Below are 277,734 nucleotides of genomic sequence, written 5' to 3'. Positions count from 1 at the left end.
TATATACATATAGACACATATGCACCTTTAAGTCACTCCTATGGCAGGCCTTGACAATCCTGGAGGCAGAGTGCTTGGTTTTATGTGAGAGGGTTTCCTAGCATGAGCTGAGCCCCTCTGCACCTTTCAGAACCATCTCCTTATAGCTGTTCTATGATATAGCCATACCATATACTCTTAAGTGCATTATAATCCTAGCGGTTAATGGTAACTTTGGTTTGGCTTTATCGAAACATGTTGTGTAAGGTGTCAAACACTTTGGAATACTACCCCCCCTCCCCTCGCCAGTTCTGGCGGTGGGGGTAGCATTCCACCCTTCTAGAGGGAGAAGACATGTAGTTACTGGTTTACCCGGTCAAAGTTAAACAGAGCCACAGCATCACAAAATGGATGATGCTGCCACAGACACTGTCTGCCCTCCTGCTGCTGGACGAAACTCCAGCAGGGGAGGCCTGGACAATAGGTTTCCTGTCCAGGGAGGTGCTAGCACCTCCACAGACAGGCTTTAGTGTATTGGGGCAGGGAGGGCTGCATTCAGTGAATGCTTTCTAGTCACTGCCTGGGGCACACTAGGAGCTCCATGCATTTCCCAGTTCAAACCGGTTGCTGGGGCGCTCAGCCCCAGCTCTGGCGCGAAACTGGACAAAGGGGAAGGGGTGTAACCACCCCCGCCCCAGGTCCACCCATAGGAGGGAACCTTAAAGTTAGTCCAACCCATAAACTTAGTATAAGTATAGGAACCCAGCCCCTAGGACTTTAGATTACCCTTGGCGAAACTCTGAAACATATATCTTGGAACTCCAACATTCCATTTTGACTGGAAGGTGGAATATATCTCCCTTGTGGTCAAGGAGTGACCACCCTGTTCAAACAACCACCATCAATAAGGGTCGATTAGACTGGTGCAAGGTGCCCACTAGAACTAGTGGACATCATATACCAGGCTAACTTCTCACATATGGTAAAAACAAGTCCAGCAGCTTTCCTCACAAGGACTAACCTGAACCACCAAACTGGGCCTTACTTCATAACAAACAGAGGCCTCAGGCCTCAGTGTGTCAACACTGGTGGTATTTACAATTTACTAAGAGTATAGACACACCTGCTAAATTACAGATTCACCATTGCTTCCAAATGGTTCTATTGTCACATGTGACACCGCCAACCAGGCCTGAATTTTAAGCCAATAGCTCCTTGCATTCTGGGAGTTGTGCTGTTTAAGGGGTTAAACAGTCCAGCATGCAAAGTGTTGTTGGATAAAAGCTACGAATGGACACAACATGGTGCCAATGCCACTTGGCAGCTATGTTTTATAGAAGCACAGGGCGATGTTTCATTTCCTCAACCAAAGCTGCAGAAGTCTAACATCAAATAGGAAACACGTTGTGGGGAGAACCCAGAAACGTGCTGTGTTTAGCCCCCGTGTATGGACCTGAGGTGTCATTCTCTAAGAGACCCAGTGGTAAAAGCCCACCGTTGTCTCTAATGCATGTTAGTGCCAGGCAGTAGTCGAAGTGGGGGGAAAAAAGTAGGGGAATTGTGGGAGGAGAATCAGAGGGCGGGAATAACCAATGGATTGGGTCAGTGTGCGGAGTGAGAGATGTGGCAGAAAGAGCAAAATATCCCAATTTTTAGTATTTGTTTCCCATTTCACTATCCAGTTACAGCTTATTACATTGTTTGATTTAACCAATAGATACACATGTTTATTTAAGGTTAAATGTGTGTTATTGACATTAAAATACATTCACCAAGTGGGATAAGTTTCCATTCACAGAATGTTCCAAACATCCTTAAAAGTGGAACTGCAAGCCATTTGTATTCCAGCCATGGAGTATCTGTCATCAGCACTTCTTCTCCCTTTTTCCACAAGAGCAGTTCAAACATGAATGGCAAAATATCCTAGTTTGCAAATGTTTTTCACATAACTATGGCTTTGCCACATTTGCCACATAATACATCATCTGCTGCATTATCTGACGATTTTAACTAATACATTGTTTATAGCTCAAACACATCAAAAGTTACTAAAAATGTGTGACTTATGCTGCTGTGAAGTGGAGGGCCCTTTGCAAAGGTTGACTGGTCACCTTTCTCATTGCTGCAGTTGTATGTTCCACTAGTACTAATAAGGAAAAATCTTTGCAGAGACTATTAGCATGTGTAAAAATTTCAAAATAATAAAGTATCAGAACTTATACAGCACCACTAATACCAGTGTAGGGTGTCAGAGCACTTTACATCACACATATTACACAGAGACAATCATTCATATGTGTGTATACCACGGTGAAGGAAATGTTACATAAAACAAATGACTACAAGGTGAAGGAGTCACATGACAACCATACTAGTAGGCAGCATAGTTTAATAGTGATTGGTCTGCAAAAACACAAACTCAGAATTAAAAACATAATACCATGGTCGGGGTTCTCTTTAATAATCATAATAGATTTCTACCCAAATGAACCCTTTTTTGCAACATTAGGATAATCAAAGACTGGGGAAAAAACATAACGCTCTAATTTATACCTTGGAATTTGCATGCCACTCTTACATGACAGTTAACAGCTCACTGTTCTATGTTAGGATTATAACTTATTAACTACAAGTCACAATAGGGTCTCTCTGACAAAAGCAGTAACCCACTGACCTATTCACATTATGTGCACTTTGTGTTCTGCATGGCATATGTACTTGGCAGCATGCACATTACACCTCTGCCATTCCTTTTCATGAGTTAAACCTTCCAAAAGACAAAACACCATCTCTCTCTACTAAGAACATTAATCACTGGAGTTATCAAGACATTATTATTGTTGCCCAAAAATGTTGGAGGCCAGGAAGGAGGCAGCAAGTGCTTTTAAAACCATATTATACTTACAAACACGACGCCCCCACCTGAAGTTAGCACCCGGTGCAGTCGCACTGCCCTAGAGCCACCCTGCTCAAGGGTCCTGTGACCTCAGTGACAGTCACTGTCACTCTAGGGTGTGCTGCTTCATAGGCCTGCCCGCAAGACTGGAGGTGAACTTCATGGATAGGGGTGGACAGGCCTTCAAGGTTAATCCACACTTGCCACCGCTAAGGTCCACCTGCTGGTGCTAAGACACCAGGGTTTTAAGAGTTTCCGGCGCCTTCTAAGGTGTAGCACAGGAACGTGCTCCCTCAGGAGAGTGGTCTGGGAGCCTGGTCATTAAGGCTGAACCTGGTTCACCAGTTCCACTTCAGCAGCTCTGACCATAGTGCCACATCCTCTCCCCCACTGAACACCATGCGGCCCCACTTAGAGAAACTTGCACTGCACTGATCTGCTATAAACACCTGGATGTGACTCAATTCTAATTATGCACTAGACAAGAGCAATATATGTAAAAAAATTAACAACATCCTAGAAAAAGCAAACACTCATAGGGAATACAAGATTAAGTAAAACATGTGAAATGTAAGCAGGAACAACATGGTTACCTTTTCACTTTTACACTCATTAATCTGAAATTAGTGAGTGCTTTTGCATGAAAAGGTAAGGCCTTGACTACAGGGCCCGGAAAGGACCCCTATTAGTGCCCATTGCTTACATCCTTTCAAAACATAGGTAGTATGGTTTAAAAAGACCACATTCTTCAACACATAGTCGCTGTACACATATTGTTTTCCAATTTACCCATCAAGCAGGTATTTCGGAACCTCCAGGCAAGGTGCACTTTCCCACACAGGGAAAACAAAGTTACTCAAAGAGTGAGGAAAAAACAAAAGTATCACTTCACTGGCAAACACTGTAAAGTGGTGCTGATGTGTTTAGGTGTAAATAAATCAAACTGGCCACCTTGCAACCACTCTGTCTTGCTTTAATTAGTTATTTATTTTTCACATTTGGAATGTTTTATTTCTCTCCACCCCGAGGCTGCACTTGTGCCAGAAAAAGACAACGTTTCCAGAAAAAATGTTTTTCTTTTTTGGATCCATTTCACAGGTGAGAAAATAAAAGAACGGAGGAAAGAGAGGGTAATACCAGTTTCTTGAAGTCTCGGTTTTTATTGAGGAGCGTGAGAGGGAAGACTCAGAGGCTTAGAGGCCGTCACGGTGGCGTGCGCGCGCAGTTTAATTTATGGGGACTTGGGGAGGCCGTGCGTGAAGGAGCACCATTTTATTTGCGAAGACAGAGGAGGCTTGCTTGCAGGCGCAGCCGTCTCCCTCTGCTGAGAGTGAGGGGGCCACCCCGCACTGCAGGGGCTGTGGGGGCCTGTGTTACGCCCCTGGGTGGCACAGGCGTGGCTTTGCATGGTCTCATAGATATGGAGTAAGGCATGGCAGCGCAAATCGCTGTGTTGCCTTACCCTACATCAAGAAACGCAACACCCATCGGTTTTGACACAGTCCCAGATTTACAAGGATCTGTACACCTGGGAATGTGTCAAAACTGTATGCCCCCCAGAGGAGGATCCACGAGGAAAAATAGCTTTATTTCTCCTCATTTTTCCTCTTTTTATGTGTTATGCATTGTGCAGCACACATAGAAAGAGGAAACCAATTGTGCCAACAAAGCAGACACCTGTGCACCATGGTGGAAGGGTGCCTGCTTTGGTGCTAGGCACACATTTGTGCACTGGCACCGGCAGAAAGGACAAGAATGCAGAATATTTCATTAATACGGCATATCCCGGCCCTTTCTTTTTTTACGCAGGGCATTGCAGCTAAGTGACTTGCTGTTCTGCCCTACATCAAAAACTCGTAAGGTAGGTCCTCAGTATTTTCTCTCAAGCGCTTACTGCTCACAATTCAGTCTGTCTGCACTGTCTATTGGATCTTTGTTATAATTCTTTAGATGGATGGCTATTACTTTATTAACCAATGTCTAGTTCATTTGATAGCACTGATCATTTAAAAGTAACCTTTAAATTCATAGATTTATACAAAACAAAATGTTGTGCTGTCACACTTAATCACACTCCACCACTACGGTGTGTCCGGATTTATTTAGTGCAGTCCAAAGTGGGATGGGGGGAACCATGCATTAATGGGGGTTGTTAGACTATTCCAAATCGTGAATATCAAGGAGGATTTAAGCATTTGCATAAAACAATTACGTTGTGTATCACATGTTGAAATTTTTAGACATAGAGAGTTTGATTTTTCCAAAAAGGTACAATGATTAGCTATGTTCTGAATCTAATATATTCTCACTACATCTTTCTGCCCCAACCTTGATGTCCATTGCCTTAACAAAATTTCTCATCATATATCATGAATATGTAAAACAATTAAATTGTGACACCATTACCCTAACTCAACATTAACCCTAACGCTTATCCCAACCCAAAAAGCTAATGCTAGGACTAACCCTTTACATTACTCTCATCCTCTCTCATTTACCCTAAATGTAGCCTTAATCCTTCCTCTAACTCTAATCCTAACACTAACAAAACCCTAATCTAATCACCCTTACATTTCAACTAGCCTTAACCATTACATTAAACTTAACAATGACACAAAACTCATAGATAAGGAAATGGCACGCAGTGGTTTTGCAAGTAAGGTAATAGTAGTTTTGAGATGAAGATGACAAAATCTATGCTAAGACACTGTGAAGAAAAGAAGTTAAGGGAAGACACCCATCAAACCAGGTTAGAAACCAACCATGGTAGCTTGGGTATTAAGTAAAAACAAAGTACATATTAGGCCCCAGGTTCATTACAAAAAGAGCACAGAAAGCAGCACAGCAAACAAAGTTGCTGCATTGCAGTGTGTTAACGGTAGAAGCAGAGCAGCGCCATATCTACTAGGATGTAGGGCCGGTCTGCTCTCTGCGCTTTTGTCAATGCAGACACCCTAACATTATAGCGCAAGGGTTTCTACATTGCGGCAAGCATCCCTTTTTTTTTACAGTAAGGGGCCCTTCCCAGTACAATAACTATGCTTTAAGGCATTTTCCACTTTGTATAGGTGCTGTAGAATGAAGCACACATGCAAAACAGTGAAAAACTAGGAGAAATGAAAATATTTCCCCTCATTACGCCTGTCTCAAGGAAGCACAGGATTTTGTCATAAATCGCTGTCTGCAATTCTTTCAAGACAGGAATTTGCGCCAAAACATATTTGTGGTTTCATGGGAACGCCCGTGTACCACCTGTGGACCGCCCCCTTAATGCAAAGCAATGCAAGGCAGCTCATTGTGCAGCTTTTTGTTACTTTTGGTTACAATCAACACAAAACGTGATTTGTGTAGGCTTGCAAATACCACTGCTACACTTTCCATCAGGTTGCCATTAAAAAAGTAACGCAAACCCGACACAAAGTATTTCTAAATCTGATCCGAGATGTTTCGTATTCGTTTACATGTCACTTCTCAGCCTCTTCATCAAATAATAGACATAAAAAGATCAATATCTAAAAGTATGTGTTACAAGCATCAAACTGTGCCACCAAACTTTGGGTTATAAGCCTAAGGGCTTCATTTAGGTATGGCGGATGAGTACTCTCGGCCTCATTTAGATCTTGGTGGATCGGGTCCCATCGTCGCCTTTTCAATGGTTTTCCCACCCATAGACTTGATGGTCCGCCCGTCGTATTTAGATGTTTGCTGCTCTATAGACAAAAGATAGCTGGAGTCCTGCGACTCCGCCAGGGATTCTCAACCACGTTGACGGTGGCAGTGGCAGAAGCGGCTGTCAGCAGGACTCCAGCCAACAATCCTGCCATCCTGATTATGACTTGCCTTTCTGCCATGGCAACTGTGGCAGGAATCCCTGCTACTTTGAGTCGGTAGAAACAAAGGAAATGAGGTAAAAGCGTACCTTTTTCCTGATTCCCACTTCCGTTTCTTTCTTGTACCCCATCGTACAGGTCCCTCCTGTTGTGCACCTACTCCACCAGGCCTCCAAATGGCTCCATTGTCACCGATTTATAGACAGTAAGGTACTTGTACATTTGTCCTATGTATCATGTATTGTAATTATTGCATTGGCTGTAGCCTTGTGTACTTCTGCATTGCTCTTACATGAAATTCTTTATTGGGTGTCAAGCAGTGGTGTGAATTGTCCTACTCATCAAGGTAAAAGAAACACGGTGCTTGTGGGTGTTGTGCTTGTGGAGCCTGTGGTAATGCATTCAATAGTTTATGAATGTTGGTTGTGTGGCATGCAATATGTACCAAAAAGGGGCATAACACATTACCAACATACACATTGTGACACATTCACAACATATATGTGTAGTAAGAGAATTATTAGTAGTGCTTTCGTGTCTCCACATCACCATGGCCTCACTCCATCAGGATTCCACCACCAGGACACTGCCAGCACAACGGGAACATCTAATTTGTCTCGGTACAATCCAGTCGGATTGACGGTGGCGGAGTACTGTCAGCTGGCAGAGAAGTCCACCGCGTCAGAAGTCTTCTGTCTCTAGCCGCAATATCTAAATTCAGCGGGATGACAGCCATCACCTTGAGAGAGTACTTAGGTCTGTGGTCGCAATAGGATGACAGTAGTCCCGCCAAGATCTAAATCGGGCCCTCTGTCACAAACATGATGGATATCCAGTCTCTCTTATTACAAGTGTATTACGCCCTAATGCACTTGTAAAAAAGTGGACAGGATATCTATCAAGTTTATTACAGAGTATTTGTCCACCAAACTCTAAATCAGGTCCGATGAAGCTGAATTATGTAATCAAGATGAGTGCCCTGAAGCATTGGTGGATGGTAATGATCCCAGTGGTCCTTTTAATTCTGGAGGTGCAGTATAGCCGAGAACGTCCTGTTGTCATGTAGGTGTGAGACAAGTTACCATGAATAACATGATGTAGGACATGATGTGGGAAATGGAGTAACGACCCTAAAGAGAATATGGGTTGTATTATAGCAATGCTTTGAATAAAGGTTGTATTATAAACAGAATTATAAAAAGTGCACCTCAATTATTTAGCAGATAGTTCAACAACCCATGGGATGGGGAGGGCAGGATAATGTTAGCCTCCATGTATTTAATGAAATCTAGATTCTCTTGTCATGTTATCAGAGAATCACAATTTCATTACAAGACCGGAGGCTAACATTATGCATGTTGGTAGTTTTGTACCACTACATCTGACATATGTTAAATAGGTTTACAATAGTGTTTATCAGAAGTGTTAGAGTTGCTTTAAGAATGTCATCTATTTTTACTACCTTTCCAAGATGATTCAATAGCGCCCCTTATTGAGTGTGCCTGGAACCTTTTTAGGTCAATATCAGCTGATTGCATTGCATATTTACCATATCTTGCTATGGAAGCTGACGTAAATGTTTAAAGAGGTTTCTGAGGGTTCTTTATCAGCTTTGGGTTGATCTTGGTATGGACTACTCTCCATCGCTCTGCATGTATCCCTGCATTCGTGCTCCCTAATAGGATCAGGGTTCTCTGGCTCCATCCTCTTAGTAGTTCTATGTCTAATGGTGTTCCGTTAATGTGGCTCTCTTCTGCCATATCAATTATCCTGGTCAGCGTGCCTAAAATATTAAGCATGCGATCCTAGCAGGCCTTGAGTGACCTTTCCCTGCCTTTCCTCGGATCTCTACCCAATTTCAATAGGAATTTGATTAATTCTGGGTCGAGGTTGGGTGTCAGGCATACCTATTCTTGGACAACTGGGCTGGGGCATTCTGCCCTTAGGATCATGTTTCTCTTTCTAGGGGATTTTTAATCAATCTCTTTATGAATTTGGCTAAGTGATCTTGGGGCCTCCCTTCTGCACGCCTCCGATGTCTGATGTTATATGGAGAGAACATCTCCTCACCCAGGGGATTCATTATAATTTATTTGGAGGATGAAGGGAGTTCTTCCTCTGATAGGGGGGTTTCGCAGTCTTGATCGTTCTGTTCTAGGTCAAGGATGTATTCATCCATCAGGTTCGTATTTTGATCCCCTAGTGGTTCTATTTTAAAATCTTGTGTATCGTAACAAGCACTTAGATGCTGTTGGCCACTTTGGACACCTTGACAGGTTATGCCACTTAGGACACCTGATACTTTTGAGGTGCATAGACCTCCCTTATAGTTGGAGGTGCTTAGACCTCCATTATATGATGAGGTGTGTAGACCTCCCAAGTTATTTGAGGTGCTTGGGCCTCCGAATGTGCTCATGGGGCTTGTTCTTTCAGTGTTGTTACTGTTCGATAATCTTTTGCCCCCTTTTTTATTGTATTCCCCATTTTGGGCTTTCGGGGTTTCAGTTATGCCATCTTCTTCCTAAGTTAAAGGTCTTTTGTTCAACATGACCTGAATGAGTGTTTCGTGCATGCAGGAGCACATAACTTGTTGACCAATCTTTTAATTTCTTTGTTATTGATGTTAGGGGCAGGTACATCTAGATCATCTGATTCTACATCAGACATGTTAGGTTTTAAGGTCCTTTGTTGGTTGAAGTACTTTTAGTAATATATAGATGGTCAAGAAGGCAGGTAACCCAGCAAAGTTCAGAGGAGCTTATGTAAATTAAGGCTTTTTTGGTATTATAAGTAGGTTTTAGGGTACCTGCGGTTGTCGCATTAGCAGCCAGCAGCTGCTCATCAGAGTGTTAAACTGCCAGACACTTCCCGACATCCCGCTTGCTCACGAGCGATCAGCTGCTGGTTTACCGCTTTACCCAGGCAGCTCCTTAACTACAGGGAGGTTGCCTGGGAAACACCTTGATTAGCGCCTGTGGCAGTCTCATAGTTATGGAGGCATTGCCTGGGTCCCTTTGAAGCCGTAGTCTCCTCCAGCCGCTTCAGGAGTTAACTTAGGGCATTGCTGAGGGTCTTTTCTCAGCGCCCAGAGGCGTTGCCTGCGTCGGCTTCTGACCGCAGCTTCCTTCGAGCGTGTCAGGCCATTGCTGAGGGTCTTTCTCAGGTTTCCTCCCTCTGCGTCGCTGGGGAAGCTTCTGGAGGAGCCCAACTTCACCAGCGTTTGGTGAACCAGGGGGAGTGCTCGCTCCGGAGGTCCATATCAGCAAGCAGTAGGGGGTTGAGACATGTGACAGGGGTGAGGTTTTTGTGTGTGTTTCCAATCAGTATTGAAGTAAGGTCCTGACTGGTGTGTGTTTTGAGGATAGTCTATGGTCAGATAGGAATGTAGGGTGAGATCCGGGGTGAGGGCGGGAGGGTGGGGGGGGGCAGATTTCTGTAAATTGGAAATCGGATAGGTGCAAAGTGGAAATCTAAGTTGGACTCGTGATCATGATAGTACAAGTCTACATCAGAAAGTCATACACATCAAGTTGCCTATTTTACAAAATACAGGCCACACATGAAAAGTGAAAAGAAAATGTACTTATCTGCCTGGAGCCACATTTAAAAGAGGCAGACGACTCTATGTGCATGACTGTTACACATGACTATTATTCATCTGGAACATTTAATTCTAGAAGTGTGTGTTTTATGATATATTGCTTCTAAGTGGCTGCTTGGAGTTACCATTAAAAGAAAAATACATAATGGTAGCCTCCGGTCGTGTAATGAAATTATTGTTGAACCCTGAGAATCTCATGAGGAGCTGAATACAGCCGACACATTTTGACAGGTCCTCATCATTCCAATAAGGATGGTAACTTTACCAGTTCCATCTGACATTCTGGGGCAATCCTTCTAGGCTGAGTGATGGGGTAACTGTGCATCACTGCACAGAGTTCCTGCGGCTTGATACCATGGTATTAACAACTGCAGAATTGAAGGAGCAGTTATCTTTCCCATTTTTTGTTCCAATGTCCATTCTTATAGGTACCTTTGTCTGTACCCTTTGCAAGTGGGTTTTCATTATTCTCATGTATCACCTATTGAATGATGAAGTCATGCAAACGATGCTTTGATTACTTAAAATGTTCTTTTCTTTCCTTTGGTATTCTACATTAAGTTATAAAAGTCTCTGTGAGATTTGTCCGGCCAGTTAACCTGTTGTCCGGCTGTATCCTGTTATTACTCTTCTAGTGCCCAGTAAGTCTCAGTAATATCCAGCTGTCAGCTTATAACTATCCAGTATACACCGACAGTCGAAAGTAGTACTATAGTAATAATTTGAAGAACAGATGAAGTATGAAGCACGAATAGTCCCCAAGAAGTTGATAAAAATCTCTGCACCTCTGAACGTACGATTGAGTAAAAAGGCAGTCATTCGTTTTGGAACCGGTTAGTGTTGGTTAGTGTCTCCTTGCTCCAACCAATGAAGAAACAGAATCAAAGTCAGAGCTGTGACCTGATCAATGTTAATAATATGGGATAAGGGGATTTGAACTCTCTTCCTGCTTCCTAGTATTTAGAAATCCTGAATCCTTGGTGTGCTGAGTATCCTCTGCACCTTGTCCTCTATTGGGCCACCGCCTTCACTGCTGCGGAAATCACCAGAATCTGCAGACTCAGCAAACTAAGGGTTCCAAGAAAGAGAGAGGCCTGCATCTTTTGGAAGGCCTTCCCGATGCATTGAACCATGCTGAACCACTGCACACCAGGAACCACTCAGCTCCTGGCGGTCGGAGGAGTCTGGGGCAGCAGACACAGCAAGACAGGAAGGATGGACAGCTTCCTGGCTTACCGCCTCAGTTAGCCACTTCAGAAATGCAGGGCTGCACCATAGTTACAAGAATATGGTGCAGCACTGCGTTTCCCCCTGTGCTGGCGCAACACTTAGCAACCTAGCGCCAATACAGGCACCCTTGCACCATAGTGCATGGGTGTCCGCGTGCAGGGGTAGATTGTTTATGTACAGGAACGTCCCCCTTCCTGTACATAAACAATCTTGAAATGCTGTTTTGCAACTGATATGTGTGCTGCATTAAGTTGCAAAACGGCATTTTAAAAAAAAATTATTGTTTTCAGGAAGGGGGAACTTCCTGTATATAAACAATCATTGGCCTTTTGCTGTTTTCACGTGTGCTGCACAACGCAACACACATGAAAATAGCAAAAACTAGGACAAATGAAACAATTCTCCTCGTTGCGCCAGGGTAAGACCAGGTTTTCCCTGGTCTTAATTCTGGTGCTGCCTCCTATTTATGCCTCCCTTGTAAATAGGGGGCAGCGTCAGAATCAATGGGTGTTGTGGTGGAACGCCCACTGCAACACCCATTGCCCTCCCCTTTTACGCTAAGAGTGGTGTGAAAGGGGGCCTTATTTTCAAGGCAGCACTAAGCAAAGTTAAGTGGTTTAACGCTGCCTTGTAAATAAGGCAAAGGCCCTATTGCCACAAGAACATCATAAAAAGTGACGATCCCGTGGCGATAGGGCTTGTAAATATGCCCCGCTGTGCGAGGGTGAAGGTCTGCAAGAGTTGCTGCCATTGGATCTTGCATTGCTGGAGTTGCTGGCTCTCCCGCGAGCGTTGGGACGGAATGAGCACGGCCGCTGGCGGTCCAATCATGAGCTGAGCAGGAGTGAATTGACAAGCTAGTTCAGTTGTGACTGAGTAAATGTTCGCCTGGATTCAGTATATGTAAATCTAACTTATGTGTCTATTAAAAAATAGGATGAGGATTTGGGGAGGGGTCTGTCACGTGTCAAGATTATGCCTCTAAACGACAAGCCAGGTTAGGGACAAAGTTAGTCATATGTAGGGTCCTGTCTGAGACGTGTCCGCATAGGCGAGAAAGAGTCAGTTACAAGTGAGGCCAGAATTTCTGAAAGTAGAACGAAGACTACATATTTAAGGCACTCATTACTAGTGGCCTTATAAATGCTGGTGTGTTGATGCACGTAACACAACTATAAGTGTTGCATCTAACACCACACCATCACCGCTTTCCCTAAGTACCTATCAGCAGGTCAAACCTGCCAAAATTTATCTAGGCAAAAGTGCCCGGTAATTACTGGAACTTATGAATTTTGTTGTGGTATGTAATGCTGTCATGGTAACAATTATAATTATTTACTTTGTACAGCTTAATAGAATTATATAAACGAGCAACAATTGAATGTTTTACCACTGAAACGTTTTGAAAGAAATTTCACCATTCTGTGATCATCAAAATTTGGCAAAGTTTTCAAAATGAGCGAATGGAAAAAATATGATCTGGGGTAAGTTCTATTTTTAGTGAGTAAACTGTGCCACCAAACAGCGGGAAAGTTATCGTGACAAAAGTTTCCTTTAATGCAAGAAACTATACCTGCACATGGAGTTTTTTAAAGCCACACATTTATCTAAGTTGTAAAGTCGTCAACTTTGCCTATCTCTGCTGGTGGGTTTTCAATCCATACAGCTCTAAGGAAGCCCCTGTACACTGCCAGGGACTGGCCCCTGCTGTGACACGTGTATTTTGCTATTTAAACTTGCTCGATTTCGCATCTAAAATATAGTAAACGCTTACATACTGGGTTAAAGAATAATGACTTCAAAGGATTCAACATCTCAAAAAAGGATCTATCTCTCAATAGAAAAACATGAACGCCTGAGGGAGAAAACTACAATGCACTTAATTCAGAGTTGTCAACATGGAACTATTCGACATCCAGTGATGAACATGGCTTACTTCATGGGAGTAGGGTGGATGCCTGTCTATTTGCGTGTCTTTGCTTGTGGGATTCTGTGGGGGTGACTGTGTGTGTTTGTAACTGTACGTGATTTTGGGTTTGACAGCGTGTAACTGTCAGTGTGTATATATTTATCTGTGTCTCTTAGGCTTCGTGTTAGTGGATGTGTGTGAGTATGTATTTATGTTTGACACTTTGCTAATGTGACTTTATGTGTGTGGTGGTTTAATGTATGTCGGACTGTGCATGTGTGTTTGACTGACTGTATTGGTGTGACCGTAGGTGTGTGTGTAACTCTTAGTATGTGGGGCGATATGATTTTGTGTGTGAGGGAGACTTTGTGCATGTCTATGTGTCTGTATGACAGTGGATCTGTTTGTGCTCATTTATGTGTGACAATATGCTAGTCTCTGATGTTGTGCTTTTGTACGTGTGACTTTGTTTTTTCCATGTGTTCTGGGAAGGTCAATGAGTGCCTGTGTGCTTGTATGTGAGTGTGGCTGTGTGTTGGTTTATGGGTGTGTTCCAGTATATGTATGTGTATGAATGTAGTGTGTGTTATGTCTGATGTTTGAGTGAGTGATGTGCATTCAATATCAGGTATGAAAGTGTTTTTTAAAAAAAAAAATATTCATCAAATGACTCAGATATAGCAGAGCTCTGTAACCCAGAGACGTCCGCACAATGAATATACAGCATCATGACTTTGACTTTTCACTAATAAAATCAAGGAGAAATAGAGAGCAATACAGAAGAAATATATCAAATAAAAACCCACACCCAACAACCCCTCTCCCCCTGTCGCACTAACAGCCTCCCAGAAACAGCCTAGCTGTAAATTATGCACCACAGCCACTCGCTCCAGTCAACTTAAATGCAAGAGACTACAGCTTGCACTAGCAAGGTAGTATTAAGCTGGGTGGAGGTGCCCCGGTGCAGCAACCGGCTCCAGCTGCAAACCCTGATAGTCTGCCCAACACTTCCACACTTTGAAATGCTTCTGCGGGCACCCTCTCACAATAAAAATGGGAAGTTCCAAGCCCATACAGAAGTCCAGTCCCTTCTTTCATGTCGACACTAAGGGCGGCGCTGGTGCCTTCCATGCTCTAGCAATATTCCTCTTCGCCAAGGTAAACCCTAGCAACATAAGATGACGATTATAAATATTACCCCCAATTCCATCCATGACATGTAAAAGCACCAATTTCGGCGAGTGGGGCAAGTCCCAGCCCAACACTTCAGAGAGGCAGGTCACAACCCCTCTCCAACACCATGACAATGAGAGACAGTGCCAAATCGTGTGCATTAGGGTCCACTTCTCCCGCTCACATCTAAGACATATAGGGGAGGCCACCAGTCCCGCCCTCCACAGCCATACCCGTGTGAAGTAGACCCGGTGAAGATATTTAAACTGGACCAGGCGCAGCTGCACCCCTAAGGCCGCCCCCCGGGGGGAGTCCAGGGCTCCGTCCAGTCCTCTTCATCAAGTGGACTCACATCTCCTTCCCAGACCCCTCTAAGTTTCAGCTGTGTGGGGGAGCAGTGAGACACCAGGGTCTGGTAGATCCTAGATATTTTATGATCCTGAAGGTCCCCCATAAATTCCTTTGCTTCTATCGGGCTGAACTGTGCCAGTCACTCCAGGCCCTTCAAGCTAAGGGGGAGGGCGTGTCGAAACTGGAGGTATTTGTAAAATTGGGTTTTCGGCATCTGAAAATCTTTTTGTAAGTCTTAGAAGGACTTCAGAGTCGGCCCCCTCATGACGTCCCCCAGGGTAGAGATACCAATGTTATCCTAACCACAAAACCCTGACAGAGTAGCTAGTTGTGGTAGGTGGACATTGTTCCATAAGGGAGTTTCCTGTGTTAATGTGTTCCACCACCCCATCCTAAGCAAGGCCTGTCGCCAAAGTTGAAAGACTACCTGAGTTGCCGGCGGCAGGGATCTACATACTGGAGCTGAGTACAGAATCGTGTGGTGGGAGAGATCCCCCATAAGGCGCCGCTCTAGAGCATAGGCTGGGTCATCTCTACCCCCATACCACCTCTCATTCAAGACAAGTAAGTGTGAGGCCATGTAGTACGATAATATGTCAGAGGTCGCCAGTCCTCCACAGTACGTGGAGAGGAAACATGTCCGTAGGGCAACTCTAACTGCTCCTCCCGCCCATAGAAATTGACCCAATGCTGCATTAACCTGCATAAACCATCGAGGGGAAATCGGATAGGGGTGAGTCTGCAATTGATAAAGTAAGCGGGGGAGCAAGACCATCCTAAAAATTGCCGATTGACCATATATTGACAATGGCATATGAGACCACGTCTTGAGATCTTTCAGCACCCGTTCCCATTCTGGAACCAAATTCTTCTCCCATGCCACAGTGGGCGAGTCTGATAAAAATACCCTGAGATGCTTCATCCTGCCGGTAACAACTCGAACAGGCGAGGCCCAGGTGTCCTGGCCTGATGTATCCCCAAGAAGTCATAGGGTAGACGGTCTAGGATTCAAGTAGAGGCCTGATGACTCCCCAAAGATCTGCATAATGCGAAGCAGCCGCGGACCCGTCCTGTTCACATCTGTAAGAAAAAAATAAAACGTCATCGGCGTATAAGGCAATACGATCAGACAATTTGTGCGCCCATTTGAAACCGGTCACCTGCACATCCAAGTCTATCCAAGCGGCCAGAGGTTCAACCGCCAGTGCAAACAAGTAGGGAGACAGCAGGCAGCCCTTTCGGGTACCCCACCCGAGCGAGAAGGTGGAGGAGGTGGAGCCCGTGACCCGAACTGACGCGGTAAGATCAGTGTAGAGTAGGGATTGGTAGGACAGGAAGCGCGGACCAAGATTTATTCTATGCAACAGCGCGAATAACTATACCCAGCTAAGGGAGTCGAACGCCATGTCCATATCTGCCAATAAGAGCCCCGCCTGTTTACCGAGCCCCTGGATGGCCACCACAGCAACCTGTGCGCAGCGAAAATTATGTTGGGTTACCCTCTGGGGAATAAACCTGGCCTGATCTGGGTGTACTAAGGTAGTAATGTGGGACCACAAGCGATTGGCTAGTGCCTTGGCCAATATCTTGGCCTCTACGATTAGGAGTGAAATAGGATGATAGGAAGCATGCTGGTCTGGGTGTCTGCCGGGTTTATGGAACAACACTACCTCCGCATGTCTCCAATCCCAAGAAAGACAACCCCGCTCATGGGACTCCTCTACCACTCTAAGATAATGGGGACCAAGCTGCAGGAAATATTTCTTGAAGAATTCACAGGGAAACCCGTTTGTCCCCAGAGCCTTACCCGAATCAAGATCTCCCAAGGCTGCACCTAATTCCTCTACTGTGAGCGGGAGATGCAGCTTCGCACTCACCTCATCGGACAGAGCCCGAGGCAGGAGGTCGTCTAAAAACCGGCCAATTACGTCATCGTGAAGACACTCTCTGGGGGCATACAACTTCGCAAAATATGTAGAGAAACTCTCAGCAATGTCAAAGGAGTCTGTGAGGGACCCTCCATTCGGGTTCACTATACCGGGGAGGGGCTGGGAATGGAACATCCCCTGACACAACCGATGGAACATCTTGCTAGATTTATCTTCCCATTGGTAAACCCTACCATGCGTCGCCAGCCAAATAAGGCGGGCCTCCACCATATGAATAGCTGCATAGTTCTATTGCACCAGCAGCAACTGTTGCCATACCTGGTTACCCCCGGCGCCTCTACTGCGATGATCGAGATCCGCAATATTAGCCTCTGCTTGTAGCAGAGCCTCCCTCCGAGCCCTGCGGGCTGCCACGCAAAAGGGGATATCAACACCCGGTATAGTGGGCTTCAGTGCCTCCCACAGAGGCTCAGCTCCAGAGACCGACCCCACATTAAGTGCCAGGTATTGATCGAGTGCACCCTCCAGGCATTCAATGTAGTGTGTTTTCTGGAAATTCCATGTTGAGAGGTGTCAGCGGCAGGGCTGTGTTGTCCAGCCCATCCGAACCGTAAGAGTAATCGGTGAATGATCTGAGAGACCCCTCAGAAGGATATTCACTTTCACCACCCTGCCAGCTGCCGCCAGAGGGACAAACAAATAATCGAGGCGTAGTAGGAATTTTGGAATGTGGAGAGATACGTGTTTATCTGAACATTTCGCCTCCTGCACCAGGGGTCCACCCAATCAAGCCCAGACACCAATGAGGAAAGTTTTGTGACTTGACTAGCAGTCGCACCCTTCCCGGCCTCCATCAATCCCGGGTCATATCCAACACGTCGTTCCAGTTGCCCCCACCTACGGACAGGACATCCGGCATATCCGCCCATAATGCCATACGCCGCTCCACGAGGCCCCATGAAAGCAGAGGAGGGGCATTTACACAGCCTAGTACCACTGGTCCCTCCCAGACCATGTCCTTCAGGAACAGGTAGCACCCTTGGGTGACCGCCCATGTCTAAACATGTGTAAATAGAACCCTGCAGTGAATCAAAATTGCCCCCGACCCCTCACAAACCCCAAATGGAACGCCTGAGCATAGCAATACCGTTGGAGGCAGAGCGCCTTCGAGCCCATAAGATGTGTTTCCTGTAGCATTAGTATGTCTAGAGAAATCAGTATGTCTGCATGGGCCCTCTTAGCCTGCTGGAGAATAGCTCCTCGCTTAATTTTATACAGTACCCCCCTGACCTTCCAGCTCCCTATTTTGAGAGTCCCGGGGGATACCCAGGTGCCATCATGTGAGTCAGCCATGTAAGACCCAGATGAAAGACGCTGGTGCAAGAGAAAGTAAGTGGTGTGTGCATGAAAGTCTAACAATACTGTAGCAAATTGCGACTTGCTGATAAAAACATAAACAACCCAACAATCCCCCCACCCAATACGTCAAGAACGATGAAACATCTGTTGCAGCGGGTGCTGCCCGCAGACCCCAACGGGGAGTCCCGGCACACCTCGACCAATGGATCCCCAAGTTACAGCCCAACATCAGCAGTCCCCCACGCCATCAGAAAGTCCAACAGAGAAGCCGGCCCTCACTTGAACTTCTCTGAACCAAGCAGCAATGTCAAAGTAACTTAGGACTGCGATCTCCCCCACCAATTAGGAGGCCGATGTAGTCTGCCGGGAGGCCGAGCCAGCCTGGGAGGATGCACAGCAGGAGCGGGAGTGACGGCTGGACCTAGAGCATCTACAATCTGTAAGCTTTGTGTGAGGCTGCTTACGAGCGGCGGCCCCCAGGCCTGTGTATTTGTCTGGTGTCCTTTATGTGGCCAAGCCTCCACTCATCTTGTCCCTCATCATTGCGTCCACTGAGCACAACTATTCTCAGTCCACCTGGCCCCGGCTCCTCAGGCCACCTCGTCTGGGGACCGCAGGTGCATCCGCTTAGGAGATAGAGTGTCTCGCTGGATGCAGAATCTAATTCCCTCCGAGGCGGTGTATGGGGACGCAGCCGTAATGTCTCATCAACCCACTGAAACACCTCCTCCGTGGGGAGTTAAAAAAATGTGTGCAGGATCGATATACCACCCGCAACCGGGCAGGGTACAGCAGCGCGTTTGGAAGCTTAAGATCACGAAATCGAGCCCTGGCCGGCAAAAAGGACTGTCTCCGCTGCTGAACCAGCTTTGTATAGTCAGGGAAGATCAATATGCGGGCATTATCAAAGAGCAGAGGTTCCTTGGCCCTGGCTTGTTTTAGTATAGCATCTCGGTCATGATAGTTCAGCAGCTTTGCGATGACCGGCCTCGGACTGACTCCAGGTGGAGGCTTCTGCATAAGAGCCCTATGGCCACGCTCAATCACAAAACAACGGGACAGGGACTCCGGGGGAAGCCAGCTCCCCAACCAAAGAGTGAGGAACTGTTCCATGTCACCACCCTCACACCCCTCCGGGTAGCCCACAAAGTGGAGGTTGTTACACCTGGCCCGTCCCTCTGCGATCTCTATGCGGGTTGCCATGCCCTGCTGGGTTGCCTCGAGGGCGGCCACCCGCTTCCACAAGCAGGAAACTTTGTCCTCCACTCCAGAGATGCGCATTCCGGTCTCCGTGATCCGGGCCACAACGTTCCGCAGGTCCTGCCAGATGAGCGTGACATCTAAACCAACTGCCCTAATTTTAGCATCTAGGACATCTCTGGACTGCGTGATAGCGGCCATGAGCGCAGCATTGTCTGGTATGTCTGGCAGAGCCCCTTATGTCCCTCCAGGCACCGCAGCAGCAGCCCCAGGGCCTGTGTATTTGTCTGGTGTGCTTTGTTTGGCTAAGCCCCCACTCATCTTGTCCCTCGTCATTGCGTCCGCTGAGCCCAACTATTCCCAGTCCACCTGGCCCCGGCTCCTCAGGCCGCCTCGTCCGGGGACAGCAGGTGTGTCTGCGCAGGAGATAGAGTGTCTCACTCCCTTGTCCGCCACTGGCCAGCACAGCCCCCCAGGCACGTGGAAATGCAAGGCGAAGCAAGTCCCTGGGGCTGTAGGTCCAGGTCCCGCGTGACCCGACCAGGCCGCCGAGAGTGGGAACCCCAGCAGGCCCGATGCAGGTGTGACCAGAGAGAGGGTCCAAGGGGGGCGGCCCAGATCAAGCAGGCTGGTGTCAAGGGCTACCGCTTACTGCAGGAGGGCATCCCCGCTGCCTCCAGGCCCCCCACTGTCTCACAGGTAGTAATGGCCACAGCCCCCAGGATGCAACGTCCAAGATCCCGGGGGGTCACCAATGCTCCTCCCAAGGGCGCCTTAAATGCACACCTCCTACCTCTAGGAGACTCGGCGACGACCGAAAATCACCGCGCACTCCAGCGGACCCACGAAGCGCCCTTGCCGCCGCCCACCTGCGTGACCCTATATGGCCGCCAGAGCAAGGGAGCAGCACCGTTGATGTAGCTCAAGGCACAGGGCGCGCTTCAAACGTTTGACGGCCCAGGGAGGCGCAGACCCAGGCCAGGGCAGCATGGCGGCCACCAGACACAAATCACGGCGCTCCCTCGATTCAGCACCCCTAGCAGTCCGATGCGACCACCGACGTCTCAGGCCACTACCTCCCCGCGGCCCGATGAGACTGCCAACAGCTCCGCCTCAGATCCAGCAGGAGAGCAGGGGGGAGGGGGACGATCACACGCACAGCTACCGTGGCGGATCTCAAGAAGCCGCCGCCGCCCGACTCCTGCACCTCACCAGCCACCGCTGCAAGGACACGGCCACCGGCTCAGCAGCTCCTCCGGGTCCCAGGTACACTGCACGCTGGCCGCCAGCCACCACTTCAGGCCGCGGCGCTGCTCTGCCTCACTTGGCTGCACCCCAGGCCACCGCCACCGCAACTCGCCACGCCAAGATGCGGGATAAATTAGGGCACAAATTGCAGCCCCCACTCGGGCCCCACTAGGGACACAGTCGGAATGTAGAGAACAGGATCGGAGGACAGGATGTTTGAGGATAAATGATTAGGCTGGACGGAGCCCGCCTAGCACACATCCGCCATCTTGGTTTGTCAGGCCACGCCCCCACGTATGAAAGTGTTTCGATGCATTGTATGCATGTGATATGCATATTTGTTTTTGGTTCTATGGTGTGAGATATGCGTGCCTGGATGTGTGTGTGTGTATATGTGTACTCATGTGTAGGATGTTTGGGGTGGATGTGGGTTTGTAATAGGTGTTTTTGCGTGAGAGTGACCATTTCTATATAGAGGGGTAGTAATTAGTTAACTTCCAAGATATACACTTTTTGGACAAATACCCATAGTAATTTTTTTATGTTTCCTTGTTTCACAATACAAAAGCCAGCTGTGGATGGAATGTGGCCAGAATATGCACGACTGAGAAGCAAAGCTTGTTGGCTGCTGTTCAATGAATGCGGCCATGTATTCCTTTTGAAGAGGGGGAGGGGAGCACACAGCCCTGGTGCTCAGCAGCAGCTCAGAGGAGAGCCACAGAGGAAGAAGCGGCAGCCGTGGAGAAGAGAGTCCTACAGAGAGGAGGGGAGGAGGAGAAGGACTGCTTGAAAGGAGAGGAGAGAGGGCCATTATCTGCCTTTTTCAGGAAGCACGGAGTGACCGCCCTGCAGAGGGGACCCGCTGCCTGGAACCCACGGACAGGCGGGGATTCCCAGGGTACCTGCCCCAGGGCAGTGGGCAGGGTGCCAGTCGCGAAGCACTCTATTATCTGAAGGAAGGGGGACGCAATCCATACCTGGACTCACCATAGGATCGAGGCACAAGAGGAGTGGGCAGCGTGAAGAGCCGTGACCGACCATAACAGCTACCGCCGCCACCAGCCGCGCCGCCGCTCCGGGACTTCACAGCCCGGCAGCCTTTGCGGCGGCACGTTCCCTGACGCGGTAGACGCGCCAGGAGGGGCTACAAAAGCATCGAGCCCTCAGCGTCGCGGGACGCGAGCGGGACGCCCGGGGCTAAGCCCGGGCAAAGGGCGGGCCCTCTACGGCCCTCAGAGGCCAGAGGAGGCTAGGCTAGGCCACCCCTTTAACATCCATTAAGGAGTTCTAAGTAAATATCACCTGCGGCACAAGATAGCATGTGCTGTTGACCTCTAGATCTGCCACCGACCCGCTTAGGAAGCCTGGAAAGCGGAGGGAATTAGCCTGGAAAAGTCTAAACAGCCCTAATACTACCTGTAAACAGGAAGAGGAAAAAAACGCAACTACATCTGGTATTGAAGTAAGATCATCTTGTATTCATTTTCCTTTTCCTTCTATTTCCTTGTGGGCACAAGATAAACTCTACCTGTAACACAATCATGTCTAAAATAAATATTCCTGTGGCACCTGATACACCAAAGAACACTATGGACAATTATCTTGTTCAGGTGGTCAATAAGATAAATAGTGAACGAAGACAATCGCTGGGTCTATACCAGTCACCCATCCTCCCCTCTATGAGTCCCCCTGCAAATCCACAAATAACCGATGCTACACAACAAGACCCTAGCATCGTTGCCCCTGAAACCGACTCAACGGGCAATGCAAGTATGGATATAAGTGGACCTAATGGGGCTGACATGGAGATACACACGGACACTGACCTGGGCACACATATTGACACTGTTATGGAAGAAGCACCGTCTGTAAAGCGGGCGACTAGGGCAGTTAGAGCGTGTCGTAAAACGCAAAAAAATCGTGGGGGGGGGGAGGTCAGGGAAGAATAAAGCTACTCCATCACCAAAATCTAAAAGCAAATGTCGGGAGTATGAGGAGGGAAATACTAGGGAGTTACTGGACGAAGCTTTATTGTCTAAAATCTCAGAGCTGCTAGAGTTGAAAATTCAGACATTTATCAAGCCACTGATTAGTAAAATTGACAAACTTTCTGCGGTAATAAAAAAATTGGGAGGTACTCAAAAAACACTAGTTGATGCGATAGGCATTGTTTCAAAGAGTGTTACAAAGCAGTATGATCGTCAAGAGACACATAATATGGGTGGGATAGTATCAGATGCACTTCCACTAGAGGCTATCCCCCCGGAGAACCCACAAATTGGTCCTATCATCAATGAAACAGTGAAAGAGGTCCCAATAGACCCACCGCTTGTACCAGCTCCCTATAACCTTGAGAAAGACTCATCACAATTTGTATTAGAAGCTGCACCATTGATATTAGTACTTGCAAATGTACCTACCCTATCACCTGACCAAACAGAATCAACATCATCACTAACAAGTAAGGCATTATATTGGCTGTCAAATAATATGAGGATGGCGCAGTGGGGAGAACAGCAGTTAGCTGATGAAGTAAAAATGGCAAGGAGGGTTCCATAGATTTGGAATAATCTTAAAAAATGGAAGGGCGATTGTGTCGTGTTAAATTTCTATAACTCAGCCACACTTCCGAATATTTTGCCCAATATTCTTCCCCCACAACGAAGAAGTGGCACCATAATCCCCCTTACATTGGAATTTTTCTACAATGAGCTGAAAAAAGAACCCAAACAAAATGCCCTGAAGTCAGTTTGGATGGTAAGAAACCACAGATGGGCTGGGGGACCTATGGTAACTGATTCTAATATTGCCCCAGGCAATAGGGTTGGTGCATGGCTAGGTGACCACCAAAAAACGCCCTGTTTGACTACCCAAGGGCCAAATTGGAACTTAGTGAGTAGACGGGGCCCGTATAATCATGCCAATATGTATGCGCCGACACGTAATGACAATTACGTTGGAGGATGGCTAGGTGACCAGCAGAACTTGCCATACCCTAATACCCCAGTGCCTAGATGGAATACAGCGATAAATGGATGGGGTTTTGGGGCTCCGTCCTACAATTGTGGAATTAGTACCTCCAACAGGTTTGGGGCTTTGGCTGGTCTTAACGACTGTGATTGACTCAAGGGGGGGGGGGTTTCCAACGAAGTAAGGGATGCCATTCCCAGGTATAACCCCGAAGCTGAGCCCAATCAAAATGCATTGGATTGTATGGGAGAATTGCCGCTCTACCATCCCACTAGACAAAATGCTGTGGCTCAAACATTGAATACTGATGTCCTTGAGAATACTAGACAACCCCAGGCACAGGCAAATCAAGAAATCCTAGAAATAGACAAAATATTTTGCTGGAACATTGCAGGGTTGAGAAAGAATCTATCGGATCCAGCTTGGCACCAATATCTTGCCAGCGGGGACCTTATCCTGTTCCAAGAAACTTGGGGGTTAGAGAATTACTTTAAGGTTGATTATAGATCTTTTTTTATTCCTGCAATAAACACAAATGGGGGCAGACCTTCTGGCGGTTTAACAATATGGGTCAAAATTACAGGGGGGATAAGCTTTAAGCAAATAGACACAAATAATTCTGACCTTCTGATGATTGAACTAAAAAAAACCCAAGGGACAGACTATTTATGTGATTAATGTATATAATAGACCACATCAAGCTTGCAAAGAATCGCCAGTTATAACCCACTTAGGTAACGTCATGGCAGGGCTAGATCAGAATGCAACGGTAATTATAGGTGGCGACTTTAATAGAAGTTTCGAGCCCATATTGGGTCTTGAAGACATCTATAAAGACGAGGATAGTGCCAACAATATACCCCTGGTTGACATGACTTACAAAGTAGCCTGCACTGTGAGTGCCCTACAATTACTGAGCTTAACGTTTGAGCGTGGGCTGCGTGCATGTAATGGGCGCTTGCCTTCAGATTGCCCCAGTAAGCCAACATTCATTAGAGGTGTTTGTTCTAGTCATTTAGATTAATTTTATAGTTTCCTTACACTTATGGCCTATGGTAGTAGATTTAAAAGTGGATGACCGCATGGAGAGCGATCATTATCCTTTGATTTTATCTATTCAAAATTTGATTTCTAATCCTACCAATAAGAGAGCCAGACATAATTATCAATCACAAGACCCACTAGAAGCAAATAATCGTAGGTCCCTAAAGTGGCCAGTAGTTCTAGGAAATGCAAATACTATTAGCCAGATCTACCACGTCTTCGTTAGACACATGTCCCCCTTGGTGGAGAATAGTACTGCAAACTATAGCCTTTGTCTGACAGAATCCCATGACCTTTTAATTGGCCAGCTTAGTGAGACCTTGAATAGAGTGGTAAAAAGACCAAATGCCGCTCACAAATGTAAAAAAATGGGTAATTCCTGGTATAACCAGGAATGCCGGAGAGCCAAATCAGATTTAATTATTTCAGTTAGGGAAAATTCATCAGACAATGTTAAAATGAAAAGAGCCCAGTACAAAAGAAGTTTACTTTTGGCCAAAAAAGAATGGGACGAGAGGGTATGGTCTGACTTGCTAGATGCTTGCAAGCGCAAAGACCAGACCTCCTTCTGGAGCCTTATTGCTAGTGGCACCAAAGGGGCCACAGAAACCAAAGACAGATTTCTTGAGGAAAGTACTTGGGTTAGGCATTTCTCTCTACTATATGCTTGTACCGACTCAGGTGATAATGAAGACCAGGCCAATATGTACCTAGAGATGGCATTGCATGAACCCCCTCTTGTATTTACCTTGAATGAAACACTTTTAGTAATTAAAACAGTTAAGCCAGGAAAGGCCCCCGGGCCGGACAGAATACCAGGGGACCTCTGGAAGCACGAGAACTATATTTGGGCTCCCTACATTAATTTATTATCTAATGAAATTGCTAGTGGAGCTTCTGTCCCCGAAACTTGGAAGGGGGCAGAGATTGTAACATTATTCAAAAAAGGTGATAGGTCGAATCCCTCGCATTATCGTCCAATCAGCTTGATTGACGTGTTACAAAAAATATTTGGCCGCCAACTTCTTAGCCGACTTGCCTTATGGATCGATGATCATTCTATTTTTACGAAGTACCAGGCTGGTTTTAGATCAACAATAAGCACAGTGGACCAGGTTTTTAGATTTTTATGTTTAGTCTGGAAATACACTATCATAAGGAGCTCCCATATATATGTGGCTTTCGTCGACTTGAAAGCAGCCTTTGATATGGTTCCCAGGGCAGACCTATGGAAGACACTAAATAATATGGGCGTGCCCGGAAACATTCTACAGTTACTAATTAGACTGCATGAGAATAATTATGCACGAGTCAGATGGGGACCAAATGGGGAGCTAAGCGAGAAAATAAATATATCTAAAGGGGTTAGGCAAGGGTGCGTATTGGCACCTACCCTATTCTCCCTTTATGTCAACGATATTCCCGACACCCTTTTGGGCTGCGAGCATGACTCTCCCAAATTGTGTGGTGAAGCCGTTCCGGCATTGTTATTTGCAGATGACACGATTTTAATCTCTCAGACACCTAGAGGACTTCAGAATCTTTTAAATAAATTTAGCTTGTACTGTCATGACAGGAAATTGGAAATTAATTCCTCAAAAACAAAGGTCATGACAATCAATCCTCATAAAGGTTTTAACAAGGCTTTTAAAATAAATGATGAAATTATTGAAGAAGTCCCTAATTTTAAATACCTTGGTATCATTTTAGATAGCAAAATAACATGGAAAACACAACTAGAAAACGCAAAACTGAGGTTGACTCAAAACCAGTTCCCAATTTTAAAAAAGCACAAGAACAGTCATTTTAAATCAGTTTCACCGGCCATTGAATTATTCAAATGCAAAGCACAATCATCTTCCCTTTATGGAGCGGACCTTTGGGGTTATGCACTGAAGGATACCTTTCTAGTTCGTGAGAATTCCTTCATTAGACAGCTCCTAGGTGTACCTGGTTCCACACCATTGACCCCCGTATTGTGGGACCTTAATTTCCGACGCACAGATGATTATGCTTCTCTTCGCCCGCTGCTTTATTGGGTCCGTCTGTGGTCAACAGAGGAGCTGGTAGACTACAGAGAAGCACTGCGAGAGATACTGGCTATAAAAAATATCACCTATCTGCCATGGTTAGTGTATGTCGAAAAATGGTTTGGAAAATTGGGTCTGAGCAATTTTTGGTCAGACCCAGACTCGCTAACTAATAGCTCAAAAAAACTTCTAAAACAAAGGCATTGGGAGTTCATAAGTGATTCAGTGTTAGCCAACCCCAATATAGGAACTCTGACCTCAAAATTCTTTGAAGCAAAAATGAACATGCAATTGGAGCTTTTTATGGATGAAATCTACCCCCCGTTTGCTAAAAGTCTATATCTGAAATTCAGGTATGGCATTTTGCAAACGAGGGACAGGACAACCAAATGGCACTGTAACAAGGGTGCAAATAGGAATACTGATTCAGTTCTATGTGAGCTCTGTGAAATGGGGTTGAAAGAGGATGAATCTCATGTATTATTTATATGTCCTGCATATTTTAACGCAAGGAAAAAATGGTTAAAGCCTATATGTAAATTGTTAGGCCTTCGCCATATTAGGGTTGGGCTCAGAATATTTAAGGGAGATACCTCTCAACCGATAGTGTTTAGTCTGAGCCGTTTCCTCTTATGTGTAGCCTTGATCAGAAAGAGAAAAGGTCTTAAAATCTAACTTTATTTACCCTTATACTGGATTATCGTTGGCCAGAACTGAATCTATAAGCTAAGTGCAGAGGCAAAAAGAACTGGTATTGTTTACTAAGTGTTGCTTGTTTTTAGTGATCCTGGTGCATCTTTTATATGGAAAATATTTTATTGTTCTTTTTTTATATTTATTAAGTGATCCCGCTAGATGAGGCAAGCCGACTGTGATGAATTGTCCTCCAATTTAAAAATCTTCTGGGACATGTAAAATACATATTTCATATTATTGCTATAAGAAATTACGTGCTGTTAACTGTACCCTAATTTAACTGTGACTTTGTATCTGCTTGTATTTTTTAATTATATGTACTGTATCTTATAAGGTTTTTAACCGAATAAAGATTGAATTGAATTGTATTCCTTTTGCCGCATCCCACCTCACATTGACGCCCTCTGGCGGTGCCCGCTATTACACTAAGGGCTCGCTTACCCCTCCCGCGAGCAGCACACCTTTCACTTATCTCAAGGGTCAGGAGAGCAGGCCGCCTTTTACTGCTCACTCACTGCTAGAGTTATATCATTGCACATCCCCCAACCCCAAAATCTTTTGGTACTCTAAGACAGGGGTGATGCAGCAGGATACACAGACAGTGTGTGGAGGAAATATGTGGTGTGTTCAGGGAAGGTTTTGTCTTGTCAGAGGCGAAGTGCTCTAGGGAGAAGAGAGGTGGTCTATTTTGAGTAATATGCTGTAGAGAAGGAATTGGAGTCTAGTGAGGAGATACATGACAGAGAAAGCACAACTGGTCTACCGACAGGACAGGAGATGTGCTCAAATCAGAGGACCTGGGTTCTATTGAGAGGTGATGCGGTCTAGCAGGAGGAGATGTGGTATAGAGTTATGAGGCCAGATGTGCCTGTCACTCTGATGACAGGGAGTGGACTAGTGTCAGATGACATGCTCTGGTTAGATGAGGCAGGCTCTAGTCAGATATGTGTTCTGTAGAGAGCAGAGATGGCTTAGTGAGGGGAGATGTTGTCCAGTGTGAGGAGATGTGATATATAGAGAAGAGATGTGGTCTAGCATAAGCTGATGTGCTTTAATGGGAACTGTGGTTTAGTGAGAGGATGCACAGTCTTTTGAAAGGAGGTGTGGTCAACAGAATGGAAATGTAGTCTAGAGTGAGATGATGTGCTCTAGTGGGATAGATGTACAGCTGACCTTCTTTCAGACTTGGATAGGGATTCTTGGGGGCAAGAGTGTTGAAGCACATTCCGGGCCCAGTGCTTAATTTGTGCAGTTGTTTTTCAGGATAGGAATTGCTTTATTTGTACCATTGTTTGCATCATGGAGTCAATGTGTTCTTATTTTGTTAGCTGAAGTCATCAGTGGCGTGTCTGACATTTTAACATTCTTTTTTTTTTTTAAATGATTAAATTAGCATATAGATAATGCTGGCACTGGCATTCGGCAGCAACGGCAGGAACAGTGGGTGATGCCAGCTACAGTAGCTTGCTGTGAGATACCTTGGTCCCGGGCACTTACATTTTTGCCAAATAAACACTGGGGCAGAGACTTATTTGTAGTCTTCAAACTTCGAACCAGAGCAAGAAAGAAAAATAATGCGAGTGCCAGCTATTGGCTTTGCTGATGTTTGTCTGTAAAGTACTGTTTTAAAAAAGCTAAATCAAATGACATTTTGAAATTATGGAGTAAAAGCAAATACATCTCACAATATATCAAAATGGTACAATGAACTCAGGGGCATATTACCAAGGGGGGCGATAGACAATTATTGCCAATTTACCGGCCGTTTTCGGCCGCTAAGCGGCGATAATTCTATCGCCCTATCAGCAAGCTGTCGCTAACTGATGTTAGCGACAGCTTTTAGGCGATAGCGAGCGGTTTGGGGCCCACATTGGTATAGCCAACAGGTCTCGCCTTTGGGACCTTATAAGTGTTTAGTTATCCAGCACAATATCCTTGGTGCAACAACATCAACTGTTGCATGGCTAAACACGTATAAGGTCCCATAGACGAGAATTATTGGTTATGCCAATGCTTGTTATGAACGCTAATGAGCAGCTGCCCTTGAATCTCATGTACAGAGCTATATTCAAATAAAGCAGGTAACTCAGGGGGGTCAGTATGGCGAAGAGCACTTTTAGGATAATAGGGCCAGCAGCACATTTTGAAGTATTCGATCTGAGACCAGATAGTCAGTGCCGGCTGTACTTAACATTAACAATTACTTGCCTGCCGCTGCGTGGGGTTTGTCTCTCAATCTGTCGGGTTCAGATTTGGAAAGAGATCAATGTAAAGCATTAACCTATATATGTGAGGCACGAGAAGACATATGGGGGACCCTGCCGATGGGCCAGAACGCCTTCTCATTTCTCATAATTGATAGTGCGTGTGAACTTTGAGCTCATGGGCGCCAGGCCCGGACTGGCCGTAGCGGGCACCGGGCAATCCCCCGGTGCGCCGCACGGGTACGGGCCGGTTTTGGGCCCCTGGGGGCCGATTTTGTTACAGAGCCGTTCTTGCAGCATAGCTGCAAAATCGGCCCTGTAACAAAATCGGCCGAAAACCGGCCCTGGAAAAGCGCTCGACGGCACTCTCAACCCCCGGCCCTGATGGGCGCGCTCTTTAAGGGCTCCCACAAGCCAGGGGAATAGCGGCGGCCATCAGGGACGAGCAAGAACGAGTAATGACCATGCTGGCACATTTGGCATTCCGCAACAAAACCATGTATTTACTTGAATAAAATGTCACTATAGGCGCCTGTGTGTATAAATATATATATTTTTTTGGTACTACAGAACTCAAGGCTGTAAAATGAGCCACCCCCGTGCAGAATCCTGGCAACTTAGGCAAGAAGATTCAGATGCTGTTTGGAACAAGCTTGCGCATTTTAAGAAAGAACACAAAAAGCTATTGATCGAGAAGTGAGTTTCTTTTATTTTCACTGCGACGTGCCCTCACAGACTCAATCCAGTGCCTTTTCAGATCGGTTTATTTTCTCCTGTTTGTGACTCCAAATAAGTCGCAGAGGAATTCTTTGCAGCGTTGTGGGATCAGGACATCTTTTGGCCTCCACTAAGAGATAAAAACTGGAGCCTTTCTTGTTTTGTTTTTTTAAATAAATGACAGTTACAAGTTTGCTAGCGGCAACTGCAAGTGCACAAAATGATCCAGGGATTGTGTTAATTATTGTGGCTCTCATCTGCCGGAGGTGTCGCTCTTCATTTGCACGTATTTTACACACTGCCGTGCTTCATTTGTGGAATGAGGTGGTGAGGGGATAACCCAGTCAGCCATCCCTGTTTGATCTCCCCGGTACATACGCAATGCAGAATGCCTCGGTTCTCATTGTTCCCGGCCCAGTCCTGCTAATCCCAGCTGAGCTCATTATGATGTAAAGCAAAACCAAAGGGGATGATGCACAGAGTGTTGAACATTGCAAGCACTCACCCCCAGTCAACTGATCTGGGTTTAATACATCATCATGCTTTAGCTCACTCCGCCAACCCTGTTCAGACATGGCCATATGCAAATCAGTCTGACCCTGTGCCTCATGGGAACAGTCCAGCCCGAACTGCCAAGCCATGTCTTCGCTGGACCGGAAACAAGCATCCTGGGAACGGTTTCAGGTTCATTACCCTCATCAGTCAGGCTATCTTGAATCCAGTGGCAAAGTGAGCAAGGGACCCACATCTGGGCATACCCTGCCAATTTAGGGCGTACAAAGCAAAACCAGAGGGGATGATGGACGGAGTGCTGGACATTGCAAGCACTCGCCTGGCTGATGAGGGTTATGAACCCGAAACCGGTCCCAGGATGCTCGTTTCCGGTCCACGGAAGACATGGCTTGGCAGTTCAGGCTGGACTGTTCCCATGAGTCACAGGGTCATATGGCCATGTCTGAACTGGGATGGTGGAGTGAGCTAAAGAATGATGATGGATTAAACCCAGATCAGTTGACTGGGGGTGAGTGTTTGATTTGCTCAAGCGCTCCATCCATCATCCCCTTTGGTATCGCTTTGTTCACCCTACGTTGGCAAGTTATGCCCAGACTTGGGTCCCTTGTTCACTTTGCCACTGGATTCAAGATAGCCTGGCTGATGACGGTTATGAACCCGAAACCGGTCGCAGGATGCTTGTTTCCGGTCCAGGGAAGCAGTTCGGACTGGACTGTTCCCATGAGGCACAGGGTCAGACTGATTTGCATATGGCCATGTCTGAACTGGGGTGGTGGAGTAAGCTAAAGAATGATGATGAATTAAACCCAGATCAGTTGACTGGGGGTGAGTGTTTGATTTGCTCAAGCGCTCCTGCTGCTCTCGCTCCAGATCTGTCCAAGGCAGCTAATTACTGCTAGCAGCACAGCTGCCTGTTAAGGGTCTGCCGCGGATCTGCTAACATGGTCCTTGGTAGTGACCTGCAAGACGCACAAGGGAGTTGCGCGCTTTCTTGCTTTGCACTGCCTTTCCTTGGGCTTTAGCGCTGATCCCTTCACACTGCTCTTTTAGCTGGAGTCAGTGTAAAACTTGGAGGAGGAAATTCAGACTTTAGAAAAGCACACAGTTTTCTGCTTTGATCTCATATAATTTGCTTGCCTTTATTCGCAGCTCGGCAAATTACCGAAAACTACTTTCTTTACAGAGTACTGTAAATTAATATCACACAATAGGCTAGTTGTCGTTTTGCATGTTATCATGCATTTGTCTTCTACGAGGGAAAAGGGACTGTCTAAAATCAAAGCCTGTACAATTAGCCGGTATCCGCAATCTCACAGCAGTGAAAACAAGTCGGAGTGAATTACACAGAAAACAAGCGAGCGCTACCAATGGGGAAACCCAATTAAGGGGAGACTGCTCTCGGAGAATAAAAAAAAAGTTGTGGCTGGGGAGAGTCGCCTTTCCTCCCTCCCCGGGGACCTGAAAAACAAAGCGCTTTCATCCCCACGGTCCACATCATCCCGGATTCAATGCAGTAGAGCCAGCAGAGGATATGTTTCCAGATGTGAAAGTTCAATATATATATTTTTTAATGTGTGGAACAACTACGCAGCAGTTCTATGGAAATGCGTGTCAGGGGTCTTTGCAACCACTCACCACACGCTAGTAACAAACTATGTTTGTCTCCCTATAGTCTCTCTGTAGCTCCCGCCACAGAGGAAGAATACGCAGTTTAGCATTCAGTGTGCTCTGAAGGAGAATATAAGAGGAGGGGGAAGAGTACACCCCCACTTTCCCTCAATGCCCCCTCTCTAGGCACTCCCTAACAAGGTCTCGCTTTGTCTCCCTGCCAACTGCACTGTCCTGTGTAGATGCCGAGACACCAGAAACAGACTTACATATTTACATAAGCTTTTAAACACGAAGAGTGAAGAAAGTAAAAGTGCAGCGGCGGTGGGTCCGGAGCAGCTCACAAGCTTAGGAGAGTCAGTGCACAGCCAGATTTGCAGCGATGCTGGGCAGCCATCACCGCCCGCTGTATGGTTTATGAGTGACAGCTGGCAGCCCCAAGCACAGGTGCAGCATAGGCCTGGCGTCCAATGGGGCGGTGAGGGCGGGAGGTCCGCGTCACCACGCTCGTGGTTTCTGTGCTTGCTTTCGTTGCTGTCAGTGGTTGCTTTGGTGCTCGAGCTTGAGGTTGTTGTACATTTGCCATGGCACCGAACTCCGAAAAGGACTGAGGAGTCCAGGGAGGGCGGGTTTAAAAGTACAGGACCCCCTATGTAATTTACTTTCTGAGCATTCACCCGCTGCCTTGTGACATATTCTCTGTGCTTTGAAAGGACTCTCACTGCCGGCAGCATCCGTAAACATGCCAGAATGTCCGAAGGCTCGACTGGGAGCTCATGCTATTTTGCAAGGCTAGCAGATAGAAGGCGAGAAGTTTGGAAAAACAAGCGTGCGTGCCACACGCTGAAAGGAAAAACAAGGAAGCATCAGTAGAGTAAGGGGCATTCGTGGAAGGCAGTGTTAATAACAACATGATGTCTCACTGAATTATGTAACTCCTTGACAAATAAACAACTTGCAAAGTCACTGAGAAGATTTCTGATGAACTGAGCGCCCGCCGCGGCGAAAGTGAGAGTGCCATGGCGAAAGTGAGAGCACCGCGTTTCAATGACCCGTGACGACGGAGGATAGACAGATGGCCAAGCATGTGCATGCCCTCATAACTGCACGCTGGTGGCCATCTACATTACATTACAGCCATTACAGCAAGCCATATGGCAGCTGTGCACATCGCGAGCGCATGTGCGCGTAATAGCTAGTTGGTGGAGGGCCTGGGTAGCACTTTTAAACCAGCTACTAAATTTCTCGCCAGTGAAGCGCAAACGCTGGCTCTAGCGCGACCTAAACAAGTAGCTTTCTAGATTTGAGCAGTGGAAGGTTACAAGAGAGCCAGTCAGGAGGATCATAGAGAGGCTGTGCTATTGGGGAGGAACAACCACAAAAATAGCTAGGCAAGCCATTGAAGAAGAAACAGGCAATGAGTGTGTCAATAAACCCACCAAATGGAAAACAAACTGTAAGTTCACAATAGGTCTTATACAAGCAGGCAGCTAGTGCTGTCTGGAATGCGAAACCTAAAAAGAAAAACCCAAAAAGGGCAGCTGTAAGAATTGGGAAGCCTATGTATTTATCCAACTGTCTCAAATTCATTTTTTTTTTTACCCTTTTTAAAAAAAAAATTTTTTTAATGTTATTAGTTTTCAGTGTAACAACATACACGTTAACATTCAGTACGATAATAGTATTGCAAAATTGTAGATATACAGTTGCATCTATTCAAGATTTCAAAATATAGTCCCCCATATGACACGTTTCTTTGCACCCCACCTTTTCAAATTCAGTTTTTGTATTTCTTGTTAGCATGGCACCCATAGTTCTGCTTTTCCCAACTATATGCAGATTTTCATGCACTAGAAAGCAAACAAAAGGAATGAGGGGTATATGTACATCTGACACAGGCAAATTTGAGGCCTCAGCATTCTTCGTTTACAAGTTGGCCCATGTTTCATATGAATACTTGCGGCAGTCCTGGCTTTTTTAACAACAGTAATTTGCATTTGGGGACTTTTTAAGTAGTAGTTACAATGTAAACAGCAAAAAAAGTGAATCTTGTAGTGTAATCTTCTGGCTAAAAATCAAAGTCTGGTTGACGTCTCACACATGACATGGGCCAATGTGCATTTTGTGTATTAATTTTGGCAATGCGGGGATGGCTTCAGCTGCAAGCAAAAATGAACTGAGAGAAATCGTGCATAGCACTAAGTGCCCGTCCATAAGCGCTAAGGTGGTTTACAAACCAACAGTTTAACAACTTTCTCCTAAGGACAGGTGAGACCTGTGACTCAAAAGTGGCCTTAGAAACATGCATGTATAAAACATACAAACACATTCTAATAGATTATGCTACCACACTATGCGAGGAGGCCCAGCTTCTTGGATTACATGAAGTGGGAGACATACGCCCCAACAGAATTGCGATGTGTGTCATGGGAAAATATCGGAAACGTGCGCAACACTAGGGGCCATATTATCAAGAACAGGCGATAAAATGATCGCCGCTTTATCAGCAGGAAACTGCCGCTAAAGCGGCGATAATGGACTTGATAATATGTCCTTGTGAATTCCCATAGCAGCCCAGGTTCTGGTGTTATCAAGCCCATTATCGCCGCTTTAGCGGCAGTTTCCTGCCGATAAAGCGGCGATAATGTTATCACCTTTTCTTGTTAATATGCCTCTAGGTGCCTTATTCACAGTTCCACAAGCTAAGAATTCGTTCATGTAGTTTTGAGGGGAGGAAGGTACCAGCCTGCCACAGGGGCTACAATTTACCTCTCTCCGCGATGCACAGAAAAAAAGGAAGTAGGTCGGACCTACAGACCTTATTACCTCAAATCTTGTCCACAAGCCCATGTGCAGGTGGAAGTGGCTTCAGAATATACAAGCTGACGTGAACATAACAAGCATTGGCAAAGCCAATAGGTTTCACCTATACGTGATCTCTTGATTTTTTAAAAATGTTTTAGACATGTTGCACAGCAGCCCGAGCAACGAAAAAATAATGGACAGCAGAAGGAATAGTTGGGGGTAGCACATAGCAGATAATGAGGGGTGGGATGAAAACAGACAGCAGGAGGAAGTTGGGGGTTCGGGGCAAGGAACACAACAGACTCCAGGAGGAGGGCAGTGGGAGTTGAACACAACAGACAGTGGGATTAGGGCGGGAGGATGGGAGCACAAAAGACAGTGGGAAGAGGATGGGGGTGGGAACTGGAACAACTGGCTGAGGAACGCAGGAGAGCAACAGGAGTATGCTGCAGGAGAAGCAAGAGGGAGAAAGCTGGGGGTGGGGGGAGACTGTACAGTGCATGCACTCTTTAAAAGAACATGTCGAAAAGTAAAACAAAAAAAGTACATGGACCAGCTTGGAGCCAGTGGAAGGACACTGGCTGCAAACCTAAATCTATGATAGGCCCATGCTCCCAGGCAGTGACAGAAACCCTGGGAAGAATGCCGGATGAGGTGAGCAGGTGGTGTGACCAGTAAGAAGCAAGGAAACAAATGTGACGTGGAAGCCAACCAATGGTAAGTATTTGTAAGTAATGGGCAGGCACTAAGCCTGTTTTTAGGCTTTTATTTATTCACAATAGCTTTCACTGACAGTTAATGCGCACTGTAGGCAAAACCTAAAAAGGGGATAGTCATTATAATAATAAATGGATTTGTAAAGAGCATGGTTACACCTAAACAGTGTGCACCCTTGCTCAAACCTAGACCAATGTGGAAGAGATAGCACAAGATTCAAGCGGAATAGAAGAATTTAGCAAGGGTTGTGGAACAGCCAGGTTTTCAATTTACTTCTGAACTCTGTCTCTGAAGGAGACGCTCTCAGAACATAAGGAAGGGAGTTCCACATTTTTGTAGCCAGAAAGGAAAAAGATTGAGCTCCCAATCTGGCTTTCATTATCTTCGGCATTCTAGCTAGTTTAGAATCAGATGATCTAAGATCATGAACTGGGGTGTAAGCTTGTATCATCGAATGTAGGTGTCTAGGGCCGTGCTTGTGAGAATGCGGGGGCAGAAGCACATGGGGCAATAATAAAAAAAAGTGCTATGATGCAGCCGCCACTGGCCATGTCATAGCACTTTTTTGTTATGAAGGGTAGGTAGAATGCAACACAGAAAATGGGAGGGTGTAGGAGGGAGAGGTAAAGCAACGCAGACAAGGGTGGGGGTGGGAGAGGAAGAAACAAAGGGGCAAGAATAAATAAAATAGTATCTGAAGCCCAGAGAGCAGTAGATGGACAGGAGGACACTAATACAAGTAAATCTATTATTACTTGGTCGCTACTCCAAACTATTGAACAGGAAGTGACATCAGGAAGCGCTATCCAGTCAGGAGCCACAAAATAAGAGTGAAACAAATATATTGAGTGGTAAGAAATTGGTGGGCTCCAATCACCTTACGGTAAACAATATGCCTTGCAGAGACAATGCATGTGCTGTCGGTAGGCGAGACCTAAATAGGCAAAAAGAGAGAGATTACACAGAATAAAAAGAAAGGAAAACAGAAAGAACGCGGGGAGAAAAAGAAACTGCTGGAGTCAAATAAGAGACAGGAAAGAATATAAGGATAAAATGGTGGTGAAAGAAAGAGGTGTGAGGCGGAGTCAAAGGCAGCCTAGGTATTTGACAATTCCAGCACTGTATAGTGCCAGCAGAGGACTTCTTAGAAAAATGTTGAGACCCTGCAGTTACGTTTCCTTATAATTGATTGACTGCCTTGGCCAGTTGGCCTTCTCATTTCTTGAGATCCAAGAGCCAGTCTGGTAGCAGATTCAGACGTATCCAGATGCGACACCCAGCCTGGCTACTTAGGGAACGGATTGAGGCCTGGATGATCAGGGTCAGGGGTTTGTTTGGCTACAAAATTCCAATAGCTATGCCAGAACATTCACTGTGTAGTTAGTGCAACAGAAAGGCTACACTTTAGCAGGACGTGTGCTTCCTTATCATATGCCTTATATATTACTTCTGTATGCTAATTTATTCTTCATATTTCAAGGTCTGCTAGTTAATAAACTAGTTTAAAGTTCTGATATTCTACACCACTTCTTTTGCACGCCTGTGTTTGCACATGTTAGCACATTAAATACAGCCCTGGTGGGTTTGCCAATGCTTGTAATATTTTTATATTTACTAGCTATAAGGGCAGGCTGCCAGCCAACTGCTTGGCTGTTTTCCTGTAAGTGAATTTTGCTTCTGCTAAAGGTAAAGTATTGTTTGAAAAAAGTAAAATCACATTTTAAAATTCTGGAGTAAAAGCAAATACATCTTACAATATCACAAACGGTATAATGAACTCAATATGTTCAATATTGATAAATGGCATGGTTTATTTTTCAAATACTTTTCACTCATTAAACTGAGATAGAGCAAGAATACATGTACTCTCATGAAATGCTGAGTTATCATTCGCTTTCTTCTTTGCAACCAATCTTTTTTGATCACAGGCATCACTTACTGAGCCTATATGCAGTTCAGATGCTTTCACAGCCCATCACTGCACCCAGTCTACATAGACCGTCTCTCACCGTGCTCCAAGCTGAGCGAACAGTAGAAAGCAGTGAAAATGTAGGCATTTTGATCCAGTTTACAAAATTTGAACCACAACCACAGAATTACTAGTTCGCAAGAAGTGTGGAATAATAATAAAAGTAATACTTTTTTTAGTTAGTGCTTTGTGCCAAACACTTGAAAAGAATATTTCAGATAAGATATTTTTTGCAGAAGACAGGTAGGCTTCTCGTCGAGCACCACATCAAAATATTACAAATACGTAACCTTGTAGAGAAACATTACCATACATATTAGTAAGTGGAATTGGGAAGCAAATATACAAGTAAGCTGAACAACTCTCTATAGGTTGTGCTGGACTTTTCGTGGTCAGTATTCCAATTAAAAAGATAAAAGGGTAAGTACAAAGAAAATGCTGCAGCAAAGTTGAGGGCAAAGCTGGAAACAGGGCCGGACTGGCTGTAGCAGGCACCAGGCTTTATCCCGGTGGGCCGGAAGGGTGGGGGTCGGTTTTGCAGCGGTGCTGGCCATTCGTTTGTTACTGAGGGCCGGTTTTGTAGCAGCGCGGCAATATCGGCCGACTGTAACAAAAGCAGCAGCAGAAGTGTTTCCCACCAGCTCCCCCCCTCACCCTGGGGCAGGTCTGACTTAATTGCCAGGGCTGGTATGCGTTCTGAGTCCGGAGCGGCTGGAAAACACACAAACCTGATGAAGGGCAAAAATGAGAAACTTTGCACATCCCCAATCTTACTTCTTAGATCATTTGGAGAAATAAAGGCCAGCTTGAAGAAGGGTTTTCAAAACTTGTTTTTACTAGCCCTCAATAAGGCAAAAATTGTGTTGGGAATGTGTAATTGAATGTGCAAAATACAGAAACATGAGAATTATGCTTAGGGGCTATGGGGTCAGGGTTTAGGTATTAGGTTAGGGCGAGATTTGACTTATTACTATGGTCAGAGTTATGTTTAGGTTTGAGGTTGGGTAGGATTAGGATTAGTGGTTAGGGTTTGGGCTAACAGTTAGGTTTAGGAATTAGGGCTAGAGGCAAAAGTAAGGGGTTTAGTGGTTAAGGGTAAATTGTTTATATTATGATTTTGTGTTAGGGTTTGGAATCGAAGTTAGGGTTGGGATTTGGGTTAAGGGTTATACGAAAGAGCAACAGTTTAGGGTCAAGTGCTAGAGGTTAGAGAGTAGGGGTGAAGGCTAAAGGTTACGTTTAAAGCTTTGATAGAGGTTTAGGTTAATGGTTACAGTTGGGTAAGGTTCAGTGGTAGGGTAGGGTTTAGGATTAGTGGTTAGTGTTTTTATTAGGATTAGAACTTCCGTTTGGGCTTGGACTAGGTTTATGGGCTATGTTAACAGATAAGGGTTATTATTAGGGTGAAGATTAGAAGGCATGGCTAAGTCTGGGATTAATGTAGCTTTAAGAGCTTGTTTTATGGCTGCTTTAAGGTTTTCAGTTATGGCTATGGGTTGAGTTGACATTCAGTTTAGGACAAGGGCTAATGTACAATTAGAGCAAAGGTTAATTTGATTTAAAGTTGTGTCTTCTTGCAGATTTGGAAGGTCTCATGACAGTTGTCATATTGCTGTCAGTTCAAGGTTAATTTGAATCTGTTTCAAAATGTTCTAAAAATGCATGTTATTATTATTATAATTATTATTCATGTTATTATGTTTTAAAATGGTATGCTTCATCTAAATCTGACAAATGTTCTGTATGAATCTAAAACAGCACTGTACAGAATTAATTAAGATATTTGCCTTTGACCAGAAAAATATCAAGGATTACAAACTGAATGGCTCAGCTGTGTTTTATACAACACTATTAAATCAATGATATCACAATTAACCCCTTAATTGCTGCCGTCGGCCAACGGTCGTCACGGCCACTACCTCCCCAGTGCTGCGCACGACCGTTGGACGTCCATTCAGCACTAGTTCCAATGGACAGCGCAGCACTGGGGAGGTTTATTTACAAGCTCTAAAGGGGTTAAGACAGGTATAATATTTCAGCATGCCTTGTTGTTATTGACACACTTTGTCATACATATTCTAAACGCATCTTTAAAATACATTTCCAAACAAAAAAAAAATCTCATCAAGTCATACAATTGCTATGCCACCTTCAATAAGTACATCAATCTGTGGTTTGGCCAAATATACTTCTTACTTTTTTAAAGACTAAGGGCCTGATTTAGATCTTTGCGGGACTCCCGTCATCCCTCCATGGCCATTTAAAACAAGCATTTACAATGCAACGGTTTTGCCTTTTCAAAAGTTAGAGCTATTGGCATTGTAAATGACAACATTTTTATTTATGTGTTGGTTTTGAAAACAGATAAATAAATGGCATTGTCATTTACATTGCCAATAGCTTAATCTCTCGCAAATGTAAGACCTATTTTACCCTACTGGACAAGCTCAGCAGACAGCAATTACTACCACACACACACACCCAGAGCCACAGACACCCAGAGCCACACACACACAGCCAGCCACACACACCCAGAGCCACACACACACACACACCCAGAGCCACACACACACCCAGAGCCAAACACCCACACACACCCAGAGCCACACACACGCACACCCAAAGCCACACACACACACACCCAGAGCCACACACACACACACCCAGAGCCACACACACACAGAGCCACACACACACACAGACCCAGAGCCACACACACACACACCCAGAGCCACACACACACCCAGAGCCACACACACACACCCAGAGCCACACACACACCCAGAGCCACACACACCCAGAGCCACACACACCCAGAGCCACACACACACACCCACCCAGAGCCACACACACACACACCCAGAGCCACACACACACATACACCCAGAGCCACACACACCCACCCAGAGCCACACACACCCACCCAGAGCCACATACACCCACCCAGAGCCACACACACACCCAGGAGAGCAAGCACAGCGAGGGGTCAGGGAAGCAAGCACAGCGAGGGGGCAGGGAAGCAAGCGCAGCGAGGGGGCAGGGAAGCAAGCACAGCGAGGGGGCAGGGAAGCAAGCACAGCGAGGGGGCAGGGAAGCAAGCACAGCGTGGGGGCAGGGAAGCAAGCACAGCGTGGGGGCAGGGAAGCAAGCACAGCGAGGGGGCAGGGAAGCAAGTACAGCGAGGGGGCAGGGAAGCAAGCACAGCGAGGGAAGCAAGCACAGCCAGGGGACAGGGAAGCAAGCACAGCCAGGGGGCAGGGAAGCAAGCACAGGCAGGTTGCAGGGGAGCAAGCACAACCAGGGGCAGGGGAACCAGGGGGCGGGGGAGCAAGCACAGCCAGGGGGCGGGGAAGCAAGCACAGCCAGGGGGCAGGGAAGCAAGCACGGGCAGGGAAGCAAGCACAGCCAGGGGGCAGGGAAGCAAGCACACTAGTCACTAGTAGGTTTTAAAAGAGATCCTGGGCTGCACAATTTTGAGATCAAGTATTTGTGCAACAGCTGGCCGGAGATCCCTACTGGAATACTGGGAGAGGTCATGAACCCTCTGCCTACTTAGAAACGCAGATAAGGAGCAAGATTAAACTTTCAAGCAGGATGAAACAGAAAGCATGATGATCAACGCATAACCAGTGCTGCTGCCACAGCCAGAGTTAAAAAACCGTAAAGAATGTCGCTACGACGCTTGGACAGAACTGACACCTACTGCAAGTCTGCAACTTTGGATCAACTGGCCTGCAGTGCCAGGGTCTCTCGTGAGCAAAAAGCATACCGGGCTCCTGTTATTTAATAATTAAATCGCGCACCGGGCGGAGAAGAGCTGCGGCAGAGGGAAGGGGGGAGGGGGAGGGAGGCGTAGCGAGAGCGGGACGGAGAAGAGCTGCGGGGAGGAGAGCTGCGGGCAGAGGGAAGGGGGGGCACGCACGACAACAAACCGAGACCACAGGACACCCAGATGACAAAAAAAAGCCACGGACGACGATACACAGAGACGACGGTACACCCAGAGGACGGTACACGGAGACGACAGGAAACGAGATAGACATACAAAGTCAATACATTAAAAAAAGTAGTACAAAATGCCGCTTACCTGCTAGCAAATCAAGGAAAGTGAAATCGCGCAGCCCACCCCTGCAAAGCACACGTTGGAAATGACAAAAACATGCCGAGACAAAAAAAAAAAACAACCGCCCACCGCCGCATGACGTACGAAAAGAGGCCGGGCGCGAAAAAATCACCGGACAGCCCACGAATCTGCTCCCACAATGACTGACTGTGGGGTGTGGGCTTCGGCGGGCCGGAATAACAAGCGGGGAGGCCTGATATAGTGCGCTATGTTTAAGTGGTTTTATTGTTGACACAGTCCAGAGGTAATAGAGTCACAAAAGGGGGGCCGCGGGGATCCTTGATGGGGTCCGGAGAAGAGCAGAAGTCGGGTCGGGAAGGGTGGTGGACGGCTTCTGACTGCTGGGCTGACGTCGTCCGGGCGGTGTGCGTCTCCCCTCTCGGCTGTTCCGTCGGGTCTGGGATGTCGTTGGTGGGCCTCGGAGGTTTGGGGCGAGAGAAAACAGAGAGGGACGTTAGTCTGTCGCTCTCGGCAGTACTGCAACTGCCACCGACACCGGGACGTGAGGCTACGGAAAAGGCGATAGTGAGGGAGGGTCGGATGGGGAGGTGGAAGAGACCGAAGGATAGGGGGGGAAAAAAGGGGTGAAAGGGGCCTATATATATATATATACAGTGGTATGGTGCTCAGGGTCGTGCAGCTTTACAATTATTTACAACTATCTACAAGAGGCACACTGAAACGGATGGTGGTTACTCACGTGGCCCGCCGCAACTCCCTGGTGAGTTGCGGCCGCTCTCCAGCCACCTCCTGGGGACTCCACCAGTCCTCAGTCCACACGTCGCCGTCGGCGTCCTCCTCCTCTTCTTCGGTTCGACTTTCGCTCTCCTCGTTTCTCTCTCTCTCTGCTCCGGTTCCATCCTTGCTGTCTCCTGCCACGAGTCCGCGGGTTGGAACCCCGTTGCTTGAGTCTCGATGGCTTTTCTACCTTCCGGGGCGTAACCGGGGCCGGGACTTCCGGGGTCATGGAGAACTGCTTCCGGGTTCCCGTCGTCCGTATCCGATGCCTGGCATACCTGTAGAGGACGAGAGATGGGAGATCTCCTAGGGAGAGGAAACAAGGCACATTCTGGGTTAGACGAGCCCGCCCCCGCGCGAGGAGGATTCCCCGTGAAGGTAGGAACCGTGACCTTTCCACACTGACGCATCTCTCTTCCAATGGCTAGCCTCCATTTATGGAGCTAGCCAATGGAAGAGACAGGCGGGACAAAGCCCCGTACTGCTTAACAAAAGATTTCGCCTGCGCGAACACTGCTGCGCAGTCGACACCAGGTGAAACCTAAAAATGGGGTTAACCCAAAAATGGTCCTGGACCTGGGTATAGTTCGATACGAAATACAGTGGTCCTTGACCTTATTTAGATATAGATACAAATCATAAATCAATCCTGTCTGGTTTAGACAATTCTATAGGTGAACGTCAAGAGCAATTGAATTTCTAGTGGTTCACAATACTCAAAATCTAATTTACACATTCAATGAGAAAGAGGTGCAACAAACCAAAAAAACGAGTTCACTATTCAATTTATTTCTTAACAGGTGAAACATATTATTTAATTATAATACTTCAAAATTACTGTAGATGAGAAAGGTTGTCCCGTAGGGGGAGACGTGCATGAATAGATAGTGCTCAGTGTGATTTGGTGAATAGAGAAATAAAGAAATAAAGGAATGGTAGTGAAAACATTACTTCACATATTTAGATACAGAGCGACGGGTTGTAAATCACTTGCCTAGCTAGCCTAGCCACGATCATGTATGGTGGTGTACAACCTAGTCAGTTCAAGTACATATCAAAGGAGTTGGCACGATATGAAAATACAAAGAGAGAGAGGGTCTAGGCTTTTCAAAGGGGGGGCGTCGAAGTATCGACCCGACTTAGGGCTCAGGGGTAGTTGTGGGCCTCGGCCATAAGGGTCTTCATCAGGAACAGGGTGGGGGGTGGGCGAACAACTTTGAGCAAGAGGGGCTTGGTCACCTATGGGATAAAAGTTGCGGTCAGGTTTGTGCAAGGTAAAGGAAAAATAAAAATAAGGCTCCAAGCAAGGGCCTTAGCTTACCCTTGTGTAGTCAATAATGAGTCTGTGTGGAGCGTAGGATTTCTGCACACCAGGAGGTGTGTTCCGAAAAGCAATCTCAGCCGATGATTGCAGAGAATCTGGAAAATTACAGAGGGTCAAATGAGTAAAGGTAAGGGTTAATGGAAGTAGGAACAGCCTAATTGTTCACAGTGTTTAAGGGAATCATACCTCTGATTCAATCAGTTCGAGCTCCGATGGTGAGACATAGTTCCCAGCTTGAGATACGAATAAATCTGTATCTGGGAAAGTAAAAAGTAAAAAGAGAGGAGCATTAGTCACTCTCCAACGTATTAACAGGCATGAGGGCGCGGGGCCAGGGTCTCAGTTCCATTTACCTTCAGAGAAACAGAGCTGCGTGCGCTTCCGTCATTTGCGATAGCATTCTGACGAGCGCCGCTTGGAGAGACTCGGTAAATAGGGCCAGCTTCCGCGTGTACGTGCGGACGTGCTCGCCGGCTTGGAAAGACGCGGGTAAAGGAAAGACGAAAGAGGGGGCCATGACGGGCAGAATCCGGTGATGATTTAAGAGGAAAGGTTCAAGGAAGAAAAACAGATGGTGGTCACGAGATGACCTGTGTAATAGTCATACGACAGAGCATTAAGAAGACAATTAATTTGACAATGCAAATACATAATTCAGAGAGGTTATAACAGTTAAAAACATTGGTACATTATTTACAGAAACAGTGAATTGGACTATTTACAGTGTACAATACGGGCAATCTATACAATACTGGGAATTGGATTATTCACATTGTACAATGCATGTACTATGAGATTAAATATATACAGTGCAGGCAAATTGTGACATTATATACACAGTGATGATGCAAAAAATTGCGGGAATAATTAAAAGGTCAAAAAGAGGGAAACACTTGGAATTGTACACAACAAACTGAGGTTGATCAGCGTAGTGTCAAGCCATATAGCGTATGATGAAACCACATATGTAGGAAGACATGGGCGCATACTGAGGAGGCAACCCAGCGGCCTAGTTGGTGTGAGAAGGTACTATGAGACACTGGGGCCCTAGTGCGTTAAGGTACTCAGTAGTAGTGTTCAACCATTACTCAATGCAGTGACCTGTCTGCTGATTTCTTCAGACTCATTGAGGCCACGTGAGATAGTGTCAAGTGAGTGTATCCATCTGCACTCCTGCTTACTCAGGATGTTAGAATAATTGCCACCAGTGGGTTTGGGTTGGACCTTTTCTATTACCCACCATTTGAGACTATCTTGACTGTGTTCAAATGAGGAGAAATGTTCAATGAGGGGTGCGCCCTGCACTTTACAACGTATCCGGCTACAATGCTGGAGGATGCGGCATTTAATTCGCTGCGTAGTCTGCCCTATGTACATGATCCCACAGGGGCAAACGATAGCATAGATCACTCCTGTGGAATAGCAATTACTTTGGTCCTTGAGTTTGTATGTCCAGCCGTTGTGTGTGAATTCATTCATATCAGTAGTCATATGTCAAGCTTTACATAAACCACACTTGTGGTGGACCGTGACAGGGGGTAGGCCCCAGAGTGTGGTCTGACCAGTGGTGCATGGTGAGGGTAGCAGTGATTTCACCACATAGTCTCTGACATTTTTGCCCTTCCTGAAATCATGTAGCGGGTGGGGCATGTTACCCAGTTCATCCATGACCAAGTGCCAGTGTTTATTGATCGTCTTTTTTATTGCATTGCTCTTGGTGTTAAACGTAGTAACGCAAACCAAACGATCTTCACTGTTGTTCTTAGTCTTAGGGGCCAACAGATGCTCTCTATGGTTGTGCCAGGCTCAATTTCGTGCTTTTTTTAGGAGTCTGATGGGGGTAACCCCATTCCAGGAGTCTAGTGAGGAGGCCTGCAGATTCGAAGAAATAATCCTCCTTCTTGGAACAATTCCTCAGTAACCTCAAAAATTGGCCAAAGGGTAGGTTATCCCTGAGGTTACAGGGGTGATGGCTGGTGTACCTTAGTAGTGTGTTGCGCTCACTACTCTTTCTATATAGACTAGTAGCAGTCTGCCAGACTCTACCTTGATGGTGATGTCTAGAAAATTGGTTGCTGTTCTGTCGTATTCTAATGTAAACTGGATGTCAGTGGAACAGGAATTGAGCCATGTGTGGAACAGTGTTAGTTGATCCGAGTACCCCTCCCAGATGATTAAAACATCGTCGATGTATCGACGCCACAGTTTGATACAATCAAAATATGGATTAATGGGGCTCAAGATGAATTCTTGCTCATATTCATGCATGTATATGATGGCCAGGTTGGGAGCAAAGCTAGCCCCCATCGCTACGCCCTTGGTTTGTTCATAGTGGTGGCCTTGAAAAAAGAAAAAAAAAATTGGTCATGGCTATGTTCAATAGTTCGATTATGAAGTCAATAGGGACAGTATGGGGTGCAGGCCTACGGTTTAAAACAACTTCCATGCATTTAAGGGTTGATGCTTGTGGGATATTAGTGTAAAGGGCGGAAATGTCCATGGTAGCTAGTAAGTTGCTGTTCATGTCATGTGGCCACTCGTCAACAAGTTGGATGGTTTGCATAGTGTCCTTAAGGTAAGTCAATGTACTCTCTGCTATTGGTTTAAGGAAGATGCCTATATATTTACATAACGGTTCCAGAATGGAACCACAACCCGAGATTATGGGTCTTCCCGGGGGGTCCTGCATGCTTTTGTGTATCTTGGGCAGGATGTAAATCGTATGCATCCTTGGGTATTTATTATTGAGGTAGTCAAATTCTTGTTTGTCGAGATAACCTATGTCCAGTGCCCGCTGGGTCACACACGCTATGGTTTTCGCAATAGCCTTAGTAGGGTCTTTGTTAAGTTTCACATAGTTACCCCTGACAGCTAACTGTGACATTATTTCTTTCTTGTAGTCCTCAGTGTTCTGTACCACTATGGCCCCACCCTTGTCCTCAGGTTTCATAACAATCTCACTATTAGTTTTCAATGATGATAGAGCTTCATGTTCGTCTTTACTGATATTATGCTTGACATAGCGTCGTTCAGCAAGGATGTTGTTCACATCCTTCATCACTATTTGTTTGTAAGCCAAAAGCTTGGGTGGCATCAAGTGAGTCAGGGGTTGAACGTGGAGGGGGGGCTCAGTCCACTGCTTGAGAAAATGGGTTTGTGAGGTATTTTAAGGAAGTAATGTTTAAGTCTGAGCTTACGGAAGAAATGATGTAGTTCTACCTTAAGATTGAAATTGTTGGGCATGGTGGTTGGGACAAAGGATAGCCCTTTTGCCAATATGTTCTGTTCGTTGGGCTTGTGTATGTACTCATATAGATTGACTATGGGGTTGGTAGGTGTGTATGTTACCATCTGTAATGCTGCCGGTGGGTCTGTATCTCCCCGTGTGTCTCCTGTTGGAAATGGATCTGTCTCCTCCCCCTGCCTCTGCCTTGATTCCAACCCGTAGTTCTCGTTCCCATGGGACGGCCCCAGGGGCATCCTCCTCCTCTCTGTTCCTACCAAGGATCCTCTCCTAAAAAAGGTTGTTGACCAATGTGGCTTAGGTTAGAGGTAGATGGTTCGGTGCTTGGCCCTGGGCGATCTGTCTCAGTGTCTGAAATACTGCCTGATGACGATCCAGAGAAAGTCTGGTATCTCCGGTAGCCCCCTATACCCCTGCTGGAGTAAGAGCCTTGTTGTTCCCTCACATAATAGCCTTCACTAAGGTATGGGTAGGTTTGTTTTTTATCATAAAATTTGATATCTTTTGCCGCTTTGTCAAACTTATTAGCCTGTGTGTAAAGATAAAATTCGCGGATGGTGCTTTAAAGTCTCTCAAGGGCTTCTTTAGCATTCGTAAGAGCTCTATCCTCGATAATCTCTTTTCTTAGATCAGCGATCTCTTTTATCAGTCATTGTACCTCTTCAACTGCTGTCTCTATTCCAAGCACCATCCAGTGCCTGGAGCAGTTGTTAGAGACAAAACTAAAATTCTCTTTGAACTTAGGATTGTCTAAAAAAATGGCCGGTTCGTTCCTCACTTGGAGGCCTACTGGGATGACGTTGGAGCCCAAGTATTTGGCTAGAGTATGGCCTTGAAGTCTAGTTCTAATGAGCTTCTTTTCCAATCTCTCTAATGTCACGGGCCACCACAAGTGTGGTTTATGTAAAGCTTGCCATATGACTACTGATATGAATGAATTCACACACAACGGCCGGACATACAAACTCCAGGACCAAAGTAATTGCAATTCCACAGGAGTGATCTATGCTATCGTTTGCCCCTGTGGGTTCATGTACATAGGGCAGACTATGCAGCGAATTAAATGCAGCATCCTCCAGCATTGCAACCGGATACGTTGTAAAGTGCAGGGCGCACCCCTCGTTGAACATTTCTCCTCATTTGAACACAGTCCTGATAGTCTCAAATGGTGGGTAATAGAAAAGGTCCAACCCAACCCCAGGGGTGGCAATTATTCTAACATCCTGAGTAAGCGGGAGTGCAGATGAATACACTCACTTGACACAATCTCACGTGGCCTCAATGACTCTGAAGAAATCAGCAGACAAGTCACTGCATTGAGTAATGGTTGAACACTACTACTGAGTACCTTGACGAAGCGTCAGGCCCTAGTGTCTCATAGTACCTTCTCACACCAACTAGGCCCCTTGGTTGCCTCCTCAGTATGCACCTATGTCTTCCTACATACGTGGTTTCATCATACGCCATATGGCTTGACACTATGCTGATCAACCACAGTTTGTTGTGTACAATTCCAAGTGTTTCCCTCTTTTTGACCTTTTAATTATTCCCGCAATATTTTGTATCATTACTGTGATTATAATGTCACAATTTACCTGCACTGTATACTGTATATATTTCATCTCATAGTACATGCATTGTACACTGTGAATAATCCAATTCCCAGTATTGTATAGATTGCGCTTATTGTACACTGTAAATAGTCCAATTCACTGTTTCTGTAAATAATGTCCCAATGTTTTTTAACTGTTATAACCTCTCTGAATGATGTATTTGCATCGTCAAATTAATTGTCTTCTTAATGCTCTGTCGTATGACTATTACACAGGTTATCTCGTGACCACCATCTGTTTTTCTTCCTTGAACCCTTCCTCTTAAATCATCACCGAATTCTGCCCGTCATGGCCCCCCCTTAGTCTTTCCTTTACCCGCGTCTTTCCAAACCGGCGAGTACGTCCGCGCGTACACGCGCGGCGCTCGTCAGAATGCTATGGCAAGTGACGGAAGCGCACGCAGCTCTGTTTCTCTGAAGGTAAATGGAACTGAGACCCTGGCCCCCCGCCCTCATGCCTGTTAATACGTTGGAGAGTGACTAATGCTCCTCTCTTTTTACTTTCCCAGATACAGATTTAATCGTTTCTCAAGCTGGCAACTATGTCTCACCATCGGATCTCGAACTGATTGAATCAGAGGTATGATTCCCTTAAACACTGTGAACAATTTGGCTGTTCCTACTTCCATTAACCCGTACCTCATTATTGACTACACAAGGGTAAGCTAAGGCCCTTGCTTGGAGCCTTATTTTTATTTTTCCTTTTCCTTGCACAAACCTGCCCTCAACTTTTATCCCCTAGGTGACCAAGCCCCTCTTACTCAAGGTTGTTTGCCCACCCCCCACCCTGGTCCTGATGAAGACCCGCATGGCTGAGGCCCACAACTACCCCTGAGCCCTAAGTCGGGTTGAAACGTCGACACCCCCCCTTTGAAAAGCCTAGACCCTCTCTCTCTTTGTATTTTCATATTGTGCCAACTCCTTTGATATGTACTTGAACTGACTAGGTTGTACACCACCATACATGATCGTGGCTAGGCTAGCTAGGCAGGTGATTTACAACCTGTTGTGCTGTATCTAAATATGTGAAATATTTTTTTTCCCTACCATTCCTTTATTTCTTTATTTCTCTATTCACCAAATCACACTGAGCACTATCTATTCACGCACTTCTCTCCCTACGGGACAACCTTTCTCATCTACAGTAATTTTGAAGTATTATAATTAAATAATATGTTTCACCTGTTAAGAAATAAATTGACAGAGTCATTTCTGTCGCGTAAGCGGCTCACCTCCGGTGACGCAGTGAACTCCTCTGTTGGCTAACCTTACTCGTAATTGTCAGGGTGGCAGGATTGTGCCGGACCTATTTATATTTCTTAGTTGTGCTGGCATTTTCCCAGTGGCAGATTCCTGATGGAGAGATCCTGTTGAGTGACGCATTCAACATTATACTATTGGAAATTTGAAAAAAAATTATTTAATACAGGTGTGTTTCTTAAAATTTCATAAACGATAACATTACACACATATGCAAAGTCAAAAAGTACTTTATTCGGTTAAAAGAGGTATAACCATAAAAGCAGAAGAAATTCACATATCATTTACAGTTCTCAGTGATACAACAATTGAGGGAAGATATTAATACAATACATAGTATTTACACTATTACAGTTCGTTTAAACAAATTGACTTCCTAAGTTTAAAAACCTGTTTAAAATACTCAGTTAGCGATGCCACAGTAAAAACATTGTCCATTTTTTGCAGTTCTAAATACGCAGGGCGGCACCTGTACAGATTCATTTCCTTTAAAATGGGGACAATCAGTTTTCTACGAGGCAATATATAGAATTTACAAAAGAATAGAACATGCATATTGGATTGTATAGATATTTCATCACAGGGGCATAGAGGCAATTCCTTAGACCATGAGTTCATTTCAGGGAAGGTAAATAATCTAAAAACAATGTTTACTCTGAAACGTGTTAAAAATAATCTGTCAAAATTGGACATATGTAGACTTAAGTATGGCTGTAATCTGTCACTTATTAAAGTTAGATGGTGAGAGGTGACAGTATTTTTATTCGATTCTTCAAGCTGTCTTTTATCTCTGAGGAATTCAATGCAAAGTTTTTTCAGTTCTTTTCTGGGGATATATGCCATGGAAGGCGGATCATCATAATATTGCGAACGGTCTATTTCGTTAAGAAACGTTTTAATGTAATTTAGCCATTCGACACCATTTACTCTCCCCAGTTTTAGGACGTCCTGTATTATGGCACGGTTTAATACACATTCATTCACAGTCCATACTCTGTGCCATAGTAAGATGGGTTGTACTCTAATTATGTCCGTAATATAAGGCAGCCCCAACTCATCATGACATATGGAAGTCGCTGTACTCTCCGGAAGTGATAGAATGTTCCTTAAAAATTTATTTTCAACTATTTGTAGTGCCTTTATATTGGATTAACCCCAGAGACCAGCTCCATACAATGCCACAGATACACACGTTGCATTATACACAGTTAAAATTTCCCTGATTGGTTTCATTCCCAGTTTACGAATAAAACTCTTTAGTGCCATAATTGTCTTAGAGAACAAGAGCGTTCGTACCTTCACCGCACTTGACCAGGTACCAGTTTCATGGAACAAAATTCCAAGATAGGGGAAGGTGGATGTTCTGTCTAAGGGGGCATTATTTATATACATTGTTTTCATTTGTTTTTTGGTGCGCGTGCCACAGTTCATGGAAAAAGTCTTACTACAATTTATTTTTAGATCAAGGTTAAGCATAAACTGATTAAAAGATGTTAACATTTTTTGTAAAGCCATGGGGGTACGGGCCATTAAAACAGCATCATCTGCATACAACAGTGCTGGGATAAATCTCTTTCCGATCTTAGGCATATCCCTACACTCTTGCAGCAGACAATTCTCCAGGCCATTTATATAGATAAGGAATAAGAAGGGCGCCAGGACGCACCCCTGGCGTACTCCACGCCCTATTCCAAAAGATCTACTGCATTCCCCCCTTTACCAAAACGCACAACTGCAGTTGCTCCTGCATATAGTTCCCTTAAAAATTGAATTATCGGCTTTTCCACGCCCAATTGTGACATCAAGTCCCATAATTTATTGTGGGACACGCAATCAAAAGCTGATGTAAGATCAACAAACGTAAAATACAAACGCTCCCTTTTTATCACAGTATATTTCTGCTGGATCAGGAACAAATTTAGACCCTGCTCTATTGTTCCTATGCCCTTTTGAAATCCGAATTGTAAATCACTAATTGCCCCTGCCTCCTCCGCCCAGTTTTGCAATTTAACTAAAATCACTCTGCCAAGAATCTTTATTGATGAATCCAACAAGGAAATTGGCCTGTAGCAAGCACAGTCTTGCCTATTTCCCTTCTTATAGATAGGTACAATAATTGATGTAAACCAAGAAGGGCTCAATCCCCTTACAAGAGCTGCATTAAAAAGTTGTACAAGTATCGGGCCCCATAATTCAGTATTTGACTTGTACAAATCTGCCGGGATACCATCTGGGCCGGCCGCCTTGCCGCCCTTGGTGGCTCCCAGGCTTTCAAGAATCTCTGGTAATGTTACCTTAAGTTCATTTACCTCCTCAACTATTTCGCCTTCTATATTTAGCTCCATTTTTTCTGCCTCAACTACTGGCATATACAAGGTGGAAAAATGCGTGACCCAGTCATCCTCATTAATAGCAATTTCCATCCGAGCTTTGGTATTTTCATATGGTAGGGGGGCGTTTACCACCCTCCAGAAGGCAGATATATCTCTTGTTTGTGAGGCTGTGCAAAGTTCTTCCCATACACCTTTTTTATGGCTTTTTTTCTGTTTTTTAGGGCCTGGTTGTAACCTTTCCTTAAGATTCTTATCTGTATAACATCACGTGGATCCTTGTGTAATGCAAGTTTGAGTTCTGTTAGAGCCTTGGTACAAGTTCTATCAAACCATCTTGTACCCTTCGTTACACCATTTTTTAATACTGTTTTCAGGTTATCTTTAATATTGGTTGCAATGATATTGAAGTTAGCTATTATACTTTCACTATCAGATTCTTCATCTAGGCAGATCTTAAAATTTTCGGGGCAACTAATTAACAATTTTTTAAGGAAGTCTTCAGGTACCACCTTACTCCACTTGAGGGTATACCCGTTCTGTCTACCTAATATAACATCTGGGGCAACCTGTACTTGATCATTATAGGAGGCCAAGAAAAGGTTCTCAATCTCAATTTTTTGTGGTAGGTGGTCGCTGAGTGGTGCATCCATTATTTTGTAACTAACTAGCTTATGACCATAACCATTTGAACAAAGGCTAAAGTCTATGGTAGTGGATGCTCCCCTCCCAATAAAGGTTGCTTGAAAAGGTACTGGTTGCTGGGTTATTTCATTAACAAATCCCAAATCATAATCAAACAATAATTCGTTCAGTAGGTCCCCGATCTCTGTATGTTTAAAATGTGGTAAATTAACGTCCTGTTCCAACATTAAACCACAAATTTCTTTAGAACCTTTTGTGCATAATGGACAGTTAAAATCACCCCCCCATAAAATCATTACCTCCTTTCCATTGCTGTCTGACTCACACTGCAAATCACTCGCTAGCATTTTCAAAATGTCTCGTGAGATATTAACTGGGATGTTATTGTAGAAGTTTATAATTACAAAACGCAATCCAGTTTTAGTATCTATTGCTAATTTATGGTAAAACTCACACTTAGAGTAAAAGCGTACCCTCTCATAGGTTAAACTATTCGAGAGGTACGTGATCAAACCACCCTTTGGTCTCCCATAAGTGGCGCCTATTGCTGGAGTACAAAACGTTTTATAACCATTTAAATGTATCTGGTCTGTAGCCCATGTTTCCTGGAGAGCCATAATTTCCATGTCTTTTGTAACAGCCTCCCAGGCAGGATTGGTAATTTTTGTTTTCAGTCCTGCCACATTCCAGAACATTAAAGTACATATATCGTTTTTCCGGTTAGTACTACCAACACTTCTAATATCCACTCCATTGGGTTCTTCAATCTCATTTTCCAGGATATTTGTCACATTTAATGCATTATTTACGGTTAATGAGTTTTTTCCAACTTCCTGCCTTGGACTCATAGCAGGGGGGGAAAGAATCCTGGCGCTATCCAATGGGTTACTTACGGTGGGAGAGAACGTGGAAGATTCTACTGCCTGGATATCTAACTGTCAATCTACGGCCTCCAAGTTGCTAAATCAATTAAAGCAGGGAATAGAGAACGGGGCATACTGTAGGTCCCTCCATTCAGTTTGTCGGTATTGGTCTGGATAGTTTATTCCCCCTCTCCTTCGGTTGATTGTAGACCATCCATCATTTACCTCTTCCCCCCATACATTACGTGCTGAATCATGACGTGTTTCGTTACCCCACCCTCCCCGTGGATAGTTAGAACCCCTCATCCAACTCCATCTATTGTCTGTGTGCTGCACTGGCATATAGAAAAAGGAGAGCGGTCTTGCCACAATGGTTTCTCCATTATTTCTCTTAGACCTTTGACAAATATATTCCACTGATGTGGGGTCATCGAATGTTACCACCACACAGTCTCCTTGTAGTCTTTTTGTAGTTTTCCCCACCCAAGGAACCCGTTGCACCATTATTAAGTTACTTGTTACATTCGATGGGAGGGGATGATTGGAGTTCAACCAGTGAAACACTTTATTTTTAAGTGCCCAGAATGATTCTGTTGCCTGGGCGGCTAACTCTGGGACTCCCGTTAGAATTACTACATATGGACAGGCGTCTGGTGGTAAGTTGATCCCTCTACATCTTTCAGGTCTATCTTGGGAGGGTTTTTCAACAATATTAACAGGAATGTCTAGTTTGTTTTTATTTACCTCCGCCGGTGGGATAGATTTAGTTGGATTTTTACTTATCACAGGGGTGCAGAGTTTTAGCACAGGTGTTTTAAGGGCGGGTTTAGTAGCTTCCGCTGTAGCTGTATTTGTTATTTGTAAGTTATTTGGGGGAAGGGTTGACTGTATTGAATTTTTAGTTACGGTCGGACGGAGGGCTATTATGTCCGTGTGCATAGCTTTTAATTGTATTTCAATGGCCCGGAGCTTATTTTCCAGGGGACACAGCAAGGATTTAATGAGGGTTTTTAATGTTGCTATAAAGGGATCTTCCCTGTCAGTATTAGGATCTTCCCTATCTATATTAGCGACCGTACTGTTAGGTGTGGAGCTATTATTAAAAATATCCGCCAGGGTGTCATCTAGAGTAGAGTCCATAATAGTCAAAGGCATGGTTAGTGGACCGGCTACTTCTTTCCTGGAGACCTCTCCAGGAGCTCCACTTAATGGCTCTGTACTATTTATAGGTCCTGGTTTATGTACAGGTTTCACAGTTATCTTTTTATGATTGGGGATATGTTTAGTATGCCTATTTTTAGGAATTGCTCCCTCCCTTTTCGCTTGTAGTTCAATATTCGTCTTTTCCGCCTGTGTATCTGTTTGCGAGAGAATCAGAATATTTCCAGATGGTGCCAGTTGCTGTGAGTCTGTTGAAAAGGAGTCCCGGAGCTCTGGTTGGGTAGTCATATTGTTATGAACCTCAACGAGTGTCTGCTCTGAGGTGATCTGACCCATGGCATTGACGGGACTGCGGGACTCCGCAATGTGGCCCATGGAGGACCTCTTCGCAAATGCTAAATCCTGGGACACCCTCCTCTCTATTAGGACTATTCCCTGATCTATCAGTGTATTTGTGCGGACGATAAAGTCATCAAGGGTCCCAATCAACTTTGCCCCTCCCGCAGCAGCCTTACTTCTAGTTTCACTAGGCATGGATGTAATATCAGGAACGATACTCCAATATTCAGATACGAAAATGACAGAGAGGAATATAATTATTTAGAGAATTGTAGGAGCCTACCAATCCAAGATGTGGCCAGCAAAAAGAGCAGAGTTTCGTGCCCAGCCCAGCCTCGGACGGCCTAAGACGGCCCGCCCTCTGCCCGGGCTCAGCCCGGCGCAATCCCGCGCGCGATCCCGCGACGCGGGGAGAGCGCGCAATTTCAAGCGCCTCCGGTGGCGGGAAGTGACGCAGTCTGCTCCAACCGCAATGCCCCCCGGGAGTTGTGGTTCCCCTCGCTACAGCCGCTAGGATGGTGCACGGCGGCGAGGGAACCAGCGGTGAACCAGCGGGAGTGACGGTGGACTCTCCTGAGTCTGCTTCAGCGTTCGGCGGTACCACGGGCTCCTGAGATCAACTCCCACAACAGGTCAGTAGGTTAGAGGGCTTCCACCCGCTCCACCGGGAGAGCGCGCAATTTAAAGCGCCTCCGGTGGCGGGAAGTGACGCAGTCTGCTCCAACCGCAATGCCCCCCGGGAGTTGTGGTTCCCCTCGCTACAGCCGCTAGGATGGTGCGCGGCGGCGAGGGAACCAGCGGGGAACCAGCGGCAGTGACGGTGGACTCTCCTGAGTCTGCTTCAGCGTTCGGCGGTACCACGGGCTCCTGAGATCAACTCCCACAACAGGTCAGTAGGTTAGAGGGCTTCCACCCGCTCCACCGGGAGAGCGCGCAATTTAAAGCGCCTCCGGTGGCGGGAAGTGACGCAGTCTGCTCCAACCGCAATGCCCCCCGGGAGTTGTGGTTCCCCTCGCTACAGCCGCTAGGATGGTGCGCGGCGGCGAGGGAACCAGCGGGGAACCAGCGGGAGTGACGGTGGACTCTCCTGAGTCTGCTTCAGCGTTCGGCGGTACCACGGGCTCCTGAGATCAACTCCCACAACAGGTCAGGTCACAACATATGCATTAAACATTAGAAAAAAATTACTTGGACGACAAATTTAAAAATGCAAGAGTCCAGAGCAAATGAAAACAGACAATTCCACAGAAAGCAAGTAAAAAAATACTTTTACCTTTGATTGCGGCGTCAACGAGGTGATTTGCTTCCTAATTCAGTAGGAGCAGCAAAGGAAGGACTTGAACGATCAGGCTCATGATGGAAAGGGAAGAGGAAAAGGAAAAAAAACTGTAATTTTTTTCTACCTCATATTCCTTCGAAACTGCCAACTCCGGTGTGGAACTTTACCCACCACAGTTACGTTGATGGGAAGGCATATCGTAATTGACCCAGTGGAATTATTGGCTGATCTCCCTCTGACAGCCGCTTTTGCCTATGACACTATCAACGCCAGAGGAAAATTCTGATGTTTATGAAGGGATTCGGACAGACTATCATCCATAGACCCGACAGCATCTAAATTGAGCAGGCCGACAGCCTAGTAGGCGGGAGGATTAACCAACGGAAAAATTATGGCGGGACCAGATCTGCTAACATCTAAACCAGGCCCTCAATGTCAAGTGGATGAAATACTGAACAAATTAGTTCATGCACTCTTTTCAATGAAGTTATCATAACTCACTGTTCTCCTTCATTCATCTGCCCCGGGTAGAAAATTCAGTCTTCTCACTGCAAAAAAGTACTCCTGTAAAATTACTTTTTTCACTATATTCTATGTTTTGTACTGAAGTGCCCTTAATGAAATACACATCTGGCAAAATATTACAAAGAAGACAATAATTCCAACTTCCAAAGGTATTGTCTCAACAAGGCTGTTGTACCATCTTACACATTGGTGAACCAAAGAAAAAGTTAGTAAAAATCCAAAGGATCCAGAATTCAGTGTCCAATCTCTGCTTGTCCCTGAAGGCATTGAATCATATAATTTTATCTGAAAAGGTACTTATTCCGTTCAATATGATGCAAACAAATCACATTTTGAGCAGTGTGCATTGTTATTTATTTATTTTATTTATTTATTTATTTATTTATATTTTGGTTTATCAGCAATCAGGGTGAGATTTAACAGAGATATCTTAAATAAGTTCAATGATGTTTAGATATATAAGAATGCTTATAAATATTGTAATGGTGATTCGGTTTTTAAGCAAGTTATTTTGTGATAGCACCACACCACCGGAGAGAAATCAACCATACAAGTATAAATAGTAGAACATATTATCGAACATACAACGAGTTGACATTTATGATATTATGTAGCACGAAATTCGTAGATTTCCTATGAACAGCCTATTAAAAAAATCTTCTGGTATTCCCAAAATCAGAAATCAGACTTGAATCTAAAAATATTCTTTTTTAATCAACCTAACACATTAGAAGGAATGAGCTTGAGCTCTGATTGGTTGGATCATATAAACAGTGTAGCCTTTGCATTATCTGAATTTGTCAGAAGTATTGTTTGAATCACATAAACAGTTTTGTTTTAGCCTTAATTAAATTTTGTCAGCAGTATTGATTGGATCACATAAATGGTTTTGTGTGAGTGAAATTTGAAACTATTGTCTATAAAAGCTGTCAGAGGTATTTGAATATGTTGTGCAAACTTATATATATTGAAATACTATTACGAACAACAAAGACACAATATGATTCTATAACTAAGCACTGCACAATTTGCGATTGACATGCAAATGCTGTGTACTGCTTCTCCCACCAACAAATTCAAATACTAATGACACACATCTGCTTACGTTATCCAATACAATGCTTTTCGAAAGCATTTTGTGTACTAAATAATATCAATTGTACCAAACATCAGATTCCATAGCTATACTGTACAACCCATTTTTTGGCAAAACCTTGCAATTGATTTTATATCTGGTCATCGATTCAGCTATTCTTTGTATAATAAAAAAGGTGTCATCATAGTGAGTGACAAAATAGGTGACTTACCAATCACGTTTCATACCAACATAACAATTAAGACACATGAAGCCTAATTCCCAACGTTTTTCTATGAGTACTATTAATTTTGTCCTACTCATTTTCATTATATATTTTTTTAGCAAGAGCAACAGAGAATTTTGATCCGAAATGTTGTACATAGTAATGTGGAGACCAGTTCATTAGCAGCTGGGGCTCCGTTGTAAGAGAGAGATCATCCAGTAGAAGCAGAGAAAGAGAAGTAATTCGGTTAATGGAATGATTGTTTCTCGGCTAACTCAGGCAGCATGAAGGGTGAAACAAGGTGCCTCTCCACTGCCTAGTTGTATATGTCCCGTTTGCTCAGTTGAATTACCGATTGGAATTTCCCTGCACTGTTTTTTTCCTCTCTTTTCCTCATGCTTTCCTTCCTTAAGATTCGTAATTCAATAGATATATTCCCACCTTGATCTGCTTTCCCACACAATTAGAAGCACCTACACCTCTTCGGGATTTCCGGGTGCTCCAGAGCCCCGGGAAAGTCTACAGGTAATTTCTGAGCTTGTTATCCGTCTTGTCTACTAAGCATCAGGAAAGGATGAATTCAGATTGGGATTGTATTCTGTTAAATAGTACACTATTTCATGAGTTCTCTCATTTATTCAGTCAGACGAGAAGAAATAGCGGTGTGTTGGTTCCCTTTTATGCTCCCTTAGGAAAGAATCTTAAGACAGAGATGTACTATTGACCTGCTAAGAGACATACAATCTGCTGCAGGGTATTTCTCTTTTCTCTCTTCTCTCCCCTCACCTCATCACGTGCCATAGGGGCGAGCTTGATAGATTAGCATCCTAGGCGCCTGTTCCTCCACAAAGCTCTCTGCAAAGTCATGAGAGTTTGTGAGGCTCAAAATCCGGACTCCGATGCTATTCCCCCTCCACATAATGTCACAGGCTGTAATCCAGATTCAGAAGGATTCAAAGGTTGCTTGTTAAATGTGTAATTTCTTGTTCAATAAGTTCAGGAAGTATTAAGTAAGGCACGTCATAGCACTTCTGCTATATCTGAAGACTAGATTGGGTACAAAATGAATGCTGATTTCATTAAAACTGGGGCTTGCTTTACCAATGTAACTACTTAATTATCTCCGCCAGAAAAATACTCTGGAGATTCTCAGCATTTTATCAGATTCATGTCCCAACGTAGGTTGTACTTATAAAATCGACCATAGGCATTCCCAACAGATATGACTTAAGGTGGCATTTTTACTATCCTAACTGACAAAAAACACTTACATTTAATCAATAGGAAGAGTCCCACAACCCCAAAATCAAACAGCAAGAGGATTACATTACTATGAACTCTGAGTATTGTAATAAGAAATGTTGTCTCAGACCTCCTAGACAGTTGTAGGATCCTTTAACCTGTTTTGCAGTGCAAAAGGTTGGAGATGAAATGCCAATCCCATCGGCTTATCAGGATTTTGAGGATGTGTTTTGCAAAAAAACAGCCAATACTGTACACCACATTATAGAGAAAATGATTGAACTATAGATCTCCTCGCAGGAACCAAGACACCACATGGAAGAATATATCCATTAATCACTAAAGAAGATTTGGAGTTGAAATCGTAACTGGAAGAAAAACTTGCCTAGGTGTGGATCAGACACTCAGTGTCGCCAGTAGGGTATCCAATATTTTTAATCCCAAAACTAAATGGCGTGTTCAAACAATGCATTGGTTAGAGAGAACTGAATACAATATCTGTTTGTAATAGGTATCCTCTTATCTCAGTACTCTTAGATCAAATGAAGACAGCCAATGTTTTCTCCAAAGCAGATCCATGAGGAGCCTCTAATTTGACCCGTATAAAGGTGAGAGATGAGTGGAAGACAGCATTTAACACCAAATAGGGCCATTAGGAGTACCTAGCTAAAAGCCTAAAATCTCTCTACTCCTGGGCTAATATCAAAATAAAAAGAAATGGGGAGCACCAGGATGAGTCAATAGAAATGCTTTTATCACTAGTTTGTTTGCGTAACTATACATTTGCATAGCTTCGCTAAAATAACATAACGCCACACATCTTTGTTTGACCACTTTCATGTATTTTTTAGTCATCGTTATACACTAAAAGGTAAATTAAGTCTACTGTGTCATTTTGGATATTTTTCTAGTCCTTTATCTATATGATTTTCTCTTAGAACCTTAAATAACACATACAATATGTACATAAATCCCTATACAGACTGAGAAAACACTCTTTGTATGCCAAAGCAGAGAATTACACTTTTGAGACTAACAAGTTGTCCTTCTCTCTATTCATTATTTCTGATTGAGGGATTAAATGGTTCCAAGAATAGTGAAAGCGGTTGTTGAGTATCCCCACCCCCCACTAAGATTGTGAAACAGATACAAAACATGTCTGGGTTTTGCTCATTTCTATATTTATTTTATAGAGACATTTTCCTAACTTTTGAAACCTAACACAGATCTTACAAAGGCAAATCAGTCTTTTAAAAGGAAAAAAGAAAAATACGATGTTTTTCAGTTTTCAAAGACTACCTTTCATCTGTGTTCATTTTAAGGTAGCTGTATTTTACTCAACCATTCTATGTGGAAACTGATGCTTCAACCTTTGCTGCAGTTGCCATCTTGTCTCAAAAACATCCATCAACTCAACGCCTTCATCTCCTAACTTAGTTCTCACTGACGAATCAGCTCTAGAAAGGAATTATATGATCCATGATTGTGAGCTTTTCGCTGTAAAGGAATCTTTCACACACTAGACAATCTATTTTGAAGGCTCACTTCATGCTATAACGGTTTGATCGGATCATAAGAACTTAAGTTTCCTGAAAAGCATGAAATGTACAAGCACCATACATGCAAGGTGGTCCCTCTTTTTCTCACGTTTTTGTATGAGATCAATTATTGACCTGGTTCCAGACAAGTGAAGGCTGATGCACTTCCCAGACAAGAAACTGAGGAAGAAGTCCAAAGGGAAGATCCCTCTACAATTCCCACTTTACAATAAGAACTATTATTAATGGAAGAAAAGACCCTGGATCCTGGAAAGAGGTCAACGGTTTATTATTTAATGAAAATAAAATATTTGTGCCAGGAGAAGAATTACAAAATCAGATTTTACATTTGTGTCATAGTTCTCATTGGGGTAGACACATGGGGATAAGGAAGATGCGGGGAATGGCACTGTATTTTGGTGTCCAAATGTAAAAAATACTTTCGATTTCCATCAAGGATTGTGTAGTTTGTGCTCAGAATAAGATGCCCAGCCACATTTTGTTGGCCTCAGTCCTGGTGATACCGGCTGCAGAAGCGGTTTCAAAAGGTCAAAGTGCCTTCAGCACTTCAAGACAGTGTTGTATCCCCTCATGCCCATGCTCTAAGCTATCACGGTCATGACTGCTACAGGCATTTACACCTTGTACCAACTGTGCAGTGTGGGGTTTGGTTTTGCCCAGATTAACAGGATTTATAAGTATGAATAAACTGAGCAGGACATCACATTTTCTCCTTGTTTATGCTCTGCTGACCTCATCACCCTGAGCTCATTAAAGGGTATTTATAATACCTCTCAAAAGCATCTGAATAGCTCTTCCCTCTCCGTGAGGTGGTTGTAGCCCACACTGTGACTAGGTATCACGGTGTGATACGATTCTCAATCATAAAGCATGTCACCTATGGTGAGTGAGGGAAATCGTCCTTTAAAGTGAATACTTCATCTGAGATAGGCCATGCTTTTTCTTGTTCTATTTATCTCTGTCTCTGTTATCAGCCCAGGAGTTCTACTGTGTGTCAAAGTGGGATATTGGGGAGTTAACCCCTGCTGGTCTTTAAATCTCCCAGGCCCATCTTTTTGTGAAGTGCTGGTCCTTTAATACATCAGCATGAGAGAACCTTAAAACTGAGACATCCTATTGACCCGCTGAGGGGCATACCAACTGCTCCTGTTTCCCTCTGCTTTACTCATTTTGCAAGCCAGTAAGGGTGAGATTCCCTATTCTCCCCCATAGTCCTTCCTGGGTGGAGTTAGGTAGCTTAGCGTCTGAGGCCTGTTCCACCACATGGCTCTTTGCAGAGTGGTTTTTGACAGTAAGTCAAGAAAGTTTGTATTTTTTACACACATATTGAACTTAACATATTAGTCATGATGAATGTCACTTTTGTCTGAATGTGATTGGTAAGGACAACATGTGGGGCTAGATACAGATGTATAGTAGAGTAGGTAGTTATTCAGCTTGCATCTCTTGTTGTAATCAGTGTTCTATCAATGCAGTTAGAACTCCATGAGCACGTCTCAGGCCTAAGTGATAGATTAAAACGTGTTCCAATGGAAAGTGCATAGCTGGTAAAGGCACGAAAGTAGGATGTGGAACATGGTAGCTTAGTTGTAGTAAGAAGGTGGTGATTAACAGATTGAAGGGTACGTGGTGGTAAACAGAGTGAAAGGGTCTTTGCAAAGTAGGCCAGTTTGTAATTGATTTGTGTATTAGTATTATTAATTTGCTCTATTTTAATAATACTCAGTTTTTGTTGCTTTTAACCGCCCTAGGTGGGTGGTGAGTGTAGAGGAGGTATGCTTGGGGAGATTGAGTAATGTGTTAGTTACAAAGTTGAAAACCTTATTTAAGTCTATGTAGGAATAGTTAGAGAAGAGGGTGTGGCAATACGACTGTCATAGTAATCCAGTCTTCTGAAAATCTGTGATCTGACAAGTGATATGGCAGTGGTGAACGGGAGTATATTTCTGCAAATGTTAAGTAGCTGGAATCATCCTGTTGCGGCTTTATTTTTGACGAAGGCTGTCACCTTCACTGATGGAATGAAGAGAATGGTGAAGGTCCTGCCTAATGATTCAAACTTCAGAGTCAAGAGAAATGAGATGTGGTCAGCCAGGGAGAAGAGGCAAAAGAGGAGCGGTAAAATATCATTTCAATTTTGGCAGAATTTAGCATTAGCAACCAAGTGTAGAGTTTCTGGTGTAGATTTATTATTATTTTAAAAGAATTAGGACATGTAAACAGTTATAGGGGAAAATGTATAACAAAAATATGACCATGTCTATAATTCCTTACCAAGGCACTATGTAACGCACTCAGAGAAGGGTATTTGTGAAACTGTAGGAGATGCATGCTTGCCTTCAAGGTCAGGTGTGAACTTTGGAAAGGAGAAGGAAGCCCGGATATTATCAGCATAAAGAAGATAAAAGAAGCCATGGATAAAATTAGCTGCGACATTCTCCCGTTTTAGGTTTGAATAACCTGATTATTCAGGTTTCATTCACAAAGCATTTCTATGAATGGTTTCCTGGAACAAGACATGCTTACTTACAGAAACTGTGACTATACAAGTCTTACTTCTGGTAATTTAAGAGTAAGTAAAACCTGAACCTGGAGTAAGGCACAGCTGCACAGTGAAAATGCTTTATCAATCGAGCCTAGATATTCCGGTGCAACTCAGACCTAAGCCTTGAGTAAGGCTCACTTACTGGAGTATAAATCTTTGTGAATCAGAACCAGGATTTTTGCATTATGGTGACATGCACACTCAGGCTACATCTTCAACAACTACATGTATAAATGCATGCTCCGGATTCCTGACATCCTTCTAATCAATAATTGAGTAATAAAAGTTGTGTAAGAGCCACAACTTTGTTTATTAGTGCAGTTCCCCACCTCACAAGGTTGCCTATTATCTTGAATTAAGTTTCAGAAAATATTCAGTTAATGTCTCCCATTGACTTGATAGGATAATAGGCTGATTTATGACCCACCGCTGTGATGGAGCAATATCTGAAACTGTTAACACAGTATGCCTCATTTACAGAGTAAGGTAAGCATGTGTAAATTACGCCATATTTACAGTTCAGAGACTGTCTGTGAATTAAGTATGTGTAATTTAGACGCGCATGGACCTCATTTATTAGGTTTTGGCATAGGGCAGTGCCGCAAGGAATCTTATATCTATTTGACATGGTGCATTTCTGTCCTTTTCCCCAGCACCAGCGCACAATGTGCTGCCATATGCCAAGGCAGTCATACTTGCACCATGTTGCAAGGGTGCCTGCATTGTTAGGCTGATAGATTTTGTGCAGGAAGTGTTACCTTCCTGCACACAATCAATCAATTCAGGAGATTTTCTCTTTCTATGTGTGCTGCAAAATGCAGCACACATATAAAAAGGAAAACGAGGAGAAATTAAAACATTTCTAATCGTTGCCACTCCCTAATGCCCCCCCCCCCCCTCCACTGGAGTGTAGTTAGATTCTGATGCATTTCCAGGTTTACGATTTCTCTTAAATCTTGAAATGCTTCAGATTTCCTGGGTATTGCGTGGGAACACCCACAGCAACACCTATGCAATGCCACCTAAAGTCGCTTTACGTGGCCTTGTAAATATGCCAGGGCACATTGCACCACCGTAACATCAAAAAAGTGACGCTCCGGTGCCACAGGGGGCCTCATAAATGAGGCCCTCTTATCTTTTCTCTTGTCACCTGTGGATCTCCATAGGAGTGTATCATTGGAGTGGTTAGGGAAATGTCTTGCAAAAGATTTGCACATTCTTCCGGTGTAACTTTTGTGTGATTTGCAAAAATGTACATACATATTGCACATTTAAGTGACAAGCTCAAGGTCCAGGCGTAACTGCTACTTTTGAAAGTGTGTGAAGGAGAACCATTGCCCCAGTTTTCAGAGGGGGTGGAGAAAGAAAGGACACATCATGAAAACTATTTTAAAGGAATATAAAATAAGTATTTCCTAAGGTAATTTAAATAGGTGTTAAGTCTACGTACTTACTACATGAGGGTTTTTTACTCAATGCATACATTAGCCCAATTTACGGGTAGGAATACAGTTGTAAGAGTCTTTTTATTTAATTTGAGCCATAAGCTATGCCTTTTGGGGAGGGGAAGATTTTAAAATACTCTCAAAAGGCTCAATTTAAAAACAATGGCAGGGACAAATTACGGAAGTCATTAATACATCCATTTTCATAAATCAGACTTGAGGCCATGATAGGGATGGGGCGCACTTTCCCTGTTTGTGCCACAGCACACCCTAAAACAGGTGCGCCAGGCTCACACAGGGAAAGTGCACCCTATTACATTGAAGCCGCTGCCCCCAGGGCAGCCGCAAACAGAGCGGCTTTGAAGCAGCCGATCCATGTTTCACTGTGCAGGCAGCAACCCGCCTGCACTTTCAAGGTGGTTTAGAGATCCCATTGCAGGGGGCTGCACTGAGTTACTGACTGCACCTGCATGTAAGGGTATGTCGGGGGGTCCATTATACCCAGTTTCCCCCCTGAAGTGGGCTGCCATCAAGGCGCCTCCTTACAGCTTCTTTGCCTGAGCGCCTGCATCTATAATACGCAAAAAACACAGTTGATGGACAGAATGTAGAATAATGTCATACATTCACCCCAGTTCAAGGATATGGGCCTAAATCCATCGTTTTTTTGCACTCCACACCACCCTGGGTTAGACACTGGCTATATGCAAATCAGCTCTGACCCTGTGCCTCATGGGAACAGTCCAGTCCGAACTACCAAGCCATGTCTTTCCCAGACCGGAATCAAGCATCCAAGGACCGGTTTCTGGCTATCAGCCTTCATTCAGCCTGGATAGCTTGACTCCAGTGGTGTGGAGAGCCTGGGACTCACGTCTGAGCATCCCCAGCCCACTCGGGGTGAAAATTGCAAAAAACACAGTTGATGGACAACAAACGATGGATTTAGGCCCAGATCCTTGTACTGGGGTGAATGTATGACATTGTTCTACATTCTGTCCATCAACTGTGTTTTTTGCAGCATGCATCTATAATACAGCATGGGCACAGATAAAGAGGGATGCCCTTCTTTGAATGGGGCCACGCCCTCATGCAAATGAGGGAGCACCCTCTTGTGATAGCACTGGCGCTATATGTGTGCCAGTGCTGTCTGTATTACAAATGGGGCCACACAAGCATCTGTGGCTCCTTCTGTAATATCAAAGTGCCCTGGTGGTGCACAAAGCGGGCGCTAACACCTGTTGCGCTTCCAGGACACTGTTGATTAAGTTCTATTAAATTGCATATAACAAAAAGGTTACTTAAGCATGTATTATCATTTGCTTTGCTGAACCTATAATATATTCTTCCCTTGTTGCACATCTTGGTGGCTTTCCATTATTATGCGTTGGTTTTTGGCAGTAAAGCAACATTGGTGAGGTTTGAAGACCTGGTTGATGTAGAGAGGACTTACACACCACTGCAGAAGGAATCAAGCTATTGGATACCCAAAAGAATAACACAAAAAATAGTAAAGGAATGGTTTTTCATCATGAATTCTGGAGATATAGAGACAGACTAGTGCCAGTGAGAAACCACTTTGGTGAGGGAAGTGTCAATCACAAAACTGTTATATTTGCAATCTCAGGAGTACACCAAGTTCCCAAAGGGTGGGGTTGCTCCCATGTAGGTCCTGGTATGCGGAATGGCACAGCATACTTCAGTGGATGTGAGCCAGTCGTGCGTCACGCGCCACAGTTATGGATTGGGTAGAGGATATATTGAATTCAGGGCTGTTGCAATATCTGTAAAAGAAAACATATTCTGTTAGGAGGATAACAATTGGAACCAGGGAAGCCAATCAATGAAGCACATGCATCAGATTGCCTCTCTTCAGACAGTTTGACTCTAGAGGTCAAGATCAGTTCTAGTGAACATTCAATCCTTTGGTCCTTTTCCTATTATAATACTGATAGGTAAATCAGCAGTAGAACTAAGATTAGCAGAATACTGGAAATGTACCCACAGTTTCTTGTTTCTGGAAGAAAACAGCCACACACAAAAAAACTGGCCACCCCAATCATTTCAACTCGAGGACAGGAAGATTTCAAGATAGAAGCACAATCTTAGATTTACAAATAAGGAAGGATCCTTTGCAATATTTAATAGTCTGGACATTTTGTGATGCCTGGGAAAGAACATGGGAGACTGCATATTTTGTAAGTGCCCCCAAGTTAGCCAAGGAATTCCACAAGAAATGTCCCATTAAAACGGGCAGAACATTAGGTGGAGACATTTTAGAGAGTGGAGTACTGTCATGACTTATGAAAATATTCCCTGAGGAACTGGCAAGAACGTTCAGAGATGTGAAAACTGTGGAAACAGGTTCATAAGCGGCTGGGGTTGAGATGCAGGATGCAGGTCTCTCTGGTCAAATAGAGGAAGACAACCAATCATATCAACAGAAGGACTGCTTCTCAGGTAATTTAGCAGCAAGAACGCCTAAACAGGTTTGCTTCGCAATGGCTTAGTTGTACGTTTCTGTTTACTAAATTCGTTCACACCCTTGGCTTATTCCTGCACTGTTATTTTGATCCTCCCTTTTCCTCATGTTTCCCTGCCTTGAGAGTCATATATATATATATATATATATATATATATATATATATATATATATATATATATAGAAGCTCCGTGGTCTCCCTCAGTGAAAAAAGGAAACTCCAAGCACTCCAGGTACAGCAAAACGAGGATTTTATTACGGCTTACAGCAAGCAAGAGATGACAGACGCGTTTCAAACACAAAGTCCTTCCTCAGTGTCAGTGTAAAGCTGCGCGCGGCTTGTATTCATACACGCCTTCACAAAAAGTGAAGGCGGACTCATGGTATCGGTATGGGTGTTCATTCATGACTATTACCAGGAATAACGTGGCGGCCATTGCACAATGGGAAAAACGTCATAATACATTTTGTAAATCAACCATTACTTAGCAATAGCGTTCATAACCCCACTTGGCCAAGATTATTGTAAATACAAAATTAGAGGCATAAAAATAAGCGCCTAATCAGGCCGTGAATCGGCTTGTACCTGGTTTCAACTCCAAATTACATTCTACATCCCACTAGATACCAGAGAATAACAAAAAATTGACCGTAAATTATAAACCAACAATGGCATGTCTTTTACCAGAGATAAAAATTGAATCTCGCCGTGTATCGGCACTTCTCCGGTATTCATAATAAATATTAGTCTACCGGAGACAAATTGGTAGTATCAGGCTGTTACATGCCTTACTGTAATTTTAGAAAGAATAGGTGCATGAGAGAAATCTATATACATATGTGTGTGTGGATACTTAATTTGCAAAGATTGCATCAAAATTCAAAATTCAAGAGTTCAATAAACCACCTAGCTTATGTCCAATATATACTTCAAAAATTATTTACAGTAGACATATTTGCAAGTTGTTAGAACTCATAAGAGAGACCCATCATAGGTCAAAAGACAAGAACAAAGCAAGGAAACAAGGACTGAATCAAAATCAAAATCTAAATCACAATATACAAATTGCACTAAATGTGTAAAATGTATAGAATATATACAATATATACAAGGTATGTAGACAGATCATGATCGATCATAGATTTGACCAGAATGTGGAACTCGATGTTCAATTTCAGTGATAAGTTCCTAGATATAATATACATTACAAACAACGTTGCTATCAGTAGGTAGTAGCTGCTTGGGATGGAGGTACTTGAATAACTCATATAGTTAGTGATGACCTGAGTTGAGACTTCTCATTACTTCTTTTGTTTAGATGTTATATTACTCTCTCTCCATCCCTATTTTTATTAGCGGCCTAGATGTACTGTAAATTCCTCCCCGATGTTAAGCCCAAGTGGACTCTTGGTCTGCAGATCTATGATAAATCTGGACTCTAATCTGCGAAGACTCAAGAGTCTATCTCCTCCTCGAGGATGCAAGGGTACATGATCAATACCAAAATACCTAAGCAATTCTCTATTGCTCGCATGGACTTTGGCAAAGTGCCGCGCAACAGGATAGGCAGCATCCTTGTTGGTTATTGCCCTCTGATGTTCAAGTATTCGCAATTTTACGTTGTTTATTGTACTGCCAATATACTGAAGTCCGCATGGGCAGACCAGACAGTAAACAACGTAAGGGGTGGTACAGGTGATGAATTTATTGATTGGCCTCGGTTGACTCAAACCCGGGACATTGTATTTAAGTGTCCTTCTGCTATTCTCGCAGGCACGACATTTACCGCAAGGGTAGAAGCCCTTCATATCTCTTAACTTCCCACTCGATTTTTGTTCAATCGGTTTCAGATGGCTTTGTACCAGATTGTCCCTAAGGGATTTGGTTTTCCTAAAAGTGAGGAGCGGTTTGTCTGGGACATCTTTCCCTATGACTGGATCTGTACGTAATATGTGCCAGCTTTTGGTGAGTATTCTCCTCAGCTGATTGGCCTCAGCAGAGTAGGTGGTGACCATTCGAAATTTACCTGTATATATATATATATATATATATATATATATATATATATATATATATGAAAACCAAGTCTTCAATACCGCAAACTCCTGCAACAGAAGACACGGACCCCAGGCTGCAGTAAGGTAGATTTTATTCACCTCTCAGGCAACGCGTTTCGAGCAACTAGTGCTCTTGATCATATATATATATACGGGCGCTCTTAGGCAGTGCAACCAAGGGGCCGGCAGAGCCCCGCTGCAATTAATTCGTACTTTCTTTTCCCCGCAGAGCGCATGGCATTTTCCTCATGCACTCGCAGATAAAACAGTGATATCAAGTCAGGTTGTGTAGTTCAATTTGACATTTATTAACAGCAAGCCAGCAACACTTCCCTACGCGTTTTAGTCTATACGTAGACCTTGCTCACGGGACTGTTAAGAAACCACATTGAATTTTTTGAGTGAGTTAATAAAGTGAATACAAACAATGACATAATTTCCTGTTCCTGGCACAGGGCGTTATGGGACATGTAGTCCAATGTGATAATAACAAACACTCATTGTTTATCTACAACCCATCCTTCTTATTCCTAACTAAGGAGTTTCTAGAATTTCTTATTCTTATTCATATGACCAGCAGTGTAATCTTAACATATCTAAGCAAGCCCTCTAGTGGGCATAATTATAGTTGCTTAATTAATGACATACATTATGTCTTTCCTTCCCATTTATGACCCTCCAGTGGGAGAAAAGGTCTCATTACTTCGACCTTATTTCTATTCAGCCGGTACTGCAGTCAGTACTCACATCCATTCTGGTTTGCACTTGTGATTGGGAGAATAATCGCCCCTCTAATTGTTCTGTATATTCTCTCCACCCTTTGGATATCACTGTTTTACCTGCGAGTGCACAAGGAAAATGCCCTGCGCTCTGCGGGGAAAAGGAAGTACGAATATATATATAGATCAAGGCCGCTTGGACGGCCGAAACGCGTCCTGACATGTAAAGGAAATAAAAATAATGCTGGCACAAAAAGTTGGTCCAAGCTTGTGATTCCGCGTTTAGGCACTCTGCAAATGCACCTATTGGCACACTGCTGCTTGGGGGATGAAGTCCACTTATGTCCGGAGGTGCTCAGTAGGCAAGGAGACCTAATTCCCCAACCAGCAGAGCGCCAAGAGCAGCATTTGCAGAGTGGTGCAGAAAGGGGGTGTGGCCTCAGACCACCTCTCAGCAATCCCACTGTGTGCGGCTTACTGGAGGTAACAGGAGGTCTTTTGGGCCCCTAAGGACCCTCAGCATTCAAGGGCACTTCATTCGCCAGCAGCAGTGTGCCAGAAGGCACATATGCAGAGTGGTTGAAAAAGGGGGCGGACCTCTGCAATTTGTCTTTTTCTTTCTATTTGATATTTTTTAGGAAGAGGGGCTGCTAGGCCCCCATTTCTTTGACCATTTTTGGCCCCGGGACCCCATACCCCGGGTCAGGCCTATAAATATATATATATATATATATATATATATATATATATATATATATATATATATATATATTACCTACTGGCGGTCGCCAGTAGGTAGTTATAGTTAGGATTGATTTCCATAGGGAAATCGCAACATTCTATTTGGAATAACTTTGGCGCCGGTTGAGGAATCAGCCTGAATTTTTCAGCAACTTTGCCTCGTGGATCTCCGCTCCTTCCCTGAAAGTTTGGGGGGCATTCGTCAAGCGGGGGCCGAGATAAAAGGGGGGTCCCAAACATGTTTTCCCCATGTTAATTTCCATAGGGCGGTCTGTCGCACTTTTAGCTCGAACGGCTGAATGGATTTTCACCAAACTTGGCAAAATTGTAGGGACTGGTAGCCCGATGTGCCTTTGCTATGTCTCAAGATATGTGCTCCAGAGGATTTTGAGTAATTTAGGTTCAAAAAAATGTATATATCTAAAGCCGCGCCCCGGTACGCGTACCGGGGAGCGCTCCATGCGCGCCACGCAACTTGCGCACGGCAAGCTGATTGGTTCTCGGGTGTCTGTAAACATTTGAAACAGTCCGCAGCGGCCGCCATCTTGTGTCTCGGTAGGATTGAGACACAAGAGGTGGCAAAAATCAAAGGGGGAAATGAGCAATAGGGGGCAGTGTACACCCCCCCTGACCCCCTAGGTTTGATGTGGGGGCCATAAAAGGGTCCCGCGGGTTTCGATTTTCGCAGGAGGAGGGCCGGGTACGCGCACCAGGGAGCGTACCATGGAGATAAAAAATGACAGACTTTTTTTTTTTTTAAAAGCATTTTTTTTATAAATTGGAGGTTGTTCTGAAAATAACTTTTTTTTGTTTTTGTTGTTTTATATTTTTTTATACTTTTTAAAACGATTTTATATATTTTTTTATTTTTTTCAAGGGAAAAACAAAAACAGGGATTCCAAAACCGCTCAGCAGGAGCAAAAAAATGTGAAAATTTAGGGACTGGCAGGGCAGCGGTGTTCCTGTTTCTTTATGGCAATGAGTTTAACACTCTGCTCCCCATAGCAGAGCAGTTCGTCACACTGCGTGCACAGAAATTTGATGCCTGCAAACACCGGCTGTATGTTAGGGACCATTCTTCCACGGGGTGGTCCCGAAGGTGTTGCTCCACCAGTGGAGGTGCTGCCGCCATCTGTGGGTAAATTCCGTGCCAGCTCCCTGACACTCTCCCTGGCAAAGTTGTTTGGGTGTCTTCTTTTGACATGCCTGATTAAATTGGCATTTCCGAAGCTATATTTTTTTAGAGGATTGCCTCTGGATAAAGTACTGCCACATATTTTGCAGGTTACTTTTGCAGCATTGACTTTTTTTTGTCCTTCAGGGATGTCATAGAATTTCCAGATGAAGTGGTTCTTTTTCTTCTGGTGAGGAGGGTCCTCATGCAAAAATTCATCGGAATCACTGTGGATGACTCCATTGCAGCCATTGGTGTAGATCAGGAAAGTAGGAGATGAAGACAGTACACAGAACAGCTCTTGCTCTCTCCAAGTACAAAGCAATAGTGAGAGAAATGGGTGGGTTTCTCACAATTTGGAAAAAAAAAGTTCTGAACCAATGAAAAGTGTTATTTTAAAGTCACATGGCTTGACGCGCTTACGCTACGTGCCCTGGGGCGCGTCCCGGGGTGCGTAGCGTAAGCGCGTCAGGGCGCTTATGTTGCGCGATCGTTTGCGCTTCCGGGTGCGCTTACGCGGTGCGTCTTAAGACGCATCTCGCGGCTACGCGATACGTGTCTTATAACGCAAGGCGTGGCGGCTACGCGATGCGTCACGATGTTGTTTTCATTCGCGGCAAGCGCTATCGGGACGCTCACCTGTACGCGCCCCAGGGCGCGCCGTAACATTGCGCTTACCCGTGCGTTCACCGGTACGGGGTGAAAAATTAAAAAATTAAAAAAAATAAAATTGACATAATTATACAATATAAAATTCGCTTTAAAATTTATTATTTTTTATAACTATAAAGATTTGCTATTAAAAAACCATTGAAATTCACTGAAAAAACCATAGGTTTCACACCAGTTATAGTTAGGAATTAGCATTTAAAAAACCTATGAAATTCACTGAAAAAACATAGGTTTCACACCAGTTATAGTTAGGAATTAGCATTAAAAAAAACTATGAAATTCACTGAAAAAACCATAGGTTTCACACCAGTTATAGTTGGCTGGAAATTTTACTCGCATAAAACCATTGAAATTCCCACGTTATAGTTAGTTGGACTCACTATAACTTGCGCGTGCAATGCACTGCTGATGACGTCACATATTACATCACTCATGACATGGTCAGTGACATCACTCATGACATCACTGATGACACCATCCTTGTGACAGAGTGATATACCTCCTTTCACTGTAATGTAACCCTTGAAGCACATATTCAATAATAGAAACTAAAATTTTGAAAAGAATGGACATACCCATACCAGTAACAACAACCAATTCAATAATTCCACCATCTATATACACATCCACTTATTCACCAACAGTTCTATTTAGTCACTCATACATATACTCACTCATATGTAGTGATACACCTATACATCCTGCATTAGGCCAGCAACAGAGACGCCAGCAGAGGGGTTTCAGAACACGGGGGAGGGGACGTCAGGGAAATCAACAGACAGGGGGGACCATGAGGAGACCTACATGCGAACCCGCAGTCAAAAAGATTGGGATTAGACCAAAAAGACCCAAGAAATGATAGAATTGATCCACTGACCCACAAAGCCCCTATTATAAATCTCTCAAACAAAACACTCACTGTGCATGAAATAAAAGTATTAGAGAAAGGCCTTGGTTTTGCACCAAGTACCATAGGCAGCAGATTCAACATAGAGAGGGATGTCAGGGACCTTTTTAGGAAAATTCGTCTAAAAAAATTCTTCGAGGGGAAAGAAAATAGAGTGAATAATAACAAATCGGGCCTCAAACCACTATCCAATTGGACACCTAATACAAACATGGTAGGTCCGGAGGTTGACACTTTTGAAAAAGTGGTAACCACGGGCTTAGAGAAACTACTGGATACAAAAGTGTGGACACAGAATAACCTATCTAAATTAGAAAGGGAAGCATTAAAATCACTGTCATCTTATGATGACATAACAATAAAATCAGGAGATAAGGGAGGGAGCATAGTCATCCTTAACACGGAAGACTATGAAACTAGAATGTATAAACTCCTCAATAACGAAATGCATTATAGACCCAGTAACATCAGTGAATGGGAAAACCTGAAGAAAAAGGTCAAGACAGTGATAGATTTTGCCAAAGAGGACAGTGTAATCTGTGAGGAAGAATATCGCTTCCTCATTAATGAAAACCCAAAAGTCCCAGCGATGTATGGACTTCCCAAAGTCCACAAAAACTTGGAAGACCCACCCATGCGGCCAATAGTATCTGGTATAGAGTCTCTAACTGAGCCCCTCAGTAAATACGTGGACCACTTTATTCAGCCATTAGTGGCAGAATTACCGTCCTATATAAAGGACACAACCCATATGATCTCCAGGGTAGAGGGAGTAAGTTTTAATAAAGAGACCCAATGGCTAGTATGCATGGATATTGAAGCATTGTATACTAATATCCCCCAGGAGGATACAGTGAAAATGATGGAGGAGATATTAAAAAATGACTTGGGCGATTTGAATGCTCAAAACACCTTCATTTTAGACTGTATTGAAATTATCCTTAAGAACAACATTTTTTTGTTTAAACAAGACTACTATTGTCAAATCAAGGGCACCAGCATGGGAGCCACCTGTGCTCCCAGTCTTGCCTGCCTTTATGTAGGGAGATTTGAGTCAAAACATGTATATAATGAGATCTGTCCATATTTTGAAAATGTCAAGGTATGGTCCAGATTTATAGACGACATTTTCTTTATATGGGACGGGACCGAGGAGGACCTTGACCATTTCCTTGAATGGATAAACTGTGGTGACCCAAACCTAAAATTCACTTTTAACAAGAGTCAATCAACTGTGGATTTTCTAGATATTAAAATTTATGAAAAAGACCAAGCATTAAACGTGGAACTATTTGTGAAACCCACAGATAGAAATACCTTGTTGCACCACACTAGCTATCACCCAAAATGCCAAAAAGATGGCATACCTTTTAGTCAATTCTTACGAATTAGACGAAATTGCAGTGATAGAAATAGCTATGAGAAACATGCACAGATTTTAAAAGAAAAACTTACACTGCGAGGCTACCCCAAACGCTTGATAAAACAAGCCTACAAGCGTGCTAAGTATTATAATCGAGAGAGCCTTTTTGAACCAACTGAGAAATCGAAACAACAGAAGAACAATATAATCATGGTATCCGATTACAATAGTTTTAGCAACAAAGTAAAGAACTTGATAAACAAAAATTGGGGAATATTAAATAAAACAGGAGTCACCCCGTTAGCAAAACCCACTTATGCCTTTCGAAGAAATAGAACTATTAGAAACCAACTAGTGCATACATACCAAGAACCTAAAAGAAATGGACAGAGAAATGTCCTCAATGGTGCTCCCATCAGAGGAAACCTGCCGTGTGGGTCTTGTACACACTGTAAAGGTATCATCAAAACTGATAAAGTGGAAGTGAATGGTATTACCCATTGGATGAACGAGCACGTAAATTGCCGGACCTCCAATGTGGTATACCTAATCCTTTGCCCCTGTAACAAATGTTACATAGGAGAAACAGGAAGAGAAATACGTTTGAGGCTGACGGAACATCGATCAGCAATAAGACTCAAAAGGCAAAATGCACCACTAGTTGAACATTGGACCGCAGAGAACCACAAACTAGACGATTTAAGATGGTTCATTCTTGAAAAAATCAAAGTCTCTGTGAGAGGTGGAGATGCCAACAAAAAGCGCAAACTGAGGGAACAGTTCTATATGTCAAAATTTAAATCCTATTATCAAGGGCTCAACAATCGTGAAGAGTGGGATAAAATAATCAGATAATGTCCAGGATTAACTGATATTGCTAGGGATTCTATGACAACGAATAATATTCAGAGCTGATAGACTAAATGTGGTTATAAGCTGCAGTTTTAGTGTAACTACTAACAAATTGTACATGCTTGATGTGGCTTTTCTTTAAATAGCTATGTATAATAGCCATCAATACGGTAGAGATGTCTATAATTACAGCAATAGACATCATTGTTTGACAGTAGTAATGTATAGGATGTATGTCCTTTTTCTCTCTCTCTTTTTTCAAAATGAGTGATGTATAATATTGAATTGTACCTACATCTTTAAATAATATTGAATTGTACCTACATTTGTATTGATGATATTATGAAACGCATGCACGCCCCTGTTTGTTGAACTGAGTTTCACTGTTTTAGAAATAAATACAGAACCGTGGCAGAATGCTCTGCATAAACAATGTGAAGGTGATTATACCTGTCAGAGCATGCGCAGTTTAACCAATGAAGGCTAATGTGTAGAGATAACTACTAAAATACCTTCAGCATGGAGCGCATAGAATCGCCGGTATTAGGTACTGTGCACAATACACCCCGGTAATTCAGGGAGAGTACTATATGCTGGAATAAGTTGGAAATATAATTAATGAAAACCGTGGAGAGCTTCCCACAGAATTTGAGTACAAAAGACAAGCACGCAAAAAAAAAAATTCTGCGTAGGCATATGGGTATATCTTAACGGGCCGCTCTTATCAAATAAAGTTGTGGCTTGCATAGTTATCGATCGCGTCTCCGATAATCTTATCCCTGTAGTCGCGCATTGACGATAAACTACAACCATGGCCGCCGTAAACTTTACAAAGACTTGGCTTCCAATTACATTGGCCTCGTTTCCAGTAATTTTGGCTCTGTAGTTGTTGTGCACGGTCGACAAACTACAAATATGGCCGCCTTGCACCGTGAACACTTAGTGCTTCCGGTGCATTGTCAGTTCCTGCCCGGGTTAGATGAGGCGAGAATGATTAAAAAACTACATTAATGGCCGTAATGGATGACATTAGGTACACTTAACACTTAATTAATGCAGCCGACGGTGCAATAATCCAATTATCCCCGGTATAAATAGTACCCAGCAGCCTCCGTGTGGTTGTCATCTCCAGTGAAGCGGACGCCAGCCACACGAAGGAAACACTAGCCAGATTAGAGGTAAGAACGCTCTCGACAACCCGTTACATGTAGCAGAGACGAGTGAGAGTAATGAAAGCATGCTCGTTAGAGAGAGGAGTGAGCTCGCAGGTTCAGCGGGATGTCAGGGGAAACTCTCATGGTTAATAACTTAAGGAGTGCCCGTGTAATTGAAATGAGGAACAAGGATACTCTGAATCTAAATGGGGATCTAGGAGAATAAGTTGTTACTCACGCATTATCCTGGTTTTAAGGGTTAAAATAAATGCAAACAAAGACTGCAGTAGACTATCAGGAAATAATGGCCTGTGTCTATATTTTTTAAGATTGAATGTGCTGATAAGACAGCGTCCAAACTGTCCACATTAAATTAACATCTATGCCTCACCTCTGTTATGCCCCACGAATAGCTCTTAAGAATCAAAAAAGGAGCGAGGCTGGCAAGCGAGTGCAGCGACAACAATCTCTAGAACCGTCAGGACTACCAACTTAATGAGCCAAAAGCCTTTAAAACTGACAGGATTCATATAATCGGTAGGTTGAAAACCGGTATGTTGGATACCAAGACTCTCTAAATATGTCTAAGCCCCTAAAAGATGTTATATTTCCTCCATTTAAGAGTATTGTTGCGAGACTACATAGAGGAGCATATACCTTAAGAAAAATATGCCACCTGGAGAAGACATCATTTATCCCGCATCATTGATTACATGCTTTTAATAATCAATACAAGTAAGTGCAGCCCAGCATACCGTAATTGACCCGTAAATTGAAAATATAAACAATGTAAAATATAACTAAAAAGGAAATTATGATTATAGATCACTGACGGCCGTGAACTGATAAACACGTGCTACCAGACAAATTAAAGAACAATACGTCCCAGAAAACTACTTGAAGGACGCCCTTTTTCTTAAATTTAAAGTAAGGAAATTTTGTTGCAAATTTGAAGTATTAAGCCCACTACCAGGACTAAAACTCAAACTAGAAATTTCGCACTAATAATATGCATTCTATTCATTTTTTCAGAAAGAAGATGTAAACCTGTTTTTAACTTATTCTGTCCTGATGAAGGTGCACCCAGTATAATAAACGCACCGAAACGCGTCGACTCTTTGGACCATTTTAAACTGTGAAAAAATGTTTTTTATTAATTTGTTGTATTATTGTATTTTAAATATTGAATGCATACTATAAAGTGGTGACTCTGTGTTAGATAACCGTAACACGGAATTGTTAGCTATTAGACATATATTTGTACCAGAGGACCACAGTGTTAAATTACAATGTGTATTTAAAATGAATGCCTAAATATGAATTTCTATAAAATAAACTTTGAGTAAAAAGTACAAATAACCTAGTGTGGAGACTTAAATTTTGACCTCTTGAATTTGTCAATTGCAAATGCCAAATACAGCTAATTGATACGGATAGGCCTCATGGTCACCTTGTGAAATAATTACCCAGAAAGGAATCTTTTCTTTGATAACACCTATACATCCTGTTACACACCGACAGTCATCTAAAACATACTCTGACACATACTCACACATGCAAATAAACTATTAAACATCCATTTATTTGCATATACAGCTATACACACACTACCACTTTACTTCTAAAGAAACTTACACATACTTACTCTCTTAAACAGTCACTTATAGAAACACATACTAATTTAAACAGGAACTCTTACAATCTCTTACTCTCACATATACTCACTTATATACATTAATATTCACATACACTAGATTAATACATATGTAGTTACTGATAAAGACACTAGTGAGACACTCATTCACTCACTAACACACACATATACACACTCATCCACCCATACAGTCCTGCACATATGCTGTCTTTAAAACAGATACAAAGAGAGAGTCAGTCATTCATGCATCTATGTGCTAGGTAATACCCCCACCAGACCATACAAACACTCATACTGATACTAAGAAAAACATGTAATAACCCATATACATACACATGTAGCTACTCACCAACCCATGCAGCCACTTATACACATATAACTGATATATGTATTCACTAAGATACACTTAATAAGCCAGTTAACCAATCAACATGTAAACACTTATTTAAACATTTATTCTTCCATCAACTTTTACATATACATATATAAAACATATTTATTTTTGCAGAAAGACACACATTCACTGGATGGTGTCATCAGTGATGTCATGAGTGATGTCACTGACCATGTCATGAGTGATGTAATATGTGACATCATCAGCAGTGCATTGCACGCGCAAGTTATAGTGAGTCCAACTAACTATAACGTGGGAATTTCAATGGTTTTATGCGAGTAAAATTTCCAGCCAACTATAACTGGTGTGAAACCTATGGTTTTTTCAGTGAATTTCATAGGTTTTTTTAATGCTAATTCCTAACTATAACTGGTGTGAAACCTATGGTTTTTTCAGTGAATATATATATATATAACAGCTCCAACAACACCAGAGTGGGGCACTCTCAGACGGGTGCTTCAAATGCGGGGGTGCACCCACATATTGATTGCCGCTTCGCTCTCTTTAATGTCCAGGACTTTCATCCCATAAAGAAGAAAAAGCACTCGCGGGGGCCGTTCGAGTCTTTTATTGACTGCAAACTCGCACAACAGCAACAACAGACGCGTTTCGGTAGACACCTTCTTCCATGTTTACCGAAGCGCCATTTAGACACGTTATTTAAAGCAAATCGCAACATCTATATCAAACTCATCATAACCAAGCGCCATCTTTGAACGCCAAGAATCGACACCCAAATAAACGTGCAGCAAAAATAAATCAATGCCCACTAAATTTCTATACAAAATACAATAAAGTTAAAGTTCACATCCACAGAGTTTTACCAAATCATTGTCACCTCTCGGGGAGCTCTAAAAAATCTCACATTGGTAAACTTCTATAACAATATTCCAACTTCATTAACTGAAACAGTTGTTAACAACCTTAGGTTAAATCTATCTAAACTAGAGGAGCAGATGGACAGAGACATGGCCCTTTTATGGGCAGGGGATTTTAATTGCCCTCTGTGTCCCTGGGGCAAGGCGGGCATTTGTGGATTAGGAGATAACAAGGAAGATGCTCCAACGCATTTTTGTCACTATAAACTAGGGGACCGTCTGAATAGTCTAACCTCCCATTTTGTTCTGTCATATGTTAATGAATTGTGCTTCCCAGTTAAGCCCTTCCGACCCACCTTTAATGGGAGAGGATGCAATTCAACCATTGATTATATACTTTTATCATCAAGGTACTCAGGGACAATACTTAATTGGGATACACTAGATATCGTCTTAAGTGACCACTATCCCATTTCTGTGATCTTAAGATTTAATGACTCATCAAATAAAATTAATAGCATTTCACATAGTCCCCCACTAAAACTTGCTAGTACCAATGGGTACTACATCAAATGGGACAAAGTGGTGCCTGCGGACTTTCTACAAACTCTAGTTAAAAATACTTATGAGGACATCCAGACATGCCTCTCGACTAAAGACGAGCACCAAATAGTTATTAACTCGTTTACTAAAATCTTATTAGAGATAAAAAAGACTTTTGATAAGGGCACCTAGACATGTTTCACAAAACAGACAAGGCTGGTTTAATGAGAGCTGCACTAAGGCACTTAAAGCACTAAAAGAGGCCTTACATATCATCCCAAGATCACAGATAACAATCCGGATAGCCAGGCATGCTTACCGTGCTGCTTTATCAAGCAGGAAAAAACAACTAAAAAAGGATGCATGGCTGGCACTTCAGGAGGCAACCGACAGGAGGGACAACACAGCCTTTTGGAAGGCAGTAAATGCCCCTTTCCTGCAAAGTAAGCAGGCTGCTAAAATAGACCTAGTAATACCTGGTGACACTTGGGTCACACACTTTAGTAGCTTATACGATAAAGCGGAACCTGTGGAATCTGGGAACATACAGAGAACTGACTATGGTGCATCCACAGGGCATAAAATACCTAGTGCATTTCCGCTAGGCATCATATTTGAATGCAAGGAAGTCCTTATGGCATTGAAGGAAAGCCCTTCGGGGAAGGACCCCGGCCCGGACTGTGTCCCCATAGATGTATATAAATCAATGATTGACCTATGGGCACCCCTGCTCACTAACGTGCTAAACTCTTTAAATACCTCCGGCTTTATCTCAACCTGGCCAGAGGCTATTGTAGTGCCGATCTTCAAGAAAGGTGACAGGAATGACCCTTCCTGTTACCGTCCAATTTCACTACTCGACGCCCTGATGAAGGTAGCCGGGAGGATTATTTTAAACAGAATTCAGGAGTGGACAGAAGAGCACGATGTTATCTCGAATTTTCAATATGGTTTTAGAGCAGGCAAAGGAACCATAGAACAAGGCTTAAATCTAGCCCTAATAATAGCCAAATATACTCAGGCAAAAAAAGGAAACCTCTTCGTGACCTTCGTGGACTTAAGTTCCGTATTTGATTGCGTAGACCATGAGCTGCTCTGGGTGATACTCTCTGAGATCGGCTTAGATAAACATATCCTCTTGTTCATAAAAGAACTCTACAAGGGGGCAGGAGCACAAGTCAGATACGGAAGGGGGGGTGAGTGCTCTGATAAGTTCAAGATCCGCAGAGGAGTAAGACAGGGGTGCATCTTAGCACCTCTGCTCTTTACCCTATACATAAATGCAGTTGGTCAACATCTCAACGGAGCATACCACGACTACCCTACCATCAACAGGATTCCAATACCCATACTTTTATATGCGGATGATGCCGACATAATGTCGCAAACAAGGGTAGGACTACAAAGGGCAGTAGGGAAGTTCACCGAGTTCATGAAAAATAGAGGTCTACACATAAATGTCTCCAAAACTTTTACCATGTCCTGCGGAACTAGGACTAGAAAGAAACAATGCCCAATTTTCCTGGACGGTAGAAAAGTGGAGAAAACAGATAGGTTTTCATACCTTGGCATCAACTTTGATAGAAGGGGCACTTGGCAGGCAGCCGTAATGGCAAGGGGCCCAGCATTTTCTAGGGCTACGGGCGCACTGATTAATTTTGTGAAAAAATTGGGAGGAAGGCCGGTTAGGGCCCTCTTACAGATTTATAAAGCCAAATGCATATCAACTGGCACTTACGGAGCTGGGATCTTGGGGATCGAGCACGCAGATAGTCTGCAACGCTCCGAGAACTTTTTCCTTCGTTACCTACTGGCCGCCCCTCGGGGCACAGCAACATATGTGGTCCACAGTGAATTAGGTCTTACATACATCACGGACACCATAAATTCCTCACCTATCTTACTGTGGCACAATGTTTGGGCAAAGCAGAAGACTAGCTTGAACAGAGAAGTTATAAAAAATTGTCTCAGCTTGGCCGGTGCTCATAATATCAAGTGGCTTAAATACGTGAGAAATACGCTCAATGACATCCGGAATTCTTTTCTAACCCGGCAACCATGAACACCGGGCCCAGAGCTACTCTTAAAAAATTGGTCTTACAGCACCTGGATAGTAACAGATGGTCTGTAGAAAAGGGTAAGCGTATGGTCGCAAAGCACCAATTGACCAATAACACTGAAGGGGTACAACAGTACTTAACCTTAGAACCATCCCCCTTCACTCGTATGCTCTTGACCCACTTTCGCTCCGATACTTTTTTTAGATTAGTCACTTTCCCACAATGTAACAATTGGACTAGAAATACAGAAAACTGTCCGTGTGATAACATCTCACCCCAATCTAACATGCACTGCATATTATTCTGCAGGTTCTATTTGCTCCCGAGGGAAAGTTTCTTGAAACCCCTACTGAAGTTTTGGGGCATACGAACCTGCAGAGTGGCCTATTATAAATTGAAAACCCTAGAAAATGCACATGTCATTAAAGTTGTATCTACTTATCTAAAAGCGATTGTCAGGGTCAGGACCTCGATGCAATCTTAGAACAACTGGTAAATAACTAGATTAGCAAATGTTATTATCTGTGTTTAACATCAATTTATTCTGTTTTTGTGAGTAAGTGTCCCGAGTACTGTATCACTTTTTAGCAATTTTTTTAATGTATATATTTTTATATGCCAATGGCATTTTATCATGCTGTTTTTAAACTGTATGCTTTTATGATTCTGTCTTTACAAATCGAATAAAGCTTTATGAATTTGAATTTGAATTTGATACAATAAAGTTATAATGCCCATCGATGGGCTCAACAAAGTCATAATAGGCACTTGAACACGAAAAATATGCAATCATGCCCTGGATGGGCCAAAAGAAAGGGTACAATCTGATACATGACCAATATATCATATATACATGTCTAATCAAAGCCTTTAACAGTTCATCTTCTGTACATATTTACATATCCCAATATATCCACTGCAATTCATCATATTCAATAAACAGTTTCCAAAATCAATTTTCAAAATGCATTTTCCAAATTTAACTTTCAAACTTCATATCCAAATTCAAGGAAGAAACAATTCAAGGGAGAGGAACAAAATATACAAGAGAAAACCAAGAGAACAATAGGAATTCAATTCAATTCAATTCAATATCGCTTTATTCAATTGTTAAAAGCAATCATAAAAGCATACATAATTTACATAATTAATACATTTCAATACGCTTCAATACCTTTCAATACATTTACAGTGTCATTATAATATTACAGCGTTTTGAAAAAAAAATAAAAAGATAATTTTCGCAGTCATTCATTAATATCAACATTTCATTTAAAAATCCTTTCTCTTAAAAGACAAACATTATTTAATCATTGATTTTCTACAGAAGATAACTTTTTTAAAGAAATACTGTGATTGTAGCAACAGATCGATGATTGTCCAGATATTGAGAACTTAACATGGCCACACGACATTGACGCAAACCCATCTCTCTCAGCAAAGGTAGTAAAATTCTAGATCTAAAAGATGCGTAAAATTTACAGAATAAAAAGACATGCATGGTTGTGAGAAGTTGGCCTGATATGCAGTGCTCACTATTCTAGTGATCACTATGTATCATTCCAAACAACCCTTATTGATGATTGGTTGTAAGTCAACCTGATAGACCAGCTATCCTAGTAGCATGGACACGAGCAGTCTTTAGGCTAGACTCTAGAGGGCGTGTTAAGCCAGCTGTTTTACCATCACATTTACCCCTTGAACACCAAGTGAAAGGACACTACACAAGTTGTTATGAAAATAAACTATATTTATTTATAACAAGACTACCCTGAACTCTTTATGAGTCAGGGAGCTAAGCACATAACAAAACTCTTAAAGAAATACTGAAAGTCGCACAATTTACACAAATGCCCGAGGGGCACGAAAAACCATATACACAAGAAGTGGAATGCGAAATTACTAGCAGGTAAGTACTACTCTCATAGGCTTTGGGATCGCTAGGACTATTCTACTGAACCTTTAGATTACAAGCAGGAGGCCTAGGGACGTCGTGTGCAGAGTGGGAACTCTCACGCGTAATGCGGAACAAAGTCTATGGATCCTAGTAAATGCAAAGTTAGTGTTATCGGACGAATCCGACCAGATAGAGCTGAAACGAAAAAGGATCTGGACACTTAGATCGTTAAGCTATGCTGGAGCACCGAAATGCTCAGGTTACCTAGCCCAGGGGCTGCGGCTGCATAGGTCTGAAAAGACGTCGGGAATCCTCGTTGCAGTCTATGGAGCCTGAAAGAAGAAGTTGCTGGCAGGCGACCAGTGAAGAGATTCAGAGGGATCCAAGCCTGGATCAGGGAAGAAGGAGACCTCTAAGCAGAGGGGACCAAGTTCTGAATCACTAGCCAGTGATTAGGTGGGCACCAGGATGGCACCGGACGAAGTCACCTCGACCAGGTGAGTGGGCGACGCTGGGCTCTGCAGTCTCTCGGACCAGGAGGCGTTGGCGGCAACCAGGATGGAGGTGCGAGCTGTCCCACGGAGGTATCTGCTGTCGACGTCGCTGGACCCAGGATTGGGGCAACAACTCTTGGCAAATGCAAGCCCACGCGGTGGACTTAAAATGGCATCTGGAGTGGACCAGGAGGGTCCGGGGTGCTCCTCTGTTGGAGGGGAGCAAGGGCCAGTCTGGAGCAACCAGACCAGCGGTGTTGTCGTCGTGGTTCGTCGTCAGAAGGGCCACTAGCCAACGGGCAAGTGACCTGGACAACGCGGTGAGCATCAAAGAGCAGAAGGGCCCCACGCAGATCTCGTGGATGCAAGGGGGCTGGACTTCGGTGCTGGAGCTGCTCAGGGTCGGGGCTTCTCGGACCCCAAAGCACTCATGTGAGGATCCCTCAGTAGTCGTGCTGGACAAGCGTCGTGCAGTCTTGAAGATGGCCGATCCCTCGAGGTCTTGTCACACCCACGAATCTCAGCTGGGCTGATGATGCAGGTAGAGGTCAGAGGTGCCAGGGAAGCTGGTTCTCGTCGAGCTGGGCAGTCTTGATCCGGAGGAGAGACTTACAGCAAACCGCGATGCTTGGATGGTGCCTGCTGCTGCAGGGTGACTACTCCTTAGTCACAAGGGAGAAATCTTGAGAAGAGTCTTGAGTTCCTTTCGTGGAAAGTAGTTTCAGGATTCAAAGATGATCTGATTTGGAAGGGGGCCTGCTCCTACCTTTATCCTGCAAAAGGGGGCTGGCACGCGACTAAGTCCTGCCCTATGGGTGGGACTAGGAGGGGGGTGGTTACACCCCTCTCCCCTGCCGGACTTTCCCCAGCTCAGGGGCTGGTGTGCCCCTGGAACTGGTTCAAGCCAGCATATGCACAGTGAGCACCGGGGTGCCACTTGCAGTCACCTTCCTCTAAAGCCCTGCCTACCTGGGATACACAAAATCCTGTCTGGGACGGTGCTGGCACCGCCCCTGGCAGGAAACCCTTTGTCCTTGCCTCCCGCGCTGGGAGGACTCCCAGCAGCAGGAGGGCAGACTTGTGTCTTGGTGGCAGCATCCATCTTGTGGAGCTGAGGTTATGTTCGACTTTAACCGGGGTTACAGGTTACCAACATGTCGTGCCCTTCTAGAAGGGTGGAATGCTAACCCCGTCGCCAGAATTGGCGAGGGGTTAGTATTCCAATTCGTATGACACCTTACTCGACATGTTTTGATAATGTTATACCAAAGTTAGCATTTGACCGCGAGGTACATAATGCACTTAAGAGTATATGGTATAGCGTTATCATGGAACAGCTATTAGGACTTGGTTCCGCAAGCTGCAAACGGGCTCAGCTCATGCCAGAGCACCATCTCACATTATTCCAAGCACTCTGCCTTCAGGATTGATAAGGCCTGCCATAGGAGTGATTGATAGGAATATATGTGTCCATTTTAGGGTTAGACATAGGAATACTATATCTAAAGCAAAGGGTGTGTAGACCACCTTGCCCCAGCTGTCAAGCAGCCAGTTGTGTCTGTTTTAGTTAGTCAGCCCAGGGGTGGCATAATACATGCTGCAGCCCCTGGGAGACTTCTGGGTGCACCTCAGCCCTGGGTACAGGGACTCAGAGAGGGCCCAGTGCCAATCAGATATGTACCTAGGATACATGGAATCCATTTTAACAGAGAGAGCAGTGGGCCTGGGGTCCTGAATAGCAGGGCCCCAGGTCAACTAAGTCAGAAAACCAGCAAAACACCAGGCAAAAAGTTGGGGGCAACCATAGTCAGGGATCTACCTTCCTACATAACCCCCCCCCCCCCAAACGAAAGGTGATAAGGCTATCCTTGACCAGGTAAGCCTATATTGCCTAAGTGGCCATATAAGGAAGTACCAGTGTCATGTAGCTCCTGGATATCTTTATACCGTGTTAAGTTAGCATAGGCTCATTAGAGGTTTAAACGCCATTTTTCCTTTTTTACAACTTCTGCACACGACACTTAATTGTTGATTAGCTTTCAACCTAGTAGTTCATTGTGGTTTACATGAGAATAATATGTTATTGCTCCGCTATCAGCTTTACTTGATAAACTGTGTCTGTACAGAGAGTGCTGAAGCTTCAAGAACAACACGATACAGAATTGTTATGAGGTCTGATCTCCACGACTTCATAGTCATAACATAAGTGCGGCTTCTGCCAACTCTGGGCTTGAGGCGGGTTTTTATATTGCTTTGCTCAAGACACATAACACACACTTGATGCGGTTCGCATGCAGAGAGAGCTGGTGTATGCTGATGTGATTCCTTCATGCTAGGAAACTAAGGTATGGGCCCGCCCTAATCCAACCCAAAGAGACCTTCTTAGCAAATAATATAATGTGTGTTAGGGAGGGTGAGATATAAGTGTTGTTAACTCTTATTCATTTACAGCATGATAACATGCTGTCACCATTCGCTTTTTATGGATTAGTAACTATGCTGGTAATTTTGCTACTGATAATATGTTTGCTTGTATTATCTAAGATACTGCGCCTGAGAAGACTGCATTAGTAAATAAACATTTCAAATGCACATGTGTTCTTCTTTACTCCATGTTCTGGTTTGTAATGATAGTAACGAAAGAGTGTTCATGAGTTCCACGTATCCTGAGGTACTGTAAGTTCATGTTCTGGTTTGTCTAAACATTGGGAGTTTGTTATGACCAATGAGACACTGTAGCTAGCTCGGTAAGGGGTTTGTTGGGTACTAAGGTGAGTTTTGGGTCACCCTAATTCGCCGAGGTTCCAATCCTCTGTGCACAGTTCTGTGTGAGAACAGAAACCCTGCGACATGGCGCCCAACGTTTTCGGTGGTCTTATATCATGACACTCGAGTAGTATATCGTTCAAACCTTAACCCCTTCACTTCCGTTTCCGGAAAACGGGGTGTCGGTGAAACCTACCTATTTATGGACATAGGTCTTTTTCAAGCTTAATTCTTACTAAAACGGTTTCTTTGAATTACTACCCAGTTGTGCTACAAAGTATTCTTTGTTTTTCAGTATTTCCGGTGATATCATGGCGGCAGTGGCCATTGCGCAACATAGTCGAATTGCGGTGCGCAACCACTTGCAGACTTATCTTGTCCCATTGGAGGGCATGGCTGTGATTTTTGTGGTGTGTGCAGACCCGGCGTACCCATTTGAACTGTTTTACTCTTGGGTTACGTTTCCGGAGGTGGATGCGAATTCTCAAGTGTTCCTCCACTACACACCCTCCGCTGTACCGGCTGAATATACTCCGTACAGGGCACTGGAAATACCTATTAATCATTGGCAGCATCGCGTTTGGTTTGATGGCGCCCTCCCCCACTCTTTGTCAGCTGCGCGGTTAGGCCCACTCTCCATTCCAGGTACTGATTGGCCTGCTTTGGGGGGCTTTACCCCGCACCCGAATCACGGCGCTTGTCCCCTAGCGGATGTTCGTAGACTACATGTGGTCGCGATTGCTGTGATTCGAGCGTTAGTGCAATACATAGGTCGTCATCTCCCGGGAGGTCCACCCGGGGGTGCGGCCGTTCAAACGGAACGTGGCTTTTTAAAATTGAAAACAGTTATGGTCAATTCGGTTTTTGGTAAGCGTCCTGATGATAAGGATGACTTTCCTTTTTGGCTTGCCGAGAAGTTTGACCAGCTGGAAGCTGTGTTCCCGAATTCTACTCCTGCTGATAAACATAGGATGTTAACGATTACTTTACCTAAGGATTTAGCTCCCAAACTGATCGACTGTGAAAGCTGGGGAAAAACATTTGCGGCAGTCTTTACGAGGTGCTTTGGCACCCCTTCGATGACGCAGTTGCCTGCGATCGTTAAACGTGTTCAGGATGATCACGGACCGGAGGCGGCTGTCGAATTGGGTATGCGCCTGTGTGGTTCGTTTGAGATTGTATGCGATCTCATTCTCTCCAATGTTAAAGGAGACGCGGTGAACTTTCAGGTGTCTAATGCTTTGGCAGCTATACCCGATGCCGAAAAACCCCGCCAGTTGGCGAAAATTGTAGTGGCCGCTTATAAAACAATTGGTCGCACAAGTAAAGGTTTGAAGTATTTTGCGGTCAAGGAGAAGAAACAAACGCAAGTGCAGTCTGCTGCGGCAGATGTACAGCCCAAGTCCAAGAAACAAAATTGGCCTCAGAAACATAAACAGGGGAAGCAACAACAGCAGACACAGGATTCTTATCCTGCGCCACAAGTTCCTGCGCCGGCTGAAAAAGTTTATGATTTGCGCGACCGCGCGATGATTAAATCACCTGATCGATTTCAGGGTTCTGATCAACGCTCTCCTCGTTCCTTTCAGGACTCATCGGCCCCGAAGACCGGTGGAGGAGGAGGCGGACGGGGACGTGGTGGCCAACAAGGACGTGGCCAGCCCCGCCAGACAGACGGCGCAGCGAAGCAGGAGGATTCTGCGCAAAAGCGACCACAGTTTGCGAAGAAGAAGGTCGCGGCCTTAACAGCGCATAGATATGCCACAGATAGTGAGAACGCGGCTTCGGAATCTGACGTGGGCTCTGACCTTGCTGGACAGCGCCGCGGAGATTACCATAGTGAGAGAGGCGCTGCGTCCACTACTGAGGGTGACAGCGACTGATGTCTACGTTGTAATAGAAACACCCGATACCAGACTTGCTCCCCCTGAAAGACTTTATGAAATTGTCCTGTTAATTGAAGGTGACATACAGCGTACCGTCAGAGGGGTATTTTGGGAGAATCTTTCTTCTACATATGACATTTTGCTTTCGGAGGCTGACTGGCCCCCACCTTTTGTGCTCGCGGCGCCGCGAGGGGAGGAGGTAATCCTCCCCAGTTTCGCGAAAACTGTCTCGACAGAGCATGCGCAGCATTTTGCAGAAGAGTGGGCTCGGGCTCTTGCGCCGGCTCTGTACCGCAACCAATGTGGTTGGGATAAATTGTCTCCTTGCCACGAAATTCCGTTGCGGTCTCAGCCGCAGCCTCAACCTCAATATCCCATTCGGCGTGAAGCAAAAGCTTCCGTCGCAGAAATCCTTGAACAATTGGAATATCAGGGAGTTATTGAAACATGTGTGTCACCGATGAATAATCCCCTTTTTACTGTGACCAAGCCTGTATCCAACGGTTTCTATGCCCATAGATTGGATAGCTTTAGCTCCCAATGGACAAGTTTTACAAGCGCTGGAGTGCAAAAACACTTCCGGCGTCTTCCGATGGGCTACAAGAATAGTCCTGGTGTTTTCACCTCCCGAATAGTCACTCTATTGGAGAGAATCGACCCGGATGCTTGTTCGTATGTGGATGACATTTATCTCACAGACGACGAAATTTGGATGCATCTGTGTCGAGTGAATTCCATTATTTGTAACTTTGCAGATATGGGTTACAAATTTAATTTTGCAAAATCGCACATTGCAGAACACACAGTGTTGTTCCTCGGCTATGAGCTAAACAATGAAGGTAGAGGTTTGGCTCCTCACTTCTTGGAGAAATGCGCACAGTTGCGCGCTCCTACAACACTGAAAAAATTACAGTCTTTGCTGGGCTTTTTAAATTTCGGAAGGACATACATTCCGGATTATGCCCAGCGTATCAAGCCGTTGTATGCATTGATACAACCAACTTTCTCAAAATCATGCTGGCTGCCTGAGCACTCGGCCATCTTGCAGTCCTTGCAGGCTGATCTGCTCGCTTCTAAATACTTACTGACTCGTGATAACCACACCAACCTGGTGATAAGAATACTTCCTGGGACGGTGGGTTTCACGTACCTCACTTTTAATGAAGGAGACACAGTACCTATTGCTTACAAGTCACACTTGTACACTTTGGCTGAATTGCGGTTTCCCACTGTGGAGAAGGTTTTAACTGCTGTACAGATGGCGATTCTTAAGGAACGAGCTCTGTCACAGGGGAAACGCATGTTAGTGGTAACACCCTGTCCTCATTTGGAGGCAGTCACGAAAGCCAGTGTACCAAATTCAAAAGCTTTGCACCCTCGGTGGATTCAATGGGCTGCATCCTTGACGTCTACGGATGTCACGTTTATTTTTGACGCCTCATTACGGTCGCAGGAGTACTTGCAGTATGAGTTCGTTCATCCTGCTCCTCTAGCTTTGCGGCCGTTGGAGGACTTCCATTGCATCATTTACACTGATGGCTCGGCGCAGGTTGCGCATGGCTCTAAACATGCCTACGTTTCTGCATGCGCCATTGTGGTCGGTGCTATGTTGAACGGTGAGTTAATTTCCAGTGAAGTACACACCTTGCCCCTGGGCGATTGCACCGCACAATTGGCAGAGCTTCGTGCTCTTTTGCTAGCATTGGAGTACGCTGATCCGAGTGTTACTACTCTAATTGTAAGTGATTCTTACTACTGTGTCCAGTCTTACAATGAAAACTTGTTCTTTTGGGTTCAGAATGATTTTCGTGATTCCAAGGGTAGCACAATAAAACACAAGATGATCTGGGTTCGAGTGGCGGAATTTAAGGATAAGTTACCACTCGTTTATGTGATTCATACTCTTGGCCATCAGCGCGTGGGAGTTCACGCTGTCGGTAACTCGCTTGCAGATGAAGCGGCCAAATCAGCAGTATATACATACTTAGTTGCAGCAGTTACTAGATCCAAAACCAAGATTGATAGCGACATCTTGGCAGCAGTTGCTGCCTCTGAGAAGGGAAGTAAACATCCTTCGGGATTCCCTTCAAAGTACAAATACCACTTAAGTCCCGAAAAGGTTCCTTTTGTGACAATTCCTGATTTTGGGGATCGGCTGATTCCCAACTCGGATCGCAGGGCAGACTTGATTACAGCGGCACATGAAGGTGTGGCGTCTGCGCATGCGGGCGTTTCGGCCACTGTATCTCAATTACAACAACGTTTCTGGTGGCGGGGACTGTACAAACAGACGCGTGATTATGTTCTTCTTTGTGACATTTGCCAGCAGATTAAACCTTCAACTGCTACGCGTCCGCCACAGACACAGTTGTACATTTCTAATAAACCACTTGGTTGTGTTTATTTGGATCACTGCGGTCCTTTTTCATCTGATACTGCTTATAAGTACATCTTAGTAGCAGTTGACTCATGCACACGCTTTGTGTGGGTATGGCCCCATCGCAGCGCTGATTCACGGACTGTCATTAGAGATTTGCGTGTCTTTATAGGGATTTTTGCCTGTGGTACCTTCCATTCGGATCAGGGTCCAGCTTTCGCCTCTAAGGCGTATAGGGATGCCATGACTTTGTTGGGGGTCCAAGTCAAGTTTTCGTCTCCCTACAGACCTGAGGGTAACAGTGTAGTGGAGCGAATGAACCGTGATTTAAAGCAATCTTTGACAGCTCGAGTTATAGGCACTGGCAGAAACTGGCTGGCCCACCTCAATGGCGTGCAGCGTGCTCTTAATAATCTCCCTAAAAGGTCTCTGGGTGGGCGGACCCCATACGAAATGCTCTTTGGCATCAAGATGTACGTCCCTGACCTTGACGGTCTAGACTGTGTGGTTCGCACCACTTCCTTTGACGCAGATGAACATTGCAATGTTTTACAGAATCTACAAAAGACCAGAGACAGTCTTGCAAAGGAACATTTGCCCTCCACGTCGGATGATGCGTTGCAGATCCCAGTAGTTGGCTGGCTACCCCAAGTTGGAGAACTGGTTCGAGAGAAGATCGATAACAAGAAAGAATTTGGTCCTTCCTATCGAGCTCCGGTTCCAGTCCTTGGAGTGAAGGGCACAAGAACAGTCATTTTACCACCACTTCCTGGTCGTAAGGAAAACAGGTGTATTTCAATTGACAATGTCAAGATACACAGAGTGGCCGATTCTTCTTAGCATGACTCCGGCTGTTTCCTGTCCTTCCATTGTGAGAAATTCAGTTATGCCCACTAATTCTAATATTGAACCTGAAGTGGCCATCGACTTACCTGCAATTTCCAGTCCTTTGTTAAATAATTTACCCGGAACTAACATTGATGAGACAGACTATGCCTACCCCACTGATTTGTCCATGCCTGACCTGCAAGCACGTTTAGCCACGGAATCCAGATTTTCATTTGACTCTGTTTCCCTTGCCTCGAAGAAGCCCTCTCGTATTGCAGTTTATGCCAGCTTGTTTAAAAAACATTTTTTGATTCCCCCTTGGACATACATTTGGCTGGTCCTTTTTTCAGTTTACCTTTTTATGTCAATTGGTTTTGTGTTTTATTTTTTTCGACTCCTTAATGGACATTATGTCGAGGAAAGAACATGCATTACACATCTGAATGGAACTTTGGCCCCACTTTCCTCGTCACATTCTACACACAGAGTGAAAAGAGACTTGACTTTGGTTAACATCACAGCATGGCCTGTCCTTGATGGAATTGTGTGGGATGCGGTTAGGTTTCAAATTCATGGCCCAACGGAAGTCGTTAATGTTCCGAATGTACTTAGAGTGAATATGGGGGATGTGGTAAAACAAAACATTTGTTCTGATGACTGGGATGTTAATGCAGTAGAAAGTTTATTTTCTGATTTGCAATACTATGCTGCCTTTGATGCTGTGGATTTATATTTAGAATCTGCTAATTATGGTGATGTATTTTGTTACCAACATTATGGCAATCACTTCTTACACAAAACATCATCCCGAAGGGATCCTGTTAATTTTACACAGTGGGAACATTGCCCAGCGCCTACACAAGGCAGTTCTGAAACATTTCTGAGAAAGTATACTTATTTCACTGACTTTAACCAGTCCAATCCCGAGTCCTTTTATTTTAAATTTCTAAAAAAGCCAATGTCCAAGGTTAGACTTACCGATACTAAATTGTTGTATTCGAAGGCCTTCCTTGATCAATTAGTTACTGGAGGCTACGAGTTATGGAAAGAAACGATAGACCTTAAATCAGTTTGGGGGTCAAGAGCCTGGCAGGTACAAGGCACTGAGGCGTTGCACCGTGCATGTCTCATCCCGAATCATATGTTGTTTTTGAATGAAACAATTTCCCAGACCACATGCTTTGGATTGGCTACTTCTAAAAAATTAAACACCCCTACTATCCCGGAGTTGGAGGAATATGATGGTTGGAGTAATTTTACTCAATTGTCCATTAGAGAATTACAGGCCCTACTCCTTAATTCTTCCTTTAACATTTCCAGTATGAATCCAAAAGGTTGGCTGCTTTGGCACCGTAGTGCTGATTCCTGTCAAAATTGATTTTTGGGTTTAGCTGACGGTTTTAAAACTGTTAGATCAGATCCCCGTTTTGACTTGGTCCACACTGTCACAACTTATTCTGTAGGCAAATTATGTAAAAATTGGCTGAAACATTCAACTTTACCTGCAGTTAAAAGCCACCTTTCTAAACTGAGTGCGAACGTGGATTTAAATGATTTCATCAAAGGCCCGGCTAGTGGCAGGTCAAAAAGGTGGATATATGCAGTTTACAATGAAATTTGGAAACTATCACAGATTGAGGCTGCTACACGCCTTAGGGCTATTGATCAGGCGAATCTTGAGAAAGTGCTTGCAGTTGTTGATAATAGTATTAACGTGCTTTCCTCTCGAATTTACACATTGGATAATATTGTGTCGTCCGTTGTCGATATTGTGCATGATGAAGTATCAGTATTATACCATGGTCAGAATCAATTACGGTCAATCATGCAATTTGCATGGACCCTTCAGACTCTGAAAAATGGTAAGGTTCCCTGGACGTACATGAACGTTTCTTCTTTATTTGCACCGTTTAATTTGACTGACAAACAACGCTTGCTTTCAATGCGTGATGCTTCTTTTTCTATGTTACATATTGAAATGTTAGAATCTTTACCTTTTTCCGTGGTAGAAGCCACTGCTAATGCTAAATAATGAAGACTGTTGCGGGTTAATTAAAGGTATACCTTTTATCGTAACAGTGAGTAAACGTGTTATTTGCTGCAGAAATGTTCTGTATTCTCCCACACATGAACAAAGGGAGTATTCCATCTGGCCACAAATACCAACCTTGGGAGAAGATTTCAACGGCATGGCAAGAATAAGGGCTCTTTTGTCCCAGAAAGAGGTGGCCTTGAGTTCAGCTCGTGAAACTTTCGTACTTCACATAGCCAACACCTGTACTGAGGTTCAGGCCCTTTTGAATACTGATTTGCCTTTGCATTTCAGCGAGATGGTTCGTACTATCTTTAACGCGTCCTCCACACAGGGCCTGGCACATTTTTTTAAAATTGTAAGCGGTGGTCTCGTGACTTCCTTTGAAAAGATTTTTGGAGTCATCCCTGCTTTCTTTCATTCTATTTTTTCCACTTTGTTTGGTGGATTCCCATTTTTACTTGCATTAGCAGCGGGCGCTCTAGTGTTTTTTTTGTATTTTTAAATATGGATGTCCTTCCTGTGCAAGGTCCCGCCCCGCAGCTGCTGATGCTGTTCCGCAATCGCATGCTTGAATATTATGGCACAATGCCGTTAGCGATATTGAGCACGGCATATGGATTATCTTTTCGATTCTCCTACTTCACCTGTGTCCAACCTGTATTTCACTGCCTGACCTGTGATTTCGATTGGGCCATTGATTTGTGTCTCTGTGGACCGGTTTCTCCTGACGTCGATTTTAATCAGCTGATGAGTCCTATCATTACTCACGAGTTGGTTTGTCCTGGCGAAAGGATTATGGCCTTAGCAGGGATGCATGGACTAATTGGTCCCTGGGATATACTGGCGGCAGCACAGGATTTCTTGGAACTGAGCTTTCTTGAAAACCCACCGAGCTGTCCTCTGATGGTGATAGAGGATCCGGTGCTAGGAGAACACGTATGTTCTTTTCCACTTTTAAATTGGATGGCTGAACTGTTTTCGGATGAAGACGGTGATTTCCTGTTGGAGGCTGTTGCTGCTTATTTTGCATACACAGTTATGTCCTAGACACTTTCGTATATTGACGTGCTGAGTGCTAGCATATCATTGACATTTATTGACTTATCTGTCAAGTTTTTTTTTATTCTTCGTTTGCCTATTGGCTTGAGCCACTATAACATTTTTGGCTATTTTTTTAGCATTAAATTTTGTTCACGAGTTTTGCAAAAAAATTTCATGTATTAGTTTGAGGACCATTCTCATATAATGTTCCAGTCTGCTCTCATGTGATGGCACTTCTGTTGTCTTATTAAGTCCGTTCCCGGATCATGGGGGGGTGTCATGTAGCTCCTGGATATCTTTATACCGTGTTAAGTTAGCATAGGCTCATTAGAGGTTTAAACGCCATTTTTCCTTTTTTGCAACTTCTGCACACGACACTTAATTGTTGATTTAGCTTTCAACCTAGTAGTTCATTGTGGTTTACATGAGAATAATATGTTATTGCTCCGCTATCAGCTTTACTTGATAAACTGTGTCTGTACAGAGAGTGCTGAAGCTTCAAGAACAACACGATACAGAATTGTTATGAGGTCTGATCTCCACGACTTCATAGTCATAACATAAGTGCGGCTTCTGCCAACTCTGGGCTTGAGGCGGGTTTTTATATTGCTTTGATCAAGACACATAACACACACTTGATGTGGTTCGCATGCAGAGAGAGCTGGTGTATGCTGATGTGATTCCTTCATGCTAGGAAACTAAGGTATGGGCCCGCCCTAATCCAACCCAAAGAGACCTTCTTAGCAAATAATATAATATGTGTGTTAGGGAGGGTGAGATATAAGTGTTGTTAACTCTTATTTATTTACAGCATGATAACATGCTGTCACCATTCGCTTTTTATGGATTAGTAACTATGCTGGTAATTTTGCTACTGATAATATGTTTGCTTGTATTATCTAAGATACTGCGCCTGAGAAGACTGCATTAGTAAATAAACATTTCAAATGCACATGTGTTCTTCTTTACTCCATGTTCTGGTTTGTAATGATAGTAACGAAAGAGTGTTCATGAGTTCCACGTATCCTGAGGTACTGTAAGTTCATGTTCTGGTTTGTCTAAACATTGGGAGTTTGTTATGACCAATGAGACACTGTAGCTAGCTCGGTAAAGGGTTTGTTGGGTACTAAGGTGAGTTTTGGGTCACCCTAATTCGCCGAGGTTCCAATCCTCTGTGCACAGTTCTGTGTGAAAACAGAAACCCTGCGACACCAGCACTGGCATGGTTACCCCCTATCTCATGGTCCACTAAGCAATCCCTCACCCTAAGGGTATCTGAGGGTCTCCACCATAGGGAATCTCTACCTGTGGTGTGTTTTGGCAAAGTAAAAGGCTGGTGCTGAGATGGAGGACTGAAGTGAGGCTCCACTAATTTTGGGCTCAGCTTCCTCCAATCATTATCCACCATAGAGGCCTTTCTTTCCAAGACTGAGTTGTGTTGAACTCTCAGGGTCAACCTCTGGCTACCTAAAGCTGGAGGCTGGGTCCCTCTGTTTGGCTTACTGGAGGGACAGGTCAGGTTTGGGGCCCTTAGGTCCCAGGTTTGGCTGTGCCCAACAGTGTCCAACTGTGGGAGGTCCCTAACTAATTTTAAGGGGGATCCCTCAGGAGTTTGTTTTATTTTCACTTGGCTAGGACTACTAGCTTCAGTGCCCTTAATCTGCTGATTGGGGAATTCTTTTGGACAGGGGGCCCTTTGGGGTCCAACACTGGCCTCCCTGACCTCTACAGCCCTGGGCTGACTGAGGCAGGGTAGAGAGGGGCAGGTTACCTGCTCCAGACTGGGTCCCACCTTGGAAGGGTCCACTGACATCAGGGGTTCTGCCAGGCTAGGCCTGACTACCTCTGGGGCAGTTTCTTCACAAGGGGTCAGATCAGTTCCCTGAGGAGGCTGATCCTTTCCTAAAGTCTGGTGGGAGGGAGATTTCTCTTCCTCCTCAATGCTCTCGGTCTGAGTGGAGTGATCCATAGTTTCAGGCTTCACAACACTACTATCTGTCTGAGTTTGAGCTGTGGCCATCACAACTCTCCCAACCTTTTCAGGAGGGGACTCAGTTTGGGTATGGGCTGTTACCATCACAGCCTTGCCAACCTGTTCTGGGAAGGAATTTGTCTGAGATTGGGCTGTGACTGGCACATCCCTCCTGACCTGTTCAGGGAGGACATCTTGGACTGGGGCAGTGGCTATCACTGCCCCACTAACCTTACCATGGAGGTTTACCATTTTTAAATGGGTTTCTTGCTCTACCTCAGCCCAGGCTGAGATCTCTAAATCATTCCCCAGTAGGCAATCTACAGGCAAGTTTGATGACACTGCCACTCTCTTGGGGCCAGTGACATCTCCCCAGCTGAGATGCACCACTGCCATGGGATGATCTCTCTGCACTCCATCAATATTGGTCACCTGGTATGTGGCTCCAGGTAAAAGTTGCCTTGAGGGGACTAGGCTCTCAGTCACCATGGTGATGCTAGCCCCTGTATCTCTATAGGCCTCAACTTTTATACCATTGATGAGGGGCTCCTGTCTGTACTTGTTCAAAGTATTGGGACAAGTAGTGAAGTTGGCAAACCCCATGCCATTTTCACAGACAGGAGTATCTAAGTCAGGGGACCTGGTTAGGCCAGAGTCCCCAGGAACTCCCAAAGTAAATGCACCCAAATTCTTAGGGGCACTCCCACCACCTGGGGGATTACTACTAGTAGTAACAGGAGGCTGGGAAGTTTTACTTGGGGGTATGTTCTCCTTATTGTTGTTGGCCTGTGGGCAACTGCTGTCACTTTTGTAGTGGCCTACCTGTTTGCAGGTATGACAATAAGGTTTCTTTTGGGTATTGGAAGGATTTTGGGACCCACCCTTTTCAGAGGAGTTTTGGGGCCCTGGGGTTTGATCAGCAGATTTATTCCCACCCTTATCTTGAGGCTTGGTTGATTCCTTCTTTTGGTCACCACCTTGGTTCTTAGGCCTAACCCTGGTTCTGACCCATTTGTCTGCCCTCTTACCCAATTCTTGTGGAGAGGTCAGATCAGAGTCTACCAGGTGCTGGTGTAATAACTGGTTCTGACAATTATTTAAGACTTGCTCTCTCATAATTAGATTGTACAATCCTTTGAAATCAGTAACCTTACTTCCCAGTAGCCAGCCTTCAAAAGCCTTAGTGGCACAATCAACAAAGTCAGCCCAATCCTGAGACTGAATTTTCTGGGTGTCCCTGAACAGCAACCTGTACTGCTCAGTGGTTAAGCCAAACCCATCAACCAGTGTATTTTTCAGGACTTGGTAATTGTTAGCATCCTCAACTCTAGTAGTGAGGAGCTTATCTCTACCTTTGCCTTCAAAGGAGAGCCACAGTATAGCTGCCCACTGACTTTGGGGGATGCACTGGACAGTGCAGGCCCTCTCCAAAGCAGCCATCCATTTGTGGATGTCATCCCCTTGTTTAAAGGGGGGCACTATCTTACTCAGGTGTTTAGTGTCTAAACTCCTTTCTTTATCTCTAGGGAGATTGCTGCCACCAGTGGGGACTACCCCACACAACTGTTGCTCTCTAGCAAAGGCAAGCTTCTCTTTGGCCAGGGCAAGTTCTTCCCTCTGGATCCTCAGATTAGCCTGTTTCATCCTTGCTTCATGTTCTCTTCTCTGGGAAGAGGCATGAGAGTGCACAGATCTATTGGAGTCCCTAGAATGAGATCTATCTCTTCTAACTCCAAAGTTAGGCCTCATTAAGGTCAGTACTGGGGGTCCCCCAGATCCTTTCCCATATAGGTCTAAGTTGGCCCTAGTAAGTCTGCTGACTAGCTCAGGACCTTTGTCTGCCTCATCCCCAGAGACTACCTCATCTTCCTCCTCCTCTTCTACATCTTCTGTTTCAGGGAGGTCTGGATCACCAGGGGCACCTTCTAAGGGGGGCATGTTCTCATCTGTATGAGAGGCCTTTCTAGCATCATAAGTCTCTAAGAGACCTAGCAGGAAAGGAGTGGTAGGGTTAGAACCCTGTTTCAGTTTCCTGGAGGTACACAATTGTCTCATCTCCTGGAAACTGAGAGCTGCATATCTTGAGACGACCTGTGGAGGGTCACTAGCCACTAGGGGAGTCTCTGAAGACTCTCCATGGGTAGACATGCTTTTCTAGTGAGGTGTAAGTGGTGCACTTACCTACACTATTTGTTTGCCTACTGATCCCTTGCTAAGAGTTGTAGTCAGGGTGTGCTAAGCCCTGTTGAGCTACAACAGCTGGTTCAGTAGAACTCAGAGTATTCTAAGCTAAGTTATATGTACCTTGGTACTTATGTGATCTTTCAAATGATATTCTTAGGATACGTGTGGTAAAACAACAGCAAGCTTAAATCCCAACCGCTGCTCACCAATGTGAGAAGTTGGCCTGATATGCAGTGCTCACTATTCTAGTGATCACTATGTATCATTCCAAACAACCCTTATTGATGATTGGTTGTAAGTCAACCTGATAGACCAGCTATCCTAGTAGCATGGACACGAGCAGTCTTTAGGCTAGACTCTAGAGGGCGTGTTAAGCCAGCTGTTTTACCATCACATTTACCCCTTGAACACCAAGTGAAAGGACACCACACAAGTTGTTATGAAAATAAACTATATTTATTTATAACAAGACTACCCTGAACTCTTTATGAGTCAGGGAGCTAAGCACATAACAAAACTCTTAAAGAAATACTGAAAGTCGCACAATTTACACAAATGCCCGAGGGGCACGAAAAACCATATACACAAGAAGTGGAATGCGAAATTACTAGCAGGTAAGTACTACTCTCATAGGCTTTGGGATCGCCAGGACTATTCTACTGAACCTTTAGATTACAAGCAGGAGGCCTAGGGACGTCGTGTGCAGAGTGGGAACTCTCACGCGTAATGCCGAACAAAGTCTATGGATCCTAGTAAATGCAAAGTTAGTGTTATCGGACGAATCCGACCAGATAGAGCTGAAACGAAAAAGGATCCGGACACTTAGATCGTTAAGCTATGCTGGAGCACCGAAATGCTCAGGTTACCTAGCCCAGGGGCTGCGGCTGCATAGGTCTGAAAAGACGTCGGGAATCCTCGTTGCAGTCTATGGAGCCTGAAAGAAGAAGTTGCTGGCAGGCGACCAGTGAAGAGATTCGGAGGGATCCAAGCCTGGATCAGGGAAGAAGGAGACCTGTAAGCAGAGGGGACCAAGTTCTGAATCACTAGCCAGTGATTAGGTGGGCACCAGGATGGCACCGGACGAAGTCACCTCGACCAGGTGAGTGGGCGACGCTGGGCTCTGCAGTCTCTCGGACCAGGAGGCGTTGGCGGCAACCAGGATGGAGGTGCGAGCTGTCCCACGGAGGTATCTGCTGTCGACGTCGCTGGACCCAGGATTGGGGCAACAACTCTTGGCAAATGCAAGCCCACGCGGTGGACTTAAAATGGCATCTGGAGTGGACCAGGAGGGTCCGGGGTGCTCCTCTGTTGGAGGGGAGCAAGGGCCAGTCTGGAGCAACCAGACCAGCGGTGTTGTCGTCGTGGTTCGTCGTCAGAAGGGCCACTAGCCAACGGGCAAGTGACCTGGACAACGCGGTGAGCAGCAAAGAGCAGAAGGGCCCCACGCAGATCTCGTGGATGCAAGGGGGCTGGACTTCGGTGCTGGAGCTGCTCAGGGTCGGGGCTTCTCGGACCCCAAAGCACTCACGTGAGGATCCCTCAGTAGTCGTGCTGGGCAAGCGTCGTGCAGTCTTGAAGATGGCCGATCCCTCGAGGTCTCGTCACACCCACGAATCTCAGCTGGGCTGATGATGCAGGTAGAGGTCAGAGGTGCCAGGGAAGCCGGTTCTCATCGAGCTGGGCAGTCTTGATCCGGAGGAGAGACTAACAGCAAACCGCGATGCTTGGATGGTGCCTGCTGCTGCAGGGTGACTACTCCTTAGTCACAAGGGAGAAATCTTGAGAAGAGTCTTGAGTTCCTTTCGTGGAAAGTAGTTTCAGGATTCAAAGATGATCTGATTTGGAAGGGGGCCTGCTCCTACCTTTATCCTGCAAAAGGGGGCTGGCACGCGACTAAGTCCTGCCCTATGGGTGGGACTAGGAGAGGGGTGGTTACACCCCTCTCTCCTGCCGGACTTTCCCCAGCTCAGGGGCTGGTGTGCCCCTGGAACTGGTTCAAGCCGGCATATGCACAGTGAGCACCGGGGTGCCACTTGCAGTCACCTTCCTCTAAAGCCCTGCCTACCTGGCATACACAAAATCCTGTCTGGGACGGTGCTGGCACCGCCCTGGCAGGAAACCCTTTGTCCTTGCCTCCCGCGCTGGGAGGACTCCCAGCAGCAGGAGGGCAGACTTGTGTCTCGGTGGCAGCATCCATCTTGTGGAGCTGAGGTTATGTTCGACTTTAACCGGGGTTACAGGTTACCAACATGTCGTGCCCTTCTAGGAGGGTGGAATGCTAACCCCGTCACCAGAATTGGCGAGGGGTTAGTATTCCAATTCGTATGACACCTTACTCGACATGTTTTGATAATGTTATACCAAAGTTAGCATTTGACCGCGAGGTACATAATGCACTTAAGAGTATATGGTATAGCGTTATCATGGAACAGCTATTAGGACTTGGTTCAGCAAGCTGCAAACGGGCTCAGCTCATGCCAGAGCACCATCTCACATTATTCCAAGCACTCTGCCTTCAGGATTGATAAGGCCTGCCATAGGAGTGATTGATAGGAATATATGTGTCCATTTTAGGGTTAGACATAGGAATACTATATCTAAAGCAAAGGGTGTGTACACCACCTTGCCCCAGCTGTCAAGCAGCCAGTTGTATCTGTTTTAGTTAGTCAGCTAAGGGGTGGCATAATACATGCTGCAGCCCCTGGGAGACTTCTGGGTGCACCTCAGCCCTGGGTACAGGGACTCAGAGAGGGCCCAGTGCCAATCAGATATGTACCTAGGGTACATGGAATCCATTTTAACAGAGAGAGCAGTGGGCCTGGGGTCCTGAATAGCAGGGCCCCAGGTCAACTAAGTCAGAAAACCAGAAAAACACCAGGCAAAAAGTTGGGGGCAACCATAGTCAGGGATCTACCTTCCTACAATGGTGGTCTGAAGGGAGGAATTATCACAGCGACAGGGCTGTAAATCTTGCGACCAGTCATTTACAGTTGGAAAACTGACCAACCTATGGAAAATTCCAAATCTGAAACGGGATAATAAAAATCTATCGTAATTGTCAGGAACATATACCAAATAGGGTTGAATATTAAAAGTCGTTCAAAGCAATTGATGTTGCAGGACAGTAGGTTTTAAGACCTCCGATGTCATTCTTAGGGAGTCCAAAAGGGACAATCCCTCCTTCCTCAGGTCTTTTCGTGATATGGCTGACATGGTGCAAGGATTTAGGAAGTACTCAAGCTTTCCAATATCCGTAAAGAACTTACACACATAGCTTAGCCATGGTATCCTCATTGCTCCTTCCAATTTCAAGATATCTGACAAAATATCTCTGTTCAGCTTGGTTTCATCTTTAGTCCACAGCCTGTGCCACAGAAGCACAGGCTCAAGCTTGATTAAATCAGATATAAAAGGAAGTTCTAGTTCTACATGGCAGTTATAATTAGAAGTACTCTTAGGTACTGCGAGGATAAATTTCAGAAAAGAATTTTCAATTACCTGGATAGGGGCAGGGTCAGAGAAACCCCATACCCCACTCCCATAGGTGGCACCAGAAACACATTTGGCTTTATAGATCTTTGTTAGCTCAACAGGCGGTCTAGTACCTAGTTTTTTAGCGAAGGTTTTCAAGGCAGCAGTCGAGCGAGCCATCGCTAGTTTTTTTGCTAGTACTGCCTGACCCTAGGTATCCTTCTGGGTGAATAAAATACCTAGGTAAGAGAATTGCTTGGTAACCTCCAGTTTCTGACCTGCAATAAAAATGGCCCTCTTGGTTTTACAATCCCTGCCACAGCGCATGATGAATGTTTTTGAGGTATTTACACTTAGTCCCCAATCCTTCATAAAAAGGGCAAAACTATCCACCGCGTGCTGGAGACCCACTTGAGTACGAGACATTAACACAGCATTGTCTGCGTACAAAAGTGCCGGGCTTGGGCGGCCGGCTACATAAGGGGGATCTAGACTTTTATTGCACAGAGCTCCCTCTAGACCATTTATATATAAGTTAAAAAGGAATGGAGCCCAAACACAACCCTGTCTGACCGCACTCCTAATTGGGATTTTATCTGTGCATTCCCCCTTCAGGCCGTAGCGCACGCGGGCTGAAGCGTCACTGTAAAAACGTTTAAGAAAATAAATAATATTGTCATCAATCCCAAGTTGTCCCAGCAAAATCCACAGTTTGGAATGAACCACACAGTCAAACGCGGCCGAGAGGTCAACAAAGGCCAGGAATAAATTCCCCTTTTTAGCCCTTGTGTACTTCCCGACCAGCATCAGAAGGTTTAATTCTTGCTCAACTGTTCCTAGTCCAGAGCGAAAGCCATACTGTAGATCAGATAATATGGAGTTATCGCTTGCCCAAATCAAAAGGCGGTCCAAAATTATTCGCCCTACTATTTTAGTAAATGAATCCAAAAGAGAGATGGGTCTGTAACAGCCCAGGTCGTGTCGATCCCCTTTTTAGGTCGAGCTGACCTAGCTTTCAATGCGAAAGCATTGAAAGCTGTCAGCAAGACAACTAATGTCGCCCGTATTTGGGAATGTGGACAAGAAATATGCACGAGCGCAGATTGCACCTCGTGGGCGCGCACGGCGCCGTGCCTATCTCCTGCCTCGAAGCTCCACCACCACACACGCATGCGCATACACAGAGACACACAAGCGCCCATGCACGCACCCATACATACAGAGAACCTATCCCCGCCGTCGCATACACACACACACTGCATACACAGCCACAGAGACACACACACAAGCGCCCATGCACGCATGCACCCATACATACATACATACAGAGAACCCACCCCCGCCGTCGCATACACACACATGCGTGCACGCGCACACACACAGCACACACACAAGCGCACCAAGACCCCCGCCGCCCCACCAGACCCGCCCCACTCACCATGTTCTTCGTTCGTGTCCCTCGGCAGCCATCCGGTCATTCTGAGCAACAGGCGGGTGCCGCGCTGAGACGCAGTCACGCAAATCTTCCGGCGGGCACAGGAGCGCGGGGTAGACTCCCGTCTGCTTCCTGTATTTGTCTGGCCCCGCCCCCGTCCCAATAAAGGTTGCCTGGCTTCCTGTTGAAGCTGGGCTGCGGCGTTTCATTATTTTTTATGTGGGACAGCATGTTTTTATATTTGTAGGCACTTTGTTAACAAAATGTTTTAACGTTTAATGTAGAATTTTAACTTGTTTTTGCTGCGTGCGGTTTTCGGCATGTCTGGTGAATAACCACTACACGCATTCGTACATCTAATGGCAGGCGCATGTATGGCTCTTAGCACGTATGACTCTTACACTACTGGGCCCACACACACAAACATGTACACATTTTACGGGTGTGTTGTGCGCACTAACATTGAATGCCCTCCACTGACGAGCGGGGACGGGGGCGGCCGGGCCTGGGGGTAGGGAGCGGACACGACACGCAGAGCCCCCTCTGCAGACGCGCATGCATATGAACCTGCCTGTAACAAAGTTAGCGCGGAAAGGTCTAGTGCTCACATGACCGGGGTCCCGCGCCAGGCACCCGGACTGGTGTGCAGCAGCAGGCAGCGCCCGCAGGCAGCAGAGGCTAACTGGGAGGCTGTAATGAAAGGCGCGAGCCTGCCTCTGACACAGGTGTGGTGTCTGCACATTAAGGCTGCCTGCACGTAGAGGCCTCTGATTGAATTATGGGATCGGTGCTTGATACCCAAAAGCCGCGGATTCAGCAGCCAGCGAGGGGAGCTGCTGGGGGGCCTCCCTCCCCTCTGCTTATAGCTGCATTATTTTACCTCGTTAATTGTCAACGTTGCCTTTCGCAGGTCTTGGACAGACTCTTTGTTTTGCAGATGTGTGTATACCTCTCACTGTTTCACTCTTGCTGGTAGCGAGTGTGCCTAGCGCAGCACGTCATATATTCATAGCAGGTCCGATTCTTTATCATTATTTGATAGTGCTCGTGGTCCGGCGCGCAGAAAGAGCAGCTGCAGTGGACATGATATTGAGAAACCCTTTCTTAAGTAGCACTCACCAGTTTCCGTGTGATTATTCAGAAGTGGGTTTCGCATTTTCCTCGAATTACGTTAAAATGAAATTTGTGCTCCCAAATTTGTTTCTAGGGATGGCAGCCATCTGGTCTATTAACATTCAACATACTGTGGTAACAAGGGCCAAGAGCCGAACATTGCATTTTTATAAAGATGCATAAATACCACAACATGTGTCAAAAGTCATATGTGTAGCCTTTGATATCTGGCTTTGTGGAGTCGGGCAGTGCAGTAACATGGAGGAAGGATTCACCCGCAGAAGGTAATGTCTCTCTAGCAAAGTGAGCAGGACGCCCCTTTTGATGCTCATGTATCTACCTGTCCACGTTAAAGATGGAGAGAACAATCCTTTTGCTGCGTGGGCTCTCGGTTGTGCACTGAGTAGGCTCCGCAGATCCTTGTGAAAACCGTGAGCCGGGTGCCAGGGGAGCTAGCTGCTGGTGTTCTGTCGTTGTGAGCCAAGCTAGCCTTTGTCTTGCAGGCACATCTATACTTGCATGTCACAGGTCTGATGATAGGATGCCACAGTGGACTGATCCGTAAGGGATGCCTTGGTGGCGTTGAGTGCATGTGGACCGGCTTGGGTCTTAGTCGTGTTATCCATTTTTTAGGGAGGCAGCAGAAGGGCTGTGATGATGGCTAAGTTGATGACGAGTCGCTAGTGCGCTAGTAGTGATGGTATGGAGTTCTTGATATCATTTCTTTGCAGGGTCACTGCTGAGGTGTCAGTTTTGCTTTAGTATTAGACCAGCATCACTGGAAGAAGGTTGTTAAACGAACCTGGTCTGCTGCAGTAGTTACATACTACAGTATGTAGCTATAGGTGTTTATTTCCCCTGAAAGACTAAATAGCATTCTATCTTTTCTTTCCTTCTTGTTTTTTTTTCCTTTTTCATTTCTTTCTTTTAATTTAACATTTGTAAACACTCAAAACGTACTTTGTATGCAAAGTTACAAAAACAGAACTTGTAGATTACGACAGAATGTATCCAAATACATAAGTACAGTTTAATTACAACCTCGTTAACATTGTGCCAAAAGCTCACCGTCGCAAACCATACTTAATTATTACTTGCTTTATTCTGGCTTTTTTTTTACTACATTTGTTTTCAGTTTACAGTGCATCAAAACAGTCACCACGGACCTCAAAACCTCTATACTCACCTTAGTGAGCACAATATGTTCAATTGATACAGTCCCAGTCCACAAACTCTACAAACCCAGTCTTCTGTGAGAGCCGGATACAAACACTCTCTATGGTAACATAACCACCTGTATTTGTAAAGAGTATGCGCACCCGGGGATTCTTGGCACTATATGTTATTGTTACCCAACTCATTTTAGAGACCTCAGTAGAATGGTTTTATTTAGTTGGCTTAATTGTAACTATCCTACGTGACCTGGAATTAGACATTGCAAATACTTGGCATCTTTTCCAATCTCTAGGGTTAACATTTGTATTGACCTTTTATGCTCTGCAATCACAGTCTTATCTCCGGGCCCTCTTAACAAGTAGGAGATGAAAGTAATATGGCTGATGTGCGATAAAATGTCAGCCTGTGCGTGATGTACCCAACTCAAAGAGAATGAGGAATGAGTTAACATCAGGGTCATTTTGGGAGAGGGTTGTAAAGTTTCTACACCGAAGAAACAATAGCTTAGCCCCTTCGCTAATAGCTTAGCGAAGGGGCTAAGCTATTAGCATTGTCAATGTTTAAAAACAAAAACATAAATAAAAGGCATTGCCATTTACAATGCCAATAGCTCTAACTTTAATAATGCGAGACCTATTGCATTGCAAATGCTTGTTTAAAAATGGGTACAATTGTGGACTCAACCCAAGTGGGCAAGAATTCTGCAGTACAACTTGCGTTAAGCACCCGGACCAAGAGGGGGCCCCATAGAGAAATAATAGCTTTAAAAATATCTATGGGAACTACGTCCAGGCCGGGGGCCTTACCGCCCTGGCTCTTATTTAATGCTGTCTCAACCTCTTCTAGGGTGAACATCAAATTTCTAGAGGCAGGATGAAGAATAGGTATACAAGGAGGGGTTACCGATGCCTCTCCCTCATATACTTTGGCAAAATGCCCAGTCCAATCTGATTCTGGGATTGCTATCTCAAGTCTAGGGCCAGCCTCTTCCCTGAAAAAGGGGGTTCTAATAATCTTCCAGAAGCCTGCACTATCATTCTTTTCGGAGGCTGAGTGCAGGGATTCCCAAGCTTCTACTTTCAACATGTTCTTTCTGTCGATGACAGCAAGTTTATTTTCTTTCCTAGGTCTCCTGACCTCCATAGCACACCTTGGTTTCTTATGTAGTTCTTTCTTTAGCAACGTATAAGCTCTAGTACAGTTAGAATTAAACCAACCTCCCTTTGCTCTATTATTTTTGGACTGTCTCCTAAGGGAGGTCCTGATTTCATTAGAAATTACTAAAAAAGGATGAGAGGATAGTTTCAGGCATAGAATCTTCCCCCAAAAAATTCACTAGCTCAGACATGCATTTCTCAATTACTGACCTAAGAATTTCAGTTTGATCGCCCATCGTAACGAGTAGCCATTAGTGATACCGATAGAGAGGTTTTCACCCTCTCTGTTTCTTCCCGGATTACTCTTTGGAAGGGATTTCATTGGAATCAGGAAAGTCATAGAGAGGGGAAAGTGATCACTCAATGCAATAGCTGAGACCCTAAAAGAGTGAATTCTATCTGCGTGCGAATTAGTTATGAGGGCAAAATCGATCGTAGAAGTACAACCCCTTCCACAGAATGTTGGGGTAGAATAAATGGTAACACACAGACTTCATTTATGAATCCCAAGTCAAATTTACCAAGGACTTCAATAAATTGTTCTCCCAGTTGTGTATGATTAAAGTGTGACGAACACAAGCCATCTTCCCTAATAGCTCCACATCTATTATCATCGCCATACTACATAAGGTACAATTAAAATCACCCACCAGGAGAATCATCAGATCATGGCCAAAATGTTTACCCTGTAGCAACAGGGTTTTAGACAACTTATTAAGGACTTTTGAGACTTCGCCCAGGGGGATATTATTATAAAAGTTAACCAGGGCAAGTGAAATATCAGAATCCAATACCAGAATCAGGAACTGAAAGTAAATGTCTTTAACAGGCTCTATCACCCTTTTACTCTTTAATTTATTTGACAGATAAACAGCCAGCCCCCCTTTAGCTCTCCCATGTCTAACTTCCACTGCTGGTGTATGAAAGGTCTTAAACCCGTTAAAATGGACCGGTTCCCCACTCCAAGTTTCCTGTACACAAATCAGATCTTGTGTCTGTATAAAGTCCTCCCAGAGTGGGTTGCCAAATTAGATTTAATACCAGCGATGTTCCACAAGGTAATATTGCATATGGGTACAGAAGGGGGTAAAACTGGAGTGATCGAGCTGGCACCTGCTGATAATGGCTCAATCCTATTTGAGCTGGTTACCTCCAGCCCAGATGTAGGGACCTCTATCCCCTCATTCTTATCCTCAACTTCAAACAAATCAACAACTACTTCCATGCCTTCCTCTGCTTTATCCCCATAACTACAAACAGGGATGGGGTCAATCGCTTCGCCTGGAAAGATTGCAGAATTAACCGTTTGCAGTCAGTCAATATTCTCTAGACCGCTAAGAATGTCAAAGGAGTTAGATGTCGGGACACGATATCTTCCACCAGTAAAACCCACATGATTTAATACGGGGCAGTGAGAAGCTGAAAACCTGCTCAAATGCGGGGGGAGTAGAAGAATCCAAGGGGGAGAATATTAACGTACTCATTATCAACTAGCCCGTTGAAACCCCTCTCGATAATGTGTCGTACCAGTGGCGGAGACCGAAATGTTACAATTACACAGTCGCCGCCCAACGATTTGCTTGACGTACCTAACCATCTAACCCTTCTGACCATCTTGAATTCAGACAATATTGAGTTGTTTAAACCAAGCTTTGCAGATACAAAGTGAAGAGATTTGTTCCTTGAAGTTGACCAATGTTCAAAATTACCTGGAGGAAGAGGTGGTACATTGGCTAGCACGACTGTGTATGGTGTCGCTTCAGGGGGTAAATTTAAGGTTGGTAGCGATGTGGTCGCATTATCTTCTTGGGAGGGCCGTTCTCTTCTTTTATTACTTGTAGGGTAATTATTATTACTACATCCCTGTGTTGAGCCTGTTGGGTCAGATGCTCCAATTTCAATATTGTTCCCTGGGGTTACGGGTTCAGACCTTTTGGTAGTCTCTTTGTTTATGCTTTACCGGTATGGCCAAATCCCGTGGGGTAGCTTTAGGATTATTATTTACTTTAACTAAGGTTGATAGGGGAACTGTTTTATGTGATTTTTCTCGCAGAGACTGATCTTTAGTTGTAAACTTTTCCTCTAAACTCATTACCCTAGTTTCTATATTGGTAATTTTTGTGTAAAGTGGCTCAAGATGTGAAGTTAGCAAAATATCCATTCTTCCCCAAAAGTTCTCATCTGCGGCCAGGTTGCCTAAACTGGTCGAGTCTGAGATATTCTCAGTCTGGCTTTTGCCTTTTGCTCCAGCTAAATTTACAAGCACTTTACGCTGTTTATGCACACCATTCTTTTTGGTATTTTTTACAAAAGGCCCTTCCTTGTTTATGTGCTTTTGCTTTTGCCTCGCCTTTTGACCTCTAGTTTTTACATGCGAACTGTCACTGTCCGAACCTAGCAGAGATACAGCGATAGGGCTTGAAGGTAAATCACACCCCACCTGCCCTATGCCTTTGTCAACTAAGGATTCATGCTCAACAATATCGTTCCTTGGTGATATTGAAGGCGATAATGTGGGTGTCATAGATAGTCTTGTTAAAGGGGAGGGAGGTCCAGATAACATATTAGTCTGAATGAGTACAGTGTTAAGGGTTAGAGGAGTAAATTAAACGCCCGGCAAACCAACAAAGGAGGGTGCTAGCATTGAATCCTGGGAGTTTATAGTAGCTATGGATACATTTACAACAGGCAAAGGGGGGAACATACCCGCTGGAAGTGAGAGGCGCCTTTCTGTACTTTCGATAGCAGATGCAACTACCCCTATAGTTTTTTGCAACATCCTATCAATTGCTGTTAGACATGGAAGAGGAGTATTTGGGGCTACTTTGTGTTTAGTAACAAGGGGCGGTTGTGGGGGGTTGTTCTTCCCCATGATTTTATGCAGGAATAAATACAAAGGGCTATGATTAGCAGCAGAACAAAGGACAATCAATAATTTAAAAATCGAGAATATAGAGTAAAGCGATAAATATAATTAATAAAACAATAATATACAACAGTTTAGGAATATTTACTACTTAAAATGATCCGTAAATCACTTACTAAACTGACACAAATAACTAACTAATTGGCCAGGGTGTATGGCCCAGCCCAGCCTCTCCCTGCCCCGGACGGCCCGCCCTTTGCCCGGGCTTAGCCTGGGGTCGCCCGCACGCGTTCCGCGACGCGGGAACTTCCGCAGTCTTTTGGGCGCCGGCTGGCGCGAAACCGGCGTGTGCAGCGTCCTGCCGCAAGGGCACCTGGGGGCTGTAGTCCCCACGCTCGGCTGCCGCGCACTAAGCTGGAGAGAGGCAGCGGCAGCGGGGGGGACCGATGGCAAGCGTCCCTGAATCCCACAGAAAGCAGAAAGCCCAGCAATGTCACACACTCCACAGAGGCTCTGGCGTCCTGGTAGGTTTTCCGATAAAGTCACCTGCTCTGCCACAACTTCCGCGGTCTTTTGTGCGCCGGCTGGTGCGAAACCGGCGTGTGCGGCGTCCTGCCGCAAGGGCACCTGGGTGGTGTAGTCCCCACACTCAGCTGCCGCGCACTAAGCTGGAGAGAGGCAGCAGCAGCGGGGGGGACCGATGGCAAGCGTCCCCGAATCCCACAAAAAGAAGAAAGCCCAGCAATGTCACACACTCCACAGAGGCTCTGGCGTCCTGGTAGGTTTTCCGATAAAGTCACCCCCAATAGGAATTGAATGGAGACAATGCAAAATAAAACGGTATCATACAATTAATTTCATTTTCAGTTGCAGCATTGTTCATCCTTCATACCAACTTATATACACATAGCATTTCTCCCCCAGATATATAGCCAGTTCCTCACTACAGTTCAACCCTAGTGGAGTCTTAGGGGCCCATTATGATGGCGGGCGGATTACCCCCGCCAGGCTGGCGGTGGCCACCGCCAGCCTGGCGGGGGCAATCCGCCGACCATCATCTCCCATTTTCCCCCTCGCCATATTAGGATGGCGGGGGGGGGCCTCGGCGGACGGTAAGACCGTCCGCCGCTTTTCCGCCCCGGTCGCAAGGCGACCGGGGCGGAAAAGGAATAATATGGTGGCGTGTCCAATGGACACCGCCAGCCATATTATGATGTGTGGCTAGAGGTGCCTTTCCGCGGCGGCGATGCTGCCACGGAAAGGCAGGCGGTCTTTGCTTTGGGGGCCCCCTGCAGGCCCCCCTGGTGAAGTCCGAGGTGGTGGGTGCAAAGGGGGGGTACTTGTGGTACCCCCCAGCATTTGCATACACCAAGCAGCAGGCACCGCGCGGTGCCTGCCGCTTCGTGTATGCAAATGCGTGCATTCTTTTTTAAGATTGTGGCGGGCGGTGCAGGGAGCACCGCCCGCCACAATGTTAAATATGAGGATTGCCCCGCCACTGTGGCGGGCGCATCCTAATGCACATATCGGGACCCCCGCCCTTTAGGCCGGCGGTCCCGCTTACCGCAAGGGTGGCGGGCGGGTAAAGCCCGCCCGCCATCCTAATGAGCTCCTAAGTCTGTAAATCAATGATGTATCTCCACTCTAACCTTCGGAGCCTCAAAACTCTGTCACCACCTCTAGGGTTATTGGGTACATGATCCAGGCCAAAATAGCTAAGTACATTCCTATTGCACTGATGTACTTTACCAAAATGTCGTGCAACGGGGTAAGTTTCATCTCCCTTTGCTATGGCCCCCATGTGTTCCAATATTCTTATCTTCATAGGGTGGATCGGGCTCCCTACATAATGTAGGCCGCACGGACATGTGAAACAATACACTGTGTAGGGAGTCGTGCATGCCAAAAACCTCCTGATATTCCTCCTTAAACCTACAGAGGGAATTTCATAAGTTAGAACCATTTTGCCCGTTTTGCAGGCTTTGCATTTCCCTGGGGGGTGGCAGTCCCCAGGGCCATCTAGCGCATGGCCCCTTGATCACATTTGCCCCGGGGAGGAGGTGGTCCCCAGGGATCTGCAATGAACCCCCTTAGTGATTTTATTTGAGCCCAGGGAGGTGGCAGTCCCTGGGGCAGTGGAGGGGCTTTGTGGTCCCCCAAATTTGTTTTGAATTAGCCCCAGTGAGGTGGCTGTCTCTGGTGGCTGCGTGAGGGGGCAGAAGCACCTGACACATTAATAATCAATATAGCCCCGGGAAGGTGGCATTACCATGGCTATGGGGGGCTACGTGGCCCCCCGCATTTGGATGAATTAGCCCCGGGGCTGTGTGGGAGGGGCTGGAGCCCCCTTCAAGCAATAATAATGAATTTAGCCCCGGGGAGGTGGTGGTCCCTAGGGCTGTAGGGGGCCATAAGCCCCCCCACATTTCTTTTGTCTTTAGCCCCAGGGAGGTGACGGCCCCCGGAGCTGCGGGGGGGCTCGCCCAGCCCCGTTCATCATTTTTAATTGCCCCTGGGACATGGCCCACCAGGGAGCCTAATTAAACGAAGTGTGTGAACCTCTGTTTCATTTTAAAACAAAATTCGGCAGGATTTGTGAATGCTTTTTTTGGCCCTGGGGGTCCCTGTGGGTCCCCTCCAAGAGGCCTAGTGGGTCAGGGTGTTTCTACCCTGCCCTCTTTATTTTAAAAAGTTTTTTCTTGTGACTCGGTTCAACCAAGTCACAAGATGGCTGCAACGCTTCCTGGTTTGAAGTGTTGGCAGCCAATCAGGCACGAGATCGGGAGGGGTTGCGGATCCACCGCTGCTACAGTTGTATATCTGAGACATCTTTAAATTTCTCAGCCACTACCAAACAAATTTACAATATTTAACAAAAAGGTTGCTTTCTGGACCAAGCGCTAACTTTTTGCCAAATTTGGTGTATTTCTGTTCAGCAGTTCTGGCTGTAGCTGTGTCTAAAGTTTCCTATGGAAATTAGCAGAGAGAAAAAGCATTTTGGGATCCCCCCTTTTTCTCGGCCCCTGCTTGACGGATCACCCTGAAATTATCAAGACAGCAGCTGAAGTGACTGCCTTGATAGTTTTGAAAATTTCGCGAAGGTTCGTCAAACGGCATCAAAGTTATTGGCAAGTCAAAAACCTCTCTACGATATATATATATATATATATATATATATATATATATATATATATATATATATATATATTCACTGAAAAAACCATAGGATTGACACCAGTTATAGTTAGCTGGAAATTTTACTCGCATAAAACCATTGAAATTCCCACGTTATAGTTAGTTGGACTCACTATAACTTGCGCGTGCAATGCACTGCTGATGACGTCACATATTACATCACTCATGACATGGTCAGTGACATCACTCATGGCATCACTGATGACACCATCCAGTGAATGTGTGTCTTTTGAAAAAATAAATATGTGTTATATATGTATATGTAAAAGTTGATGGAAGAATACATGTTTAAAAAATTGATTGGTTAACTGGTTTATTAAGTGTATCCTAGTGAATACATATATTAGAGAGTAATGTTTAAATATTTAAATATATGTATTAGTGTTTCACTTTGTGTATAAGTGGCTGCATGGGTTGGTGAGTAGCTACATGTGTATGTATATGGGTTATTAGATGTTTTTCTTAGTATCAGTATGAGTGTTTGTATGGTTTGGTGGGGGTATTACTTAGCACATAGATGCATGAATGACTGACTCTCTCTTTGTATGTGTTTTGAAGACAGCATATGTGCAGGACTGTATGGGTGGATGAGTGTGTATATGTGTGTGTTAGTGAGTGAATGACTGTCTCACTAGTGTCTTTATCAGTAACTACATATGTTTTAATCTAGTATATGTGAATATTGATGTATATAAGTGAGTATATGTGAGAGTGAGGGATTGTAAGAGTTCCTGTTTAAATTAGTATGTGTTTCTATAAGTGATTGTTTAAGAGAGTAAGTGTGTGTAAGTTTCCTTAGAAGTAAAGTGGTAGTGTGTGTATAGCTGTATATGCAAATAAATGGATGTTCAATAGTTTATTTGCATGTGTGAGTATGTGTGAGAGTATCTTTTGGATGACTGTCAGTGTGTAAGAGGATGTATGGGTGTATCACTACATATGATGAATGAGTATATGTATGAGTGACTATATAGAACTGTTGGTGAATGAGTGGATGTGTATATAGATGGTGGAATTATTGAATTGGTTGTTGTAACTGGTATGGGTATCTCCATTTTTTTGAAAATTTTAGTTTCTATTTTTGAATATGTGTTTCAAGGGTTACATTACAGTGAAAGGAGGTCTGTCACTCTGTCACAAGGATGGTGTCATCAGTGATGTCATGCGTGATGTCACTGACCATGTCATGAGTGATGTAATATGTGACGTCATCAGCAGTGCATTGCACGTGCAAGTTATAGTGAGTCCAACTAACTATAACGTGGGAATTTCAATGGTTTTATGCGAGCAAAATTTCCAGCTAACTATAACTGGTGTGAAACCTATGGTTTTTTCAGTGAATTTAATAGGTTTTTTAAATGCTAATTCCTAACTATAACTGGTGTGAAACCTATGGTTTTTTCAGTGAATTTCAAAGGTTTTTTAATAGCAAATCTCTATAGGTATGAAATGTAATATTTTTTATAATGAATTTTATATTGTATATTTATGTAATACTATTTTTTTATGTATATTTTTCCCTTTTTAAAAAAAAAATGTTTGCCTTGGTGCGCTGCCAGTGCGCGTACCGATGCGCTTACCGGTAAGCGCAGTCTTGACGCGCCCCGGTTCGCGTACCGGTTCGCGTCCCGTTAACGCTATTGCCGCGAACGAAAACATCATTGTGACGTATCGCGTAGCCGCGTGATGCGTCTTATGACGCACGGCGTAAGCGCACCCGGAAGCGCCCGAGCGCATACGATCGCGCAACGTAAGCGCCGCGGGGCACGCCGCGTAAGCGCGTCGGGTCATGTGACCTGAAAATAACACTTTTCATTGGTTCAGAACACTTTTGTTTTCCAAATGATGAAAGCCCCCACCTTTTTTCCTCATTCTCACTTTGTTCTTTGAGTGAGGAAGACCTGTTTTCATTCATTGAGAAATGGCTACAGTAACAACAGCAGCAGTAGCATCTGCACCACCACCACCACCACCACAAGGACCACCACAACACCACATTGGTGGTGAAGAAGAGGAGGAGGAGGAGGAGGAGGAGGAGGAGGAGGAGGAGGAGAGGAGGATGTTCCTGCCTAAAGACAATCCCCCTTACAAACCGAGAGAGCACATTGTGTGGGAGTTTTTTAAATTCCCAAGAGGCCAGAAGAAAGTCAATGCGGCAAAAGTGACTTGTCTGATCTGTGGCTGTGAACTTTCCAGGGGGAACCCTACAAAAAAATATTCTTTTGGTAATTACACCATGATTCGCCACATGCAACGTAGGCATCCTAACAACTATTCTGCGGCAGAGGTGAGAGAACTGTGCAGAAACCTTCCCCAATCTTCTTCCAGAACCTCGATAAGCAAAGAACCCACTCCATCGGGTCCAGAGGCAAGGGAGATGGTCCCAAACATACAAACCAAGTTTGGACGTTATAAAATTGTTTGTATCTATTGTGGGACTACAATTAAGTATGGCGAAAAAAGTATAAACCTAATCAACTGTGCAGGAGATAACCATATCTGCAGAAAAAAAACGTAATTTTTTTCCTGACTTTTTTTGCTCCAGTTGAGACGTTTACAATTCCCTGTTTTTTGTTTCTCCCCATAAAAATTACAAAAAAATATAAAACTGTTCATAAAAGCCAAAAAAAGTAAAAAATGTTCAAAAAAACAAAGAAAATATAAAACAACAAAAAGAATTAAAAAAACAGTTCTTTTTAGAACTACCTCCAATTTATAAAAAAATTCTAAATTTTTAAAAAACTCTGTCATTCTTTTTTCTCCAGGGTACGCTCCCCGGTATGCGCACCGGGGCGGGTACCGGGCGCTCCCCCCTGTTATGGCCCCCACATCAAACCTAGGGGGTCAGGGGGGGTCTACCCTGCCCCCTTGTGGTCGTTTCCCCCTTTGTTTTTGCCACCTCTTGTGTCTCGATCCTACCGAGACACAAGATGGCGGCAGCTCCGGACTGTTTAGAATGTTGACAGACACCCGAAAGCCAATCAACTTTCCGTTCGCGTACTCGCGTAGCGCGCTGGTGCGCGCCCCGGTGCGCGTACCGGGGCGCGCTTATAGATATATATTTTTTTTTTAACCTAAATTACTCAAAATCCACTGGAGCACATATCTTGAGACATAGCAAAGGCACATCGGGCTACCAGTCCCTACAATTTTGCCAAGTTTGGTGGAAAACCATTCAGCCGTTCGGGCTAAAAGTGAGTCCAACCGCCCTATGGAAATTAACATGGGGAAAACACATTTTGGGATCCCCCTTTTATCTCGGCCCCCGCTTGATGAATCCCCCCCAAACTTTCAGGGGAGGAGCAGAGCGGAGCGGGCCATCTAATTCGAAAAATTCAGCCAATTCCGTCCATTAACGCCAAAGTTATTCCCAATAGAATGTTGTGGATTTCCTATGGAAACTAGGTCCTAAATATAACTACCTACTGGCGACCGCTAGGCTGAGAGAAAGGGAGCAGAGGGAGAGAAAGCAAGAAGATCTTAGCGGCTTCCCCCAACACCCGACTGCCAACATGCAGCATTGTGGGACTAGTAGTCCCCGTAATCGGCGCAAGTGGGCGGAAACGGAAGCAGATGGGGCCTCTTAAAGCCATCTTCAGCAGAGCCCTTTCCAACCTAGAAGCACGCAATTTTGGGAGCATCTGACGAAGGCTTATGCCGAAACCGGTCGTGCTGTACCCTGAATTAAAGCAACCCTCTCAAAATCCCAAAGTGTCCTTTGTTCTCCTTTTCGCTGCCAGTGAAGAGAAATTGACTTTACATATTTGCTCTGCCCGTGAGCAAGCGAAGGACCCTCTCTGAAAAGCAGGACACGGACTTAAGGGCAATGACTGAACTTACCCAAGGTATTGGATTGAAGCCGTGACCCGCCTCATTAGCTCGCCTGGTGCCTAAAGCTGCTGGAGTACGGCGGGCCTGAAGATTCAGGTGAGATGCTGAAAACCTTTTGGTGTCTCCTTTTGGTGCGCGAGGCAAGTTTCTAAGGCTGAGAGAAAGGGAGCAGAGGGAGAGAAAGCAAGAAGATCTTAGCGGCTTCCCCCAACACCGGACTGCCAACATGCAGCATTGTGGGACTAGTGGTCCCCGTAATCAGCGCAAGTGGGCGGAAACGGAAGCAGATGGGGCCTCTTAAAGCCATCTTCAGCAGAGCCCTTTCCAACCAAGAAGCACGCAATTTTGGGAGCATCTGATGAAGGCTTATGCCGAAACCGGTCGTGCTGTACCCTGAATTAAAGCAACCCTCTCAAAATCCCAAAGTGTCCTTTGTTCTCCTTTTCGCTGCCAGTGAAGAGAAATTGACTTTACATATTTGCTCTGCCCGTGAGCAAGCGAAGGACCCTCTCTGAAAAGCAGGACACGGACTTAAGGGCAATGACTGAACTTACCCAAGGTATTGGATTGAAGCCGTGACCCGCCTCATTAGCTCGGCTGGTGCCTAAAGCTGCTGGAGTACGGCGGGCCTGAAGATTCAGGTGAGATGCTGAAAACCTTTTGGTGTCTCCTTTTGGTGCGCGAGGCAAGTTTCTAAGGCTGAGAGAAAGGGAGCAGAGGGAGAGAAAGCAAGAAGATCTTAGCGGCTTCCCCCAACACCGGACTGCCAACATGCAGCATTGTGGGACTAGTAGTCCCCGTAATCGGCGCAAGTGGGCAGAAACGGAAGCAGATGGGGCCTCTTAAAGCCATCTTCAGCAGAGCCCTTTCCAACCAAGAAGCACGCAATTTTGGGAGCATCTGACGAAGGCTTATGCCGAAACCGGTCGTGCTGTACCCTGAATTAAAGCAACCCTCTCAAAATCCCAAAGTGTCCTTTGTTCTCCTTTTCGCTGCCAGTGAAGAGAAATTGACTTTATATATATATATTTCAAAAGAAATGCCCCATTTATGTAGTCTCACATGGATCTGCATTCTCGCATATTTAGATGAACCTACCATTCTTCAGCTTCTCTACGTGCTCCTAAACTTAGGAAAGGTCTGTCGATACTTTCAGATCTTGATACCTGCTTTGTCTATAGAACTTCAGGTAATGAAGAAGGGAATTGTGATTGTATTCTGTTAAATGTCACACCATTTTGTAAGTTTTTGTATCCGTATTTTTTCTTAGTCAGACAAGAAGAAATCGTTGTGTGGGTAGTCACTATAATACACCAGCAGGAGATAACCTTAAAATGGAAATATACTATTGACCCACTGAGAGGCATACCATATGCTGCAGGTTTCCCCCTGCTTTACCAATTTTACAAGTCTGTAAGGGTGAGATCCTCTATTCCCCTCTATAGTTCTTCCAGGGTGTAGTTTAGTGGCTTAGCGTCTACAGCCTGTTCCTCCACACGGCTCTGTGCAGAGTTCTTTACAGGAAGTCAATAAAGTTTTGATTTTTTTGCACACCTTTGCTACCAACAGAGAATATCTAAGGATGGCGGTAGAGTTCTATCATTTTGCCCATTCAATCACTGACTTCTCCAAAGAAGAAAGATGAGGGGATTCAGTCTATGTAACTGTTACATCCTTGGCCTGTGCCATAAGGATTGATTCTCTAGTGGTGGGAGAGGAGCGGAAGAGCAGACCAGTCTTGGTGTTAATATCATCCTTGGATTTACTTTGAAGAACATTCTAAGGTCCAAAAAGTATATAATTAGAAGTCATGCATTAAATGGGAAGGGCATTGGGCCCCCCTCCCTCATCTCACAGGCAGGCTATTCTCTAACTTTGGTCAGATGAGACAAACTAGGCTGCTGAATAAGACAAACTAGTAGAGTGCCTTGGTTTATGACTATTCAGCACTTTCTGAGGGGGTTTGGTTCTCCTTGGACGTGCTATCCATAATTCTGAATTAACCTGTTTACAATGGGCCCAAAGACCAGAATCCAACAGTCTGGGGAGCTGTAGAAGAGGTAAAAACCCTGTATTTCTCTGCTCCAGTCCATTGAAATGTCTTATAGGTTAAAAACAGGGCCGGACTGGAACAGAAACCAGCCATGGCAGATTGCTGCTCAGCCGACCCTGGGAGTGTGGGGGGGGGGGGGTTGCTAGCAAAAAGCACGGCTCCCACTTTTGGGACAGGGGGCCGAGATTCCAGCATTACTGCAAAACCGGCCCCACCCCTCGGCACACCTGGGAATGCACGGTGGCCAATACGGCCAGTTCGGCCCTGTTAAAGAGGCAATGTGAGGAGAGGAACCCTGGGCAGGCTTTTCTCTTTAGTCAGGGAATATCCCAGCAGTAGCAAAGGTAAATAAGCTCTAAAGGCAAAGTGGAAAATGTTCCCCGTAGGCTAATGCATCTGCATGACTGGTAGTCAATCACATCAGGCGATCCTCACATGTGAATATCTCTCTTTCAACCCACACAACCTATCAGAAGCACTAACCAAATTGGAAACATCACATCATTCATAGATGCCAGTCTGCCTTCAAAAGCTTTATATACTAATCTTTCTGATGTGTACATTGGTGCTTTTTAAATTATATTTCTACCGTGTAAGGAGAATTTGCATTTTTATTCACATTTGGTTTTAATTTTTGTCCTTGACTATCAGAAGATTCTCGAACATGGTGATTTTTGTGGCAAGCATGCAGCTGAAGTTTCTTTGAAGGTCCAATTGTTCAGGGAGGTACACACCCCAGCATATTGCAAAACGTGAACCTACACACAAGGTCCAAGGTACCCCTTAGGAGATGCTTTATGTGGTCTGGGAGAAAGGGGAATCGAACAACAATAATATAGAAAAGAACTCCCACTCGACCAACAAATGTTTTAACACTGGCTAAGAATAGCTCACACGGGCTGTCCCTTTGCAGTGACGTTACTAAATACACATACAATGCATGACTTCAAAAGTGGTATGACTCATTTTATTTTTATTTTTTATAATTGTAAATCATTTTACCATTTGTATTTTCTTTAAAATACAAGTCATGAACTTATTGTATTACACTATAAAGAGCAAATTATACTAAATTCGACAAAAGACCAGTATAAATACAATATACACCAAAAAACAAAATGAATAGAATATTCAACATGCAGTTAATCGAAAAGTGTGTGAAACCCCTTACAAAAACACAGTCCGGCCTCACATACAATCACCACATCACAATCATACTCATACACACATCCCATACATAGTGTTCCAGCTAGCAAGGCTTGCACTTATTAACTCTTGGCGAGAATCCTTCATTTATGTTCCAAGGATATACAGCCAGCTGGAAAGTAGATCAGGTCAACGTGAACCTACCGCACACCCACAAAAAGTTGATACGCTATTGACCAATAAAATGAATGTAAGAAATAGTTGAACTGATGAGCGCCCAGAATAGGTCCTTTGCATTTTTTAGTCACATCCTTTTTCTTGGATGTATGACGTTACAACGCATACTTTTACATCGCATGCCTTTACAACGCGGTTTTTACATCGCATACCATTACAACGCATAGTACTTTTAGGCGCTCGATAGTGATTTATTTAATTTACTATTCCAACTCCAGTCCCCGTGGATAGTAGGGAAGGTGTTGGATAGTATATTAAATACATTCCCTATCCTAGAGCGCCCCCCAGCGCTATGCGTTGTAATGGTTTGCGTTGTAAAAGTTGCGTCGTAATGGTAGTGCGTTGTAAAAGTTTCGTTGTAAAGGATGTTTCCCTTTTTCTCAGTTGAACTGAGTACACACTTTTTGAGTACTGATTTTCACCATCTAAGCAAGTAAAGGGAACTACATGAAAACTAAATCCGCAGAGAATGCTCAGCAGTTTTTGTTTTTCCAATTTCATGTGTTCACAAACGTTTACATTTTCATTACATTTCACCCATTACATTTTAGTGCAGAAAATGTATTAGATCAACTCAGAAATGGCAGTTCACTAGTATTTGAAATCCATCAAGTCTTGACCACCTATATCCTACGTTATTTTCCCACTCAAACATTATAACTTAAATACAAAGGTATCATTAGTGAGGTAATCTAATAGCAAAATAGTCAAATGAAATTAATAAACTATTAACAATTCGTTCGCCTGTCACCTCTTATTTCACTAATAACATGTTTAAAATGTTACAGATTTTTTTTCTATGACTCACATCTGAATTGCCATTCATGAAGTAATTTAAGTGACACAATCCAACACTTTATACTAGCAAATATTGCTCTTAGACATCTCCTCATGTGATCTAAATCCTAATTATTAATTATCTAGCAACTATCATCATGACAAAACAAAATCAGATCCCCTTATTAGTAAATTATTTATTTTTTAACTTTATTTGTATCTGTATCATACTGCCAATACCGATATACAAAATAATGCATGTTGTCATTCAGTACATGAGGTGTAATTGTACAGCGAAATACATGGTAATGCAAAAATAGAAATTCAAGCTCAAGTTCACAGCAATATTAACAACTTTCCAACCTCCCCTCCCCACTACCTCCCCACACCCCCCAGCCCCCCCCAAACCACCCCAAAGCAACAACCATGAGAGTGCCATGTACGACCAAGCCAGCTCCCCTGGGATGGAGGTAGGTGTGCGGTACAGGCCAATAAACTCCCCTCCAACGCCCCCGTCCGTGTGTAACCTTTTACTCTGCAAAGTGCAACATAGCCGCTGTCCCAAAGCATTCTCGCATCTGATTCACGCCTCTGACCCAGCCGCACCCGTCCTTTCAACAGTATCAGCCTCCGAGCTCTGGCCCATGAGGTATGACAGCAGGGGTCCCCAGATATCTCTGGGTCAGGACTTTAATGGCAATTGCTCAGCATAAACATGGAGATATTCCTGCCAAGTTGACATCTCATGCACCCACGCCTTAAATTTGGGTGCTCTTCCCCTGCCCCATCTGCAGGCAATCTGTCGGCGGGCAAGGAGTATACCCATTACCAGGAATTTACGGTGGGGCGTTTTGATGTCAGCAACCAGGCCCAGTAAAGCTCTAACAGGGGTAGGCTCAATGGGATCACCCAGCATTTCGGTTAGTCCCGCAAAGACCTCCCCCCAGTATATAGCCACCTGAGGGCAATCTCACGCTAAATGCAGTATGTCAGCCGGGCCACGGCCACAACGGATGCATCTGTCATCATCTCTGAGCTGAAGCCTATGCAATCTCGCCGGGGTATGGTACAGCCGATGCAAAAACTTAAAGTGTAACAAACGCAACCTACTACTACCAGCAAACGCTGCAGTCTGCAGACAAGCCATCTCCCACTGTTCATCATTAAGGGGTACATCAAGATCCCTATCCCACTCCCTTCTGGCCCTCACAGAGTGAGGAGGTGCAGTGTGAACCCTAGCATATAACAAAGATACAACATGTGTAGGGGTGTCTGCTTGTAGCATGGAGTGGAGGGAGATAAATGTTTCTGGCTCCTGTGGGAAGTCTGGGGTCAGGGTCCGTACGCTCTGCCTGAGCCTGGTGTAAATGAAAAGATCCATAAATGTGTGTGAATAGTCCCCAAAGAATTGGTCTGTTGTGCGGAATACGCCCTCAATGTACAAGTCCACCCAAGTTCCATATTGTAATTTAGTTAATAAGTTTTGGCATATCTTTTCCTCGGTTACGGGCAATAAGGGACAGCATCGCAGGGGGATCCTAGGGGAGTACATTAAGTGAATACCCTTAGCCTTTGCCAGCCAGTGCCAGGCCTTGACAGTGCAATCCACCGTGGAGGGATCTCCTCCCCTCTCCTTGTATGAAGCAAATACATACCCCGATGGCAAGGCTGGGGCCATGTAGCCATCTTCCACTGCGAGGTGGGGCATGAACGGGGGCGGGTGGAACCAGTAGACGGCAAAGTGCGCCTGCGCACTATAATAATATTGCTCAAAATCAGGCACGTCAAAAAACCGCCATATTGATAAGGCAGCTTAAGCTTAGTTAGCTTCAATCGCGCTTGTTTCCCCCCCCATATTAACCGCACCAGTTGCGTGTTTAGGGTTTTAAAGAAGAAAGCACCCAGGTGGTAAGGAATGTTTATGAATAAATACAAGAATTTGGGCAATATAACCATTTTAATGAGGGATATCCTCCCAGCCATTGAGAGGGGAAGCTTAAGCCATTTAGTGATATTATCAGTCACCTTGTCCATGGCTTGCCCATAGTTCGTCCTCAGCAAGGCCTCTTTATCTCTGGTGACGTGGATTCCCAAATACTTAAACTCGTTCATCGCCCACTTTAACGGGTAATCTAATGGGTGTTCTAATGTATGCTCAGTAAGCGGAAAAACTGCGGACTTACCTCAGTTCATTTGCACTCCAGCTATTGCCCCAAATGTGGTAATTTCTTGTAGAACAGGGTTAAGGTTGTCATGCGGTTTGTGTATATATAGAGTAATATCATCCACATATAGGGACACCAACAATTGCCAAGAAGGGTATATGAGGCCTCTATGATTATGATATTGCCGTAGCTTAGCGGCTAGTGGTTCTATGGCAATGGCAAATAGAACAGGGGAGAGTGGACACCCCTGTCTTGTCCCTCTGGTAATGGGGAAGGCTTCCGATTGGGAGCCATTAAAAAGAACTCTTGCAACCGGTGCCATATATAACAGTTTAATCCAGCATAGGAAAGATTCTGGCATCCCCATGTGCGCCAACGTCCCTAGCACATAATCCCACTCTACAGAATCGAACGCCTTGGTGACGTCCAGAAAGACAGCCACCACAGCGCTGTGGGGATCTATATCCTGTAGCACGGCCAGGATGGTCCGGAGATTATGAGCAGTAGCCCCCAGCCTGATCAGGCAACACAAGACGCTCCAAAAGCAAGTTCAATCTTGTAGCGAGCACTTTTACTAGTATCTTGGTATCGCTATTCAAAAGCAACAGGGGCCGGTACGAGTCACAAAGATCTGGGGGTTTACCAGGTTTAAGCAGAGACATAATGTGGACCTCCCTCATGGTCGTTGGCAGGGATCCCTCCTTAAGAGCCTCATAAAATACAGCTTTTAGTATGGGCGCTAGAGTGGATACATAGGTCTTATAAAAATCAATGGGGATCCCATCAGACCCCGGGGCCTTTCCGGACCTCATGGTCATAATAGCCTCAGTGATCTCGTCGACCTCCAGGGCTAGGAATTTCCGTTGCGTATCCCCTAGCCATGCCAAGGCGATGTCCTCAAAGTATTCCCGGAGGTTGGGGGGGGCCTGCCTCTGTGAAGAATACAGCTTTTTATAATATTCTGTAAGGGTAGTCATCTGATCTGGGAGAGTTCTACGCGGCTGCCCTCGCTCATCCTGCAGTACAGTAACATAATTGTGAAATCTCGGGGGTCGCACCGCTCCAGCCAATGCCCTCCCAGGCCTGTCACCTTTACCGTACACTCGGGCTACACAATGTTTCCCCCGGAATTTGCACTTTAACGCTTCCCAGACCGTGGTCAGGCTGGCCACGGAATTCATGTTTCTGGGAAAAAATTCAATGATCTCCTGCTCCATCTCTGCTCTAAAAACTGCATCCAGTAGGTGTAGGGGGTTCAGTCTCCAATTGAGATAGGGGGTAAGGTCCCTTGGGGTCTTCATGGTCACTAACACTGGGGAGTGATCCGAGAGTGTTCGAGCCATGTGTATCACTTTACCAACCCAATGTGCTATGCCCGCGTTATAAACACATAATCGAGCCTGGCCCAGGTACCGTGAACAGCAGAATGGTGTGTTCCCTCCATCTGTGTGGGGTGCATATGACGCCATGTATGCAGCAGGTTGTCAGAAGTAACAATATCTTGTAAGGTGTGTTGGGTAGTAGTGTAGTGTGCCGCAACTGTGTGGGATCGGTCCAGCCGAGGGTCAACAACAGAATTGAAATCTCCTCCTCAGATAGCATAGCTAGGGCCAAGCATGTGGATCTTGCCCCGCAGTGTGAGCAGGTAATGCACATCGTCCACATTGGGACCATAGTAGTTCGCGAAGACAACATCATGGGAATAAAGCCTACCCCAGATCATGCAGCACCTCCGGTCGGGGTCTGTATCCATCACCCCCATTACAAATCGGACGCCACGCTTTATGAGAATGGCCACCCCTCTAGAATAACTGGAGTAGGACGCAAAGCAACTATGGGAGGCCCAACGTGATGCAAACCGGGGCGTGCTCCCCTGCGGGAGATGGGTTTCTTGCAGCTGAGCCACGTGGACATGGTGGTGATCCAAATATCCCAGTACCTGCCTGCGTTTCCGTGGGTCATTCAATCCCCTCACATTCCAAGAGACAATGTAAAAATCACTACCATCACGATTTCCTTCCGTCATGGCTATCAATCAGACCATTCAACTCCTGGCGTTGGTCGCACTCATCTCTCAGTCCCAAACAATATAAACTGTCCCCACTGCACCCTCCTCCCACCCCTCCCCACCACCCACACCGGCTCCCCCAACTCGCCAGGAATAAGCAACCCTCCCCCCACAGTCAACCCTCCCAACAGGTGCCATCTGTAACTCGAACTTTCAAACCATTCTACAAGAGTTAGGGGGAATGCCCTCAATTGGGGGCCGCTAGGGCCACCGCCATATCACACAGCCTCTCTATTTCACCTATCTGCAACCACCTGGGCCCCAGGGGTCGGTCTGACAGGACGGAGGCGAGTGCCCGGGCGGCTAAGTAAGACACACATCCTAGAAACTGAAAAAGGAATACATCACCAATCTGCATAGCGTCCAAAGAGTCCATCACAACAATGGTGCCCATAATAGATTTGTGCTCAAGTTCTTAATGTCAGCCTGGATCTGACAGCGGCGAGTGGGATCTGGAGCGTCGTCGCATGGCCTCCTCCCTGGATGTCAACCGCCGTGTACGATTGAGGAACTCCTCCACTAGCTGCGGCGTGCTACAGAGATGTGGTTTCCCACGATGATGGATTCTCAGCCGAGCGGGGTATAACATCGCATACTCGAGGCCTTGAGACTGTAGTTTCTTCTTCACAACTGTGAATTCACGTCGGGCCTCTTGCACGGCTCGGGTGAAATCGGGGTAAAAGGATAAAACAGCATTCTCGTACCGTACTTCGCCTTTCTCGCGTGCCGTGCGTAGAACTGTGTCTCTATCGAGATAGTTAAGGAATCACGTGATCACCGGCCGCGGTGGTGCTCCGGGGGGGGAGGAGGCGGGGCAAGCTGCCAGCGATCTATGGGCCCTTTCAATGACCATATATGCGGAGAAGGAGTCTTTACCAAAAAGTTCAATCAGCAGTCTTTCCATGAATTCTCACAAGTCAAAATATAATTCCCTTTGGGCGAATTACCGTAGACTCACAGGTTCTTACAGACAAACACATAGACTCACCAATATCAATTTATAACAAAGTATATCAAGGAAGCAATATAAACAATTTAAAAATTAATAGAAGTAAAACACTCTAATAAAAGTACATTTTAGACAATTTATTGACATACATTATATTTTGTTAAAAAATGGGAAACATATACAGGACGGAACATTATACAATAAATAAAATCAACATTCCAATAAAAAGGAGCTACGGAAAAGGACTAAATTCCAACAAAACAGTTATTTAGAATTTTCCTTAATTTCTTATTCCAATTTTGCTCCTTTAAGCATTGACGCGTTTCGGCGGTATATTTAATGTCTGACCGCCTTCATCAGGACAATTGTAATAAGTGTTTCCCAATGATTCTGAAAATTCAAATAAAACCAATCTTAGTTGTTCATAATAACACCACATCACATTATTAAAAAAACATAATGTATACACATTTCTATATCCATAAACATATATCAAACATTGCTTCCAAGTTACACTAAACAAACAATACATTTACTAGCAGCATCATATTATATATATATATACACACAAATCCAAGTCATAAACAGTGTACTTCATTTCATTTGATCACATGGGTGTGTTCCTCGTGATACCTATATCTAATACAGCCTATTTTCATAATGCACTATGCTGTATTCACAGAGCCAGCAGTATAGCTCTACATTGATACTATCAATAAGGGCAAAATAGGGTCTATTTTGGACCAAAGAGGTGGTTATTGCGACGAACATAATACATCACCTACCTCAACCGATAAAAATCGCTCAGTATATGATAAGGGGTACTCTGCCTCCTTCTCACTTGTAGGCGGTATTCGTCCAGCGAATTATCTTCACAACGTTTTAAAATCAGACTCGTCCTATGTACAATAATTAAACACTTGGTTTAGTAGTAGCCGAGCCCGATATTTTTTAATGAGTAAAGCTAGTATACAGATTCCATAACCTAATACCGGTATGCACCTGTTACAACGCATTCGTTACTCCGCACTACCATTACAACGCGACTTTTATAACGCATACCATTACAACGCATTGCGCTGGGGGGCGCTATAGGATAGGGAATGGTATAATTTACTATCCAACACCTTCCCTAGGGTCCACGGGGACTGGAGTTAGAATAGTAAATTATACTTACCACTATCCAGCACCCCAAAGCGCTATGCGTTGTAATGGTATGCGTTGTAATGGTCGCGTTGTAATGGTAGGTAGTTGTAACGGTATGCGGAGTAACGTCATACATCCCCTAATACCCCATGCGGTCTATACATTAGACTCTAGTCAGGCTGTGGGTATAGCCATATTGACATTGATCTCAATACAACATATTGTCAATGTCCTACCTAATATTCAAGTCGCTAGAAATTTGTTCACTCTCTTAAATAGTCGTTCCATGAGATTACAGGGTCCATTCAACTCTAAGTTTGCTCTCATAAGTTAACCCCAAACATCATGTTTGCACCCTGGGATAGCGGCAACAGATTTCATGCTTGCCATAGAGGAAAAATGCACACCTCCTACTTACTCGCTATAGTCATTTTGGAGGGCACAGCGAGATGGTTTCCGAATTTCATAAGTTACAACTGTAATCTATGGGCAAAAAGAGCACTGTTACGAGCTGCCAGTCGTAAAAATATAAGCAGCTCTTACTATTTCTTTCCTTTTTACACTTACCCAAATTAGAGATAGTGTAAACCAAACACACGGTAACAGTGTGGTCATTGACATACACAGTCTGTAGATTCTGAAGTCAGAGATCCGCTAGTAAAGGGAAAAGAGATAAATCATATCTAGCTCCTATTCTATGTTTATGTAAACGACAAGTATTCTATTCATAGAGGAGAGATAGCTTACTTAATGATATACGGTCCCACGGTCCGGGAATCATGGATCACACGAGGTTCTATCTACGTGCATTCCCTAGGAGGCAAGGAGACAGGCGCGACTCGTATTAGAAACCAAATACCTAAATATGTTACGTGCCGACTAGAAACCCGCCATCCATTCCTTACCTTTTAGTAAATTTGCTAAAAGCGTCCCGCGTGTTGGAGTATAATGCTCGAAACGGCAAACAACAATGTTGTACACGCCGCCAGTTTAAATACTTTCCCAATCCAAAAGGTATTCACGGAGTTCCTGTCACATGGCCAAATGTAATAGAAATAGATGACGGACACCCGAGACGAAAGCACATACAAGAATACTCACTTCCTCCCTGACCTAGGCATCTTGTTTTTCACACAATGTTCCGCGAATATCAACAACGGACTATCTGATAGAAGTAGAGCTGAAATTACCTATATTATTCACAAGCGAAAATAGGGCATAAAAAGCCCACATTCAATATAGTCACGAAATATCATACTGAAGATAATATTTGCCGATCTTGATGTAATTAATAAAACTCAAATACTAAGTAGAAATGCCACGATATTTGTTACTCATATTTATGGCTCATAATAAAAAAATTAGTCAGAACTATTTGAAGATAATAGTCCTTCTATGTATGGGCATATATCAATGTCCAACATACTTCTTTGATAATTGAGTTACAAAACTGTATCACAAGATGTACAAGTGAAATCTCAAGATGTACAAGTGAAATCTCACTCTCCCATATAGATATATTTTATCCTACCATTCAAGGACAAAATAGGACAAGACTCAGAAGGGAGATTCATAGTGAAAGTAATTATCGAAATAACAGTTCATCCAATCAGGAATCTATTGGATCTAAAATTAAGGACACAGCATGGCTAAACAGCTCCAATAATACGGTCCCATTCTTCTCTCGAATTGAGGCCCCTTCTAACTGTGTCGAGATAGGAAATGTACCATTGTTCTCTCTCTTTTCTTCTGGAAACAATATTGCCACCTCTTTTGCCTATTTTAATTTTTTCCAAAATAAACTAGATGTGGTACGTGTAACATTTGTGCTCAATGTATTGTAGGGTCAGAAATTGTATGTAATACCATGACAGTGAAATGTAAGACCCACAACAACTGTAAAAGTAAAAATGTTATCTATTTACTTAGGTGTCCGTGCGGCCTCTCCTATGTAGGAGAGACAGGAAGAGAGGCACGCACAAGGTTTCAGGAACATAGATCGGCCATTAAGACAAAAAAGATCACTGCTCCGATTGTGGCCCACTTTTTGGAGAAAGGACATAGTGAATCAGAATTTAGCTGGTTTATTTTGGAAAAAATTAAAATAGGCAAAAGAGGTGGCAATATTGTGATACAGTTTTGTAACTCAAATATCAAAGAAGTATGTTGGACATTGATATATGCCCATACATAGAAGGACTATTATCTTCAAATAGTTCTGACTCATTTTTTTATTATGAGCCATAAATATGAGTAACAAATATCGTGGCATTTCTACTTAGTATTTGAGTTTTATTAATTACATCAAGATCGGCAAATATTATCTTCAGTATGATATTTCGTGACTATATTGAATGTGGGCTTTTTATGCCCTATTTTTGCTTGTGAATAATATAGGTAATTTCAGCTCTACTTCTATCAGATAGTCTGTTGTTGATATTTGCGGAACACCGTGTGAAAAACAAGATGCCTAGGTCAGGGAGGAAGTGAGTATTCTTGTATGTGCTTTCGTCTCGGGTGTCCGTCATCTATTTCTATTACATTTGGCCATGTGTCAGGAACTCCGTGAATACCTTTTGGATTGGGAAAGTATTTAAACTGGCGGCGTGTACAACATTGTTGTTTGCCGCTTCGAGCATTATACACCAACACGCGTGACGCTTTTAGCAAATGAACTAAAAGGTAAGGAATGGATGGCGGGTTTCTAGTCGGCACGTAACATATTTAGGTATTTGGTTTCTAATACGAGTCGCGCCTGTCTCCTTGCCTCCTAGGGAATGCACGTAGATAGAACCTCGTGTGATCCATGATTCCCAGACCGTGGGACCGTATATCATTAAGTAAGCTATCTCTCCTCTATGAACAGAATACTTGTCGTTTACATAAACATAGAATAGGAGCTAGATATGATTTATCTCTTTTCCCTTTACTAGCGGATCTCTGACTTCAGAATCTACAGACTGTGTATGTCAATGACCACACTGTTACCGCGTGTTTGGTTTACACTATCTCTAATTTGGGTAAGTGTAAAAAGGAAAGAAATAGTAAGAGCTGTTTATATTTTTACGACTGGCAGCTCGTAACAGTGCTCTTTTTGCCCATAGATTACAGTTGTAACTTATGAAATTCGGAAACCATCTCGCTGTGCCCTCCAAAATGACTATAGCGAGTAAGTAGGAGGTGTGCATTTTTCCTCTATGGCAAGCATGAAATCTGTTGCCGCTATCCCAGGGTGCAAACATGATGTTTGGGGTTAACTTATGAGAGCAAACTTAGAGTTGAATGGACCCTGTAATCTCATGGAACGACTATTTAAGAGAGTGAACACATTTCTAGCGACTTGAATATTAGGTAGGACATTGACAATATGTTGTATTGAGATCAATGTCAATATGGCTATACCCACAGCCTGACTAGAGTCTAATGTATAGACCGCATGGGGTATTAGGTTATGGAATCTGTATACTAGCTTTACTCATTAAAAAATATCGGGCTCGGCTACTACTAAACCAAGTGTTTAATTATTGTACATAGGACGAGTCTGATTTTAAAACGTTGTGAAGATAGTTCGCTGGACGAATACCGCCTACAAGTGAGAAGGAGGCAGAGTACCCCTTATCATATACTGAGCGATTTTTATCGGTTGAGGTAGGTGATGTATCATGTTCGTCGCAATAACCACCTCTTTGGTCCAAAATAGACCCTATTTTGCCCTTATTGATAGTATCAATGTAGAGCTATACTACTGGCTCTGTGAATACAGCATAATGCATTATGAAAATAGGCTGTATTAGATATAGGTATCACGAGGAACACACCCATGTGATCAAATGAAATGAAGTACACTGTTTATGACTTGGATTTGTGTGTATATATATATATAATATGATGCTGCTAGTAAATGTATTGTTTGTTTAGTGTAACTTGGAAGCAATGTTTGATATATGTTTATGGATATAGAAATGTGTATACATTATGTTTTTTTAATAATGTGATGTGGTGTTATTATGAACAACTAAGATTGGTTTTATTTGAATTTTCAGAATCATTGGGAAACACTTATTACAATTGTCCTGATGAAGGCGGTCAGACATTAAATATACCGCCGAAACGCGTCGATGCTTAAAGGAGCAAAATTGGAATAAGAAATTAAGGAAAATTCTAAATAACTGTTTTGTTGGAATTTAGTCCTTTTCCGTAGCTCCTTTTTATTGGAATGTTGATTTTATTTATTGTATAATGTTCCGTCCTGTATATGTTTCCCATTTTTTAACAAAATATAATGTATGTCAATAAATTGTCTAAAATGTACTTTTATTAGAGTGTTTTACTTCTATTAATTTTTAAATTGTTTATATTGCTTCCTTGATAAACTTTGTTATAAATTGATATTGGTGAGTCTATGTGTTTGTCTGTAAGAACCTGTGAGTCTACGGTAATTCGCCCAAAGGGAATTATATTTTGACTTGTGTCAATTGTGGAACCCTATCCCTTTGGTTTCGGGGTCCCTCTCTCTTTTATTAGAGTTTCCATGAATTCTTCCAGCCTCCCAGTGTTGGTAGTTTCCGCAAGGCCTAACATACGAACGTTATTTCTTCGGGAGCGGGCTTCCAACTCCTCGTTCTTTTCAGCAATGACCTTGAGAAGTTTATCCATCTGTAGCATATGCTGTTTGCTGTCTCCCGCCCCGCTCCCGCCCCGTCTTCCAAGTCGGACACCCTGTGTTCCGCTTCCTTAAGCCGTTCGTCGTGTTTATCTAATTTTGCCACCACGGCCTCCAGCCGATTGTTCATAGCGTCCATTTTAGAATCAATGGAGGTGAGGCTCTGCTGCATCCCCACCAACAGTGCCTTCCACTCCTCATCTCTGGTCTCCGGGGGATCATCTCCATCGCGCTCCTTGGAGCCAGAGCCGGATGTTTTGCGTGCGTCAAATGGCAGTTTTGTCTGCCTAGGCTCCGTCCTGCCCATAGCTGCGTGCTACCCCCTGCCTGTTTAGAAACAAATTCCGCACTGCAGCGCTACCAAGAGGACTCTTATGTACTGCCGCCGCCAAAGGCCTCTCACACCAACGCAGCCCCGCAGGTCACTCTGCAATTCTCCTCGGCAGTCTGGGTCCAGATCCAGGCGGGGAGCGCTAGACGGTAGAGACAGAGAGGCAAATGCGGGCTTATCCAGTGTGAGTGGTATGGCAGGGCGGAAGGAGGCTGGGAGATCACAGTGTCCAAGGCAGCCTGTCTTCAGATCCTGTCCGCCATGGGGAACACGCGTCAACTGCTGGAACAAAAATGGCGGCGCGGGCATGGGCTTGCGTCCAATGCCGGGGAGGCTCACCTTCTTTCTCCTCCGGCCCCCAACACAGGTCCTAAGCAGCGAGGAGTGCCATCTCCAGTGTCTCTAGCTCCTTCCACTTCTCCACGGTGCAGCTATCTGCTCCTGGGTGCCCCCCTGGGCCTCTCCTAGCTGAGTGGCAATCGTGGGTGTCTCCGCTCCGTCTCCCAAGGCAGGGGGAATCCCTACCTCAAGTCCGCCCACGAGGTGCCAGCGCCGCTCTCAGACGCTCTCAGGCGCGCCGCAGTGTATTGCAGGCCTCCGACGCGGCGCGCCCCCGCAGTCGGGTCCGCACAGCCCCTGTCTTGCGTAAGGCGCCTGCCCGGCCGGGCATACCAAGGCGCCTCACCTCGCTCCACCAGCCGATGCCGGAGCCCGCTGCCGTGGCCGCCCGCCTCCTACAGCCTCCAAATTTGGGCCGCCAGGTCAGCGCAGAGTCCGCTACAAGATGGCGTCGGTTTAGGGGTGGTACAAGGTGTGAGGACGTGGGTTATGATGATGATTCCGCCCGGGTCGGCGGGAGTCTCACGTAAGCGCGGCCATGTTGGACCAGCGCCCCCTAGCGCCCCCCCCCCCCCCTTATTAGTTATTTGAGTCAGTTGATCAAATAGCAAATATTGTACTTTAGATCTGTGACCAATATCCATCTTATTTCAAGAGAAACGTTTCAGGAACAGAATAACCAATGACTGCATTAAAACAATAATTTTAAGACACAAAATATACATGTTTATATAATTAATGTAACTAATCAATGATAACTAAAAGAGACAACTTGATTGTATGCTTTTTGAAACAACATTAATTTGTATTCAGAACTTAGCTTGTGAATCTTTTGAAAGTTAATTGTAACATGTGCCCTTAGGTAGTTCATCTTTCTTTAGCTAATAGCTGTACTTTGTTAACTCTGTAATCAACTGTCATCATCTCACTTTTTCTTTTATAGTTGAGTAGCTGGAAAAATGACTGTCCATTTGTTTAATATCTTGTAGAATCTTAAAAACTGTATTCGGGGACGCGCATTAAACAGTAATTCATATGCAGAGTGTGTGATATCGCATTTACAGCTTTTAAATTAATTAAAATTAATTAAAATGAGACTGTATTATCTGCTGTCTTTTCTTGTCAGGTCTATCACTGGCTCTAAATAGGGGCAAAGTGAAGCAGAATCAAAGAGTAGCCTTCTTGCTTTCCTGGGATCTCGAAACAATATGTAGCAGGGGTCTAGATCACCAATGTTGCCATTGCCCACAGATACCGTTATTTAATATGTGTGAATGAATTAATGGTATTTAGGATACTACCTGTTAAAAGCATGTTTGATTTTACACCAATGTCAATTGCTTTTGTCAATTTCTCTACAAGTTAACGGACATCGCAATTCAGTGTGTGCAAGTGTCCGTTTTATCCTACCAACTTATTAATCAGTATTGCAATGTGGTTTTCACCGGTTTTCGAGTTTCACTCTGAATTTTGCATTTCATCTGCAGAGCATTCTGCATCAAGTCCCAGTGTGTTGTGTTTATGTTGTGTGTGTTGTGTTATGGAGCTCTTGTCAAATGCTCACGCACTATCATTGTTTTTAGTGACTATGGGTCTGTTAATTTCTATAATGTAAGGTAATATATTTAATGATAATTATTCTCACTCACCTCCATGCGACAGACGTTAGCCATACACCATGTCCTCGGTTTTCCTAAAAGCATAAAAGATACTCATAAATAATCTTAGGAGTGTGCTTCTTCCCACCAGCTGCACCGCACAGCCCATTTCCCATTCTTTAGTATCCCATTCAAAAGATATGTGGTAGGAACAAATTATGCAGCAGTGAGATTCGAAGCGGCCAGAGCACAGAATAGAGTTAAAGAGGAGGCAGTCCAGACAATACAAACCAACAAGGTCAATGAGGGCCACCCTTGAAAGTGACTGGCAAATTCCATTTATGTTTAGACTTTCAATCTATGAAATGCCCCAAGTTCAGTGTGTGCTTGCCCTCTGTACATTAGAATTACCCTTGGGGACTTACATCACTGCATTACATACTTTGTGCACATGATGCACATGGATCCCTGGATTTTACTCAGCATGTCTGTTTAGATGGTTGCCTTCTGATTACACCCCCATTATGCCTTCTTAGCCCCTTAACTGCTGGGCCTTTACCCCCTAGTGCTGAGCCCTTTTTGGGTATTTCCCAACTTCCAGGAACATGCAGAGCTGAATAAAAAAACTAATTTTGTACCAGCTTTGGCATTTTGCAAAGAGGCAGCTAATTGTTCCCATTTGTTTGTGCTTTCAACCTACTTCCAGTTTGTGGTGGAAACTAGTAAAAAACAATGGGTGATTCACGAGAGTTATCCATTTCTGAAATATAGACAAAATTCCAAATTCAGCAAGTGGTCATATGTGTAGAACCTTCAAGGTTTTCCCAAAGAAACTAGCTGTTGAAATAAAGAAATATTGAAAATGAGTTGGAAAAAACAGCCATTTGTGTCGTTTTCATCAGTAACTTTTTGTCACGAAGGCAAGTTTACAAAAGCAATATACCATTATGTCCGCTAGAGAACCCATTGGTTACGGGGATATATAGGGTGTGTAGGTTCTCCAATAACACAAGGCGCCCAGAGCCAACAGCTGAGCTGCTCCATACTATGGTTTTTCATTGTATATGGAGTATAGACCAATTCATATGGTAAAATATGTAGAGTGAAAAATGGGTGGCAACACAAGGTGAATGGGAACCCTTGCGAGGTGACTTGGTTTAATAGGTTCCTGTCACGGGCCTTATGCCTAACCACACAAGTGGCACAGCACTTTGTAGCAAGACCATGGAGTACAACAACCAATTTGCCAGTCTAGTTTCCAAACTACAAGAACGTGTCTACCCTCAGAAAATCATCCAGAAAACCAGAAAACGAGCTCGAAACCAAAACCGCGAGGCACTGTTAGAAAATACGACTCGAGAAGCATCCTGTCCACCAATGACCTGCATCACGACCTACAATGCAGCCTCCAACAAAGTGTCCAATATCATCCGGAAAAACTGGCGCATTATAAACTCAGGAACCAGAAATTGGGAACTACCCCTTTTCGCCTACAAACTAGGCAGTAGCCTGAAGGACCGATTGGTGTCCACACGCCCCAGGATTCCCCACAAATCCACTACCAACACACTTTTGACCACATGGGGTCTCCCTAAAATACCTGGACATTACCCCTGCAATGACTGCAGTCTGTGCCCCCTCACACGTCCATCTAAAACCCTTGAACTGGAACTAGGAAAAACCTGGAAACAGTTACAGCACACTAACTGCAACTCATCCAACGTTGTATACTTGATCCAGTGCCTGTGTGGCCTGCTCTACATAGGCATGACAATTCAAAAGTCAGGACACGAATCGTCGAACACAGAAGCGCAATACAGTGCAAAAAAAACATCAGTCGCCTCACGGACCACTACCTGCAACATGGACATACTCCAAACAACATGTCATAGACTGTAATTGAGCAATTTGACTACACCAACCAGAACAATGAAAGGTTCTTGCTTGCCAAGGAACAATGATGGATCTACCGCTTGTCCACCCAGCAGGGGGTTAAACGATTCCATCCCATGGCACAGCATCAACACATAAAAAGATTACCATAATCTGACCTACAATAATCCTGCCTGTTCGCCATGCCTGATCACCATCCTAGGGCATGACTGTCACCAGCACCGTCCTTTAGAGGCACGCTACTTTCACTCTTTGCGATGACCCACCCTATGGGGACTGAATCATCATCATAGCATTGTAATTGCTCAATTAGTCTTTATTCGATTATAAACAATCATAAAAGACACATTTACAAAACAGCATTAAAACAATTTCCTCTTAATAAAACATATCAAAATATTGAATAAAACTCATTATTAAAATCCATTTACATATCAAGGTACAATTACATATAAAAGAACTTGTGTCATAAAAAATAGATAAGATCGTGCAATACAATGAAACCTCAGTTAATTATAACAAAATTAGACACGAGAATGTAGGCATATAAATAGCATATTTGAGTTGGAGGAACACTAGAGCTCGTAACCACCTATAACAAGATGGCAAAAAAGGTATCAAAATACATATAAGGTTACATAATTTCCTGCATCCTGATCCTTCTTATGGCCCAAGTCCAATTCCAGAATTTTGCCATAGCTACAACTATGACTTCACTGGTGTCAGACTTTAAGATGTGCAAAGCCAGTTGAGAGGATCTTATTCCCATTTGTGCACAAACAGGCTTAAGCCATTTCCTGCGAGGTGCCTTATAAGCAGGACAGACAAAAAGGATGTGCAGCAAGGTCTCTTCCACCCAGGGGCAAGTATGGCAATATAGATCTAAGTCAGTACCCCAGTTTTTGGTGAACAATTTTATGGGGAGGCTTCCCACTCTAAATTGGTGGTAGAGTTTCCTATCCTCAAAACTGGTGATGGTGTCCCAATAAGCCTCTAATCTATATTCCACTTTATGATTCATAAAGTGGCCTGTTAAGGAGCCTCCATTCACCTGGGAAAAGGACTTATGCCAAACCAACTCTCTGTATAGGGCCTTAAACTCCAGTTTTGAGGGGAAAGAATTCCCTTCAGGGTACAACCATAGGTGGTTATGGCCCATGTCCGCTAGAGCGACCTTAATCTTATGTAATTATAATTACACGCACCTTTTCTGGCACACAGTCGTACCCATTGTCAATAGAGGCCGCCACATCTCTGGGCCTTAATGTAAACAGACCTTGCCTTTTTATGAGGGCGCATAGTTGGTTCCCGGGACGACTGACATAACCCTGCCGGACGTCATCCTCACGGGCACACCCAGATCGGTGCCCATACAGACACACGCGCCCCTGTCAGAATCAACTTCCCAGCATAAACTTAGCACACAGTGTTAGCTTTCTTTCTTCTTTCTTCTCTTTTCTTTTTACCGTAATAACAACTTGTGTGCCAATACACAAGGCATCTCTGCCCATAGTCTCCATGACGACCGATTACCTCAACGTCATCAGTACAGGCCCCTCCTGTGGCCCGTAGTCTTTTGTCTATGTTTTTTCTCCAGACAGACGCTACTCGCAGAAACCTGATCATGGGTGACAGCTGAGCAACCACGGAGGTATGTAAACTGCCACACCTCCCGGGTCCATTATCCATGGAGATCCGATGCGGCAACATAGGTGTCCACGAAGGTCCTGAGCATTCACGTAGTAAGTAGACCCGATGCCCAGCTCTCCCACTACGAACATGGTAAGACCTTTCTTTTTCAGGCTTTACATAGAGCGACCACGCCCCCTTTCTTAATTTTTCTCCCCGCCACAGTGCCAGAACCTCTGCTGGAATCTCATGGGGCATTTGTAACTAATCGCTAGTGTGAAAATATCCTCCCTCCTTTTGATTATTCTCACTCATTATGTGGTTTACCACCCACAATAGCGCATAATCCGGTAATCATCACTCAATATTCCCACGACGTTTCCACCGTGCCGTTATTTTCTCGTTTCTACCACAGACACTACGGCTATTACTTATTGATGTGATTTTGCCAATCATGCCTTAAACAACCAATCTGTGTGTTTGTTTGTCAATCTATGTTTGTGTTTACAGGAATGCTTTGAGCCTTCTCACACTGTCATGCCTGCTCACTACACGCCCACGCGCAGTCCGAGTTAGAATGCGGGGTTGGCAAAACAGGCAAGACAATGATTGGCAAGAAAGCTTCCCCGGCGTATGCGCGCGCACCTGCGCATGCGCACTGGAGTTAGTAACGTACTTAGGCCCGCCTAGCACTCCAGGAAGTGCTTCGCGATTAGCCAGTATCAGTGTTTCGTTCCGGGTCACTGGTGGGGTTCCGTCCGAGGAGCTAGCGGTTGGTGTCTCGTTTGCGGCGTTTACCGCGCTACCGTGAGTGCAGGCTTCTCTGGCCTCACGGCTTTCTTTTTGTCCTAGTTTGTTTTATGTTGGAAGTCTCGGTTTAAAGAAAAAGCCTGTTCTCTCACGTTTTGATTTTGTCCTTTAGAAAAGTTTGATTTGCATTATAATACGATCGTTAGAGCCCTCTGTCAGTCCCTTTGTTTGTGAGAGCTCATTGCCGTTGGCAATTGTTCCTGCCGCTTATTTCGGTATTGTTTGGTGTCTTAAGGAGAATTCAGTGAATCTATTGTATTATTACTCCTGCCTAGTTTTCCTTGTGATTATTCAACAAGGTGCTCAGGGTTTGCGGAGTAGTCTCACAGTGTTACTGGTGTACTGGTTGCATGAGGTGCGTTCAGATATAGAAAAGCCTAATATAGAATATTCTCCAAGTCTTACAAATATTAACCGCCATTCCTTGTTTTCAGAGTACTCACTTCCTCATATCCAGTTATACCTCTATGCTTTACTCCAAGGGGGAACAGCTAAACACCTTGCATTCTCTAGGTATACATACCACCCCTTCTTTCTTATGTAACACCCAGATAGAAGGAATAGGGAGGGGACTGTACTAACGTTCTGCTTTCTCTTTAGCCACAGTTCTGGTCAGCAAGAACCAGGCCCGAGTGAAGATTGCTGGTTGCTGTGTCTTCCCCTCCTTTCCTTGTTGTGTTTCCCCCTTTTCCCCCTGGTTACCACTTGTGTGTCAGTGTTGCAACCTGACACCGGAGGGTGATAGGGGTGAAGTTGGGTACTATACGTCAAGCTCCACGGCACTCCTGAGACAACAAGGCACGAGCACGACACACACATAGGGCACCTTAGCGTGTGCCACACATTTTTCGATCTACACACAATAGAGAGTATAGATCACACTTGTCACATTGTTAGGTCCTGAGGAAAGCCAGTTAATACTAAATCCCTGGCTGAAACATGTAGACCGCCCAGTTGATCCAGGAGTCTCCTAAATACCACTCCACCTACATCCGCTGCCTTGTTTTTACTACTGCCAGAGGCCAAAATATTAAAGTTAATCCCTTTGGATAATGGAACCAATGGACAGTTTATAAATTTCACTTTCACGTCACCTTCACTGCACACTCAGCCGACATACCCGCTCCGCTGCAATTCAGGCATGTAGCTCACTAGGGACACACTCTGTGGGCCCGATGATGAAGCATGCCACCAACTAGGTTGGTGGGTGAGGGCTTCATTAAAAAGAAACAAGACTTTACTTTCTTTTTTTTCACTAACACACGGTTTTGAGTCTTATATCACGTCTTGAAAGACTAGTTCTCATTGATTTAACATATTACCTAGGGGATATGGACTAGCTCTCTAATCCGCACTCTCCCTTTGATACTATCACACAGCACTTTTATCGACACAAGTGGGACAATGCTTAGTGGTAGGATTTTGTGTATCCTGCGGATTCTGGAAGTTTCCATCACAGAAATGTAAGGAAAATGTGTGACTTCAGGCAAAGTTTAAGGTTTGCATGGCATTGTGGTTAAGAAAACCCTATGGGATCCATGCAAGGCACACCACCATGGGACTCTCAGGTTGTATAGTTTTCAAAAATATCTGCGGTTGGTAAACAGCGTATGCCTCACGATTGATGGCCACAACTGCGCCGTGTGCCACCCACGGTGCCACCCAAATGAACAAGTCGGGAGCCCAACCCCTAAAATGCCCCAGCATCGTGCTCGCAGTAGTGGATTGCTCATAGCGTGCTCGTAGGGGAAGGGGGGGGGGGTGCGGGTTTTTTGACAGTCCGTCTGGGACGTATACCACCTAGGAGCCATGACGCTTGGGAGTTGCCCCAAAAGTAAAACCAACTCTGCATTAACTCACCTATGGTCCTCGAAGGGTCGGGTGTGTACTCATCAAAAAGAGAATCGCTTTCAACTGCTGCACCTACCCTGCCGCCGGCACCGGGATGGTAGAGGTTCGCCGGCGGTCAGGGCTGAAGTAAAAGCAGTTCCGTTTCACGTGGGCGCGTAGGCGCAGAGTGGTGGAAACTGAGGGAGGGTGCTAAAGCAGCATGTGCTGCATGGTATAATGGCGGCCATGATGTAATGGGTTTTAACGAGATATCGCCATAGAATAAACAGCTGGGTGCATAGTCCTAATAGATGTACGATAGCAGAAAGGTAGTAGTTTTAGGGATTTCTGTAGTTACTTAATCTTGCTATCAATATTGCATGATGTCTTAGGAGGGATGACAGTGACACTTGTGAGTTGGCTCCCATTCTATGCCAGTAATTTCAAAGTTTAACAACACAAGTCCAATGTTAAAATTAAATCACCGGGTCCCTAAGAGGGGTGGGGGAAGGGGGTAGGTTGTGTGTGCTATGGTATACTGTATGGTACGGGTCTCCTAAGTAAGGAGTATGGTGTCTGATTATGATTGTTGTTTAAGCGGGAGCGGGTGATGCAGCCTATATCACACAGGTAAGGTATTCAGGTGAGTACAGGGTTGGGGGTTTGTACCAAGATACTGAGTACAACACTCTCTAGGCCTCCGTCAGAGGTTGTATCAATGTAATAAAAAAGGTGAAAAGTGTTGATTATGAGGCGTTCAGTTTAAGGAACCCCAGGGGATATCATAATTCAAGCCCCTGGTATCAGTCATAAGTCTGTGTACTCGTCTCTGTTCAATCCTGAACAGGGTAGCTTTGGTGATGCTTGGGAAGGATTCAAGTATCGTCCAACTCAGGTCATCTGCACTGTGTGGTGTATCTTTGTACACTGCACTTCACCCCACTAACTGTACAGCTCCAGGACCATCTTTGAGCATCTATTCTGCCTGCGTCCCCAGCACCAGGATCACTCCATTGTCATCTTTGGTAGTCATTTCCTAAAGGCTGGAACTGGCCTAGTAACTGTACAATATAACCTTATTGGACTCCTAGACCTCCGCCCTGTCAGATTTGTTAGCTCAAAATGGGCTGGAGTCACCAAACTAGCTATTTCATCCTAATCAGACGTTTGCAAAGGTTTCTGTGGACCAATGCTTGCTTATAGTTCAATATAAACATATTTATTTCTTCTAAAATCTGCATCTACAGAACCCACTGTTGGATTTTGATGATCAAGTACTCTAAAAATTCATTAAAACATATTCTATTTTCATAAATTGTTGTTGTGTCTCTTTCTTGTTGTGTGACTTTCGTTTTCTGTTGCTTTGTGCTTTTAATGCATTACACTAATTTCCTTTGTTTAGCCTCACCGCACGAAGCCACAGCTACTCAGGGTTGAGCTTCAGGTTTCCAAATGAGCCTGGCAGGACCCAAGACAGGTTTTGCAAGTGTATTCCATAACTAGCAGCCCGTCCCGACGTCATCCGGGTATGAATTGCTGCCGGCCAGTAGTATATTGTTTTGTAGGATTTCGTTTTGATAGCATTTCTTATCGGTGACAGGCCTGTGAAACTCTCCGAATCATAGTGCACTGCTGATGCACTTAAGAGTGCGCATTCAGTAGTGTGTGAACTCGAGTTTCCCTACTTTATTTTTCCTTGCAATATTATATAGCGCGAACTCGACAACATGGCATGAGCACAATTTACAGTACAGAAGAACACATTCATTTGTGGTAGGCACGGGGAGACAAAGCGATTTGCCTGGAATCCCAGGATGTTGAGCTGATGCCGAGATTCGAATGTAGCTCCCCAGCTCTAAAGTTCGCAATTCTAGAACTTGTGGCGGGAGGTGTGTCTAAAAGTGTATGTCGGTGCTGGCCATCAATGAGAAAGACCTGTGCATTTTTCAAATCGGTGGTGTAAAAATATGAGTATGTTGCTGGAGTTGTGGGCCACCGTGCCACCAATGTACTTACCGGGGGAGGGTAAACACCCATTATTCCGCAACTTTGTTTCCGCATACCGTCACTCCACATACTTTCATTACGAAAGTACCATGACATCGCAATGCCATTATAATGCATGGCATTACAATTTATATGCTTTACCATGCATACATTTACAACGAAATTCGTTGTAAATGCATGAATGGTAAAAGCATGTTTTTTAATGTTTGGATAAGGTAAGTATGGGTATAGGGGTATATGTTTTGGGGTACTGAGGTATATGTTTTGGGGTGTTTGGGTATTTTAAGGGTTCAGATATAGTTTTGGGTTATGGGGTACAGGGGTAGTTTTAGGGTTTAGGGATAGGGATGGGTTTTGGGGTACAGGGGTATTTTTAGGGTTCAGGGCTAGGTTTGGGTTTTGGGGTATAGGGGTATTTTTAGGGTTCAGTGGTAGGTTTGGGTTTTGGGGTACAGGGGTAATTTAAGGGTTCAGGGCTAGGTTTGGGTTTTGGGGTACAGGGGTATTTTAGGGTTCAGGGGTAGGTTTAGGTTTTGGGGTACAGGGTTATTTTTATGGTCCAGGGCTAGGTTTGGGTTTTGGGGTACAGGGGTATTTTTAGGTTTCAGGGGTAGGTTTGGGTTTTGGGGTACAGGGGTATTTTAAGGGTTCAGGGCTAGGTTTGGGGTACAGGGGTATTTTAGGGTTCAGGGGTAGGTTTGGGTTTTGGGGTACAAGGGTATTTTTAGGGTTCAGGGCTAGGTTTGGGTTTTGGGGTACATGAGTATTTTTAGGGTTCAGGGGTAGGTTTGGGTTTTGAGGTACAGGGGTATTTATAGGGTTCAGGGCTAGATTTGGGTTTTGGGATACAGGGGTATTTTTAGGGTTTAGGGATAGGTTTGGGTTTTGGGGTACAGGGTATATTTATAGGGTTAAGAAGGGTTAGTGTTTAAGGGTGTTGGGGTATTTTAAGGAGTAAGGGTGGGATTTGATTATGGGGTGCAGGGGTATTTAAAGGGAGCAGGGTGGACACCCGGAGCTGGAATGTACAGAACCTGGGAAGAAAAAACAATGAAATATTGGGCACAACGCTCGCTTTTTTTCCCGTAATCCTGCGCCCGCACACGCCCACGCCCCCAGCACACGCCCACAGCACACAATATGACACATGGCATGAAGTGCGGAACGTACCACACGCCCCCAGCATTTGTCACGCCCCCAGCATACGCCCACAGCACAACGCAGACACGCCCACAAGGGACTACTTTGCTGGCACGGTTCTTTTACCTTTTAAATGTATATGGTGGGCATCTGCATAGCCTATGTCCTTCTGCTGCAACTGCCCTTTCCAATGCTGTATTGGGTGTTGTGATTGGTGCTGTGGTTCCTGAGATTACCCGCCTCAAAGGTTTGGGCTCTCTCTTTATTATATTAGTATAGATATGACCCTACACCCATATCAGGTAACACACTCAGATCTTCACAATCAGGTTGCAAGTAAAAGTAAAATTTCAACGTTTACTCTGAAGGCTAGAAAGTTCTCATCCTTGACTATGGTTTGAAGTTTCACTACCTTCTTGCGCAGACACCTTGGTTCCAGTAAGCATGAACTAGCCTTCCTTCAATCGCCTTGTCTCTTGGGTCACGGCAACCTCTGAATAATGTACATATCTTTGGTCAACGTATTTAATAGGTAGACCAGATGTTTTGTGGCTTTCGCCACTGTGTTATCACCTACAAATATATCTTTGTATGATATTCTTCCCATACCTCTCTTCTTTCATTGTCTATCATCTCCTAGTATCTCCTGCCTCTCCTCCCACCTTATTGCATTCTCTAGGGTCTATAGCCTTTTTATATATTCCTTGCTGATGCTTATAATGTCAGCTCCAGAAAATTTTCTGGTGAAGGTGAATTTCCTCTAGGACATTCCAATGTAACTACTGAAGGTTCATGCAACAGTGGTGGAATGACAGGTTCCTTATTTTAGCTACAGCTGTCCTTTTTAGCGTGTAGTCTGACTCACATATTTGAAAGTACTCTGGAAATATTGCACTCTCCCACTAACAAGCTCTCCTGTGACCTGTTTGACAACTGGTAAAAACCACACTCTAGGATATTTAATCTTTATGTTTCTGTGTGAATCATGGTCCATAGATTCATGGCGCAAGAGATCCTACATTGGGGGACTGGAGCATGATCCCTAAACTTGATGAACCATGGGGCATCCTTCTCACGTTAAGCAGATGCCTCCACATCAACAACTGTGAAAGAAAAAGCAATGCCATGAAACACAAGGTTCACTGAGGACCTTTTGTGTGAGTAGCTTTTCTTTCCCATCCTCAGGTGCTCCAAAGCACGTACTTTATTCATAACCGATATAAGGGTTTCCCCCCTTTACATTCTTCCTTTTTTTCCAACCCCTCTAAGGTGCAAAAAGCCTCTTATCCCTTATCACCCTTATACCCCCTTCTTTACAGAGTTGATGGGTGATCAGTGCCCAATGGTACTCCCTACCCCTCCTACTAAATCACTTGTCTGTCTGCCACAGTGACCCATAACAGGAAACTCCTGTATCCCGCTTCATGGGAGTTGACAGATTGGGGAATCTCGCGTATTGGATTTAATAAGGACTTCAGTCGGTGACTTCACATGCATTCCATGGTGGGGGTGGTAGAAGGAAAGGTATGTGCAAAGCATTTTTTGGCAACAAAGGCAGACAAGCAGACAGGAGCTGGATGAATAATGGAGGCCCCATACTGCAATCAGAAGCAACAGACAGATATGGGGCTGAAATCTGAACGTTACAGACTGTAGAGCTGAAGCCATCAAGGTGAAAGCTAAACAGGCACTCTGACTTATTGAAGAACACCCTTGAAAACGTTGATCAGGAACCCTTTTGGTGGTGGAAATAAAATACTCATGGTGATCCCTGCTGGCCATACATGAGAGGCATGGCCAGCAAGTTGCATGTGAGAAACAACAGATCTGTGGGCCATATTATCAAGAAAGGGCGATACATTATTGCCGCTTTTATCGGCAGGAATTCCCATAGAAGCCCAGGTTAACATCAGAACCTGGGCTTCTATGGGAATTCACAAGGACATATTATCAAGCCCATTATTGCCGCTGTAGCGGCAGTTTCCTGCCGATAAAAGCAGCGATAATGTATCGCCCTTTCTTGATAATATGGCCCTGTATTCCTTAAATCAATCATCTTTGTTCTCCTGGCCTTTATCAATTGTTTTGGTCACTATGATCTCCCCATAGCTCTAGACAGATACAAACAATGAGTGTCCCTTCTTACCATAACATCTGCATAGTGCTTTCAACACCTCCTTCAGATCCGTCTCCTCCTTACTCACAGTCCTAGTGGGAACTGCTACGGGCACTAGAGAAAAAACAGAGAGGCTATCATTGTGTACAGCTACAGTCAATGCAACGAGAACAGAGTGGTTATGCATTGGCTTTGTGCACACAACTGATGTACCTTTTACAGCCTTCGCTGAAGATAAGTGTGAGTAAGTGAGTCAGTAAGTGACTGACTAAGTAAGTGAGAGAGTGAATGACTGAGTGAAAGTGAGTGAGTGAGTTTGTGTGGGCAAGAGGGTAGGTGAGGCAATGACAACAACTAGGCAGGAGGAGGTTATATTAGTTTAATGGTGAATAAACAAAGGATGCATTTTTGGGAAACAACCTTTACATCGCAGTCATTATATCGCATTACACTTACATTGCAGTCATTACATCGCAACATCCCTTACAACGCATGTCACTACAACGCAGGCATTACAACGCATACCATTACAACGCATGACACTACATTGCATGTCACTACAACGCAAGCATTACAACGCATACCATTACAACGCATACCATTACAACACACAGTACCCCTATCCTATCCAACACTTACCCTACAGTTGCACCCCCAGGAGTTAGAATAATAATTTTAACCCCTACACTATCTAGCACTTACCCTACTGCTGCACCCCCTGGAGTTAGAGTACTAAATTTTACCCCTACACTATCCAACACTTACCCTACTGTTGCACCCCCTAGAGTTAGAATAGTAACTTTTACCCCTATACTATCCAATACTTACCTTAAATGCAATGTAATGGTATGCGGTGTAATGGTATGCGTTGTAAAGGTAGCATGCATTGTTAAGGTCGTTTTTTAATATGCGATGTAGTGTCATGCGATGTAATGGAATGCGTTGTAGTGGATGTTGCAATGTAAAAACTGCGTTGTAAGTGCATGCATTGTAACATCATACATTCGCATTTTTAGGGTACACACTGGAGATCGAATTGTTTCTAGCCATTTGAGAGAGAGAGAGAGAGAGTGCTGAGAGAGTGTGAGAGAGAGAACAAGAGTCAGTGTGAGTGAAATAGTGAAGAAAGAGACAAAGAGACAGAGAAAGAAAGGTGAATTCAGGACACATTGAAAGAGGAAGTAACAAGGAGAAATAAAGATATTTCTCCTCGTTACGCCTCCCATGGGAAGTAGTATCTATTTTGTGCATTCCCAGGTCTATCACGTTTGGCAGATGTGAGAATTCATCAAAAACCAAGGGAGTTGCGATGGAACACCCACGTAATACCCACTGAACATTTTCCCGGGGCAGAGTAACGCAATGCAGCGATTTGTGCTGCGCTACATTGCTTCAGATTTATGGAGCCACTCAGGGCCAAGCATAAATCGCATTTTGGGCTTGTGTCGGGCTTGCACCACATTGCGTGGTACAAGGGCGATGCAATGCCTCTCATAAATATGCTCCTGGATATTTAGTAGCGGGGTGCACAGAAAAAGGAAATGAGCTGACTTTGGTTAACTTGAAACAAGTAAACTGGTTCATTCCAAGATGTTCACAGCATAATAAATATTGGTCCACTAGGCACTCTTAATTTAAAGTCCATGTTTATCTAGGTTGTGGGCATGGCCAACATATTTAGTTATGTGAATAATTCACTTATTGGAAAACACAAATTTAATTTAGCCCATCTTGGTCTTTACTCAGTCCCCCTGGGTGGTGGACAAACCATATTTTGAGATCACCTCCACCGGCAGTGATCTCTGTGAGTTCACATAGCTGCCACCATGGCAGTTGCTGTGAAGGAACCGAAAGTTTGGTGTGCAGCTTCCATCTTTTAGGCAGCTGCGCACCAAACCTTTTGGAATTTCAGAAACAAACGCCCAAAACAGGAATTTGCTTTTGAAAACAAATGACCTGCATACCCTGGGTGACTGACCGGTGACTGCCAGGTTTTACCTGGTGGTGATGCACAGTAAAAAAGAGAATATCAAACTGTCAGTTCTAAGGAGAGCAGTCAGTCTGAGGCCCTTACTCCAATGGCCCCTAATTCATCAGTGTCAATAAGTTGTCCGACGGCAGATCCAGCAGAACAATGCCACCTGGAACGTGGACAACTGCCTGACTCAAAACAAAGGGGGCGGATCAAGGGTTTCAGGGACAAGGTGCCTTGTCCACCAAACTCTAAATCAGGCCTCAAGCTTGCTCTCTCTTGATCAATACAGGAAAACTGATAGCTTGACTATGTAGGAGATAAGTGGGTCGCTTCTTGTATGGGATGCAGAATCTCGAGGGTCTTGTGGGGGAAACTGAAACAGACATAGCACAGGAGTTCATCTCGTACTGTGGTTCTTTATATAAGTCCAAGGGCACATAGGACCATGATGGCCTTCAGAACAGAGCTTGATCTTCCTTCCCTGAGCCAGGACGAAACTGAGGAACAAAACACACCAATGACAGAAAATGAAGTGGGTAAAGCATTTTCACAGGCACTTGGTGGCAAAACACCGGGGCAAAATAGCTTGCCCACTAAATTTTAGAAATAATTCTCAGCAAAGATATCAGGTATATTCTTCGGATGGTCACAGCCGGAGGGATTGCTTTCTGCTGACCCTCAGAAAGGTTGCTATAGTGGCAATGCACAAGCCAGGCAAAGCCATGGATATGTGTTCATCGTATACATCAATCTTGTGCTGAAATATTGAGCCATGGTATTGGCAAAGGTTCTGGCCTGTAGACTTTACAATGTTATAAACAGATTAATCCAAACAGATTATTCTGGCTTTTTGTTTCAAAAGTCGACCAGACTGAATCTCAGAAGACATGATAACATTCTTTGTCAAGCCTTTAAGATGAGGGATGCTATCCCTCGATGCACAACATGCATTCAACACTGTGAAATGGACCGTTATGACAATCGTTCTAGTTAAAATGAGATTGCCCTCAAACGTCCAATTATAACTCCAACTCTTGCATAGAGCCCATTAGAGAAATTTAAATTTTGTGGAATCCTTGCCCTGTGCTCTCACTTGCACTGGAGGACGATCTTTGCCCTGACATCGGAGACAACTGTGCGACAGATCAGAAAGAAGATCTTAGTGACAGTGGCGGCCACTACTCAACGGGGGTGGTGAACGGGGCAGGGGAGGGTAGGGATAAATGAAAAAAAATTAAACAAAGGACTTACCTGCAGGCCAGCTGCACCTATTGGTCCTCTACTGCTCCTCGGTCGACTCTAGGAGCGGGAACCTTGAAGCACACAGATTCCCAGACTCACTTTGCCAATCAGAACGCTGGCTTACAGGCAGCGTTGTGATTCGTCTGAGCGCCATGGTTCGGCACTCAGAGTGGGGCAGGGAGGCTGTGCATGTTCTCCACCCAGGCTGTGCAATACACCTGGTGGAGAGCATACAAAGTGTGCATGATGGTTTGGCCAAGAACACTTAGAGATTGCTTACCACTTCTCCCCCTGACCCCTGCTCTGGCCAGCCCAGCCCAGCCCCGCCCCACCCCACCCACACATAAGCAAGAACAGAAAAATAAAATGACAAGAACATTGCATTATCATTTTATTTTTCCTTTTTAATCTGCTCGCAGAGCAGTGGGACGACGCTCCTCCGCCTTACCGGAGGAGCAGCCACAGCTTAGTGAGCGGTATCAAGTGAACCAGCGAATGGGATAATTGTCTATGCCTGTTTACTGATGATTTACTTTGATATGTAGCTATCCACAACATCTCCATTAATATGTTATTTGTTACAATTAAGATACTTGGTACATGTTCTGGATTCCAGATACTAGGTTACAATTTTCCAGTCATGGAGTGGAAACCTAGCACATTTGTTTAAAGTCCCTTCCTGATGCAATTGAAGAGGTTTAGGTACTTGGGGATTGGCATCCTTAGAAATAAATTCAGCTTCATGGAAAATAATTTAGGGAGAATCTTTCGATATTTCCAGGAATATGTATTCCCTGATACAGACTCCACCTTTCATTGCTTGGTAAAGACACCCTTTATCAAACAATTACATTGCCCCATCTTCTATTACCCCATATTGCCTTGTGTATTCTTTGGTGTGGGAATACACTACCGCCCATCACCTGATTGTTTAGGGCACAGAGATCTGCGAGCCTTTCACCATTCTCATTCATTGAACCAAGGCCGCGGTTGTCCATGACTTCTTCGTACCCTGTGTTGTCGCTTCCAAACTTGGCACGGAGGTCCTCCATCAGACTTGTGATGTCTCTCTTAAGGCAATTCTCAAGGATGGACTTGAGTCTATTGTAAAAAATTTCTTTTTCCTCTTTTTTTGCTGTAATTTGTAGGTGTGTAGCACTAGATAACATTCATGTTGATCCTCTTTTTCTCTGTTCTGAAGGTTGCTGGGACCATGGGCTTTCCATCCGATCAAAGCTCTGTTGGCTACTGGCATTAGCATCAGTGTTACTCCCTGCGTACGTGGGTAATTTTCTTCCTAGTGTCCAGAATACAGAAGCATTCCTCCTGGAGCCAGTCTTTTCTGTCCGGACTGTGTCCATATGGTCTCACTGTGGCGGGTGCATCCTAATACTCCCCACGGAACCCCCGCCCTTATGGCGGGTGGTCCCAAGTACCGTGAGGATGGCGGACGGGCAAAGTCCGCCCGCCATCCTAATGAGGGCCTATGTCTCTAACCTCCTGCAAATGAATTAGGATCAACATCACTTCCACTAACAACTCAAGGTGCTCCCTCCACACATTTTATCACCCGCCTGGAGAAAGCCTCAGGTTCATCAAACAGATCATGGAGACTATCTCCACTAACAATGAAGAGCATAACAACCACATTTTCCTTGGCAATTTAAATATTCAGTGGAGCAATTTGAATGACCCTCTCATGAGCAGTTTCAAATCTTTCTTCCACCACCTCAACCGTATCCAGTCCAGGAACATCCTGACCAGTAACAAAGATGCAACCCTAGACCTAATCACTGCAAATGACAACGCCATGAAAATCGAATCTATTCTCCCTTGTGATTGAACTGACCATACTGTATCACCTTCTTCCTAAAAAAAAGGCAATCCCTTCCAAGGGTCAACCAATGAAAGCCAAACACTGGGTCTGAAACACCTGCAACATAAACTCACACACTATATCAACTCTTAGTAACAACAACCTGCTACTGCCCTCCTCCATGAACGATGTTCATGACATCACTGATCAACACCATGTCCAAAATTATGGATACCCTTGCCCCAAACAACTTAAAAGAATACCATCTAAAAGATCTAGCCCTGGTTCAACTCTAACCTTTATGAAGAACGCTGACACCTCAGACATAACATGTAGACATACTCCCTCCATGACCAACCTCAAACTTCTACGTCAAAGATGCAGCACCTACAATATGCACATTAGGTACTCCAAAGCGACCTGCAAAAGCAATCCCACTTCTGCAGGCAACAAAATGTTACCTAACTGCTAAACATTTGCTTCTTTTTTGCTGAGAAAACCATTCAAATCATTAACGATATCGAGAACAGTACTAAACTACTTCCACACAAACCTCCCCTTCAGATCATGCTGCCAGAGAAATCCCCTATCTCACTCTAAAAATAACACCACATGGTCTAGCTTCAAAACCCTTGATGAAAATAGCACCTTAAATCCATTGTGTTCGCTAAAATGCTCCAACCACTTCAATTTTCACTTCCAAACTCCTAAATAAGTCCATTCACACCCTCCTTTCACGATGGACTATGATAATCAATGCTTCACTCACCCAAGGCTCCTTACATGACTGCCTCAAAAGTGGTCAGATTACCCCTATCCTAAAAAAAACAATTCCGACTAATCAGACCCCAACAATTACCACCCTATCTGAAACATACCTACTTTGGCCAAACTATTCGAAAAATGTGTGCACCTCCAGCTTCACAATCACATTGAGCAATTCCAACTTCAAGACCTTTGTCAATCTGGTTTCCAATTGGTTCATAGCACAGAAACTGCCGTGGTCCACATCGCTGAGGATGCCCTACGCTAACTCGAACAGAATGGATCTTGCCTCCTAATCCTACTAGAACTGTCTGCAGTTTTTGACGCTATCAACCATGCTACCCTTCCATACCTTCTTGAACACAGAATGGGTCTCTCGGGCAAAGTGCTGAGAGGGTTCTCCTCCTTTCCACATAACAGATCTCAATGAATCCTAATCAATCACACTCTTTCCGACCAATCTCCACTGTTGCTGGGTGTACCCCAAAGCTCTATTCTCTCCCCAATATTGTTTAACCTTTATACAAAGACCCTCACTGAAATTCTCAAACTTTCCCACATCTCCTACCACATGTATGCTGACGACACACACTCCCCATGAAAATCAACTTCCCCAAGGACATCTATATTCTCAACAACTCCTTGACTAAAACACAACATTGGTTGACTCATAATCACCTCAAATTCACTCCCTTAAAACTGAATTCTTACTGATCGCACACCACCCACCACTAACGTCAAGACTATTTCCCTCTTCTCACTGTCCTAATTGGTACCCCACACATCATTGACTCTGTCAAATCCTTAGGTATAATCTTGGACACAGACCTCTCCATGCAAAACAAATCAGAACCATCCGTAGAGGAGATAACCATCAGTTGCATACTCTTAGGAAACTAAAACCTTTCCTACCAGGAACAGTCCTCACAATGGCAGTTCGAGCTCTTGTGGTATCAAAATTAGACTACGGTTGTACTACATTGGTGGGCCTTCCAAAAACTTCACCTGCACAGTTGAATTCTATACTGAATGCATCAGCATCACTGGATCAAAGGAAAGTGATCATATCACCACCCCGACCTTCAATCACTGAAAAGGCTACCCTTTGAGGTGAGAATTCAACCAATCAGAAGTATCTCTCACTACAGAAAAGGTTGGAGATGCCTGTTCTAGAAGCACTGGCTCATTACTTCTTAAGCCACAAAAATTCAAGAAAAAGAAAACATACAACCGATCCTCCTCCGAAATTGCCCTAAAAAACTGGAACTCTCTTTCTACCAAGATCAGATGCAACCCATCCACATTCATCTTCAGGAAGGAAGTAAAGTTTTTACAATCCAATAAATTCTGCTCACATTGAGGACTCTCCTCCATGTGCACTTGATCGATTCCTCCCTCCTGTCTGTTCGTTGCCTCTTATTATGGTGGAATATGCATAGGCCTGGACTTATGCTAGACTATGTATTTCTATCTATATGTTAACCATATGTGCAGTTATATTTCTGTCTATTCTTATACATCTATTTTTGGGTATTCAGACAAAATATCAAGTAATAAATATTGCTATTCCAGAATATTATGTCCAATCTATTATGATATGGAAATATCGTCAGCAAAAATATCAAAGTCATTAATATTGTTTGCAAAAATGTTGGGCCTAATTTGGATGTCGGTTGGAAAGCCTCCAACTGCATGTCGACTTTCCGAACAACATCTAAGGTTTAAACTCCAAATGCCATGTTACAAAGACAGCAGTCGGATTTTAAAATGGCATGTTAATCTGACTGGGTTCCAAGGGGCTCATGGAGCCCGTCTGCAAGTCGGAAGGGCCTCATAATTCCTAACGGACAATGTTTACGCCGTCGAGATTATGATGGCACTTTCCGACAACAGTTACATGTCAGTCTTTCCAACATGGAACTGCTTTCGGAAAGTGCCTTTGGGGGTCCCTAGAAGGGCCATCTTCCCCCTTGGCCCTCCAGTTGTGGCACTAGGGGGCTTCCTGTACCGTGTGGCAGGCACTATGAGTTGCCTGCCACATGGTGCAGGGATGTGCAAAAACTTAAATTTTTCAATGAGAGCTTGTGCTCCGTGCGGTTTCGGCCCACCTCACAGGCTCCCATTGAAAGATTGAAGTTTTGCGACCATACCATGTGCGGTTGCAACCTAATTCTCTGCGGAACCACCGACCTATAGTCGGGCGGTTCCCTCACCTAAATGGTGTTGGGCAGACGCAAGTCCGCTCATCATCGTAATGAGGGCCATAGTCATTTAAAATATCATTTTTTTATTATTGTTATGCATTTTAGTATGTATTTTAAATGTATATGATGTAATTTTTTTGTATAATCAGGCACTAATTAGGATGTCAGTTGGTAAGCCTCTGACCGCTCGCGGGAGGCTTATCGACTGACATCCTTGTTTTAAATACCGACTGCCGTATTTCGATTACGGAGGTCAGAATTCAAACCGTCCAGTCAATCCAGAGCCCGTTGGTGCCCCACATAATCCCTTAAGGGTGGCATTTACGCCGTCGGGGTCATGATTTCAGTTTTAGACGGCTTTCCAAGTCCGACATGGAAAGCCTGTCAGAAAGCGACTTTGGGGGCCCCTAGCAGGGCACCCATCCCTCAGCAGCATCCATTTTGGGGCCTAGGGGGCAACACTGTGTCATATACAGGATCCGACTGACTCTCAGTCGGCGGTTCCTCCCGACCAATTACGATGCTTCCGAACACCATTCGGAAGGACTCCAATTGACTCCTATGGTAGCCTGTGTTCCGACCAACAAAGCAGGCTCCCATTGATAAAATGGGTATCTGCAGAAAACCTTGCACCGTGTGACGGGTACCACATGGGGCCTGCCACACAGTGCCTGGTTTTAAAGGGAGGGTCCCTGGGTACCCCACGGCACCCAACTGGAGGCCTCAGGATGAAGGGGTGCCTGCTAGGAGCCCCCAAAGTCAGTTTCCAACAGCCTATTCGTGTCAGACAGACCAATTCGGAAAGGCTGTTAGAATCTAACATCGTAATCGGTCAGGCAAAATCGCTGTCCGTAGAGCTGTATGAATCGGCTTTGACTGACACGTCTTCTCGGAGAGGCGGTCGAGACCGATTACCTTTCCAACAGTGAACATCGTAATCGGTTGGTCGGAATGCAAGCTGCACGAGTCAGTCACAAGGGCTCCGATATGTTCTAGGTCAAGCCGACTGTCGGTCGGAGGATTTCCGCCCGGCATCATAATCGCCTCCCATGTGAGGTCGCATCGTAATAGGGTGTACAGAACCACCGACCAACTGTCAGTTCTCACACTGAGAAATGTGTCATCCGCCCGATATCGTATTCGGCTACATGGGGGGGTCATTATGATGTTGGGGTGCTTTCTTCTGCCAGGCTGGCGGTGGCTACCGCCAGCCTGGCGGAGGGAATCCGCCGGACATCATCAGCCCAATTCCCCCCCGCCAGATTTGGATGGCGGGAGGGACCGTGGCGGTGTGAAACACCGGCCGCCTGTTTTCCGCCCCGGTCGCCTAGCGGCCGGGGCGGAAAACCAGTAACATGGTGGCAATGCCGCCACGGAAAGGCATGCGGAGACTCCCTGCGGTGGCCCCTTGCGGGCCCCCTGGGAGTCTGTGGCTTGGGGGGTGCACATGGGGGGTACCTATGGTACCCCCCTGCATTTCAAAGTGCAACATGGCAGGCACCGCGCGGTGCCTGTCATGTTGCGCTTTGGAAAGCACAATGTGCACTTTTACCATTGCGGCGGGCGGAGCAGGAATCTCCGCCCGCCGCAATGGTAAACATACAGGATGCGCCCGCCTGTGTGGCGGGCGCATCCTAATGCCATTGTCGGGACCCCCGCACTGTTAGCGGGCGGTCCACTTCTCCGTTAGGGTGCCCGCCCGCCATCCTAATGGACCCCATAGTGTTTATGTTTTTAATACATTTGTTACATTTTTAGCAGTCATTAAATTTAATTTAATTACTTTTTGTGTTTTTAGTTCCATAACAGGTTGCAATTTAATTATAATAAATGAATGATTATTTTGCATTTAATATTATTTATTATCTGATATATAAATATGTGAATTGTGCTATTAATTTTGGTAATGTAAATTTTATGTGCAGGTTGTGGAGTTTATAGAGGTAAAGGGTGGGAAGTAATGTATTTTTAATTAATTAATAATTAGTTTTCAGTTAATTAATTAATTAATTATGTTAATTGTTTATTTGCATTTTTTGGGTGCAGCTTGTGAGGTCTATATGGGTTAAAGATGGGGTGTACATTGATTTGAATTAATTAATAATTAGTTGTTAAATACTATTAATTATTTAATTGACAATTAATTATTTTAATTGTGTAATTCTTTTTTTTAAGTTACATTTTAGGTTTGGGTTGTGGGGTGTTTAGTGGTAAAGGGTGGGAAGTTAATTAGTTTCAATGACATAATATTTAGTTTTGAATTAATAACATTTGTTTAATTGATAATTAATTATAATTATCGTGCAATTACTTTTTTTATATATTTGATATGGAATGTGGGTTGTGTAAGGGATATGGGTCGTGAAGTAAATACAATGTAGTTAATTAATATTTTTTTAAATTAATACATATTAATTTGATAATTAATTAGGTTAATTATGTAAAGAATTTTCTGTTAACTTTTCTGAGTGTGTTTTTTGGGGGTATATTGTGGGAAGTAAATTTGTTATAATTAATATTTAATTGATAATTAGCTTGTTGATAAATGCTTATATTAATAGTGTAAGTAATTGTTTTAAAGTTAAGTTTTAGGTGCAGGTTGTGAGTTTTGCTGGGTTATAGGGTGAGAAGTAACTAAATTAAATTTATGTAATACATATTTTTGTTAATAAATAAGTTCTAAATAAAAATATTTATTTGTTTGAAAATTATTTTTGTGTATTATTTATAATATGTGTAGGTATTTGTGATATGTATTTGACATTGTAATATGTTTTAAAACATTTTTAGTATTAATTTATTTGTGTTTTATTTTTCAACATTTTTATGTTTTATTATTTAATTAATTGTTGTAATAATTTTATTTTGTTTGTTTTTAATATTGCACTGACTGAGTGGGAATAGTCAATTTTACCCCTCCACAATCCAACACTTTCCCTACTGTGTTACTGACTGGAGTGGGAATAGTACATTTTACCCCTCCACTATCCAACACTTTCCCTACTGTTGTACTGACTGGAGTGGGACTAGTACATTTTACCCATCCATTGTCCAACACTTTTCGTACTGTTGCACTTATTGGAGTGGGAATAGTACATTTTGCCCCTCAGCAATCCAACACTTTCCCTACTATTGCACTGGTTGGAGTGGGAATAGTAAATTTTAGCCCTCGCCACTCCAAAAGTTTCCCTACTGTTCTAGTGGCTGGAATGAGTACAGTAAACATTACCTAACCGAAATCCAACACTTTTACTGTTGCTGCTTCTATTGGAAGGAGATTTGTAAATTTTACCCAGTTCTATTATTTTTTCATTGCGTGAGGTGAGAGCAGTACATTTTTCATATATTTACTATAATAGTTTATGTAGTTTTGTATAAATTATAGTGGGACTAGTATATGTACTAAATGTAATATTTAATAATTTATTTTATATTGTTATAATTTATAATATTATGTTTATATTATTTTGAAATTATAATATAATTTAAAATTATTACTTTCATAATTATTTTTTAAGCAAATATATATGAATTATTATATGTGTGTTTAACTTTTGCAAATGAAGTTTATTTATTATATTTGTTAACATACATATTAAATCCTGTTTTTTTTTAAATCAATCTTACTATATTTATACACTTAATATTTCTTATTTTAGTTTATATATATTTAAAAAACTGAATTTAATACAGCAATATTAATGACATCGATTTTGTTTCTCCAATATTTTTGTACTTACCATTATATGTATAGGATGACGATATTTTTTAGATCGATATTTTGGTCACATTATTTTAGTATAGCGATATTTTGAGGGTTGATATTTTGTCAGTGAACCCTATTTTTGTATATAGTGTATTTTTATATATTGTGTCTATATTTCTTCCTTCTGTAAAGCGCTCACCCGAATGGGGTCCTGTTTGCACTACATAAAACCTCAAATAAATAAATGAAGGAACAAGTCAATGCTCAGTTTCCAGACCAGCAAGCTAGCTTATGCACAGATAGATCCTGCACAGACCAGATTGCAACACTACCCTGAATCATTGAGTAGTCGATTGAATGGAACTCCTCCCTCTATGTCAACTTCATTGACTGTGAGAAGGCATTTGACAGAGTGGACAAGACAGCCTTTTGGAAACTCCTCTGCCACTATGGTTTGCCAGGTAAACTTGTACGAATCATCAGCAACTCTTACAAGGGAGTGACCTGCGAGATAGTCCATGGAGGACAACTCACGGAAGCCTTTGAAGTGAGGACCAGAATTAGCCAGGGCTGCTGGCTCTTGCCTTTTCTCTTCCTGCTTGCCATAGACTGATCATGAAGACATTCGCAACAAGGAGAAGGAGTGGGATTTAGTGGACACCTTGGATGCAGCTCGATGACCTGGACTTTGCAAACAACCTCGTCCTACTCTCCCATACCCATCTGCAGATGAAAGAGAAGACCGACAAAGTGGCAGCCACATCAGCACACCTTTTTTTTTAACATCTACAGGGCAAAACCAAGATCCTGAAGACTAACACGGCCAGCACAACTGTTGTCACTCTTGCAGGCGATGCACTGGAAGAGATTGAAGCGTTCACCTACCTGGGCAGTGTCATAGACAAGCAGGGCGGCACAGATGCCGACATCAAGGTACGAATCGGAAAAGCAAGGACTGCCTTCATTCAGCTAAAAAAGATTTGGGGCACCAAGGACCTAACTCTACAAACTAAGATAAGGCTTTTAACACCAACGTCAAATCGGTATGGAGCAGAAACTTGGATGACAACAGTGACCACCACCAACTAAGCCAAGACCTTTATCAACACCTGTCTAAGGAAAAATTTTCAAACAACACCAACCTATGGCAGCAGACTTTCCAGCTGCCTGCTCATGAAGAAATCATGAAAAGAAGCAGGGGCTGGATAAGTCACACCATCCACAAGCCTGCATCAAACACCACCAGGCAACCCCTAACATGGAACCCTCAAGGGAAAAGAAAACGAGGAAGGCCAAGAAACACCTGGCATTGAGGCCACCGGCTGACTGCAAGATGATGGGTTACACCTGCAGTCAGATTGGAAGAAAAGCCCAGGACAGAGATGACTGACGGTTCCTGGTTGATGGCCTATATCCCAGGAGGGGTTGTAGGAATAAGTAAGTAAGTAACCTTTTATTAGGCCCAGGTGGAATGTAAATTATATGAGCTATGTTTATTATTCCAAATTCCCAACATCAATCAATCAATCAATCAATCAGGTCATTTGTAAAGCGCACTACTCACCCGTAGGGTCTCAAGGCGCTGGGAGGGGGGGGTGCCGCTACTGCTCGAACAGCCAAGTCTTGAGCTTCTTCCTGAAGGAGAGGTGGTCTTGGGTCAGGCGCAGATTGATGGGAAGTGAGTTCCAGGTCTTGGCGGCCAGGTAGGAGAAGGACCTTCCTCCTGTTGTCTCTCTTCGGATGCGGGGGACGGCGGCGAGGGCGTGGTTGGTTGATCTGAGGAGGCGCTTGGGAGTGTAGAAGTTGATCCGGTTGTTGAGGTAGCTCGGGCCTTGGTCGTGTAGGGCTTTGTGCGCGTGGGTGAGGAGACGGAAGGTGATTCTCTTGTTGATCGGGAGCCAGTGCAGGTCTCTCAGGTGTCCGGAGATGTGGCTGCGTCGGGGGATGTCGAGGATGAGTCTCGCCGAGGCGTTCTGGATCCGCTGGAGTCTCTTCTGGAGTTTGGCCGTGGTTCCGGCGTAGAGGGCGTTCCCGTAGTCCAGTCGGCTGGTGACGAGGGCTTGGGTGACCGTCTTCCTCGTCTCGGTGGGGATCCACCGGAAGATCTTACGTAGCATGCGCAGGATGTTGAAGCATGACGAGGAGACGGCGTTGACTTGTCTGGTCATGGAGAGGGAGGAGTCCAGGATGAAGCCCAGGTTGCGTGCGTGGTCCGTCGGTTTGGGTGCGGCGCCCAGGGCGGGGGGCCACCAGGAGTCGTCCCAGGCGGAGGGCGTGGAGCCCAGGATGAGGACCTCCGTCTTGTCTGAGTTCAGTTTCAGGCGGCTGGTCGTCATCCATTCGGCTACGTCTCTCATCCCTTCGTGCAGGTTGGCTCTGGCGGTGGCGGGGTCGTTGGTCAGGGAGAGGATCAGCTGGGTGTCGTCGGCGTAGGAGATTATGTTGAGGTTGTGTTGGCGTGCGATGGCCGCGAGGGGGCTCATGTAGATGTTGAAGAGGGTGGGGCTCAGTGAGGATCCTTGTGGGACGCCGCAGATGACTTTGGAGGCCTCTGACTTGTACGGTGGTAGGCGGACTCTTTGTGTTCTTCCGTCGAGGAAGGAGGTGATCCATTCCAGTGCCTTCTCCTGGATTCCGATGTTGCTGAGGCGCTGTACTAGGGTGCGGTGGCAGACAGTGTCGAAAGCCGCGGAGAGGTCCAGGAGGATGAGGGCCGCTGTTTCTCCGTTGTCCATCAGAGTTCGAAGGTCGTCGGTGGCGGCGATGAGGGCGGTCTCGGTGCTGTGGTTCGCTCGGAAGCCGGACTGCGAGGGGTCGAGGGATCCATTCGTCTCGAGGAAGGCGGCCAGCTGTTTGTTGACGGTCTTCTCGATGACTTTGGCCGGGAACGGGAGGAGCGAGATGGGACGGTAGTTCTTGAGGTCGGTGGGGTCTGCTGTGGGTTTCTTGAGGAGAGCGCTGAGTTCGGCGTGCTTCCAACTCTCAGGGAAGGTGGCGGAGTCGAAGGAGGTGTTGATGATGTCCCGTAGGTGGGGTGCGATGGCAGCGTCGGCCTTGTTGAAGACGTGGTGAGGGCAGGGGTCAGTCGGAGATCCGGAATGGATGGAGTTCATCGTGCGGATGGTGTCTTCGGTGCTGATCGGGGACCAGGTGCGGAGGGTGGTGGTGGGTGGCGTCGTTGCGGTTGTGGCTTGCGTTGGTTGGTTGTTGAAGCTGTTGTGTATGTCCGTGATCTTGTTGTGGAAGAAGGACGCGAGGGAGTTGCAGAGTTCTTGCGACGGGGTGATGTCATTGTTTCCGGCGTTGGGGTTGGATAGCTCTTTCACGATGTTGAAGAGTTCCTTGCAGTTGTGTGCGTTGTTGTCCAGCCGGTCCTTGTATGCATTTTTCTTGGTGGCGCGGATCAGTTGGTGGTGCTTCCGGGTGGCGAGCTTGAGGGTGGTCATGTTGTCAGTCGTTGGTTCCCTTCTCCAGGCTTTCTCGAGGGCTCGGCAGTTCTTCTTGGAGCTCTTGAGTTCGTCGGTGAACCATGGTGTTTTCCTGCTGCAGGATCTGCTGGGTGGGGTTCTCAGAGGGGCGAGTTCGTCCGCGCAGTCGTTGATCCATTTCGTGAGGTTGTCGGCGGCCTGGCTGGGGTTCGCTGAGTTGGCGGGAGGGTGCTGGCTCAGGGAAGTGGTGAGCTGGTCGGCTGTGATCTTGTTCCAGCATCTTCGAGCGACCTGTTGCTGGTGGTGGTGGATCGTCGTTCTTTTGAAGGTGAAGTGGACGCAGCTGTGGTCCGTCCAGTGGAGTTCTGTGGTGTGGCTGAAGGTGACGTCTTTGCTGGATGAGAAGACGGCGTCGAGTGTGTGTCCGGCGAGGTGGGTGGGGGTGGTCACCAGTTGCTTGAGTCCGAGGTTGTCGAGGTTGTCGAGCAGGCAGATGGTGTTGCGGTCGTTGTTGTTCTCCAGGTGGAAGTTGAGGTCCCCCAGGAGGATGTAGTCGGCGGAGGGGAGAGCGTGCGGGCTGACGAAGTCGGCGATGTCCTCGCTGAATCGTGTGCGTGGTCCCGGGGGTCGGTAGATCAGGGTGCCTCTGAGGGTGGTGGTCGGGTTGGTGTGGATCTGGAAGTGCAGGTGTTCAGCGGTGGTGAGGGTGTCGTCGGTGTTGGTAGTGATTCGGATGGTGTCTCTGTGGATGATGGCGATGCCTCCTCCGGTCTGGTTGTCGCGGTCCCTCCGGGTGATCTTGTAGCCCTCTGGGATGGCGATGGCGATGTCTGGGGCTGAGGAGGCGTTCATCCAGGTCTCGGTGATGAAGGCAACGTCGGGGACGGTGGTGTCAAGCAGGTTCCAGAGTTCTACGGCGTGTCTGTGGACGGAACGGGTGTTGAGCAGGATGCACTTGAGGTGGGTGCTGCTGGAGTTCGGCTTGGCGGGTGCAGGGAAGGTCCGGATGCAGGTGAACTTGCAGGCGTGGCAGCTGAAGGGTCCGTGGGTGTGCTTCGGGGCGGCTTGGTGACATCCTAGGATGCGGCCGGTGTTGAGTCCGTTGAGGTCGGCGGCGCTGTAGGTTCGTCGGGTCGGCTTCCGTCGGTGGGGGCCAGGGGTCCTGGCACTGGGCGCGGTCCAGGCGCGGACGGGCGCAGACGGGCTTACCTTTGGCGCGCCTTCGGCGCACAATCGGCGCGCCCGCTGCGCGTGACCGCTGCGCGTTCGCACGGTCGCCATTTAAGGCGAAGTGCGCGGGTGGGCGGGGCAGCTGGGAGGCGGGAGCGGGGAGGGATACAGAAGAAGAAAGGGGCGTGGCCAAGCGGCGGTGGCGGGAAGGGAGGGTGGAGGGCGGCGGCGGGAAACACGAAGGGAAACAAAACAGGCGCAAATCAGCAACAAAACAGGGGGTGAGAGGGGGAAAGATACCAGGAACACGGAGAGAGTAGACAAGCACAACAATTAGTCAAAACAGGCAAATGCGGAGGAAAAAAGAAATGCACGGAGTCTTAAGGCGAGAAAAAAATACAGGCACAAATTTTAGGCAAAAACAATCCTACTGCAGGGGCAGCCGGCAGCCGGCAAAACGAGGCAGTAGCGAGGCAGAGGGCGGGCAGGGGCACACACAGCAGCTGGTGGCCGTGCGGCGCGGGGGTGTCCCACAAGTGGGTCACACTCACCTGCGTCGCACGGTCGCCATTTAAGGCCAAGTGCGCGGGTGGGCGGGGCAGCTGGGAGGCGGGAGCGGGGAGGGATACAGAAGAAGAAAGGGGCGTGGCCAAGCGGCGGTGGCGGGAAGGGAGGGTGGAGGGCGGCGGCGGGAAACACGAAGGGAAACAAAACAGGCGCAAATCAGCAACAAAACAGGGGGTGAGAGGGGGAAAGATACCAGGAACACGGAGAGAGTAGACAAGCACAACAATTAGTCAAAACAGGCAAATGCGGAGGAAAAAAGAAATGCACGGAGTCTTAGGGCGAGAAAAAAATACAGGCACAAATTTTAGGCAAAAACAATCCTACTGCAGGGGCAGCCGGCAGCCGGCAAAACGAGGCAGTAGCGAGGCAGAGGGCGGGCAGGGGCACACACAGCAGCTGGTGGCCGTGCGGCGCGGGGGTGTCCCACAAGTGATGCAACATGATGCTATTACACCACATAGTGTAATTATGCACCATCCACAGCAATATTTTACAGTGAGCTTTTGGGAATAACACAAATGGCCAGAACGAGAGCAGTTGTTGTCTGCTCCACCTGTGTTTTTCATTTAAAGTTTTACTAAAAAATGCGTCTGCCTGTCAAAAATTGACGTGTGGTGGCATTTTGCACTAAAATATAGCGCTAAATGAAGGATTTGTATTTCACATACATATGCATATTTTCATGTAATTTTACTGAAATTTCATGTAATTATGCAGAAGTAAATTATGCACATTCCACATATCTTTAATTCACACTTCAAAATAAGCCACATTGGATAGAGGACTTTCATTCCGACAAATAGAAAATACAATGCCTATTAGATGGTGGGTCACCATATAGGGCACTATCTACTCGGCAGAAAGGAGTCTATGATGGGGCATAGTCCTATCGAATGTCTGGACATACTACTGGGAATCCCAACTAGTTGTGGTTAACAAGTGAGCCAGCACCCCTCCCTAAACACCTCCTCCAGAGCTATACCTAAATACAGAATGAAACACTGTTGAACAAAGGGACATGAACTGGTTTCTGGTATACTGATCTACCAATGCTGACAAGGACTGTAATAAAAGTATGTAAATCACTAATAGATATCTGAAGTGGATAGATACACTGCAAAAATGATTCTACTATCAATGCTCCTATCGTACAGTTTGTTTCATATTGAGAAATGGCAATACAAATTTTTTAACAAAACAAATGTATTCTACTATGGTCTAGTAAACTTCTAACCACCCTCTGTTTCTGTGGGCTTTGCTTGCTAGACCATAATTAGAACTACACCTTAGTAGCTGCTTGGTGTCAAACTGACTTGATGACGTTCACCCAGACGAGATCAGAGTTTGATCGGTTTAAAACTAAGGGCCATATTTATGACTCAGCTTGACTCACTCTTGCACCACGGAAAGGGGTGCAACAGCAAGGCAAACCTAAAGTCATATTTTTGAAGCTTCGCAAAGACACTTTACATGGCTTTGGGTGGCCCCAAAAACATGAAGATTGCGGTACTCGGCCCTGGATAGATGTTCCATGGGCATTACGTGGGTGTACCCACACAACTCCCATGGTTTTTGATACAGTCCCAGATTTAAAAATCCTTATAAACCTAGGAATGCTCCAAAAAGATACACCTCCCATTTTTTCCTCTATCTCAGGATGTTTTTTGTGCAGGAAGGTGCAATTTCCTGCACAAAAACAATCCTGCCTACAACACAGGCATTGGCACTAGGCCGCCAAAACGGCTCCAGAGCAAGGGAAATGGACAGGAACGTGCCATATTGGATAAATATGGTGCATTCCTGCCCTTTCCCTGTAATACAGGGTAGCCCAGCAAGGAGACTTGCCGCACTTTCCTGCACCAATAAAGTCATAAATATGGCCCTAATTGTTTCCGGCACTAGCAACTTAAACATGCCTTGACACACCATGTAGATGTTGCCAAATAGAAGCAGGACCTTTAACTACAAGACTCTAAAGCGCCCATTGAAGTCCAAAGTGGTATCACTCACAGAGAAGTAGCTAGACTCTCAGGATGCAAGGAGGTATTGGAAGTGGGACTATGATATGCAAATATGTATTAGTATTTGTCAATGGAAAGATCGATTTTCACAGCCAGAGGCAACTGCAGGACATTAAAAAAATATAGAAACAATGGATTTCACGTTATGGGCTAGAATCGTATGGAGATGATGGGCATGAATTGGGCATTAGTGATCGCAGTGGGTATCCTCTTTCGACTGTGACCCAGCTAGCTATTGCTTCCGGTAGACTACTGACATGAAATTTAGTAAGAGATATGTTATTGATGGCCTCTTTATATCTTCGCTGTTGAAGTTTCTATGTGACCAGATCCACATATGTTTATTTCTCAAAATAGCAATAAAGTAGTTTTTTTTTTTTTTTAAATAAAAAAAAATACAACAAAGTGCCTTTTGACTTATAGTAGCTCCCCCTTCCAGTCAGGATCATCTTTAAGACCATGCATCACTTATAAAGGCCTCGAAAAGACCCCCATCTTATCTGGCAAACAAACTAACCAGGTCCAGGGAACATCACCACACCAGGAGCCTAGATATCAACAGCCTGGAGTCAAAGCACTGCAAGAAGCAAAAAGAGTCAAACCTTCTCTGTTCATGCTCCTAGAACCTGGAACAGCATCCAGCTGGCCGGTGTCATTTTAAGGATTGTGGGGGCCCCATGCAAGAAATATCATGGGAGCCCCTGTTTGGAATAATTCTGAATGTTACTACCCATTTTGTAACTAATTCATGCCCACTGTTGGCTAACAAAATTGAAAAATATGTTAAAGATTAATATACAAAAATACACTGAAGTAAACTAGACATAAAGTTCACTTTCCTAGGTACCCCTTGGAAGATTGTGAACTGGGCGATTGCTCATTTTGCCCATGCCTTAAAACCTCTCTGCTACTGACCCAACAGTCTAGTTTTGACAGTCCCCAATCATTGTATCTTCCCGGGCACCATAAAATGCCCTAAATACATATATAGACACACAGAAATTAGATCATTTATTTAGCAATCAATGTTTATATTTCGACGAGTTCAACTACAGTGATTGGATGGATTTTTTTCCTAAACTCTTTATACCTTATGGTAGAGAGCTTGATTTTTGCCAAAAGCACGATCTGGTGCCATCTTACTAGAAATCATTTCCAAATATCAGAACTGTCTGATGGAATATTTAGGAATGTAAATGAGGTTTCAAGAGATTGAGAAGGCAGAGCTTGGCTAGTATTCCTATCACCAAATCTGTGTTTAGATAAGTTTACAAAAATTGGCCAGCTGATGTCCTAGTGAAGGACAGTACAAGAGGAGTAGAAGGAGATAGCTGAACAGCTTTAGCAAAAAGGAAAGACATAGCCAGTGCTTAATTTGTAAAATGCGTAAGTGCCAGGGCTCTCGTCAGGAGTTCTCTGCAGCTTGCACCACCTATGGTCACTGCTAGCGTTGCCAAGAACAGTACCTACACAACTCCTAACCAGCACACTGCTACGAGTGTGACAAATCGGCCTATTCCAGGCCCCAAAGTAATAAAAATAGCCTGGGCAGCAGGTATTACTTGTTTTAATACATACTGACTTAATAAACAATTGCTGATCTGTTCATCTCCAATTTTTAAAAAACGGAGGCACCATGTGGCAGCTGTCATAAGTACTACAATATACATACAATTATTTGAGGGTTCGAGGGAAGTTTTAAGACCAACGCTCAGTTATAACCCCCCAAGCAGATTATAATAAACAACAAATAGCTGTGGGTCTAATAATATACTCAAGACTTGATATGTGTAGCTGGCTGTGTGTCTGCTAGTAACGATTAGAAGACAGACTACTGGACAGTTAACCACTGTGAAAAATGTCCATCAGTTACTCGTTCCTTGTCACCCAGTACATCATTTGGTCTACTCCACAGTAGTTCGTCCACCACTCTATCCCCATAGATATGTGTTGGAGATAAGTCGTGTGGGATGGATGTCTGGTAGGTGTTATTCACTCGTAACTGAGAGCAGTGCATAAAAAATGAAAAAGAAGTGTTAAGTGTAAGATTGGATGGCGCATACAGTATTAACTTTATTCTGAAGTCATGCACCTCCAACATTAAAAACATCAATAGTGCAAAAAAGTCAGTTGTTTCAAACAAATACATTCTGACTGGGTAATCTGGTCGACATGTTTCTGCGGACTATGGTCAAGTTAATGTACCTGCCGCTTCCTCAGGACCCATAAACTTAATTGCTACTGCTTAAGTGACTAAATAATAAGTACAAAAGGACATTCGTGAATAGAAAAAAGTGTCACCTGTACACTTCCATTTTCCTCCTTTAGATCAAAAGGTCCGATTGTAAAGTAGCCAGCGTGTCCACATTTAAACAAGAAATGAGATATAGAAAAAAGATATAGAAAAAACACCTTCAATTAGTAAGGGCTAAAAAGGAGACTTTGCTGAGATAATATTCATGCCACATCTTGGTCAAGTGACCTAAGTATGTATTCCATTGTATAAGTTTATCAATGGCTCACCTCAATTTATAAGGGGAATTGCCTCGCCTCACCTGGCAAACAGCTCAGGAGAATGAAGCACCGCTCTAAAGTGCAGAGAATGTAGAAAAGTCAAAATTAAACATCTGTGTCAAGTAGGGCTAAGTCAGAGTCACAGCCTGTAGATTGCTAGCCAGCGCACCACTGTGGCTGTGCATCTTACAATAATCGAGTTTCTTAACATTCTTATTGATTTCCAAATTTACTTCGATACCATCATGGATAGACTATTCATATAAAAGTCTAGCAGATTAACCCTAAAATGGATCAGTGTGCTGCTGTCATAGCCATCGTGAACGGGATATAAATACCTCCAATCCCAATTTATAAACTGTGACTTAAAGTCGTCAGATTCTGGCATTTGTTATAAAAAAGCCTTACTCATAGCATACAGGCAGAGCCGAGTAAAAACTGCCAGACGACTTAGTTAAGGCGCACGCACAGAATCACATCAAGCAGATGGATTGCGCGCCCATGCGCTGTAATTCATTATCAAGGCGTGCTCACTCATTATAAACCATTTCCAACTATAACCGTGTACTGGTAAAGAGTTAATCAGGATCTCTCCTGCACCCTTACCTCTCCGTCGGTACTTCAGGCAGCCGGCCGGGCTGTTTGGGGAGGTGCCGCGGGAGAAGGGAAACACTTCCTTATCGTTTTTACTCGAACGTGATTGGTCAAAACCGCATCCACTAGAACTACCCACGCTCATGGGAAATGTAGTCTAAAATGCGCTCTGCACTCTCGCATATGTGGAGAGTGTTTGAACTACACGAGCTCATGGGAAATGTAGTTACTTTTGTGACGGATAATGAATCATGCGTGATCAATGTACAGTTATTCACTTAGATGGCAAATAATGTCGTGATCTATTGGACATAATTTAAAGTCAAGAGTGCTATTAAAGCTGCTGTTAGTAAGACTTCATGGATAATACGCTTTCGGAGCCTTAAAGGATATCTTGTCTCAATAAATGTGTTCGCAGGCGCTTGCGTGTACTATGTTGAATTTATCTATGGGCATTATTAGAAAGCAGATGGACTCATGACCTTTATAATGTAATTAACGCTGGTATTAGTCAATATCATGATTAGTCAATCCTACACGCAGTGGGGGATATGCAATCACCCTTAATCGTCAGGATACTAGCAGGTGGCCAGTGGTGTTCATGCCAAATCTGTATAAATCAGTCACCTTATGAGCAATATTTCTGTTCATGGGATCATTGTGGGGACCGGAAAGTTGTTAAAGCTGTCATAAGTGCCAGTGTTGACAATTAAGTGCTGGTACCGACAATTAAGTGTCAGGGCCGAGCACCGGAAACCACAGGCTCAAATTAAGCATTGGTTGTGCCAGTCCTCAACTGCATTGTCAAAAAAGCCAACATGAGGCCCGTGTGTAATGCGAAATATGTTGCAAGCTTCACAACACTACACCAGCCATTTATTTTATTTACTCAGTTTAGATAGTACCAGTATACAGGAGCAAGCAACACCATGCATGTGTACATATACACCATGATGCTGCAGAAGACTTCTTTTCTTTTTCTTGTAATTTGACGTTTCAAAATGGACGATGAGTGTCTCGAAGGGTTACATTTAAAAACGTATATAAAGTGCCCCAAAAAAGCAAGGATCATTAAAGTAAACAAAAAAGTGATGGACGGAATGGTTCAATGAATCTAAGCCACTTGTAATTACCCGGGGAAACATCCCAGTCTATCATTATTTTGCACATGATGCCATCTCAGTTTCAACCCAGCCTTATGCAAATCGTCCTTGATTCTCCTTCTATAGGAACAGTCCAGCCCCAACTGCCAGAAAAGGTCCTCCCTGAACCAGAACACAAGCAACCCAAGACTGTTTTCAGTCAGGTGTAGCTTGGTTTCAGTCACCCAGTGAGCTTGGGACCCACATCTGGGCACATCCGTTGCACTTAGGGTGTCACAATGAAGTGTAGAAAAAGTGATGGACGGAATGCTTGATTTAATCTCAGCCACTGGTAATACTCAAGGTCGCATCCCCATAAATTGTTATTTTGCACACCATGCCACCTCAGTTTAGACCCAGTTGAATGGATACCAGCCTTGACTCTATGAACAGTTTAGCCTAAACTTCCAGGCCAGGGCCTCCCTGAACCGGAACACAAGCAACCCAATACTGATCTCACCTCGATTGGGGCTCGACAGTCTGGTGTGGCTCGGTTCCTGTGGCACAGTGAGCAATGAACCCACGCCTGGGCATACCCATTACACTTAGGGCATCGCACTGAAGTATACAACGAAGTGATGGATGGAATGCTTGAAATAATCCCAGCCACTCACAATTATTTGGGAGCACTTCCTAGTCCATTGTTATTTTGCACACCAGTACACCTCAGTTTAGACCCAATCATATGCATATCAGACTTGACTCTGCTCCAATACCAACCGTTCAGCCCCAACTGCCAGGCCAGGTTCTCCCTCAACTTTCACTCTGATTGGGGCTCATCTGTCGGGTGTAACTTGGTTCCAGTGGCACAGTGAGCATGTGATCCATGTCTTTGCATACCCATCGCACTTATGACATCGCACTGAAGTATACAAAAAGTATGGATTGAATGCTTGAATTAATCTCAGCCACTGATAATTACTCTAGGCCACATCCCAGCCCATCATTATTTTGCACCCCATGCCACCTCAGTTTGGACACAGTCATAATCAGATCTGTCCAGTTGGAACTGAAAGGCCAAATTCTCCTAGAACTAGAACACAAGCAAACAAAGAATGTTTTTGCTCTGACTAGGGCTTCGGAGTCAGGTATAGCTTGGTTCCAGGGGCACTGTAAACACAAGACCCAAGTCTGGGCATACCCGTTGTACATAGGGCAGTGCACTAAAGTATTGAAAAAAGGGATGGACAGAATGCTTGAAATAATGTCAGCCAGTAGTAACTACGCAGGGTCGCGCCCAGTGCATCGTTATTTTGCACACTGTGCCACCTCAATTTGGACTCAGCCTGGGAGGATTTGGGTGTATTATATGATATGACTGTGGGGCCTTATCATGTACAACACTCTCGGGTCCAGTCAGGCTCATTTGTAAACCTTAGGCGCAATACTGGGTAGCTGTAGCTTTGAGCAGCAAGGCATCGCAAAGTAACAATGTGTAAAGCATCTAATAGCAAAAAACAATTAAATAAGAAAGTCACACAACAAGAAAGAGACACAACAACAATTTATAAACATAGAGCGTATTTGTGTGAATTTTTAGAGACCTTATTGAGCTAATCCTACCAGAGGGTTCCAGAGATACAGAGTTTGTAACTTTTTAATACTTTTAAATGCAACCAGGAACAAGCATTGGGCAACAAAAAGTATGTAAACTTTTAAAAAGTTCAAAAGAGTTACGTCGACTACTCCAACTCGGGTTTGGCGACCAACTCCAGCAAGACAGAGGTCTAGGGGGTCAGAAAGGATACTTTGCACAGTCAACTGGCCACCGGACCGTTTTTTAAGGCAAGTTTCAAATGCTACAATGGAGTGGTTCTGATGCTGAGGATACAGGCAAAAGTTGTTCAAAGGATGCTCTGGTTGAGGTGTGGTCAACAGGGGTGTCTTTGTGGTTGTCCTTCGGTCCTTGGGTGCCAAAAGGTGACACTGGCCACAGTGATCAAAGTCTTCTACATTGCAGTGACTGGACAGCCGATGCTGGGCTACTGGTCTCGTTGCACCGCGGTTGGAGTCACATCCTTAGGTGGGGGCTGGTGTCCCTTGGGTAAAATGAATTTGGACTCTGATAGCATTCCTGGGTCTAGCAGACATGAGTGCAGACTTTGGTTATCGGCAAGACTTCTGCTGTGGCAATCATCTTGTAAGTTTGAGCTCTTTCAGCTCTTGTGTCCATGGAGCTGGTTCCAGGGGATCAGGCAACTGATCCTTGGAGTCACTGAAGTGAGAGGAAAAAACTTTTCCCTGGATCAGGAGCTGCAGGCATAGTCCAAACTTTGCTAGCCGATAGTGCAGCAGGTGCAGTCTGTCCAACAGTGTAGCCTCTCTCCATGTAGATTCAAGGGCATGAGGGCAGTCTTTCTTTGGTCCTTTCTTCAAGCCAGGTGTGTTCTGGCAAGCAGAGTGCCAGGGGTGGCATATTTACCCCATAAAAATGCCTGAGGGGACAACGTGGTCACAAGCCAATGGACTTCTGGTTCCCCTCTCACCTAGTGATGTGTTTCCTGCAAAGTGTGGCTTCTGGCTATCAGATAATGCACTATTCTATCCACATTCAAAATGTCAGGGCACTTTCTTGGCTACCAGGAGCTCGGTAGCCCACCCTAGAGGTGAGGCCATCAGTGGGTTACACGTCCACTGGAAAACCTGTTTGGGGCTGGGTTTTCCCTCCCTGTCCTTGTCTCTAACTTGTCTGCAGGAACAGAAGGATGGTTGTTGCAGGCAGTCCTTCAACGGTGACTTCCCTTTGAAGGTCTCCTTTTGGGCTAACACCTTGAGTGACCATCCTTGGTGAGGAGGTAACAGCGTTCTTTGCTGCAACTGACTTTGTTCCTTAGCTTGGGAGTCATTCACAAGTCTCCTCAGGCGGGCAGAAAACTTTCTTTGTGCTAAGGCTTTGTGAGGCCACTGGACCAGCTTGACACAGAAATGGTAACTTTCCAAAAGTTGCTTAATTTTAAAAGTGGCATACATGTTGAATTGGACATCAAGTTAGAGTTTGTACCATGATTAATTTGATACCTCATAGTACCCAGTTAGCCAATGGGGCTACTAACATTTCACCAGCAAAATTACAATTTCATTGTGTTGCTGTTAGGACATATAAAAGTTATGTATTACTTCCATAGGACGTTATAGACCTTCCTTAGGGGAGTCTCACATATAATGTTAAGGGAGTGGTGGCTCTGCCATTGATTTTAATGGAAAAGTCGAACTTGCAGTGTTCACACTGCCCTTCCAGCCTGCAGTGGCAGAATGGGAGCCATTTTGTCATTTGTCACACTTAGGGTGGCACAAACAGTGCTGCAGCATTATGTGGACACTCTGCCTTACATGCCCCGGGTACCCTCAGTACCATATACTAGGGACCAATTGGGTATAGCCAATTTAACATATCTTTTGTCAGGGGTCAGAACACAGGCACTGAGGTCTGGTTAGCAGGCCTCAGTGCACCCTGAGTCCAAAAACCAGTAGCATCAGTCCATAAATGTGTGGATGAGCATGCAAAAAGAGGTATTTTTTACACAGCCATATGCAAATCAGTCTTGGCCCTGCTCCTAAAGGATCAGTACAGCCTGAACTGCCAGACAGGTCCTTCCTGAACCAGAACACAATCAACTCAAACCAATTTTTGGACAATCCGTCACAATTATGGTATTGCAGTTAAGCATAGAAACAAGTGATGGTTGAAATGCTTGAATTAATATCAGCCACTGGTATTTGCTCAGGGCAGCATCCAGCACATTGTTATTTTGCACCCCATGCCACTTCAGTTTGGATCTGGCCACATCAAATCAGCCTTGACCTTGCTCCAACACGAACAGCCCTGTCCGAATTCCCTGAACACAATCAGTCCAAGACCAGTTTCGCCTTAATTTTGGCTCATCACTCAGGTGTAGCTTGGTTCCAGTGGCACAGTGAGCTTGGGGCTCCCATCTGTACATACCAAAACACTTCAGGTATTGCACTGAAGTATAGAAAAATGTGATGAATGGAATGCAATAAGACTCATGCTACAGCCTACTGATCAGCCCCATGGAGGGTGGGTCTGTCGGCTTGTAGTATGCTCTGGAAGTGGCCTCGCCTGGCAGTTCAGGACAGACTGTACCCACGAGGAACAGGAACGGTATTGATTTGCATTGCCTTGGTATAGAGTGGCATGGAGGGGCAAAAAAAGAAGGACTTGAATGTGGCACAAATAATTGCCAGTAGCTAATATGAATGCAGGCATTCCATCCATCATTTTGTTGTTGTTGCAGTTGATGCACTAAGTGCAACGGGTATGCCCATTCATGGGTACAGTGCTCACTGTGCCATTGGACTCAAGCTACATCCGTCTGATAGCCCGGTTGATACTACCACAGTTATCTGATAAGATAGCGATGAAGCCTCTATGCAGGATCGGGGATGATATTAAACCACGAGCATGTATGCGGTGATCTGTCCCTAAATGGCACCCAAACACAAAGGTGAAATAATTAACATTTTCAAGTGAATAAATAAGGTGCACTACTGAAGGCAAAAATAATAGTTAGTCAAAATACATATAAAATCAATATAGGAAATTAGCTTAAAGCGCTGCCAAATACAGCAAGTGAATGGCATGAAGTCAAGGCAAAAATATTTTAAGTCCAAAGCATGAGACAAACCAACAAGGGTTCAGTATCCAAAGTCTGGGCATCAGACGGCTGGCTCACCTCTAAAATTAGGGTGACCAGGCGTCCCGGGTTTGCCTGGACAGTCCCAGCTTTTGGCCAGCTGTCCCGGCGGATTTCAGGAAATTAAGCTCATGTCCCGGTTTTTAGAGAGGGCCGGCTGAAAAAGGTGGGAGGTATCTTTTTATGTTTTGCAAAGCGGGGATATTTAGCAGCTGTTATAAGAAAGCAATTTAATTTCCAGGCATGCTACTGGCTTCAAAAATTGCATTTTTTGTACGTTCTTACTGCCTCCTCTGTAATTCTCTGCTAATGATCACTGTCATTCTGTGTGCTGAGTTGAAGTAAAATTGTAGTCCTTCTTCTATTTTTGGGAAATGTCCTGGTTTTAGGCTTTGAAATTCTGGTCACCCTACCGAAATGCATCATTTTTATATGCACATTTTCAATAGAAGTCAATCAAAATCACACAGTCAGCTTAATGTGAGCAAATGTAGCAATGAATTGACAAATCATAGTACATAATTATACAATGTCACCTAATGCCATCATTGCGGCATTAGCCCCTAACTGAATATTTAATGTTTTCTATTCTAACCTAATGTCATTGGAGGTGGTAGTAAAAGTCTAGTTACACAAACACTGATAGCTAGTCTTATAAACAGTGATGCAGGCAGAAAGACCCTTACATGTAACACAATGCTTCCTCCATGGTTCTTCAAGAACAGCAGGTATAAGAATCAATGCACATGTTGGTTACGGTGTCAGAATGAGAAATGAAAACACATATCATGCCTGCATTACAATCCAAGATTGAAATTAGGCCTAGTTCGGACCTAGTTTACTCAAACCCAGGTAAATAGCGTTCTTTGTTTCAATGCAGATATGTTCATAACGTTTAGCACACAATTTTGTTCACCCAAATTCAGTGTCATCAGCCCCAAGTAAGGCACGATTGGTCTAGGGTTGCTTGTAGTTCCTTTTGGAAGGTTCCCATTAGGAGGAGGGTCAGTCCTGATTTGCATAAGGCAGGCCTTGCTCCAGAGTGGCATGGTGAGCAGAAAACAATGGATTTGAATGTGGCCTCAATCATTGCCAGTTGCTGAGATTAATTCAAACATTCTATCCATCACCTTGCTGTTGTTAACCCCTTCGATGCGGATGACAAAGCCAGCTCGTCATGGGCGTTACCTGCGCTACGCGGATGACGAGCTGGCTTTGTCACAAACCGCGCGATTTTTAAATTTCAGAGCACAGCGGGAAAACCCGCTAGCGCGGTAGCGGTTAAAGTTGAAAGGAGCAACCTGGTACTGTTAATACATTGTATTTGCTGGAGTCTACAAAAAATAAAAACATAAATGTAGTTAAAAATTGGTTGGAGAAGGGTGGGGGTAGTAATACCTTTAATGTGATAAGATTGTGCAAACAGCATTTGTGTGCATTCCCGTATTTGCATAAATTAGCGTTTCAAAGCCATACAGCTTGTCTTTATTTCAAAGATTTCTGAACAACTCTGGATTAAGTGTCTACTTTTACACTTCTTGCCATCCATTTTAACAGGAAGGGACATCGCAACTTTCTTTCTAAAACCATCTTTGAAAGAAGAAGCCCGGCAAAAGGACTTCATTTCTCATCATCCACCTACACATAGGGATATGACATGTCTCCTGCCAAGACATCTTTAAAAAGAAGACGTGAGGCAAGAGGGCCTCATTTCCAATCACCCACCTGCACAGATGTGCTATCACTATATTTCCCACAAGTTATCTGTGTAGGAAGTGACATCACTGCATTTCCATCATCCACCTGCACAGGAAGTGGCATCACTGGTTTCCTACCAAAACGATCCTTAAAAGAAGAAACCGTAAAAGAGGACTTCATTTCCCATTATCTACACAGGAAGTGACATCACTAAATTTACCACTAATGCCATAAACAAGCACTTCAACCAACACTATATATTGCCAGTCACTACGTTCGCACCCAGACCAGATGATCCAAAAATTCACATAGCATGCACACACACGGTATTTGGATAAAATATTGAGTTGTAAATATCGGTATACAGAAATATCGGGGGAAAAATATTGCGATGCAGAATTATCATTGTCAAGAATGTCGTTGTTGTCAATATCATTTTCAATTAAATAGTTGTAAAAAATATCGTTTTTTAATGATCTTGATGTGTTTTAGTTAATTTATTCATTTCATATGTTATTATTGTTTGTATGGTTATTAATAATGTTTTTAAATATACTTTGTCATTTTAAGTGCTTTATACATTTTTTAGGTCTCGCGACCTATCGATGCGCGCAAGCGCATCGAGCGGAGCGAGAATTCAAGTAGCCAAAATCCTCGTCAAACCAAGGGCTTTCTGCTGAGGTTTTGTTTAAGTTCACGTGAATCACGTGATCAAACAAGCACGCGCATCAGCCTCCCTCCCTCCTAATTGCATTTTTTTAACGGCCGCCGCACAGCACATCAAAGGGCTTCGCCCAGCGTGCGCTCTGCGGCTTCTCGGCTTCTCCTCCCCTAATTATTCATGGCTCAGTTTCCCGGCGCACGCATTTGTTGAAATTTTTTTCGCCGCTCTCCCCACTCGGCCCCCTCCCCTGCCCGCCGTGTTGCATTTCTCCTCCCCCTCCCCTTCTCTGCCTTCCATTCCGTCTTGTTTTAATTTATGTTCCTTCGTCCACACTAATTTTTACTATTATTTATAAGTATTTAGTTTTGCAGCACAATATCATTGGTGCAACAAGGATATTGTGCTGCAAAACTAAATACTTATAAGGTCCCACAAGCGAGACCTATTGGCAATGCCAATGCTTGTTTTAATTGCTAATAGTAATTTATAGTGTTGTAGTGGGTTGCTAGGCTTGTAGGAGGTGTAGGATGGGAAGATAAGTAAGTAATAATTAATTAAAAATTAATTATTAACTTATTATTAATTATTTAAGTGATTATTATTTATGTAAGTGGTATCATAGTTATATTTTTTTAGTTATATATTAGCTGTGGGCTGCTGGGTTTGTAGGGGTATATGGTGGGAAATGAATTAAGTATTACTTAATTAACAATTAATTATTAATGTTTATTAATTGTTTAATTGATTATTAATTTTGTAAATTGTGTGTTCATTATATTTTTTACTTATATATAATGTGCCAGCTGCTGGACTCTTGGGGGTAAAGGGTCGGAAGTTAGTCATGTAATACATAATTAACAGTTAAGTATTAATTCATCATTCATTTTTTAATTGATTATTAAGTATGTAAATCATGGAATAAATGTATATATTACTTATATGTTAGGTGTGGGCTGTTGGGATTGTAGGGATATGGGGTGGAAAGTTAATTAAATAATAATGATCAATTATTTATTTATTATGAAGTATTTAATTGTTAATTATTTACATTATATAATATTGTTTTTTCAGTTATATTTAAGGTACGGGTTGCTAGGCTTGTAGGGGTACAGGATGGGACATTAATTAGGTAATATTTAATGAACAAAACATTAATAATTGTTAATGAATTAGTTAATTGATCAATTAAGCAAATTGTGTTATACTTATTTATATTTTACGTGCTGGCTGCTGGGTTTGTGGGGTATAGTGTGGGAAGTTAATTAAGTAATAAATATATTGTATTTGAATAATTGATAATTAATTATTACATTGGTTAATAATTATGTAAATTGTTTAATTGTTTTTGTGAGAAGTTGGCCTGATATGCAGTGCTCACTATTCTAGTGATCACTATGTATCAGTCCAAACAACCCTTATTGATGATTGGTTGTAAGTCAACCTTATAGACCAGCTATCCTAGTAGCATGGATACGAGCAGTCTAAGGCTAAGACTCTAGAGGGCGTGTTAAGCCAGCTGTTTTACCATCACATTACCCCTTGAACACCCAGTGAAAGGACACCACACAAGTGTTATGAAAATAAACAGTGTATTTATTAGAATCACAACAACCCTGTACTCTTTATGAGGACAGGGTGCTAGGCACACAACAAAACTCTTACGAAAATACTTAAGTTAGCACGGTATATACAAATGCCCGAGGGGCACGAAAAACCATATACTCTCAAAGTGGAATGCGAAATTACTAGCAGGTAAGTACAGTACTAATAGGCTTTGGAATCGCTAGGACTTGACTAGGGAATCGTTAGATTACTTCTAGGAGGCCTAGGGGACTCGGGTGCAGAGTGTGCACTCTCACGCGGGATGCGGGACAAAGTCTATGGTAGCTAGTAACGCTAAAGTTAGTGTTCACGGGCGAACCCGACCTGGTAGGGAGAAAACGACAGTGGATCCTGACCCTTGGATAGTGAGGCTATGCTGGGGCACCGAAATGCCGAAGTTACCTAGCCCAGGGGCTGCAGCTGCATAGGTCTCAAAAGACGTCGGGAATCCTTGTTGCCGGACCAGGAGCCTGGAAGGAAGATGCTGGCAGGCGACCAGTTGAAGATAGTTCGAGTTGATCCAAGCCTGGATCTGGAAGATGGATGACACCTGAAAGCAGAGGGGACCAAGTTCGTGACTACTAGCCAGTAGTCAGTGGGCACCAGGAGGGCACCGGATGGTAGTCACCTCGACTAGGTGAGTGGGAGACGCTGGCTCTGCAGATCTCACGGACCAGGAGGCGTTGTCGGCGACCAGGATGGAGAGGCGAGCTGTCCCACGATGGATGAAGCTGTCGGCGTCGAAGTACCCGGATTGGGCAACAAAGCCTTGGCAAATTCAAGCCCACGCGGTGGACTCGAAATGGCGTCTTGAGTGGACCAGGAGGGTCCGGGGTGCTCCTCTTCGGGAAGGGAGCAAGGGCCAGTCTGGAGCAACCAGACCAGCAGCAGTGATGTCGTCGGGCGTCGTTCAGAAGGCCACAAGCCAGCGGGCTAGTAGCCAAACAACGCGGTGAGCAGCAAAAAGCAGAAGGGCCCCACGCAGATCGTGGAGATGCTGGGAGGCTGCACTTCGGTGCTGGAGCTGCTCAGGGTCGGGGCTTCTCGGACCCCAAAGCACTCACCAGGAATTTACTCGGCGGGCTTGCTGTGCAGAAGTCGTGCAGTCTTGCAGATGGCCGGTCCCTCGAGGTCTCGTCGCACCCACGGTTCCCAGCTGGGCTGTAGAGGTGGGTAGAGGTCAGAGGTGCCAGGGAAGCCGGTTCTCGTCGAGCTGGGCAGTCGGATTCCGGAGGAAGGACTTACAGCAGACCGCGGTGTTCTTGCGATGGTGCCTGCGGATGCAGGGTGACTACTCCTTAGCCACAAGGGAGAAATCTTAGGAAGAAGTCTTGAGTTCCTTTCGTAGAAAGTAGTTTCAGGATTCAAAGATGATCTGATTTGGAAGGGGGCCAGTCTCTACCTTTATCCTGTAAAAAGGGGCTGGCACGCGACTAAGTCCTGCCCTATGGGTGGGACCAGGAGGGGGGTGGTTACACCCACTTCCTTGGCGGGCTTTTCCCCAGCACAGGGTCTGGAGTGTCCCTGGAACTGGTTCAAGCCAGCCTATGCACAGTGAGCACCGGGGTGCCACGTGCAGTCACCTTCCTCTGAAGCCCTGCCTACCTACAATACACAAAATCCTGTCTGGGACGGTGCTGGCACCGCCCCTGGCAGGAAACCCTTTGTCCTTATCTCCTGCTCTGGGAGGACTCCCAGCAGCAGGAGGGCAGACTTGTGTCTCGGTGGCAGCATCCATTTTGTGGAGCTGAGGCTCTGTTTGACTTTAACCGGGGTTAGGGGTTACATACATGTCGTGTCCCTCTAGAAGGGTGGAATGCTAACCCCGTCGCCAGAATTGGCGAGGGGTTAGTATTCCAATTCGTACGACACCTTACTCGACATGTTTTGATAAAGCGATACCAGAGTTGGCATTTAACCGCGAGGATTATAATGCACTTAAGAGTATATGGTATGCGATATCATGGAAACGGCTAAGGGATAGATCCCGAAAGCCGCAGACAGGCTCAGCTCATGCCAGAGCGCCATCTCACACGATTCCAAGCACTCTGCCTTCAGGATTGTTAAGGCCTGCCATAGGAGTGACTGATAGGAGATCTGTGTGTCCATTTTAGGGTTAGATATAGGTATACTATATCTAAAGCAAAGGGTGAGTACACCACCTTGCCCCAGCTGTCGTGCAGCCAGTTGTGTCAGTTTAGTTAGTCAATCCAGGGGTGGCACAATACATGCTTCAGCCCCTGGGAGACTTCTGGGTGCACCTCAGCCCTGGGTACAGGGACTTGGAGAGGGCCCAGTGCCAATTCAGTACCTGAGTACAATTTGGATAGAGAGAACAGCTAGGCTGTGGGTCTGATTAGCAGGCCCACAGCCAGGGAAAGTCGTAAACCAGTGCAGCAAAAAGCAAAAATCTGGGTGATCATAGGATTGCAGACCCTACTCTCCTACATGACCCCCCCCCCAAACTTTGGGACAATAAACTAACCTTGACCAGGTGAGTCTTCTTGCTCTAAGTGGAAATACCTGGAGAGCCCATCAGCATTGCTGTGATCAGTACCAGGTCTATGCTCCACTGTAAAATCCATCCCCTGTAGGGAAATGGACCACCTAAGCAGTTTGGGGTTTTCACCCTTCATCTGATTTAGCCACAAGAGGGGCTTATGGTCTGTCTGAATGGTGAAGTGAGTGCCAAACAAGTAGGCCCCTCAGCTTCTTCAGGGCCCAGACCACAGCAAAGGCCTCCCTCTCAATAGCTGACCAATTTTTCTCTCTGGGTGTCAACCTCCTACTAATGAAAGCAATAGGCTGATCATTACCATCAAAATTCAGTTGAGACAGAACAGCCCCCACACCCAACTCAGAAGCATCTGTTTGGACAATGAATGGCTTGGAGCAATCTGGACTCTTTAGGATAGGTGCTGTGCACATGGCCTGCTTTAGGTCATTGAATGCTTTCTGACAGCTTGCTGTCCACTGAACTTTCTTTGGCATCTTTTTGCTTGTCAGGTCATTAAGAGGGGTCACTATGGACCCATAATTTCTGAAAAACTTCCTATAGTACCCAGTCAGGCCCAAGAAATCTCGAACTTGAGTCTGGGTGATTGGAGGAGTCCAGTCCTTGATGGCCTGTATCTTACTCTCCAGTGGCTGAACCTGGCCTCCACCTACAAGGTGGCCCAGGTATACAACCTGTGTCTGCCCTATCTGGCACTTTGTGGCCTTGATAGTGAGGCCTGCCTTTTGCAGAGCCTCTAACACTTTCCTCAGGTGGACCAGGTGATCCTCCCAGGTGGAGCTAAAGACAGCAATATCATCAAGATATGCTGCACAGAAGTCATCCAGCCCAGTGAGGACTTGATTCACCAACCTTTGGAAGGTGGCAGGTGCATTTTTCAAACCAAAGGGCATTACCACAAACTGATAATGCCCACCAGGGGTAGAAAATGCTGTCTTGGGTTTGGCCTCCTCAGCTAACCTGATTTGCCAATACCCAGCTGTCAAATCAAATGTACTTAAGAATTTGGCAGAAGCCAATTTATCTATAAGTTCATCTGCTCTTGGAATTGGGTGGGCATCAGTCTTAGTGACTGCATTGAGGCCTCTGTAGTCTACGCAAAACCTCATCTCTCTCTTACCACCCTTGGTGTGAGGCTTTGGCACTAGAACTACTGGGCTAGCCCAAGGGCTATCTGAGGGCTCAATGACTCCCAGCTCCAACATTTTCTGCACTTCAGTTTTGATGCAGTCTCTAACATGATCAGGCTGTCTGTAGATTTTACTCTTGACAGGCAGACTGTCTCCAGTGTCAACATCATGGGTACACCAATCAGTTTGGCTGGGTGTCAGAGAGAACATATGTCTGAAGGATTGCAGAACTTGCCTGCAATCCTGTTGCTGATGTTCAGTGAGGCTGCCACAAAAGACAACACCATCAACTGATCCATCATCAGGATTCTGAGTGAGCAGGTCTGGGAGAGGGTCACTCTCTTCCTCCTGTCCCTCATCTGTGGCCATGAGCAAGCTCATGTCCTTCCTGTCAACATATGCCTTGAGCCTGTTAACATGGAGCACTCTGAGAGGGCTCCTGGGAGTTCCAAGGTCCACCAAGTAGGTAACCTCTCCCTTTTGCTCAATGATGGTGTGGGGCCCAGACCATTTGTCTTTCAGAGCTGCTGGGGCCACTGGCTCCAGCACCCACACCTTCTGTCCTGGCTGGTACACAGTCAGAACAGCCTTTTGGTCATGCCAAGCTTTTTGAAGTTCTTGGCTGGCCTCAAGGTTTTTAGATGCCTTTTCCATATACTCAGCCATCCTGGAGCGGAGACCAAGTACATAGTCCACTATGTTGGTTGCAGGCTTTTTGAGAGGTCTCTCCCATCCTTCCTTCACCAAACACAGGGGTCCTCTTACAGGATGCCCATACAGAAGCTCAAAAGGGCTGTAGCCAACCCCCTTCTGTGGGACCTCTCTGTAAGCAAACAAGAGGCAGGGGATCAGGACATCCCATCTTCTCCTAAGAGTTTCAGGTAGTCCATGAATCATCCCTTTCAGGGTCCTGTTGAATCTCTCAACAAGCCCATTGCATTGTGGGTGGTAGGGTGTGGTGAACTTGTAGTTCACACCACACTCCTTCCACATTGCAGTCAGATATCCTGACATGAAGTTTGTACCTCTGTCAGAAACGACCTCCTTAGGGAAACCCACTCTGGAGAACACTCCAACTAGGGCTCTTGCCACTACAGGTGCTGTAGTGGTCCTAAGGGGAATAGCTTCAGGATACCTGGTGGCATGATCCACCACCACCAGTATAAACTTGTGCCCTGATGCTGTCTGGGGTTCCATTGGACCAACAATGTCAATCCCCACTCTTTCAAAGGGAACCCCCACCACAGGTAGTGGTATGAGGGGGGCCTTTGTTGTGCCACCTGACTTACCACTGGCTTGGCAAGTGACACAGGAGCGACAAAACTCCTTGGTATTCTCATTCATATGGGGCCAGTGAAAGTGTGAGACAAGCCTGTCCCAAGTCTTTGTCTGACCTAAGTGACCTGCAAGGGGAATCTCATGGGCCAAGGTGAGAAGGAAACCTCTCAGAGACAAGGGGATGACCAGCCTCCTGGTTGCACCAGGCTTGGGGTCTCTTGACTCAGAGTACAGGAGTCCATCTTCCCAGTATACCCTGTGGGCACCTGTGGCATTCCCTGCAGCCTCAGCAGCAGCCTGCTGTCTGAGGGGTTCAAGGGAAGGGCAGTCTAACTGTGCCTTCCCCAGGTCTGCTCTGGAGGGTCCCCCTGAGCCCAGAAACTCAACTTGATCAAGTTCAAGCTCTTTAGGCTCAGTTTCCCTCAGTTCTCTCAGATCAGCCTCCTCAGAGACTTGATCCTCGACCTGGGGCAAGGGGGAAGGCAAAGCCTTAACCCTACTGCTCTTCTTCTTGGGAGGTGTCTGGTCCATAATTTCAGGATCCAGCACCTGTTCAGTGGGGCATTTTCTGGCCTGTGACCTAGTCACAGCAAGCACATGTGCTGGCAAGCCTAACATTTCCATGTGAGTCCTCTGCTCCACTTCTGACCATTGTGATGACTCCAAATCATTGCCCAACAAACAATCAACTGGGAGGTCTGAACTGACTACAACTTTCTTTTGTCCCTTCACTCCACCCCAGGAGAAAGCCACAATTGCCACACTATGACTAGTAGTGACATTGCTGGCATTGGTCACCAGGAAATCAGTACCTGGCATGATCTGTCCAGGGTCCACAAAGTTATGTGTCACCATGGTGACACTGGCACAAGTGTCCCTATAGGCCTGAGCCATTTTGCCATTTATCAAAGGTGTCTGCCTGTATTTGCCCAAAGTATTGGGACTTATTTCAGGGGACATATCCATATCCCCTGTACAGACAAGGACAGCCTGAGTGAGTGTGCCAACTAAGTTGTCAGACCCCTCAGTACCCAAGGTTAACCCAACTAATGCCTTGGGAGGTACACTACCACTACTGACTGTACTAGGGGGTGCAGTTGCCTTAGGGGCTGTAGTGGCAGGAGTTTGTCCTCCTCTTTTGGTGCACTCACTAAACCAGTGCACTAAACTTTTGCAGTACTGGCACCACCTTTTTGACTGGCCTTCTTGAGTCTTCTTCTTCTGGGAAGCCTGACCCCCACCCTCTTTGGTTTGTTGGGGACCTGGTGAAGACTTCTGGTCATTTTGTTCATTCTTAACATTACCCTTCTGGTCTGCTTTCTTCTGACCACCCTGGTTCTGGTTCTGGTTCTGCTTGATCCTTGTCCTGACCCATTTGTCTGCCTTCTTTCCCAATTCTTGGGGAGAGGTCAGATCTGAATCAACAAGGTGCTGGTGCAGCAACTGGTTCTGACAATTGTTTAAAATTTGTTCTCTCATCATTAGATTATACAATCCTGTGTAATCTGTAACCTTGCTACCCAGCAACCAGCCCTCCAAAGCCTTAGTGGCACAATCCACAAAGTCAGACCAGTCCTGAGACTGAGTTTTCTGGGTGTCTCTGAACAGCAACCTGTACTGCTCAGTGGTTAAACCAAACCCATCAACCAGTGTATTCTTCAGGACCTGGTAATTGTTAGCATCCTCCACTCTTGTAGTGAGGAGCTTATCTCTACCTTTACCATCAAAGGAGAGCCACAGTATAGCTGCCCACTGACTCTGGGGAATGCACTGCACAGTGCAGGCCCTCTCCAGAGCAGCCATCCATATCTGGATATCATCCCCTTGCTTAAAGGGGGGCACTATCTTAGTCAGGTGTTTAGTATCTAAACCCTTCTCTCTATCTCTTGGGAGATTGCTGCCACCAGTGGGAGCTAGCCCACTCATCTGCTGCTCTCTAGCAAAGGCAAGCTTCTCTTTGGCCAGGGCAAGTTCTTCCCTTTCAATCCTCAGTTCAGCTTGTCTCATCCTAGCTTCATGCTCCATTCTCTGAGGGGAAGTAAATCTCCTCGGTGGAGGATTCCTTCTCCTCTGGGAAGAGGCATTAGAGTGCAGAGATCTATTGGAGTCCCTAGAAAGAGATCTATCTCTCCTAACTCCAAGGTTAGGCCCACTTCGGGTTAGTACTGGGGGGCCCCCAGATCCTAGCCCAAGTAAGTCTAAGTTGGCCCTGGTTAGCCTTCTGACTACCTCAAGACCTTTGTCTACCTCATCCCCAGAGAGTTCCTCCTGATCCTCCTCCTCCTCAACTGCAGTAGCAGTGTTGGGAAGGTCTGGATCCCCAGAGGTTCCCTCTAAGGCTGGCATATTCTCATGTAACTGAGAAATCTTTCTGGCATCATATGTCTCTAAGAGACCTATCAGAAAGGGAATGGTGGGGTTAGACCCCTGCTTCAGTTTCCTGGAGACACAGATTTGTCTCATCTCCTGGAAACTGAGAGCTGCATATCTTGAAGTGACCTGTGGAGGGTCAACACTGACCAGGGGAGTCTCAGTAGATTCTCCCGGGTAGACATGCTTTTCTAGTGAGGTGTAAGTGGTGCACTTACCTACACTATGTGTTTGCCTACTGATCCCTTGCTAGAGTTGTAGTTTAGGGTGTGCTAGGCCCTAGGAGCTACAACAGCTGGTTCAGTAGAACTCAGAGTATTCTAAGCTAAGTTATATGTACCTTTAGTACGTATGTGATCTTTCACAAGATATTCTTAGGGCATGTGTGGTAAAACAATAGCAAGCTCAAATCCCAACCGCTGCTCACCAATGTGAGAAGTTGGCCTGATATGCAGTGCTCACTATTCTAGTGATCACTATGTATCAGTCCAAACAACCCTTATTGATGATTGGTTGTAAGTCAACCTTATAGACCAGCTATCCTAGTAGCATGGATACGAGCAGTCTAAGGCTAAGACTCTAGAGGGCGTGTTAAGCCAGCTGTTTTACCATCACATTACCCCTTGAACACCCAGTGAAAGGACACCACACAAGTGTTATGAAAATAAACAGTGTATTTATTAGAATCACAACAACCCTGTACTCTTTATGAGGACAGGGTGCTAGGCACACAACAAAACTCTTACGAAAATACTTAAGTTAGCACGGTATATACAAATGCCCGAGGGGCACGAAAAACCATATACTCTCAAAGTGGAATGCGAAATTACTAGCAGGTAAGTACAGTACTAATAGGCTTTGGAATCGCTAGGACTTGACTAGGGAATCGTTAGATTACTTCTAGGAGGCCTAGGGGACTCGGGTGCAGAGTGTGCACTCTCACGCGGGATGCGGGACAAAGTCTATGGTAGCTAGTAACGCTAAAGTTAGTGTTCACGGGCGAACCCGACCTGGTAGGGAGAAAACGACAGTGGATCCTGACCCTTGGATAGTGAGGCTATGCTGGGGCACCGAAATGCCGAAGTTACCTAGCCCAGGGGCTGCAGCTGCATAGGTCTCAAAAGACGTCGGGAATCCTCGTTGCCGGACCAGGAGCCTGGAAGGAAGATGCTGGCAGGCGACCAGTTGAAGATAGTTCGAGTTGATCCAAGCCTGGATCTGGAAGATGGATGACACCTGAAAGCAGAGGGGACCAAGTTCGTGACTACTAGCCAGTAGTCAGTGGGCACCAGGAGGGCACCGGATGGTAGTCACCTCGACTAGGTGAGTGGGCGACGCTGGCTCTGCAGATCTCACGGACCAGGAGGCGTTGTCGGCGACCAGGATGGAGAGGCGAGCTGTCCCACGATGGATGAAGCTGTCGGCGTCGAAGTACCCGGATTGGGCAACAAAGCCTTGGCAAATTCAAGCCCACGCGGTGGACTCAAAATGGCGTCTTGAGTGGACCAGGAGGGTCCGGGGTGCTCCTCTTCGGGAAGGGAGCAAGGGCCAGTCTGGAGCAACCAGACCAGCAGCAGTGATGTCGTCGGGCGTCGTTCAGAAGGCCACAAGCCAGCGGGCTAGTAGCCAAACAACGCGGTGAGCAGCAAAAAGCAGAAGGGCCCCACGCAGATCGTGGAGATGCTGGGAGGCTGCACTTCGGTGCTGGAGCTGCTCAGGGTCGGGGCTTCTCGGACCCCAAAGCACTCACCAGGAATTTACTCGGCGGGCTTGCTGTGCAGAAGTCGTGCAGTCTTGCAGATGGCCGGTCCCTCGAGGTCTCGTCGCACCCACGGTTCCCAGCTGGGCTGTAGAGGTGGGTAGAGGTCAGAGGTGCCAGGGAAGCCGGTTCTCGTCGAGCTGGGCAGTCGGATTCCGGAGGAAGGACTTACAGCAGACCGCGGTGTTCTTGCGATGGTGCCTGCGGATGCAGGGTGACTACTCCTTAGCCACAAGGGAGAAATCTTAGGAAGAAGTCTTGAGTTCCTTTCGTAGAAAGTAGTTTCAGGATTCAAAGATGATCTGATTTGGAAGGGGGCCAGTCTCTACCTTTATCCTGTAAAAAGGGGCTGGCACGCGACTAAGTCCTGCCCTATGGGTGGGACCAGGAGGGGGGTGGTTACACCCACTTCCTTGGCGGGCTTTTCCCCAGCACAGGGTCTGGAGTGTCCCTGGAACTGGTTCAAGCCAGCCTATGCACAGTGAGCACCGGGGTGCCACGTGCAGTCACCTTCCTCTGAAGCCCTGCCTACCTACAATACACAAAATCCTGTCTGGGACGGTGCTGGCACCGCCCCTGGCAGGAAACCCTTTGTCCTTATCTCCTGCTCTGGGAGGACTCCCAGCAGCAGGAGGGCAGACTTGTGTCTCGGTGGCAGCATCCATTTTGTGGAGCTGAGGCTCTGTTTGACTTTAACCGGGGTTAGGGGTTACATACATGTCGTGTCCCTCTAGAAGGGTGGAATGCTAACCCCGTCGCCTGAATTGGCGAGGGGTTAGTATTCCAATTCGTACGACACCTTACTCGACATGTTTTGATAAAGCGATACCAGAGTTGGCATTTAACCGCGAGGATTATAATGCACTTAAGAGTATATGGTATGCGATATCATGGAAACGGCTAAGGGATAGATCCCGAAAGCCGCAGACAGGCTCAGCTCATGCCAGAGCACCATCTCACACGATTCCAAGCACTCTGCCTTCAGGATTGTTAAGGCCTGCCATAGGAGTGACTGATAGGAGATCTGTGTGTCCATTTTAGGGTTAGATATAGGTATACTATATCTAAAGCAAAGGGTGAGTACACCACCTTGCCCCAGCTGTCGTGCAGCCAGTTGTGTCAGTTTAGTTAGTCAATCCAGGGGTGGCACAATACATGCTTCAGCCCCTGGGAGACTTCTGGGTGCACCTCAGCCCTGGGTACAGGCACTTGGAGAGGGCCCAGTGCCAATTCAGTACCTGAGTACAATTTGGATAGAGAGAACAGCTAGGCTGTAGGTCTGATTAGCAGGCCCACAGCCAGGGAAAGTCGTAAACCAGTGCAGCAAAAAGCAAAAATCTGGGTGATCATAGGATTGCAGACCCTACTCTCCTACAGTTTTTATTTATTGTTTAAGTTAATTAATAATGTTCTTATTAAGAGTTGTATATTTGTTCTAAATTAATATGGTTATTCAAATATGTAATGTGTTTGAAGTGAAGTACTTTTCCTATTGTTACACAGGCTGGAGTAGGAATAGTAAATGTAACTGCTCCATAGTCCAACGCTTTCTCTACTACTGCACAGACTGAAGTGGGAATAGTAAATTTTACCCCTCCAAAGTCAAATGCTTTACCTACTGTTGCACAGACTGGAGTGGGAATAGTAAACCTTATCCCTCCAAAGTCAATTGCTTTCCCTTTTGTTGCACAGAGTTGAGTGGGAATAGTAAATTTAACCCCTTCAAAGTCCAACACGTTTTCTACTGTTGCTCAGACTGGAGTGGGAAAAGCAAATCTTACCCCTCCGAAGTTCAACGCTTTCCGTACTGCTGCACAGACTGGAGTGGGAATAGTAAATATTACCCCTCTGAAATCCAACACTTTCCCTACTGCTGCACAGAGTGAGTGGAATAGTAAATCTTACCCATCTGAAGTCCAACACTTTCCCTACTGTTGTATAATCTGGAGTTGGACTAGTATATATTTAAATCCCAGACTTCAATACTTTTTTAAAATATTGTTTAACCCTTTAAGTGCTGCCGTCGGCCAACGGTCGTCACGGGCACTACCTCCCCAGTGCTGCGTGCGACCGTTGGACGTCCAGTTCAGCACTGGATAATGGACAGCGCAGCACTGGGGAGGTATGTTTACGAAGCTCCTAAGGTGTTAAATATATCTATTATTATTATTAGTTTTTTACATTGTAAATTATATGTTTATATATATATATATATATATATATATATATATATATATATATATATTTATTTTAATTTGTACACTCTACGCCACTCCACTATACAGCACTACACACTATGCCACTACACTCTAAGCTATTCTACTATACACATCTCCCCCTACACCATTACACTGTATGCAACTCAGCTATATGCTACACCAGTAAATGCTATTCCACTCCACGCCACTCCACTGTATGCCACTACACTCTTTGCTATTCCATTGTATGCCACTCCACTGTATGATACTCCACTCTATGCCACTCCAGTGTATGCCACTCCACTCTGCCCCACTCCATTCTACACTATTCAATTGGACACCACTCCACTTTATGCCACTCCACTGTATGCTCTCACACTCTACCCCATTCCAGTGTATGACACTCCAGTCTACACCACTTCACTGAAACACCACTGCACTGTACGCTACTCCCTTATACGCTATTACACTTTACACCATTCCACTGTGCCCTACTACACTATATCCTATTATACTCCACCCCACTCCACTTTATTCTGCTCTAGTCTACGCTACTCCACTCTGCACTATTTCACTTTATGTCACTCCACTGTATGCTACTCCACTCTATGCCATTTTAGTGTACTCTCCTCTACTCTATAAACCTCCACTCCACAAAACTCTATGCCACTCTACACTCCACTGTCCAAATGTGCACACAACTCTATGCCTGTACACTCTATTGTCCAACACTCTACTCCACTCTACGACAGTTTCCAACATTGCATGACACATCACTCCACTCTAATGTATGAGAAGATATTCCAATTTATAACAGTTTCCCCGACTCTACGCTCGGTCACTTCAATGAATGCCTCCCCACTCTACGCGAATCCACTGTACCCTATTTCACTCTATGCCACTCCACTGTACACCAATCCACTCTACGCTATTCCACTCTATGCCACTCCACTGTACAGTATTCCACTGTACGTTACTCCAGAGTAAGGTAATCCACTCTATGCCACTACAGTGTACACCACTCGCTATAGCATCCATGTTGTCGACCATGCACATATTAAAGAAGGAGGCCTCTCAGTCACCTGGACATCCTCCGTGTCCTGCACTCTTGGGAAGCAAGTAACACTCAACCCCATGCGCCTGCTGAAATGGCATTTTTGAATCTCTGCAACTCAGACCACAACCTTCCATCTCATCCACAGGCCTTCCAGACAGGATACTGACATGCCTTACCTCCCTCTAGGGCAGTGCTCTTCAAACTTTTTGATGCCGAGATCCCCCAATCAAAATCTTTTAGGCATAAGGACCCCCTACCGACAAAAATTTCTAGAACCTAGTACTACTTATCATTAACAACCGTAATTGTTCTCCAGAGAAACAGTCAATATGTGGTTGCACCTCATTAGTACCAGTTTAACACCTAAATATAGCAATAAGCAGCAAAAAGGTGACCAGTACAGCTTTACAAAGGGCCTTCTACTGAGTGGCAACACCTGTTGCTGCTTTTTAGTAAGTTTTGAGTGAATACATTTTTTTGTTAAAATCACAGATTATGCGGCAGATGATGGATTATGTGGCAAATGCGGCAAAACTATAATTCTGATGAAATCGCTGTGGCAGCATAATCACATAATTCGAGTGGCTTTTCGTATAATGGTTGTAATGTATGGTCTGCAACTTTATTGCACGACATTAGAGGAAACCCATACTATATTACATGGGATGCTGATGGCTTGGCATTAACAGCTGCATGTAACTGGTGGTAGCTGAATATCATTCTTCATAATTAAAACATACATACTTTTTTTAGGTCTTTTTCAGTCAGGTAGCTACATATTAAAGAACGGGCAGCTTCAAAGAATGATCAATACATTTCAAAAAGTTGTTACTTAGTGGGAAATGCATTATAGTACATTATTAAACCTCTGTTAGTTAATGCACTGCAAAGGTCTGTGTGAAACCAGAGAGCCACCAAATTAAATCTTGGTTGGTGCATTGAAGAATAGTGACTTGTGTATTTTTAGTACTATGAGGTCATAGCCTGTGACAGAACGCCCTGTGAATATGTAAGTCTTTATTTTATACTTGCATTGCACACAGTACAAGATAGACCGCTACAAAATGCGCAAAATGTTTTACAATAAAATGGCGCTTCCAAAATATGTGGGCTGCTTCCAAAATATAGGGGCCTGTTTACAAGCCCCTTGTGCTGCCGGAGTCACACTTTTTATGATGCTCTGGTTGCGTAGAGTCCAGACCTATATGTACAAGGCCACGCAAAGTCACTTTATGTGGCTTTTCATGGCCTCCTAGATATGGTGTACAACAACGAAGCGCAAGTCAATGCGTTGCTTTGCACTGCATCAGGGGGGTGTTCCATGGGCTTTGCTGTGGGTTTTCCCATGGGCTTTGACACATTCCCAGATTTACAAGGATCTGTAAACCTGAGGAAGCGTCAAAATTGTACACTGCCCCAGGGGATGGGTAACAAGGAGAAATATCTTTATTTGTCCACAAATGTTTTCACTTTCTATATGTAGCACACATAGAAAGAGAAAAAAGCCTCCACAGACTGTTATTGTGCAGGAAGTTGTGCCTTCCTGCACAAAAACAATCCTGCCAACAATGCAGACACCCTGGCACCATGGTGCAAGGGTGCCGGCATTGGTGCTAGGCACCAAATTGTGCGTCAGCAGAAAAAAATAGGAATGCACTGTATCTTATAAATACTGTCCATTCTTGCCCTTTTGAATTGGTGTAGGGCAGCACAGCATAAATACTTGTGGAGCAGCCCTACACCATTTCATTGTAAATGAGGCCCATAGATTTTAGTAATACCCAAACCCTATGTAATGCATTTTCTTTTACATAACTGTCCCTTCAACACCTTCTCAGGGATAGTAAGCACAATGTAAGTAAAATGCAGATTAAAAGCAAGCACTTGACATCTCAGTTAACTTTGCACTACCACCCAAAAAGATTCAAATGATTCTCTCTCCTGAGTAATCGAAACCAGGCAGACAGCTAAACACACCTTTCTGTCAGTGTGCTACTGACCTGAAAGAAATGCAAATGTGCACAACGAGTTAATCTGCAAATCCTTTACATTTTCTGATTAACTCGTTGTGAGCATTTGCATTTCTTTCATACCAGGTGCACACTGCTATAAAGGCATATTTAGCTGTCTGCGTGGCTTCGGAAGCCCAGCACAGGACAGTCCCGAAATAACACTTCAGGGAAAGCATTTTCCGACTGGAAGAAACAGTCTGAGATGGGTTTGTTTTGCAAATGAAGAGGGCGACCCCCTTCCCCTGACTCCACAGCCCCCCTGGGGGTCACGCCCCACAGATTGAAAACCTCTGCTCTAGGGTGGCTTAAACCTCCCAGACAACATAATCTAAAATACAAGCAATACTCCCCTCCCCCTCATCAACACACTAACCTGATACAGCATGTCACAAAACCAACACACTGCACAGGCCACATCCTCAACCTTGTCTATTACCAACAATCTAGTGCAAATGATCACCTATACCCTTTGACTGAACAGACCACTTTTCCATTCCTATATACCTGCTTAGAGTTCTAACAACAGCAGATGAGAAATTAACAAAGCTTCAGATCCTTCAAAGGCTAAGATATTAATAACCTAATGCTTGAACCCATCTCTCATACTATCAACTCCACATCAAACACCAACACCCTTCAAAAAACTTCAACACTTTTTTGGAAGACTGTGTGAACATCCACACACCGATTAAAGCACCCAAATGCAAGGCAAAGCCTCCAGCACTCTTGTACTCTAAAGACCTTGCAGACAGGTAACAAAATTGAAGAAAAACAAAACTCTTGATGATCTTGTAATGCTGAAGAACTTCAGCGCACTATGCAGAGAGCTCATCGCATCAGCCAAAAGCAAAGTGCTATACCAACACCATCAATGAAGTCAAGTCACCTACAGAGGTAGAACAAGACAATCAAGCACTACATCAACTCCCTGTCTGACTTTCCTATTCCTCTCTACACAGAAAAGGGCAATGTCATCAACCTCTTCTTCAGTTAAAAAATACAGATGTTCAAAAAACACCATCAACAACATTCAGCCTGCTCTTACACCCACCCATGCGCATAGAACCCCACAAAGATAATCCTTTAAAGGCATGTCTCTTGCAGATCTAGCCAATATGCTCATCTCTCTTAAAGACACCAGTTATGAAAAGAATATCTTAACCTCATCTTTCATCAAAACTCTTTCTGTGGTCTCTCTCACCCCTATTCACCACTATCAGTACCTCCCTTACTCAAGGCATCTTCCCAGAGTCTTTCAAGATTGGCTAGGTCTTCTTACTCTACACATCGTACACAATGTCTTCCTGATCACAGATGAAGATGACCCTGCCTCCTGAAATTGCTGAACCTCTCAGCTGCATTTCGCAAAGCCGACCATCCCACCCTCATATGCACCATGGAGTTCCAAATAGGATTCACTGCAAAAGTACTTTACTGGTTCCCCTCACACCCTTCCATGGTCCGCCTCCCACCTTTCCAACCAACACCAGCTTGCTCACTTGGCAACATCTGGATACAAACAATATCTGTCACCTACGCAGTCCGCCAGGGTTACATTCTGTCCCCAGAAATCTTCTCCCACTACATGGAGCATCTAGCTGCTTTGCTCACATCAAGATTAATTTGCAGATGATACCCAAGTGTACTTGAAAGTGTCCTCTGCTTCAGGAATCCAATGCCTCCCACATTCCCTGCATGTCATCTAGACCTAAAAGTCCAACTCCTACCTGAAACTCAACCCAAACAAGACAGAATTCCTATTATTTGCCAAGAACAACAAACAAGAAACAGTACCAACCTGGGTAAATGACATAAACCTTGACAGCTTTGAACCCCAACTTTCACTGAATGCTAAGTTTCATAGATTCTCCCTGGACACCAACCTTACACTCATGGAACACATCGGCTGGTACCAGCTCTCTCTTCTAAAGTAAGTGAAACTGTTTCCTCCAAAAAGTAATTTCAGAACAGCTATTCAATCCCTTGTACTCTTGCATCTGGATGGCGGCAACACCGTCCTCCATGGCCTCACAGGCTTCACACTAGCATCCTTTAAAGGCATCATACACGCCACAACAGGTCTCATCCAGGGCCTCAAGAAATATGATAACATCACCCCCATCAAGATGGAGCTCTATTTGCTTCTCCTGCCAGCTCATGCCATCCTCAAAACCAGCTGCACTATTTACAAAGCCATCGCAACTGGCACCCCTGCTTATCTTGTGGACAACCTCACCCTCTCTAGCGGTTCGTAGCACACCTCAGCACACCCATATACCTTAGGGTGAACTTGTGCTTTTAAAATGCACATGTTATGTTATATGTTACCACAGGGAGGACACCATCAGACTGCAAACTGAGCAGTGTAAAAAAAGGAGAATAAAAGAAGCAGGCCTTTTCCATCTATGTACCCAGGACCTGGATAACATCACCATATCCTTCAGGACCGCCCCAAAGATGCTCCAATTTTACAAAGAGTTGAAGACACACCCTTTTAAAGAACACTGCATCTCAATGCATTACATGTCCACAAACCAGCTGCCTCTTTTATCATTCATTGACTTTATGCTTGTTTCTCACCCAGTACAGTGCTCCACTGTTTTTAGCTAGGTTCACACTATGGAAATACCACATGTATACACACACATTCACAGTTTGAAAACTAAGGTTACTGAATTCAGATGTCCTTCAAATGTTTTTCCTCAATATGTAGTGTAGCATAATGCACCCCATAGAAGGATGCTACTGCATCAGACATGTGTTCACTGTTCCAGAGCCATACTGTGTTCATATGTTTTAAAAACATTAGGTAAAAGCTGTATATTTTGTACTTGAGTTTGCTATGGCAGAAAGGAAACAGGATTAAGTTAGGGAAAGTTTAAAGTGTTTATGCAACACCAAACCATTACTAAAGTGAAAATGAAAAACAATAGAAATCCCAAATCAAATAAAAAAATAGGGTAAAAATGAATAAACAAAATGACATGAAATTGACAAAAAATAATAATGTAAACCAGAGATCTGAATTTCTAATTCGTGTGAAGGACTAGCATCTAGAAGCATAACGTGTCAATGATAGTTTAAATGGTTGTGGGACATAGGCAAAATTTGACACTGACCATGCTGGAGTGAAGGTTGGATACACCATCTAGGTTCATCCCAGTCAAAGATTTTACCTTATGACTTTAGTCAATTTCAGGCCCATTCCACCACAGGAGTATACTTCTAAAGCACCCCAGGACCTCAGTGGAAGCACTGAGAGACTCACAGGGTGTCAGACAGAGGCCAACAGCAGGGCCCTACCCAGGTCCAGTTACCACTAATCAGGTGGACAGTTACAGGACAAGGCTGTTGTAGCTTGCTGTATGCCTGTAGCTTGAAATGGAGGTCAGCCTTATGACCCTTGGATTCCAGTTCTTTGTTCTGGGAACAAGAGGGAGCAGGTTCAGTCATTCTGGATTCTTCTCGGGTCACAGACAGAATGCCAAGTCCTCTTCTGTTCTTCCTCAGGTCCAGGAGAATTTTGAAATGGGCACCTGAAGATCCCACATTTATGACTGGCACAAGCTAATGGGTGGGAATGATTTCTGGGCACGCCCTAACCAATGGGGTAAAATGTCCCAGTGCCAACCTTACCCACTTTGGGCATATTCGATCACACTTAACTTGGGCTCTGAGGGTATGTATGGGGAGTGTAGTGTTCTAGTGTTCTAACACCTGATTCCAGTTTAAGGCAGCCACTGTATGCCCAATAAACACAGACAGACATCTGGATGAAGACAAGTAGGCTTTTCCAGCAACTAGATAGCGGATACACAAGAATTGGTGGTAGTGCAGATAGTTAAAAAAACAGCCTTCTTACCAGCTATAAATTGATTGAGTCACTTAAATCCAGGGCCACTGGAATTATGAGTTTCTGCATCAGCAGTGTTGCCCACATAATTATAGTTTTACTGCATTTGCTCCATAATCTGCAGATTTGAACTAAAGAAACACGATTCTAGCTCAAACGGAACAAAAGTTACTTAAAGCGTGACAAAGTGTTCTGGAGCTTTGGAAGGCCCTTTGCAAAGATTCACTGGTAATCTTGTAGTTGCTTACTGCTGTATTTAGGTGTTAAACTGGTAATAATGAGGTGAAATATTTCCCTTGAGTTAAAATGACAAAATAATGAAGTAATGCTAACCACAAAATGTGGCGCATTGTGCCGCATAATTTACCTTTTCTTGCTGCATAATTTAGTCAAACATGCCGCATAATGTGGTCCTCTTCTGCTGAATAATTCCAGTGGCTCTGCTTAAGGCTACATGGTGGCAAAGATGTATTCTTTTTGAGATGTAATGTAAGGGTGTTATCAGCCGAGATATGGAATAGAGGAGACACTTACAAAAATGTCTGCATTGGATACAGATGCAGAAACCTAGCTTAGAGTATATAAATATTGTTTTAAAATAATGACTTACATATTCACAGTGCTTTCTGCCACAGGCTAGGACCTCATAGCACTATAAACAGGGCCACTGGAATTATTTTCCCTTGTTTTCAAGTGAGCCCCCAGTGTTATAAGTAAAACACCGAGGGGGTCATCTCGATGTCGGGCAGAAGGCCATCCAACAGTTCGTTGGGGGCGGTCCACCCAACATCTGAGGTATCTGTCCGACCGTCGTACTGGGATACAGGTGGTCTGAACAATGCCTGTGGGGGGAATCCACTCTGCGTCCGACAGGCTCAAGGAGCCCATCGGGACAGCAGGGGAATCGTAATCCGAGAATGGAGGAGGTGCCTGCTCAGGCACCACAGTGGGGATTATGATACACATTTACGACAGCCTTTTCATGTTGGTTCTTCCGCCATGATAAGGCTGGTGAAAAGGGTCTTTTGGGGCCCCTAGCAGGGCCCTGTTCCCCATGGCCCTTGGCTATGGGCGCTGGGGTGCACCTGTGGTTCCCACCTAAACATCCAGCGGTGCCTGCCACATGGTGCATGGATGGTTCAAAAGTTTTTTTTTCCTATTGCGGTCCGCAGCACAAGCTGCAGTAGGAAAAATACACTTTCCAGCCGCCAAGAAGGAGGTCATATCCAAATAATGGCAGCGGAACCACTGACTCCTTGTCAGATGGTCCCATTTCTGTTACGATGCCTGTCGGACACTCATCCAACTGGCATTGTAATGAGACCCATAGACAGAAGCCTTGTAGGACAAGCAGGGGTCATCGACAACCAGACAGTGTATACGTAAGAATTGTTTTGCCATCCTGTTCTCTGCCTTTCAAGTGTGCTGAAAGTGGCATTTGTAAACCCAGCAGACCTGGCAAGCAGAATTTAACATTGTAATGTCAAAAATATGCTCACAGACCCCAACCAGCATATTCAGTAAGGTCAGAGGAGTTATCTCTGTCCATTCAGATCAGCTTCAGCTTAGTGTTTGCTTCTGAGAAGTATTTCACACCTTTTTCACACCTATTCAAATGCTAATCACTGGCTCTGAGAAGTTTGAAAACAAATGTTAATTAGCGTTCAGGAACTTCAGGCAGGAAAAACATAACTTTCTAAAAGTTACTTTTCCTTAATATTTAATACAAATCTGCCTTCACACTTGATTAGGATTTTTAATACCTATTAAAAATAGTTGTTTAATAATTTTTCTAGCTAGTCTCATTTACAAGATACAGTATTAGGATTTTAATATGTACTCTGGCTTTCTACATAACACAGCTATGCCTGCCACAGTGAAAAGCAGCTTTTGGGTGCTAGTCACTGCATGAACATGCTAACCCTGAATTTCTACACGTCCTACTTTTACATACCATGCACCCTGCCTTGTGTACTTCAAGGCCTACATAGGGGTGACTTAGTAATATTTAAAAGAGAGTTTACTTTGACAGGTCAAATTGCAGCACTTAAACTGCCACAGTCAGGCTACAATGGCTGGCATGAACCCATGTTTTACACTGTCACTGTTGTGGATGGCACAAAAACTCCTGCAGTCCACTAGTGAGATTTAACTCACAGGCCCTAGATACATTTTGTACCATATACTAGGAATTTATAATTAAGTTAAATATATCAATTAGGAATATGCCAATTCAACCATGTTTAAAAAGGAAGCACAAGCATTACTCATTAGCAGGGATAAAGCTCACAGACTTCGAAAGCTGGCAAAAATATATGGTCCGGCAAAAGGCTAAAAATACTGGGTGAATATGCAGAAAAGAGAAATTTCCTACAAGGTGTAGTAAGGATTTTTAGGGTTCAGATATGGGTATCGTTAAGTGTGGCAAGGTGTTTTAAAAGTTCAGAAAAGGTAGATTTTTGGGGTAGATAAGGATTTAAGGGTTCAAGGAAGGGTAGCATTAAAGGATAGTAAGGTGTTTGGAGGGGGTTTTAAGGGCTAGTAAGATATGGTAGTAAGGTCATAAGGTTTTTCACTCTAGTGAAGGGTAACAATAATGTGTAGCCTGGGATTTTTAGAGTTTAGGAAGGGTAGTAAAGGGGGATTTTGGGGTTCAGGGAGGGATATCATTAAACAATAGTAACAGGTTTTAAGTTCAGAGAAGGGTAGTCTTAATAGATAGTAAGGAGTTTTTGGGGTTCAGGGAAGGGTAGTGTTATGGGAAAGGAAGGTTTTTTTTAAGGTTCAGGGATGGGTAGAATTAAGGGGTAGCAAGAAGTTTGTAGGGTTCCGAGAAGGATAGTGTTATGGGGCCGTAATGTATTTTTAGGATTCAGGGAAGCTTAACAGTGTATTAAACAACTATATTTATTTTAATTAATATATAAAACTCTTACATTTGGAGTAAATTAAATATAATATTAATATTGCAATTTAAAAAAAGTGAAACATTTAAAAAACATATAACAAATAAAATGAATAATTACATTTACTGTCCTGCTGCCAGAGAAGAACAAACACCATAATTAGTTAATTATCTAGGAGACATAACATTGCAGTGGCATTTGTTTGACCTAAAGATCGAGCTCGGTTGTAATACAATAGCTAGACTTCATAAAGAGCTCTGGCTCACAGAACTTGATAAGCAAAAAGTTACAGTTCTTAAAGGGTAAGCTCCTTTTCTATGCAAGCACACAATTTCTGCCCAAATAAAACATGTACTCCTGTTCACAAACATATGGACAGAGCCAAAACCTCTTTCTGTAGAACACCAAAAGTTCTTTTTGAGGTTGATCATGTATGGTCTGACAATAGCTTCACTCTCAAGCCAGCCCTAATAAAATGATGTCCCATGGGCCCCCGTCTAGTGGTGAAAGTAGAATAAGGGGGGGAGCGCACACAAGGGAGAAATGAAGAAAACATATGCCTCCTTTGTAGTCCTGATTGCAAAAGAAAAATGTGGTTCCCTGATATCCGCAGAGGTCAACTGTAGAAGTATACAAGTCATCCAATAAAATCGATGGTAAAGAAGCTATGTTCCTCTGTGGAGTGACAAACACAAGAAGAGGAAGTAAAGCCCTTGAATGAGGAGCAAACCAATGAGATTGACAAGAATGCCAACCAATGATAAGCAGATAACTGACCAAAAGCCTGCTCTAATTAGTAAAACTGTACACAATAAGGGGCCCATTAGAATGGCAGGCGGATTGCCCCCGCCAGATTGGCTGTAGCCACCGCCGGCCTGGCGGGAGCAATCCGCCCGCCAACCTCACCTAAATGACTCCCTGCCATATTAGTATGGCGGAGGGTACCGCGGTAGACGGAAAGACCGTCCACCGCTTTTCCGCCCCGGTCGCCTTGCGATCGGGGCGGAAAAGGTCAAATATGGTGGTGGTGTCTAATAGACACCGCCAGCCATATTAGCATGGGCTTTTTCAGTTGATCGCCACCACGGAAAGGCATGCGGTCTTTACTTTGGGGGCCCCCTGCGGGCCCCCAGAGTGAAGGAGAGGTGGGGGCTGCACACGGGACGGGGGGTACCTGTGGTACCCCCGGCATTTGCATAAACAAAGCAGCAGGCTCCGTGCGGTGCCTGCCGCTTTGTTTATGCAAATGCATACGTGCATTTTTAGCATTGTGGCAGGCGGTGCTGAGAGCACAGTCCGCCACAATGCTAAAAATGCAGGATGCACCCGCCACAGTGGCGGGCGCATCCTAATACCCCCCACGGGGCCCCCACCCTTATGGCGGGCGGTCCCAATTACTGATAGGATAACGGGCGGACTAAGTCCGCCCGCCATCCTAATGACCCCCAAGGTCTTTGACTACAGAAAGCGAAAATATGTCTTTAGGGTAAACCTAGGAAGGAAAGAAAAAAAGGAAAAGAGGGAGGACTGGCTTGAATTTGTTGGATCATGTGTTCCAACCACACAGATATCAACTAATCTGTTCCACCCTCTGTACTTCAATTTTGGCTGGGTTCAGTGGTAGCTGAATGAGCACCTCTGTTAATCACTGGTAAGCTAAAACCCAATACACCACATCAGTAATGTTTTCGTCCTGCTAACCTAAATACAATTTCTCAGTGCAAACACACAATGCCACACTCGCACAGGCAAAATCCTCCACAGCCATTCTACAGTGTATATCTGTACAAAGGTGTTATTATTCCCGAACAGTCAAGATGACTAATAAATCTGTCCTTAATACATTGAATTATTAGTAGGTTGATTAAATAGAAAACAGAATTTTACAAACTGTGGTAGTATGCTATCATTTATACAGATCTTGCAAATTTAGCCTCCCTAACTAGACATGGGATTCACGTGCTACAAACAAAGGGTCCGATTCACAAAGAGCCTCTGCAGTCATTGCAGAATTTCCGCACTCATGGCAGAGTCTCTGCACTCGTGGCACAGTCTCAGCACTCATGGCGGAATCTCCACAATGTGAAACTGCAGTGCGGAGATTCTGCCATGAGTGCGGAGACTGCACCATGACTGCTGAGACTCGGCCACGACTGCAGAGGCCTTTGTGAATAGGGCCCCACGTCACTCCATTAAGATAGTAACACTACACTCAAGGAATCACACCACATAAGAATATAAGCCAAATACATATGTACATAGACACTTAAGTCAATAGTCCACTTCACTGTGTGAAATAATTCATTAGACACTATGGGCCCGATTCACAAAGGTAAAGTTATACAAAAAGTCTAACTTTAGGCATCAAATGTAAGTTTAGACCTAAAGTCTAACTTTACACCTGAAATCTAAGTTTAGACACCTTCTTTTCCACTAAAATTGCCAATTTTTCTAACTCTTCGAAAGAGATTTTTAAGATTCTCAAAGAAATCATTGAGCCGCTGCATTTAGCCTAACTTCCTATGGCTATACTGAACACTGCAATGATTTGGCACCTTTTTTCTAGAAGAAAGTCATGGACATCTACTCCTCCTTCCCTGGTATGCCATTTTGGCTGACACTCTTTGTAATAAATCTATTTTAGATCATCAAGAGGGCCTTCTCATGGTCTTTCCAAATCTTACCATTAACACTGTAAAAGACCTTCTGAATACAGTAAAATCAGTCTCTCCCTTAGACTCAGTTCCTCTCCATATTGTAAACCAGGGATCAGAATGCATTGCCCCCATGTTAACAGAGTTGTTAAATCTTCTCTCTCTCTGATGGGCAGCTTCCCCAACAGTGGAAGCATGCCATTGTCAAACCACACTTAAAGAAACCTAATCTTGACCTCCTTTGCCTGAGAAACTATAGGCGAATTTCATTGCTACCCGCAGTCTCCAAGCTCTGAGAAAAACATGTAAAGAAAAATCTTCTGCCTTCCATGCACTTTGCCACTGGATTCAAGCAAGCCTGGCTGAAGACGGTTGGAATGCCAGAAACCGGTCCTAGGAAGCTTGTTTCCGGTCCAGGGAAGGCATGGCTTGGCAGTTCGGGCTGGACTGTTCCCATGAGGCACAGGGTCAGACTGATTTGCATATGGCCATGTCTGAACTGAGGTGGCAGAGTGGGCTAAAGAACGGTGATGGATTAAACCCAGATCTGTTGACTGGGTGTGAGTGTTTGATTGGTTTGGATGCTCCGTCCATCACCACCCCCTTTTGTACTGCTTTGTTTGCCATAAGTTTGGCAGGGTATGCTCAGACGTGAGTCCCTTACTCACTTTGACACTGGATTCATGCAGGCCTGGCTGAAGACGGCTGGAATGCCAGAAACCTGTCCTAGGAAGCTTGTTTCCTGTCCAGGGAAGGCATGGCTTGGCAGTTCGGGCTGGACTGTTCCCATGAGGCACAGGGTCAGACTGATTTGCATATGGCCATGTCTGAACTGGGGTGGCAGAGTGGGCTAAAGAACGGTGATGGATTAAACCCAGATCCTTTGACTGGGTGTGAGTGTTTGATTGGTTTGGATGCTCCGTCCATCACCACCCCCTTTTGTACTGCTTTGTTCGCCATAAGTTTGGCAGGGTATGCTCAGACGTAAGTCCCTTACTCACTTTGCCACTGGATTCAAGCAAGCCTGGCTGAAGACGGCTGGAATGCCAGAAACCTGTCCTAGGAAGCTTCTTTTCCGGTCCAGGGAAGGCATGGCTTGGCAGTTCGGGCTGGACTGTTCCCATGAGGCACAGGGTCAGACTGATTTGCATATGGCCATGTCTGAACTGAGGTGGCAGAGTGGGCTAAAGAACGGTGATGGATTAAACCCAGATCTTTTGACTGGGTGTGAGTGTTTGATTGGTTTGGATGCTCCGTCCATCCCCACCCCCTTTTGTACTGCTTTGTTCGCCATAAGTTTGGCAGGGTATGCTCAGATGTGAGTCCCTCACTCACTTTGCCACTGGATTCAAGCAAGCCTGGCTGAAGACGGCTGGAATGCCAGAAACCGGTCCTAGGAAGCTTGTTTCCGGTCCAGGGAAGGCATGGCTTGGCAGTTCGGGCTGGACTATTCCCATGAGGCACAGGGTCAGACTGATTTCCATATGGCCATGTCTGAACTGGGGTGGCAGAGTGGGCTAAAGAACGGTGATGGATTAAACCCAGATCTTTTGACTGGGTGTGAGTGTTTGATTGGTTTGGATGCTCCGTCCATCACCACCCCCTTGTGTACTGCTTTCCACGCATTTAAGGCAGTTCTCCATCCAACCCATATGGATTTTCGGCCACAACACAACACAGAAACAGCTTTGCTGGCGGTGGTCAAGGAGCTCAGGCGTTTTTTAGGTGAAGGAGGTTCTGTAGTCATTATCTTTCTAGACCTTAGTGCTGCCTTCCATACCGTAAACCTTCTAACTCTTATTCACAGGATATCTAAGACCGGTATTTAGGGCAGAGCTTTAGAATGACTCTCCTCCTTCCTGGAGAATTGAACCTTTCTGGTCTTGGAGCAGTCCTGCTACTTAGCCAGCTTCTCCCTCAAATGTGGGGTTTCACAGGGATCCTCCCTAATCCCCACTCTTCCCCTTGCCAAGATTGTGAACTCATTTGGGTTGCAATTGGCTTCCTAAGCCGATGACACCCAGTTAGTCATGTCAATTTGCCCGACTCCAGCTCTAGTCACCTATCTCAGACTCCATGCCTTCAGGAAGTAGGCGGCTGGATGGCCTGCTGCAAACTTAAACTCAGCGAGGACAAAGCTGAAGTAATTCTGCTGGGCACCAACTTTTTCAGCAATGCCGAGCCCCCACCAGACTGCCTGAGCAAGTTGCTTACCCTTAAAATCTCAATAAAGAGCTTTGGGATATGGCTGGATTCCAGTCTTACGATGGACCATCAAGCCAAACAACTTGCTGCCAGTTGTTATGGCACCCTGAGACTGTTCAGGAAGATTCTTAACCTTCTCCCTTTTACAGCCAGAAGAGTGATCGTCCATGCCCTTGTGCTATCACATATTGATTATGGGAACTCCTTTTATCTTTGCTCTCCCTGCTATGTCATCAGAAGGTTGCAGCCTGTGCAGAATGCTGCTGGGCAACTTCTGATGAACATCCCTAAACATAATTCTGCTACTAGGGCTCCTAGAGACCCTCATTAGCTTCCTGTGGAACGCTGTGTTCAGTTTAAGAACCTATGCATTATAAATAGCGCAATCAATAAAAAGGGCCCTTACTATTAAGACCTTTAGCCTCCCCATATTTGCCTGGGAGATTTCTTAGATCATCCTCAGTTCATCTATAGAAGGTTCCGAAGATTTGTAGGTCACGTGTGGTGGCTGTTCCACTTGGTTTTTGGCACTTAAGCTCTCGAATTCCCTTCCTCTGGAACTGCGCCTACTGGAGCGTGAACTTCCTTTCCGCAAAGCCTTGAAGACCTGGCTGTTCAGCGATTAACTTCCTATTGCCACCAACATTCGCTGTCTGCTGGGAGGCCTTCGGGTAGCAATGCCCTATATAAGAACTCCAGAATAGAAGAGAATAGACCTGAAGTTCAAGTTTAGTCCTAAAGTGTAACTTGGAGCAAAAGCCTACATTTTGTACTTTTTGGTATTCACAATGATAAGTTACTACTAATAACTTTACTGCTAGTAAACTTACTAGTAGTAAAGTTACTTACCACTAGTAAAATTACTAGTAGTAAAGTTACTAGTAGTAACTTACCTTTGGGAATATCAAAAAGTAGTAAACTTAGACTTTTGGTCTAAGTTAGACTTTTGGTCTAAACTTAGACTTCAGGTCTAAAGTTAGACTTTAGGTCTAGACTTAGACTTCGGGTCTAAACTTAGACTTTTGGTCTAAACTTAGACTTCAGGTCTAAAGTTAGACTTTAGGTCTAGACTTAGACTTCGGGTCTAAACTTAGACTTTTGGTCTAAACTTAGACTTCAGGTCTAAAGTTAGACTTTTGGTCTAACTTTACCTTTGTGAATCGAGCCCTCAATCTCCATTTCCATTACTCTTCATAAATGTGACTGATAAGTCACCACAGTTCAGAAAGAGCTAAAATGTACAAGATAACCCATTGTACCTAGAGCTTAATGTAGTTCACCATGTGCTATAATTTACAAAGCACTAGGTTATACGTAGAACTGAATCCAGTTCATATTGGACTACAATGCACTCAGTGCTTTTCTTTTACCCTAGAGGTTAATGCAGGAGCTTGTCACAAAAAAATTAGATTCATGTGTCTATTGTAGTTATCACTTGTCTATTATTTCTATTGTGTTACTGAATGTATCTCAAACAACAGGAGATGGGTCCTCCCTAACCAAAGGGACAGAACGCCAATGTGAAAGATATATATATTTTTTTAAATCCCTTTGACGACGCGGGTAACTGGCAGCCGCTCAGCACCTGAAAAAAGAAATTGTACAAAATAGTGGTTTGACCAATGAATTTCTGTTTGATTAGTTCTAAAGAATGACAAAATATTAATGTCTTTTATACTCTCCCATGTACATTTGTTGTGATTTTTAATTATGTGTATGACCTTTTGTGGTGATTCTCTACTTTGGCATTCACTCTGTGTTGCAACAATTCATGTGTTTTTATCCTTTGTACGTTTTTTTAATGACTTTTTAACTAAATTTCACTAAAGAAAACATTTGTATATTGGTTCTTGGTGAACAGTTGATATTCTCTGGTGATATTGATATGCTTGGATGAATGTTGTATGAGTCACTAACAGTGTGTTCAAATATATACAAAGGGAATTGTTGTTTTTTTGGTTACTGAATGTATACCTTTGTTCATGTTCAAACGTGATTGCATAGCAATACTTTATTAATAATCTTAAAGTTAGCATGTGTTGCTCCTAAACAAACCACTCAACATTAATATTTGGACACAACTTTGATTTTAGGTGAAGTCTGTATTTATAGTCTAAGGCCTCTAATTCCCTTTAAGGAGGAATTATAATTATATTATGTGGGTTCATCTATAAAATCCTTGCTTGTATTTCCAATTTATGATTGTAGCAGGAATTTATATAGTAATTGTTGATTGTTATACTTCACTGTCAAAGACTAACAGTTCATTGTACGTTATTTCTGATAGTGAGCACAAATTCTGAATGATTTTACATTACGTATTATGTATGTTCACTATAAAGAGTGTTGTAATGGAAGAATCCAATGTGAACAGCGTAAAATCAAGATCCTATTCTCCAGTAGATTCTCTTGCATAATTGGTCAAATAATTTGGATTAACACACCCTCCCGTTGCTGAAGATGACACTGCCCGTCCATCAATGAAAATAAAATAGGTGGTCAATGAATATCATCAGGTGTGCAGGATAAAATGTCTAATCATCTGTTGCAAGTTATTTGTCAACATAAGAAGATATATATGCTTTGCTGAGGTCACCATATTGCTTGTTTTAAAATCCTTGATTGTACTGACTATGTTAAGGAAACATGGATTGACTTACTACTTGCATTCCGTAGGGCTGTCCAAAGCCTCTGTAGCTCTGCTGAGGTTTCTCGCTGTTGGCTCACTATATGTGTAACTGAGAAAGGAAAATCAGGAACAATAATGAAATTGGTGTGTGAATTCGAGATAATTCTGCGTCAATAGCTAGATCACATAGATTGAGCTTTGAAAAAGTTATTTTTAAGGCATGGCCTGTGAGATGGTTTTAGGCTGATTGGTGTATTGAAAAGTTGAGAGCTATAGCAGTAGTAGGTTTCTACTTTTGATAGTTGTGAGCACTTGTTTTGACAGAAAGACGCAGGAGAGTTTGCTGAAGTGTGTAAGATACAACACAGAGCAATGACAGAACACAACAATAGAACAACATAAACCAACAACACATTAAAAACATAACAAAAGTACAAAATATAACACAAAAGAGCTAAAAACAAGCACAACAGAAGACAACTCAAGAGTGTAATGAAAACATGAACAAAATACAAAATAATAAGTCAACAACATCACATTTCAATACTTCCCAGTACAATTTCAACACAACAACATCACAATAGCACAACATATCAAGAGAACATTGATAGTTCATCTGCTCAAAGTAGGCAGTATGTTGGGTGTAATTATGGCCCAAATGGGGACTATTGTGTGGCAATCGGCATGGGAAGTCTGATTCCCACAAGCTATATTCCATTTCTCATGGGCAGTGTTGTAATTGTCCACTATTCCTGCAACCCAGAACTAGCAGTGCTTTTTTATTGGGAATTTTGGTATTTGTGACCACCAGTGCAGCATTTCTGCATCTCTTACAATGGAGATCCTTAGAGGGAAAAGTTGCAACTTTGAACAATCATAGAAAGTTCCTGCCCAGCCTTCCAGGTCATCAGGGTGTTCTGAAATCGCTCTGTTTCCTTGTAGGCCAGGCTGACCCTGCCGTAGAAGTTCTACCCAGCGCATGGCAGGTTGTTTCAGTGGACAGGGATTTAGTGAACAACACGCATACTTACAAGCAAAGTAGGCCAGGGTCGCAAGAGCCACCCACAGCATGAAGGAAACCCCCAGCAAGCCGTACAGGATGGGGATGGACTTTCCCTTTTTGACCGGAACTCTGCGCTTGGGAACCTCTGAAAAGTTAACAGATCCTCAATGTCAACTTGCAAACCCTCAGCAGTACTACAGACATAATGCCACACCCAAATGTTAACTTGACATACATAATTGCTCAGGATAACAACAAAGATTATTAACAAAGCACGCGTTCTAAAATTTTGCTCCCTATAGGTCCTTGAAAAAGCAAATGTTCATGGCAGTGGCAAAAGTATGAAAGATTAAGGTGGACAAGAAACTTAAGGCTCCTAGGTAGGAGTTCAGCTCAATGAGCTGTTTGGCCCGTTGGTCAGTTCCATACAAACTGTCCCTGCAAATGGCTGCTCAGCGCCTCTTTCTGGTTCATTTGGATTATGGCACGCAGTCCAAGTCAGAGGAGGCTGTGGCTTCAGTCCCCAAGCAGGAGACTGCCCTTAATGGCTAAATGATCCACGTTAACCTTCAGTGTAGTCACTGGTGTGGTGGTTACACTGAAGGCACTGAAGCTTTGCTGAATGGGTACCATGTTTGATGCAACCACAAGGTCAAGTTTTTTGTTTTTCAATGACATGCTTCCAAAGCAGGAGTTTATTATTGAAAAACAAAAATCAATTACCCTGATGCAACAGGCGTTTTATCCCAGTGAGTGGGAGTCATTTCATCTCTTAGTACGTTCAAAAGCAAATGCAGACGTGCAGTCATAAATCCAGTACGTTTATGACAAACTCACTATGATAACCTTTGATCCTGCTCCATCATTATGTTTAAAACCATTTGGTAATGACTATAGTTTATGGCAACTTTCACACACATATGGCTTGCTCTGCCAATGGATCCATCTATTACTCATCGACTAACACCGTTGACACTGGTCCTAATTGTAAGATGACAATAGTGAATATGCTTTATTTTGTTAAAGACAACGGGCCGGATTAGATCAAAAGTCTAAGTTGAGACCTAAAGTCTAACTTTACTGCTACTAAAGTTAGACTTTTGGTCTAAGTTTAGACCAAAAACTTAACTTTACTACTACTAAAGTTAGACTTTTAGTCTAAATTAGACTTTAGGTCTAAACGTAGACCGTACCTTTGTGAATCAGGCCCCATGTACTGGCCATAAACTTTTCATCATGGGACCTATTGTTTTCACCCAAGTTTCACATGCATTAATACATAAAGCCACACAAAAAGGCACCCATAAACTAACCTACAGTAAATCTTTCTTTAAAGAAGCTGAGGGCCCAATTCATAAAGGTAAGCTTAGACCTGAAGTGTAAATTTAGACCTGAAGTCTAACTTTAGACTGGAAGTGTATGTTTAGACCTGAAGTCTGAGTTTAGACCTGAAGTCTAACTTAGACCCGAAGTCGACATTTAGACCTGAAGTCTAAGTTTAGACTTCAAGTCTAAACTTTGACTTTGGGTCTAAACTTACATTTCAAGTCTAAAGTTAAACTTGAGGTCTAAACTTAGACTTCAGGTCTAACATTACCATTGTGAATTGGGACTACAGACTTTAGTAATTGTCTAGACCAAATCTTGGTGACTGGTAAGATTTTTCAATACTATGGGGCTGATCACAATGCGGCCGTAAACTGCTCTGCTCCTCTGTCGGAGCCTTTACGGCTTCATCGCAATGGGCCGGTTGGATTCCTTTCCAACCACCTCATTAGGATGTAGGCGGTCAGTAAGGAATCCAACCGGTTCTCCGGCTTGCTTCGATGGGCTCTGAGAGCCCCTCTGCCTTTCGGAATGCCACAAGTAATCTCAAGGGTGGACCTTTCCGCCCTTGAGATTACAATGACGGTGTCCAACAAGGTTTCCATGCCGGTCTGTCCGACATGGAAACCATGCTGGAAAGCAGGGCCCCCTTTGGTGCACAGCCTCCGGCTGGAGACCGAAGGGGCACCAATGGTGTCCCCCTGTTGATTCCTCCCATTTTAATATGGGAGCAGGCATTCCGGCCGGTTTATGGACGGAATGCATGCTCCCATATAAAATATAGGAAATCAACCGAACAGTGTTGGGTCGCATCCTAATGGGGCTGTCAGGACTGCGGACCGGGTGTCGCTCAGTCCCATGACCAATGCGGTGTCTGGCAGAAGTGATTCCACCCGACATTGCAATGCCCCCCTAGGTGGGAGAGGGGAGAACATGAGCATAGAGAGGCAGGGGAGGAGAGGGAACAGAGAGGCAAGTGGATGATGGGTGGGCAAAGAAAAGGAGGTGGGCGAAGGAAGGGGGAACAAAAAGAACCAAACATTGCAGGAGATCTTTAACAGAGAAGTTTAGTGCATGATCAGTTCATGTAGAAGTTAAAGAGGAAGGATTTTTGTTGCTTGCGGAACACAAGCAGGTCTTCTTGGCAGCACATCTCAGTGAGAAGTGAGTGTGAGGAGTGCTGCTTCTGCACAAAACTGGGAATTGTCTGACTTGGTTTTGCAGATCTTTAAATTCAAGTCTGAGGTTGTCTCTACATCTAAGATGTTTTATGCCTCCAGAAATTTTTCATGGCAGAATGTAGGTAGTATTGTTCTAAAAGTAATGCAGGCTATTTTAAATGTTAATCATGCCTCAATAGGGAGCCTATGTAGGCCTTTTAGTTTTGTAGTGAAGTGATCAAATTTGTGAGGCAGGAAATTAAATGTGTCATGAAGTAGAGGACGACCTTAATGGGTGCAAGAGAGTATTTAGAAATGCCAGTGAGAGTTGTGTTGCCATAGTCAATTCTGGTGATAACTATGGATATGATTACCAGACTGAAGTTAGTTGGTTAGAGGAACGGTTTGAGGTGTTTTAGGGTGAGTAGAGATAGCCTGGTTGGCTCATCAATGTGGGTGATGTGAAAGAAACAGAAAGGGAATGGTCAATCCAAAGGCCCAATGATTTTACTTCTCTGGAGAGATGTGGATTGAAGGCGAAGGCTTCAAGTTTATTAAGCTATTCAGTTTGTTTTGAATTTGAGATTATGCATGAGGATGAGTTAAGTTTTGTCCATATTAAGTTTGAGGAAGTGAGTGGCTATCTTTGCTAAGGGGTCTTTCAGAGGGTAGGTGTATATCTAGGTGTAGGCGGCATGCTAGTTGATCTTGAAACCGGTGTGCTTTATTAGGAGTTTCAGCACCTCCATTGAGATTTAAATAGTATGGAAATGAAGATAGAATCCTGGGGGACATTACAGGTGATGTTCTTTGGGTGTCAATAGCATCAAAGGCATAGAAAGGTTGATGAGCTCAAGCTGACCTGCACTTCTTTTCTCAGTATTCTATGGATGCTATCAACTATCTTTAAAGTGGCTGTTTCAGTGCTGTAACCTTTGCAGAAACCACCTAGATAGGGATCAAGGTGGAAAAGGTGAAAGCTCCATTTGGTAGCGCTCAAAACAGTACTAGTGCTCACTAATAGCCTTCAGCTGTGTATTTCAAGCGAAATAAGCGTCAGCAACCCTCCCAGTGCATTCTGGTCAATGCGGTCAATATTTTTCAAAGTTGCGGTTCATCCAGTGAAGCAAAGCTTGATAATTACTCATTTATTCTAATATTTCATTTTCTGAGCTTGATAACTATTCATTTCTTCCAAACTTTTGTTTTCCCAGCTCCATAAATGTGATTAGTTCTTCGTGAGATTTTATGCGGAGCACAGCAGATATTAAGTACCAAACTTGTTTGCAGAATAACATTTAAATACCAGTTCCTTCGTAACTGTTCATTAAACAGTATGATACTTCAAGGGTCATCTTCCTCTGGTGTACAGTCATTGGACAGAGTAATCATTTTATGCAAAAATCAGAAACCTCAATTTGCCAGCAATCAAAACAGGACTGACACTCACCAATAGCCTTCAACTGTGGGTTTCAAGCGAAACACGACTCAGTAGCCCTCCTAGTGCGTTTTGGTCAATGTGATCCATATTTCGCACGTTGCAATTTACTGAGTGAAGCATTAAACTTTTAATATCAAATCAGGACATTTCGCAGCAGAAATTTAGAAAAAGGCACCGAAAAGATTCATATGCAAAAAGAATAATTGATTGACAGAATGCAGAATAATGTCATACATTCACCCCAGTACAGAGATCTGGGCCTAAATCCATTGTTTTTTTTGCTCACCATGCCATTCCAGTATGGACCCAGCCATATGCAAAAAAGTATTGAACCTGCGCCCAATGGGAACAGTCCAGCCCGAACTGCAGAGCCAGGTCCTCCCTGGACTGGAAACAAGCATCCTAGGACCAGTTTCGGGCTTTCAGCCCTCATCAGCCAGGATAGCTTGAATGGCATTGGAGAGCACGGGACTCATGTCTGAGCATACCCATCCCACTCTGGGTGCCACTGGATTTAAGCTAGCCTGGCCTGGGTCAGACTGATTTGCATATGGCCATGTCTGAACTGGGGTGGCGGAATGAGCAAAAGAATGATATGGATTAAACCCAGATCAGTTGACTGGGGGTAGGTGCTTGCATTGTTCAACACTCTGCCCATCATCCCCTTTGGTTTTGCTTTGTTCTCCCTAAGTTGGCAGGGTATGCCCAGACGTGGGTTCCTTGCTCACTTCGCCACTGGATTCAAGCTAGCCTGGCTGATGACGGCTGATTAGCCAGAAACCAGTCCCAGGATGCTTGTTTCCAGTCCAGAGAAGACATGGCTTGGCAGTTCGGGCTGGACTGTTCCCATGAGGCACATGCATATGGCCATGTCTGAACTGGGGTGGCGGAGTGAGCTAAAGAATGATGATGAATTAAACCCAGATCAGTTGACTGGGAGTGAGTGCTTGCAATGTTCAACACTCCGTCCATCACCCCTTTTGGTTTTGCTTTGTTCGCCCTAAGTTGGCAGGATATGCCCAGACGTGGGTCCGTTGCTCACTTTGCCACTAGATTCAAGCTAGCCTGGCTGATGACGGCTGATTAGACAGAAACTGGTCCCAGGAGGCTTGTTTCCGGTCTAGGGAAGACATGGCTTGGCAGTTCGGTCTGGACTGTTCCCATGAGGCACAGGGTCAGACTGATTTGCATATGGCCATGTCTGAACTGGGGTGGCGGAGTGAGCTAAAGAGTGATGATGGATGAAACCCAGATCAGTTGACTGGGGGTGAGTGCTTGCAATGTTCAACACTTCGTCCATCATCCCTTTTGGTTTTACCGAAAAGATTCATAAAATCATCAGGTTTTTTAGAGTTCAGCGATCCAACCTCATATGTGTCAAAGTTTTTTAAAGTTTGGAAATTTGATGCAGACAACTTTCGAAACCAAAGGGGTTTCCTGAGAAGGCCTCTGTAAAAAAATATTTTGGCATAAAGGGCTCTAGAAAACCTGACAATATGAATCTTGCACTTTCCCAAAGTCTTTAAGATGCCCCAGCAGCACAGTCTCTTTAGGGAGAGAATGATGTGGCGAACTCCACTTCTTCCTCATGGCTCGTTCCCGTTGACACTACTCGGCTGGTCCAGCTGGCCTTTCCGTAGCATCTCCATCCTCTTGGCCCTGACCTACCTCTCTCGTGACAGCGTGGTCTGACCAGCACTCAGAGATAGCAGCCTGGCAACAACCAGCATTCTGTGGAGGTCATCAGCTGTGATACTCTGGGGGTTGTACTTTAACCTTTCTACAAAATCATCCTCCACAGCCTTAGTCACCTCATACGATATGTTGTAATCCATCAACCGCAATAAGAAAACATACACGCGGAACTTATTCAGCATGGACGGCAGCTCAGCTGCCAGAAGACTGTCCATGTACTCTTCCATGTTGGGTGGGATAATCTGCGGCTGGAGATGTCCCCGGCAGTTAAACAGCAGAATAGATTTGCCCTCAGACGTGATCAGCACATTCACGTTACTCTGGAATTCCATCTGGTGGAAGCTGAAGTCATAGTCCACCTTTTGCCATGTGATGAGGTTTCCCAGTGCTGCCAAGTTGTGCACCCCTAATGTGTCTAGCTGTCCGTGCTCCAGTGCAGTTTCGTCCACCATGAAGGACGTGTTTCCAGCCAGCTGCAAGAGGCCACTTACCAGGCGGTTGGCAGTGTAGTCTTTGCGTGGGATAAACTTCAACTCATTCATGTTCTGTGTGGGCATTCGCAAATTGTAGGATTGTGCTAAGAGCTGCTGAAGGACCTGGTATATAAGTTCTGTAAAGGCACTTTTCTGGAACAGCCGCTCAGGTTCACGGTAAAACTTCCCTAATGGCAGAACATCCTTGCATGAGTACACAGTGGATATTAGGTGGAGAATGAGGTACTCTACTGCCAGGCCGACCCCAGAAGGGCATGAGTCAAGAAGCCCAGGAGTTCTGCTCTCACTAAAGAGAGCTCAGGCATGAAATTGGAAAACAAGGGTTTACTCTCCCCATCAGGAATTCTGTTTGGCAACAGAGTATTGAAGTGCTGCACTCTGCACCTGGATGGCGTGGATCATGGGAATGAGCGAAGTAGGGGGGCTGTGTACCTGCTGCTCCTCAGCAGTATCCATGCACTCTGCAGGATTCAAGAGGGCGGAGGTGCTATCCCTATCTTCACTGAGTCCACTCAAGACAGAATCCACTGAAAGAATGCCATACATCTCCAGTACATCATTCAGCTTTAAGCCATCCCAGTTATCATACACATTTACCAGGAAGGCTGGCCCCTTCTTCCCAGGAAGGGGGAAATTGAGGTTGAGTGGAGCAGAACAGTTTGGGTTGACTTGTGGCTGTTGCTGTGTGGGGGCCTCCTTTTCCAGCCGCTTTGACTCTCCATATCCGGGGTTTTCATTCAGGTTTCCTGTTGGATGGTCTTTCTGTTTAGTAGGATGCAGTTCCATGTCCTCATCATCTTTTTTAACTTCTCTTCTGGCGATTGGGAGTGTACGAGGTTGAAGGGCAGACTCTGGCTTGGCTGGAACATGCATAGATTTCCTACACCCACAGTGATTCTCCCAGTACCGTAACACAGTAGAAGGTCTGTCTCTCCAACGTGACAGTCCGTTTACAGTTCACATCCACTTCCTGGTGAGGCCAACAATCTGCCACATCTCTGTATTTACCAAAAGGCAGAACCCGGGCCTGTGTGAGAGAGTCCACCCTCTCATAGATACCCATATAAAACTCTGGATCAAACATGTCCTGCATCATACAGCGGAATTTCACCATACTATCAGGCTTCAGGTAATGTAGTGGGGCATTATTCAGTTAAACAAAAAGAGGAGTACCACCAAAGGAGAAATTGAAGGTTTTCTGCAGGGTGGGTTTGTTGGCAAAAAGGAAAGAATTCATCCTTTTGTATAAAACCCCTCACTCACCAACCTAGTGGTGACATGCTTCATCATCGGGGTCCACCCTGGTGACCTAGCGTCACTAGGATGTGCTTCGACACCTGTAATACAGTGGAGCAGGTTGTGACTGTAGGTGCAAAAAAAGGGTGTTAAAAATTGTCCTGGTTTAATTCAAAACAGAAATTTTATTTTAAAGTAACTGGACAATGTTAAAAAGCAGTGGCGAGATACTGTTAGGGAAGTTACGGCCAGTGTATCTCTATATGTGTATTTGTGGGTTGGTCAACATGTTTCTACCATATGGGTTAATACCCGGTATTCCTCAGGACCAAAAACAGCCGAGCAGAGGACGGTAGAAGTAGGTTAATGGCCTTTTACCTCACCAGCAAACTAATATGTTTTCACTGCGTGATGAGCCTACCCCTGCCCGCCGAAGCATTTGAGAGCCTCAAACTAAGTCTTTTTTTACCCATGCTCGTCCATTTTGACTGAGCATTAATACTATTGGCCATTTGCCATTAGGTGCACAGGGGTTCAGGATAGGGTGCGCCTTTTAGGGGGCCCATACCGTCCGTCTCCCTGTTTTTGGTCCTGAGGAATACCGGGTATTAACCCATATGGTAGAAACATGTTGACCAACCCTCAAATACACATATAGAGATACACTGACCGTAACTTTCCTACCATTATCTCTCCACTGCTTTTTAACATTGTCCAGTTACTTTAAAATAAAATTTCTGTTTTGAGTTAAACCAGGACAATTTTTAACACCCTTTTTTTGCACCTACAGTCACAACCCGCTCCACTGTATTACAGGTGTCGAAGCACATCCTGGTGACGCTAGGTCACCAGGGTGAACCCCGATGATGAAGCATGTCACCACTAGGTTGGTGAGTGAGGGGTTTTATACAAAAGGATGAATTCTTTCCTTTTTGCCAACAAACCCACCCTGCAGAAAACCTTCAATTTCTCCTTTGGTGGTACTCCTCTTTTTGTTTGACTCAGTCCTTGACCAGGGGAATAGGAGTATTCTCCGTTCACTTTTGGTGAACACCATCCCTTGCTCTCTCCTTTGTTTTAAAAAAAAAAAAAAAACATTATTCAGTTACCCAGTTGACTGTATCATTCTCTTTCAACTTCTCGTTGAAGTATTCCGTCACCTTCGCCTGCCAATCTAGATGTGGCCGGATGTATGACATTACGACGCATGATTTTACCACGCATGCCTTTACAACGCTGTTTTTACAACGCATGCCTTTACAACGCATAGTGCTTTGGGGCGCTGGATAGTGAATAGTTTAATTTACTATTCCAACTACAGTCCCCGTGGATAGTAGGGAAGGTGTTGGATAGTAAATTAAACCTATTCCCTATCCTAGAGCGCCCCCCAGCGCAATGCATTGTAATGGTTTGCGTTGTAAAAGGTGCGACGTAAAGGCACTGCGTGGTAAAAGTTGCGTTGTAAAGGATGTTTCCCGATGTGGCCCATTCTGAGGAAAGAGCCCCTGCACCAAGCTCAGCTCTGTAGGGACATTATATCTGAATGCCTGACACTGGATAAGGCACGCTCCACACCCTGGCTGAATTACATATGGGATACTCTTGGTTCCCTTGGTATATCCTGGTGGTTCACCGAACCCAGTCATACGTCCAAAAAATCAAAGACGGAGGTGGAAACAGTATTTAAGGACCATCGTGCAAACATTAGGTTGGAACACCAACTATCCAAACCCTCTGTGTTGCATTATTATAGTCTCTTATAAACACACAAACCCCCTTTGTAGTCTCTGGACCCGTCAAGATGGGAGCGGTCACTTCTTTTCCGCTTCAGAGCAGAGACAATTTATTGGTCCCTATTTTTTCAAACACTTTTCGGACCCAGTGGGGAATAAAGTCTCCTCCTGCCCCTATAATAATTATTCTGCACAATCTCTACTTTCTTCTGCAAATTGCACAGCCTAGCATGAAAGCACTTTTTGTTACCCTTGTTCCGGAGGCTAGGCCTCCGCTGTTGTAGACCAACCCTCTTTCATTTACAATACCTGGGTTCACCCGAAATTGTCTTCACTGTCGGTGCCTTTCTGAAAGTAGCACTTAGAACTAGACAATCAAGGACGGGCTAGTCTGTAAGAATTGTATGTGCACAGTAGCTCAATAGATGCCGATTGCAAACATGTTGGGTTTACTTATAGGTGATAGTAGGAGCACATGGTGGACTCTATTTGAAGTTTTTGTTCTCTCTTCATCCCCGCCTCATGCTTTTTTAACTACACCTACTGCTTATCCATCCATACTAATATAATAAAGAGAGAGCCCAAACCTTTGAGGCGGGTAATCTCAGGAACCACAGCACCAATCACAACACCCAATACAGCGTTGGAAAGGGCAAATGCAGCAGAAGGACATAGGCTATACAGACGCCCACCATATACATTTAAAAGGTAAAAGAACCGTGCCAGCAAAGTAGTCCCTTGTGGGCGTGTCTGCGTTGGGCTGTGGGCGTGTGCTGGGGGCGTGACAAACGCTGGGGGCGTGTGGTACATTTCGCCCTTCATGCCATGTCTCATATTGTGTGCTAATCCCACCTTGCTCCCTTTAAATACCCCTGCACCCCATAATCATAACCCACCCTTACTCCTTAAAATACCCCAACACCCTTAAATACTAACCCATCTTAACCCTATAAATATACCCTGTACCCCAAAACCCAAACCTATCCCTAAACCCTATAAATACCCCTGTACCTGAAAACCCAAACCTACCACTGAACCCTAAAAATATCCCTGTACCCCAAAACCCAAACCTAGCCCTGAACCCTAAAAATACCACTGTACCCCAAAACCCAAACCTACCCCTGAACCCTAAAATACCCCTGTACCCCAAAACCCAAACCTAGCCCTGAACCCTTAAAATACCCCTGTACCCCAAAACCCAAACCTACCCCTGAACCCTTAAAATACCCCTGTACCCCAAAACCCAAACCTACCCCTGAACCCTAAAAATACCCCTATACCCCAAAACCCAAGCCTAGCCCTGAACCCTAAAAATACCCCGGTACCCCAAAACCCATACCTATCCCTAAACCCTAAAACTACCCCTGTACCCCATAACCCAAAACTATATCTGAACCCTTAAAATACCCAAACACCCCAAAACATATACCTCAGTACCCCAAAACATATACCCCTATACCCATACTTACCTTATCCAAACATTACAAAAAAAAACATGTTTTTACCATTCATGCATTTACAACGAATTTTGTTGTAAATGTATGCATGGTAAAAGCATATAAAATGTAATGCCATGCGTTATAATGGCATTGCGGAGTCATGGTACTTTTGTAATGAAAGTATGCGGAGTGATGGTATGTGGTAAGAAAGTTGCGGAATAATGGGTGTTTACCCTCCCCCGGTAAGTACATTGGTGGCACGGTGGCTCACATCTCCAGCAACATACTCATATTTTTTCACCACCCATTTGAAAAATGCACAGGTCTCTCTCATTGATGGCCAGCACCGACATACACTTTTAGACACACCTCCCGCCACAAGTTCTAGAATTGCGAACTTTAGAGCTGGGGAGCTACGTTCGAATCTCGGCATCAGCTCAACATCCTGTGATTCCAGGCAAATCGCTTTGTCTCCCCGTGCCTACCACAAATGAATGTGTTCTTCTGTAATGTAAATTGTGCTCATGCCATGTTGTCGAGTTCGCGCTATATAATATTGCAAGGAAAAATAAAGTAGGGAAATTCGAGTTCACACACTACTGAACGCGCACTCTTAAGTGCATCAGCAGTGCACTGTGAATCGGAGCGTTTTACAGGCCTGTCACAGATAAGAATTGCTATCTAAACGAAATCCTACAAAACAATATACTACTGGCCGGCAGCAATTCATACCCGGACAACGTCGGGACGGGCTGCTAGTAACATTATAATGACCTCTGAAATCTGACTCCGACTCACACTTTTCTGTTCATTTCAAGTGCGGTTATTCGATGTGACGATAAACCCTAAAGTCCCTGATGCATTCATTTGTAATTGTTTTTAATGTATGACCATTTTTAATCTTTTATGTGTGACTTTAGCTATGTGCAATATTTCTATGTACTTTTATGGCCTTTTGGTATTTAGACCGAATAAAGGGGCATATTATCAAGGGGGTTTATCTCCGCTTTTTTGGCTTTAAAAGCCAAGAAAGCGGAGATAAAATTATCTCCCTATTACCTAGCTGTCGCTAACACCAGTTAGCAACAGCTAGTAGGAGATAGCGACCATCTTAGGCCCCACTTTGCATGTCAGTGATATTTATCACTAATGGCATGCAAAGTGGGCGTGCCAAGATGTTAGCGACTGGAAACAGTCGCTAACATCGCTATATCCTATTACCAACTATTGGAGATATTCGCGCTAAGAGCGAATATCTCCAAAAGCTAACACCTGCCCTGAGCAGTTCTTAGCCATGTTATCCAATGGGAGGTGGATAACATGGCTAAGAGCATTAGCTCGATAATGCATGAATATCGCTGACTTTTCAGCGATATTCATGCATTGCGGCTGTTTTTTATCGCATTTGCGATAAACCTTGGTAATACCAAGGTTTATCTGCGATAAAAATCGCCGCAGCTCAGCGGTAAATTTTTGTCTCTAACCAAGCAATAGCGATAATTATCGCTATTGCTTGGTAATATGCCCCAAAGTTATTGCATTGAAAGAAAAATACTGAGGGAAGCAAAGCTTGTTAAATATTAATTCCTTCCAATATTTCATGTTCTGAACTTGACAAATAATAATTTCTTCAAATCTTTCATTTTCTTAGCCCCAGACACGTGTTTTGCCTTCATGACTTCACTTCACTCCACTTTCTTTCAGGTTTTTTGAGCTCTTTTCTTTGTAGAAAGAGGTAGCTGATAGCAGAAGTGAGGTTTTCCTTGTATGATGTGAACATCGTGTTACTGTTGCATCGAAAAGGAGGTATTCGATCTCAATGAATATGGTGCAAGACAAATAGCTCTTCTTCGATATGTGTGAAAAAAGCAGTTCTGCGTTAGGTAGCTTGTGTACAGTGAAGATGTGTGCTGTATATCAAAACTAATGCGTAGAGTGAGGATGGAGTGATATGACCACTCAACTTCTAATGACTGAGAACAGGATATTGGAACGTAATGTCTAAAAACTATGTCAAGAATGTTGCCTTAGGTGTTGGTGGGTTGTTTGGAGAGCTGAGTTAGGTTGTGGTTGAGAAAATGCTGCTTCGCTTCAAAGTATAGTAGCGGGTATCTCTAGGGTCACCCCAGTTAAGGTTAATGATTCTGAGGTAAATGGTTTTTTGCAAGTGTTTGTTGTTCTGTTATGATATGTGTGACCTCCTTGTATTTTGCAGGCGGATGATAGATTGAGTGAAGGCAAATGGCTTCTTTTGGTGAGGGGAGCCATGCTAGGTTTGAGACCTCAAAAGTGTTGCATGACATAGTTGTGAGATTTTTTGCAGAGGAAAAAGTCTTGATGAATTACAACAACGCCACTGCCTGTGTCTGAGGGTCAGTCAATAGAGAAGGACTAGTAAATGAATAATGAGTTGGAAATGATGGATTAGCCAGATTTCTGTCTAGAAAAAGAAATCAACCTTGAGCGCCTAGATTTTGCTGGCGATTAAACTGTTCTGTGCATTTGCTGATCTTCAGTGATGTAGAGTGACTGACAATGTAGCAGGAGCCTTTCACGGGTGGAGATTCTGCCTCTTGTAGTGTCGGGGACACTTGGGGCTCAGCTGTTGAAATGGGTGCCCTGGGAGTTAGAGATGGATTGGTCATATTGGAGTATGACCATGACTGATTTGCACATGGCAATTCTCTGTTGAGAGTGGCATAGTGTGCGAAAAGTGACAGACCAGAAATCTGTCTCGAGCGGCGATCACCGGTGGCTGATATAGGTGCAAGCATTGCTTCCATCACCCTATTTGTTGCAAGGAGAACTGCATTATAAGGGGAAGAGGAGAAGAGGTCATATGATGGAGGACAGGTGAAAACACTGTGGGGCAGATTTACAATAACTGGCGCATCCCTGCATATCAGCAGGGATGCGCCAGTTATTGTGCGTCACGGCTGTGCCACCATGGATGCGCCGCATTTATAATGCGGCGCACCATGGGGCAAAAATGGACAGATGCGTGACGCTTCTGTGCTGTAAAGCCGGTGCATTGCTGGAGTTGTGTCGCAAGCGTGACGCTGCTCCAGCAAGGCTCCAGGGTGCCCTATCTTTACAATGCTGTGTCAATCTTTTCGCCAGCGTCAAGCAGGCGCAGGGTTTTGACGCAGCAAGGGCTTAAAAGTGACTGAGGGAAATCTTGTAGATTTCACTCAGCCACTTTTAGGAGGCGTTCCTGCACCAGAACGTCCCCCCCCTGTGCCGGAAAGCCTACATGTGGCGCAGGGCTGTACAACGTGAAGCTTTTCCCAGATGCGTCACGTTGTAAATACCCTGCAGCATGGTGCTGGCTTTGCGCCGCTGCTGCGTCACAAAAGTGATGCAACGGTGGTGTAAAAGAGGTCCAAGGGGCTTGTGTATCTGCCCCAGAATACCCCGCAGCATGGCGCTGGCTGTGCGCCGCAGTCACAAAAGTGACGCAACGGCGGCGTAAAAGAGGCGCAAGGGGCTTGTAAATCTGCCCCAGAAAGGTTAAGTAGAAAGTATGTCAAAGAGGACAAAATAGGAGCGGAAGGGTGGTTCGAAACTGTGTGCAATAAAAGTAGGCAAAGGAACTGAGGAAAGCAGTAGGAAAAAGGTCCAATAATAGGGCTGAACTTGTGTTAAAACACAAAAGTAACTTACACTTGTGAGTGACTTACATCCGCTTTAGCAGAGATATCTTCTGGTTCTGTCTAATTCTAGTGAACATGAGTAGGCTGGTTTAACAGGTATTTATTTGCTTTAGTCGTGTACACTCGAGTTGTCTTCCAAATGTTTCTGTTATAAAATAATGTGTATTGTGCTATAGTACTCATATTTGACCACTAGATGGCAGCAAGGCCCTACATGTGCAGTGTGAAGACAGAAAGAGCAATGGTATAGTAGTATAGTATTAAAGTAGTATAGCATTGTAATGAAACAGTCAAAACGGTATCGTTCGCAGTAGTAATGGATTCTAGCACCTATTGGAGTGATTACTGTGTGGTGATGTAATCAGAAGTAAGACGTTTCTCTTATGAACCCCTTCTGTATGCCAGCACTTGCAAGAGCACAGAGAACAACAACACCACTGTTGGATACTTACTTGGGAAACCACCTTCATTTTACACCCCTCCTGAATGACTGATCTGACGCATTAAATAACATGTATACTTTTGAGCGAACCTATTTGTTACCTGCACCTCCTTCAATTACGAACATACACGCCAGTTAATGTAACGTAAACTCATTAGCTCACGGACCAGACCAGAGTGAAACATGTGTCGGCTGAACTAGAGATATATTAGATATATGGGGGTGATAGGAAAGGTGATGATCCCAAGGCATAAACTGGCATCTTGTAAAAAGTTCAATCGGGTCGGGGACAATCGATATTTGCCCGGCGGTATTGCCTCTGTGACCCTCTAGTTATTAAATCAAATGAAGAGGCAGGCGCTGGAGACTGGAAAGCAGGAAACAAGGTTTTTTATTCTCTCCGGAGGAGAACACAACGAAACGGACAGAAGGTATCGTTCTGAGGTGCTCTAACTGTATTCCTGAGGCCTGGCCTCTTATACACACATTTATGACTTTATTGTAGATTACACATACATGTTAAAGCTTTGATGTACGGAAAAGACATTCTCGGAACTCCCCTTTGGGCCCGTTCCCATACACATTTACAGTTGAAGTCCCCACCCTAGTCACAACAGGTGATGAGCATCGCGCAGCTGGATAATCCGCCGATTCACGGAATGTGGGGGGTTTGATCGGGTCTCATGGGGTGGGGGCTTTGATCAACCCGGGGATTCTTTGATGGGGGAGGCTTTCTATTGTACGGGGAGGGGCAAGGATGGTATCGGCAGAGCTGGGTGTCGGCTTGGGAACGGGGAGGACAAAACGGGCACACGGGGAAAAAGGGGGTTTGCATCTAAGGGCCGGAGATCATGAAAGGAAAGCAGGGAGGTGTCGCGCTGGGAACAGGATGAGGGCCTGGGGCAGAGCAGCGCCGAAGAGGGGTTTATGCCTCAAGGCAGGTGCAAGCAGGGGGTGGTCAGCGTGCAGGCTTAGCGAAGGCAAAGGGCTATGTCAGGGGCCAGCGGCATGCAAAAGGGTTTGTTCTGATCGGGGCATCTTAAAATGGCGGGCGCGCACGACAAAAGCGTGGCATCAGGGGAAGAGGCAAGATGGCGCAGATAATGTTCACCAAAACGTACTAATTTTCAACAGTCCTCCCTTTAACATATTCAAGACATCTTGCTGGTTCATTTTTTTACTCGGGTCTATTGTGGTGGGCATGAGAAGGAAAACGGTAGGAACCCTAGATGAAAAAATTGTAAACAATACATTTTGAGATTTCTAGTTTTTAGGAGGTGGGCCTATTTGATAAACTTTGATAAACTTGTTCAGCAGGAAAGTCATAGGAATGTAATACAAAAAACGGTTCTGTAGCGAGCAGCAAGTACATATCATAACGTGAACTGGCAGGTTATTACATATTTCAGGTTCGGATTGGAGCAGGATCAATACAATGGCGGCTGGGAGAGAAATGAGGCATAGCAAAAACGGTGATTGTGGATGTCAAATGTTCGAAGTTTTACGAGTTCTCATTGTTCTTTGTGGTCTTTCGTTGGCGCTGTTGAGCACCGGCGGTGGAGCTACGAGTCCAGCTCTGTTCTAAGTTCTGCGTTGCAGGGCACGACCCTTTCCTCGCGTTTCTGGTCGGTAAGGTCCTTTTCGCCCTGTGTCCTTTGAGGTGATTGTCAGAAAGTTCCGATGGAAGAAGAGCGTTCAAAACAGTCCATAGGGTAGGTCAGAGGAAAAAGGGGGATGGAGCAAGGCCAAATTGGGAACAAACTAGGGGAACGAGAGACTTCAAATAGGCGGGCGTGTGACAGAATTCAGAGAGCGGGGACTTGTCGACAGGCACTGGACGTCGAGCAGGGGCATCAGGTCGACCCTTTCTTTTCATGCTGTCGAAAACAGTGCCTCGTCCTGCAGCTCTTTTCTGTCGTGGTCTCGCCTTGGCTAATGTCGCAGGTGTTCCTTAGTCTGCAGTCAGGCCTCGTGCTCCCACATCCGGTCCTTCTCTCCTCCAACAGCAGTACCCTTAAACAAGTTTGAAAAGACAGTCTTTAGAAAATTTGCAGATGGAGATAATCAAAAAAGTCTATTTCTCTCCCAGCTCCAGGCAAAGAATGAAAATGCTCGTTCTCACAATTGGCATATGAAATGACCGGTGACGGGCCTGTTGGATTTACTTATTACTTTCCTTCATAATTAGTTCACGACAGTTCATCTGATGGTGACCCACCTTCGTGAGACGAACCTGGCGAAGATATGCTGTTCTCTAGAGTTTTACATTTACAAAGGGTACTGTGAGTCATCAACATGGTACTACACAGGTATTTTGCTGAGAGGCGAACATGACTAAAACATCTCCTTTCTATAGATGCATCCTGCTTTTAAACTACTACGGGGTTCATTTCGGTTATTTCTTTACCTTGGGCTAATCTGTTAACCTTGTAAAACATCATTCTGGATCCTACGTAACCTTTTACAGCCCGATTACTTAATCAGGAAGGACAGGGGTTTTATGGGAAACAACCAGGGACATATACAGGGGAGGTAACGGGGGTGATAATTTTTTTTTTCGGCTTGGGTATTGCGACAATTCGGGGAGGGGAGGGTCGCGTATTCTGAGGTCCTTGTTTTATACTATAGGAGCCGTTGACATGTAGTTCCTTTATTTCGGGTCAGATTAGGGAACCTCTGTCGTCTTACCTGTCCTTTCCCTTACGGCCCCACCTGGGTTCATTGACTTCTAGCGGAAAAGGAGAGGTAACGACGCGGTCTCAGGGTGATTGTATTAAAGACAAGTTTTTGTGCAAATACTGACGGTATTTGAAGCCAATTAGGTGGTGTGCTAGGGGTGGCAGTCTGCCAATTTCGGGGCTAACCACTCAGAAGAGTGGGAGTGCAAAAATAGAGGGAGAGGGAGAGAGAGAGAGAGAGAGAGAGAGAGAGAGAGAGAGAGAGAGAGAGAGAGAGAGAGAGAGAGAGAGAGAGAGAGAGAGAGAGAGAGAGAGAGTGCAACGGCAGGCTAAATAGTACACGTGCAACAGAGAGGGTGGCAGTGTATTCAAGAAAGGTTATTTAGTGCATTACACAGTAAAGGGCATTCACGGGTCTGCGTTAGAATCTTGTAATCATGCAGTTTGAGTATTAGACAGGGTAGAGGGGGCGTGCTTTGAGAAAAAGGGAAGAAGAAAGGTGGTACCATTTTGTCGCACTTTCTCGCATTCTCGGTCCTTCGACCAGTTGGGTCAACGTCTCAGTCACACACACACATTCCCTCATAGTTTCGCATCATACGTGACATGGGTTCATTCATCCGGTCTGGTTTAAGGGTGATCACTTTTTTTATCAGGTTGTGCTGATTTTTCGGGTTTGTTCGGTACGTGAGTAGTTTGCAGGCGTGCTTAAACACCACCTTGCGGCGCTAGTCCGCTTCGCGTATTAGACATGGCAAGGCTTCAGATCTTCGCCACACCTCGGCTGTAATCTCTGATGTAACCTGCAGAGGGAAAAAAAGGGGGGGGGAGGGGGTGGGGGAGACAGCATTCGCGCGCATTCAAATACATGGATTCATAAGTCCTTTACTTACCTCTTACTCGTCTTTCCTCCTCGGGGCAGGGTCCCTGGGGATATGGTTTCTGGAGTCGAGGGGGGGTAGTGTGTTCATATAGGTCGTGTGCGGGGAAACGTAAAAAGGAAACCAGAGGTGCCTAGTGCGAGGTATCTAGTCAAAAGGATGTATCTCACTATCGGGGTCCTTAAACCTCATTCAACGCTGTGGCGTTCTAAGGTTCTTCGGTTCTTGGGCCCCTGATACTTTGGAACGTGGTACTTTATAATATTTACATTATTTTATTTCTCCCTCCTTTTACATTCCCTCATTTACACCGTTCGTTTTACCCATCCTTGGAAGTCAAGGTCTTCCTCTACGCGAGAGTTCATGGGTCAATTGCGTACTTTGAAGGCGGAGTGTCGTGTTGTTGATCCGATCCGTCCTCCAGGGCTGGGTAACCATCTTCCTTTAACCTTAAAGAGAGAGCAGAGTAGGGTGCACAGAAAAAAACTTTCCCACCGATCCCACATTTTTTTAAAATAAAGCATGCAATACCCGTCCATAGTTTCAAAGACTTTATTTTGCAAAATCATTTCAGCATATGGATTATGAGGGTGCGGTCGTATTTGGCCGGTCGTGGCAATGGCTAAAGTGCATACAGTGGGGGGTTTCGCTTGCAGCAATAAAAACATCGGAAAGTTTTACTCGTTCATTTGTAAGTAAAAACGTCTATTAATTGGTTGGGGGTTCGGGGGCATTTATTTTCCTATATGCATACCGTACGTGAGCGTCGTAAATGAGGTTTACATCAGTTATAAAAATATAATACATTGTACATTTGTAATCAACATTTGTAACGGGGATCCTTTCATACTGTTCGTCGTGTGAGTTCTCCTTGTCTTTTCTAGTCAAGTGTACAAAGGATCATATAAAATCTCAGAACATCAAGTTTATATTAGTGCGAAGGAACACCACGAGGTGTTCGTAAGTTCCGATTGATACCAGCGCCATTTTGGGCGGGGCCGGCACAGTCCGGAAGCAGCATCAGGGGGAAATGTTTCCATTACTGGCAGTTTGGACCAGAGTCCTTTTCGGCAGTTCTAGAATTCACGCTAACAGAAGGTGTGGCAATGTCATGTTTGTTTCGTTGGCGATCAAGGCAGCCGTCCCTTACCGGAAACCTGCAAAGGCCGAAGGTTCCGCCGGGGACCTTTGTATGATCTTCAAGGCTGCGGAGATGCTGTCGGAGATGGGGGCTCGTGCTCCATGGGACAAATGTTCGAGTTATATGGCTGGCCAAAGTTACTCTAGTGGCCGGGGCCCGCCTTCCAGCGGATCCAGACGCCATTTTGAGGCCCTACAGGGGCCACTCTCGTCGAGTTTGCAAGAATGGAAGAGATCCTTCGGAGTGAAAGGAAGAGGTCCCTGTTTTGTGTAAGCGGGACGTTCAGCTGGGGTGCAGCTGTGATGCCCCCACCTGGGGGGCGAGGGAGACTCGTTCACATCGTCTCCTTCTCCCGGTGCACTCCATGCCGCTCCTTTTCATCGCCCCGCATGAAGGTCTCTCCACATCCGGTGTTCCCCAAGTGCCACCATTGTACGTTCGGTGCTGCGCAAGTACTGGGGTGCCACCATTGTACGTTCGGTGCTGCGCAAGTACTGGGGTGCCACCATTGTACGTTCGGTGCTGTGGAAGTATTGGCACCATCGCCTGACTGGGGGTGTTCGGCGTCGGGCCGGGGGCTGGGAAACCTCCTATCGGTGGAGGTGGGAGAGGCTCGTCCGCGTCGCCTCTCCCTCCCAGCCCAACTTGGACAGATTGTTGTGGAGGTACGTGCAGGACATCCCGCCGTCCAGGACTGCTGCGGCTGTGACGGAAGAGAAAAGGAAGAGGTGCCTCGTTCTCCTCTGGACATGTGGCGGGACTACCTTAGTCTTTCCAGGCCCGTTGCGGCCGGCCAAGGAGACATGTGGCGGGACTACCTGCAAATGCCCAGGCTGCGGGCTCCTGCCTCTCCTCCGGCTCCCCCATACGTTAAGATTTCCTGACCAAGAGTTGGCGGCCGGGCTCGCCTTATATGGGTTGCCGTTGGTTGGGCGTAGCCGTAACCCTGCCCTACTTTGGAAGGTTCCAGAATGGGGGGGGGCGAATGTTCTGTTTGACTTTCATTTTCTACAGTTTATCGTTATTATTCCTTGTTTGTTGTGTTAAATTAAAAGTTCAAGTTCATTAATGGTCTACGGATTTTGTTTTACCATTTCTTTCTTTCCAGGTTGCTTTTATGCTAAGTTTCTGCTAACAGAGGTCGAGTAACACGGAAACACGTGTAGAGGGATGACGCAGATTTGTACATTACATACACACAAACTCAGACGGGGGACAGTACAAGTACGACATACAAAGACCCAAGACAAATATAAAAACAGTTATTGGTCATAATTATCTCTTTCCGTCTGTGAATTTTAAACGAGGCTGGGTTCCCGTCTTGACATTGCCCGACCTAGGAGAACTTGAGCATGCCGCTGAGATTTTCCTGGCGAAATCTGTGCCATCGGGCATAATCAAACGTGGTAGTTCTGTCTGGTCTGTCTATGTAAGTCGGGTTCTTCTTTGTCTCGCGCCTTTTCTCGTACTGTCGGTCTGTCGTTCTTGTCGGCCCTTTGCCTTTACTCACGCTCAGTAGAGTCGGGCATTGGGCTTTCCAGTGTCCGACATACCTACAAAAAGCGCATTGGTTTGACCCTAAGTCTGGTCGTCCTTTGCATAGTGTCGGGGGATAAGTCGTGGGTAGCGGTGTCCTGGGGTTGTCCTGTCGGTATATTTCTCTACTTGGTTTGTCCTCGTCTTTTCTCTGTCGTTTCGTAGCCTCTCTGCGCCACATACCGAGACTGTCGAGCATAATTGGCGTTGTCTTATTATTTCGAAGGGCTATTTCTAACGTTTCTATTTTATCAAGGTCAAAGGATCCTGCCAGTGGCCACTGTTTGTCTTGGCTATCTTCGGTATACCTGTGCCATAATTTATTATAAGCTATGGTGACTAACCCATAGTTTATGAACATGTCCTTATTAGGGGTGCCTTCTAGTGGAGCTATATGGTCCACCTCTAACACCCGGTCCGGGCTAAACAGGCTATTTATCAGTGGGGAGAAGACAGACATGACGGCTCGTAACGAGGGACTAAAAAAAGTCAGCACTGCCTATCTTATCACTAGGTGCAAAGACTTGACAGAATATTTCTATTCTACGTTGTTTGCAGGTAGTGAATACCTCATGGATCAAAAACCAAAAGACCAATAAATAACAATGGGGAGAATGAGTAGGTCCGCAAAGATCTGCGTTACCTACCCTTTTCACTATCTGCAAAAAGGGTGGTCACTTCCCTGTTTGCAGACAGGGAATCTCCAGGAAACAATATTTTTGCGAACAACAGTTCAGTTTCAAGCAATTATTAAGTGGGGGAGAAAGAAAACAAGCACGGCTGCTACCCTACCTATCCTCCACTGCTTGCAAAGAGAGAGAGCCTGTTGTTTCTCCGTTTGCAGACAGTGAATCTCCAAAATAAAAAAATAAAAATAAAACGAGCAATACTAGTATTTTTGAACAATCAAGCAATCAAACAAATTTTTTCGCAACTTGTCGTGGCAACACGACCTTACCCGGACCATGTGGACAGTTTCTTGTCTTCCGAATCCAGCGCCCGATCGTCCTCTTTTTCTCGTATTTCTCACGGCACTCCTGATGGTTCCCAGTCAGGACCGTAGATCACTCGAGAGAGGTCTGTTCGGAACTAGTGAAGTTCGGATGATCGGCTGCCAGACGAGGGTCTATTGGGCAAGAGCTCTCCCGATCGTTGCAGTCGTTCACTCTGTCGTCGGGACCTCTCCCACTGGATCCACGAGTCGCTGATGGGCCCCACGCTTGGGACGCCAATTGTAAAAAGTTCAATCGGGTCGGGGACAATCGATATTTGCCCGGCGGTATTGCCTCTGTGACCCTCTAGTTATTAAATCAAATGAAGAGGCAGGCGCTGGAGACTGGAAAGCAGGAAACAAGGTTTTTTATTCTCTCCGGAGGAGAAGACAACGAAACGGACAGAAGGTATCGTTCTGAGGTGCTCTAACTGTATTCCTGAGGCCTGGCCTCTTATACACACATTTATGACTTTATTGTAGATTACACATACATGTTAAAGCTTTGATGTACGGAAAAGACATTCTCGGAACTCCACTTTGGGCCCGTTCCCATACACATTTACAGTTGAAGTCCCCACCCTAGTCACAACAGGTGATGAGCATCGCGCAGCTGGATAATCCGCCGATTCACGGAATGTGGGGGGTTTGATCGGGTCTCATGGGGTGGGGGCTTTGATCAACCCGGGGATTCTTTGATGGGGGAGGCTTTCTATTGTACGGGGAGGGGCAAGGATGGTATCGGCAGAGCTGGGTGTCGGCTTGGGAACGGGGAGGACAAAACGGGCACACGGGGAAAAAGGGGGTTTGCATCTAAGGGCCGGAGATCATGAAAGGAAAGCAGGGAGGTGTCGCGCTGGGAACAGGATGAGGGCCTGGGGCAGAGCAGCGCCGAAGAGGGGTTTATGACTCAAGGCAGGTGCAAGCAGGGGGTGGTCAGCGTGCAGGCTTAGCGAAGGCAAAGGGCTATGTCAGGGGCCAGCGGCATGCAAAAGGGTTTGTTCTGATCGGGGCATCTTAAAATGGCGGGCGCGCACGACAAAAGCGTGGCATCAGGGGAAGAGGCAAGATGGCGCAGATAATGTTCACCAAAACGTACTAATTTTCAACAGGCGGCGTAAAAGAGGCGCAAGGGGCTTGTAAATCTGCCCCAGAAAGGTTAAGTAGAAAGTATGTCAAAGAGGACAAAATAGGAGCGGAAGGGTGGTTCGAAACTGTGTGCAATAAAAGTAGGCAAAGGAACTGAGGAAAGCAGTAGGAAAAAGGTCCAATAATAGGGCTGAACTTGTGTTAAAACACAAAAGTAACTTACACTTGTGAGTGACTTACATCCGCTTTAGCAGAGATATCTTCTGGTTCTGTCTAATTCTAGTGAACATGAGTAGGCTGGTTTAACAGGTATTTATTTGCTTTAGTCGTGTACACTCGAGTTGTCTTCCAAATGTTTCTGTTATAAAATAATGTGTATTGTGCTATAGTACTCATATTTGACCACTAGATGGCAGCAAGGCCCTACATGTGCAGTGTGAAGACAGAAAGAGCAATGGTATAGTAGTATAGTATTAAAGTAGTATAGCATTGTAATGAAACAGTCAAAACGGTATCGTTCGCAGTAGTAATGGATTCTAGCACCTATTGGAGTGATTACTGTGTGGTGATGTAATCAGAAGTAAGACGTTTCTCTTATGAACCCCTTCTGTATGCCAGCACTTGCAAGAGCACAGAGAACAACAACACCACTGTTGGATACTTACTTGGGAAACCACCTTCATTTTACACCCCTCCTGAATGACTGATCTGACGCATTAAATAACATGTATACTTTTGAGCGAACCTATTTGTTACCTGCACCTCCTTCAATTACGAACATACACGCCAGTTAATGTAACGTAAACTCATTAGCTCACGGACCAGACCAGAGTGAAACATGTGTCGGCTGAACTAGAGATATATTAGATATATGGGGGTGATAGGAAAGGTGATGATCCCAAGGCATAAACTGGCATCTATTGTTTGAAATAGCTGAGTTCGAGAATCACTAATTTCTTCATATTGCCTTGCTCCCTTAGCAGGGGTTGACATGTTTCGTAGATTTAGAATGCAAGCTAAATGTGATACATTGAAATTGAGTGTTGATGTACTGCTGCAATGGAAAAATTTCCTGCCGTGGCTCAGTAAAAAAATTAAAGCCCACAGAGGATTTACTTCTGAATGGTTATAAGCACCTTTTTTGTTAGTCAAATAACAGAAAACACCTCGGCTGAATGGCGAATTACTTTGGAGGTTTGTGCAGTGTGCATGACCACTTGATTGCAAAACTCTGGGATTAGGGGCCAGATTGTGTTGCAGCACAAGCCCTTTGATGAGATATACTATGCCACGCAGAGCCGCCTTGCACAGTGGCATAACAAAACTTGAAGGGGCCCCCCTGCAAAGTACAAGGAGGGGCCCCCTTTTGGACTTACTCAGGAGCTCTCAGGCCAATTGTACTGCACTCAGGGGGCCCCTTTGGAGCCCAGCCCCTCACCCCCACTCCCCCCCCTGGTTTTTGGGTGGATCCTTTAGGGCATGGGTACTCACAAACTTTCTCTCTGGGGCAATTTTACAGTGTGGTTTGTGGCCAGGGGCCGCACTGGTGGGGGCGGGGGTAGGTGGGGGAGGGGTCGGGGCTAGAGCAAAAAAAAAACTGTGACCATGAGGTTGAACACAGGCCCCTGCACGGTGTCATCGCCCTGTTCAGTGGGAAGAGGGACACGCCAGGGCTGCTCGTTATCTCCGCTCCTGTTTGCGCTGGCGATAGAAGCGCTGGCGGTGCGAGCTAGATCAGGGAAGCATTATGCTGGGTTCGAGGTGCACAGAGAAGTGCATTACATATCGCTTTATGCAGATGATCTGCTGATGTTTTTGGCTGGCCCTGATGAGGTGTTCACGGGAGCGACGGTGCTGCTGCAGACGTTTGGGGAAGTGTCAGGGTTGTGTGTGAACTGGGAGAAGACCCGCTTGTTCTCGGCGTGTAGGTCTATGGAGCCTCCTGATAGATTGGAGAGCATAAGATGGGAGTCCTGTTGCCTGCAATACCTAGGCACTAACATATACCATGGGCAGACTGACCTATTTGAAGGCAATGTGAACAGAGCAGTGCGAGGGGTCATGCATTTTGGAGTACTTTGCCACTTTCAGTGGCAGGAAGAGCGGCACTGATGAAAATGGTGGCGCTACGTAGACTCTTATATTACTTCAGTACACTGCCGATTTGGATCCCAAGCTCGGTCTTTAAGACGATTAGAGCCCTGGTAATGGGATTTTTGTGGGGGAGTAGCAGGCGACGGGTGGCACTTGCCACGATGATGAGGCCTAGAGGAGAGGGAGGATGGGCGGTCCCGGACTACGAAGTGTATTATTTAGCAGCCCAGCTACAGTGGCTCATGCAGGCAGTGGCTAGGGAGTTCAGGGGACCGGATGGCCCGGAGGATCGATGGCTACCGAGGCATGTTCTCTCATTTATAGTGGCAGGCAATGGGGAAGATAAGAACCGATATTTGGAAGCTATGACTTCCTATTACAAAAATATAAAAAAAGCAAGAAAAATAAGCCTTACCACCCAAATTGCAGAGGCGGGCAACTCTACAAGAGAGCTATTCAAAATCATTCAGACCTTCACCAACCCTGAAGTGTGTGAGAGTCCAGATACCTTCACCCAAGTCCTATGTGATGAAATATCTCAGTTCTTTGAGGACAAAATAGAAGGGATATACAAAAAAATCACTGTAGTTTCAGATCCCTTGGAAACTGAGGTCCCTGAATTTTCCCCTATGTTGACCTCTGGAAAAACTCTTCAGGTAATTCCAGAAATAACCATCAAGGACCTGACTACACTCATTAACCAAATAAAGACCGGCTCTCCCACTGACCTGATACCCGCCAAACTTATCTCCCCTTTAATTGAGATAGTAGGACCTCCTATTCAGAAATTGCTCAATCTCTCCTATGCTGAGGGTCAACTTCCATTAGCTTGGAAGGAAGCGGTAGTGAACCCCATACGCAAAAATTCCACCTTGCCCTGGTCAGAACTCTCCAACCTCCGCCCGATTTCTCTCCTTCCTTTCATCAGCAAACTGGCAGAGAAACACGTTAATACCACTCTCTCCAGCTTTATCGAGGCGACAGGGGGCCTGGACCAATCACAATCTGGGTTCAGGCCCAACCACAGCACTGAATCAGCCCTTCTTTCTGTGACAGATCAGATCAAAATGTCACAGGATAGAGGTGGCTCCATGATTCTAGTGCTGTTGGACCTGTCTGCAGCCTTTGATACCGTGTCCCACAACATCCTTCTCAGCCGTTTGCAGGGAGTAGGAATTGGAGGCTTAGCATTGTCATGGTTGGAGAGTTTCCTTTCCGGGAGATCACAATCTATCAGCCTGGGCCCCTTCCGTTCCATCTCTAGGGGGCTCACGAAGGGGGTGCCACAGGGCTCATGCCTTAGCCCTACATTGTTCAATGTATATGTGGCCCCCCTTGCTGAGATTGTGCGGAAATATGGGTTCATACCGGTTTCCTACGCTGATGACACCCAGCTCCTCTACCCTTTCAGCTCCCTTGGCCCCAAAGTCAAGGAGAACTTTGCTGAGGGTATGAGGGCGGTGTCACATTGGATGGCGGTAAACTGCCTCCAATGCAATGTGACAAAAACAGAGGTCATGCTCTTTGGCAAGGCAAGCATCCTTTGGTCCCCTGACTGGTGGCCAATAGATCTCGGCCCAGTACCTACATCTAAACCTCATGTAAAGAACCTTGGGGTGAAGTTGGACCAAAAGCTGACCCTGAAGGAACACACCAACTACATCGCAGGGTTGTGTTTCCACACCATTGGCCTACTTAGACGTGTCTTCCCATATCTCCCTGCCACCTATAGAAAGACACTTGTACAGGCCTTGGTGACCAGTCGCCTGGACTACTGTAACGGCCTGCTGACATTAGCAAATGCTGATGCAGTAGGTCGTTTGCAGGTAGTCCAGAACACGGCAGCAAGACTGGTCATGGGTGCACCAGCCAGGACTCCTTCCAAGCCCTTGCTGAAAGAACTGCATTGGCTCCCTATACGGCAGCGCATCAACTTCAAAATCTGCTGCACGGTTCACAAATGCCTTTATGGAGCAAGTCCTAAATATCTATCTCAATCCCTGGAGCTGTATCAGCCCAGTAGGTCTCTCCGCTCAAGCAACCAAGCCCTTCTAAAACCCCCGGCCACAAAGAAATCTAGACAAGGAGACCGGGCCTTCTCCTCAGTTGGACCTGCCCTGTGGAACAAACTTCCCATTGATGTAAGAACAACCATCAATCACCTATCCTTCAGAAAGACATTAAAAACCCTCCTCTATCAAGAAGCATTTCTGTCCACTTAACTTTCTAGGATGTACTACCTGATAACCCTATAGCTGGCAAAGCGCGGAGATACCCTTACGGGATTGATTCCTGCGCTATAAAAGAAACTAAATAAATAAATAAAATAAAAAAGAAACTAAATAAATAAATAGTTCTCGGCCAGCGATTGTGAGTCGATTCATTGATGAATGAGGAGAGAACAGTAAGAGCATGTTGGAATAGATATAGGCGCAGGAGTGGCATTACTCACCCATACGGACGGAGATTCCCCTGGGCATGAGATCGGCCTTCCCGCATGGGGGAGACTGGTCTGCGCTGGCAGGGTGGGAAGATCTAGGGCTGCAGACGATTGAGGACCTGTATGAGGAGGGGGCCCTCTTGCCTTTTCAAGTGTTACAAGAAAGGTATGGCTTGCCTAGGGGTGATTATTTGCTGCATGCTGCTCTGTTGTCTGCGATACAGAAATACTGGGGGACGGGGCTATTGGAACCACAGACATCCCTGACATGTCAATATGGTGTAATGGCAGCGGGGACAGTGAAGGCAGTAACGTGCCTATGCAGGCGAGTGGTGGAGGAGGGACTGCAGCCACTGACAGTTGCGCGAGAAGTGGGAGGCAGACTTGGGTAAGGAAATTCCAGGGACGACCTGGGTCAGACTAGTGGAACGGGCATGGAAAGGCACGCGGAATGCCAGATTCCAACTCATCCATTTCTACATTATACACAGAGCGTATTTAACCCCAGAGCGTATAGATAAATATTTCCATGTGGAATCGGCATGTTGTCCCAGATGCAATACGAAAGCGGCAGACTTTCACCATATGATGTGGAGCTGCCCGCAGCTTGGTACATATTGGGAGGAGGTGATGGAGGTCCTGTATGGGGTGACAGATAGGCAGATAGTGCCTGACATGGGAGCATGTATTCTACACTGGTTTTTGCACACAGCGCGAACCAAGACCACAAGCAAGTTCATTGATCTAGGGCTATTACTAGCTAAAAGGGAACTGACTAGACAGTGGAAATCCAAGCAGGGCCCTAGCGTGGCGCGATGAAAGGTGGAGTTTACAACCTGGGCAGCTAGTGAGAGTATGGTTAGGCTCCAGCAAGCTAGGAGGGCGAATAAAGAAAAAGCAATGGAAACAGCACAGGCATGGGAAGCATTGGTGGCCCTGTTGAGGCTCCCAGAGTCGGACTCGGACACAGATTCCCTGGTGGCTCCATGGGAAAATGTCAGAGGAGATAGTACATACGCAGGTGTGGAACCAGTGGGAATAGGGGAACATCCCAAATAAAATCAGAAGCCTGTACACCCTAGCACAATGAGGACAACTGATTATTCTTGTTTAAGTTACTTGGAGCACACCGGTGGAAGGAGTTAGGGGATGGGGGTCGGGTGGGAGGGGCCAGGGCATGCGGAAGGCGCCAAGTTTGGGAGCCATTAGGCTATGGAAGGGTGTCATGGTACTGATTAGGCTGAGGATGCTATGTCAATTGTGGACAATGACTACTCATGCAATGTATCAAGGAATGTGCCTTCCACTGACAATGTGCCTTGTAACTGGGGGTGTGTGTATGTTGAAAATTAATAAAAATTATTTTTAAAAAAAGAAAAAAAACACAGGCCCCTGCAGCGGATGCCTTCGTCCACTGAGCCACCAGGCAAGGCATACACACATCTTTTTATATATATATATATCAAACGTCACACCTATAGAGACAGAGAATACCACACTTTAATCAAAAAGTTGAGAGATAATAAGAACTTGGTGATCAGACAATCAGACAAAGGGGTGTTATAGACGTATCTCTTCGCAGGACGCTATGCAAACAAGAAACACAATCTATTTGAAATTGTCTGCTTGGAGAAGCAAGGGCTTGATTTCGATGGATGAATATAAATTCCTTAAAAAGGATTATCCTGTGATGCCGGTCATCTATTTTATCCCGAAAGTGCACAAAAATCTGATTCAACCCCCTGGTAGGCCCATTATATCTGCTTGCAACAGCCTGTTGGAAAACATGAGCAGATACATTTATTTTTTCTTACAGGACTTTGTGAGAAGCCTACCGTCTTTTATCTTGGATACCAGTGATCTGTTGAGAAAACTACAAGATTTTGTATGGTGCCCTAACTATGTTCTGGTATCCATGGATGTGACTTCTTTGTATACCAGTATAATCCACGCTGATGGTTTGAAGGCCACACAACATTTTCTTGACAAAAGAGACATTGGATTTCAAGAACATTCAAAAATGTTATTTGATATGATCACGATCTGCCTTGAGAACAATATATTTTTGTTCGCTAACCAACTTTTCTTGCAGACCCGGGGAGTGGCAATGGGGGCCTGCTTCTCTCCCAGTTACGCCTGTCTCCATATGGGGTACTGGGAGGAGCAGGTCCTGATGAAACAACATACTGCTACCATGAATGCTAAGGTCAAACTTTGGTTAAGATATATAGACGACCTATTATTTGTATGGGATGGCACTGAGGATGAGGTTGTTGAGTTCATAGAAACATTAAATGCCAACAATTCTAATATCCACTTTACTAGTACCCTTAGTAGATCGTCTATTGTCTTTCTAGATGTGGAGGTCTTTGTTCATGCAGGAAAGCTACAGACCAAACTACATCGTAAACCTACAGCAGGGAACACACTGCTGCATGCAGATAGTCAGCATCCCGCGCATCTGATTCGTAGCATCCCCTACGGGGAGATGCTTCGAATTCGGAGGATTTGCAGCAATGATTATGATTGCCGGATGGCACAATCCCTCTGTAAGACACGATTCATGGAACGTGGCTATAGACTAGAAACTATAGATAATGCTATTGTGAGGGCCAATAAGATCGATAGAACTACACTCCTGGGCTCAGGTAGTGTTCGACCCAAGATTCCAACAGACAGGGCGGGCGTGGAAACAAGACTAATTATGACATACAATAGCCAACATAAAAGTATTCATAAAATAGTCAAGGACAATTGGTTCCTAGTCTCCAGTGACCCAGTTATTGGTTCCCAGATGGGCAAACATCCTAGCATTACTTATCGTAAAGCCCGGGCCATGCAGGATAGTCTTGTGTCCAGTAGCCCCGAGGTAGCTGCAGCTTCATGGCTTAGTGGAAGCAAAGGATTTTTGAGATGCTCTATTTGTAAAGCATGTAAACACGGTATCAGTAAAACAGAGGTTACTACTCCTCTTTCTCCCTTTCCTATTAAAATCAAAAAGAAATTAAACTGCAAATCTGAGTTTGTAGTTTACGTCCTGGAATGCCCATGCGGGTTGAGGTATGTGGGAAGTACTCGACCGCAAGTGCATAAGCGAATACTACAGCATTTGCGAGCTATCACCCACGCAGATGTGACATACCCTGTAGCCAGGCATTTTGAAAGTAAACATGGAAAGGATGCATCCCTACTAAAGTACTTTGCGATAGATTGTGTTCCTCCCCAAAGGAGAGGTGGTGATAGGGAGTCTCTTTTGCGTAAATTGGAGACTCGCTACATAATACTGCTAGATACCAAGGCACCGCAAGGTCTCAATACTGGGGAGGACTGCCACACTTATCTCTAAGTACTATTTTTAACCTCATGTTATTCAGACTATGCAATGCATCTCATCCTTTGTCCACACTTTGTATTTTTGTAATAAGTTTTTACCTTTACTATTGTAATGAGACTCATGAAATTCTATTTGAATGTTAAACATGTCCCTGAAACTCTCCATGACCATTTTAAATTCACTAACAATTTGTTAATTTTATCACAATTTTGGGAGCACTTTTGTTGCCATCACTATGTTTACACAAGCAGCGATTTTTTGCACATGTACAGTAACTACAGCTGGCTTTCAAAACAAGCAGCCCACTTGGGCATTACTGCAAGTAATTAGGAGTTCATGACAATGTAATCTTAATTTGCAATTTGCTTTGTACAGAGTTTGGTGTTTTTAATGGTTATATTTTATCTGTATATAACTATTTAATTGGCTTTTAACTTTTATATCATTTTAAAAGTTGGATATAGCCGTTGCCATGTTGACTCTTGTAATTATATGCCTAGTTGTTGTAGATGGTACGTTCTGGTTAATGATATTTGTACATACTAAACCAGTAGTGACTATTATTGTCTTGGGAATACGTGCAATTCTGACATTTATGTCGAAATGTAAAAATTGTAACAACATGGAAACACTAATAGTATGTTTTCTGTTTCCATTGCATGTGATGGCACCTTTGCACTTTAAAAGGGTGATCAGCCCTCTTGACGCTTGTCATGTGATCAAGGCTATCTTTAGCCGAAACGCGTCATGGCGGACTGGTGCTGGGCTAAAATATAATAAAAACATTTGCACCTTCTCTGGGTCTCGCTGTTCCTGTTTGCTGCTTGACAGTGATTGCTGTTGCTGTCTAATTGCATCGCGGGAACACCACGTACCTCATATATATATATATATATATATATATATATATATATATATATATATATATATATATATATATATATCCAAACATCAAAAGTTGCCCTTTGTGAGGACGCCCACACAGAAACCACACCTCGTGCCGTGAGGTCTGTAGCACATTCAGTTGTTCAGCTTCCAACAAAATATCAGCTGGGCTCTACGCGTTTCAGATTCTGCATCCTTAATCATGAGCCTTCAAACAACAGCAACTGTTTCTGTGTGGGCGTCCTCACAAAGGGCAACTTTTGATGTTTGGATATATATACATACATATATATATATATATATATATATATTACCTACTGGCGGTCGCCAGTAGGTATATATAGTTAGGATTTTTTCTCTATGGGTTTTTTGAAAATTCTATGTCTAATAACTTTGGCGTTTGTGGACGGAATTGGCTGAAATTTTCAGGAAAATGGCACATTTTGTTTCTGAGCAGCCCTTGAAAATTTGGGGGGGGTTCGTCAAGGGGGGGCCGAGAAAAAAGGGGGGTCCCAAAACGCGTTTTTCCCATGTTAATTTCCATAGGGCGGTTGGCCTCACTTTTAGCCCGAACGGCTGAATGGATTTGCACGAAACTTGGCAAAATTGTAGGGACTGGTAGCCCGATGTGCCTTTTGTAGGTCTCAATATATGTGCTCCAGTGGATTTTGAGAAATTAACGTTTAAAAAAAGATATATATCTGTAACAGCGGACCGGGCAGCGCTCTGGTTCGCGGACTTTTCGCGCAACGGAGCTTTGTGAAGCGAAGCTGATTGGTTCTCCGGCGTCTGTCAACATTCCAAACAGTCCGTAGCGGCCGCCATCTTGTCTCTCGGTAGGATCGAGAGACAAGAGGAGGCCAAAGCGAAGGGGCAAATGACCATAAGGGGGCATAGTACATTGTCGCTCACCCCCTAGGTTTGATGTGGAGGTTTTAAAAGGGCCCCGCGGGGCAAAAAAAAATAAAAATAATAATAATCGAACAGCTGAATGGATTTGCACGAAACTTGGCAAAATTGTAGGGACTGGTAGCCCGATGTGCCTTTGCTAGATCTCAATATATGTGCTCCAGTGGATTTTGAGAAATTAACGTTCAAAAAAAGGTATATATCTGTAACAGCGCACCGCTTCGCGTACTTTTCGCGTTACGGAGCTTTGCGAAGCGAAGCTGATTGGCTCTCCGGTGTCTGTAAACATTCCAAACAGTCCGTAGCGGCCGCCATCTTGTCTCTCGGTAGGATCGAACAGCTGAATGGATTTGCACGAAACTTGGCAAAATTGTAGGGACTGGTAGCCCGATGTGCCTTTGCTAGGTCTCAATATATGTGCTTCAGTGCATTTTGAGAAATTAACGTTCAGAAACAAGATATATATCTGTAACAGCGCTCCGCTTCGCGGAGATAAAATTATATGTGTATTACCTAGCTGTTGCTAACACCAGTTAGCGACGGCTAGTAGAAGATAGCGACCATCTTGGGCCCCACTTTGCATGTGAGTGATATTTATCACTAATGACATGCAAAGTGGGCATGCCAAGATGTTAGCGACTGGAAACAGTCGCTAACATCGCTATCTCCTATTATCAACTTTTGGAAATATTCGAGATAAGGGCGAATATCTCTAAAAGCTACCACCTGCCCTGAGCAGTTCTTAGCCATGTTATCCAATGGGAGGTGGATAACATGGCTAAGAGCATTAGCTCGGTAATGCATGAATATCGCTGAGTTTTCAGCGATATTAATGCATTGCGGTCGTTTTTTATCGTATTTCCGATAAACCTTGATAATAGCAAGGTTTATCTGCGATAATTTCTGACGGTAAAAAAATCGTTGCTAAGCATCGTTAGGGATAAATATCGCTTAACTTTGGTAATATGCCCCAACGTCTGTTAACGTTCGATTCGAAGGAAATCAGGAAGTGTTGAAAAACATTGTCTGCGCCATCTTGTCTTTTTTCAAATGCCACACTTTTGTCGTGCACGGCAGCCATTTTAGATGCCTTGACCAGACCCACTCTGTGCACGCTGTCGATCCTTAGCATGGCTCCCCACCCTCGCAAGCATCTCCCCCAGGCAGTGGTCACCCCCGCTCTCTGTCTTATGCATGGGTAATAAACCTCCCCCATCTGCGCTGCTGTTCCCTGAGAATCACACCCTGTGCCCGCCCGACACCTCCCTTTCGCCCTATTCACTACCGCACCCTCTGACACTCCTTTTCCTCTGTGTCCGATTGTCCAGGCTGGTCCTAGGGTATCAGCTAGCCCTGCAGATGTAGTTTATGGCCACAGCTGTAAAGAATCACCCCTCTTCAAAGGAGTTATAGTAGATCAAGGCCCACACTCAATGAGATCCGTCACAGCAGAAGCGTTGCTATTATCTGAAAACCATCCTGTATTGTGATTGGGGAGGGGACCGAGCCTGAAGCGGAAGATTCCAGGGATGACTGTTTGTACATCAAAGTTTTTACAATTATGTGTCACATTAAAAATATATAGCACTCCGACAAAGTAGTAAGATTATAAAACTTTAATAATTTATAAATATATACAAGAAAACAAAAATAGTAATAACATATAAACATTTTTAGGGAAAAACAACGAAGTAGCGGTCGGCTGTGCGAATAGTCCCAACGCAGCACAACGTCCAGATTTCCGGCGTGGGGCGTCGCGGGGGGTGGGTCATCAGTAGCAAACTGTTGTGCGAATAGTTCCAAGGCAGCAGAACGCGCCGAAATCTAGATGACACGAAAGTGATGTCTAGTAAGTTGCCACCCAGCAAATAACGGCATGGGGCGTCGCGGGGGGTGGGTCATCAGTAGCAAACTGTTGCGCGAATAGTTCCAAGGCAGCAGAACGATGGCACCAAGGTGATGTCCAGTAAGTTGCCGCACTGGTTTTGGTATCCTACAATGCTGCTCCGAATAACGGCGTGGAGCGCCCCGGGGGAGGCGGCGTGAACGGGCCTCTCCAGGTGGAGTCTCGTCTGTTGTAGTGGGGCGCCCCTTTACCGTTTCAGTTGCCATTCCGTCCGTTTTTGGTCCACTGTGTCAAAAGCCGCAATTCAGCTGAGTTGCGCCCACTCTTGCGGTGCAGCGATAGGCGGCTGTCACAGGACTCTCAAAATGGCGGCAGGCTGTTTCCTTTTTGGGCCTGGTCCACTGAAATGGCCCTGGGACACCTTGGAAATCGGACGCTTGTCTGCTAGGTCTTGGACCTCATTCTCGAAAGCGTCCCCTCCGCCTTGAGAATTCATCAAAAGTTTTGGGGGCTCCGACTCCTGCAGGCTTCTGGTGGGGAGCGGCTGCCATGATTGCTCGCGGAATGACCACGACTGAGCTACGAGATGGTGGTGCTTTCATGCTGACGCCAGCTTCAGTCTGAAACATCCAGAAACAAGGTGGGGCTTTCATCGTTTGGGGAAAAAAAAAAGTTTTCATCCTATGAAAAGTGTTGTTTTTAGGTCACATGATCAAGCCTTCCATCATTAGGAAACCAAAAGTAAAATGAACCAATGAAAAGTTTTATAAACAAGTCACATGACCTGTTATGCGGCATAGGGTGTAAAATTAGGAGAAAATACGTTGGCACGTGAGGCGGCGTCAGTAGCGGACCGATGTGCGAATAGGCCGAAGGCAACACAACGCGCCAAGATCCGGATGGCACCGAGGTGGTGTCCAGCAAGTTGCAGCACTGGTGTGGCCATCCTACAATGCTGAAAGTCGGCGTGGGGAGCCCCGTTGGCCTGTGAGTTTGCGTCAGTAGCGGACCGATGTGCGAATAGGCCGAAGGCAGCACAACGCGCCAAGATCCGGATGGCACCGAGGTGGTGTCTAGTAAGTTGCCGCACTGGTGTGGCTATCCAACAATGCTGAAAGTCGGCGTGGGGCGCCCCGTTGGCCTGTGAGTTTGCGTCAGTAGCGGACCGATGTGCGAATAGGCCGAAGGCAGCACAACGCGCCAAGATCCGGATGGCACCGAGGTGGTGTCTAGTAAGTTGCCGCACTGGTGTGGCCATCCAACAATGCTGAAAGTCGGCGTGGGGCGCCCCGTTGGCCTGTGAGTTTGCGTCAGTAGCGGACCGATGTGCGAATAGGCCGAAGGCAGCACAACGCGCCAAGATCCGGATGGCACCGAGGTGGTGTCTAGTAAGTTGCCGCACTGGTGTGGCCATCCTACAATGCTGAAAGTCGGCGTGGGGCGCCCCGTTGGCCTGTGAGTTTGCGTCAGTAGCGGACCGATGTGCGAATAGGTCGAAGGCAGCACAACGCGCCAAGATCCGGATGGCACCGAGGTGGTGTCTAGTAAGTTGCCGCACTGGTGTGGCCATCCTACAATGCTGAAAGTCGGCGTGGGGCGCCCCGTTGGCCTGTGAGATGGCGTCAGTAGCGGACCGATGTGCGAATGGGGCCAAAGGCAGCGCAACAATATTTTCTGATTTGAAGACACCACAAGGCGCTGAGATGCCAAGATCCGGATGGCACCGAGGTGGTGTCTAGCAAGTTGTGGCACTGGTGTGGCCATCGTACAATGGTAAAAGTCGGCGTGGGGCGCCCTGTTGGCCTGTGAGATGGTGTCAGTAGCGGACTGATGTGTGAATGGGGCCAAAGGCAGCGCAACAATATTTTCTACTATATTTTCGGAGTAGAAGACACCACAAGGCGCTGAGATGCCAAGATCCGGATGGCACCGAGGTGATGTGTAAGTTGCGGACGGATGTGCGAATGGGGCCAAAGGCAGCTCAACAATATTTTCTGAAGAGAATACACCACAAGGCGCTGAGATGCCAAGATCCGGATGGCACCGAGGGGATGTCTAAGTTGCGGACCGATGTGCGAATGGGGCCAAAGGTAGCGTAACAAGATTTTCTGTATGGAAGATACCACTAGGCGTTGAGATGCCAAGATTCGGATGGCACCGAGGTGATGTCTAGCAAGTTGTGCCACTGGTGTGGCCATCGTACAATGGTAAAAGTCGGCGTGGGGCGCCCTATTGGCCTGTGAGATGGTGTCAGTAGCGGACTGATGTGCGAATGGGGCCAAAGGCAGCGCAACAATATTTTCTGACTGACACCACAAGGCGCTGAGATGCCAAGATCCGGATGGCATCGAGGTGATGTCTAAGTTGCGGACTGATGTGCGAATGGGGCCAAAGGCAGCGTAACAATATTTTCTGTATGGAAGATACCACTAGGCGTTGAGATGCCAAGATTCGGATGGCACCGAGGTGATGTCTAGCAAGTTGGTGTGGTCATCCTACAATGCTGAAACTTGGCGTGGGTCACCCCATTAGCCTGTGAGATGGCGTCAGTAGCGGACCGATGTGCGAATAGGCCGAAGGCAGCACAACGCGCCAAGATCCGGATGTCACCGTGGTGGTTTCATAGTTGAGAGGCACTTCATCTGCAGTGGGGCGCCGAGATCCGGATGGCACCGAGGTGATGTCTAGCAAGTTGCTGTACTGGTGTGGTCATCCTACAATGCTGAAATGTAGTGGGGCGCCCCTTTACCGTTTCAGTTGCCATTCAGCTGAGTTTCGGCCGCTCTTGATGCTACAGCGACAGGCGGCTGCAAGAGGACTCTCAAAATGGCGGCCTGTTCTTTGGATTTGGGCCTGGTCCACTAAAATGGCCCTGGGACACCTTAGAACTCGGACGCTCGATTTTTTTTTCCTTTCCTGTACATGCAAAAAAAGGTAAATGCCCGGTATGTTACACGCTTCATCTGCCACGATGAACTCTCCAGAGGAACCGAAAAAAAATATAGTTGTGGTAACTATACCATGCATCGTCATATGGAGAGGTGGCACCAATTAATTATAGTGTTGCATAAAAGAGAGATTTGGAGGAGAACCCCTGACCTGCTAGTACATTCATCAAAGAAGTGGCACTGAGAGCTTCAGAGGCAAGGGAAACGGTCCCAAATATTTAGAAGAACTTTGGAAAGATTAAAATGACATGTTTAGATTGTGGTAAATTAATTTCATGTGGGCAGATGAGTGTTACTCTAATAAATACAGCATATGAACATCATCATAGTCGATGGTTGGTAGAGACATTTTGACTATATCCTGGACCTGCCCGTCCTCGCCCAAAATGGCGCCGGAATAAATGGGACTCGTAACTCCTTGTTGTGTACTGGTTGCAGAACCTTGAAATCACGAGATACGTATGCAGTTTTGAAGCACATGGCGGGCGGGGACGAGAATTGATTGAATATTTCGACATCCCTATTGATATTAAGTTCTGATGTGTTATTGATTACTGTACTGTTGAAAATTCGAATTAACGTCACCCATGGTACTTGCCCGCAAATGTATATCTAGATAATTTTATTGTAACTGGCCCTGTCGTATTTTAATTATAAAATGTACGTCCACCGATTCCGTAACTGTTAGACACCTTAGTTTTTGCAACCTAATGGCCCGCCCGTTACGTTCCTCTACAGTGTAAATGTCTATTCATCATATACGATTACAGTTTGCTCCGTGGCAGGCCCACGTGGTTATAGGCTCGTATTTGTATAATGAAATTTTCACAATAAAGGTTTTTAAAAGAAAACATGGTAGTAGTGTATACATTGGTAAAGTTTTTAATAATAGTCACTGTTTTAGAATCATTAAAAGGCAAGTGAAATAAAGCAGACCAATTACATGAAGGGTAAAAGGTATAATACGAAGGAACGCAGTAAAGATAAATGGTCAAGGGCTGTTGTGTTTTCTATTCCTGCAACATAAAGTGATCGATAAGAATCTCATATTCAGGCGTATCGGCGACTAAGACAGCAGGTCGACCCTCTTTTGCTCAACGGCTCCGTCATGGGACGAAGAAACGCTCTTTTTCTCGAAAAAAGAATATATTTTACTTGCAGGACAGTTGTAAAATTTCCGGGAAAGTACATTAGCCTGGAACATTATAACATATATTTAGGAGAAAATAATGTTCGGAAGTAATTAAAAGCGTAATTTTTAGGTGATATGACCAAGGCTTTCATCATTAGAATAAGAAAAGTAAAATGAACCAATGAAAAGTTTTATTAACAAGTCACATGACTTGTTATGCTTACGTTACGCGCTGCGCGCCCCGGATGACTTCCGGATGCGCTAACGCGGCGCGTCATATGACGCATTACGCGACAACGCAGGTCCAGAATATAGTCAAAATGTCTCCACCAACCAGCGGTCGAAACACAACCCCTTTCAGCAGGCTAAATAGTTCTGTTAAATGACAACAGAAGGGACAGGCAACAAGAACCATCAGTCAAAGAGGGGAGAGCTAGTTCTTCTCTACCGGGTTACATTGGGGCGCTACCGGAACTGATCGAATTGGTAGTCTACAGTGTTTCTGGATGTTTCAGACCGAAGCTGGGGTTAGCATGAGAGCAGCACCATTTCGTAGCTCCGTTGTGGCCATTCCGCAACCAATCATGGCAGCCGCTCTTTATCGTTATTTTGGGCGGGGTGGGTGGCGGAGCCGAGCTGTTTTGCAGCCATCATTGTGTGGAGTTCAGTTCATCTCACTAGTTTTGTATTTGTCATGAGGGGTTGTTCCTAATGTTTCTATTTTAGCGAGGTCAAAAAGAGATCCCATTAGTGGCCTACTGATTTTGCTCGATTCCTTTTCTTTTTTTTTACACGATTTTTCGTTATCTGCAAAGACTAAACAGAGTATTGCGACTCTGTGTTTGTTTGTAAATAGAGAATGAACCAAAGAGAACTAATTCTAAAACAGTAAATACTTGGATAACAATCAATCAAATGGAGAGAGAAGCAGGCACGACGGATTACAACGGGGGCAAAGGCCTGCGTTAACTACCTTTCACTATCTGCAAAGAGAGAGTACTCCTAATAGAAATGAGGGGGGGGGGGGGCACCATTCAAAGCAGATCAGTGTGCATAAACACGAAAATGTTTTCACTTACCACGTACTTGACATTCGACAGCTTATGATATTTGCTATTAAAAAACCATTGAAATTCACTGAAAAAACCATAGGTTATAGACCATATATAGTTAGGAATTAGCATTTACAAAACCTTGAAAATTCACTGAAAAAACCATAGGTTATAGACCATATATAGTTAGGAATTAGCATTTAAAAAACCTTATTTTACTCACACAAAACCATTGAAATTCCATATATAGTTAGTTGCACTAACTATATATCGCGCACCCGCAATCCACTGCTGATCATGTCACATATTACATCATTCATGACATGGTCAGTGACATCACTGATGACATCACTGATGACATCTCAAATGACATCACTGATGACATCACTGATGACATCTCATTTGACATCAATGACCACATCACTGATGATATCATTCATGTGACAATACAATGCATCTCCTCACATTTTAATATAACCTCTGTTTCACCCAGTGTTAAATACAGAGTATAATTTTTGAAACCATTGACACACCAATACTAGTTACTACATACGTACTCACTGATTCCTACGTCTACACACACATTCACTCATTCACCCATACAATCATTCATACATACAATCACTCATCTTTACAACACTATCATATGCACTCATACACCTATACAGACACTCACACTCTGCCACTCATCCATGGAGTTACTCACACACCTAGTCAGTCCTGTAAAGAATCAATCACACTTCCATTTTCTTGTCTATACAGTTAAACATAGAGCACCTTACATTTTCAAACATATAGTAACACATACTTACTTTCTTATACAATCATTGATACAAGTACACATTGATCTGCACAGAGTCACACACCTCCCAGCCAGCCACACACACACTCAGTCTCCCATACAAATACTTGGACAATCAATCAATAACCCATATAGTTAATCATATAGCTACTGATCAACACATGCAGTAGTTTACAGAACAACAGACATAATGATGCACAAATTAAGACAGTTTAGTCACTAACCCATGCACTCAGTGAGACACATTTAATCACTCACTCATACATTCAGTCATGCACCTACTAAATCCTTCGTCCAGACAGTTATACATCTACTCATTCTTCAATATCTAAAACATATTTAAACTTTACAGAAACACACAGTCACTGGATGATGTCATCAGTGATGTCATCAGTGATGTCATTTGAGATGTAATCAGTGATGTCATCAGTGATGTCACTGACCATGTCATGAATGATGTAATATGCGACATGATCAGCAGTGGATTGCGGGTGCGCGATATATAGTTAGTGCAACTAACTATATATGGAATTTCAATGGTTTTGTGTGAGTAAAATAAGGTTTTTTAAATGCTAATTCCTAACTATATATGGTCTATAACCTATGGTTTTTTCAGTGAATTTTCAAGGTTTTGTAAATGCTAATTCCTAACTATATATGGTCTATAACCTATGGTTTTTTCAGTGAATATATATATATATATATATATATATATATATATATATATATATATATATATTCGGTAAGCACAGACGTCAGAAACAAGTTAGTATCTTGAATGACGAGGCAGGACCCATAGATAGTGCAGGTTTTCAATTTATTGTTTGACCCAACACCAGTCCGACATGACGCGTTTCGGCTTTTACAAGCCTTGATCACATATATATATATTATATATATATATATATATATATATATATATATATATATATATATATCCCTCCCTCTCTCTATCTCTCCCTCCCTCTCGCTGTCTCCCTCACTCTCTCTGTGAGCGAGAGAGGGAGGGAGACAAATCAGATTTTGCGCTGATTTGTGTCAAAAGTGACACAAATCAGCGCAAAATCTTTTTTCCCAATTTACTTGTTTAGCGCTGCAAATAATGGAAAAGTAATGCGCTTTGCATTCCTTTGCGCCATGGGCGCGTACCAAGGGTGGTGCGTGGGTGATCCCATGCAACCACCAAGGTTTCTCACGCTAAACCCAATTTACTAAATAAAGTAGATTGGGTTTAGCGTGAGAAAACTGCTCCCTTTTCAAGTAGGCGCAAGGAAGGAGAGATGGAAGTGCAGGGAAGAAAAAAAGCTTTCATTTCTCCTTCCTTTTCTGACTTTGCATGAGTGCTGTACTGTACAGCACACATACAAAGTGGGAAAAGGGTTCAAGTGAGTCTGTGCATAGTATTTTGTACTGGAAGGGTTAATTCAGGTACAAAACCTATGTTGGGCTCACGAAGACACCCTTGCACTATGGCGCAAAGGTGTCTCCGTGGCGCACTGCAGCCGATTTCAGCACCGGCGCTAGTGAGAGGGGAGGTTAGTGCCTTATTTTAGTCAATAGGGTGCTCTCCTCTCTCCTTTTCACATAGCACAGCGCAGCATTTGAGGCTGCTGCAGTGCGCTACATGAAAAAATAGTAAATCTGCCCCTAAGTGACACAGTGTACTTGCTTCGATTTTTGGTCTGATTCCAAGCTTCTCTATTTATTTGATTGGTGGTCCTTGGTCAATGGGCCAGGAGAGTTCCTTAAGAGTACTCTCCCCTGGTGTTTCATCCTCTCAGATTTCAGACATCTTTATGGGGTTCGTTTGAGTCTTTTCAATGTTTTTCTTTTTAGGAGTGTGTACACAATCCCCAACATCTCTGGGGTAGTTGCTTTTTTGTGGTCTTTTCCAATTGCATACGATAGTTACGTATTCATCAATTTGTTAATGGTGGCCTGTATTCTGTTTTTGGGCTCCTTCATTCTTCTAGATTTAGACACATGCAGTGCTTTATATGTAGTCTAGGAGGGTTATTGAGGCAGGGGAGCCCTGATTTTTGCTATCGGTTCTCCCCTATAAAGTGAAGGAGGAGAGGTATAATCACATCCTACTTCCTTGCACGGTTCTAGGACACAGCTATCCGTCTGTCCAGTCATTTCTTCTTTGGCTTTCTCTTTCGCATTCATTATTTATCGGGCGTGTGATAAGTTTTCTTTATGACTGTCACGTCAGTGGTGCAGTTCTAGTTCTGCTCTAAAATTCCTCTTCTTGATGGAAGTGGGCTTTTATGTTCATTTGTGTAGCTTCCCTTGCTGCTTAAAAGGGGATGAGGGGCACTTTTATTGTCCAGTGTGGCCTTTGAGTAGAACTCTGTTAAATGATTCTTGATGTAATCCTAGAACTCTGCTGAGCTGTCTTGGTAGGACTGGTGGTTGGGGGCTAGTGAGCTAGTGAGCACTTGCCTTCTCTGTCACAGCTGTGCCTCGATAAAATGCTGCCTATGTGGTTGCTGGATTTCGGACTGGTCAGACGGTTTCTTATGCGCAGAGCTGAGCAATCAGTTCTTATGCAATGTTTTATGTGGCTACTTCAATTAAATGGGGAACTGCCCCTGCATGTTCAGTAGACTTGTACAAGTTTTGAACAAGACAAGTCCTTTCTGAGCTGGTTGCAATCAGTTCAGATGGAGAACTGGATTTGATCAAGACCATATTCTAAATCCTCTGTCAGGAAGCATACTGAACATTCTCTATCAGGAAAATGGCAGGAAAACTACAAAGGGGACAGTTTACTCACCTACTCACAGGACACTGTAACTATTTATAGTAAGGCACTGGTACTGGTAGAAGTGAAGAAAGGAAAGTACTGGTACAGGTAAAGGAATGCAAATGTGCAGTTCTCCAGGTCAACAGAGACCTGGCCAGCATAGCTCAAAGCCTTACTTCATTTTATGTTGCCATACACACAACTCCGTCCGTGGCCAGGACGGTGCCCTGTGCCAGTAACCCCGACTCTCCAGTCACCCACAGATACTCCTCTGCAGAACACCAAGCCCTTGAACCGGACGCCACAACAGATGCTGCCTCGTATCTCCACCATCAACGTACACCTGACACCGCTGTCTATTCACCTACAGCTCAGGACCTCCTGCCCTCACAGAAACCCGCACCACTTCCACTTCGCCGACCACTCCAGAACCACTCCGATGCCTTCTGCTCAGTGCCCGATCTCTCTGCAAACATGCCACCGAACTCTGGGCAGAACTGAAAATACTCTATCAGGGAAATTGCAGGCAAACTACAAAGGGGACAGTTTACTCACCCATTCACAGGACACTGTAACTCTCTCCAGTAAGGCACTGGTACCGGTAGAAGCGAAGAAAGGAAAGGCACTGGTAGAGGTAAAGGGGTGCAAAAGTGCAGGCCTACAGGTCAACAGAGACCTGGCCAGCCTTGCTCAAAGCCTTACTCCATTATGTGTCACCATACACACAACTCCATCTGTCCGTGGACCAGACCCAGTGCCAGGACCCCCGACCCTTCAGTCACCCACAAATACTCCTCCGAAGAACTCAGAGCTCTTGACCCCGGACACCGCAACAACTGCTGCCTCGCATCTCCTTGATCAATGGCAGAACCGTTCACCTGCAACTGCTGTCTCTTTACCTGCAGCTCAGGATCTCCCACCCTCACAGAAACCAATCCCACTCTCACTTCACAAACTGTAACTGCCCCGAAACCACTCCAATGCCTCCTGCTCAATACTCGATCACTCTGCAAACGTGTCACAAAAGTTTGGGCAGAACTGAAAATACTCTATCAGGGAAATTACAGGCAAACTACAAAGGGGGCAGTTTACTCACCCACTCACAGGACACTGTAACCCTCTACAGTAAGACACTGATACTGGTAGAAGCGAAGAAAGGAAGGCACCAATAGAGGTGAAGGAATGCAAAAGTGCAGTCCTCCAGGTCAACAGAGACCTGGCGAGCCTTGCTCAAAGCCTTATTCCATTTTGTATTGCCATTCACACAACGTCTTCTGCGCCTAGACCACACCCAGTGCCAGAAACCCTGGCCCTCCGGTCCCCCACAGATAATCCTCTGCAGAACTCCGAGCCCTTGACCCAGACGCTACAACAACTGCTGCCTCTCATCTCTGCGATCAACCGCTGTAAGGTTCACTTGCCACATCTGTCTCTTCATGTTTCAACTTAGGACCTCCCACCCTCACAGAAACCTGCACCACTCCCACTTCGCTTACTGCCACGGAACCACTCCGATGCCCTCTGCTTAATGCCCGATTTCTCTGCAAACACGGTACTAAAGTCTGGGACATCATCTCCATCCATGCCCCGACGTGATCTTAAACACAGAGAACTGGCTCAACTCCTCCTCTGCACCTGACATCGCCACTGCAATGCCCAACGGCTACAAAATAACACACCGGGACCACACCGAGAAACATGGAGGAGGCGTCGCTATCATCCACAAAGAAACAATCCGCGGCACCACCACCGAAGACGACACCACACCAATCATGGAACACCTCAAATTCCAACTCCCAACGACAGAACGACCATCAGAGGCACCCTCGCCTACAGCCCCCCAAAACTAATCACCAGATTCTGCAACACCATCACCAACTTCATCACCCCACTAGCCATCGAGTCCAAGCACTACATCTTCCTCAGAGACCTCAACTTCCACCTGGATGACCTCACAGACACAAATTCCACCAACTTCCTGACACGCATTAGCAACATCGGCCCCACCCAGCTGGTCAAATTTCCCCCACACAGAGAAGGACACAAGATGAACTCAATCTTCACTACCAGTGACAGAGTCAAATACAGCCTTGCCACAGAACTCACCTGAACCGACCACTTCATCATTGCGGGATCACTGTGAACAGTCACCAGCACCCCAACACCTCCTTCCAGAACTGGAACTAAGTGACACAGACCCAATGAATAGAATCCCTCCACGCCACCCAGCCCAACCCGGCAATAAACCTGGAGCAAGCAGTCCAAAACTTTACCACTTAGATCTCCAATGCTACGGACCTAGTCACCCCATCAAACCAGCCTAGACCTTCAGACCCACCAAACAAGCCAGCTGGTACACACCAGAACTCAGGAAAATGACATGCAGTAGCAAGCAAGTGGAAAAAATGGCACACCAGCAGCCACAGACCAGGCCACCTTCAAGTTAGCCCTCAACAATATCACAGACTCAAAGACGCAAAAAAATACACCCTAGCAAACCACACAGAAACAAACCCCAACCACACCAAATAATTCTTCAGCATCATCAGAGAGTTCTCCTGCCTAGCGTCCACTGAGAACATGTTCCATCCTTCACAGGAACTCTGCGATGCTCTAGCAAACCATTTCCACAATAAGACATCCACCATCTACAGGAACTTCGAACTCAACCTCCACAGCCTCCTCTCTCCAACAAAAGCCATCCCTGACCAGCCGCTCACTGCATGGGAACAGTTCACCACACAGAATATCAAAAGCATCATAAACTCCATCCTCTCAGGAGCTCCCACGGACCCCTGCCCCCACTGCCTCTTCAACCTTGGAAGCAAGAATATCCTTCACTAACTATCCACCATCCTCAACACATCCATCGCCACAGCCACCTTTCTCAATGCATGAAAACATGCAGAAGTCAAACCTCTCCTCAAGAAACCCACAGCCGACCACAGCAAATTCCAAAACTACCACCCCATCTCACTGCCCCATTTCCACCAAAGTCCTCAAGAAGGCCATCAATCAGCAGCTTACTGAACACCTGGAGACAAACAACCAGCTTGAAGTCTCCCAATCCGGTTTCCGCCCCAAGCACAGCACCAAGGCTGCCCTGATCACCACCACTGATGACATCCACACCTTTCTCGACAGGGAAGAATAGGTGGCCCTGATCCTCCTGAACCTCTCCCCAGCATTCAACACTGTATCCCACCAAACACTCATCAGGAGACTACACTACATCAAGATCCAGGGAGACACCCTCAGATGGGTTGCATCATTCCTAACTAGAAACAAGAAACAAGAGCACCATCTACGACGTCCCTCAAAGTTCATGCCTCAGACCCACCCTCTTCAACAACTACTGACCCCTCTAGCCGACATCATCAGCACTCATAATCTCAATATCATATCCTATGCCGATGACACCCAGCTCATCCTCTCGCTCTCAACAGACCCTGGCACCAGAAAGACAAATTTTCACAACTGCATGAAGAATGTCACCAACTGGATGAAGGCCAGCTGTCTGAAGTGCAACACTGACAAGACTGAAGTGCTGATCATTGGCAACAACTCCTCCCCTTGGAATGGCACCTTGAGGCTGGCTGAACTCAGACCCTCCCCTACACCAGCAGACCACACCCGAAACCTCTGCATCATCCTGGGCAGCAAACTCACCATGAAACGACAGCTCAATGCAGTTTACACTGCCTTCTTCCACAATGTTAGATGTCTAGTTGGCATAGGTAGGTACCTGTGACAAATAGGGACCCTTGCGTCTAGTCAGGGTAAGGACCTACACTCCTAAAATAACCCCTGCTCACCCCCTTGGTAGCTTGGCACGAGCAGGCAGGCTTGTCTCAGAGGCAGTGTGTAAAGCATTTGTGAACGCATACCGTAATACAGTGACAACATTACAGATGGACACCACACAGGTTGTATTATAAAAATAGGTATTTTTATATAGACTTAACACGAGACCAAACGACAAAAATCCACAATACTGTACTCACAAATAGTCTCTAAAATGTTATAAAATAGCTCAGTTCTCTCAAGTTGTAAATGCAACACTTTACTCTCAATGTACTTTAAATGCGTAACGCAAGGAAATCAAAAGGGTAGCAGGGAAGTTGATGAGTCGGTTCCTTACACACAGGGGAGTGGATGCCAGGTGTATTTATGGTGAGCTAAGTATACTCTCGGCGTATAAGATACTTTTCTGCATTCAGTTTTAGGTGTTGGCACCTAAGAGCAATCTTTTTTGTTAGAAAATGGTTGGATATGGTAGATAAACTGTTCAATTATTAAATAGCCCAAGCATCAAAAATAAAGTTAATAGTCATACCCCTTCCTTTAAAATGCCATTGGCTTGAACCTTCAATTGTCTCAGGTGACATCTGTGCCCATAACATGAAAGCCCTGGGCACTGGGAGAGGAAGACACTGGCACAGACATCATTACTAAAGCGCAAGGCCCACTAATCACAGATTTGGGAGTTTGTTGAACGATCGCATGAACCAACCCCCTCTTGGAGTCCTCTACACTGAGTTAATTCGCAGCCACAAGACAGCTGCCTGCCTTCAGACGCCAGGAAGCCATGAAACGGAGAACACAGCACTATACGAAAAACGCATGGAAAAATCATAAAATTTCTCATGGTGTATGCCACCACTGCATGACCCCTCCACCCCTAAATACTATGAATCCACCATCCTCCATTCCCATGATCCCTCACGCCACCCATCCTCTCTCCCCATGGTTACTGTTCTCTATGTCAATATCCAACCCGACTGTCATGCTCCATTTGCTCATCTTGTGTACAGCACCCACTGTGCAGACACTTCCACCAACAACTGTCCTAGTAACGGCCCAGATTACAACAAATCCCTGAAAATTAATTAATTAATTAATTGTGGGTTTCTAACGCGCTAGAATCGACTCCCGAAGGAGTATCTCTGCGCTATAGACCACTGGGGAACCCGTCCTGGCTTTCCCTGTGAGATGGTCCCTACTGGGTATCTCCAAGGTGAAACCAGGCATCCCCGGCGTATGTGTGGGGCCGTTGTGGAGATGAGGCAAGCTAATGCCCAGAGTTGCCGAGTGTGATCCCTGGTTAGAGTAGGCACCGAGGCGAAAATTATCGAGTCCGCTGACCCTGGTCCACGTCCCTGCCGCGTCGGGAATTGAACCCTGGTCCCGGGCCGTCCTTTGCTTCCGGGTCTGCCGCCTCTAACCAGTGAGCCACACCACTCCACTAAAAGCAATAAATACCTGTGCAGAGCATCGAGCGGGCTAGTAGCAAATGCTTTCACCTGGACTAGTTGCAGTATATGGGTTTCGGGCATTCATTCGACTGTACTTGTCCAGCAGAAAACAAACAATAGACATTCTACCGGTTAAAGGCAGACACCACCTGAAAACAAAAGCTTCCATTAAAAACCTATCAGTGCAAGAAGCAGCTGACATCATCTGACATCATCTCCATGGTGGCGATTGAGGCCTACAATATAACCCACGTGCCAGCACCAGGATCCAGTAAACGTTATTTGTAACTTCTCAGCTGGAATCTATGGCAGCGTGTGAGGCCAGCAGGGCTGGAGAGAGTCAGTCGCACGTCAGGCATCCGTGCAGGGAGAGTCGAGGTAGAGTTAGTGACAATGCAAGAATGACAGAACAATCGGTACATTTTCCTACAAAAAGAGAAATGCAACCCTTGTATTTTTACCTGGGGGTTCATTGGCACGTTCCTGGGTGCCTGGGACGTCTCCATCCATGTTTTCGTAACTGGGGTTCTTTGGCCTGTTCCCTGCGCACAAGGGGTTTAGAAAGGATGCTTAGAGCTGTAATGTTAATTACAATTTATATAGAGCACAATTTGCCAACAGTATGGTAAACCTTAGCATAGCAAGTATAACGACTGAGTAGAAATCTTGCACAGGAGCTGAACAGACTGAAGCCCAGAGAAGGAAAATGACCCTGTCTTTTCTTCTTACACAGAGAATAGAACAGTGTCGACTTCTGCTTTGCCGCTTCAGCTCCCCCCCACACTTTTTCTTTCTTCCTCTCCTTCCCTTTCTTTCTGTCTAGCAGCTCCTCTCACTTACTGAAAACCGTGACCTCAAGGAACGGTTCTCACCCTCTCTTTCCTCCTTTCGTTTATTTGTTCCCCTGTGAAATGCCTCTAAAAAAGAAAAATACTTTTGCTGGCAATTTCGTCTTTTTCTGAAATGTTTCTATTCCAAAGTGCAGCCTTCGGCATAAAAGGTTAAAAATATGAAACATAAATAAAGAAAGACAGAGTGATGGCAAAGTGGGCAGATTGATTTTATTCACACCAAAACAAATTAGGGCTACTTTACAGAGTTTGCCAGTGAAGTGCTACTTTTGTTTTCTTGTCTTTCTTTGAACAGCATTGTTTTCCCGGGCTCTGTATTCAGGGATGTGGTCTTTTTACCATACTGCTTACGTTTTGTAAGGATATAAGCAATAGACATTGAAATGGGTACATTCCAGGCCCTGTAGTCATGTCCTTAAATTTTCAGGCAAATGCACTCACTGATTTCTGAATGGTGTTTAAAAGCGTTAAGGTAACCATGTTGTTCCTGTTTACATTTCACATGCTTTGCATTCCCTATGAGTGTTTGCTTTTTCCATGATGTTGTTACTTTTTTTTTTGGCAGCATATTGCTCTTATCTAGAGCGTAAATTAAAATGAGAAGCATCCAGATGTTTATAGCTGGGCACAATTGGGTTGCAGTTGAAGGCAGTGCGAGTTTTTCTCAGTGGGGCAGTGTGGTGTTCAGTGGGGGTGAGGATATGGCACTATGGTCAGAGCTGCTGGGGGCGTGGTCTGCAGCCCAAGATGGTGGTCACTTAAGCGACGAGCTCCGGGCCGAGGCATTTTATCCGTTTAATAATCCGTAATTCCCTACCTTGTCAGGCGGTGTTTCCAGCGTCGACGGTCTGTGCTCACTGGCGGGCTGCCTCAACGGTGCTCTCGGGAATCCTGGGACCCCTGCTGAGTGGACCTTGAGACGGCGGCCCATTCCAGCCTATCCCGAGGCTTGCTGCGTAGTTGGAGCCTCGGACTGCCCTGAGTGCTGGCTGGGCGGCGGGCGCTTGCTCCCGGCTGTGGTGGTGACTGTGGCTCCCGGCCCCGGGTCCTCCATGCACTCTCTTCGGGGACGCTGCTGCTTGGTTCTGCCAGTACACTGACCAGGCTTGCTGGTGTGCTCTGGGTCGCTGCTGCCGCTGGGGAGTGTGTGGGGCACTGCCCGCCGTAGCGGGCCCCCCCGGGGGAGGCCCCTGTTTATTGCCGGACCGCCTCGTGCCACGCATCGGTGGCGGGTCCTCTGCTGTGCCCATGCTGTTCTGCTGGACCAAAGGATGGATGGAGGCGCTTGAGGCTGACCCATGACTGGTGCTCCCTGATTCCCCTTCAACATCAAGGTGAGCGCTGGGCACGGGGCCTGTGTGCAACGCCCTCTTCTCTTATGTGACCTGGAGTGCTGGCGGCACCTTGGGATCTCCGGGTTGTTCTGTGGACTGGCTGGGCCCGGGATACTGGGACTGGCTGATGTGTTCCCACTGCCCCCAGCCTGATAGCTGAGGCGGTGTGGCTCATTATTGAATAAGGGGCCCCTTAGTACCACATATCAGTGGTGGATTCTTGGCTGTACCTGTCATGATCCGCGCTCTGCTTGGGCTGGCGACAGACCGGGACGGGTGTTCTGCTGCATCTAGTGGCCCACCTTAGTGTAGAAGCTGGAGGGGGGCCAGGCTGAACTGTGGACTGCTTGGGCTCTGCTCCGCGGGACCCGCATGTTGTTCTATTGAAACCCTTTACTCCGGTTTCTTTCCAGTGCATTGGAGGAACCCACTGTTGCACTGAGTGTCAGATACCCTAAGCCGCTTGGGTGCCCCATGTTACAATTGCGACTGGGTTGTGTGGCATTCCTGCCACTATCTTGTAGCCTACGGCCATGGGCAAAGGAAAGCCTAGAGCATCTACAAGGTCAGGGAGAGAGGGTTCTCTCTCTCAGCCTTCGGGCCATTCCTCCACCCTATCTCATCATACAGAAGTCCATGTTGGTACCAATGCTTCAGTGGACAAACTTGACATGATCTTGCAGGAAATCTGTGATTCTCGCTCTGTGATGGAAGCGCAACTGTGCATGATCTCAGTAGAACTCAATTTACTGAAAGATGATCATAAGAAGCTTGTTGAGAAAGTTAAAACTGCTGAGCAGAAGGTGGAAAGCATGTTACCTCAAGTACAAGCCCATGAAGAGCAACTCAGTCATATGCGCCAACAGATCGACTCCCTCCAGGCCCGGGCTGATGATGCTGAAGGCCGGGCTTGCCGGAATAACCTCCGAATAGTAGGACTGCAAGAGGGAACGGAGGGCTCTATGCCCACGGAGTTAATAGAAAACTGGCTAAAGACTGGCGTGGCCCTAATCGGATTGTCTGCACACTTTACAGTTGAGCGAGCACACCGTGTCCCTACATGTTGACCAATACCAGGGGCCAATCCACGTCCCATCTTGGCCAGGATTTTGAATTTTAGGGACCGGGATCACCTGCTGCAGGTGGCAAGGGACAATGGTCCACTGCAGATTGACAATGCGAAGATTTCAATATTCCCCGATTACACCCTGGCGGTCCAGCGCAGGTTTTCCTTTATGGAGGTGAAGGCATGTGCATGGGCAGCAAGCCTGTCGTTTGCCTTATTGTTTCCAGCAACACTGAAAATCCTCTATAATCAACGCTCCCTGTTTTTTGATACTCCTGACAGTGCTTGGGACTGGCTGGACAAGACGTTCCCCGATGTCCAACCTATGAGACGTATGGCCTCCTCGCTGCCAAAGACACAGCGCCCCCCTCGGAGGCATAAGAGAGGGCTTCTTACTCAAAGTTCGGTCTCCAGTCCCCTGGTTCGTCAACAAGTGATGGAGGGCAGGTAAAGGGCACTACATACTGCCTCAACCTTCTGCACCACTCGCCCGTCTATCAGTACCAGTCCGTCTGAAGAAGTTAATACGGACACTGATTCCGATGGCAGCTTTGCACTGTTTCCTTCTGTGACCACACAACTTAGCAATGATCCTTTAGCCTCAGCTGGTTCTTAGTTATGTGACACATAACCTCATATGACATTCTCAGTCTGCTGTTGAGTCTCTGTCCAGTTCATAGTGCTGTTGTTCTAAATATGCTCATTTACCCAAATAGGTATATGTCATGGAACCTGCATGTTTGTACGACAGGTGGGGATGGAATGGTAGGTCCCCTGGCTCGGCCCGCGTTCTGGGCGTTTTCATGTATTGTTCACTGGTATTGTGTGGATGTTGATAGGGTTAGCGACCTTCCCCCGTAGGCGTTAGCATTTGTTGAATGTGAAGCATGGTACTCTTGTTTTCACAGTTTGGTCGAACGAGGTTTGGGCGTTGGACCCAGTATTGGGACATTGTTGAGTTATTTGTATCTATGCCGCATGGTCTGGGGATTGTGGGTGCGTGGGTGTGGGGTGGTGGGTGGGGTTGGGACCCGGGGGGATTTCTTGCTACTTTTTGATGATGTCCGCTGTTAATTCTTATACTTTTGTCTCATGGAAAGTCCGAGGTATGGGGTCTATTGCTAAACGGCATAGAATATCTGCACAATTATATCATTGTAAAGCATACATAATATGCTTTCAGGAGACACACCTGGTTCCCTCCGAAACTGTGAAACTACACAAGAGATGGTGGGGTCAATTTTATGCAACCGCATATTCAGCCTTTTCTAGGGGGGCTGCAATCTGGATTCGGGCGGGGATCCCTTTTCCCTTCGTGAGGGTAACATTGATGACCAAGGCCGGTTTGTCCTCCTACTGGGAGCGTTAGATGGTAGACAAGTAGTGCTGGGGTCCCTATGCGTTCCGAATACAGATCAAGAAGAATTTTTAACATGGGTCTCCCGAGCACTTGCTGACCGGTACCATTTCCCATGGCTATTAGGCGGAGACTTAAATGCGGTTTTTGACGTATGCCTGGATCGTTCCCATCCTCCCTTATTTAACACAACGGCAAGGGCGCAGGCCGTGGCCTTAACACGTTGGGCACAAGGCTGGAATTTATTGGATGTATGGAGGGCTTTGCATGTGAATATGAGAGAATATTCCTTTTACTCTTACCCCCACAAGTTACATACGAGTTATTGTTAAATTGGGGCCGTTCCCCTGCTCCTATTCCAACGTGGAGAATGCAACTTATACAATTGGAGGACCAGGTGTATCGGGCCGCATTGGCTACAGCTATTGATAAGTATTTTGTAGAGAATGAGGGTACTACTTCGTCCAGATCTATTGAGTGGGAGGCCTTCAAAGTAACTGTACGCGGAGTAGCCATGGGGACTTTGGCAGGATCTCAGAGGGAAACGATCAGGGACATAACAGACCTGGAGGGGGACTTGCAGGCTTTGGAAATAGCGGCTCAGAGGAGCGCTGACGGTGTAGAGCCACTACAGTCCGCCAGGATTAAGTATGCTAAATTGCTGGAACACGTACACATGATAGATTTTAATGCCTACACACTGCGCACACACTCCGAGGCGGATAGGGCAGGCACATTATTGGCAAGACTTATCCGCCCTACGGTGAGTCCTACTCCCATTTTAGCAATGAATGCAATCCATACCACATTGGTTATCTTTCAGGGTGAGATCAATGCTGTGTTTCAGGAATATTATGCGTCTATATAGCGCCCCACTGTTGGATGTCTCGGCTCCCCCACTCTCCTTCCTGACCAGAGTCCAACTTCCTACAATTTCTGATTTGATCGGTAAAGACCTGGCAGCTCCGATTACTATTGCAGAGATTCGGGTAGCGGTAAAGGCATTGGCCCGTAACAAAACGCCGGGCTCCAACGGTCTCCCTGTGGAGTTTTATTCTACTTTTGCTGATAAGCTGATCCCTAGGGTATTGCAACTTGGATGACGGTGTTCTGCCCCCTTCTGCGAGGGAGGCAATAGTCAGGTCTTTATTGAAACCTGATAAGGACCCGACTGACCTTCTATCTTATAGACCTCTTTCGACTCTTAATACAGAATACAAGATACTCAGTAAGGTTTTAGCATCGTGGCTACTCCCACTTCTTCCTCGATTGATCCATACGGATCAATGTGGATTCATACCCCAACGCAGCACCTCTCTGAATAACCGCCGACTTCATGCCTTAATGCACGCAGAGTCAGAAACTTCACTTCTTGCTGGTTGCTTGTCTTTAGACGTGCGTCAAGCCTTTGATACCCTAAGCTGGCCATATATGCTGCCGGTATTGTTTAAATTTGGCTTGCCCCAGTCATATTGTAAATGGATTAAATTGTTGTATACTAGTCTTACAGCGTGCGCTAAGACGGATACGTCTCTCCCTCTTATACTATCTCCCGGGGTACGCGCCAGGATTGCCCCTTATCCCCCCTGCTCTTTGTGTTAGCCCTCGAACCTCTTGCGCAATATTTGCATCAGGTCATGGTCCCTTATGGCATCCCCTTGCGTGGAGTGATACACTCGGTATCACTATATGCTGATGATATGTTGTTATATTTCCGACATTTAGATGCCAATAAACATGCGATAGCCGCTGCCTTCTCTACTTTTGCAGACATTTCTGGCTTGTGTCTTAACGCCTTTAAATCAGTCGCCTTCTCCTTCTATAATACTTCTCCTCTTTACAATTTGGTCAGATGCAATTCAGAGTCGAACCTGTTACTTTTAAATATTTAGGCATTAACATACATAGATCCAACGCCAATACCGTAGATGGTAATGTAGTGCACACCATTAATTCGTTACGCTCCCAGATCGCCTTCTGGAATACATTGACATTGACGGTGGCGGACCGCTTGGCGGTGTCAAAAATGGTTATGCTGCCCGCCTCCTTTATTATTTTGTGAACCTACCGGTTGTCCTCCCGGCCTGGATTTGTAAAACAATTGACACACTGTTGACATCCTTGATATGGGGGACGGGCAGACACAGATTGGCGTTGGCTAAGTTGCAACTTCCTAGTGCTGCGGGGGGCATGAGGGCGTCTGTTTTTAAAACGTATTGTATAGTGGGACAATTACAGTGGATGGCATATTGGTTACCGGGTAAGAATTTATTTGAAATTGGGCACTCCTTTTTAAATGAGGAACCCTTTAATCACAGCTATGCTGGGGTGCACAGAAGCTGTGCGATCCTCCTTATTTGCTGCATGTTGCATTACATTATTGGAAACAAGCTCATAAATTGGCAAAATTGCCATTTCCATATGCCCCGAATATCCCGCTCTGTGGGCTGCCTACTAGGCATGGGATAATCTCGATTAATCGAATCAGTGTGTGGACACGAGAGGGGGTGGGGACAGTTGGTGATCTTTTCTTGGAGGGCCACTTGATTCCCCGCGAAGAGTTTGAACGTACTTATTCGATGCCTGGACACTTGTTTCTCGCTCATGCTACAATTGTGCGCTTTATTCTGAGTTATTGGCTCATAGATCAGAGAGAACCTCCAACGTTTCAGTTGCTGAAATCGCTACACGTTATGGGGCACGGCCGCCACTTGGTGCGCTAGATCTATCGAGGCTTGAGGGAACATTTACATATTCCATTATTGCATCTCAGGCAGAAGTGGGACATGATATTAGGGCGGGAACTAGATGACAGAGAATGGGCCCAAATGTTAGAACACCCTCGGCAAGTTTCTCGTAATTGTCGCCTAAAAACGATTCAGTTATTCATATTGCATAAAGCGTTTCTTGCCCCGGCAGCGATACGAAAGATGTTTCCAACTGCTTCCTCGGTATGTCCAAGGAGTAAGGCGCCTGAAGCTAATTTTATTCATATGATATGGTATTGTCCAGTGCTGCGGGGGTTTTGGTCAGAGGTTGTCCAGAGTCTGGTAGTACTGACAGAGCGCACACCATGGGACACAGTTGAGGCCTGTCTCCTGGGGCTCTTCCCCCTACCTAGGAAGGTGAAATTTCTACGCCAATTTGCAGGTTTAGCTTTGATGCTAGCCAAATGTATGATCACGCATCGCTGGAAGTCTAATTCATCTCATCTCATCTTGCCGGCAGGCCTATGAAGGAGTACACCCTAGAGCAACAGTGACTCTGTCACTGAGGTCACAGAGAAGGGACAGCTCTAAGATGCAGGGCCGGACTGGCCGTAGCGGGCACCGGGCAATCCCCCGGTGTGCCGCACGGCTGGGGGCGGTTTTCAGCCCCTGGGGGGCGTTTTTGTTACAGGGCTGTTTTTTCCAGCATAGCTGCAAAATCGGCCCTGTAACAAAATCGGCCGAAAACCGGCCCTGGCAAAGAGCTCGGCGGCACCCTCAAACCCTCCCTCTACCCCAGGGGTTGGTGGGGGCCGGCCAAGCACTTTGCCAGGGCCGGTTTGGGTTCCCAGTCCGGCCCTGCTAGGATGGTGTAACCGATGTGACCAAACCAGGGCTTACTATGGTTTGGGGCATCGTGCTTGCAAGTATATTTTGGTTTTAAAAGCGCTTGCTGCCTCCTTCCTCGACTCCAGCAATTTTCCGCAACAATAAAAATGTCATGATAACTCTGGTGAATAATGTTCTTCCTAGAGAAAGATCGGACTTTTGTCTAGTGAAAGTTTTGACTCATGGAAAGGTAGCACACAGGATTAATGTGCCTGCTGCAAAGAACATGTACCATGCAGATCACAAAGTGCACATAATGTAAATTGGTCAGTGGGTTACTGTTCTTATCAGAGAGATCCTTTTGTTACTTGCAGTTTATAAGTTAAAATCCTAACATAGAACAGTAAGCTAGTATGGTTGTGATGTCAGTCCTCCACCTTGTAGTCCTTAGTCTTATGTAACATTTTCTATATGTTATGTTATGTTATGTTATGGAATATTTGTACAGCGCCTATCACCGCCGGTCTCTAAGCGCTTAACAGAAGAACATAACACACTGGTGCCCATAGAACCTACAGCTGTTTCACCGCCTAAACTGTCATGAAAGCCTTTCTAAAAAGATGAGTTTTTAGTTTCTTTCTGAAGGGTAGAAGCTGTGATTCCTCCTTCAAGGTGGGCGGGAGCTCATTCCACAGTTGTGGGAGAAGCACAGACAGGGCCCTGCCTCCTTTAGTTTTTAGTTTGAACCTAGGTTGAATCAGATTCGAGGTTGTTCCTGAGCGCAAGGATCTTCCGGGAACATACCTCTTCAAACGTTGTTTGATGTACTCTGGGGCATTCCCAAAGAGTGCCTTATGGGCCACACAGAGACACTTAAACTGGACTCGAAATTTCATTGGGAGCCAGTGTAGCTTCTGAAGCAGGGGGGTTGCGTGCGAGTTTCTAGGCAGAGAGTGGATCAGCCTGGCTGCATCGTTCAGTATTACCTGCAGCTTCCTCAACAACTTCTGTGGCAGGCCAAGATATAGGGCATTGCCATAGTCAAGTCTCGAAATGACTGTGGCGGATACGATTGATTGCAGGGTGGAGGCAGATAAGATGGGGACTAACTTTCGTAGCTGCCTCAACACACCTATGCAAGATCCGACGACAGCGGAGACTTGTGGGGCCATTAAAAGATCCGCGTCGATCCTTAGCCCTAAGCTTTTTACTACAGCATCAGGAGACGGGGTGATTTACACACATATAATTGATTGTCTCTGTGTAATGTGTGTGATTTAAAGTGCTCTGACACCCTACACTGGTATTAGTGGCCCTGTAAATCAAATTAAATGCATCTGAGATAGAGTGTGGTTATGGAGACTAGAGGGGCACTGTTAAAGGGTGGGAGTGAGGAAATCGATGGTGGAGGTGGTCATTGTGGGGCACTAACAAATACTGTTGCACAGGGCGCCACCAGCGCTAAAGCCCGCCCTGCCTTCGAGGCCCGTGTGCCTCACCCATTTGTAGCTCCACTGGCTTTGTTTTAGCAGTAGTAGCTACAACTCACCAGGGATCGGCAATGCAGGATTTGCACGCACACCAAACTAAGGGGCCCATTAGGATGGCGGGCGGATGGCCCCCGCCAGGCCGGCGGTAGCCACCGCCAGCCTGGTGGGGGCGATCCACCCGCCATCCGTGCCGGAATGCCCCCCCCCACCCCCGCCATATTAGCATGGCTGGGGGGTTCGCGGCGGACGGAAATACCGCCCGCCGCTTTTCCTCCCCGATCACCTTGCGACCGGAGTGGAAAAGGGTTCATATGGTGGCGGTGTCTATCAGACACCGCCAGCCATATTACAATGGACATTTACCAATGCCGCCACAGAAAGGCATGCAGAGTCTGCTCTGGGGGCCTGTTGCGGGCCCCCAGGGACTCCGGGTGGGGATGGGGGGTGCACATGGGGGTACCTATGGTACCCCCCTGTATTTCAAAGTACAACGTGGCAGGCACCGCGCGGTGCCTGTCACGTTCTGCTTTGAAATGCACAACATGTATTTTTACCATTGCAGCGGGCGGTGCTTTTAGCACCGCCCACCGCAATGGTAAAAATACAGGATGCGCCCGCCACTGTGGCGGGCGCATTCTAATTCCCCCCACGGGACCCCCGCCCTTATGGTGGGCGATCCCTTGTACCGGGAGGATGGCGGGCGGGCAAAGTCCGCCCGCCATCCTAATGGGGGCGTAAATTCGCAAACTTCACAGTCTCTCTCCTTCATTCACAAGCACTTTTAGCTGCCTGCTTTGGGGGCACTGGAATTATGCAGCAAAGGAGGACAAAATTATGCCCCATTGTTGACTATATTATGCAGCAAAAAAATGGCTGCAGCGTAATGCAGTATATTTTCGATATTTTATTATTTTGACATTTGTACACATGCTAACAGTCTCTGGAAAGATTTTGCCATATTAGCACTAGTGTAACATACAAATGCAGCAGTGAGAAAGGTGATCATTCAACCTTTGCAAAGGGCCGTCCACTTCACAGCAACACAAGTCCTATTTTTTAGTAATGTTTGATCCGTTTGAGCTGCAAACAATGTATTATTTAAAATTGTCAGATTATGCAGCAGATCTTGTATTATGCGACAAATATAGTAGAGCCATAATTACATGGAAGATATTTGCAAACTAGGATATTTTGCAATTAATGTTTGAACTGCTATTGTGAAGAAAACGAGAAGTGCTGATGACAGAAACTCCATGGCTTGGAGACAAATGGCTTGTGCTTTCACTTTTAAGCGTATTTGGGACATTCTGTGATTGGAAACATATCTCACTTTGTGAATGTATTTTAATGTCAATAACTCATAATAAACCTTAAATCATCATGTGTATCCATTGATTGAATTAAATGATATAAGCTTTAACTGGGCAGTGAAATGCTAAACAAATACTGAAAATTTGGATGTTGACCTCTGACTCAGCCCATTGATCCAATCCTTGGGTTATTCCTGGCCTCTAATTCTCCGCCTACAGTTCCCCTACTCCCCCCCCTCACCCCCCTTCGACCACTGGTCTCAGGTGAATGAGAAAATATACTGTAAGTTCTGCTCTTTACAAACCTACACTAGGGAAAGAGAATGGCAGTAGCGGTTCCCCGAGGGAGTGCTGCGGGCGGTGGGCGGGGTGGGGGAGGGGCAGGGTTGGGGTTAGTAAACTCCAACATGCCGCGAACAGAGTTAATCAAAGAAATAAATAAATAAAACGAATTACATTGCGCGCGCTGCATCACCGATTGCGATGCAGCCTTTATTTATTTATTTCTTTACTTAACCCCTTCGATGCTTGTGACGGAACCATTCCGTCATGCCTCACGGTTGAGCTGTGCGAATGACGGAATGGTTCCGTCACGACCACACCCGCGAATGGAATGTTCAGCACCGGGGGAGAATCCGCGCCGCAGGCAAGGTGTTAACTCTGTTCGGCCGTATGCTTGAGTTTACTACCTCCCACCCTGCCCCTTCCCTGCCCCACCGCCCGCAGCACTCCCTCGAGGAGCATGGATCCTTTCAGGTATGGGAGGGGCTTTTACTCTCGGCCTGGGGCAGAGGACAAGAAGCGGGGTCGGTCTGTCGAGAGGAAAGAGCAGCTGTAGCTTCAACTGGAGGGAGTTTTCCCTGCTCCCGCCACACTGCTGAATGCAGGAGGTTGATGGCCGCGCGCAGCCACTGCCCACGGACATACATCTCCGCGTAAGGCCCCTGGTGCTTATCTGGAGCAATGTTCGCAGATCCAATAATTCAGGGCTGAGAGACATCAGTTAAAAATGTTTTAATCCATTGTTCTACCCACAAATCTGTGGATTTAGGGACCGTACATTCGATTAGCAATTTATGCACGAAAAAAAAAAGAATTGTGTTTCTATTTTTGAGTCAGTATCTGCCCCCTTGAGATCTCCCCCACCGCCAATCCTCGCAAGTGTTCCCAGCCTCCTTAAATCCACTCTGTCGATTTTTCAGGACACAGACTTTGGTGCTGGCTTCTACAATGGCCACAACAATAAAAAAATAAGTTGCTGCCAGCTAATCAGATTGATTTGTTTATGTTTCAAATATATTATCATTGAGGAATTTGCTAATTCGGGTCCTTAAAGGATCCCCACATTAACAGACAAAATATCTCTAAAAGTAACCAGTCAAAGCCCGCCTGATAACCTTTTTATAACCCTAATATCTCAAAAACTACTGAACGATTTTACACCAATTCAACCAAAGCACACTTCTGAGTAAAGATCTACCTTTGTACGAAATGTGTAATTACATCACCTGTAGCAGACAGCAACATTTTCTACGGCCAGATCGAATGGAAACCGCTCATTTGTAATACCCTTTTTATTACTCTGCTACCACAAGATGAATCTACAAAACCTAGCATACCAAAATGCACCATATCTAGTGCTATTTGACTGAAAATATTTTGTGCAGATCTGTCAAAAAGTGTCTAAGTTTTAAGCAAAGCCAAAATAGACTTTATATTGGAAAGTTGTATCTAATAATACACACACACATCAACTACCAACAGTGTTTCGTAAATGTAGAGAGAAGAAACGAGAATAGGAGAGAAAGATAAAGCAAGAGAGACAGAATGAGGAAGAAAGAGAGAAGAGAAAGACAGTGAGAAGGTTTATTACATATAAATAAAAGAGATAATAAATTGTGGGAGTGAAAGATTGTCGGAGCAAGAAATGGAACAAGATACACGAAATTTAGATGGAAATAGAATGCAAGAGAAAACAGAGGGATTGGAAGGTCAAATAGGGGGAAGTTGAAATATATGTGCCTGTAGGAGTAGCAGCCTTGGTAAAGTATTCTGTCCTCTCCTCAACAAATCCTGAAATGAATCTAGACGTTCATCAAAGATGAACAAAATCTTCACAAATTCTAAATTGGTTAAACGGTAATCACGGATCTGACCCAGATACATACTCGCTGCACTCATTAACATATTACTATATCTCAAACTACTTAAAAAGGACATGGTCTTATACTTTATTGATTTCAAAACTGTTTTGGATAAAGTCACAAAGATGTCTTGAGACATGGTTCACTGACAGAATATCAACCCTCAAAATATCGACATACAAAAATATTGCGACCAAAATATCGAGATAAAAAATATTGCCATCCTATACTTTTTGATGTTAAGTACAAAAATATCAACAACAAAAATATTGATGTCATTAATATCATTGTATAAAATATTGTTTTTAAATGTATATAACATAACATAATAAATATTAAATATATTAAATAATCATATTAATTAAAAAATAAATATATATTTTAACAAGTATAAAACTCTACATTAAAAAGTAAACACACATATATATATATTTTTTACATATATCTACTTAAAACAATTAAACTAATAATTTTTATTTCTATTATAATCTCACATTTTTTTAAAATGATATAAAACTATAGCAAATATATATATATATATATATATATATATATTATCGCTCCTTGTTGCGCCAAGTCGTGCACTCTTGCACGGGTGCGTGTCGCGAGCGGCGCTGCTCGCTATAATCTCCGCTACTTTTCCTTCTCCTTACGTAAAGAAAACAGCACTCGCGGGAGTAGGATCTAGATTTTTATTTTTGGATCCTTTGAGCACCAGACGCGTTTCGGCTCCTGCCTTTGTCAGTGGTACCACTGACAAAGGCAGGAGCCGAAACGCGTCTGGTGCTCAAAGGATCCAAAAATAAAAATCTAGATCCTACTCCCGCGAGTGCTGTTTTCTTTACGTAAGGAGAAGGAAAAGTAGCGGAGATATATATATATATATATAACAATTTGTAAAATTCTGTAAAAATTATTTTACAAATAAAACATTATTTTGTTAGTTATATAATTTTAAATAAACAAAAACATAATAATATAAATTATAACAATATAAAATAAATCATAAAGTATAAAATATAATACATATACTATTCCCACTACAATTTATACAAAACTGTGCAAACTATTATAGTAATACATTAAAAATGTACAACTCCCACTTCACACAACGCAAAAATAACAAAACTGGGTAACATTTACAAATCTCCCTCCAGTAAATGCAACAGTAGTGAAAGTGTTTGAATGTGGATAGGTAATATTTACCATAACCATTGCAGCAAGTACAACAATAGGGAAACTGTTAGAGTGTGGGTGGGTAAAATGTAATATTCCCACTCCAGTCAGTACAACAGTAGGGAAAGTGTTGGATTGCGGAGGGGTAAAATTTACTTTTTCAACTCAAGTCAGTACAACAATAGGGAAAGTGTTGGATAGCGGAGGGGTAAAATTCACTATTCTTACTCTACTCAGCAGAGAAAGTGTTGGATTGCCGAGGGGTACAATTTACTATTCACACTCCAGTCAGTTCAACATTAAAACAAACAAAATATCTTGAACAAAGTAGTATTATTTCAAAAACAAAGTGAATAAAGAAAAATATAAATATGTCGTAAAGAAATACAAATATATTTAACATTAAAAATTAAAAAATTAAAACATATTACAATGTTCAATACATAGCACAAATACCTACAAATATTATTATAAACAAAATACAAAAATATTTCTCATATAAATAAACATTTTTATTTAGAAAATATTTATTAACAATTTTTTTTACATAAATGAAATGTACTAACTCCTACCATATAAACCCACAACTCACAACCTGCACCATACACTATACTTAAAAAAAACAATTCTTTACACTATTAATATGAATATTTATCAACAAAACAATTATCATTATATAAATATTAATTAATAACGAATTATGATTAATGTACTTACCACAATATACCGCTACGAAACACAAAACACACTCATAAAATTGAACATAAAATGATTTACACAATTAACATAATACATTTTAAAATTAATCATTAATATTAATGTAGTATTTAAAATACATTTACTTCCCACCCATACCCCTACAAAACCCAAAACCCACATCTAAAATCGAAAAAAATAATTTAATTGCACAATTAACAAAATAATTAACAATTAAACAAATATGATTTAATAAAAACTAAATATTTATTCATTAAAATTAACTAACCTCCCACCCTTTACCACTATAAACTCCACAACCCATACCTACCCATACCTAAATTTAAACTTTGAAAATGAATTAATCAAGTAAAATAATTATTTGTCAATTAAAGAATTAATAGTATTTACTAGCTAATTATTAATTGATTAAAATTAATTTACTCCCCACCCTTTACCCCTATAAACCCCGCAACTCGCACCTAAAACAAAATTAATTGAACAATTAACATTATTAACTATCAATGAATTACTTAATATTAGTTAACAACTAATTATGATTAATCAAAAATAAATTACTTCACACCGTTTACCCTTTTAACACCACAACCTGCACATAAAAAATTACAAAATTAACATAAATAATTATCAATTCATTAACATTCATTAATAACAAATTATTAATTAGTTAAAAATAAATTAATTCCTACCCTTCACCCCTATAAACCACACAACCCGCACATAAATGTTACATTAAAAAAATTAATAGCACAATTACCATAATTAAATATCAATCAAATAAATTATATGAAATACAAATTAATCATTAATTCATTATGATTAAGTTACTTCGTACCCTATTCCCCTATAAACCCACAACCCACTACAGAACTAAAAAACACAAAAGGTAATTACATTTAATTTAATAATTGCAAATTGTTTTACAAATATATTAAAAAACACAAACTATAATTATACAGAAAAATTACATCATATACATTTAAAATATATACTAAAATACAATACAATAACTAAAAAATTATATTTTAAACAACCACATTTTTGCAAATGATATTAATAACTTCGGTATTTCAAAAATCGATATGACTTACCTTAAATTGATATTCTTTACATCAATATTCTAGCTGACGATACTTCCATGCCACAATATTTTAGACTCGATATTTTGGTATGGCGATATTTTGTACTCAACTATTTGGGCCTAATTACAATATTGGTAGGAAAGCTTTAAACTCCGACCACCGCATTACAATGACGGATAGAGTTTAAACCTCCCAGGAAAACCAACTGGTTCCAATTGCAAAGTTCTCATAGTCCCTTTAGGATGACGTTTCAGCCTTCAGGATTATGATGGCACTTTCTGACAGGAGTTCCACGTCAGACTTTCTGGAACTGCTGTCAGAAAGTGTCTTTGGGGGCCCCTAGCATGTGGCTCTCCCCATCACACCGTGAGGTGCCTTCCATACGGTGCAGGATGTTTAATAACTCCCATTTTTCAATGGGAGCTTGTGCAGAGGGTGGTTTTGGCGCATTGCACAAGCTTCCTTGGAAAAATTGAAGTGCGATCGCGCCATGTCCGATGTCGGAACCACCTACCTGAGGTCGGTCTGTTCTCCAACCGCAGCAATGTCGGTCAGAGGCGACTGCGACCAACATCGTAATGAGACCCTGTGTCAGAATACCATTCAATATACAGATGAACAACCTGGTAGGCACCGACCCCCAGAATTACTAATGGAAAGTACAATATTTAGCTGTCTACTATATGCAGAAAATCTAATTCTCATGGCCCCAACAGGACACAGCATAGTACAAGGTGTCAACAAAAAGTAAAAGTAATACAGCAAGTGCAGCTTGCAGATAACAAATTAAACACAGAAAATCATGGTTTGTCAGAAACAATCTAAAGCAAAAACCAACCATTGCCAATTTGGACAAAACATTTTAAGTAGTAGACATACAACCAGATGCACCCATATATGTGATTAACAATAAGCCCCACTGGAAATGTCAATGTCACCCGTAGCATGAAAGGCCTCAAATGAAAAGCCAACCATGCTATATATGCCATAAAAGAAAATGCATAATGTTTGACCCACTGAACAAGCTCTGTATAGGGTTATGTAGTGTCATCATCCAGTTGTACCCTAGAATATCTAAGTGCAAAGATCAAGATTACAATAAGTGGGAAGTTAAAACAACAGAAAACATGCAGCTTGCTGAACGTCCACAGGCATATTACATCTGTTAAGCAGAACAACTCCATGAAAACAATAGGGCCCCCATGTTGATGGAGTATATCCTCGACCCGACTGGGTAAATACAGAGTGAGCAGTGTCAGATATTTACCAGGAGCAGATGATTGCTCTTGAAAAATGGTGCATAACATGCAGAAATTGGCGTTTCCTGCACCAAATTCTGCATGTATCAGTTTTTACAGCATTAGACCTACCAATATTTGTCTAGTACATATTGCAGAGAGTCGAAGTAGCGACCACAAACCTTGGAGTCCTATTCAGAAAGGTAAGTCTGCATGTATAGATATTCTCAAGTGTAGATCCACACCCATTGCTTAAGTTGAGCCGGTGGTTGCACGTGGAGCCCGCCGACGCTCAACATTGGGGACCAGCGCTTATTTTTCCTCATCAGACTTTGATCCAAAGCAAGAGAGAGAAAACATACAAGAGGGAAAGAAGGAGGAAGAAAAAGATGGATAAACGTGTCAATAGGAGAAAGCTGGAGCCTGCAAGAATGGGATAAAGGACAAGCAGTGTCTGGTGGTAGATTAAAGAATCATGAGATTAAATCAAGACTACACAGCCTTGGTATCTGGCATACCAATATAAAATAGCCATGGCCACTGGCTTCTGAGCAAATCTCTGGGCCCTGGGAACCTATTCTTTTACAAATTAATTACTGCCTACACCTAAACCTAGTTGTAAATCTCCTCGTAAATATTCCTGTGTAGATTTACACCTCGATGTAGGTAGTCTGAGATGCAGGCTGTGCACTTTAACAAGAAAAAATCAGTATTGCACTCCACAAACCTACGAGCAACAAGCTGAATGCAGATACGTAACCCACCGGGAATCATAGATCGCTAAGTGAAATGCTGCAGAATATTATCCAGAAACTATACCCTGTCAGAATACCCATTGGGAAGAACCTCAAACATTGGCTATGGATCACTAGTGATAGGGTCAGGAATCAGAGACTACAGACTGAATGAGGACATCAGAGACAGACCGGGAAAGCTGGTCATAGAACTCTGCACACAGCAGACCAGATATGAAGAAACAAGGCACCACTACTACTGCCTGCATATCGCACGTGGACTTGGTGATGAATGTGAGATTCATAATCTGCTAGGATGTGAACCTAGGCCTTCCAAGCACAGACATCAAAATACAAGTCAGCAAATGATATTCCTGGGGGAGTCACCACCAGATAGAGGATCTAACCACGTACCACACACGTACCACACACTCAGATGGACTTCCAGTGAGGGCCGGTGCAGGACCAGACAATAATACAGAGATTCCTACAGTGCCAGTAACAGGTGGCAGCACACGCACCAGGTTGCTCCTAGAAGCATCACAGGCCTACCCTATATGAGGTGGAAGGGGTTGTCAAAATGTAATTTTTCCTAGGACGGCACCCCTACCAGCACTAGCTGGGCTGTCGTTAGGCATAGATAGCATTGACAATTACTCTTGGCACCACACCAACCAACCACCATTGGGCCTCGCAGGCCTCACCATACACTAATCCTATTCCCCTTCCTTATCTGTTCCCCCACTCGTATTGAGAAGCCCAGCAAATGAAGCCCTCCATTTTCCCATGGGCCCTGAATACATACCGGAGTGATTTGAGGCCCAGGAGAGGTCTCACTCCCATGGGCATCACAGCAATGGTCCAGTGCTATGACGTCAGAGGAAGGGCTGCTCCCCCATCCCTCAGGTCTCATAGCGATGATCAAACACTGGGAGACCCAAGGGAGGGGGCCCCTTCCTCTGGCTTTCACAGCACTGAAACATGATTGCAAGGCACAGGAGACAGGGCCTTTCTCAGGGCAGTAGCTATCAATAGTGCTGCCGATGCAGTGGCACAAGGGCCCAGGGGAATTATTATGTCAAAATGATTGCTGTGTTTTACTGTCCAGGCTACAGACATGGAACAATTTACCTTGCTTGCACCATGGCCTCTGACACCACTGCAACACCACGGCCTCCTCTCCAGAGTACCACAGCAATGATCCAGGGATGAGAGGCAAGGCACAAGAAGCCACCTTCCCATGGACCTCATAGCCTTTGTCCAGCAGTGTTGGAGGTGGCACCCTTTCCTGGGCCACGCAGCATTAAACCATCATTGGAGGTTCAGTGGGTTCTCAGGAGTCTAGCTACAAATAGTGTATCAGGTGCAGTAGAACCAAGGCCCAGGATGTTAGGTGCCCAAATCACCCTAATTAGGGCTGGATTTTATTGTCCAGAAAGTGGAGTGGGTCAAATTACCTTGCCTCCACTAGGGTACATGGCCCTTCTACCATGGGTCTCGTAGCCCTGATTCAGCACTGCAAGGCCCAGAAGAAGGGAGTTGGCCCTCCTGGCAAAGGATCAACCCCCCTTTTGATTCCAATTTGTTTTTGAAATGTATGTTTTTCCTGTGTAAACCACAATTTAAAATAAAAAGGCCCTGCAAAAAAAGGTTGGCTCTCCATCTCTCAGTTGCTTATTGCTGCATGTTGTTCCTAAGCTGGTACTAATGAGGTGGAATCATTGCCCAGAAAGTATTGCCATTTTTAAAAATCACAAAATAAGGAAGTAATACTATCACAAAAAGTGCTGTATCATGCCTCAAATTTACCTTTTCTTGTTGTGTAGTTTATTCAACCCTGTCTCATATTTGTTGCTCTCCTGCCACATAATTCCACATAATTGTAGTGAATCTTGTGATAGCACCAGTTTTTACAGGGAGCACACCTGCACACAAAGTTGCAGGGGTTACTAAAGGAGTGTGTGCTTCGTGAGATTAACCTCTTCAGTGCTCGTGACGAGACCAGCTCGTCATGAGTCACAATGGAGCTGTGCTCCTGACAAGCTGGTCTCATCATAACGGCTCTGCTCCACCCACATGCGATTGATTCCCCGCCTGTGCAGGCGAATTATTCAGTGGGCGGGATTGTGACGAGACCAGCTTATCATGAGCACAGCTCCACCGTGACTCATGACGAGCTGGTCTCGTCACGAGCACCGCGGTGCCCTGCTCCCCTCCCCCCCCCTGCGCCCCGCACCGTGGGGGAATTACCCCCGCTGGGAAATGGGTTAAAGTAAAATATTTGGCTTCAGGAAACTACTTTTA

General features: G+C 44.8%; 1 protein-coding gene and 1 pseudogene across 2 annotated transcripts; both read right to left on the bottom strand.

The window, feature by feature from the left end:
- Window positions 1-66,978: 66,978 nt before the first annotated feature.
- LOC144823579 (uncharacterized) lies at window positions 66,979-257,934 on the bottom strand. 2 transcript variants are annotated; one of them, XM_078682207.1, is made up of 6 exons: window positions 257,857-257,934; window positions 209,043-209,159; window positions 208,043-208,120; window positions 147,713-147,796; window positions 136,309-136,352; window positions 66,979-67,254 (listed from the first exon to the last, which is right to left on the bottom strand). In XM_078682207.1, the coding sequence occupies exons 1-6, from the start codon at window positions 257,903-257,905 to the stop codon at window positions 67,237-67,239; spliced, it is 390 nt and encodes a 129-aa protein (XP_078538333.1). In that variant the 5' UTR covers window positions 257,906-257,934; the 3' UTR covers window positions 66,979-67,236. The 2 variants fall into 2 exon arrangements, with proteins under 2 accessions (XP_078538333.1, XP_078538341.1); XM_078682215.1 differs by lacking the exon at window positions 209,043-209,159 and having other exon boundaries at window positions 67,059-67,254.
- Window positions 214,528-253,724, bottom strand: LOC144796669 (mini-chromosome maintenance complex-binding protein-like; annotated as a pseudogene).
- Window positions 257,935-277,734: the final 19,800 nt, after the last annotated feature.

The sequence above is a fragment of the Lissotriton helveticus genome, chromosome 1_1, assembly GCF_964261635.1.
Source record: "Lissotriton helveticus chromosome 1_1, aLisHel1.1, whole genome shotgun sequence".
NCBI lineage: Eukaryota > Metazoa > Chordata > Amphibia > Caudata > Salamandridae > Lissotriton > Lissotriton helveticus.
The sequence above is the reverse complement of the archived record's forward strand: the minus strand, read 5'-3'. Positions and strand labels throughout refer to the sequence as shown.

Excerpts from the sequence above, each read along its gene's own strand:
- LOC144823579 (XM_078682207.1), bottom strand. The coding sequence starts at position 257,905 with ATGGATGGAGACGTCCCAGGCACCCAGGAACGTGCCAATGAACCCCCA. Across the intron at positions 209,160-257,856 it reads ACGTGCCAATGAACCCCCAG|AGGTTCCCAAGCGCAGAGTT; the intron begins GTAAAAATACAA and ends TTAACTTTTCAG. Across the intron at positions 208,121-209,042 it reads GACCCTGGCCTACTTTGCTT|TTACACATATAGTGAGCCAA; the intron begins GTAAGTATGCGT and ends TTCCTTTCTCAG.